Source organism: Amblyomma mixtum, chromosome 3 (assembly GCF_055824585.1).
Source record: "Amblyomma mixtum isolate Tamu chromosome 3, ASM5582458v1, whole genome shotgun sequence".
NCBI lineage: Eukaryota > Metazoa > Arthropoda > Arachnida > Ixodida > Ixodidae > Amblyomma > Amblyomma mixtum.
The window spans coordinates 332,417,005-332,705,362 of NC_143014.1; the positions used below are offsets into that span (position 1 = coordinate 332,417,005).

The 288,358-nt window shown below is 47.4% G+C and overlaps 1 long non-coding RNA gene and 3 pseudogenes across 12 annotated transcripts; 3 read left to right on the forward strand and 1 right to left on the reverse strand.

Annotated features, from left to right (window-relative positions):
* The first annotated feature begins 67,656 nt into the window (after positions 1-67,656).
* LOC149355971 (uncharacterized) lies at positions 67,657-201,061 on the forward strand. Of its 11 annotated transcripts, XR_016291593.1 has the most exons (10): positions 139,427-139,525; positions 140,983-141,201; positions 141,703-142,018; positions 150,086-150,237; positions 150,371-150,498; positions 150,727-150,799; positions 151,646-151,732; positions 152,974-153,155; positions 154,914-155,065; positions 158,579-161,094. It is a non-coding gene; the product is annotated as an uncharacterized LOC149355971 (long non-coding RNA). The 11 variants fall into 11 exon arrangements; XR_016291598.1 differs by lacking the exon at positions 150,371-150,498; XR_016291597.1 differs by lacking the exons at positions 139,427-139,525; positions 150,371-150,498; positions 151,646-151,732 and adding an exon at positions 67,657-67,930.
* Positions 197,178-200,362, reverse strand: LOC149355972 (uncharacterized; annotated as a pseudogene).
* A 14,937-nt stretch (positions 201,062-215,998) lies between the features above and the next one.
* LOC149355973 (uncharacterized) lies at positions 215,999-221,704 on the forward strand (annotated as a pseudogene). Its single transcript, XR_016289780.1, has 2 exons — positions 215,999-218,395; positions 221,618-221,704. The product of XR_016289780.1 is annotated as an uncharacterized LOC149355973 (transcript).
* LOC149355974 (uncharacterized) lies at positions 221,588-222,951 on the forward strand (annotated as a pseudogene).
* Positions 222,952-288,358: the final 65,407 nt, after the last annotated feature.

The window sequence follows — 288,358 nt, forward strand, 5'->3', positions numbered from 1 at the left end:
TCTGCGAAACAGGTGAACGACGCACTTAAACTTTATCAACCGTGACAGAGAATGTGCTAAAAATGCATTTCAAATGTATTGTATTAATTTCATATTTATTTCGCATTTTTTTGTCCCTATGCTTAAACTGCAATACGAATGCTTTCTAAGTATACTAGGAATAATATTTTAAACGTTCTTAAAAATACGTGAAAAGTACATTTTTGCCCGCTTAGCATATTTATAATGCATTAAAAATATAATAAAAATATACATTAGAAATATACTAAAAATATACATTCAATACATTAAAAATATGTTTAGCCGCCGCGGTGGCTCAGTGGCTATGGTGCTCGGCTGCTGTCCCAAAAGACGCGGGTTCGATCCCGGCCACGGCGGCTGGAATTTCTTTGGAAGAGAAATTCTAGAGGCCCGTGTACTGTGCGATGTCAGTGCACGTTAAAGAACCCCAGGTGGTCGAAATTTCCGGAGCCCTCCACTACGGCGTCTCTCATAGCCTCAGTCGCTTTGGGACGTTAAACCCCATAAACTAAACTAAACTAAAAATATGTTTACTCGGCCTTAAAGAAAGTCTACTGGGCGGCTCCATGGAATGACACGGGTTAATTCTTCAACTGGAGAACAAATCGTACACGTGTATTAATCAACAGGAGTCTGATATGATAAGGTCATGTGATTGAATGGGAACGGCAGACACCTACACACCACGACGACAGCGACACGGCAAACAACAAATCCTACGACAAGCGCTATACTTGGCTTGCCGTATATATACCCAGCGAAAGCGACGCACTATTTTGCACGGGGAGGCCTTTTTTTGCGCAAATACTGTGGGCTGCCAAATTATCGCAGAAGTACCCTACTGGTCGCGTTCGAATCTGGGGTTAATTGAGAACGGAATTTCTAGTTGAAACTTGCGTCAGGCACAGGTCAGGAGTCGAACTGTCAACCAACAGATACATAGGTGTGTAAGGGAGCCAGTCTGCCCTGCCAGACGGGGTCCTTTCCGCTGGCTTTTTCGGACCCAGAAGTACCCAAGGCGCTTTTGCTGGTATAATGCTATCACGTTCTCACACGGAAATGTTCGAATGACATTGAGTGCAATGACATTCGAGAATAGGAATGACATTCGGACTCGACGGACTGCTGCGGTGCTGCACGACACTTTCGAAACGCATTCGAAAGCCTCAGCTCGTTTTCAGTGTACAGCGACGACGACGACGGCGGTCACACTAGTCCGACAACGACAGTATATATCACGCTGAACAACAGCATGTAATTATAGTGAAATATCTAGTTTACTATAATATGATTCCAGCGGGACACGTTTTTCAGGCCAACGAAACCGACGAATCCGGTCGGCGGACGGTCAGCCTTGTCGGCGGCTGTGCGAGAGCACGGTGATGAGGCGGCGGTGTGTATATGCTCGCGCTTCTAAATGAGCGAAACGAACGGTTATATTTCACGTGTGCACACCTGAACACTCACCAGCGATAAGCGCTTGCCAAATCAATTTCAGTCGACGACGGCTCTGTTCCCTTCCGCGACGACTAGGCCCAGCGAGTCCGCAGGGTTGGATCAGTGATTGCGGCGGTTGTGAAGAGCGAATCACAAGCTTTAGCGAATGCAAATGGTCACCGGGTGTAGTTTTGGCAACAGTGGCCTGAAATCAACTATTGCTTACATCGCAGGGCACGCGTACGACGAACGGGAAACGCCGGTGTGACCCAGACTGCCGAGCCGTGCTTTACGGCCAGCAGCAGTCGTCGCCGTCGCTAACTTCTGGATAACAAGTTAGGCCGTTTCAGTTAAAGCGAACAGTCGTCAAACATACTTCTGGATAAAGTAGTTTAAAAAAGTACTGGTCACGTCGGAGAAACCCGGGACAAGAAGCGAGATGCGCCGATCCTGCGCGATGCCAACAACCCGGCTGCGAAGTGTTTCTCAGGCGTGCGATCGCATCATCGCTTCCCACATATTGTCGCACTGCGTGAACAAGCACGAGTACAACCAGTAAAAAAGAAACCAGATTGTTTAATAGAACTAAAGCGCAGATTGCGTTTTATGTTATGAAAGAGCACTAGCTGTTCGTACGCGGCGATGTAAACAACAGTATGAGTGCAGTCGTCCTCATCGGCGCACTCCTGGTGAAATTTCATGCTGACGCGGTTAATATTCATTGCCGTAATATTATCTTCAAGCACTCCCTTAGACAGAACACGTGTAGCAGCGTTAGATGACATTCGGTTGGAAGGCATTCGAAGCGCCCGTGTAGCAGAGGTATAAGTGCTGATCACCCTCCTGCTAGAGGTTACCATAAACGAAAGGATGACAAGAAAGGGGAAGTTTTCACTCTTCGCTGAAACGTCATTTCGAGCCCTAGATAGTTCCACGGTAGCTTGAAGTGCAATGCAAATATGTTTACGCGGGCTACCCATTTGTTAGAATTTAAGTATACTTCAGACGGATTAATAGCGTATTTACGAAAGTACATTTTAAATACATGGCCAACACCAAAATGCGATTTCCCGAAACTCGATTTCGTGCATTAGATTGTTTAACGACAGCTTGTAGTGCGCTGCAAACATGCTAATCCGGACTGGCAATTTGCTAGAATTTCAGTATTCTTTGGACCAATTAATTGCGCATTTACGGAAGTACACTTCAAATACATTGACAACACGAAAATGCCATTTCACGAAACGCGATTTCGAGCACTCGACTGTTCAACGGCAGCTAGAAGTGTGGTAAAATACGTTAAAAAACTGCCAGTTTGTTTGAATTGAAGTATACTTCGGATGAATTAATTTCATATTTACGAAAGTACACTTTGAATACATTGACAAGATGCTAAAACTGTATACATATACGTTTACAAGGACTGCCCGTTTTCAGAATTGAAGTATACTGTAGACGAATGAATTTCATATTTCCGAAAATACTTTTAATATACTGACAAGATGCTAAAACTGCATACATATTTTTTCACGTATTTGAAAAGTGCTCGAAGTATGCTTTATGTCAGGTATTTTTGGCACATTTAAAAAATATATTTCGAATGACAAGCAAGAAATTTCAGGAACGTATTTCCGACATATTTTTAGTGCATTCATGAATACAAAATATGTTTAAAATTTTAAATAGCCCACCGTATATTCCAAACGTAGTAGTTTTTGCTAAGGGTCGGGTATCTCATCGGGTCCAAAGCACTTCTTACTGTCAAACCTATAATCTAATTCAAAACATGTCAATTACAAAAATGAACATTGTCCATTCAAGAATATGTAATGCAAGTATGGGAAGAGTTTCGAGGTTGTCTTTAGCAAAAACTGTCTGAAGGCAGGTATTGAATGCAGATCCAATAGACAAGGCTCACAGATGCATGGGCATGCGACACGAAAGCTGCGGTGTAATCTTCCGGTTAGCAGCTTTTGGTGTAAAACAGTGGGCTGCGGTGCGCATAGTCCAGACGACATTACCGTGTTCGTGGCACCTGTCTTGGACTTATAAATAGCGATAGGAAGGAAAAGTATTCCCAGCTCTCAAAAATCTTAGAAGGTGAGGCGGAATTGCATCCTCAACCGTTCATGGCTCTCAACCGCCAGGGGTTTTAATTTTCAGTTTCCCTACCCGGCCCATAAGCATAACGGTCATCCCGGAAGTTTAGGAAATGCGATGCATCCTCCCATCGTAGCGACAAATGCGAGGAGACGCGTGCAAGCGCATCTAGTTCAAAAATATGCTAAAAAACGAAAATATTGCCCAGCCTCGTATTTCATTTTTATTTCTTAGTCTGAGCTTGTAAACTCTCTCTGGCTAATTTTGTTAACTGTGATGTCGGTCGGTCGGAGTGTGAGGTTTAACGTCCAAATGGCACATGGGATGAGGGACGCCGTAGTAGAGGGCTCCGTAATTAGTTAGGCCACCTGGATTTGTTTAACAGCGCTGATATCACACAAAACAAAACGAACGGGTAACCAAATGCGGTCACCCGGGCAGGATTCCACTCCATTTCATCAATAACAGCATCCGAATGCCAAAGCCAGTTTGCCCCCTCGACGGGTAAGTAACCGAGCAGTGACGTTTCAGTTCGGTGTCAAGCAATTTTTCAGTCTTTGTTCAGTGGAGAAAGCAACAACATTAGCCTTCGAACATACTTAGCAGGGGAGTTAAAAAATGTTTTGTGGAACTAAACCTCCAACGTGGGGACGTGGGGAGCCCACGCACACTGGCGCAGGCTGGTACTTGGTACTTGCATTCTACGGTAACAGTGTGGTTCGACCCCATTCGTACAAAAGGGATCACCTCAAAGCATCTTAGTGAGTTTTATCTGATTATGAAAATTCAAAGCTGCCAACATTATTAGTTCTCTTTAAAAGACACATTTTCCTATTGTCACTGCAATTTATGTGATAAAGGACGAGACAGAGGAGTGAACTCTAGAAGAGGACCGATACGAGCTGGCTGGTACATGTTGACGGAAATGATGTAACACCGCTGAGACAGAGAAAAGGGAACATATGCCAACATATGCAAATAAAAACGACAAATATTGGCCTAGTTCCCTTTGAACCGTCTCATCGTCTTGAGACCTCCACTCGAATCATTAATCCTTGAAAGGTGTTGGAGTGCAGGAGAGAAGAGAATATTGACGCGTAGGCGTCGATCCCGAACACCCAAATCGCAGCCACCAATTTTCCGACCAATCCTAAGGGCCACTGTGCTGGAAGGCTAGTGATATGCACGTAGGGATCGGTAACAAACAGTCACCGGTCTCCAAGAGAAACGTTGCTGCCGTACAGCTGGCCGGTGCCGCTGCATGCGGCAGGCTTCGTTCTGGAGTGATAATCGCACCCGCTTCTAAGGGTGGGGACGAAAGTGACAACCGGACCAGTGTCAGCTTTTGTACCCTCTTTCGTCAGCACGAGGAGCGCAGGTATTCGCATGAAATGTTCGACTGGATGACCAGAGCAACGCATCAGCGCCCCACGATGCCCGGTACGTGCAACATCCAGAGGCAGTGCTGCTGAGTCATGACAGCGCAACCGAAGATGCATTGGGAAACTTTCTCCCCTGTCATGATATACTGTAGCAATCTTGGGCTGGTGCCGTCGAATAAGTGAACGCGTCAAAAGCGATTCGAGATTTAGAATGAATTTTTGAATCGACATACTGAAATCCGAAACGCTTTCGACGACTTCACGTCTTCTTGTGTCAATGCTGATACCCACTGATTAAACAACATGCTTTATGTGAAACTAACCCCGAAATCCAGAATTTCGCGAATCTTCTCCATAGCATGCTCCTCGCCGCCGTCGTCGGTTTTCTGGCTGCGAATGAAGGAAATATCCTCGTTTCTCGGTTCTTTAAACGTGTATTAGGTACGCCCACACACTTGTCCTTTGTCACCATGGTGGTATCACGAAAAAGGATTTAAAAGGGGACAGGAACTAAATTCACGAAACACAACCAAGAGATGCTCCATTCCGTTTCTGGCCGATATGAACAGCCGCAATGCATTGCATACTGAAGTGCGTTTTTGTGCGTCTTTATTACTTAGGGTGCATTCAACAGCGTCAAGTACGTGGCAGTAAGATTTCATTTTTTCAAAAAGAACCACTTCTGGAACAACTTCGGCCAAACGCGTCCCCTAGCTAGGGGTTATGGTGGAGAGGTGCCTGGTCGGTAAGGCTTCTTGAGAGTAGAGGTTCCACTCACCGAGGCTTCCTACATACAACACCACCAGCATTTCATCAAGTTCCACTGGTACTGGTATATGAGTGAAACGCCTAGCAAACATATAGAACTAGCTCAAGAAAGCGGATGGTCCGGTAGACTCAGTTCCAAGGGTAGAGTGGAAATCTTCCTCTGACGAAGAGGTTCCACATCTCACTCAAGCGATAATGAAAGATATTGTAAGGACTAGAAGACGCCAATGTGGGCAGTGGCGCGGTACGGAGCACTTAGCTTTGTTTCTAGATAAACATCGGCCTCTCTACAAACTGCCTCAATTTGGGTTTACAGCGCAGCAGTTGTCTAGAATTGCCGTCTCGTTTAGGTCTGTTTAGCACCGTAGAGGCTGCAGTAGCGCTTTTGCTTCGACCATACGGTACCGCTATATGAAAAGCGCTTATCTTCCAATGTGCTAAACGGTCTCCTGGAGAAATATCTGTTCCGATATCCGAGCCATGCTGGTATTTTCACAGATGCCTCTCAACAAAGCGAAAAAGCAGCAGTAGGTGTTTATTACCACACAATAGACTGGTGTTACTAATACGAAAATATTACTAGGCTATGTCGGCGGTTTCGTGTCCGCAAAACCTGTTGCCAGCAGTTGCGGGGAACTATAAAGCGATATCGCCTAAAAATGGTTAACTTTGAAGGGGGATGATGTGAGGATGCAGGTCAAAAAATTTCGTTACAATCGAAGCATTCGTTAATTAATTATAGCAAAAAAGCGACCAAAAGTAGGTGTGCTCGGGGCGCGAGTGGCGCGAAATTTGAGTCGGCAGAAGTGTCGTACCACGTGATTGGCCCACGTGACCGGAAAAGTGGGCGGAGCCAATACGCGGCGCGAAATTTAGAATGTTCGAAATGAATACTGAGCAGAAACGATGGGGGCTTTAGAGTAAATCGAAATATAATCAGTAATAGCAAATTACAGAAACGCCAGTAGTAAATGAAGATGAATTAACGTACATTAGATTGAGTTAAGGAAATTCATTATAGATTAAGGTGGATTAATGCCGGTATAATGTGAATTATTGATAAATTGGAATGAATTAATGGTATAGTAGAGTAAATCAATTGAGATTTAATTTTCAACTAAGTGTGAAATAAATTATTCAATTCCTAAGTAAAGGATTTAAGTGTGAATAAAATGGATTCAATGTGGATTAATTGCGTTAAATTGTGAATTAAGTGAAATGGTGTGAATGAAAGGAGTGAATTCTGAATTCAATGCGAACAAATTATAAAGTGCATTAACTTTGATTATGGTGAATTTTGTGATTCGGTTGTCATACACGACGTCACAATCCACATAGAGGCGAAGAGGAGCAATTACAGGCGACGAGGAGGCGTCAATGCTTGCGCCTTACTCCGATGTGGTTTCCGCAGTGCCCTCTAACGTTACTGAAAACCGAGGTGTCCATCTCTCGAGGAAAACCAGCACTACTCAGACGTTGAAACTGAAATCGCACGCTATCCTGCATTTCATGATGGCAAGACTTATCAAGAGGTTTTCCTCGAGAGACGGTCACCTCGGTGATAGAAGCCCTTGCCAAGGAAGTTCGTTGCCCACCGAAGCACAGCCCAAGTGAAGAACCGCAACGCCGGAGACCCATGGCAATGCCATACTTCCACCAGATCTCCCATCGCCTCAAAGTAATCGCCATGAAATATTATGTCCCGGTGGTCTTCACGGCGCCCAAAAAGCTTTCGGGCATGTGCAATATGGTGCAGGCAAGTGGCAAAAAGAATGAGTGCCGCACTAAGTACGTAGACAGGCTCGTTCCCTGCAAAACTGGGGTGGTGTACAAAATACTCCTCACATGTGGGAATTGCTGCATAGGGCAAACTGGACGTTGCCTGAATGTCAGACTTCAGGAGCATCGCGCCGCTGTTGAATCATTGGCGGGGGGCGGGGAACTGGCAAAACATTGTCGCCACTGTAGTAACTGCACGCCCAGGTTCCGCGACACAACTGTCTTAAAACAATTGACGACCGAGCTTAGCAGGGGAATTTTCGAAGCCTACTGCATAAAAAAAGAAAATGACCGTTGCATCAGCTCCACTTCAGTATCTTTATCCAAGAAAGAATTTAACTATGTAGATGCTAACTTGTGCCACGTGCGCCCACGTGCCTGTGTTGTTTGATGGTGTCGGCTGTTTATAAGGTGTGATTACGATTCCTGTATAAATGTGGTTTTTCCTCTAGTAAACCTTAGTTGAAGTTCCGCGTCTTGTCCTGTGCTTTCCTCTCTTCGTCCTGCGTCGTTTTGCGCGGTTGCAATATGCACTCCATTGTCAACCACCAACTAGCCCGCCTTCACTTGTTGCACCTGCATGGTATGCGTGTCAGTCGTACAATAGAGTTTGTACAGCTTCCATAATGATCAAAAGGTGTTGAAAGATGATGGCAAGAGGTTTAGAGCTTGAAGGGTGGCATAAGTGGTCCTCTGTACGACTAATGCGGGCTGCACAACAGCCCCTGTCGCAGTCAGTGGTGCTCCCTACTATTCGCGACAATGTGTTGACTTCACAGACGGGTAGCAACTAGTTTCCTATTTTTGCAGAATGGTCATTCAAATGAGCTACGACAGATGTGACAGCAAGAGCCACGTGTGAGCAGCAGTCAAGTCGTCACTATATATGCGAAATAACGCTGATCACGTTCAGAAACCCTTTAGACCATCAAAAATAAACGAGATCACCAAACTACTACAATAAAATGCTACAACTCAATTGTAGCAGTTAAAAGACTACTTGACCGAAATTTTGCAAACCGTAAAAAGGTTGTTTTTTCATAGTACACCCCCGTATCATGCTACCCACAAAACAACACCTTCAATTTCAAGCAGTTAATGTGCGGCACGCAAAAATCAGTTTTCAATACCGAAATTGGAAAAACGGGCGCCATTGCTAGTGTACCATAGCCGCCCACCGGAAGTGACGCATGTTTGAGATTTGAGTCCGGACAGGTTCGGAGCGTCGCGGCTTGTGCAAAGCGCTGGTATCGGTAGCGCCTGCAGCATTTTGCACAATAAATACTGGTTATATATGAAAACACGCATCTTAAATCGGATGAAACGCCCCAGAAAAAGTTTTAAAGGTGTTTTATTTGCTGTAGTAGACTAGGAATCTCCTCGCTCAACCTCAGCGAAGATGATCGCGCCGCACTGCCAGAGAGCGTTGTTTTGCTGGCAGTATTCGATTACAGCTTGTGCGAAATTCGGACATCGCGAAGGAAGGAGGCATATTCAAATGGAGGCCAAGTAGAAAAAATTCTTGTATTATCAAGTCGTTTTCTTTTTTTTTAGCGGGCAGGCACGGGCCAACAGAACATATGCGCTATTCTGTGCGTGCAATATGGTTACTGTCTTGATAAAAAAAAATGACCTGCCTTTTCCTTGTCATTTTTATCCCCCACCGAAAGGTGTTCCTGCCTGTGCATAGGAATTTGCAACAGGTGCTGTGAACGCGACGTAACTCAATAAAAACAGCTGGATGTCTAAAAAGGGAGCTCTAGAGAATTAAGCGCTGTGTTCAGCGAATGAATATGCCAGAAAAAAATTTGTTGCAAAATAAATATTTTTTCTTCGAGGACCGTGGCATCAAAACGGTGCCGATGGTGGGCTGGTTCATCTTTGCGCGCCTCGGTCGGGCAAGCCACTGCGTGTTGCAAAATACATGCCGGTTCAAATAAACAAAAACTTATGTCCTGCGTTCATTACTGTATTTACCTAGAACCACTTAAAGCCCGTGTACTGCAGGGCCGGAAAAGTTTTTCTAATCTTTTCAAACCACACAGCTGGACAAAACGACGTGCTTGCCTGACCCCAGTCGACCGTATACGCCTACAACGCAGATTGCCGGTACGCAGGGTATCTGTATCGACTGAGTAATAATGCAGAACATGTAATCAAAATTACGCGTTGTCTTCCTTTTAAAATATTATCATTCAAATAACATTCGTTCAGGTCTCTGAGTTCTTGGAGACGCGCCTCAGATGGTAATGCTAAGCTTCCTGTAATCGACCTAAAGTGTGAATGGCGTGAGGCAGCAAGAAATTCGACGTTTTTAGTAACGCTCGTGCGGCCATCCAGGATTCTCAGCCCGGCCTGCGAATCTTCGAGGCAGCAGATACATTCGGTGCACAATCGCATTATTGCGCATTGGGCATAGCTGTACCTGCAATGAACGCGTGCATATGTGGATTCCTTTTCAGACGAAGCAGACCTCTCCTTAGACTTCTGCCTGGTGTAAACAACGTGACGTCAAAAGCGCGTTGCTCGATGAGCAAAGCCGTCCACTTTAGTTTCTGAACAGGCTAAGCTAGCTTGTGACGAGCCCCCGTCCTCTTTATTCTCCCGATTAGAGACGCCTCGAAGCCTTTCTTCTCCCAATTATAACCTCTCGGTTCGGGGCATGCTTTGCCGATCGGGCCAGAAACACGTACGTGCGTTGATGTATGATGTAGACCGGGAGAGGTCTCTTGACAAAGCCCAACCCACAAAGCGTAGGTGCACTCTTCAGTGCACCTTTAATTCTGAATTTTCTGTGCTTGCTGTTGGTTCAGTACAAGAGGGGGCTGGGACCTTCGTGAGGCATTCAAATGCATTTAGTCCCAGGCTCTCCTCGTAGCTCAACGGAAAAGAAAAAGAAAATCCTTAAATCCTGAAGTTTACTCATGATATTGCTGCACTCGAGGAAAAATATGATATGCTTGCAACTGTTATGTCCCAACAATTTACAAGGAATGGCTCTCCGTGAAAAAGGCCTATAAGTGAAAAATATCTGCAGGCTACCGGATTTGTAGAGAAGAAGAACGTTCGCTATCCCTTAGCAAAAACTAATACATTTGGAATATACGGTATACTATTTAAATTGTATTTTAAACATATCTTGTAGTCATGAATGCACTAAAAATATGTAGCAAATACGTTCGTGAAATTTCATGCTTGGTATTCGAAATATATTCCTAAAATATGCCAAAAATACCTCACTGAAAGCATACTTCGAGCTTTTTCAAATACGTGAAAAATATGTATGCAGTTTTAGCATCTTGTCAGTATATTAAAAGTATTTTCGGAAATATGAAATTCATTCGTCCACAGTATACTTCAATTCTAAAAACGGGCAGTCCTTGTAAACGTTATGTATGCAGTTTTAGCAGCTTGTCAATGTATTAACAGTGTACTTTCGTAAATATGAAATTAATTCATCCGAAGTATACTTGAATTATAACAAACGGGCAGTCCTTTTAAACGTATTTGCAGCACACTTCTAGCTGTCGTTGAACAGTCGAGTGCTCGAAATCGCGTTTCGGGAAATGGCATTTGCGTGTTGTCAGCGTATTTGAATTGCACTTCCGTAAATACGCAATTAATTCGTCCAAAGAATACTTATAATCTAGCAAATTGGCAGTCCGCCTTAGCATATTTGCAGCGCACTTCAAGCTGCCGTTGAACAACCTAATGCTCGAAACCAAGTTTCGCGAAATCACATTTTGGTGTTTGCAATGTTTTTAAAGTGGACTTCCATAAATACGCAATTAATCCGTCCAAGCATACTTAAATTCTAACAAATGGGCAGTCCGCGTAATCATATTTGCCTTACACTTCGAGCTACCGTGGAACAATCTAGAGCTGGAAATGACGTTTCAGGGAACAGTGAAAACTGTCCCTTTCCTGCCGTCCTTTTGTTGCAACACAGTAATCATAGCGCGGGAAGAACGCAGGAAAAAGACGAGACGGGAAGAGAACGCCTGCGTTGTTCCCGCGCTATGATTACTGTGTTGCAAAGAATTACCAACCTGCCCAAGCCTTTTCTGTTCTGAAGTCCTTTCGTTTATGGTAACTTCTAGCAGGAAGGTAATCACCACTTATTTACACTACGTGCGGAGAACATGATAGCATGATACCGGCAAAGCCGCCTTGGGTATTTCCGGGCCTGAATATGCCAGCGAAAAGGACCACGACCGGCCAGGCCGACCGGCTCCCTTAGACGCCCATGTATCTGTTGGTATCTTTTGGTTGACAGTTCGACTCCTGACCTATTTCTGACACAAATTTCGACTAGCAATTCTGTTCTAGAACGCCTCCCGATTCGAACACAATCAGTAGGGCACTTCTGGGATAATGTTTGGGCCCACAGTCTTTGCGCAAAAAAACGCCTCACCGGGAAAGATAGTGCGTCTCTCTCGGTGGGTATATATAAGGCAAACCAAGTATGGCGCTTGTCGGAGCATTTGTCGTTTGGTGCGGCACATCCGTCATGATTTGCTGTGTAGGTATATATTCTCATGTAGTACATCGTGATTCCTGATCCCTGCGCTTGTACAATTTGTTCTGCAGTTGAAGTATTAACCCGTCTCATTCTGTGAAGCCGACCAGTAGACATTTTAAGCCTAAGTGAATATATTTTTGATATGTTAGATGTATAGTTTTAGTGTATATCTAATGTATTTAATGTATATTTTTAGTATATTTTTAATGCGTTATTGATATGCTAACCCGGCAAAAATGTGCTTTTCACCTATTTTAAAGAACGTTCAAAATGTTATTCGCAGTATACTTAGAAAGCATTTGTATTGCAGTTTATTCATAGGGACAAAAAAGGCGAAATAAATATGAAACTAATACAATATATTTGAAATGCACTTTAAGCACATCCGCTTTTTGCTAAGTATGTACGGTATGTGTCCCATGACGAAGGAATTGTTTTCCTTGATATTTTCGAAAAATAGCAGCAAGGTATCCACTAGTGCAAACAACATATTGTACAAGAAAAAAGTCGGGTATCTGATCGGGTTCAAAACACTTCTTACTGTCAAACTTATAATCTAATTCAAAACATCTTAATTACAAAAATGAACATTGTCCATTGAAGAATATGTAATGCAAGTATGGGAAGAGTTTCGAAGTTGTCTTTAGTAAAAACTGTCTGAAGGCCGGTATTGAATGCAGATCTAATAGAAAAGGGTCACAGATGGGCATGCGACACGAAAACTGCTGTGTAATCTTCCGGTTAACAGCTTTTGGTGTAAAACAGTGGGCTGCGGTGCGCATAGTCCAGACGACATTACCGTGTTCGTGGCGCCTGTCTTGGACTTATAAATACCGATAGGAAGTAAAAGTATTCCCAGCTCTCAAAAATCTTAGAAGGTGAGGCGGAATTGCATCCTCAACCGTTCATGGCTCTCAACCGCCAGGGGTTTTAATTTTCAGTTTCCCTACCCGGCCCATAAGCATAACGGTCATTCCGGAAGTTTAGGAAATGCGATGCATCCTCCCATCGTAGCGACAAATGCGAGGAGACGCGTGCAAGCGTATCTAGTTAAAAAATATGCTAAAAAACGAGAATATTGCCCAGCCTCGTATTTCATTTTTATTTGTTTTTCTGAGCTTGCAAACTCTCTCTGGATAATTTTGTTAACTGTGATGTCGGTCGGTCGGAGTGTGAGGTTAAACGTCCAAATGGCACATGGGATGAGGGACGCCGTAGTAGACGGCTGTGTAATTAGTTAGGCCTCCTGGATTTGTTTAACAGCGCTGATATCACACAAAACAAAACAAACGGGTAACCAAATGCGGTCACCCTCGTAGAATTCCACTCCATTTCATCAATAACAGCATCCGAATGCCAAAGCCAGTTTGCCCCCTCAACGGGTAAGTAACCGCGCAGTGACGTTTCAGTTTGGTGTCAAGCAACTTTTCAGTCTTTTTTCAGTGGAGAAAGCAACAACATTAGCCTTCGAACATACTTAGCAGGGGATTTAAAAAAATGTTTTGCGGAACTATACCCCCAACGTGGGGACGTGGGGAGCCCACGCAGACTGGCGCAGCCTGTTACTTGGTACTTGGAGTCAACGGTAACAGTGTGGTTCGACCCCACTCGTACAAAAGGTATCACCTCAAAGCATCTTAGTGAGTTTTATCTGATTATGAAAATTCAAAGCTGCCAAAATTATTAGTTCTCTTTAAAACACACATTTTCCTATTCTCACTGTAATTTATGTAATGAAGGAGGAGACAGAGGAGTGAACTCTAGAAGAGGACCGATACGAGCTGGCTGGTACATGTTGACGGAAATGATGTAACACCACTGAGACAGAGAAAAGGGAACATATGCCTACATATGCAAATAAAAACCACAAATGTTGGCCTAGTTCCCTTTGAACCGTCTCAGCGCTTTGAGACCTCCGCTCGAATCATTAATCCTTGAAAGGTGTTGGATTGCAGGAGAGAAGAGAGAGAAGATTAACCCGTAGGCGTCGATCCCGAACACATAAATCGCAGTCACCAATTTTCCGACCAATCCTAGGGGCCACTGTGCAGGAAGGCTAGTGATATGCACGTAGGGATCGGTAACAAACAGTCACCGGTCTCCAAGAGAAACGTTGCTGCCGTACAGCTGGCCGGTGCCGCTGCATGCGGCAGGCTTTGTTCTGGAGTGATAATCGCACCCGCTTCTAAGGGTGGGGACGAAAGTGACAACCGGACCAGTGTCAGCTTTTGTACCCTCTTTCGTCAGCACGAGGAGCGCAGGTATTCGCATGAAATGTTCGACTGGATGACCAGAGCAATGCATCAGCGCCCCACGATGCCCGGTACGTGCAACATCCAGAGGTAGTGCTGCTGAGTCATGACAGCGCAACCGAAGATGCATTGGCAAACTTTCTCCCCTGTCATGATATACTGTAGCAATCTTGGGCTGGTGCCGTCGAATAAGTGAACGCGTCAAAAGCGATTCGAGATTTAGAATGAATTTTATAATCGACATACTGAAATCCGAAACGCTTTCGACGACTTCACGTCTTCTTGTGCCAATGCAGATACCCACTGTTTAAACAACATGCTTTATGTGAAACTAGCCCCGAAATCCAGAATTTCGCGGATCTTCTCCATGGTATGCTCCTCGCCGTCGTCGTCGGTTTTCTGCCTGCGAATGAAGGAAATTTCCTCGTTCCTTGCTCATTTAAACGTGTATTAGTTACGCCCACACACTTGTCCTTTGTCACCATGGTGGTATCACGAAAAAGGACCTAAAAGGGGACAAGAGCTAAATTCACAAAACACAACCAATTGATGCTCCATTCCGTTTCTGGCTGATATGAATTGCAGCAATGCATTGCATACTGAAGTGCGTTTTTGTGCGTCTTTATTACTTAGGGTGCATTCAACAGCGTCAAGTACGTGGCAGTAAGATTTCATTTTTTCAAAAAGAACCACTTTTGGAACAACTTCGGCCAAACGCGTCCCCTAGCTAGGGGTTATGGTGGAGAGGTGCCTAGTGGGTAATGCTTCTTGAGAGTAGAGGTTCCACTCACGGCTTCCCACAGACTCCACCACCAGCATTTCTTCAAGTTCCACTGGTACTGGTATCTGAGTGAAACGCCGAGCAAACATATAGAACTAGCTCAAGAAAGCGGATGGTCCGGTGAACTCAGTTCCAAGGGTAGAGTGGAAATCTTCCTCTGATGAAGAGGTTCCACATCTCACTCAAGCGATAATGAAAAATATTCTAAGGACTAGAAGACGCCAAAGTGCGCAGTGGCGCGGTACGGAGCACTTAGCTTTGTTTCTAGATAAACATCGGCCTCTCTACAAACTGCCTCAATTTGGGTTTACAGAGCAGCTGTTGTCTAGAATTGCAGTCTCGTTTAGGTCTGTTTAGCACCGTGGAGGCTGCAGTAGCGCTTTGCTCCGACCATACGGTACCGCTATATGAGAAGCACTTATCTGCCAATGTGCTAAACGGTCTCCTGGAGGAATATCTGTTCCGATATCCGAGCCATGCTGTTATTTTCACAGATAACTCTCAACAAAGCGAAAAAGCAGCAGTAGGTGTTTATTACCACACAATAGACTGATGTTACTAATACGAAAATATTACTAGGCTATGTCGGCGGTTTCGTGTTCGCAAAACGTGTTGCCAGCAGTTGCGGGGAACTATAAAGCGATATCGCTAAAAATGGTTAACATTGAAGGGGGGTGATGTGAGGATGCAGGGCAAAAAATTTTGTTACAATAGGATCATTCATTAATTAATTATAGCCAAAAAAGCGACCAAAAGTGGGCGTGCTCGGGGCGCGAGTGGTGGGAAATTTGAATCGGCAGAAATGTCGTACCACGTGATTGGCCCACTTGAAAAGTGGGCAAGGCCAATGCACGGTGCGAAATTGGAATGCCCGAAATGAATACTGAGCAGGAACGATGGGCCCTTTGGAGTAAACCGAAATATAATCAGTAATAACAAATTACAGTAACGCCAGTAGTAAATGAAGACGAATTAACGTATATTCGAGTGAGGTAAGGGAATTCATTATAAATTAAGGTGGATTAATGCCGGTAGAATGTGAATTATTGATAAATTGGAATGAATTAACGGTAAATTAGAGTAAATCAATTGAGATTTAATTTTGAACTAAGTGTGCAATAAATTATTCAATTCCTAAGTAAATGATTTAAGTGTGAAATAAATGGATACAATGTACATTAATATCGTTAAATTGTGAATTAAGTGAAATTGTTTGATTGAAAAGAATGAATTGTGAATTCAATGCGAATAAATTATAGAGTAAAGTGCATTAACTTTCATTATGGTGAGTTTTGTGATTCGGTTGTCATACACAACGTCACAATCCACATAGAGGCAAAGAGGAGCAATTAATGGCGGCGAGGAGGTGTCAATGATTTCGCCTTACTCCTATGTGGTTTCCGCAGTGCCCTCTCACGTTTTTCTATCCGGGTCCCTGATTATACAGCAATTTTCGCTGCTGAATTTCTTACTATTTGTTTGGCCCTTCAAAAACATCCCCGCAATATTTTTCAAGTAATCATTGTATCGGACTGTCTCTCAGTCCGGGCAGCGTTTGAAAGCTAGGCAGCTAGTCTCTTGTACCGATGCCTAATGTACGTTGTGCCAATTCATGTGCAAGAAGCGTATTTTCAGTGCATCCCAGGGCGCTGTGGCATTACTTGAAATTCGATGGCCGATTTCTTATCAAAATCAGACTTTAATGGGCCTGTTGGCAATATCGTTCCGAAACTCACCGGCTGACCGCAACCGGTTATGAACGTTACCAAATGCACCAGTACCTGAACCATGAACCCGTCCTTGGTCCAGCGGATTGCGAACATGTAAAATTCCCATGGTACATACGTTCTTGCGCATCGAGGCGATGCGAGGTTTCCATGACGCTATCTTTATGCCGGTGTGGCTTTACGCCGTCGAATCTATGTGCGTCATGCGGGGAGGTTGAAACGACAGATCATTTTATCCTCTACTGCCGGCCAATTACACGGCAGAGAATTTAGGTTTTGGAAAATCGTCTCGCCCAATCAGGGCTGCCGTTCACTCTTTCCATCCTCCCCTTCTTCGAAGCAACCGTCAAAGGGCATGCACTTTAGCATGTGTGTCAGCTTCTTCACAGGTATATTACGGAAGCCTGGAGATTTTTGTGTTAATTTCTTGATGCCTTTACTTTTCTCTCAAAATTATTTTATTTCTTATTTTTGCCTTAAATTTTAGTTATTCAACCCACACCGCTTCACTTTCTTCATTTTCATCCCGATTTCCTCAAGATCTCCTCAGCGCGCGGCTGAAGCTGCTGCGAGTCACGTGGCACGTCACGTGGTTACTTACAGAGCCCCGCTTCTCCTGTTCAAAGTGGCTCGTGCACACACAGCGAAATCGGCGCCGCGCGGTTACTAAAGCTTCCGCTTTAAAATTATATTCCGGTCCTTCACGCTCCTCCTCACTGGCTCAATGACGCAACGCACCAGCCATCGAGGGGACAAATAGGAAAACGGCAGGCGGCATCGGTTCAGAAAAATAACACAGGCGAAAAGAAAGAAACCAATGAATATCACAGTCTTTATAATATTCACAAACCACGCATTTTGTAACAATGCCCAGACCCCAAATATCCCTCCAAATTTCTAGCTCACTCAGCGAAAAGACGCATTCAAGACGATTACGATCGAAACAGAATTCCCTCCCAGAACGATGCACGTTTAGCGCGGAGCGCTCCGTTTCCAAAATACGTAGAGCAAGTAGGAATGCTCATAACTCTGTTTCAAGCCGCCGCTGTGGCTGAGTCGTTATGGCGCTCGGCTGCTGACCCTAAAGACTCTAGTTCGATCCTGGCCGCGGCGGTCGCAATTCGATGATGTTGAAATTCTAGAGGCCCGTGTAGCCAGTGCACGTTGAAGAACCTCAGGTAGTCGAAATTTCCGCAGCCCAACTCTATGGCGTCTCTCGTATCATGAGTCGCGTTAGGACATTAAACTCCCATATACAGCAGCCAATCCTGTTTCCCTTTCGGCTTACGAAATCCAGCGGATGTCACACGCAAAAGCTGCGTCAATCCATTGAAAAATTTCGCACCGATCATCCCCGCCTCACATCTCATCATCATCATCAGCCTGACTACGTCCACTGCAGGGCAAAGGCCTCTCCCATGTATCTCCAATTAACGCAGTCCTTCGCCAGCTGCGTCCACCGTAATCCCGCAAATTTCTTAATCTCATCCGAACATCTAACTTTCTGCCGCCCCCTTCTACGCTTGCCTTCTCTTGGAATCCACTCCGTTACCCTTAAGGACCAGCAGTTATCTTGCCTTCGCATTACATGCACTGCCCAAGCCCACTTCTTCCTCTTGATTTCAACTAGGATATCATTAACCCGCGTTTGTTATCTCACCCACTCCGCCCGCTTCCAATCTCTTAGCGTTACACCTATCATTTTTCTTTCCATACCTCGCTGCGTTGTCCTTAACTATTCAATCACCAGCATCCCCTGTAAGATCCTAAACACGTTCTTTTTTCACATATAGCAAATTTCTTAGAGTCAAACTCGTTTTTTCATCATGCACAACACGGTTTTCGTAAGTCATATTCATGTGAAACGCAACTTGTTCTCATTACTCATAAACTGCATGCAATTCTTGATCATCGTTCCACTGCAGATTTGCGTATTTTTAGATTTCGCCAAGGCTTTTGATAAAGTTTGTCACCGGCTTTTGCTACTAAAACTGCGCATGATAGGGCTCGATACTGACGTACTAAAATGGCTAGAGTGCTTTTTACCAGACCGTCAGCAGTTTGTAGCAACTAATGGAACTAACTCACATGTACACCGCGTTCTTTCTGGCGTTCCTCAAGGTACCGTGCTTGGGCCCTTACTCTTCTTAATATTCATTAATGACCTGCCTGATTCTGTTACATCATCAATTCACTTATTTGCAGATGACTGCGTCCTTTTCCGTGAAATAATAACCGACGATGACGTACGCGCAATTCAAACTGACATTAAAGGGCCCGTGCCCACCCCAGCGCAGCAGACACTCTCTACCTCTCTTTGAGCGAGCCTCCTCTCCTTCCATTCCCTCCTCGAAATTCTTCTCTCCCGCTCCTCGTCGAGTAGGCTCGGCAAGGCAAAATCACCCCTTCCTTCTCCGGTGTAAGCCGGAGGCGTGGTGTCTGTGGAGTGCGTCACAGGGCGACGTCATGGCCCCGCCTTCAATAGAATTCTTTTCTTGGTTTTTGCATTTTCTCCGCACACTGAACGATCGAGAGGCGCGAACGGCTCGACCACCTAGACTTGTTAGCGAGCGCATTCTTTCATACATCTGTTTGTCATTCCCAGTTAACGAGCCACCTTTTCATTTTCTTTTAGGCCTCCCCACCGTTTCACGAGCGGAGGGGCGGAAGTCGGTTGTGTTCGAAACACACGGCGAAGCGCGGACCCGGCAACCGCCCGTTTGCTTTTCTCCATGCGTGTTTGTGTTCTGTGTGTTTGTGTCTTTTCTCCGCTCCAAAGCATATGTCATTCATTGGAGTCAAGGCGTACGCAAGATGCACGAAAGATAAGCGGTGTGTGTGCGGAGCGGTCATCATCATCATCATCATTTAATGGCCCTTAAAGACCCCTGGCGGGGTATTACATAAGGGGGGGGGCGAACATCGAAGCAAGTAATGACATTATTAGGTCAAAAAAAATACATATACAAAAAAGTACAGTAAAACAGTGAAAAAAAAACTGAAAAAAAGTATACAGTGAAGAAAAAGTATACAGTGAAACAATCGTTGCTTGGGGAAGAGAAAAAAAAAAGAAAAACACGTTTATAAATCAGGCAGACAGGTGCAGTAGTATATCAAACAATCATAACATAAAAATAAAACGCAAAGGCAACAGTTACCCACATTGGGATTTCAAGTGCAATGACAGCATTTGGCGGAATTTCAGAGCATCGCGTTCAGTGACAATTAATTCGGGTAGTGAATTCCATTCATTAATGGCAAGAGGCAGAAATGACTTGTTAAATGCGTTTGAGGAGCCATGAAGTCTTAGGATGCTCATGGAGTTGAAAAGACGGCGTGATGTTCGGAGGGGAGGGAGCAGAAGGGAGTGTCGAAGTGAGGGAAAACAATAGTACAATTTATGGAATAATGATAAACGGGCAATTATACGCCTATGCGCGAGAGGCTCGATGTCGGCAGATAATTTTATTTTGGTAATGCTAGAGCGGGTGTCATAGTTGGAGGAAATAAAGCGGGCTGCACGGTTTTGGACGGCTTCTAGGCTGGCTATTAAGTAGGCTTGATGTGGGTTCCATATTGGGGATGCAAATTCAAGTTTGCTACGGACGAAAGTTTTGTAGGCTAGGCTGCGAATGGAAGAAGGGGAGAAACTGAGGTTGCGTCTGATAAAGCCGAGTGTTTTAAATGCATCAGCAGCAATCTTCGTGATGTGCTCGGACCAAGTGAGGTTGCTCGTGATATGGATGCCAAGATACCGGTATGATTCGGCTTTAGTAAGGATGGTTGAACTGAGTGAATAAGCGTAGTCGATATTAGTGCGCTTGCGTGATACCTGCATGTATTTGCATTTCGTTACGTTGAGCGTCATTAGCCATGTGGAACACCAGCTTTCAATCCTGTTTAGGTCGCTTTGGAGCAATTCCTGATCATTGTTAGTAGTTATGCGGCGGTACAGGACGCAGTCATCTGCGAAAAGACGAATTGTCGATGAAATGTCGGAAGGAAGATCATTGATGAAGATTAAAAATAAAAGTGGGTCGAGCACCGAGCCCTGAGGCACACCAGAGAAAACTTTTGTTGTGGGAGAATTGTCATTATCGATAGCAGTGAATTGAGAGCGATCAGTTAGGAAGCAGCGAATCCATTTTAATATCAGGGGATCGAGGCATAAGCATGAAAGTTTAGCTAAAAGACGTTGGTGGGGTACACGATCAAATGCTTTTGAAAAATCAAGGTAAATGACGTCTGTCTGGAATGAAGAATCTAAGTTTAGGTTAAGGTCGGTAGTGAATTCGAATAGTTGGGTTTCGCATGAGTAACCGGATCGGAAGCCGTGCTGATTGGAAAAAAAGAAAGAGTTAGAATCAAGGTGAGATGCGGTTTGTGAATATATAATATGCTCTAATAGTTTGCATGCAATGCAGGTTAAAGAAATTGGACGGTAGTTGGACGGATCATGACGGTTGCCTGCTTTAAAAACTGGTACTACTCGACTTAGCTTCCAGTCGTCCGGAATTAAGCTGGTAGCAATAGATTGATCAAAGATTATTTGCAAAATTTGACTGGAGATTTCCTTGGTGCATTTCAGTATCTTAACTGGTATATTGTCTGGTCCCGGGGCACTTGATACTTTAAGTTTTTCGATGAGGCTTCCAATACCGTTAGCTGTTATAGTAACAGGCGGCATTTGCGAAAATGAAAACTTCAATACAGGAGGAATGTCTGAAGTAGATTCATTGGTGAAAACCGAGGAGAAATAAGAGTTCATTACAGTACTGCGTTCGCCTGATGCGACCACAGAGCCATCCGGGTTAACCAAGGAGATGTGATGCGTAGACCTATTACCTGGCGTAAGGAGATTCCAGAATTTCTTTGGATTGGAGCGCATGATTTCTAGCAAGTCCTGGTGGTAAAATTTCTTTTTTGAGCTTCGTAAAAGTCTCGTGTATTCGCAAAGACACGCGAAATACTTATCCCACCTTGAGACACTGGGAGAATAGACCAATATAGACCAAGTGGGCGAGCGAGGGAAAGGCTCTGCTGCACTACTAATTAAAACCTTGTTTTGGGGGGCTCGCATATAAGAAAAGAAACTGAGAAGGGAGCGCGCACGCAGAGCGTCTCGTGACGTGATCACGGCGGGGGGGGGAGGGGGGGGGCGAACCAACTTTCTCAGTTTTACTATTTTTTTACTTTTTATGGCTAGGGTTCAAGGCTGTCGCCGCACGCTCCCTCCGAAGTTTTTTTTTTTTGTTCCTTCATGCGGGTTTGTAGGCATGAGCCAGAACAGAAGGCGCTGCGGAAATCCTTGTGCAGACGACGCGACGCCAAGGCTACGCCCAACCTTCTCCCGTCAGTCAGAACGATGCACCAATGGAGTGCCTTTAGCGAAAGTAGCCCCCCTTGACGTCAGCGGGGTGCAGAGTAGTGGGCCGGGCCCGTTTTTGAAGGAAGGAAAGAACGAACGGGCTTTGATTTGAATTTTCGCAGCTTTTCGGGGCGCGCATGGCTCTAGTATTTTGCAGAGGTTATCTTCGATGCCTCATCTATGCAGTGGGCTTGTTTTTCAAAAATGTCCGGACCCTGGGCAGTGGCCCTTTAACAACATCTCCTCTTGGTGCAAAGCATGGCAAATGACACTAAACGTTAACAAGTGTAAATTCCTGCGCGTATCAAGGTCATCTAGCAACTCACCTACGTATCACCTTAACAATGTAGCTCTCGAATCAGTAGCGTCATACAAGTACCTAGGCCTTCATATCGCTTCTAACCTTAGCTGGAACAGACATGTCGAATTCATTGTCAACAAAGCTAACCGCATGCTAGGCTACCTAAAACGGAACTTTCGCTCGGCCCCTTCTAGTACCAAGCTTCTCTTTTACAAAACGTTAGTTCGTTCGCAAACTTGAATACGCATCTTCAGTTTGGGACCCGGGCACTACTGATCTCATTAACCAGCTAGAAATGAATCAAAATAATGCAGCTCGTTTCATCTTCTCTAATTATCACCGCACCGCTAGTGTATCCTCAATGAAATCTAATCTCAATCTACTACCCCTCACATTTCGTCGAAAGCATGAACGGTTATCCCTCTTTCATAAGATATTTTACCATGATGACTTACACGGTAAATTGCTCATTCCGCCTTCATATGTATCATCACGCGTTGACCACGCTCACAAGGCTGGCATAAATTCATGCAACACTAAATGTTTCTCCGATTCATTCATACCCCGCACATCTAAAGACTGGAACCGCCTTCCCTCTTCCGTTGCAACAATCGATAAATTTTGGTTATTTCAGTCTGCCGTGCGCAATATAGACCATGCGTGTTTTTCTTAACATTGTATAAAACCTACCTCTCTTCCTGTGTGTTCATATATTACTTAATTTCACCACTGTGTACACTGAAACGTTATCGCGAATTTCATTGTGTTATATTAATTAAGTGTTATGGGACTTTCTTTAGATCATTTCTTAACCAAACTTAACTGCCACTTACAGTATTACTTGTATGTTCTTGTTGCTGTGCATATCTTTGTTTGTTTATTGATTAAAACCCACTCCCCTCTGTAATGTTTATACCCTGAGGGTAATAATAAATAGATAAATAAAAACTTAAGCTGAACCCTCTTTGTTAGCCTCCACGTTTCTGCCCCATAGGTGAGTACCGGTAAGATACAGCTGTTGTATACTTTTCTCTTGAGGGATATTGATAAACTGCCATTCATGATCTGAGAGAACCTGCCAAATGCGCTCCACTCCATTCTGAATCTTCTAGTTATTTCCCCCCTCAAGATCTGGATCAGCTGTCACTACGTGTCATAAATAAACATATTCTCTTACTACTTCCAGCACCGCGCCATCAATTGCGACTGTTGAATATTACTTTGGATTTGTGGATGTTGATTTTTAGCCCCACCGTTCTGCTCTGCGAGTCTAATTCATTGTTCATGCTTAGCAGTTCATGTTCGTAGTGACTTAGCGAGGCAATGTCATCAGCGAATCGGAGATTATTTAGGTATTCTCCATAAACTCCTATCCCCAACTGTTCCTATTTCAGGCCCCGGAATACTTCCTGCAAACAGGCAGTGAATAGCATAGGCGAGACCGTGTCTCCCTGCCGGACACCTTTCCTTATCGGAATTTTATTGCTGACTTTATGGAGAACTATGGTAGCTGTGCAATCATTATACATATCTTCCAATATTTTCACATAACACTCTTCTACACCCTGATTCCGCAATGCCTCCATGACTGCTGAGGTTTTTATACTGAGTGGAATGCTTTCTCGTAATGAATGAACGCTATATATAGGGGCTGGTTATATTCTACGTATTTCTCTATCACCTGACTGATTGCGTGAATATGGTCTATTGTCGAGTATCCTTTACGAAAGCCTGCCCGATCATTTGGCTGATTGAAGTCTAAGGTTATCCTGACCCTATTAGCCATTACCTTAATAAATACCTTGTTGGCGATAGACAATAAGCTGATCGGGCTGTAATTCTTCAAGTCCTTGACGTCTCCTTTCTTATAAATTAAGATAATGCCAGCGTTTTTCCAAGCTCTAGGTACGCTCGAGGTCACAAGGGATTGCGTATACAGGGAAGCTAGTTTTTCGAGCACAATCTCTCCTCCATCCTTCAACAAAGCTGCTGTTATCTGATTCTCACCAGCTGCTTTCCCCTTTTGCATTGCTCCTAAGGCTTTTTTTACTTCCTCCTTCGTTACTGGCGAGATGTCCCATTGCTGTGCTCTACTGCCTCTCTCAGTAATATTCTGATTGCAGTCGCTACTGTAGAGATTTGTGTAAAACTCTTCGGCTACTTTAACTATCTTATCCGCATTGCAATTACATTGCCCTCTTTGTCTCTTATCGCATACATCTGGTTTTTACCTATGCCTAGCTTTCTCTGCACTGCTTTTAGGCTACCTCCGCTCTTTAGAGCATGCTGGACTTTCTCCATGTTAAACTTCCTGATGTCGGCTACCTTGCGCTTATTTATTAACTTCGTCAGCTCTACCAGTTCTATTCTATCAATGTAGTTAGACATCCTCATGCTTTGCCGTTTCTTAATCAGATCTTTAGTTTCCTGAGATAGCTTCCCGGTATCCTGTCGAACCATCCTACCGCCTACCTCTACGGCGCACCCCGTAATGATATCTGTGAGACGATCGTTCATTGTTTCGACATTACGACCGTCATCTTCAGTTAAAGCGCAGAATCTGTTCTGCGGCAAAATACTGAATTCCTCTACTTTCCCCCTTAATGCTAACTCGTTAATAGACTTCCGCTTCATTAATTTCTTCCGTTCCTCTTTCAAATCTAAGCTAATACGAGACATGACTATTCAGTGTTCGCTACATCGGACCTTTCCAAGGACCTCCACATCCTCTACGATGCCAGGGTGGGTGTACAGTATGAAGACTATTTCCTGTTTTGCCTCACCATTGGAGCTCTTCCACGTCCGCTTCCTGTTGGCTCGTTTGCGGAAGAAGGTATTCATGATATGTAAATTATTTTTATCTGCGAACTCTACTTATTACTCTCCCCTGCTATTCCTAGAACCTATGCCATAGTCACCTACCACCTGGTCTCCAGCCTGCTTCTTGCCTACCTTTGCATTGAAGGCTCCCATCAGAACAGTGTACTATGATTTTGCTTTGGTCATCGCCGATTCCACGTCTTCATAGAAGGTTTCAACGATCTGGTCATCATGGCTTGATGTAGGCGCGTAGGCCTGCACCACCTTCAGCCTATACCTAGTATTAAGCCTAATTACGGTAGCTGCCACCCTCTCGTGAATACTATAAATCTCCTCTATATTGCCAGCTATATTCTGATTGCTGAAGAATCTTACGCCTGGTTCTCGTCTGTCTGCTAATCCACGATAGCACAGTACGTGACCGCCCTTTTGTACTGCATACGCCTCATCTGTCCTCCTAACCTCAATAAGCCCTATGACATCCTAATTAATACGCGCTAATTCCTCCAACAGCATTGCTAAACTAGCCTCACTGGATAAGGTTCTTGCGTTAAACCTTGCTAGGTTCGGTTTCCAATGGCGGCCTGTCCAGAGCCAATGATTCTTAGCAATGATTCGTAGGTCTGATCGCCGCCCCGGTGAGCTACTTCGAAGCCACAGAGGACTGGAGAGTGGGGGGGGGGTCGGCCCTACGCCTTTTTAGGGCTAAGCCTCAGCGCGAGGCACAGAGACCGAGCGTCACGAAAAACGCGGTCAAAAAAGGCCAGCGCGCCAGAAAAGGGAACCGGCGAGTACCGCGACATTTCGCGGGAGGGCGATGAAACGGCCCACCTCAGTCTTGCAGCGCCGCTGGCCGGACAAACCGAGTGAGAGAAGGCGCCGCGGCCAACTGCAGCAGGGCAATGGGTGGACAATCCCAAGCTGCAGAAACGGCCGAAAGACTGCCGAACGGCTGCAGGAACCGGCTGCAGTGGCAGCAGGAACCGGCAGCTAGCGGTGGCCGCAGGAACAGCCGGGACCGCCGGCCGCAGCTGAAAATAGACAAGACCTAGTCAAATTACGGAACTGAGGAGACAACAGATCAAGCAGGCGGATATCATGTAAGATGGGCCTGCTATCCAGATTCTTTGAAACTCAATGCTATTGGCATGCGACCGCCGTCAATATATCACTACAAACACGCGCGCTAACTGCGGTGGTTGAAAGTTTCATTATTTTATATAAATACATGCACTGATGAGGGTAATTATCTTTAGGCTTTGTGTCCATCTGGTGTTATAAACTCTTTTAAGAACGCTATTTTCTATCATTCAACGCTACATTCTTTCTTTAAATTGCAAGTTCCCAATTTTGATTGCCTTGAATAAAACGGTTTCTGTCTGTGTACAATGTGTTTTCTGTGGGACCCCTACAATGTTGAAACGAAAATCAGAAATTCAGAGTTTTATGCCCAATCTTTTTTTGTGAGCTACGTTCTCATATAAAAAATTGTCGAAACACTGCGCATATCGAAAAGGTTCTAAGAACTGGACCGAAATAATATCAGCGCAATACCGCAATGTAATGAAATTTTCGAAAAAAAGTATCCCACCATAGAGGTTGCTTACAGCTAAACATGGTGCTTTCAGCTAATGAAAACTAAGATTTCATGGCAAAAGAAAGAAAACTAGAATGTTGTATTGCGCTACCGCCAAAATGACAAACTCTGGCTAAAAGTAAGCAGCTGAGGCGACTCTGAGGAGTGTCCAGGGCATGTTCCTACGATCACTTGCAGGGAAAATCCCTAGATCCAACGTCCGGATACCGAATGCCTTTTTGCTGTGCCTGTAACGCAGGAAGGACGTCCTCGTATTGTCGAAGACAGGAAGTCTTGGGTGGCGGCTGCAGCGGCGTCCCCGCCAACGGACATACCTGCGCCGCCTGGCGTCCGCTTTCGCCGCGTGCACAGGTACAACATCCTGTGCGACACATGCATGTTCCTTTCTGCTGGTGCGGCTGAATCTGATATCGGAGGTGCGGGCTGACTTGCTGCGCCGGTAACGACAGCCTCAAAGGCGCTTTTTGTCTGTGCATCCCTAAAAAGTAAATCTGATATAACAGCGAAAACAAAAAGAAATAACCAACTTCAGCATAAAAAACTAATTTAAGCCCACAAGAGCCATGCTTTTATTTTATTAAAACACGATTCGAAATACTGCCTGATGTCTCAGTGTCAGCGACAGGTCAGCAGATATTCACTACAGGACACCGCTCTCATTCGTCTATATTCTCGAAACCAGTCCATGTACTGTTAAGTGACATAGCTTACTGCCACGTCACACTGAACCGAATCTGTGGTTCGTTGCACTGCACGCTTAATAAGGCACTCTCAGCAAAGCCAGTCAGGAAAGTCTATGCTTCCTTACACTCTTTTCGACAGAGCAATTCGCAGAAATGTAGTACGTTATATCTGCACCTATTTTCAGTGTCCTCCCTAGAAATGGCGCTGCTACAATCAGTGGCACGCAAACGGTTCTTGAAGTTTTAGTGCAGTGGCTCTACTACCCGCAATCTCGCTAAAAAGCCGATGCATGAAGCCTGATTTGCGGCAGGCTGCCCACCTTCCCACCGGGTTGCAGGCAACCTGTCAGGTGTGCGTGTGTGTGCGCGCGCGCGTGTGCGTGTGTGTGTGAGAGAGAGGGAGAGTCTGCATATAATTGCATACCATACAAAACACTTCTCACCGTGGCAGGTGTCACTTTAGTTAATGATTGGTAGCGAGTGGTTGCTCGGGAACAGCTACCCTGGTCGCAGGCCACATTGCAGGGCAGTGGCGCATAGCTTAACCCCTGTACCACTCTGCCAGTACGGTATGAGGACTCCCAGCGATGTATGAATGTAGAGTATGACCATTCATGAACAATAGATCCGAACACCGGAAACGAACTCAAAACCGTAGTCCTAACGCACCTAATTCGCACATGTACTAACTACGCAAATCGACTATCAATTTTTGCGACTGTGGCGGCCCCGTTGATCATTTATTTCTTAGTCAGCAAAGGCTGAGAAATGAAACTGGATTGAAGACCTGTGTAAACCCGAGCACAGGCACTCTGCAAAGAATACTGTCTTTATTTTTTGCACAGAAGTAGCAAACGTCGGATCAGTATTATTCGTCCGGAAGAGGACCATACAGAAAAAGAAAGATGAAACCGTCCTCCTCGCTAATACATGTGAAGTAATCATTAGTTGAATGCCCATAAATAAGGACAGTATTAGTTGCGGAGTGTCTGACACTAGAGTTTGCATACGTCTTCAATCCAGTTTAATTTCTTAGCCTTTGCTATCTAAGAAATGAATAATCAACGGAGCTGCCATAGTGGCAAAAAACTAATAGTCGTTTTGCGTAGTTAGGACCTATTCAAATTAGGTGTGTTAGGAATACGGTTTTCACTTCGGTTCTGGTGTTCAGATCCATTGTTCACGAACTGCCATACTATACTCCATATTCAGATATCCCGCAAGCTCCTGTTCACTTTGTCACTGCTTCTAGATGAATAGCCATTCGGATAGGAGATCACAGAGACAACGGTACTGTGGCTTCTTAAAGGGCCACTGACCAGGGTCCGGACATTTTTGAAAAACAAGCCCACTGCATAGATGAGGCATCGAAGATAACCTCTGCAAAATACTAGAGCCATGCGCGCCCCGAAAAGCTGCGAAAATTCAAATCAAAGCCCGTTCGTTCTTTCCTTCCTTCAAAAACGGGCCCGGCCCACTACTCTGCACCCCGCTGACGTCAGGGGGGGCTACTTTCGCTAAAGGCACTCCATTGGTGCATCGTTCTGACTGACGGGAGAAGGTTGGGCGTAGCCTTGGCGTCGCGTCGTCTGCACAACGCTTTCCGCAGAGCCTTCTGTTCTGGCTCATGCCTACAAACCCGCATGAAGGAACAAAAAAAAAAAACTGCGGAGGGAGCGTGCGGCGACAGCCTTGAACCCTAGCCATAAAAAGTAAAAAAACAGTAAAACTGAGGGAGTTGGCTCGCCCCCCCCCCCCCTCCCCCCCCCCCCCCCCCCCCCCCCCCGCCGTGATCCCGTCACGAGACGCTCTGCGTGCGCGCTCCCTTCTCAGTTTCTTTTCTTCTATGCGAGCCCCCCAAAACAAGGTTTTAATTAGTAGTGCAGCAGAGCCTTTCCCTCGCTCGCCCACTTTACCGCTCCGCACACATACCGCTTATCTTTCGTGCATCTTGCGTACGCCTTGACTCCAATGAATGACATATGCTTTGGAGCGGAGAAAAGAGACAAACACACAGAACACAAACACGCATGGAGAAAAGCAAACGGGCGGTTGCCGGGTCCGCGCTTCGCCGTGTGTTTCGAACACAACCGACTTCCGCCCCTCCGCTCGTGAAACGGTGGGGAGGCCTAAAAGAAAATGAAAAGGTGGCTCGTTAACTGGGAATGACAAACAGATGTATGAAAGGATGCGCTCGCTAACAAGTCTAGGTGGTGGAGCCGATCGCGCCTCTCGATCGTTCAGTGTGCGGAGAAAATGCAAAAACCAAGAAAAGAATTCTATTGAAGGCGGGGCCATGACGTCGCCCTGTGACGCACTCCACAGACACCACGCCTCCGGCTTACACCGGAGAAGGAAGGGGTGATTTTGCCTTGCCGAGCCTACTCGACGAGGAGCGGGAGAGAAAAATTTCGAGGAGGGAGTGGAAGGAGAGGAGGCTCGCTGAAAGAGAGGTAGAGAGTGTCTGCTGAGCTGGGGTGGTCCGTGGCCCTTTAATTAAGCACTTTGCCATTTTCTACTGCTTTGGTTAGTTTTGAACATTTGATATACGTGTACTTCGGGCAAAAGACTGTGACTTGGATGAAATAAAAAAAATAACTGCCAGCTGATAATAGAGCCACATGTGCACACAGCTTTCGCAGCTGAAAATAAAGCAATGCTGGTTTCCTTCTGAGATGTGTAGCAATGAGGTGTGTGTTCTTGACAAGGCAAGCATTGTAAACAATACACCAACCCCGCAGAAGCAACGCAACGCAATAGGTCTGTGAAACGATGCGTAAAAGAAGAAGTGGCTTAGAAGTTTAAAGGCATGAAATCATTGTTCCTCCACCCTACAGAACTAGGACACCTAGAAGTTTGATTAGCGCGCTGTTTCCTTGACCATGGCGCCCACAGTCAAAAGCGCAATATAAAGGCTTGAAAACATGAGACGAAACGTGGACTTGGAAGTTTACCCTGGAGGCTTCTTCAACTTAATAAAACTGAGCTAATCGGCTCTAGTAAGCTTCCAAATTGTTTTGTGTAGTTTTGTAATTGTGTTAGCAGAAAGTCAACCAAATGCGCTCAGATCAAAATTGAATTCGCGACCGTTACTCTTTTTAACGAGCAATTTCCACTAATGCGTCAGTGACTGAACAAATTTTGGTCTGGATTAGGCAATTCATTTTACACATTAAAACAGCATAATGCAGAAAACGTTAGTGCAGCTCTAGAAATTAGAAGGTAATAAATCTTTTTCAGGCAGATATGAAACTTCAGGTTTTGATGGTTTGGTTAATGTCAGTCACAAAGTGCGCGCATGCTTTATCTTTCTTTTTTCTTCTCCGACCAAATTGGCCACGGCTGGCCACGGCGCCGGTAGTATGCGGGCATGTCGCGACGCAGCGGCGATGACTTTGCCTCCCCCCCGCGGGGGCGTTGACCCCTCGCGACGCTGGGGGGTCAAGACTACGCCGCCCCCCTCCTCCAGATTATCGCCGGGAAGCGAGTGCTTTCGCGAGGGGGGGACGGGAAGCGGCCGGTGAATGCCCAAGCACCCGTCCCAACCTTGGGAAGTTAACATCGCTCCTCGTTAGGACCATACCTTTCCTTCGCATCCCCTTCAGTTCTTCATGTCTCTTCTCCCCCCTTCTCGACATCTGTAAGTCGTTGGTGCACGGGGCCGAGAGGATTCGTTTGCTTTTATTTGTTTTTTTTTGTGGTTTGTCACGTGAACACGGTGGCGGGAAAATCACGACCGAGTTAGTTGGTTTTGAGATTTCGGTGCGTGCCGACGTGTGTAGGGTCAGCCAGGGCAGTGGTCGGCAAGCGAGCCTAGGCGGTGTCTGACGCGTAGAGCGCGGCGGCGGCGGCCCCGAAAGACGCGTGGAAGACGCGTAACCCGTGGCCCAAGTTCGCCCGTATCCGCACCTCCCATCAGCACCGCGCGCTTCCGCAGCCCGACGCTCCCTGCGACCGGACCTTGCCACTACGCAGCTAAGTCACCGATTCTCACCACTCGCTTTGCTTTTTTTCTTTGTTCTGTCGCTGTTCTTGTCCTATTCTTTTGTATATTGCTTTAATCGTGTAACTTTGTTGTATAGTTCTCGCCCTGTTGTTTTCCTTCCTATTGTTAATAGTTGTTTCTGTTCGATTATGTGTTTATTCGTGTCGCGTCACTGTATTGCCGCTGTTTTGTTGGGCCTTGTTTTGTAACTTTTTGTTGTGCTGGTTTGCCCAAGTATAAAAGTGTTTGATAAGTAACCTGCCTACGCCTCATGCCTCCGGTCAACGGCTAATCAGGCGTGGCCCCTATCGCCGGTCAGCAGTCTAACCTCATCTTCCGCACGCGGGGTGGAGAGGTTGTCGCTCCTCCCCCTCCGAACTTACGGAGAGTGCAGCAGTGGGCAGGTTGGCCCGATTAATTATAACTTCGGCGCCAACCAAACATCAAGCCGCCCACCATATCGTGACAATGTCACAATTAAACCTGGCCGTTTCTCGCATTTCTGAAATTTTAGAAAATGTGATCAAGCAATCAAATAAAGAATTCCCCGTCTAGAAGTGCGAACTTTCCCTGGCGGGAGTAGCAAAGGCCTATAGATACAGAGGAGGAATTTCAGCGTCAAGTTCTTACTCCTTTTTGTTGCATTATTGTCCTTAAAAGTGCAAATCTTGGAACCAATGCGCGGTTGTATGGAGAATGTTCACAGTTTTTTTACGGAATCAAGAAAGCCAAAAAAGTGTTCCGGATACTTTCAAACGAAAGCGTTTGCGTGTTAGTGCTGGGAAAAAATTCAGGCTCACAAAATTATCTTTTTTTGTTCTGCGGGGATGCAAACTTGTAATTTTAAGAAATCGGAAAAGCGAGGTTTTCCAGCTGTTGTGTCATGTGATTTTTTTTCTGCAAGAAAACTACAGCGTTTCTTCAAAATCAAAGGTCCATAGCCGCCGCGGAGGCTCAGTGGTTATGGTGACTTGCTGCTCACCCGAAAGCGCGGGTTCTATTCCGGGCACTGCGGTCGCATTTCGATGTGGGAGAAATGCTTAGAGGCCCGTGTACTTTGCGATGTGGACGCACGTTAAAGAACCCCAGGTGGTCGAAATTTCCGGATCCCATCACAACGGCGTCCCATAGCCTGAGTCGCTTTGGGACGTTTTAAGGCCCGTTCACACTTGCGAGTCGCAGAGGTCGCGCGACTGTTTTGGTCGAAAAGCGACAGTCGCAAACGGTCGCCGTGGTCGAAAAGCGACAGTCGCGGGCCAGTCGCTCGGTGCTCGATTTTTCAGCCTCGCGACTGCGAGTCGCAAACCTCTGAACCAATCAGCGAGCGAGCCAAGCTTCCGGCAACGATACCGCTCGCGGGCGCGCCGGGCGACGACCTGCGCTGCTCCCAGCGGGCTGCCGTAGTCATCGCTAAGCCTAGCCGGTTTCATATCGATGTCGCAACTGAGGGCGCTTCGGATCCTGGCCAGCGCTAGTAATTAAGATGCTGCTTTCGTCACCACTTTATTGTGGACCTTGTATCATAATAATATCAAGACATGCTCGACTTCCGCGACGCCTTCAGCAGCGGAGCTAGCAGACAACAGTCGAGCCGCATGGAGCAGCAGCAGCAAAGCGGCGCTCTGGGAAGAAATTTGCTTTTGTCGCTGTTATCCCTTCTACCAGCAACTCCGTACTGGCCAGCGATCTTCAAAAATGATTCATTTTTTACATTCCTGTACCCAAGGGCTTGGCATGAACGCGAACAAGCAATATTTGCGCATTTTTGTGACGCCGCGGCGGCCGGCGTACTGCAGGCTGGTAGGCCGGCCCTACAGAGAAGCGCGCCTCTGTCATCGTGACGCTTGTACGACCTCGGTGCACATCAAAACCGTCACGACAACCTAATCTTCGCTCGGGTAGTTGTATTACATTGCGAATAGCAGTTTAGACTATCGAGCGCGAGTACAGGAGGCGCGGCCAAAACAGGCGAAACTCTCGTAAGCGCGCGAACAACGTCATTCCCGAGAGTTTTCGCTTCAAACGAGAATCTAACGAGAAGGCGACCCGCTGGTCGCGCTTGCAAGTGTGAACAACGGTATTGTCGAGCTGCTGCTTGGTCGCAAGCGACTGCGAGTCGCACGCCCTTTGCGACTCGTAAAAATTTAATTGAAAACAAAGGACCGTCATGGCACCTCAATTGCAGTCTTTGTCTGAACACATCCATATACCGCACGACACTTCTTGCGTGCAGAACCTGTATGCAGCTAGAGCGCTAGATTTGGAATTTTATAGCAGATTTTTAAAACAAACTGATCTCTTTACCCATCTACACTCGGCTTTCGCAAAGAACCTCTGCTGCCACGAAACATTTTAAATATTTGTTTATTTGTCAGTTTTTATTTACAAAACCCTTATATTTTATAATAACGGAGTAATTGCTCAATGGCATCAACCCAAGCACAGCCATACGGATAGTGTAGCTTCCACAGAAATTTCGTTCGTAGTTTAAGAAAAATTTGTCCTGGTGCGGGCTTCGAACCCGGGACCACCACTTCACCGCAGCAGTCGATCTACAAACTGAGCTAACCGGGACGGCTAGCATAGAACGAGAGCGAAATGATCAATACCTCGAAATGGGAGCAGTGCTGATGAAACATTTTAAGGGAATCAATCCAAGGTTAAGTACATTCGTAATAGGGGAGCAATTAATCATTCGCATCCGCCCAAGCTCCGCCATACGGCTAGAAAAGGAAAGCTATCTCCACAGGAACTCAAAGGTATTGATCATATCGCTCTGGCCCTAGCATGCGCTAGCCGTCCCATTAGCGCAGTCGGTACAGTGACTGATCCGGGGAATCGGTGAACCCGGCTTTGAACCACGGACCAGAACGAATTTTTCTTCAACTGAAAAGTTTCTGCGGAAGATGTGTGGCGGTCCTTTGTAGCCATATGGCTGCGCTTGGGCGGATGTCAGTCTTTAATTACTCGCTTATTAGAAGTCTACTCCCGTTTTGAGTTTTCTCCTAAACTTCTTTCAGCCCTCGCATTTTATATTATATTATTTTATGTTTTTATTATATTCATTTATTTTGCCCGAAATGCTGCGCTGTTTTCGGTGGCTCGTAATGTATTACTCCAGCGCAATTCGCCTATTCTATTCGTGCTGCCTCATGGATTCATGGTGCAGCTAGGAAGAATCAGGTCATATTTTACGTTTTGCTGAAGCTTTCAGCGTATGGCTTCCTCCGGCTCCATATTAGACTTCGAATATAAATTATTCCTTCAATCCGCTAAAATGTAAACGAAAGTGTTTTTTACCGGCTGAAGAAAAAGATCACAGCTAGGGATGGTACATGCCTGGCTAAAACGCAGGAGAGAAGGGGACAGAACGGCGGAGTCGATTCCAGTGCGGAAAGCCTTCTCTTGTGGTTGCCTTCAAGCCCTCTCGGAATACGACAGCCGCCACCACTGTTACTGCTCAAAGTTTTCGCGCGTCCTCTCTTTTAAAGAGAGCCACCAAAAAGAATCCGACGTGAGGCCCATGCAGTGTTGAGCACTAAGCCTAGCCGTGCCATCACCTCGCCTATAGTGCGTTTGTGCTACCGTTCCTTTGTCATTCAATAATTACCGCCGGTAATGCCTACCACGCCGGTGCCGCTGCGGGCATTCACTCGTACGTTGTCTACAGAACATCCTAGAATGAAATGAAGGCTGTTCTGCCTGGGGCCTTTTATCGTACATCGCGTCTTCAAGCTGGCCATTGCGATGGCCGAACTACAGCGCTGTCTGCAGTGGCGCGTTTTGTCACTGCGCCGTTGCATAAGCGATAGGCAATACGCATTGCCGGTCACCTTGATCGCGCGTTGGCGGCTGAGAGCTTACGTTGGGCGACGTGTGCGACATTCTAATTAGGGGTTTATGGAGACCATGAAAAAAAAATAATGCTTAATTTTTACACGCATGCACAATTTTCTTACAAGTGGTAAGTAGGTTGAAAAAAGCAACATAAAAACACCAGGATTTATGAAATCAACATCGTGGGGATCATGGAATTATCTTGTGTTTCGAAGGTAGACATCACAAAGAATAGACATCACTGGTGGCAGAATCTGTCATCAAGATAATGACGGAAGATATCCTATAAAACTTGCTGTTTTGTGAAATATTTCTTGAGGTCGCTGGTTGGCATGAAAAAGCGCACTATTTGCAAGGTAAAGGTTACTGAACTCGCCCTTAACGAAGAAATTAATGCTACTATATCGCTGTCTGAGAAAAACCAGAGAGCTCGTAATGTACAAACTTGCATTCAAAGCGACCTAATGGGTTAATGGTGCATTCTTACGTGATTATTTTCTTTCCATCCATTAAGGAGTAGGTTCTGGTGGAATAAAATTGAAATTGGATTAACTGGATTCTTAGCACCCTTCGTTTTTAACCAGTTGCCATAGGTGGTGACCGCAGCTTTAAATAAGCGATGAAGCACGCTAAAGAAAACAAAAACATGCGCAGAGAGTGGTACTTGGCGAATTCTTACGCGTTTGGTTTATTAATGGTGTTGTATAGCAAGGAATAATAAAAATACTACATTATAGTAGCGGGGAAAATTCAGGGACTCTACAAATTGCTGCAGAAAAGATTTCGCAAATAAGCGATGTTTTGGTCTACGCGAGGGAATTTTCGGTGATAGCATACGACATCACTGTAGAGTGGGATTGTTTAGAACTGACATCACATCACGAATCTGAATAAGTTTTGCAGCGATACCTAATCTCGCACACACCGAGGGAATGCGAGGAGCCGGGTTAGCACCGTATAGCAGTGGATTATGCGGTGCCGCTGCCACGACAGAGCCACTGTCGTTAGTTGTGGTAGCTCAGGCTGCTGCAAACTCTCGCTAGACATCCTGGTGCCACCTCTCCTCGCAGCACCCTTGCGACCAAGGCTTCCGTAGCAGAGCCGCAGCGGCTTTTTCTTTTGACGAATCGGTGAGGATTGACACATTTGCTATTTGTGGGAATGTTCATACCAAAGAAATAACAGTAGTAAACCGCTACGCGCCAGCTGCGGTGCTGTGTCACGGCGCTCGCTCTGACTTCTGTAGTTAAAAGTATAGAAGTTACGGAATAGGGTCTCGAATGCGGTTATTTGCGTATGGTTGCGTTCTTTATAGAGTAGTCACTTGTGATCGCGACGTTCAAACGTATCAAAATGACCTGAATAGAATCTTAGAGGGGTTCGTCAAATGGAATATGAATTTGAATTTGTTTAAACCAGTTCGCAGGAACTTCGCAAGAAAGAAAAACCTTGACGTACACTCATATGCTATTAACAACAGGCCGTTCAAACCGGCATTCGATTTTAAATATTTAGATGTGTATTTAACCGCTGATTTCAACTGGCGGTGTAACGTCGATTATGTCACTGCTGAACCATGTAAAGCCCTAGGATTCCTTCCCCGTAATGCAAGCACTTTACCCATGTCATGCCGAGGCATTCTTCACAAGATGTACGTGAGACCCACTGTGGAATACGCTTGTGCGGTTTGGGATCCGCCTACTGCTCGAGATAAAGGTAACTTGTAGAGGGTGCAAAATATTGCCTTTTGTTTCTTGTCGGGCCACGTGGGTATCAGTTTAGTGCACCGCGTACGAACGAAGCGCTCAATTGGGAACTGCTCGCCACACGCCGAACGAAATTACGTTTCCAGCTTTTTAATTCTATCTATTATTCAACTCTTCGTGTTGAGCGACAAAACTATTTTCAATAACCTTCTTACAAATCTAAGCGTGTTCACCATGATTTTAAGGTTCAGGAAATTGCGACAAAAACTGAATTGTTTAGTATGTCTTTCTTTCCTAAAACTACTATAGAATGGAATCGGCTGCCTAGTGATGTCGCCGGTGCTGCGTGAAAGGACGCTTTCTTTTCCATGTTGTAAAACTGTGTCCGTGTGTAGCGCTTTACATTTCTTTTGTCTTTTTTATACTTTTTACTCTGACCAGGAGCAAAGGTGTCATTATTAATGCAGTTTATGTATTTCTTATTGTACCCCCCCCCCCTTCCACTGTAATGCCTTGGCGCTGTTTGTTCTGTGATCAATAAATAAATAAATAGAGCATTACAACGCGGTTAAAAAGAGATATTTTTTCTTGAAAGCTTTTCGAAATGATGCTTCTCGTTGGACCCCACCGCGGTGGCTCAGTGGCTACGGCGCTCGGCTAGTGCCCCGAAAGACGGGGTTCGACAACGGCCGCGGCGGTCGAATTTCGATGGAGGCCGGTGTACTGTGCGATGTCAGTGCACATTAAAGGACCCCAAGTGGTCGACATTTCCGGAGCCCTTCACTACGGCGTCTCTCATATCGTGAGTGGCTTTGGGACGTTAAACCCTAACAAACCATTAAACCAGCTTCTCGTTCTCTCCGGCGAGGAACACGCTTTTTTTGCGCAAGCCGAGCTCGATTTGCGGCAGCATGGTGCTGCTCCTTCGCTGTCTACACGCGGTGTGATTGCCTGCGCTGCCTCGGCTGCTCGACGCGGCGAGCACGCTGAATCACCCCTGGGTCCACGCTGGCGTCTTGTTCGCCCTTGTTCGCTGGAATCCTGGGACTCGGCGCTGGGAGCGAGAGCGCGCTAAACAACACTCTTAAAGAGCGTGCTGCAAGGCAGTTCTCGGGAGCGAAGACTAGACATGAATACCCCCGAAAGCAGAAGATTGGAAAGCCGTCGCCGTAGCTCACTTGATAGAGCACAGGACGCGAAATTCAGAGGTTTTGGGAACGGATCCCACTGGCGGCATGTGGCTTTCTTTTGCTTTCTTATCAATTATCTATAAGCCATACAACAATGACACTTAATTTCTAAGTAATCAGCCCCCGAAACTGAAAAAAAAAATTCTCTATGCTCCTCGGTTCCGGTGACTGTTGGCTTCCGTCATGCATGCCACACCATGTCACACAATACCATACGATATTACCCCGGAACGAACCTTAATATCTCTCGAATAAACGCCGCTATGCAATTAAGTAGAAGCTCTCTCCACGGCAGGCGCTGTTTAGTGTCCACTTGTTTATTAGCACTGCGACCAATTTCTCTGCCTGCTCCTGCGTAGAAAAACATTCATAGCCTCTCGATGACAAAAAGGGTGAAGATGCAAGTAAAAAAGTGAAGTAAAACATTGGGGATTAACAGGCGCCTCCAGAACCCCCGGTATCATAAATCCAGCGTTTTTCCACAATAAAACCCGCGCCGAACAATCGAAGTCCCCATTTCTATCTTCAGCTTCGCTGCTGCAACTGCTGCTTAGCCCTCAGCAGATCTGTAAAAAATTCAGCGCTGCAGGAGTAGCAGCAGTGAAGTCAGCGAAGGTTAATTGTTTAAAATCAGCGTTGTGTTTAACCGACCCTGCACATCTCTGAGCTAGGGCAGTACCCAGCGGTGCCCCTTGTAATTGACTTGCCCTGTAAGCGCATGCAGGCGCAAGACAGAGCGGTACAACTCACTGCTTCGATGTACTGCCGGCTCTTGTGATGTTCCAGGCCTGAAGACCGGCGTGCGCAGACGTCGTGAGCCGGGGATGCGATTGGAACAACTTGCCGCGCTCGCCACGACGTCTAGCTGTGAAGCGCTACGGCGGTCGACTGCCGGCCTCTTCCCTCTGGTGACTTGTCTCCAGGCGCGATCACGTGGTCTTCTGCACACGGCGAATGAATGTTTGTTTTTTCGGATTCCTCTTCGTTGCCATTGTTCGCGGCGCTCCGAATCAGCGCATAGCACGACCGCGGTAGTTCTTGGGGATCGTGTAACAGTCTGGCCGCCTCCGCAGAAAGAGCCGATCCACGGAGAGCGCTTCCGGTAGCCTGCAAATCTGGCCCGCCCTCTTCCAGGGCTAGCGCGTCTGGCATATGCCCGGCACCCATGAACATGCGGGCTACTTCGTCGAGACGATGCTAAAAGCACTGCGGGTTCTGCGCAATTTTATTGCTTTAAAGATAGAGTTGTGAGAGCGAGAGGTGTAATGCGGTGTGGCACTGGGTGTTTAGAGTCCCGAAGCTGCGCTTGTGCTATCAGATAAGCCGAATTATTTTCCAACACCTTAGATTTTCTATCACGCGCTGACATCGAGCCACACACGGTGCTTTTTCGCAATCGACACTAAAGCCAAGTGGCCACCATTGTCGCGTTTCGACCGCGCGAATTTTTGCTCAGCAGCCGTATGCCGAAAACACTAAGCCGCCATGCCGGGTTGTAGGAGCAATAGGTATCGACTTAGTGACAAACTTCACTGCCGTTGAGCGTAACGCACTAAGGCGTGGCTATGACGAAGTGAGTTGCGGCCTTCTCACGGGTTCACAGGTTGGCCGAGAGGATGAAAGTGATTGGAGCGTACGTTGGATTATCCTGAAATAGGCGCCGTACTGCAGGAGAGCCACGAAAAACTCGATGGAGGTCGGCGCGCGTGAAACCACATCATTTTTTGCGCGTTGCGGGAGTAATTCCCACGCGCTTTTAGATATTGTAGGAGGTTTGCGAATAGTACTTTTCCAAAACCGAATCGAATACGACTACTGTTGCTAAAAACAAAGTCAAATACTGATAGAAGTAAATCGAATACGAATCTAATTTTTTTTACGAATATTCGCTACTTGTGTGATTATTCGTGCAAAATTACCGAATATGCGCAACCATGGGCAGTATCTCAGATAGCTGTATCTTTGATACTGTCGCTCGATATATTTTGTTCAACTGAAGGAAAACTTCTCTACTGCAGGAAACTGCGGCAAAATTGTTTTGCTGCTTTAGAGTTTGTTAGGCGTTGAAAAGTTTTATACACCAACTCATCGGTTGGAGCTACATGTGCCTGAATGTGTCAGAGCTCTCTCTCTCTTGCGCCTCATCGACCGAAATGATGCTTCAATTATAGAGGCTAGTACACACAGCGTACACAAAGGGGTAAACACAGGAAATTTTGAACGCTAACAAAAAATTTCGTTTGCCTACTTGTAGTAAGACTTTAACGCAATGTTTCTAGAGAAAAATCTGTAACAGCCTTATACGAGGTATACAGGGGGTACACACGGCAGCCGTAACTCGTTCACTCCCCCTCGTCGGCAGGAAAGAGTGAAAGCCAGGAACGAGCACCGCTGAGCGGAGCGCGGCGTCGAGGGGGAGAGAGAAGGCCGATTTAGCCCGTAGCACGGTGTAAGAATAATATACTGAGGTGTTGACACTCTCCCCCCGCCTCGCGCGAGCGCGCCGCCTGCTCGCGGCCACAATATGTTCGGGGGAGGGAGAGGGTGTTACCATGGCAACCGGTCGCTAACTTAAAGGGACCCTGAAACGGTGTCCATGTAGGCAAAGAGAAGTCGAAGTATTGATAGACATTGAACGATCCATCATCCTACCGCAAAAATCTTTGATCTACCTTGTGCGGAACCAGAGATAATGGCTATTAAAAATGACCACCAGCCTTTTCCCTCTCAACTCGTACACCGGAGCGAACCATAAAAAAATAAAGATTACATGCCGGGACCATGCTCCGCCCACAAATACGTCATCGACGAGATCGGTTTGTTTACTTCCGGTTGACGCGCTCTTTCGCTCGATCGCTCGCTCGCTCGCTTTCCCGCTGTCTGCTCACCTGTGTCTCGCAACCGTCGCTGCGGCTTCTGTCGTACTGTGGACCCCGAGCTGAAGGAACGACTTTTGCGGATGAGTGCCGAAATGGGATTTCAGCCTTAAGGCGGGGACACATGTGCGAAAAGTGTGTGCGATTCGCTGCGGCGCGCCGTTGTGAACGACGTCGTAACAACCGATCGCAGCTCGTCGCCTGCGTCCAACCTGCTGGATGTCTACGACAAGCCGCGCGCGGAAAACGCAACGACGGGAAGCGGGAGCCAATACGAGTGCGGAGAGCGGCAGCGTCATGATGCCGTACAGCGCGCTGCTCAGGGCGCTCGGGGCCGAGCCACGCCGGACCGGCCTCCCGGCCTTGATGCCGGCCACCGGCGACTGAAAAACGCGCTAGTATTGTTTGTTCTCGTCCATAGCAAGCCCTTGGATAGATGCATGTCAAAAATGCATAATTTCTGACGATCGTTGGCCAATACCGAGTTGCTGGTAAAAGTGATGACTGCGATACAAGCAAATTTCATCCAACAGCCGATTTGGTGCTGCTGCTACTTGGTGCGGTTCGCCTACCGTCTGCTAGCTCCGTTGCTGAAGGCATCGTGGAAATCGAACATATCTTTTATTATGGGACGAGTTCGCAGTAAAGAGATGTGAATAGTAGGCCTTTTATTATAGCGCAGGCAACTTCCGAAGCGCCGTCAGCTGCGGTTTCCATGCGAAACCAGATAGACCTAGCGACGACTAGGGCAGCCTGGGACCAGCGCGCAGTTCGTCGCGCGGCGTTGCCGCAGGCGGTGTCGTTGCCGAAAGATCCACTTTTGCACAGACATATTTTCGTTGCTCGAATCTAGGAAGCATCCTCGCTGGTATCATGGCTGTTTTGCATTTTCTTGTGCGAACGTGATGTACGCCGAGCATGCCGGCCGGCCGGCCAGCCTGGATCCCGTCTGCCGGCGACATAAAAACGAGCTAAAGTGTGTTCTTGACGTAAATAATAAACCCTGGGATAAGAAATGTGAAAAATGTGTCATTTTTGAGGATCGCTGACCAATACTGAGCTGCTGGTAAAGGTAACGACTGTGATACGAGCAAATTTCTTGCCACAAGTCTCGCAGCTGGCGCTGGCCCGACGTGGGGTCCGGCTCGCCTGGCGCCCGCTCGCTTCGCTGCAGAAGGAGTCGCGGAAAGTGACCATACTATTATTTTATTGTGAGATTATGCTGTTGACTGCAAAGCGATGTGTAGAGTAGCGACTTCCGAAGCGCCGGCCGCTGCAGCTTCGATGCCAAAGAGGCAATAGGCCTAGCGACGACCACGGCAGCCAGGCAGCAGCAGAGCTCGTCGCCCTGAGCGCCCGCGAGCGGTGCCGTTGCCGAAAGCTCGCAACATAAGCAGGCGTGCTTTGTCGCTGCTCGAGAAGTATTTCTGATAACAAGGCGATCTTGCCTTTTGATATTTGTACACCATCCCAAGCAGCGCTCAGGCATTGCTGCACGGCGGCGAAGTGCGACACCGGTTGTGAGCGGAGCTTTGGTAGGGCGGCGCAGCGATGCTCACCGCTCCGTGTCTCCCTGCTTGTAGTGGGGCGGCAGTTCGCAAGCGACGATCGGTGCAGCGCGTCGGCCAAGCTTTTAAGGACACGCCGTTCAGAAATCGAGCGCTGAATCCTGACGACGACGACGGCTCGCTCACTTCCATCTTTCGGCAGACAGTGCCGAAGGGCAACATCTTGCCGAACCCTGGCTTTGCAACCAACGACACAGCACGGCCGGTCCATTTTGATTGCGCATGCGACGGAGGTCGCGACAGAAATCAGTAGTGCGGTGACTCCAACTCCAAATCGCACCTCGATTCTCGATTCGGTTCGACGGCGGCGCCGGCGGAGTGACACAAGCGGCACGAGCAGACGAAAACATTGTAAACCGGAAGTGCAGTACTAATTTCTGACACCGAACACACAATAACTGCGTAAACATGCATATAAACGACAACTCTGCTTGCTGAAACGCGAAATGTTTCCGAAAAGAGTAAGAGTGTGAAGTATCTAGAGCTTCTAGTTTGTTAAATGCGTGATTTCACGTTGGCACCGCGAACCAATCATAGCTCAGCACTTGTGACGTAAAGAGTACAAACTGACGTAATGAGTACGGATTCGGGCGGAAGTTCACCGCCGCTGGTCGCCGCGAGGCTCGGGAGAGGTAGTTTTTGAAAATGTATTGTAAATTATCTACTCGCCTTTGATGTATTGTACGCGGCATGAACGTTCAGTGGCCTACGCTCTACATAATGCAAGTATTTGTTTGCCAACCTCAGACACCCCTTTCAGGGACCATTTAAAGGGCGCTGCGAAAGACGGGCCCACGCTTGGCGGCTCGGTCCGGCGTGGCGCGGCACTGCGCATGGGTTTCTGCCACATTTCTGAGTGTGCGGCTGCAGTTCTGTGCTGTTTCAAACACGTTCTTTTATTTTGCAACAAGACCTTGTGTTTGGCTATCGTCGGCAGAGTAGCCCACAGCTGGTGAATGCTGCGCAATGGGAAGAAAGTGCTTCGTGCCGAATTGCAATTCGGGCTGCCGGACATGTGCATTGCGTGTGCCATTATTCAAAGCTCCTTCCGACAATGTTCGTTGGAGAAGTGGCGCCGTGCGATTCCTAGTACAGACCGGACATTAATGCCTACTGACCATGCCTGCGCCAAGCATTTTTGCAGAGGACGCGATATCCCGGGCATATTACGCGGAGCTCGATGGAAGAGTGCTGCTTGACGCGGGAAAGAGGCCAGTGCTTTCCAGAGATGCAGTTCCTACCTCATTTCCGAACTGTTCCAAGTATCTCACGCGGCCAGAGAGACCTAGAAAGCCACCTCGGAAGCCACCTAGAAAATTCCTTTTATCCTTAATTGGCATTAATATGTTCCAATATGCCACATTTTTTACTACATTTGCTGTTTAGGTTACGAGGCGAAATTCTAGAGCGCTGTGTACTGTGCGATGTCAGTGCACGTTAAAGAACCCCAGGTGGTAGAAATTTCCGGAGTCCTTCACTACGGCGTCCCTCATAGCCTCAGCTGCTTTGGGACGTTAAACCCCAATAAACCAATTTGTTTAGGTTACATCGAAAACTGCTGTTATCGCGCAGTGACACTGATTATATCCTGAACATTCACCCAGTTACTGCATTTTTTGTTTGCACTGGGCATATAGTGCCTAATAAAGTTCTGAAATTTTTCATTCTTTTTAAATAGTGGGAGTACAGGACAGTTCAAACATCTGAGACGGTGATTTCCTCATATTTTTTCACCTCATTGTGTGTTTCGAAAGCGTACTTGGCTTAACGCTGACCCCTGCACGCGTGAGTCCTTCAAGAGCCATTTAGCCTCCTGTAAAAAGGAGCTTAATGAAAATTATGCCTGTTCTAACGTGCACTGACATCGCACAGTACACGAGCCCCTAGAATTTTGTTTCCATAGAAATTCGACCGCCGCGGCCAGGATCGAACCCGCGTCTTTCCGGTCAGCAGCCGAGCACCATAACCACTGAGCCACCGCGGCGGTCGATAAGATTTAAGCAAAAAAATTTCCGTTGCGGCAATTTTCTACCATTTCGAGGGGCACAGAAGAAACGTGTGGAACAGACATTGCTTCACCACGCGCAAGTACCCGAGAAACTTGCACTGCATACATCGAAGCTATCTTAAAGCTGTGCAAATTAGTGAATTCCAGCATGTTAGAAGAAGACAAAGTCGGCCACCTTCTAAAAAGAATTGCGGAATATGTTTATAATTTCCTGATTAGCAAAGAGAGCCTGAGCACCACCACTGACGTTATAAAACATTGTGGAATATTTGAGACTCTTAAGCTGCGTCGAATCACTCGTAAATTTGGAAGACTGGCCGATGCCACCTCTATAGCCAGTGTTGAAGCCTGTCCTCCACATTCCAAGGTTGATATTGTAGCGTGCAACGCCAAAAAGAACACCCGCGCAGAGACGAAAAACCTGCGGCGGTCCCCTAGTGGTTCGAGCACGCGCGAGAGAGCCAACTAACTTCTTCCTCTTCTAGCGCATGCGCTACTTCTGTCTCTTCTTCGAATGCATGTATCACTGCCCCCCTCTTCTGCAGCATCGACACGATGCGGCTGGGAGTGAAAAGTCAGCGAAAGGGTAGAACACAGCTGCAGTGGACCGCAGTTCAGTCAGGTAGCCGGTCGTGGTAAGGCTTCATGCGAACAACGTGTACGACTTCAGTTCGGTGCGACCGGCGCGATGAACAAGCTGTCGGGGCGGGAGCAACTGCATAAGTCACATCACTGATGCGGCGCACTACTTCGTAAGGGCCGAAGTATCGGCGCAGCAGCTTTTCAGAGAGCCCGCGGCGACGAACAGGTATCCAAATCCACACAAGGTCGCCGGGAGCATAACTGACGAAACGGCGTCCACGGTTGTACTTAGTGGCGTCAGCCTCCTGTTGACGGTGGATGCGCAGGCGGGCCACTTGACGCGCTTCCTCAGCACGCTGAACGAAGGTATCTACGTCGATGTCAGCGTCAGAGTCGCAGTAAGGGTCGACGGGCAACATAGCATCCAACGGAGTGGTCACCTGGCGACCGAAGACAAGCTGAAAGGGGGTCAGTCGGGTTGTTTCCTGCAGGGCGGTGTTGTACGCAAACGTTACGTACGGCAGAATGGCGTCCCAAGTTCGATGCTCGACGTCAACGTACATTGATAGCATGTCGGCTAGTGTGCGGTTGAGTCGCTCTACCAACCCGTTTGTCTGCGGGTGATACGCCGTAGCACGTCGGTGGCTCGTGTGCGTCAGAGTCATCACGGACTGGGTTAAGCGGGCCGTGAAAGCAGTTCCCCGGTCAGTAACAACAACGGCGGGTGCTCCATGACGCAAGACAATGTTGTGGACGAAGAACTGCGCCACTTCAGCAGCAGTGCCTTTGGCAAGAGACGTGGTCTCAGCGTACCGTGTGAGGTAGTCAGTCGCAACGACTATCCAACGCTTTCCAGACGAAGACTTCGGAAATGGACCAAGGAGGTCCATGCCCACTTGATGGAAAGGGGTCTTCGGTGGATCGACGGGGTGAAGAAATCCGGCCGGTTTCAATGGAGGAGTCTTCCGACGTTGGCATTCACGGCATGTTTTGACGTAGGCCCGCACCGATGGGAGTAACCTAGGCCAATAATACTTTTGTCTAATCCGCGCGAGTGTACGGCTGACTCCAAGGTGGCCGGCGGATGGTGCATCATGACAGGCACTCAAGATCTCAGACCGCAGCTGTGATGGTACGACAAGTAGGAACACTTCTTCGCTGTTGGCAAAGTTGCGCTTGTAGAGAACACCAGACCGTAAAGTGAAGGTGTGAAGCCCTCGAAGAAAAACATGCGGAATGGGAGCTTCACTGCCTTCGAGATAATCGATGAGCGGCGCCAACTCCGTGTCCGCCCTCTGAAGCTGCACCATTTGGGTGGTACTAACAGAGCCAAGGAAAGGAAAATCATCGGTGGTTTCTTCGGTATTGATTGGGATAGGCGCGCGCGACAGACAATCCGCATCCTGATGCTTGCGGCCAGACTTGTAAACTACTGTTAAGTCGTATTCTTGCAAGCGTAAGCTCCATCTAGCCAAGCGTCCTGAGGGGTCTTTGAGGCTCGCCAGCCAGCATAAGGAGTGGTGGTCGCTTACCACACGGAAGGGTCGTCCGTAGAGGTACGGTCGGAACTTGCAGATGGCCCATATCACTGCAAGACATTCTTTCTCCGTCGTAGAATAATTGGTCTCGGAGCGCGTAAGTGTCCGACTAGCATAACTGATGACCCGTTCTGCACCGTCTTGCCACTGGATCAGTACTGCACCAAGGCCAACATTGCTGGCGTCAGTGTGGATGTCCGTGGCAGCATGCTCGTCGAAATGGCCGAGTATCGGAGTGCTTTGCAGACGGCTGCGAAGCTCGACAAATGCAGCCTCTTCGTCGGTCCCCCAGAGGAAGGGCGTGTCGTCACGGGTCAGTGCGTTCAGCGGTTCCGCGATTTTCGAGAAATCTTGAATAAAGCGCCTATAATAGGAGCACAGGCCTAAAAACCGGCGAACGGCCTTCTTGTCAGTTGGGCGTGGAAAACCTGAGACGGCAGTAGTCTTGTCAGGGTCCGGGCGAACACCTTGTGCGCTGACAACGTGACCAAGAAAGCGAAGTTCCTCAAAGCCAAAATGGCATTTCTCGGCTTTGATGGTGAGTTGCGCGGATTTGAGCGCTTGTAGCACAATGCGCAACCGCTCCAAGTGTTGGTCAAAGGTGGGCGAAAATATAACGACATCATCCAGGTACACCAGGCAGGACTGCCATTTCAAGCCGGAGAGGACAGTGTCCATCATGCGTTGGAAAGTGGCCGGTGCTGAGCACAGACCAAATGGGAGCACTTTAAACTCATAGAGGCCGTCAGGCGTCACGAAAGCCGTCTTCTCCCGGTCTCTCTCGTCCACTTCGATTTGCCAGTACCCGTTTTTAAGATCCAATGACGAGAAGTATCTGGCGTTCCGCAATCGGTCGAGCGCGTCATCTATCCTGGGCAACGGGTAAACGTCCTTTTTGGTCACGCTGTTAAGTTTCCTGTAGTCCACGCAGAAACGCAGAGTATTGTCCTTCTTTTTGACAAGAACCACAGGCGATGCCCACGGACTGGTGGACGGCTGAATGACATCGTCTGCAAGCATCTCGGCAACCTGATTCTGAATGGCTTCTCTCTCCACCGGGGAAACACGATATGGGCGCTGGCAGACGGGTCGCGTAGTCTCGTCAGTGATGATACGATGCTTGGCGAGTGGAGTTCGGCCGACCTTCGAGCACGTAGCGAAACAGTCCGCAAATTCTGCCAAGAGGGCCGACAGAAGATCCCTCTGAACCGACGGCAAGGCAGGATTTATTCTGACTGACTGAAGAACGTGATGTGGGCCAGCATACTCCGGAGAGGGTCCTCCCACGGTGCACAAACCTGGAACCTCAGCAACGTCGTGGAGGAAGGCAATAGCCATGCCTTTGGCCAGGTGCTGATATTCGTTGGCAAAGTTAGTCAGGAGGACGTGGGTGCGGCCGTCACGTAGTTGGACGAGACCTCTTGCAACGGCAAGTCCCCGCTTAAGCAGCAGTGGACTATGGCTGTCCGCTAGGCCCTCGTAGTCATGAAAGAGGTCGTTCCGCACGAGCACCAGAACACTGCACCGCGGCGGCACCGTGACGTCGTTCTCGACAATGCGCAGAGCGTTGCTGCAGGGATCGCGGGAGTCAAAGCGCGCCACGGCCTGTTTGGTCGAGAACGTGACACGTGCCTCCTGAAAGTCAATCACAGCGCCGTTCGACTGCAGGAAGTCGATCCCCAGAATCAAGTCTCTGGAACACTCGGGGAGTACGACAAATTCACCAACGTACGTAAAACCACTAATCCCAACTCTAGCCGTGCACTTGCCCACAGGGGAAATTAGGTGGCCACCAGCGGTGCGAATGGGGGTCCCCGTCCACGGTGTCAGAACCTTCTTAAGTTCTCCAGCGAAGGCACGGCTCATAACAGAGTAATCAGCACCGGTATCGAGCAGCGCGGTAATGTCAGTGCCATCAATTGTCACACGCAAATCGGATGCAGCGTATCTGATACTGTCGCTGCCTCTCTCTGTCCGGGTATCGTCGGCTCGAGGGTTCCGCGATGGAGGATCTTGACACGTCCCGACATCAGCGGCCTTGCCTCCAGAGGTCGCTGGTGTTAGTTTTCCCGACGCGGACTCGGCGAGCGACGGCCAGCAGAGCTACTCTGGCGGCCAGGGCTGGAAGAGCGATAACGGAGAGGCGAAGGGGAACAGGACTCGCGCCTTCCAGAGTAGGCAGGGTTCTGGCGTGCCCAGAGATGCTGTGCAATCTCATGTGGTCGTTCGCCGTTCTGAGGGCAGGGTGCGTCGGGATGGAAACCGCGAAGGCCCACTTGGCGGTACGGACAGGCGCGGTAGAGGTGACCAGGCTCCCCACAGTGGTAGCAGAGGGGCCTGCGGTCCGGTGTACGCCACAAATCCGACTTGCGAGGGCGTGGCCCAGCTGTAGCAGATGCGGTTGCAGAATACGTGGCGATGTTACTCACGGAGGTCGACGGGGTCACACCGTAGCCAGGCACGCTTGCGTGACATGTGCCGATGTTGCTCACGCCAGGCGTTGGGGTAATGGGACCGTAGCCTGTCGTGCGACGTACAACAGATGCGTACGTGGGTCGGTCATCGAACCGGGATGGCGCTTCGGGGACAGGAGGTGCCTGCGCAGCCTGTCGCACCTCGTCCCTGACAACTTCGGACAGCGCTGCCAGCGGCGCAGGTGCAACCTGAGGCAGATGGATCCGTTGCAGTTCCTCCCGGACAACGGAGCGAATTAGTTCACGCAAGGTGTCTGCACTGCTGCCGAGACACGACGAAAAGCCTTCGGGCACCATGCAGTTGATGTCCCGGTTGTACTGGCGGGCCCGTTGTTGCAGCGTCGTCTCCATCGTGGTCGCCTCGGTTAGAAATTCCGCCACCGTGCGGGGTGGGCTGCGCACGAGGCCCGCGAACAGCTCCTGCCTAACCCCACGCATGAGATGGCGCAGCTTCTTCTCCTCTGTCATGTTGGGGTCGGCGCGCTTGAAAAGACGGGCCATGTCTTCGGTGTACATGTGCACGCTTTCGTTCGTGCGCTGATTTCGGGAGTGCAGCGCAGCTTCGGCCTTCTCCCGGCGGTCAGCGTTGGGGAACGTAGCCAGGAGACTCCGGCAAAACGTCTCCCAGGTGGGAAGTGTAGCCTCGTGGTTTTCAAACCACGTCCGAGCAGACTCTTCCAGGGCAAAGTAGACGTTATTCAGCTTGCGCTCGTCGCACCAGCCGTTGTAGCGTGCGACCCGCTCGAACGTCTCCAGCCAGTCCTCAGCGTCTTCGAACACGTCACCGTGAAAAGATGGCGGTGTTCGCGGTGGGTGGCAAAGGATCGGCGCCAGGGGCCTGGTGTCAGCGGCCAGGGCAGTTGGACTCGACGGTAGAGGTTGGATCGGCGGCTGGGTCCTGGTGTCAGTGGCCATGTCAGTTGGACTCGGCGGTCGAGGCTGCGTCGTCCTTGTTGGCGGGGGAAGGGGCCCAAATTCAGGCGACTCTCCGCGGAGACGGCGGCTGGGTCGCTGGTGAACCGGTGTGAGGTCCGTAGTGACGCTGTACGGAGTTTGCAGGTCGGGAAGCGTACCCAGCACTGCTCCACCAAACTGTAGCGTGCAACGCCAAAAAGAACACCCGCGCAGAGACGAAAAACCTGCGGCGGTCCCCTAGTGGTTCGAGCGCGCGCGAGAGAGCCAACTAACTTCTTCCTCTTCTAGCGCATGCGCTACTTCTGTCTCTTCTTCGAATGCATGTATCAATATGATACGAGATTCTGCGGGAGGAATTGTCCACATCTAGGGACACCTGCCGTGCAGAATATCTGCGGCACAGTTGTGCACCGCAGGCATTTGTTTCCGCCATGTCCACTACATGGGTCCAACCTAGCGGCGCTTCGCCTATGGACGATCGCAACAACTTTGCCCAAAGTTATTTCCTCCAGCCGACGGGAAGGAGGCCTACCTACCCTGAAGACTTGGTTTGTCAGCAGCGAGAGCCCGGCTACAACCAACGTCGCAACTTTGTTCTCCAGGACTCGTATGGCGATCGCTGGCACTCTCAACCTTTGTGCTACCCGCTTGGCATTCCAGGGCATAACGCTAGATATTGCCGCGTCCATTGCCCGACTGCTCAAGACTACCGACCCCCGGCGAATATTCACGGGCAACTGCACACCGAACAGCAGCAATCCCCGACTATGTCCGCTTGGTATACGTACCATTCAACACATTTTCGGAGTTCATCACCTGCATCTGATCGCAGTGTTACGCCGCCACCTCAGCGCCAACGGCGGTCACCTTCTCCTCGAAGTCGTGCTTCTCCTCCGCCCCCCGAAAACTAGGTGGCGCGGCCGATGGAGGTGAGGCCACCGGAGAGTTGATGACGGCCATACCTCTCTACCCGTGTTTATGTTTAAGAATAAACTGGAAGTGTTCATTGATGGTGTAAAAACAATGGCTTTTGTAGACACTGGAGTTACAGTATTCGTTATGAGTTTGAGGTTTAATAACCGCTTAGGGAGGAAAGTAATGTTTAGTGGTGACCGTGCAGTGTTATTCCGTGGTGTCGGTGGTGAACCTTTGGTTCCACTTGGTGTGTTTGCTTCGGATGTTGCTATTGGTAGTCTAACGTTTAGAACAGAATTCGCAGTGCTGCCTCGGTCAGCGCAGGATGTGATTCTTGGGATTGATTTTCTGGAAGAATGTGGTGCAACTTTAGAGTGTCGTACATGAGAGATTTCTTCGAATTCTTCACTACTTTCAGCTTTTGTGGATAACTCGACACCTGATTTTGGAGCATTTGCGGTCGACGAAGACACTATTGTACCAGCTTTATTGGCAGCATTCGTGCGGGTTTCCTCTATTCGCAATCAGTGCGAATCTTATGAAGCTCTAGTAGAACTTACGACACTCGCCTGCTCTAAGAAGAGTATCCTCGTGCCTCGTTGCGTCGTTCTCGTGGTCAGAGGTCTTACCGAGCTGTGGACAGTAAACCACTCTGAAAAGCCAGCTGTGTTGTCTCGGGGCCTCAAACTCACCCGTTTCGAGGAAGGCGCGTCAGGTTCCGTCGCGGCGTTAACCAGCTCTGTCATTGAGCAGCACGTGAAGCGGAACATGGAAGCCCAATTAAGGCTATGATTAATGAGTCTCTTCCCACAACTGAGCATCGCATTCTAGTGGAACTACTCCTGAAGCATGTGTTCGTGTTCGACTTTGCCAAGGACGATTCAGCACCGCTGCCTACCAGTCGTATTCATCGCACGATCAACACCAGGTCCGCTACTCCAATACGCCAGAAGCCCTGTCGAGTATCCGCCACTGGACGTAAGTAAGCAGATGACCAAGTTCAAGAGATGCTAAAGCGTGGCATAATTCGAGAATCTTTTAGTCCTTGAGCAGCTCCAGTTATCCTTGTTAGGAAAAAAGATGGCACATGGAGGTTCTGTGTTGACTACCGTCGCTTAAATACGTCCACGAAGAAGGACGTCTAACCGCTTCCACGTATAGATGACGCAATTGATTGTCTGCACTCCGCATCATACTTTTCTTCTATTGATTTCGGATCAGGCTACTGGGAAATCCCCATGCACACTGCAGGTAAAGAAAAGATGGCAGTCATAACACCAGACGGACATTTATGAATTTAACGTTTTGCCTTTTGGATTATGTAATGCGCCTGCAACATTCGAGCGGTTTATGAATACAATCCTGTGCGGACTAAAGTGGCTAATTTGAGTATGTTTTTTGGATGATGTTGTAATTTTTGGCAAAACATTTAGTGAGCACAACAGCCGTCTAAATATCGTGCTTGAATGCATGGAACGAGCTGGTCTTGTCCTGAGTTCCAACAAATGTCATTTTGGGAACCGTGAAGCAATTGTTCTTGGTCCTTTTGTTGATAAAGAAGGTGATTGACCAGATCCGAAGAAAATTGAAGCTGTCAAAAGTTTTACGGGGCCCCAATCAGTGAAAGAGCTGCAGAGCTTCTTAGGAATCTGCTCGTACTTTCGAAGCTTTATACCAAGGTTTGCGGAGATCGCTTACTCACTCAGGTGTCTGCTGCATGAAGTAACACCGTTCAATTGGAACAGGAATGTGACGCAGCATTCCGTCTTCTGAAATTTCTTTTGACCTCGGACCCCATCCAAGTGGTATCGTTATCGGAGCTGTACTTATATAACGCCATGGCCACGATCAGCACGTGGTAGCATATCCCAACTGCTCGTTGAGCAACTGTGAAAGGAATTACATGGTTACTAAGCAAGAATGTCTCGTCGTTGTTTTCGCTGTACAGCTCTTCCGCTCCTATCTGTACGGCAATGTTTTCACCGTAGTGAGCAACCACCATTCGCTTTGCTAGCTAGTGAGTCTTCGTGACCCCTGTGGATGGCTCGCTCGATGGGCTTTGCGGCTACAAGAATTTAATTTTACTGTGGTGCACAAAAGCGGCCGTAAACACTCAGATGCTGACTGTCTTTCGCGTTTGCCGCTTCAAACGACTGACGACGACGCAGACAGCTTTGACCGATGCTTGGCTTCACTTTCACAAGCATTCCCCGATCTTCGAGTTTTCCGAACTGAGGAAGACAACGAACAAACATTAACCTCTTTGTTTGGTGCTGCCAAATATTCTGTAAAGAGCACTTTTTGCATTCGCGAGGGATTGCTTTATAAGAAGAATTTCGCTTCCGGGGGAGCGCGCATGCTTCTCGTGCCAGAAAGCTTATGCATCACAGCTCTTGAAAGGATGCGCGACGACTCCACATCTGGGCACTTGGGAGTGGCCCGAAGACTCCAACGCACAAAACAACGATTTTACTGGCCTAGCATGCGTTAAACTATGCAGCACTATGTAGCCAGCTGTGTGCAATGCCAGCGCTTTAAGTTGCCAACTTGAAGTCGACCGGGAAAACTGCGGCCAATCACACTTCCAACAGCCCCGTTTGATCAAGTTGGCATTGAGCTTCTTGGACCTCTCCCACGGTCTTCTAAAGGAAATCGATGGATTCTTGTGTGCGTAGATTATTTAATCTGTTATTGTGAGACGGCCACAATACCAGCCGCTACTGCGTCTGAAGTATCTCATTTCCTACTTCGATTCGTCGTTCTTCAGCACGGCCCTCCTGCAGTTCTCCTCAGTGACCGTGGACGCCAATCCACAGTGGACGTTGTCGAAGAACTTCTCCGCCTCAGTACCTGCAGTTTTCGCCACTCGACGCCATATCATCCCCAAACGAACGGTGTGGTAGAACGCACTAATCGGACGCTCACCAACATGCTTGCTATGTACGTCGCTGCAGATCATAAGGAATGGGATGGCGTCCTCCCGTTCATTACTTATGCATACAACACAGTGCAACATGAGACAACTGGCTACAGACCCTTCTACCTGCTTTATGCTAACTCGCCTCGCTGTGGCCTCGACAACATACTGCCATTTTTCATTCATAATGAACCTTCTCTTGCTACCACACTCTGCAGAGCTGATGCTCGCCAGCTTGCCTGCATTCGAATTTTATCTACGGAAGAGCGTTCTAAGAACCGCTACGACGCCCGACACCGACAAGTTTCTTATGTTCCTGGGGACTATGTGCGATGTGGACACCTCTACGCAAGTGCGGTCTTTGTCAGAAAATGCTGTAACACTACACTGGACCGTTTCTTGTGTTAGAGTGCATAAGCGAGCTGAACTAAGTTATAGAACGCCTAACTGCTAGTGGTCGACAGTCACGCCAGTCTCAGGTGGTGCATGCAGCCGTCCTCAAGTGATATCATCCCAGACGTTCTATTTAACTCGCCCGACGGGCTTTGTCTGCGAGGAGGAAAATGTCACGCGCTTTTGCAGAACATCGATGGAAGAAGCAGATCAACGGTCGGACGAACCGCTGGAGAAAAAGGAAGAGAAAGGGCAGAAAGACGTTTGTAGGGTTCGTCGCGGTCCTGCTTCTATCGACCCCGTGTAAATAAACCCCCGTGCGTACTAAGCACGTAGCAATAATTTAGGTGTGTGCGAATATTCGGTAATTTCGAATATTCGATCGAATAGCATGGTATTCGATATTCGCTTCGAACCGAATTCTCGGTATTCGAAATTTCGAAGTATTCGTCTCGCGCGAATAGTGTTACTTGGACGCTTGCCCGCTTGCTTTATGTGGTTTCGGTTCCGAGTATTGCCGCATAGATGGCTTTTTTTATCGCGCTTTCAACGCTGGGGGGTCAGTCAATACGCAAATCACGATCAGGCCGGGGTGCGAACCCAGCGACAAACGAAAGAAAGATGAGGGCGACGCGCTCTTGCGGAAGATCCTGCGTTCTGGCCGTCTTCGAACCTCCGCTAAGGCTGCCATAAGCCGCGTCGCTGCCACCGTGTCGAGGCAGACGCAATGAAGGAACACAGCCGGCAGTCATCTAAGCTTCAAAACAAGAAACCTCAGTTTATTGTCAGCGAACCCTTTATATACTCTGGCTGGCGGCGACGTTATCGATGAGCTCGGACGCCGCAAGTATTCGAACGCGGGCATCGCTTGGCCGCGTTCATCCCCCCCCTTTTTTTTCCAACAGAGCTGCGGAAAAGATTATCTGATAGGACAGATGCGATGATAAACACGCAGCCCAACCGCGCTATCGCTTCCCCCAATCAGGTGACGAATCATGCGTACCGAACATGGGCGACCGTTCTCGGCAGCATTGAAGCAAGCCATCATATTACCGGCGGAGGCGAGAAAAATTCAGCGGCAGCGCGGGGACTCGATGTCGCCGAAGTGTATACTTACTTCAATGGGAAGGGCGCATTTAGCGTGTGATAAGCCAAGCTTATTGTGCACCCGTGGAGGATTACTGCCGTTAACGCTCGGCATCGGGGAGGCTGCGTGACTGCCGAACTTTGGTAGAACGAAATGATCGTATCCATATATGACTGGTGTCTTTTCTTGCTATTCTGGCTGCTTGCGCATTAGTGGGAACGGAACGCCGTCGTAATCAGGGCATTGAGCCGTCCTCGGTGGTGCGCCGCACTCGTCGCCGCAACTCGGGCACTCCGGTACGTTGGAGGCTCAGAGCATTCTTGGAAGCGCGATGCTGAGTGCTGCTCGGAGGTACTACCGGGGACAATTTTGCTAGGAGGCACGAGCGGTGCAAATGACGTTTCGCTTGCGGCGCTAGAGTTCTGTACAGCCGCTTCCATCTTGCTAGTCTGGGAATGTAACCGGAACGATGTTGCGATCCTTCAGCTTGATAAGCGAAGCAACGCTCCGGCAAACAGCAGCCGCGAGCTGCTAGTGAAATGCAAAAAAAAATGCATCGTGCGACACGCCTTGTCAGAGTGACGGCATAGGCCGGGAAGAGCTCCAGTTTGCCGCACTAAACCCAAGAGAGACAGAGCAGAGCCGACGTTTCCATACGAGCACCCCTCGGATAGCGAAATCGACGCGCCAATCTCCGGCTGCAAGGTGATGGCGATGCATTTGAGCCATAGGCGGCTCGTCCTGAACGCTCTGTTCACGACAGTACGGCCAACCTATCGGTGCTGTGGGAGCTTTGGATACGCGATGGTGCGATGCTGCCAGTGCTGCTAGGAGGTCCGGTCAGCCTATGTTCCATTTTAACACCTTTGGACGCAACAGACCCATCGGCGTAACCGAAAAGAAGGCGCAATCCAAGCCAAGAAGTGAGGAACCTAAACTATAGAAACGCAAGCAACGCAAGTTTCAAGTCGGTGCACGGAACGTGATTGCCTAGCTCAGTGTTGGACATTCGACCCGTTCGACCCGTTCGACCACTGGTCACCGGTAGTGCAGAATGTCCTTTTTTTTCATTATTGTTCTCAGTGCTCTTGCTGCAGTGTAGGTGCAGTTACTCCTATGGTTTCAGTTATTGGTTGTACTACTGGCACCGTTCTGTTATACTGTTATTTTTTGTATTTTATCTCTAATTTCGTATAGAAAGCAGGCGGTATTTTTATGTGTTATAACTTTTTATTACCAAACCGGTAAAAATTGTTCTTAACTCACTTTAGGTGCTCTCTTAAAATTTTGATGCATGGTTTTAAATAAAGCCTCAGTGCAGTATGTAATGGCATCGTGTGTTAGGAAAATAAATGGTTTTGGAAATGCCTACTGTCATTCAGCCTCTTTTTAGTGCCAGAAGTACTATTAGAACTATTCGCTTCGAAATTATTCGAAGAAAATTGCTATTCGCTTCGAATTCGCTTCCAATCAAAAAACCGCTATTCGCACTCCCCTAAGCAATATAAAATATAACAGCACGTTTCTATCACCGCATTGTGTTTTCTCGTTTTAAGTTTTTGTGTTACTTTATAGCAGAAGCTTTTTAATACTGCTGCAGGTTTATTTTATTGCATTGCAATTTTTGCCCCTGCCCTCGGGAACTCAACTCAATTTTGAGGGCACGTATAATAAATGAAAATAAAATGAAAGGATTTGCATTGCACCCCTTACCCTAACCCCGCCGCGATGGCTGAGTGGTTACGGCGCTCGGCTGGGGCCCGAAAGACGTTGGTTCGATCCCGGCCGCGGCGGCTGATTTTCGATGGAGACGAAATTCTAGAGGCTCGGGTACTGTGCGATGTCAGTGCAAGAGAAAGGACCCCAGGCGGTCGAAATTTCCGGAGCCCTTCACTACTGCGTCCCTGAAAGTCGCTTTGGGATATTAAATCCCAATAAACCAAAGCCCTTACCCTGGTCAATAATTTCTGATCAGAATTAAGCTAAATTCCTGGACCGCTTTGAGAAAACTGCTAGCGTTGTCGGTGACCGCGGCTACAGTTCTCTGAGAAGAAATGTCGAAAGTGTTTCTGATGTCTTAAAGCATTTCTGCGGCTCAGTCGTATGTGTGGAGCCCAGCAAGCCTTCTGCAGGCCAGTGCACGTAACCGACGAGAGATAGAGAGCTATGATCAATAAAAAAAAACACTCAACGATTGTCCATGAGCTGCTGGCATTTTCGCAACGGCTTGTTTTCAGTACAAAGAGTGCTTACGTACCCAGTGAACAGCGACCCAAATGAAGCTTTGGTGAGGTGTCGACCAGACATCAGCAATTATCGCAACGTAGTCGTGCGCAGACAGCCTGAAGCGGGCGTCGTTTAGCATCTGTTTCATTTTTCACAGAGAGAGATTTGTCTTATGAGGTTTTCCGTCCAAAAGCGACTCAGGCTATGAGGAACGCCGTAATGAAGGGCTCCGGAAATTTCGACTACTTGGGGATATTTAACGTGCACTGACATCGCACAGTACGCGGGCACCAGAGAGAGAGACGGGCCAGTTGACGGACCAGTTGGCTTTGGTTACCTTAGCCCAAGACATTCTCGACGATTAGGATTGCGGAGAAACAAAGTTTTCAAAGAGAGATAGAGAAAACTTTGTTACCACGCAATACTAAGCGTCGAGGATGTTTTGGGCGAGGGTAACCAAAGCCAACTGGTCCGTCAGCTGGCCGGAGGCTAGCCAAGCCCGCCACGTTAGGTGCGAAGGGTATGAAAAAAGAAGGGACTGAATGGCAACTGGGCTGGAGGAAAGGCAATGTTCCAAATTAGCATAGGGTTCGGGACATTCACCAGTTCTCCGCCTTGGAGTGCGCTGCGAAATCAGGCTGCTTCCTGAGAGCAAGCATATAAGTAAAAGACAGTAGAGCAGAAAGTTTACCGAAGATGAGACCTATGAAACCTGGCTCCTCAACCGCCGATAGCGGATGCAGACTGTTTACGACAAACCTACCAATTAGGTTGTCCATTTAGGCTTGCGACAATATACTACTCGAACAGGTGGCTTGTATCAAACTGCTATGTTCGCATCAAGATATCTTAGCTCCTGGGGATTGTGCGCAGAAATAAAATATTGCTTCTTGATTTCGTGGTAGTTCGGAGAAAGGAATGTTCTTTAAAGCGGTAAAGACACAATGTTTTGGGATATCCGTTTTTTTTTTCAATAAGGCGCACAGGCTTATAATCACAAAAATGAGCTCAAACGACCAGTGCGCAGCTTGTGTAATTATTCGCAAGTGATTTTACACCAGCAATTTTATCTCGGTCGCGTTTTACAGGCTTGATTGCGATTAAACACAAGTTCTGCTTGAAATTTCGCTAACCAGCGCACAGACCACCGATGTCGACGCCACCAGCAAGCAGCCTTTCCGTCAAAGATTGTTTTTAACTTGCAAGGGCGTCCGCAGAATTTTTTGCAGGGGGGGGGGCCCCATTGGTTGTTGGCGCCGGAGGGGGGGGGGCATGTTCGTAGCAAAAAGGCACTATTTGCGGTATGAATTTATTTATTTATATATAAATAAAAAATAAGTGAATTACACACATGAAATAAAAATTACAAACAGCAAATTAAAGTGTGGCTAGGAGAGATACATTGCAGTTTATCAAGGAAGAAACAATTAAAATTAATAAAAAATCCAAAAATATACTGTCACTTCGTGGAGAAGAGTGCTCAGTATTGCTGCATACGGGTTCTCGACTCACCCGGATTGATGACCAGCACACAGCACAATATGGTCACAAACACGCAACTACAGTCACTCAGTCAGTCTTCCTTGAACAGCAACTGTAGACTCCACGGATTTTTCTGGGCGAATTGCGTGATTACACGGGTGATAAATTCATTTCTGTGCTTCATTACACGCTCTCGGTGCACACTCGTCACACACATTGATTGGAAAAACGGTTGAACGCGCACGTTGAAAACAAAAGATGTCTATACATACAACGAAAACTTATTTACAAGATAAATGCACGCTCGAAGCTTCATACACCTCGCTCCATCTTGCTCGCGCATCCGCACAGTCGAGCAACCGCACGCACACTGCTCGCCGCTCGTAGTTTTCTCGTCCACTGTCTTGGTTGTTCTCAGCTTCGTTGACAAACGGCCACTAAAAACACCGAAGCACAAATAAAGAGGCGCGCACACGTGCAAGGGCTTACTTCCGTGCGACTTCCAAGGGGAAGGGACACTCGCCACTCCGGTAGGAAAATTTATTTTGTGTGTTTTTATGGGGTTCAGAGCCCCAAAACGACTCAGGTTATGAGGAACGGAGTAGTACAGAGCTCCGGATAATGTCGACCACCTGGGTCTCTTTACCGGGCACTGACCTCGCACAGTACACGGGCGCTGTTGTCATTTGAGGCCCAGCCAGAGGTGACAGGCGAGCCAGGCAGGCGCCACCGGGCTGCGTTGACCAAAGGCGCTGGTTTTCGGAGAAGACGCAAGGGACGCTGGTGTGGGGGCGCCTCTGGAGACTGCGTCGCCGTGAACAAAAGATGCTAATCTCCTTTGCCGAAGATTCTGATAGCGGCGCTTCTACCGCACTGCGCTCTCCCGTGGATCGGAGGCACAGCGAGCGGCGGCGGCGCCAACTGATCGCCCGCTTGCCCATGAGCAGCCCGACAAAGCGGGGGTGGACACGGCTGATTTGTCTTTCCCTCCTGAAGAATTCATCGGTGGCCGGCATAACGAAGGCGAAAACAAGATGCACTGTGCACTGTCTGCCTCCGTGTCGCTATCTGTCTAGAGATCAAAGAAACAGGCACCCATTTCAAGACGGCTTGAAACACATGCTCGCCGGTGCCGCTGTATGTCTGCAACAGGTCGGCCTTCAACAGAGCTAACGATGGCGTGGTTTGAAAACGGCATAAAGACGCGTGCCCGGACGCGGCATTTCGCAGATGTGACCCAAAGCGTGGAAGCGGAGCTGCTTTTACCCTTTTGGCTGAGCCCACCACGGCTCCTGGCGTGCGGCCATCACTCACGGTTCGAGGGAGTGATTTTCCAGGGGGGTGCAGCCGCCCCCCCCTTGCCCCCCCCCCCCTCCGGACGCCCATGTTTTTAAGTGTAATTGTGGAAATCCTGACGTCTCAAAAATATTTTTAAGTTTAATTGTTGAAATCATGACATCTCGCGCTGACTTTCTACTCCCAAAGGCAATATTGAAAATTGTACAAAGTGACATTTTACACGGCACTTGCAATTAAAACTTGCCAAGAAAATTTTGTAGAGCTAAACTAGCCGGCTTAGCGCAAGTTTCCAGCAGGTAAGGTCGGTCTGGCACATGTATGCAACGAGGACGGTAGCGCTGGCCGAAGCATGTATACAGACCTGTTGTGCACACGACGAGCCAACCCGGCACACAAATAGCTACTTGGATTTGCTTTTCCGTTTCGCGCACATTTAGCCACTTGGCTTTGCCACTCTCTCCTAGCATGTTTTGCTACTTGGCTTTGGCCTGTTTGTTTCGAGCACGTTTAGGTACTTGGCTTGGTCTCTCTGTTTCGAACTCGTTTGGCCCCTAGGCTTCGCTGGTTTATGAGACAGCACCACCGCTAATAGTGCGGTCTTGCACGTTCACCATATGTATAAACACGCCTTTGACTTTCCCCTCGGAATGGAGAATGTCCACTTCCCCCGGGGTAAAGCATCCCAATGCGCACACTCTCCGCGAGCATCGATCGTGGTCTCCTCTTCTTTGCACTTCATCAAGCGGCATTGAAACTCCACAGCTGACTCCTTGTGACATTCGCAAGCCTCGTGCGGCTGGTGCAGCTGTTACCACCGTGTTTAGCGATCCTCCTCTTCCCCTCGTTCAACTACCGCTCTAGCCTCTCCATCTCCGCTGTCTCCGCGACGAGCGAGCCGCAGGAGCCTGGGGAAGCCGCGGCACCACTTTCTCTCTTTCTCTTCGACCTTCCTGCCTACCCCACGGCGCGGTTATACCGTATTGGTGGCATCCTACAGGAGGATGGGTCTGCCTTGTTGCAAAGAGGAAGACATCCTCGTCCGGCGCGGTGTTCCTCCTCCGACATCCAGGCATTCCGAAGCTTGCTCCGATTTCTCACCGATTCCGCTCGGCTCACCAGCGCCCACTTCTAAGGTGTCGGAACTCTTACCACATTGTTATTTTAATTTTTTTTTCACTTTTTGCTTGTTTTGTTTTTCTTGTTTTAAATCTACACGAAGATTAGTTCCCACCCGTACCTTCATTCTCCTCCCGCGCAGACCGGGTGCGTCAGGCGCGTTTCACAGGCTGTGATTAGAACGATAATATTAGGCGTAATGGGTGACGCAGCAGTGCGATTTTCGGTCAGTGCTTTCAGTTGCAACGCGTAACCACCAAATTCGGCCGCAGGGACATGCAAGACTGCTTGGTGTTCGCATTGGCAACCCATGATTAAACCCGACAGAAACGCTCCAACGGAATGTGTTGATGATGTTATGACCAGCGTACTCTTAGATGCAAGTCAAAATTTCGTACGTTTTTATTAGAATAAACAGTTTGGTTCCGCCGCAGCAACAGCTTCCACGTCACCCCACGTCGCACGCCGTATTCCTTTGCATCCCGAAGTTTTCGTGGGCGAGCAGAAAAAATTTTGGTGTTTGTTCCGATTAAGAAGCTGTTAAAGAACGTGCAAAAATTATTAGGACAGGAAGTACATTGGTTTTTAAGAGAGAATGTCCAGTATACTAGACACTGGGATTCATTTCTTACACTAGGAGTAGCACAGTTTCATCTGCACTGGAGGAATTCTCGCTACTTCCTTCGCTATGAAGCACAGACTCTGGCTGGAATTTTTACGCTTTGTCGCCTGAGTACGAATTTACATCAAGGTCTGACTCGCCTCCAATTCAAAGTTTTGGAATTTCCTCATAGTGACCGTCTTTTCTGCCAATAAAACAACCAGATGGTGCCCAAAATCATGTTACGTGCACTACAAGTCCACCTCAGGCTGTTTCTACAAAAACGTTGGGAGTTGTGTAATTTGGTATGAAAAATTTTTTAAACTCAAACCTAACCCGCTTGCACGGCGATTTGAGCAATACGCACCAATTGAATCCTAGTGACCAGTACGCGTGACATAAAAGATTATCGTCATGCGAAAACACTGCTCATAACTAGGGCTAACTATAGACTACATTATTTCAAGTGGAGGTTAGTTAACTCGCACAAATTTACTTGTTTGAACTGCATGAAGAGATAACTTTAAAAGAAGTCCAATGCGAAACAATGCTTGGACTTTTGGAGGTCAATGCCTGCCTTTTTGAGGTGCCTCCACAGCCAAGTTATTTCGACGAAAAGTGCCTTCTCAGATTTTAATTATGGAAGGCTGCGAGTTTCGGAAATTAACCCTTCAGTTCATTCCGAGCTAAATAAGGCACTTCGGCAAGCGCAGCGTGCCCGCCACGCTCTCCCCCTTCCTCCTCCTCTGCGGGAGCTGCACCCACTTGGGCTTTGCACCCGGCTACGGACACAACCCCCGTCGTGACGCCGCTGAGCACACAGTCTGCAGCGCGGCACCGCAACACGACTGGGGCAAGGTACTGCTGAGCACAACGCACGCTTCGTCTTCCTACTGTTGAAAACAGCGCCAGCAAGTCTTAAATAAGGTGTGGGTGCGGGCTAGTTTGTCATCGATAGTGAACGTAAAGCGGGGTAGACACAGGGACGTAAGAAAGGCGACGAAGCTTGTAAAGAGGGGGCATCGTGCAAATCTGCCTTTCGAATGTCCTCAGAGAGTCTTGCCCCACTTGATTAACGACAGATTCTCGAGGCAGATTATTTTTTATTTATTCCAAAATACTGCAGGCCAGCGTTGGCCCAAGCAGGAGGGGCATAAGATAACACAAATTACAACACCACGTGAAAACATTTCATGTGACACACAGCAAAAATGGAACTTAAAAGATGAACATAGCAACGATAAAGAGAAATACATGCTTAAAATTGAATACAGGAGAGGCACTTCCTTTTTACTGAAGCAAAAATGTTTTTAGTGCCTGTTCTACGTCAGGAGAGTTAAAAATCGATTCAGGGAGTGCGTTCCAATCTGCTATTGTTTGAGGGAAGAAACTGTGCTTAAATGAGTTCGTTTTAGCAAAAAGAGGCTGTAAGGAGTGCTCCCTAGCATGGCGGGTCCTTCGAGCAGTGGAATGCTTGATGAATGAAGGGGGAGAAATGTTAAGCTTTCCTGAGATAATTTTATGAAGGAAAGAAATACGGTTAAGTTTTCTGCGTGTACGAAGCAATGGAATGCTATTGTCTTTCATGAGCTGTGTTGGGGAGTCAGACCTTCTATATTTATTAAAAATGAAACGTACTGCCTTCCTTTGGATGAGCTCTAGTTGATAAATATGTTTCTTGGTGTGCGGGTCCCAAATTTCAGAAGAGTACTCAAGTTTGGACCTGACAAAAGTTTTGTAAGCCAGAAGCTTAATACCTCTAGGAGTGTGTTTTAATTTGCGTCTCAAGAAACACAGCTGAGAAAAAGCGGCTGAACAGATCTCAGAAATATGAGTATCCCAGGTTAATCGGTTGTTAAGAGTAATTCCTAGATACTTGTACTGTGAGACCTCTCGGATATGACTGTGGTGAAGGCAATATTGGTAATTACTAACATTTTTTTTTCTCGTAACTTGGAGAAGCGCACTCTTATCAATGTTTAAATCCATGTCCCATGCTTCACACCAGTGACATATTTTAAGCAAAGAATCTTGAAGCAATTGATGATCTGCAATTGAGGTTATTTCTTTGTATACAGCGCAGTCATCCGCGAACAACCTTATTGACACAGACGGAAGAATGGTGTCTATTAAATCATTTATATATATTAAAACAACAAAGGTCCTAACACACTGCCCTGAGGAACACCGGAAGTAACAGGAAGCGATTCAGAAAGAGTACCATTCACATCAACACACTGAGTTCTACCGCTTAAGTAAGCTCTGACCCATTCAATAAGATACAACGGAATACCAAGTAACTGCAGTTTATAAAGGAGCTTTGCATGTGGTACCTTATCAAAAGCTTTCGCCATATCCAAAAAAAGAACATCGATCTGTCCCGAGTTGTCCAGCATTCTAAGAAAATCATCAATAGTAGTAACTAGTTGAGTGATGGTCGACGTTCCCTTCCTGAATCCGTGCTGAAAAGGTGACAGAATGTTTCTTTCATTTAAAAAGTCAATTATAAAGTGGGCCACGATGTGCTCTAGAACCTTACAGGATGTAGAGATAATTGAGACCGGTCGGTAACTTGTCACGAGTAACTTGTCACCTTTTTTTATGAATCGGCACAACACGAGCCTTCTTCCAATCTTCTGGCAACTCACTGGTTTGTAAAGATAAAGTGAATAGTTTAGCCAAATGCTCCAAGATCTGGAGCGCGTAAAGCTTTAAAAAGGCATTTGGAATGTCGTCTAGACCATGGCTCTTCCGAATATTTATTTTACGCAGCAAAGAGAGAACCCCTTCTGTAGAAATAACGGGAACTTCGTTAGGATCGAAGGATTGTTTGGGTGCATCAACAACCATATCTGAAGGTCTCCCGAAAACACTTTGAAAGTACCTGTTAAAGAGTTCAGCTATTTCCTATATATCAGTGACGAGGTTCCCATCCTCAGTTCTAATTTCTTTGAAGGTTTCCTTTTGTTGACCAAGGTATCGCCAAAATTTGCGCGGATCTGTTCTTATGAAAGAAGGAAGGGTGACCTTAAAGTAATGGGATTTGGATGTAGACAGTGCCTGTGCTAATTCACGTTTTAATTTCTGAAAACACTGAGAAGATGAGGAGTGATGTCGCCTAAGACGTTTAAGTCGCCGCTTCATATGAGTAATATCACGACTCACCCAGGGGTTTCGACGCTTGTTTCTAATTTTTCGCCGAGGTACAAAATTTGTGGTAGAAAATAAAATGCCCTTCTTGAGGCGTTCCCATAAGCTATGGGTGTCACATTCGTTGGTACACATCAACACATCATCCAAATAATCAATAATAGAAGTGTCGTCAGAGCGATCAAAATCATGGACATAGGCAACAGACAAATTTCGGGTAATCTTAACGTGATCAGTAGGACAAGAAAAAAACAACATATGGTGATCCGAAATGCCAGGTTCAACTCTTATTTCACCTTTAGAGAACAAATCACTTACAAAAAATAAATCCAACAGAGCATTTTTACGTGTACAGTCACGCACAATTTGGTTCAGGTTTAAGGCTAACATAACGTCCATAATTACATCACTTGAAGCACAGGTCCCATAAGCTAAACTCTCCCAGTCCAAGCCTGGTAGATTGAAATCCCCCGTCATAATCACATTATTTTCACTCTTGGCTAGCAGGTGATCATATAAGCTGTCAAGAAATGCGATTTCAGTACCAGGAGCGCGGTAAACTGCACATAATAAAAAGGTCAAACCCGAACACGACACATTTAAAAATAGACTCTCATGATCAGGAAATTGGTCAGGGACAGTGACACGCAAAAAGGACTTAACCATTACTGCGACACCCCCGCCCCTTGAACCACGATCCCTTCTAAAGATTTGATAGCCAGGGGGAATAATCTCTTCATTACTTATTTTATCATGCAACCATGTTTCTGAAAGAACAAGAATGTGTGGGTCATAAGAAAGTAGTAGTAGTTCAAGGGCGTCAGTTTTGTTCTTAATACTTCTGGCGTTGAGGGACAACACGCGCAGATCATGTGCTTGGGCCTGCAACCGCTATCTATCAGAAGCCTCGCCTCCTCTGATAGGTGCAGGAACACGTGTATTCGATGCATCGTCCCAAACGTAGTAGGTCTTATCAATTCGCAGTTTATCATGCAAAAGGGAAACCTTCCTGCAGCTATCACCTTCATTTTTTGCACTCAGCCAGAGTAATTTGCGCCTTTTAACTGTCTCTGCAGAGTCGAGGGGCTATCCCACCCATCTGTTTTGTGCTGTAGCTGAGGGCATCCTCAAAAAGCTGAAGGATGACATTGACAAGGTGATCAATGAAAAACCAGAAAAGAAAAAGGTTGTAGCCTTGCCATACATCCTATCTTTATCCCATAATCCCATGAAGATTGCTCGGAGCGTGACCGTAAAAGTCATCCTCTCAGCACCTCACAAACTAAGCAGGCTTTGCAGGCTGACGAGCCCTTCGGAAAGTGAGAATGTAGGCTGTCAGACACGACGGGCCAACAAGTATGCCTATTGTGTTGAAGATCGTCTCTAAGATACCGTTGTCATGCGGCCGTTTCTACATGAGCCAGAGCGGCCGATTTTTCTACGAAGGTCTCCGAGAGCATGCCAACAGTGGGCGCCAGATGCGTGGAACGTTTTCAATTCAGTGCCGCGACTGTGACTTCGAGGGAGGCGGCCACTGTGCTCCTGATTTCGCGCATTCTGTAATATTTGAGAGCTATCCAAGGCAGATTACTAGGGAGATACCAGAAGCTATCGAGGTGGACAGGACAGGGAGTGGCTGCGTAAGTGCACCATCAGTCTCACTTCCGAAAAAAAGGAAATTATGTATCTCAGCATTAATCACGGAAATGACTTTCATTTCACATTGTGCGTTATTTGTGGCGGTGTCTTTTTTGTTCCCCTTTAATGGCTATATATATTCGTACCTATCTTTATAATCAAATTTTGTTGGAAGTTTGCACTTGTCCGTCGTCTTTCTTACGACGCTGTGTTTACCGCGTTTTACGTTTGCTCAACAAGTCTCCTGTGGAAGTAGCCAGCCTAACGTATTGAACCACACGGAGAGGATCCATGTGTCATCTGGTTCAAATTGCCGTGTTTTGCGGCGTCGGATGCGGCCGTCTTCGACCAGAAAGACGGCGCGCTGTAGTTCGAGCACGAAAGGGCCCAATTTCCGGTGTCTCCTCACGTGCCGTGCGCCGCCGCGGCGAGCAGGGTCTTCCTCGCGCGTCCGGTGATGACGAACACGAGTGGCCCGCCAGCTGGCAAGGGAACATCACATGCGCTCCTACCGCAGTCTGCGCTGCCTCGACGGCATCCTCCTCACCCTCAAGCTCAAACACGTGACGGGGGCGCGTCCACAAGGGAGAGGAAGTGTTGTGCGCAAAAGTGAACGTTTCAGGCCGCCCCCGCCTCGGTGGGGCCGTGCTACATTACTCGGCAGCGAGTGCGGCCGAGAGACTCTCTGCTCTTGTCGTTGTTCGTTATGCAAATAAACCTAGCCGTGCTATTTCGTCGTCACCCAACTCCTTCGCTCAGCGGCACTCCTGTCTTGGTGGAAAGGGCGTCGTTTTGACCAAGGTCCCGGCGAGCCGCGACACCGGAACCCCCCTGCAACACTGGTTGCCCGCGGTGAGATGAACCGGGTGACATTTGGCTGCATCTGCGGGTGAGTGTTTGATTTTTGCTTTGGATCCTCGAGGCAACAAATTCTGTGTTGATAATTGAACTGCTGGTTGATCCGATGTCTGTATGTCTGTAGCACAGGGGTAGTAGCTCAGAATCACCATGAGCGAGCAAGACCAGCATTTAAATGCAGCAACCACACGCCAGACGAGGTTGTCGGGGACAGGATTATTGTTCTTGGTCGATGAGTTGGGGGTGGATGTGGATGAAAAAGCGATATTATTCAGGCAATCAAGAATTTTTAAACGCAGTATGAGCATGATTTTGAAATTGCTTGTGAAAATATGCAACGCTGGCTGGGTAGAAGACCACGACAGAGCAAGGTTAGACGCAGAAGTGAAGATGTTTTAACTCCAGCTTGAGATGCAGCGAAGGGCAGCCCGCGGTGGGAAAGGCAAGATCTTGTAGAAATGGAGTGAGGCTACTTCTCAGATTGCACCCACAAAGTCTGTGACCGTAGGCGAGTTGTTTAATTGCGACACCACGAAGGACGCGGCAGAGAACGCGTCCCACCGGTGGTTGCTCCAGGGAAAGCCGCAGTATTCGAGACAGTGTTCGAGATAGGCAGCCGTAATGCTGATAGAGAGCATAAAGAGAAGGCGTCTACACGACGCGACTGCGGGGATTCCCCTCCGAGGGAGGTAGGAGTGGCCACGGAGACCGTTGGCTGGATAATCAAGGGGGAAGCCCTTTCAATGGAGTTTTTTTCGGGCGCCGATCCTACATGCCCGCGAAAAGGGACGTTTCCCCAAAGGTGCAGGTTTCAGAAGAAAAACAAAGCGGAACCGTTCAGTCAGTATGAATCAAAGCAGCTGCGAGTACAGGCGTCACTACAGCATCCGTGAAAAAGACAGAGGTGTGGCTAAATCGGCGAAGCTGGCTCATGAACACAGTGATCTCTGGTGGCAAGCAGGCGGAAGAGGATTACGTTGAGGGGAGCGAACTGCACAACTCGCGGGAAGCTGAAGGTCCGTCTTTCAGCTGTGTGAGGTTGACCCTCTGCTTTGAAGCCAAAGATGCCAGTTTTGAATCGGAGGAAGGTTCACGGCGTGCGACGGAAAAACTAGCAGCTAGTTTGGTCAGAGGACACAGTCTGAGCAGTCTAGACGGAGAAAAGGAAAAGGGTAATAGGCGAAGGGTAAACAGAAAAATCAATTCATTTGTGCTCACAGCTGCTGATGTGAGCAAAGAACGGAAGGCGGTAGAGCCAGAAATATTCCCGCGGTGCGCAACGGTAACTCGCGGACAAAGTTTCTGGCCAAGCGACAGGCTATGTGGTTCAAAAATTGACCGCGATGGCGGGAAATTAAAGGCGAATTTTCCAGGCACAACAGGTCAGACGGCCCTGAAAATCCGTCATTCCGCGACAAGAATCAAGAGAAAGACGCGTGTGCGGGTTTCTTTTTTTTTTTTTTTTGTCGCAAGCAGCCAGACATGACGGCAAGCGAAAAGTCGGACTCGAAGCGGAAGGGGGCGCGGGACAGTATCAGTTGCGGTCCGTTGTCGACCAGCAATTATCGGCTTCGTAAGCGCTGCCAAGGACCTCTCCTCTTGTCGAAAGGGTGGAAAGGCGGTAGCGAAGGCGAAGGGCGGGTTGGCTGCCTCTCCCAAAGCCCCGGTAGCTGAAAAGGTGGTCAGTCCGCGACCCCGAGGCGCGCGGCAGAGAAGGTCATTCTTTGAGAGCGGCAGAGGGAAACTACCTTTGTCAAAGGCAATGCCTCTGCTTGTCCATTTCAGGTAGCAGATTTCGTTTTGTTATTTCATGTAACGTTACTAAATAAAGGCTAGGATTAAATTGAGTTTGCCTTCGCTTCTCAATTTCAGCACAGGAAAATTACATGCATGGGCGTGTCAAACTTGGTCCAAATACCAATGGCTTGTTGCTTAGTAAAGCCGAGTGTTGAGCAACTCGGCGAACGTTCATGATGTAAAAAATAGCGCGAAGGAATCATGAAAAACTGATAGGACGACGCAGACAAGTGCTATCTTAGCGCCTGTCTACGTTGACCTGTCCGTCCTTCGTATTTCCGTCAGTATTAGGGAAATCTTAGAATTGGAAAGACAATTAAGAACGAACTAATGAAGATACGTTAATCAAACTTCTACACTGCACTAGTATATCATCCTCCCCATGTGGTAAAAATATTGATGTTGTGCGCCCCGATGCCCGGCAGATATTTGTGCCCAAAATAACCGTCTTGCTATATTTAAAAGGCCGCCGATCACATAAAATTCAACGAACGCACATTCTGAAAAGTGAAGTACTAGATTAATGTCCATTGTATATTTAGACGGAACGGAACTGCCCTAATTTAAGTAGTTTCTTCAGAAAAGTGCTCTACAGTAGGCCTTGTCAACGAAACTACCGAATATTATGCCTCTTGCGCAGTTGTTAATACAGTTACACTGTAGCGGTGTGCATGAACTGACAGAGTGCACATTGAGCTTCCAGACGATGCTTACAATAGGCTGTTTGAACAAGAACAACACGCACAATGCCCGCGCGGACAATGCCTAAAAGGCAGCATTCGTGCTGCCGGAGTGGGACCCTTGCTTGCGGCAGTGTAGGTGAGGCCTTGCGGAAAGAAAAAAAGAGAGAAGTGCCTGTGCTTGATAGTGGTCTGAACAGTTTTCTTCTGAAGGGTCTCAGTGCCCATTTGCATACTCACGTTTGTCGTCGCGTGATTAGTTTGTCGATCGTATTGTATTGTATTGTAAGATTAAGCGAATGAAATGGGGCTGCAGAAATGTGTGAACAATAGTTGTAGCAGTGTTATGTATGGATGATTTTTACGAGTTGCAGAATACACGCATTTAGTTAGGGAAGAATTGTGCCAGTACGCGAATGAGTGCAGATTTACAAAAGAAGCTGGAGCTTCCAAGAGCGTGGTCACGTTATTGGGTGGTTGAGTACCATAGACAGTGATAATGGACGACGGAAAAGCAGATAGGGTCATCCAGTAACACACTGAACTAATTCGGTCCCCCCCCCCCCCCCCCCCCTCGATATCTGCGTCGATTTCTTCGGGCCTTACATGGGGGCAGGTCTAACAGAAGTAAATACAGCATCGACAGAGCACTGGTTTTGACGCTTGGAACCCTCGGCAGACGGATGCTGCGTTTAAGCACGTTTTAGAATACATGTAGTACACTTAGCCATGGCCGGACTGGAGAGGCGGCTGCGCGCGGGGGCTGTTAACTGTCTGCCGTCGCTGCACGATTGTGGCGCGGTCGCCCGATGACTCGTAGGGTGCCTGGATGCCCACCCTAGCCCCTCTTCCGCGGGCGGAGCGGCCGCCTGCGTGGCAATGTTGTTGTTAGTGACTATTTGTTGGTAATAAGAAAATAAAAAATGAAGGAACAGATGTTGCTAGCCGCGGCATTTGCCATCGAAGCCTGAAGTACCTGAGCTGTGGCCAGCGGGAATAAAATGACAGGGAGAAGGAAGGAAAGGGGGAGCGACAGAAGAAAGGAAAGGGGTAGGGCGGCAATATACACTATGTTCAAACACAGGGTATTGAAATAACGGGGGAAGCGCCTTGACGCTTTTGCTGTGGGACCGCGCTTTTGGCGCACTGAGACTAGGCTTGAAACTATGAAGGCTGCTATGCGAAATGCCGCAGGCTTGCACATGTTTTGTGCTTTCACTAAGTTGTGTTTTTTTAATCATTTCCTAGCTGAGATATGACGACTATTCAAGTTTGGTAACACACGGAGCACCCTACGATCATTTCTGCCGCTATTCGTATATTAGGGCACCACGCCATAATATATATACGATATGCATGCCACGAGGCATGCTGGCAGCGACGGCCTTTGTTCTTTCTTGCTGAACAGCAGAGAACAGGCTGAAAACTCCGGAACAAAATGACGGCAAATTGGTTCGGAGTAACATGGTACATGACAGGCTTTTCCAACTTACCACTCAGTACCAGTAAATGAACTCGGAACCTAAATCTTTTTGGAGCACCGAAAAATAAGACAACCATGCTCCACGTCGTCAAGGAAAATGCGTCTGCAGAGGTTAATGGCAGGAAACGTTGATGTACAGTATCCGCACTATTTAAGTCAGTAGCCTGTGCACATTATTGCACTTATCCCCACTTATTATTTCGCGATAGCCCAGCTTCCCGGGACATGTCCGTTTAGTTCGGCAGACTGCCACCACGGGCCGCTTCACCCCTCTCTCTTTTTCTTTTCCCCGTTCCTGCCTCGCATAGCCGCGCGCGGGCAGACGGGAGGGAACAACGCTGCTTGGCTGGTTGGGCGGTCGGGGTAACCTTTGTTCGGATTACCTTCAAATCTGTGGGAGGAAGTATCCATGCGGCGTGAAGACCTTTCTGCGTCTGACGAACGCATGCTGAGTAGTCGGATATTCAGAGAGGCGCCTAGTGGGAAAAGAAAGAGGGGACGGAAAAGGCAAAATGGTTGACGGGCCTGTTCTGAAGTCGCTTGAGAGGGCGAGGATGCTTTCCGTGATTATTTTCGACGAGGTTGCAAAAGGCGCCATCAGGATGTAGAGAAAAGCTACATACCGGAAGAAACATGACACAGTCATGTCTCTCCGGCACTGTGTTTTTCGCTACGCACGAGCTGCGCTACGCTACCCATAAGCACGCGCATGCACAAACGCAGACGCACGAACGAAGGCTGGAGCACCGAAAGCACACGTAGGGTGCGTCTGCACACCTGCGCCGTGTGCGGTCGCTGATTGAGCAAACATCGCACTTGTAATGTGCGCTGAATTTTGAGAAAATGACTATAATCGCAAAATCAAGAAAGAAGAATTTAAGAGAAATATTATTAGCCTTCTTTACGGTGACAACAACTAAGGAATACGTGAGCACGCTGTGTCCCTTATCTACCTAGTAAAATTTTGGCAACAGAAATTAGAGAGGCTAAACCTTCGACTTGCGGCAAGAAATCTCCCGAAAAAATACAAATAAATTTCAAGTTTTGTCTTGCTTCAGACTTGTAAGGGCGTAACCATAAAAACGTGTGGCGTTGTAAAAGCTCGGCTAAACCATAAGTCATCTGTGCATGTCTCTCGGAGTCATTTATACTTGCAAGAATTAGCGCTCTACGCTGAGCGGTAGGAAGCGACTGCATCATTCTCAGCGAATTCTCAAGTTTCAGCGAACGCAAATGGACAACGAGTGTACTTTTGACAAAACTGACCTGAAATCGACTGTCGCTTCATTAGAGTACGCGCATGCACTGAACGGGAGGCGACGGTGGCACCTACACTGCCGTTGAATGTTTCAGGCGGCCAGCATCAGTCGTCACCAGTGCCGCTTGAGGATAACAAATAAGGCCGTATAAACGAATGCAAAAAGTCATCGAACATGCTTCTGGACAAAGTGAGTCAAAATGAAGAATTCTTCTCATCGGAGAAAGCAAAGACGATTAGCGAGAAGCGCCGGTCCTACGCGATGTCAGCAACCCGGCTGTCAAGTGTTTCTCAGGCGCGCGGTCGCATCGGCGCTTCCTGCAGAGTTGTCGCACTGTGTAAACAAGCGAGGGTACAACCGGAACAAAAATGAGATTATTTAAGGTAACTAATGCGCAGCCTGCGTTTCGTCTCATGCAAATGAGCACTAGTAGTTTGTACACAACGATGTAAACAAGATTACTGGAGCGCAGTGGTCCTCATCGCTGCATTCCTGCAGGGGCAAATTTCGCGCTTATGCGGCAAATGTTCAGAGGTGCACTATGATCTTCAATCACTCATTTAGCGTGTACACAAGATATTTGCTAAAAAATAAGCAAAAAAGCGAGCGACACACATAATTACTACATATCCGAAATTATTGTCTTTGGCTTTGCCACTGACAAGTCGCAGTTAGAACAGTGGGGGCCCTAAATGGGGGGGGGGGGGGGTGTCGCCTCTCCCCCAGAGCCTTTGCACATCTTCCCAAACGTCCGTTTTCGGGCTCTCATAGGGCGACATGTGATTTTTGACATAGACGAAAAAGCTTTCCAGTTCTATGATGCATTAGTCCCCTACTTTCTACTTTCATCGTGTTGGCGGCTGTCTTATTTCACACAGTTGTATGTTCTACACGTTCGTAGTTAAACGAGCACAATTCGTATTGATTGTCGAGGTATCGTGGTCCTGCCGCGCCCCCACCGTTATCTTGCATTGGCGCCGGCGCGGCGACGACGGTGGCGGCGGTGCCATTCACCCGTGGTAGGGGGGGCAGCAACCTCGTCGTGGCGGCAAGGAGCCGCCCGTTCATGCCCTTATCCCACCTCGGGAGATAGCGACGCCAGCGAGGGGATCATCCTTTTGCTGGCTTGACAAGGAGCGCCTACCAGCCGCCTTGTCAGAGGGGACCGAGAGCGGAACAAAGCCCGTTCCCCGAACTAAGCAATGAAGGCCGCTAATCCCGCTTGTGAAACGCCAGGGCAGGTGTTTTGGCAATCCTGGACACGCCGTGGCGGGATATCTCAGCCGACGACCTGTTTTCCCGTGTTAACTAAATGAATATTGCTCACATAACCGTTAACATTCAAAGCATGAGATATGGTATCGCATCTTTAAAGTTTATCATTAATTTTTCAACAAAAAAGCACACAGGAATTGTTCTACAAATAAAATGGAAAGAAAATTTTTTTTCTATTTTTTTTTTCTTTTTTAGTATACGGAAGTCCTCCGCCTCCCCTAGAACCAATCTCTGGGACCGCCACTGAGTTAGACTATTTGTTTTTTTTTCTGCCTTTTACTGCCTGATTTTGTTGTTATTTCCACCGGATCCGTGAATTGTAATGATGATTGTTCTTTCTTGCCTTACTCGACTGCAATTGTGTATGCATTTTTGTAACTTTTATTGTTTCAGTGAATTTGATTGTCTTTTTTCCCTTCTTTTTGACAAGCTAATTCCATGCTCTATTCAGTCTCGAAGAGTGGAATTTCATTGATCAAGGTGTATTATGTACTGTATTGTATTTTTTTTAAACAAGCAATGCCACTGCACCACTGTCTAGTGCTTGGGGCCTGCGTCTCTGTCAAGCTGTCATTTATGAGTGCTTTTACTGCCGGCCTCCTGAGCTATGTATCGTGTATGATACGAATAAAGGCATTATTATTGTTATTAAAATCAACATCCACAAAATCAAAGCAGTCCGGCGTTGCTGTGGGCGGGGCGAAGCGATGGATCTTGGTCAGTGCGGGTAGTGCGGGTTCCAGTTTCGGAGGCATCCGAAAATCTCGAATGTCGTTGTGGAGCTCCGTAGGTTCGAGTGTATCTTAGCCGAATGCTGTTAAAAAATTCGTGTTGCAGCATAGGGCGGCAGTCGACTCGAATAACATTCGGTTGGAAGGCATTCGAAATGCCTGTGTAGCAGGGGCATTTCACGGATCGTGATGCTTTTTGTAGTTAACGTTTATTCAGATGTGGAAATAAATCTGAAAGTTAACTCAGAGTAATTAGTTTTGCGAAAATATGTATTTTCTAGGTGTTTACGCGAAAGCAAATTAATTCCTCAAAGGGCCTCACCCGTTTGACGTCACGCTCTTTGTAGACCAGGAGAATTCTCATTTTTATTGCCCATCCTGACAAGTATTCCTAGTTTTCATTCTTTTAACAGTCGCAACGTAGTATTTGTATTGGCGCGGGCAGGACACTTTAGTTGTCCCTTACTTGTATGTCCCTTGACATCCTCCGCGCCGCCGCTGTGGCTCTGTAGTTATGGCGCAAGGCTGCTGACTCGAAAGACGCGGGTTCGGTCCCAGCCGCGGCGGCCGAACTTTGACGTAGGCGAAATTTTAGAGGCCCTTGTACTGTGCGATGTCAGCGCACGTTAAAGAAACCCAGGTGGTCGAAATTCTGGAGCACTTCTCTACGGCGTCCATCGTTGCGTGAGTCGCTTTGCGACGTTCATCCCCTATAAGCCAAATCAATCTTTTGACCTGGCGTTTCGCGATCGATTTTTTATTCGTTTTCATTGCATTTTGATCAGAAAGGTGTATCGTCAAAGAAAGATGTGTGCGATAACGCAATTGCCACGCTGACTAATCCTCTTATCTGAGTTTTACAGGTCCACCCAGCGCCTCCCCCTCCGTCGCAGCCCCTTCAAAGCCTTTGTTCATTACACCCCCCCCCCCCCACGTCCACTATAGCAGCTTAACGAATCAAGATTCACCTCCCTCTCCTTCCTGACACGCATCCCCTCTCACACCACTTTCCTTCCCCCCCCCCGGGGCCTTCCTCCTCGGAGTGAAGGCCCTATTTAATCCCTGCCAATGATGAACGTTTTGCCCAGACGAAGACAAGTCTTCTTGTAGAAACGTTGGCTCAAGCAACCTGAGGTTTTCCCCTCCCTTGTTCATTTTGTGATCGCCAAGGACCATCTACCACACCCTCTCTCTACCATGATCTCCTACAGTGGTAATTTAGAATAATTTATTTTAAAAAATGATTACAGCACAGCTTCATGAGTACAGACGCAAACGCTGCTCAAAGGAAGCCCTCAAACCAATGGAGTCAGCCGAATAACATGACATCGCAGCTAATCATGTTAAGCCTCTTGGTTAAGCCTCTTGTACTTGCCAGCTCGCAGTAGTGTAACTGTTGGAGGGGCTGGGAGATTAACCGTGACGCCATGACTATCGGCCGACGCCATTTGCTGGAGGGTCTGCTTTGATTTGGTTTATTGGTTTATTGGGGTTTAACGTCCCAAAGCAACTCAGGCTATGAGAGACGCCGTAGTGAAGGGCTCCGGAAATTTCGATCACCTGGGGTTCTTTAACGTGCACTGACATCGCACAGTACACGGGCCTCTAGAATTTCGCCTTCATCGAAACTCAGCCGCCGCGGCCGGGCTTTGTCGGGCTTTTGCCGCTGAATTTTTGAGCTGTATCCGGCTGTATGCAATCTCCCGACTGGCAGCGTAGCAAAATGCTACAGCTGCTATATTTACCATTTATATCTACCATTATAAACTGCTTTCTTGCCGAAGCCCTATAAAGGCGCTTTTTCGTAGGACAGAAGTCGACAAAATTAAATTCACCACTTCGCAAAAAATGAAACAAAGTTGGTGGTATCTTGTGGTATCCTTAAAAGAGAAGTTTGGTACATCAAAAGCGTAGTCTCATTTCTGGAGTCATATCGCGCAGACAGGATCCCGGCCATACATCGTGCATGCAAATGACAGAAGTCTGAATGAAAGAACACCGAAAAGAAGCCGCCTACAGCTGTTCTAACAAATGTGCGAATAGTTACAATGCGTCAAATTGTTCATTGATACTAATATATTTTCGAGGTATTGTAACCATGGTTACAATACAATACAACCATGGTTACAAAGTGCTGCAGCACTTTTTATAAAATCGATTGAAAGGGAAAAAAAGGTTCTTTCATTGGCACAGATATAATTTCTAGCTCTTGTAACGAGCGCTCTTTATTAAGATCGGTTGACAAAAAAAAGTTCCGAACAAAGGCTACAACCCCAAGTCCAAACCCCAGTCACCATATTCGCTAATTTGAGAGCATCACAGATATGCAGCGGCAGTTGACCTTGTAACCAGAGACCACCTGTTTCTAGACTTATAATTCTCTATGATACCCGACGACATGTACTAAGTGAACAGGTTAAGAATGTCTATGAGTAAAGCTCTATCAACCTTCTTACATCAGCATTAGGAGAATAAACGCAAACACTTACATCCGAGAATATTTTTAATGCTGGCCGTTTGACTGCCGCTACGCTCTTCCAAATTAACAAGAATATCCAAATTCAAACGAGCTTGCTCTCATAGTCTATTCTATCATGATCACATACGCAAATAAACTTTTTGAAGAATAGTACAGGGCTGATGATTCGCAAAGTTGCTCCACGACAAGCATTATGAACACTCACGAGTACTTTTGTACCTGCATTAATTTTTATCATAACAACTTGCTTTATATAAAACTCCGGTTCATACACTAGGTTTGAAATCACGTGTTCTTTTCTATAAGGCATAAGTCACCTGACATAAGGATAAGCATCAAAATGGACGGGAATTGATCGCTTCGAACCATTTCTGCTGCGTGACTAGCTACCAGGCTCCATCTTTCATATCTTAGGCAATACCAGGTTTCAGATAAAAAGGCCTCGGGTATCTCCTTGATCAAAGCTATTACAGATCGACACACACCATTAAAAATGGCACATGCTCGGGTACCCAAAACCGGGCATCATTTTCGATATCTACCTATGTTACGGCGCTGTACAATGGGCAAAATTGGTCCCCTCCGGTAGGCAGCATCGTATAATATTCAAACGTGCCGGGAAGCTCGTGTATTAAAAGCACCGAACTGAAACTTCGGCATATTCCTCAGCTAAGTGTGCATTATACAAATCCCCGAAACATTTTTTGTAGTTGCTTTTTCTCGGGTATTGCAGTTTTTTTTTTTTGATACCCCTTCCCTTTCAGTTATGCGCCCTGTCGCCGCCACTGCCGGCAAATGGCGCAAGTAGTACATGTCCCGTAGTGTTCCTGTATACAAGAACACTAATGTACCGTAGGGTGCCTTGATTTCCGCGTGCCTCCGCTTTCAGGGTGAGGACACCCTTTGTATCACCCCGCGCCGCCGTTTCCCCCTCGCAGCGGAATGTTGGGTCCCACGCGTCAGTTGCGTGCAATCCGCTATGCGTGTGCGGTGGTATGTATGCGGTGCGTGGCGACTGGAATAATGCGACTTAACTGGAAATATGCATTACATAGTTGTTTCGCTCGTAGCAATCATATTCTGGCACTTTTGAGTGTGTATTATGCAAGGTGCAGTCGCTCTAACCACACGGCAACCGAAAAGTAATGACGGAGTGCTATGTTCCCCAGTCACTGGCTGCACTGAAAAAGGACAGCGATTATTTGGTGTTCCTTCGCAGTTGTAATTTAAGAGTGTCATGATCGCCGAATTCAGTAGAATTATGCTGTATTTGCTGTTCGAACGTAAGGACTGTTCACAGGGTCCTAATTTTCTCGGGCATTCCAGCAGCGCGGAGGTTGACGTGCCAAATATTACTATTTCTGCATAGTTAACACCCGCTTTTTCAGCAATCTTTGGGATCCATTCGTCTTCTTACTGCACCATATGCACCATATGTGGAGAATTCCACGCAGCAATGGCAAATTTCTCTTCCAAAACGATCCGTCTCCAGACTGCTCTGAGGAGTACAGCTGTGACTTGTCTGAAACCTATTTGTCATATTTTCTCAACTGTTTGTTCCGCAAAAGAATAATGCAGACGGTTGAGTTTCCTCCTGAATGGTGTTGACCATCTAGATTGATGATACGATGAGAGGATGTTTTGCTGATTCGTAGTTGCTAAGTAGCCTTATTTCAGAACAAATTTCACTGACACATTTATTTTTTATCTTCAAAACTTCAAGAAAAAAGTCATTAAAAGTGACCGATTCACAAAGTAACCTCACAGAATCACCCTCCGATGACCACTTCGTTTGAATCCCATTATCCCTGCAAAGTTAAACTAAAAAAGGGGAGCCGGAGCAACGCGGGCCGCATTCCTCGCTTCGCCGGAACCGTCGGCTCCAGTTTCCAAAAGACGCTGGCTTGTGGCCTCACTCAGTAGTAGTCGGTCTAGGCAATAGATCTCTCATTATGGTATGGGTGTGGGCTAGTTCGAAAACCGCTTTGACGTAAAGCGCGCAGAAAGACACGGACGAGTCAACAGGGCAGACAAGCTTTCTTCCCCGCAACTGTCATCAAGAGAGGCAAAAAAAAGGTACACTCTAGGAATGCCTGCCCGGAAACACGCGTGACGAATTTTACTGGTGTGGCTGCGTGACGCCAACGAAAGGAGCCTTTTTTCTTTGTAGTGCAGAAAAAAAGGCTCCTTTCGTTGCGTCGCGCAGTCGCGACTTCTTTGCTTACTGACGCACAGAATGTAGGTACGCCGCCAGGATACTCGTAGTGAGGAGGTGCAAAGAACTAGAGGGATTGGGGGTGGGGGGTTTAGAATGCCTTCGTGATATAAACATAAATAAATTGAGCAAAATACTTGACGTTATAGCTCACATACAGTGGGCCTAATAGTATGGATGCCTCACTGGAAACATCTTTGCCGTCAGTTTCTGCAGGAAGCACTCGGCAAATTTGGATGTGGCCCGGCAAGTTTTAATCCTCGCCTCCCCTTAGCGCAATCAACTGCCGGACCATTAAAGCTTTCCCGGCCTACACCATCGGCGCACGTGCTAGTGGAGAAAACATGCGACTTCTGACAGAAGGGTGCCGAAGGTTCGACGTGTAATGAGGCTGCTGCACAATGATGCGTCTCCAATCGGGAGAAGAAAAGCAGCGGTTGAAACATGCAAAACCGAGGCGAAAGTATACGCAGGTTCGCCCATTGGGCCAGGCTTCTTTGCTTGAAGTGAGCTCGTGTTGTGAGCATGATGCAGCAGTAGGAGATCAAGCCATGAGGGACTGTTGTGTTCCCTGGTGTTCTGCCCATTCTAGAAAAGGACAGCGCCTATTTCGCTTTGCTGCGAAGAAAAAGTGCGGAGAAAAAGTGGGAACAGCAGGTCAGGGGAGGCGGCTGTAAATCAACCGAACTCCAAAGTATGCGAGGCAAGGCATGCGAAATGCTTGCCTTCCAGAACAATGTTCGATTGGGGCGGAGTTATATAATGCGCAACTTTATCGTTTCAGCCTCGTAAACTTCTCGCACTAGACTTCGCGGCGAACGAGAAGCTGTTTGAATGGCAGTCTGTGGCGAATATGAAAATGTAGCTCGAAATAAGTAATATTGTTTGTTTGCAAAGTAATTAATATGTTGGTTTGGTTGGTTTATGGGAGTTTAACGACCCAAAGCGACTCAGACTATGAGGGACGCCGTAGTGGAGGGCTTCGGAAATTTCGACCACCTGGGGTTCTTTAACGTGCACTGACATCGCACAGTAAACGGACCTCTAGAATTTCGCCTCCATCGAAACTCTGCCGCCGCGGCCGGGATCGAAACCGCGTCTTTCGGGCCAGCAGCCGAGCGCCGTAACCACTGAGCCACCGCGGCGGGTCAAAGTAATTAGTTGTAAAGAGTCCAGGTTAACAGATTTCACTGGAGTATGCAACGCCCGTTGTGAGAATAATGACTGTTAACAAAGCACCTAATTTCGAGGCAGATTAGCTGCGAAAGAAGATATATTTTTCCGTAACTAACATTGATTCGCTTTTTAAACAATCTATGGCACTACCCTGTCTTGAGAAGACACCAGATTTGCAGAATTTCACGCGCTATGGGCAGTTTTCTTTTCGAAACAGCCCGCTGCCGCATTGCTTCCAATGTAGTCGAACGGGAGATCGCGATCCAACACGTCGAGAGCGGTGTCCTCACCCTGAAAGCGGCGCTGGCCATCGAGGCACCCTAGTGTCCCGGAAAGCTGGGCATAATACATTTAATAATATATAGCATATAGCTCCCTCTGTTCTTTGAAGCCGCAAGTTCAAATTTAAGAATATATTCTGCGAAATGAGAACTGCTCGCGAGTTATACTCTGATCTGCCGTCGGCCTTCAGGTCCGCTGTTACCTGGTTATGTTTACGATGCATGTTCACAAAAAGGAAATGAGGCTCCGCTATAATTATATCGTAGCACAAGCCACGCAGTTTAACAAAAGATGAAAACAAACAGAATGACGCAACTGTTGCTTGGTGATAGTCCGAATCTCTTTTACATAAATATATAAGAGGAATACTTCCCTCTTTCCATGGAGAGTCACGCATATGCCATAAATGAATATGCATGAAAAGAAAAAAAAAACGTTACAGATTACTGCGGCAACCCGCACTTATGGAATGCGAAAGCACTGACGCCTCCACCGCACTCGTTCTCTCTCTTTGCTTCTCTTTGATACTCTTTGCCTCTCTTTGCTCTTAATTAGCATCGCATTGGTTTTCATTAGCGCATTAATTAGCCTTCTAATTGTCATTAATTGCTCATTAATACGGTTTCGATTGCAATCGCTTTGTTTGCATTGTTTCTTGATTAATTATATTCACTCTGATTACACCCATTTTCACCTCAATTATGCATTTTGGGTTTTCAAATTTGGCGCCATTGCTGTTTTCCCGTCCACGTACTATATCCCCGTCCAGCCTATTCGACCGTCCAACGATTTTTGCTTCTAATTAATTAACTAATTATTCTAAGTCAGTCAAATTTTTTGTTCGATTAATTGTCACTCATCCAACACATTTCAATCCATTATAAACTTTATTTTCACTCCTTTGACTAATTTTTTTACCATTTTGCCGTCCACGTCTGTTTTCCCGTCCACTCACTATATCGACGTCCGCGCTATTTCGACGGTTTATGATATTTTTGGCTCTAATTAACCAATTATCATATTTACATCAAATTTTTTTTTGAGCATCATCCTCACATACTCCTCTATCGATTACAACCATTCCTGTGATCCCAGCTCTTTTAACAGCGACAAAACTACTGCGGACATGTTTTGGTGACACGACCTCGCCGACATAGCCTAGTATTGCGTTCGCATTAAAAATGCTGTTCAAATTTCTTTAAAGCATAGTTGGCTCATCTCTCCCGACACGTACTGCACTACCTGATGCTTGTAATAGTCTCTCCCGATACGTGTGCCAGCACACCTTACCTGATAGATTTGTTAAGAAATTCGTTGTTTATATTATTCTGCGCTGTCGATGTCGTATACCGCATCAGAATATTCGGACGTATATGACACAGGACGTGGACAGTTAGCATAAAACTTGCGAATGTAGAATCTTCATTTTTTGCCGCTCGCCTTTTAGCGCTCAGATTCCGGCCTCAGCCATCGCTGCCAAATCGCCTACAATCAGTACGTGCTATGAGGGATCGGCAGTGTAAATAAATTGACCGAAGTCTGTCCCTTTCATTGAAAGCGACAACAGGTGTCCTATACTCTTTCTAGTTTTTTTGAAATCGGTATCTCTTATGTTGCTTTTCACGCCAAAAATTTAAAATAAAATATCCGTCTAATCGTTCACAATGAAGTACAGCAACCCTCCGCCTTTTTTATTATTTATTACGTAACTCCGCATCTTGCGAACGTGCGCACGCAGGCACGAATCCAAGCGCGCAGCACCCGTCGCCAGGAGGGGTAGGGTCGTCGCGCCCCTAGAGGCGGCAGAAAGCCCAACTCGCATGGAGAAGCTCCCATTGTGTTCAACGCCAGCGCAGTGTAACGTGGTCACAGCGTGAAAACGAGATCACGAAAGGGAGATCAGGACGCACACAGCGCTGACTATCATCTCATGAGTTTATTCAAGAAAAAGTTCAATAAATACAGAAAACAAAGTGCGACACTTCATGAAAAAAGAGAGAACGCATCTGGAAACCTGGCGACCCTGTCGAAGCTGCAGAGAAGGAAAATATCGGCCAAGATACCGATCCTGACAAATTTTGGACAAGGGCAGATCTCAGCTCACAAGGGAGATTATAGACGCTTATCGTGCCGCGAAGCCCCATGCTCCACGTGTCAGTGACCCATCTGTGTCGTTAACCACGGAAGAAATCGAATACCTATCTCAGAGACTGTAAATCTGCCCCATATTCAGTCACACGTTCTCTCTTTCTTTTTTTTATGGGGTGTCATGCTTTGTTTTGTGTATTTATTGACCTTTTCCTTGAATAAACTCATGAGTTGATAGTCTGCGCGGTGTGCGTCCTGTTCTGCCTTTCGTGACGTCATTTTCACGCTGTGACCACGTTACGCTGAACAACCAACTCGCCCCTACTTCCACCCTCGTCCATGCAAGAAAGCGCGTGCCGCCGTCGTTCAAGTTCGGCCTTGACCTAGAATAATAGACAGTTTTAGTTTCACGTACGTAGAAGCTTCACGTAAGTAGAGCGCTTACGGGTCACCAGTGCGCATGCGCAGAACGTGAAGTGTCTGCGTGGGTCGCACGGACGTACGTAATATTCGGATCTTCCCGTGGCGGTCTTGACGCTGCTTCCGTACATTCCTCCATGCTTGCGTACGTGGCGTTGGCAAGATGGCGGCGCCCTGCCCGCCCGCTTCGCAACGATAAAAGCTTCGTCGCTAATCTCTTGACGTGGTATCGTGCTGTAAACTGCTGTGTTTGCCTTCAGTTGGTCCATTCTTGCTCTCGCATGAAGTTTTAGGTGAGAACTAGCTTTTGTTTTCCACATAGAAGTCCGTTTCAGCAGCTCCTAAGCCTGACGGAGGAGCGTCTGTGGTCGTCATAGCAACGAGTGCGCCGATGGTCTCGCGAGACCACGCGAAGCTCGAAACCTCGCGGGATATCGCGAGACCCTCGAGACAGTCAGTGGGAAAAGCAAGACGGTGCACGTTTTGACTCCATACGCACACGTCGTCAACATGAGTGGGACACCAGCGCACCTTCGCTTCTCGAAAAGCAATGATTTAAATATGCCCCGGGACGTAAAGGAATGCAATCCCTTTGAAGATAACATGCAACATACAGTTCGGTGGAATGAAATCGCTCAACGTTTGTCAGAAGAAAGGGGGAAAGTATTTAGCGCCTGCACTGTGGCTTGGCCTGGCTCCGCTCCAAGCAGCTCGACTAAACAAAATTAGTGCCGCCGCGGTGGCTCAGTGGTTATGGTGCTCGGCTGCTGACCCGAAAGACGCGGGTTCGAACCTGGCCGCGGCGGTTGAATTTCTTTGGAGGAGAAATTCTAGAGGCCCGTGTACTGTGCGATGTCAGTGCACGTTAAAGAACCCCAGGTGGTCGAAATTTTCGGAGCCCTCCACTACGGCGTCTCTCATAGCCTCAGTCGCTTTGGGACGTTAAACCCCATAAGCCAAACCAAACCAAACAAAATTAGTTTTCTTTATCTGTACTAGATGGCGCGGCACAACATGCTAGCACATTTTTTAGGCTCTATGGCAGATCTACACAGTTTGCGTCCTGTACGTGTGGCTAAAACTGTACGAAGCGACACGAGCGCACGCTACGTAGACTGCTCACGTTTACGTGCGTAAAGGTTCTACGTACGCAAAACTAAAACTGTCTAATGTGACAGTCCGCTGCGGTTCTCCGGAGGGTCACTATCTCCGGCGGTATCTTCCCTTTGTTCGACCCCGGACGCACTTGGGCAACAAACTGTATGGCGCCAGGAATGTCTGGGTGTCGCGGTCAAGGCTCATTATAGGTCTGAAGGTTGACAGCCTGGCCGCCATCTTTAAGCAGTCAATTGGTCAAGCCCCCCCCCCCCGACAAGAGTGACACCCCCCCCCCTCCCGCCAAGAGTGACAGTGGCGCCGCCAGAGAAGGAAAGACCCGATCCGGTGGGAAAATGCGGGGAAAGACGGTGAACATAGAGTGAGGGGAATGCAGCAGTCGCCGGCTCTGAGAGTAGGGCGAGGGAGGCGCGCCAACCAGGAAAGAGGGATCGCCTCGATGGACTGGAAAGAAAAAAATGAGAAAAAGCCAGTCAGCTTTAGTGACGAGAAAGGCTCTAGACGACACCGCTGGCAGTCGGTCCTCCTGCGAACGAGCAAGGTCCACTCCGCCACCTTCCCTGCCAACGCAGCAGCATGTAAGCTTGAGCACCCCTGTCTCTGCATCATGTACTCGCTAATATGTAATTCTCTAATTTATCTGTTTTGTTCCAACTAAGTCAAACGGTGTCTCTATGCCTCTCCGTGCCGTGTGGACCCGCGCAGCGTGTGGGGTCGTAACAATAATAAGCACACCACAGCTCTTGCAAACGACAAGCACGGTGCCATTGCGCCTCTCCAGATTCCCCGAATAATATTGTTATATTCTCACAGCGCGCGATTCCTCGTGGCAGCTGCGTTTTATTTATTTTTTCTTGCTTTCTTCAGAATTTCCTCCTTTTGGCCTCGCATTTAGTCTTGGCCATCGATTATCCGCATATCAAGGTACCTGTGCGCCTTTAAGTTCTGTAGCGCGATCGTACCAGGCTCATCGTTATAAACCATGACTCCAGATTTTTCAGCGCTAAATCTCAGTCCTAGAGCCTCCGGCTCTATTCCGCAAGGGTCTACCAAGTCTTGAAGACCTCGCGTGCAGTCTGCTACAAGAACGATGTCATCTGCATGTACTATCGGCGTCAAATGAAACGCGAACAGCGGAACGCGTGGCGATAGGCACAATTGAGGTAGTTTGCCTGTAGTAGAGAGAGGCGCGAATTTCCGGTTTGCGATAGTTTGCTTCTATTTTCTTTGGCGTTGGTTTTCTTGCTTTGCCACTGGAGCGCCACATTCATACTTACCATCGATTAAACCTTCCACAGCGCTTTGATTTTCCTTCCACCGATGCCTTTTTATCAGCATCTGGTTGCGATGCGAACAGCGCAGGAGGCCGATAGGGATTGGTCGGGGACGGGAATGTGGCGCTCCAGTGGCAAAGCAAGAAAAGGAACGCCAAAGAAAATAGAAGCAAACTGTCGCGAACCGGAAATTCGCGCCTCTCTCAGATAACGACAACCATGCAGCCTCAATTGGGCCTATCGCCATGCGTTCCGCTGTTCGCGTTGCATTTGACGCCGATAGTACATATCCCGGCACGACTTGTCTCCACTTGGCCCCTTCGCCGCCACGACATAGTCAACCTTAATCTGCTGGTTTCTTCATTTAATCTCCCTGATGCAGACCACAAATAGAAGTGGAAATAAATGATATCCTTGCCTAAGTCCCTTTTCAACCGCAACTCTTTCAGCATCTTCTATTTTATGACAATTCACAGCTAGGTTGGTCTCCTCGCGAACTCCTTGTAATAAACATATTATTTCACAGCCCGCACCCTCCTTTCCAAAATTTCTCATAACAAGGGCGTGGTGTACAATGCCATAAGCCCTTTTGATGCTTAAAAATGCCATTCGCAGTGGTCGCTCTTCAGGTCGAGCAGTTTCGATGCATTTGGTGACTGCGAACAAGTTGTATGATTTGTCCTTGTCAGCATTAATTCTGCAGTTCTACCAAAATCGCCTCTTCAGTCCAACCTTGTAGGTGACCCCTGATGGCTTGCATTGCTATTCCATTCAATACCGATGTCGCCGTTAAAGCCCTATAGGACTTAATGCTATCTGTTTCATCTATGCCGTTGTATATCAGGCTCATTCTAATCTCTCGCCAGCTTGCTGGGATTTCTTTAGTTACTCATACGTCACTTAAAGCAGCATACAAAATCTTTCTTGTTTCTTCAACATGCAACGGAATTCGGTTGTTCCAGCGACGGTGGCGGCGCCATGCGGCCTCTTCCTGAAGCAGAGAGCCGGCGATCGCTCTGCGTGGCGCATGCGATCGCAGTGGCACGGCCGCTCAATGGAGAGCGCGCTGGGTGCGGCCCGTCGCGTCGCCCGAAAGAGCCGTATTGCGCCTAGTTCTCATCGCCACCGCTGCGGCGCCACCGCTCCGGGACGAGTCCGGGCGGAGAGCTGTGCGCAGCGGCCAAGGCAGTGCTTTCGTTGAGGCGTCCGCGCTGTAGGCGCTGCGTTTCACACATTATGGTGATGCCACGTGCAAGTTTGCTATTGATAGCCTGATAGCAGCATGTCACGATCACTGCCCTTTTCCAAATCGCACGTGCTTTTACAGCGAAAATCGAGGCAGAAGTGCGCTTCGCCGAGCGGTCACCCATTCAGTGACGGGCGTTTCAAACACTGTAATAACTTATTACATATTACAATCTTGAACTCGGGACAAGGTTTCGGGCCACTTATTCAACATGCACTTTTTGTAAACTTAGGTTTTAGGTCGTAACGTTCAGCATTATAGTTCAGCCTGTTGCTCCGTTTTCGCTGGAAATAGTTTCAAGTGTGTACCACCCCGTACGAGGGTCATCCCAAAATTAAGGACTGCAGTTTCTTTATAAATCGAAAGATATCTTTATTTTAAGCAAATTACAAATCACTTAAAAGGGACACCATTATTCTACTTTTCCACATAATCGCCGTTGGGGTCTATGCTTTTTTACAGAGGCTGGGGCAGTTTTTGTATGCCCATGTCATACCAGCTCGCCGCTATGCCGCTGAGGAAGCGTTTGACCGCATCTTTCACTTCGTCATCATCAGTGAAGCGCCTTGCAGCGTGGTGTTCTTTTAGCTTTGGAAAGAAGTGGTAGTCAATTAGTGCCAAGTCCGGACTGTAGGGCGAGCGGCTGATGACGTCCTATGCAAACTGTTCTAGGAGAGCGATGGTTTGACAGGCAACGTGGGGGCGAGCGTTGTTCCTCTTCTGCGATTTTGAATCGCCCCTCTGAGTTTTTAAAGGGTCTCACAATAACTGTCCGCGTTTACTGTGGTGTCAGGAGCCAAGAAGTCTATACCAGCAATACCCATTTTCGATCCCAAAACACAGTTGCCATGACTTTGCCGGCAGACTGCGTTGGCTTGAATTTTCGCGGCTTGGGCGAAGATGAGCGCCGCCACTCACGTGGTTCTTGTTTGGTCTCAGGCGTGAAGTGGAATGTCTAGGTTTCATCACCCGTAACAATAGAATGCAAATATCTCCGTTTCATCTCCAGAACGCGGAAGAAATTCGCGGGACGAGTCAAGGCATTGTTGTTGATGGTCGTCTGTGAGCATTCGCGCAACCTGTCTTGCGCACAGCTTCCGATTTTTCAACTTTGCTGTTAAACTCCTATGAATAGTGCTTCTAGAAACGCCAGGAACCAAAATGCAGAGTTCATCGATTATGATCCTTTGTTATTGCTGCATCATTTCTTCGACCTTCGCGACTATTTCATCCAAAATTGACGGCCTCCCGCTTCTTTCTTCGTCGTAAATTTAAGTGCGACCAGCTGCGAACTTCCTACACCACTTGGGGAAATTTTTAACATCCATGCAAGACTCTCCGTACACTTCCGTCAACTGGCGATAATTTTCGATTGGTTGCACGCCATTTGCGTGAACCTCGCTCCTGGCGGTAGTGACGAACGGGAGCTCCATTTCAAATGGTTGCCGGGCCAGTCCCTTTCGCGCTGAGTCGTGGCTTGTTTGGAAGACGGGGAACAATGAACACAGCAGTATAGCGAGCAGCCACGCATATAGTTTCCCTGCGGCCGCAGCCCTTTGGAGACCTCACTTTTCGGATTACCATCGTAAATATACTGCTGACACAAACAGTTGCAAAAGAAACAACAAAAGACAGCCAGTTCAACCAGACGCCAGCAGGCTCAGCCAATGTTTTTCGTTTTATTTTGAAGCCACGTGATGCACCGAAGGAATTCAAGCCCATTTTACAAGCGAAGAACTTTCCTCGAAAGCGGTTTATGAGCAAGTATGATTTTTTCCACCTGAGATTGATGTTTTCTACCAAATCGGTCAGCAGTGGTCGCATTAGTTTGGCTGGAAAGGCTTTGCAGAGGTCCTCGGTGTGACTGCGGTCTTCTCTCGCAAATCAACTCCGGACATTGCTCAAAATAGGGATGAAGGGCTGAAACCACTATGTTGCATAGCTTGCTGCTTCTGCGGGAACTCATGGTAACCGATCTTCGGATCTTTTCTTGCGTTTGTGGTGCACAGCGGCAAGCAACAGTTGCGTGGCATGGTGTCGCATGCGCTTAGGACGGTGTTGACACAGGCACCGATGAAAAGCACGCAGAATTAGCAGAACCACGCGGTCATGCAGAGCAGTTACAGCGAAAACACACGCCAACACAGCCGGCGCACTCCTTCCGCGTCGGCGGCTTGTCACGGAGTGGTGGCGCCCCCGCGGAGAATAGCGGCGGAAACTTCAACTTCTCCCAATACGCGCTTCCCCAGTCATTGAGGCGCGACGCGGCGGGCCGCACCAAGTGCGCCTCCATTGAGCGGCCGTGGCAGTGGTTTGCAGCGTGAAGATACGCGTCAAAAATTAATATATTCTGGTATTCTATGATGTGCGAACATTCGAAAAAGCAGGCATGTTGTTTCTGCCATCACATAAAGAGTGCAAAGAGCAGTGAATAAGTGCGTTCGGCAGATTGGCAAGGTGTTTCAGCCGCACGACCGTGTTCCTCAGCGACGTACTTTGTTTACGCCACGAGACCGCGTCGCCACTGCATTCCTATTTAGAGCTGCATGAAAGCAGTGAAGCGCTTAAACGCTGAGCTGATGGGAAGCATATTGGTTATATTTTCAGGCGGATGTTTGCAGCAAACGAAGATTTTTAATCAAGGTTCAGCCCATTCAGTTCTACCCTAAACACGGCATTCTGGCCACAACGTGATTGCGAAATGGCGATTTGAATAGCAAGAATTTCGCAATGGTTATTTCATTTCTCGGATATAATGCGCAAAGTGACTGAATAATCCAAAGCGTTTCTTAACAACTGTCGTCTGCTCACTCGATCACAGCGCTTTTTATTCCTCTTGTCGAAAACACATTTGAGCGCAAGAACCGGCCGTCTGGCTGCCGTTTCGAACAACAGTATACACTGCATTTTCTATTACCGTATATGTGAAGAACTCACGCTGCAGATAAATTGTAGTCGGATACAACTCAGTCTGCAGATAAGCTCCGCCCACGCATACCTCGGCACCATGAGCGGTGGCTCACTCACACTCACACTCATGACCACTCGCACTCACTACTACTCACACACACTCACACTCATGTTCATTCACACTCACAACCACTCACTCGCACTCATGACCACTCACACTCACAACCACTCACTCAAACTCGCACTCATGACCACTCGCACTCACAACCACTCACTCGCACTCACACTCATCATCACTCACACTCACAACCCCTCACTCACACTCATGACCACTCGCACTCACAACCACTCACACGCACTCACACTCATGTCCACTCACACTCACAGCCACTCATGACAACTCACACTCACGACCACTCACTCGCACTCATGTCCACTCACACTCACAACCACTCACTCGCACTCACAACCACTCACTCACACTCATTTCCACTCACACTCATACTCATGTACGCTCACTCGCATTTACGTTCAGTGTACTGTTTCCTTGTTTGCTGACAACGGAGGGGATGAGAGATTTAGTGTCGCGGCGACTGCCCTCGTAGCTCCCCTAACATTATCCTGAGTCGCAAAGATGTGGTGGTGAGCTGCCCAGGCTTTGTCGGGCTATTTGGCCAATTTGCACAGTTTCGATGCTCGAAGAAAGTAGTCACTCATCACGCATATTCCATGCACCGAATCCTACGCACCTGTGCTCCTGCGCTTGCTGCTGAGACGATGATTGCCTGTATAGCGTCAGTAGCTGAGATGCTTAGACAAGTTTTTGAACAGTGTCCATAGTCGTGCGCAGGGTTCTCCATGAGAATGAGCCAAGCCACCCCCCCCCCCCCCCCATCCTCCCCGCCCCCCGCCCCAACCACCTCTCACCTAGGCCCCTGCCGCCAAAACGGAGAGCAAATATGAGGAATGATTACAAAACATTTATTTCCATGTGATGGAATTGCTAAGTATACAGGATATTATAGAGGTGTAGTTTTTTATTTTAATCTGTAACATCGGCAGAGGAATATAGGGTATAGAGAGGATAAGCGGCTGGTTTTTTTGACGCTCAAAATGTGAACAAGTGAGGGGAAAGATTCACAGTATTGCCAGCGTCTCCACAAGAGGTCTTGTCTCCACCCAGACGAAGACAGTCCTCTTGTTGAAACGTTCGCAAACCCCCTGAGGCTTTCCCTCCCTTGTTCACCACGTGAGTACCGGCAGAGGAAGGCAGTCATTGCGTCGCTGAAGCATTGATGTAGCATCGCGCTTCCGGAGTAATTTCCGTTCTCTCTAGACCACAGAAACTATGACAGATTTGTTTTTTGGTTACTGTCACAGCAAAAAAAGAAACTGAAAAGATTGCTCCAAAATGACCTGGCAAGTAAACAGTTCTTGGAACGCAACATCAGAGGTCTTTGGCCGTTAAAAAACCTAATGACCGAATAGGTCCGACAGATTAAATGTATGGGGCAGACTTGGCGATTAGGGGGGAAGGGGAGGGGGGGGCGCACCTCCTTCCCTTGTGCGTGTGCCTATGACGGTGTGCAAGTAATAATAATGAGTTTGCCTTGACAATATTCTTGGATAGTGTCTAATTACCAAGATTTGGTCTTCCTTGACAATGACGTGTCCCGTGACTCTGCATCAACTCATTGGAGTCAAGTGACGATTATGAATACTTTTCGCGGCATGGAAAATGGAGCGTGTTTTTCAAAAGATCGAGTGATTTCCCCACGCAAAGGAAAATGGCTGGAATGGGTCGCAAGTAGAGGATTTCCCCGCGTAATAACGATGCTAGGGGAGGTTGCCATTATCAATCCATTTACAAAACCTACTAAGCTTACTATGTGTGACCGATCTGTGTACTGTACATGTCTGCAGGCAGTACGTTTTCTGTATTGCCCATAATCCCTGTCTGAAGGAAGTTTTACAAACCAACGCGGTGTTTTGAGGCCAGTGCATGCGGAGACCACATGCGCATCCGCGTGGTAATAGGGGGTGCTGACTTTGCACCCGATTATTCTCCAACGTCGTTCTCGGAAGAATGCATATGCAGCTAACTTGTTAGCCAATTTGAGCCAATCTGAAATGATATGACTTTACTGGGAAAAAGCGCTATCCAGAAGTTCTTGGTGGAAATCATAGTATCTGCTTCAAATGATGCCTCATGCTGTCCAGATATCAGTTAGGGTAAGATTGCTGAAATCGGTGCTTGCCAACAGAAGTTAATCCCCTTGCTGTACACGAAAAATGAACAAAATCGCATTTCACGAGCTCATTTCGGTTTCACTCGCCAAATGCCGAAGATTAGGCGGCACAAATGAGAACCAAGCCTCGCATACATGCAGCGGAAGCTTGTATGCAGTTGTTGACTTGTTAGGAGAAGGTAAGTGACGCCAACCAAGTAAAATACAGAAAAAACAGAAAAAACAGAAAAAACACGACGTTTCGGGACCGGTTCGGCCCCTTCTTCACGGTGTGACTACGGGCGAGCGCAGCTTGGCTTTTTAAGCCCCTGCGTGGAGGACCTCCGGGTCAATGGCAGCAGCCCATGGACGTAGGATTAGGGGAGAGTCCCCAGGGAATGATTAACATTCTCTCGTGTTTGCTGAATGTGCCACGACTCGAGTAGAAGCCTCCTGCGTGGGTTAGCTTCGGTTTCCAATACAATGGTGCTGTCGAAGTCAATTGGATGGTCACACCTTTCGCAGTGTTCGGCCACGGCGCTGCGTTGACGATTCATGTGACGGACGTCCGCTTTGTGTTGGCTTATCCTTTCCGCGAAGTTCTTCGTTTCCCCTATGTACGACGCCGGACAGACGGAACACGGAATTTTGTACACGACGCCCTGGGCCTTTTCTCTGGGCTGCCGGTTTTTTGTTTGGGCGGGGGAGAAGGCGACCGATAGAGCTGGTCGGTTTGTGCGTTGCCAGCACCCCTTCTGTCAGCACCCCAACCAGACAGACTTCTGTCGAATGTTTTCTTTTGAGTTGTTGACTTGCCAGGGCAGCCCCCGCCTGCTCATATTGCCAACGGCGTAGTTCTGCTTACATGACGCTGACGGGAGCCTATTCATGACCAAAGAAAAAACATTTTTTTTTTTTCACTCCGGGGAGAGCGTGGGGGAGCTTAATATTCAACTCTTTCCTGTGCTGCGAGCACAGTCCAGAGTCGAATATGTCGGCACCCTTCTAACTGTTTCTGAAAAGCTCCTGGCCCCCCTTCAGCCCGCCGCCCTCAGTTTGCTGTTCTCTTCTGGTTACATTTTTGGCTGTGGCGTCGTATGTTTTTTCTTCAGTGCCTTAGCAGCACTCGCTTGCACGATACTTTTAAGCAAAACAAAAACTGTCGCCCTAGCTTGATTCTTATTAAATTTCAGTCGTGTGTGTACTGCTTTTCTTCTGTAGTTTTTTTTCTCGAGTGAAACGGTGACAATACTCAGACACATTCTATTTTATATCCCTTTCCCGAGTACATAAAAATTAATTTCGCACTTACGTCCAACCAATCAAAAAAGGTCCGGCAATTTGGTTGCCACCTCATATCCACGGCCGAAAATCGCCGCAACGTTTCATCACAGTTGAGTTTCCCTCTCAATCTTGCAGAGGTAAATTACGTTGATGATGATTATTGAAGGGTGCTTGACGTCTTGCAGATTCGATATTGCTCGATCACCTTGCGAGAGGACACTTCTGGAGAGGTTAACTTTTTATTACCAATTAATAAAACAAAGAAAGATACAAGCAAGGAGAAAACTTGTTTACATTTGACTGACCAGTAGCTTTACGTGACGAAACCAGCCCTCGGTCCCGCCCAAACACTTGATTTTAAACCCTATGACCCTGCCGTCAGTGGAGACAGTAACCAATCAGGTAACTCCACAAACATCAACCCAATAAATCATTGGGGAAAGGAAAACGTCGCCAATCAACAACTGTAAAAGGACAACACAGCCAATCAGTGACTTTGGAAAGAAGATAACTCACCTCCACAAACACTGCACAAATATGTACATTTTCCACCATCAAGATTTCGGAGGTTTCTCCCTTCGTCCCGCGAGCTTCGTAAACATTCTCGATTTCCCACGGTGCAGGTTGTTTCAACCTCTGGTAAACTCAGGTTCGGGGAAAGTCACCTCAAGGCCCATCTGTTCAGTACCGTCACTTACAAACTGTCATCAAGCCTGTAGCTAGCGTGGCAATGTCCTGTTGACCACGCCTCAAATTGTCAACGCGTGCTGCCATAGACATGGGACAAAAGCTACACGACGAGGATCCGCCTTTCCGCAAGAACGTGCACAGTGGGATGCGACCTGACGTATATGTTCCCGCAGGGTGTTTGACCTTTCCCTTATTCTCGGAATCCGTCGCTATCCGGCTCTCCTTATACCGCTGGGCAGCCAGTGTGACTCATCCCCCTCCCTGCAGTTGTGCGGAGGGCAGAAAAAAAAAACTCAAAGGACATTCCTTTATCGCGAACCCGGACGCGACAAACAATGCACAGGACCGCGAACTTCACTACCACCATCAGCACGAAACAATAATTTCTGGCGCAAATTAAAGCAAAATATTGCCGTTTTGGATATCTCCTTGGGCGTCAAAGACATTACCATGCCTGATGCTATGCATACAAAAAAAAAAGTTATAAAAGCCGCATGCTTGATTTCCGACGCTAGGCTCTTTAAAGTACATGATAGAAACAAGAATCCTCTGGCGTTACCGAAAAGCGCACTTGGTTTTCGTGTCGTTTCCGGGCTTGAGCCGTGTTTGTGCAGTTCAAGACCTGGGATAAAGGAGGTCGGGTTACCGCATGGGTCAGAGCCTATGAACAAATTACGGCCAGAGGAGAGCTCTGCAATGCGCACACCTGGGCAAAGAAAAAACCTAAGTCCACTGCAGCACCCGAGGTCCCAACTTACGGTAGTTATTGCCGAGCAGCGGACAGTCGTTGTTTCAGCAGTAAGCATTGTAACTCATATGTATACGAGATCGAGCCATGCGGGGAGCGTGGCAAGAGACATATATCTATTTTCAGGACTGACAATGCGAAATTCGATAAAGGGTCTCAAAAACTTGTAGCGGCTCACTGCATCCGCGAAGGACCTGCGCCCGTGCCAACGGTGAACTACAAAAGCAACGAAAGGATTCCCGTGCCAGCGGAATCCTTTCCTTCGGTTGTCCAAAGACACCGGCATGATGCCTTATGCTGCCTCGAGCGCCTTCAGTAGTGAATATTTGCTTCCCGCAGCTGTCAACAACATGAAAATAGCTATGCGGGTATCAGCGTCACGAAACATGGGCGACCGACTTCGCTGTCGCTTCCGCCCACCACTCACATCCACTCATTGCCACTCACATCCACTCATTGCCACTCATAACCACTCATTGTCACTCATATCCACTCATATCCACTCACAACCACTCATATCCACTCACAACCACTCATTGCCTCTCACGCCCACTCACATCCACTCATCAATCATACCCACTCACCTCTACTCACGCTCACATCCACTCAATCGCATTCGCACTCATGTCCACTCAAACTCACGTCCACTCACACTTATGACCACCCCCACTCACATCCACTCACTCGCACTCACATTTACGTCCACTCACACTCACGACCATTCACTCACACTCACACTCATGACAACCCACACTCATATCCACTCACTCGCACTCACACTCACGTCCACTCGCACTCACGACCACTCACTCACACTCACACTCACAGACGTGAGTGTGAGTGAGGCGATATGAGTGCACTCATGAGTGAGTGTGCCGACCTATGCGCCCACGGCAAGGACCGCCGAACACATGATTGTAGGCTCAAGGATGTTGATGTATCTGGCTTGTGTGATACAGCCAATCATTAAAAAGCTGATTTTCTTCACAGCTGTAATTGGTAAGTGAAGTAGAACAGGACGCCGCGGACCGTATCCAGTGCTACTGACGGCAGTTTTTTTTTTTCCTTTAACTGTGTCCTTAACGATCAGTGCCAAATAAATATATATACCGCATTCATGCGTTTAAGGACCGCACTCGAGTAGACGCCAAATATAGCAGCAGCCTGTCTGGCTCATTAAAGTAACTTCTTCAGACACTAGCTCAAAAACTGGACTCCAGAATTCCGCTTTCGGATTAGCGCCGAAAACAACCAAAACTGCGAGTAGAAGTCAGGCCCTTACCCACGTATAGATGGTAATCGCCGCGCAGAAACGTGCCGAAATAAAAAAAAAGTTAAAGCGTGAAAAAAATTAGTTCAAAGTGTTTGTCGCACTTTACTGTGCAGAGTTTGTTTCATGTGTCAACGCCGACTAAGTTTTTGCGGCAACTGCGAACTACAATTCCATGCTTATACATAAATTTATTTCTAGTCTGTAATGCACCCAAACACAAGAATAAGCTCTTATTATTGTTTGAAAATGACTTACAGCTGCTCATCTAGAAAATAAATCTCGCACGAAACGTCAAGACGCCGCTTTGCTTCAAACAAGCGCACGCCATGGCAGCGGCGCCATCACCGCCTCGTCCACCATGTCGTTCTGCTGCCACGCCACCTATAGGAGCTGGAATGGTCGAATAGTCTCATTGGTATTTGGTCCAAACCAGATGCTGTATGCATCTGTATCTATCTGGTCCATCTCTATGTCAAAAACCTTCCCTTGGTAGCAGCCTGCATCAGGCTGCGCTGCGTACCGCTGTAGCCATCACACGCTTTAAAAGCCTCTCCTAATTGTTCGCAAATAAATTGCATGGCTGCTTTATTTTCCATTAAGTTACCGTCGTCATCCTGTATATGGCGACGCGTCTCCTTCGAGTTGGTAAAAGTGTCTTCAGGTTGACCAGAACTTTCTAGGTCCCAGCTTATCTGCCATCCATTTAGTGGTTGTAGCCTCGGTCTTTTCCTGGACCGTATTTTGGGCACGGCTCATTCGTTTTCTGTACTCGTCCAATTTCTCTTGAATTTCGGATCATGGTCTATTTTCTTGTTTTCCTTCCTGGTGTTCGCTCAAAGCTGCCTGGCTGCTTGATATTGCATCTATAATATCCACGTCCCATTAAAATTTGGGTTTCTTTTTGCCCCTCCATTTGTTTTTCTTAAGCACCAAATCTATCTCTCGCTGAATTAACTTTAGATAGAATCTCATTATACGTCCATGATGTATGTGAGCCCTATTGAATACACTTTTCCACCGCTTGAGATATGGTCATAAAATGACGGTCATTCATATACTGAATTCCGTGCTGCATGTTGAGTTTTCGCGGATCAGCTTCATCCTTTCCTGTAAACCCAGTCATTACGATTAGCCGCTTGTGGTCGCTACCAAAACAATTTATTCCTTCCTCGTCTATTTTCTTTCATATAAATCTCCCGTCATTCGTCCTCCTTTCAAGCGCAAGTCACGTGATGGAGGAATTATAAGTTGGCAATCAGGTCGTCTTTACTACAACAGAAGCTAAAGAAAGTGATCTGCGCCTTCGTGTGGTTTGCCACTTTTTAAAAGAATATGTGTCCTGTTCTGTGCGGGCGTCAGAAAAAATGCGTGGCTCGACAATGAACCTCAGATGATCTTTCTTGGCGGCAGTCCTGTGTCTGTGGGCACTTTGTGCCTTTTACTCTTTCCGCTAAAACCACTTAATTTGCCCTCGTATCATGTGCGAACTGTAACGCAAAGCAAATAGTTATTGCCAAAGTTTATTTTGTAGATTCCTCAGTGGCTCCAGTTATGCATCTTCTAGGCGGTAACTGCAGCTGTTTTGTGTTTATATACAAACCGCTGTGTAAAAAGAGAGGAACAAACCTTAGCCCAATCGAAAATATCCGCGTCTTTGTACTTCAAATGATCCCAGTACTTGGCTCCAGCGAGGTAACAATGACGTCTCATAATGCCGAAAGGCGCATAGTTTTCGAAAAATTGTTACCGTTTACAGCACTGCGTGTTTAGTTTACACTGAAGAAATTAGCGATTTTCTTAAGGACAAGACCAGTCACAAGCATGGAATGCGAGCCAGAACATCGTCGTCGCTCGTTGAAACTGAGATTCAACCGAATGTCTTCGCAATTCATGTGTGGAAAGGGCTGCAACGCGGAAGCACGAACGGCGGAGCTTGTAGTGCAGGCTACTTAGAAAAAGGCCCAGATGTCAGTAAAAATAGACACGTACAGAAGAGGAAACAAAAAAAACTCTGGGAAGTTTTGACGAAAAGAATAAAAAGTACTTCAAATGGAGATACGACTGGGGAGCCAGATTGAGTAGAACCTATAGGCAGCTGCTGCAATCTCTTGCAGGCGACATCATGCTGCAGCGGATACGTATGCGAACCGTGTCTCCATCCCTGTGTCCCTGTCGCATTTCCCTGAGAAAGCTTACGTGCATTGAAGCAGAGCTAAAACGAGATTGTAAAAGACCCTTCAAAGCAAGAAAGCATAAAAAATCCCCGCCCTCTCTCCTTGGAATGTAGGAAAACGTAGTGATAATTCGTGCCCAGTTTGTTTGAGATATGAACGTTCGCGCTAAATGTAAGAAAATGAGCATCGAAGGATGGAGTCTGCTGGTCTATTTTTTCCCCTCACGTGATAAATTTGTAGCGAACTGAAGTGCATCATACCGAATGCACCCGATTAGAACATCGGCTAGGGAACCGGCCCATGCAAGTCGACGGTGGCATAGACCGCGCCGGGGCGCATCACGAAGCCATGGTATGCAGCGAACTAGAGCTAGGGGCGTCGTAGGCTTGCATGGGTAGAAAGCAGCGCAGATAGGGGCAACTGGCGCTGCCAAGGTCTGAAGCTGACTGCCGCCTTGTTTCCCCTTTTAGCGCCACGGTCTACCTGAGCGAGTCACCCGCTGTTCCTAGGCTCTCGCGTGTTTGACCAGCCGTCGCTTTTATTAAAGCCCCTCGAGCCGTTTTAAAGTCGGATTGAAGACATACACATGCTCATTGTCGCCATCTTGCTGTTTTCTGCGGAAAAGAGAAGGTTTCTCCGCGTAGGCACAATACGCGCCAAAGTCGACAAGTTTATGTGCTGTTCTCTACGGGGAATCCTCGAGAGATTTGTTGAGCGCGCCATTTTGTGTTACCTGCAACCTCGAATGGCGGTTCCATTCGTCGCCTGGCTCTTCGCGGCCGCTCTGCCACACCTGGATGGTGCGTCGCGAGTTCGTTTTGCACAATTCTGCGACTCTCATGACTCCGACAAGAAAGTGGGGAAACAGTTCTTACTTCGACAGGAGCGCTCAGAAAGCGTCGCCTTGATCGCCGAATCGGTCCGCCCTCATGTGCAATTTGCAGGAGGAACGTTGCATGGCTGTGTCAGCGTTATTACATGTGATTGTGGCCCATGAACCTTGGTGATGATAGTACGAGACACCGTACATGTGCACATGGTCTCAAGCTTCAGAACTTTGCGCAGCACCATGCGCAGCCCGCCCAGTGCGGTAAATTTTGTACCATCCTTTAGCTTGAAGAGATGGCATGTCAGAAAAATAAGTGTGTTTTGATTTAGTGCTGATTAAACACGTACAGACAGCTTATTGAACTCTCGTGTAAGACCAGCACACGCCCTAAATGTCACCGAAGTCGCGAAAGAATGAATTTGGCTTTCCTCTTTTTCGCTGCGTAATTAATCGCGTAATGTTTACTCCAAAGCTGAACTACCCAGGGCAACTAATAAGCTTCATTAGTTAGTGTTGCTCGAAGGCCATGTTAACAGGACAAGAAAAAAAATGCGACTTCGCATGTCTGAATGTGAACTTTTTGCACCCATCCTGATTTTTCACGGCCTAATAGAGTATAACTACGTGAACATTGGAATACACTTGTCAATAAAATATATACTCTCGGTACTGCTTCCTTACTTCTTATCCTAGTTTCCTAAATGTCTGCCTTAAACATTTGCAGGCTAGAGAAAAACGCAAAAGTGAACGGCCACAGTGTGCTTAACGAAAGTACCAGGAAAAAAAATTCGACTAGATTTTTTTCTCGGAATGTTTTGAGTACTGCACAAATGCAGCCCAGCCAAACGATAATGCTCAGACGGTGCACATCTGTTACAAGGCTTTGGTTCATGGGTCGACGGGTGACATTAAAGCTCGTAGAAGACAGGTGAAAACCACTGCAGAACAGTCACAAGTAGAATAAACAACAAAATTAGCTTGCATGGACGACGTCGGGGCTTCCTGCGGCTTGTGATCAGCAGCTGTATCTTGCTCGGTTCAGCCGACGTATCCGGAGGTTCAATTTGTCCGAGAGCGGCCTTTGGTTTCGGTGTGGCCACCGTATCCATACAGCGCCATAAAAAGTCCAGTGGGCAGCCTCCGTTCTTGCAACAGTGGTTCGTTCGTTCGCGTCCATAGATGGGGCACATGACATTTAGAGAACTATACGGGCCAATATTTTGGGGCCCGGCCCACGGGTCCGGTTATTGTGTGTTTCACACGACCCGGGGTCGGCCCCACTGATCACACTGAGGCGCAGCCCGGCCCGACTCTACCCGTTTAACCAAGAAAACGAGGGCAGGAGAGAAAGTATATCTCCTGCCATTGCGTCCACAACATGGTGGTCCACAAGTCCCTTCCATAAAGAAGGGGGAGGGGTGCAATGTTAATGGTAGCGCCCTTTCATGCATGTCCTGGGCAGCAGAGAACAATATGGTACCTCCTCTCTCCTCTGCGCGCCAACCTGTGCCTATATCGCCTTAACGTACTGTTTGTCATGCAGCGAAGCGATTCACTATACGACCCTGCACAAGGGACTTTATTCCAGTTAACTGCGCGGCTATCCAGAACCTTCGTTTATACGTTGAATATTAAAGAAGGAGCAAATATAGCTACGTGTCAAATCGCACAGATGCATCAGAGCGGCTTACTGTGCATGTTCACTCAGTACCTACCATAAATTGTAAGCCAAGAGTCTCAAAGGTGCATACCAAGGAGCATAGAGGACCTGTTTTTGATTTTTGTTATTTTGATCAATGGGATGGTAATAAAAGCAGAAGAAAAAAAACCTAAGTGCCTTCGGTGGGATTCGAACCAACAGCCTCCCAATTTGGCGTTTGTAGGTTGGGATCCCACCAGCGGCATGTGGTTGTTTTTATTCTTCTTTTATTAATCTCCCACTGATATAAAAACTACACAATGAAAAAAATTAAAAAGCACATCTCTTGTGCTCTTTGGTTTCGGTAATTGTTGGCTTCCGTCATTTCCTTTGAATGCTGCACGCGTCGGGCTCTACGAAGAGTATCGCGGAGGAGTAGCCGAGCCACGGTGCTAATGTGTGGGGTGCGATATAAGACGTCCGTCATCTCGAACTATGCTGTTAACAAGGGCCGATCGAGCGTCAGGATGAGCTAATGGCCTCTCGGATGCTGCATGCACGCACGGTCCAGTTCAGTTCGTGCTGCACTACACCACTGATGTCAGGAGTGTAGCCAGCGTCCTCTGCACAACGCCTTTCTTTTCAAGCAAGTGCAAACCTAATCATTAACATTATCATCATCAGCCTGAATACGCCCACTGCAGGGCAAAGGCCTCTCCCATGCCTCTCCAATTAACGCTGCGCTGTGCCAGCTGCCGCGGCCGCTCAATCCCCGTAGGCTTTTTAATCTCATCCACCCACCTAACTTTCTGCCGCCTCCTACTACGCTTACTTTCCCTCGGAATGCAGTCTGCTGCCCATGAAGGAGCTCTCAATAATGTTGCGGCATGCTTAGGATGTTGAAGGACGCCGCTTCGCAAATATCCACCAGCAAGAATTTTTTAATGCATTTGAGAGAAGCCAACAGCCACTGAGACCAAGGAGCATTGGGGATTTTTATTATTTTTTTTTCAAATTCTGGTATTGAGCAATGGTGAATGTTATTGATTATTTTATCGCCTAAAGGTAAATAAATAGAAAACAAAGCAATAAACAACCACATGGCACCAATGGGAACCGAACCTACTAATTGCGCGTCCGGTGCTCTACCAACTCAGCTACGGCTACAGTTGTCGGATCTTTTGCTTTGGGAGGTATTTAAAGTGACTAAGCAATTAAGTAAAAGTCACTTATAAATGTTTTCAATGCTTATAAATGATGCTAAGAAGCATTAACACCAAGTATGAGTCTTCGGAACTGAGCCGGCAATTTATTATGAATTTTTAAAAACCACGTTTTTTTAATTCGCGGGCCAATTGGTGTCTTCGTAGTAACTGATTTTGAAACTAAAATTGGGAAAATAGACGTCACTAGTCCCGTAACGTCTGCAGGCCACCAAACGCTGTCATTCGCCGGAGGCACGGCAGCCACGACGTCGCGGAGTCGCGAGCACGCTTGCGGTAGCCGTGAAAATCGCCTGCCCGAGCCGCCATGCAACCCCCTCGGGCAAGCGCGAGCCAGAGCAGTGCCTTCACGCATATGTTTTCAATTTACCTCGGCCGCCTCTTTCTGTCGGGAGTTCGGGAACCACTCGCAGTGCCTTTGTCGCAGTGGCAAGCAAAGAAATCCGACGCGCGCCGCGATCCAGGAAGGCGAAGAGAGAACGGAGAGGTGCTGCCGACGCTGCTGCTGGGATGCTGGGTGCGACAACCGGAAGTCACAAACCGAACATCAGCGAATGACGTATTCATCTGCGGGGTCCAGTCCCAGAGCTGTTTTCTTTATTTTTTTCTGGTGCCCCGCGTGTACGAGTTGAGGGGGGAGAGGAAGAGCGTGATCTTTAATCGTCTATAACTTCGTTGTTATTAATGCTGGCTCAAAAATTCTTGCGCTTGAATGACGAGTGATGTAATGCCTATCTCTTGTCTGGTTTAGGTAATCTCAATTAATTGATTGCACAGTCCCTTTAAGTTTACGTGCGACCTAACCTTGAGTGTGTTCACCAGCGCCACCCTCGTCCATAAGCGGCGGACATAGTGCGCCCGTATTACCGCCGCTGCGACGTGGAGCATCGTCGAACGACGAGGGCGGAAGCTGTCTGAGAATTCAAGGCGCCAGAGCCGATGTCTTCGTTAAGCAATTAAGCAGACAAGGGAAGGGAATTGGGGGCTCGTTGTACGTATAAGAGAAGCGAACAACTACTGAGACCAAGGAGCATTGAGGATTTTTTAAATTATTTTTTTAGTTGTGGTATTGAGCAATGGTGATTGTTGTTGAATATTTTATCGCCTAAAGGTGATTAAATAGAAAAGCAAAACAATAAACAACCACATGCCGTCGGCGGGTTTTGCGTTTTGTGGAAGCTGGGTTATCTGGAGTTAAAACTTGAATTTCCGCGTTTTAGGGTCTTCCTCTCTCCTCTTTTCACTTCCGCACACTTAAATGTCGCCGCTCCCCCGCCGGCCCCACCCACTTGGCCCCTCCGCCGACTGCCGAAGCGCGCGGGAGATACCCCCGAGGGTGAAGGGGGGGGGGGGGGGGGAGCTTCCCGCCGCGGCCGTGGTAGCTGCGTGACTTCACAAACAGTTGGCACGGGCAAGAAATGATAGCCCTCCGCTGCTGAGGTAACGAGCGCTGCACGACGCGTTGCGACCGGATTTGGCCGACAGCCCGCCACCGCTGGTCGCCCCGAGGTGCGGAAGCGGTATTTTTTTAAATATATTGTAAATGATTGACTCACTTTCGAGGTCTTCTACGCGGTGTGTGGCCTATACATACGTGTCCAACAATCATGGACAAAAGTGAAGGAAATATTCCGATGTGTAGCAAAATCTTTCTTTTCAGCTGTTTCCATATCTCGCATTGAGCAGTTAGCACTGCCATAGAAAACCGATGGGGAAAGCTTTTGACAATCGCAAAAAATACAAGCCTGCCCACGGAAGATTTGTGAATATATTGATTGTTATGGTGAAATCTTACAATATATGAAAAAATTGCGTTCATAAACTGGTTCCCGTTCAAATATGCTTTTGTCTAGGATTGCTATGTATCCTCAAACACCCTTTTCAGAGACCCTTTAAAGTGCAGCTGAAGAGATTTTAGAATTCGACGAGCTTAAACGGTTCGAATATGCGAAAGTTGCAGGTAACTCATGCGAGGTCCTTGTGGGCTAGCGTTTGAAATGGTGACGTAATCGCCGATTGAAATCGTGACGGCCTTCAAGCTTCTCCGCAGCGCACAGCGCCATGGGGGGGGGGGGTGATGTCATTTTTGTTACAAGCACATTTCCAACGCGAAAACGCTTGCTATGAAGCAAAATAAACCAACACCACCCAAGGCAAAGCCCTTCTAGTGATGTTTGGCAGCATCCAGCGACGCAAGGCAGGCTGTGATGGACTGCAGTGGAAATGACAAATGCTACTGTCCGTCTACCCGCCGCGGTGGCGCAGTGGTTAAGGCGCTCGCCTACTGAGCCGGAGTACCCGGGTTTGAACCCGACCGCGGCGCCCGCATTTTGATGGAGGCAAAATGCAAGAGGCGCCCGTGTACTGTGCAATGTCAGTGCACGCTAAAGATCCCCTGTTGGTCACAATTATTTCGGAGGTCTCCACTGCGGCACCTATTTCTTCCTTTCTTCTTTCACTTTTTCTTTTATTCCTTTCCTTAGCGCTCGGTTCGGGTGTCCGCCAAGATATGTGAGACAGTTGCTGAGCCATTTCCGTCCGTGACGTCACACCGACTTTTCCGCACTCCTCTGGTGCTGTGAGAAGTCTGAAATTTAATCGTGCATTACGTCCCATTTACAAATGCTAGCTAAAGTAAACTACAGCCTAATTGATTTGAGTCTTTGAATAGCGCGGTATTTTTCACAAAGTAGTGCATTTGCCCTTTAAAAATCATCGGTTATCTCGCCTTCACGTTACATGCCCTGCCCGAACCCATTTCTTCTTCTTGATTTCGGCTAGGGTATTATTGACCCGGGCTTGATCCCTGACCCACTCTGCCCTCTTTCTGTCTTGTAACGTTACACCTATCATTTTTCTTTCCATAGCTGGCTGCGCTGTCCTTAACTTCATATTAACCCTTTACGTTAGACTCCACGTTTCTGCTCCTTAGGTGAGTACTGGTAAGATACAGCTGTTATATAGTTCTTCAGTTGAGAGATATTGGTGAACTGCCATTCATAATCTGAGAGAACGTGCCAAATGCGATCTGCCCCATTCTTATGCTTCTGCAGTTATTTCACTCTCGTGATGCGGATTTGCGCTAACTACCTTCCCCAAGGAGACGTATTTCCTTACCGCTCCCAGCACCTCGCTATCAATTGTGAACTGCTATTTCCATCCGATACTTTATTTTTCTGAATATTAAATTTTAGACCCACATTATTGTTCTGCCTTTTTTCACTCATTGATCATGTTTTGCAGTTCATCTCCTGCGTGACTTAGCATAGCAAGTGTCAGCAGCGAATCGCAGATTACTAAGGTATTCTCCATTGAGTCTTCTCCTCAAATTTTCTCACTCGAGGCCTCTGAATACCTCCTGTAAACAGGCGGTGAATAGCATTGGCGAAATTCCCATTGTGATTTCATTGCTGACTTTATGGAGGACTATAGTAGCTGTGTGCCCGCCATAGATATCTTTCAGTATTTTTACATACAGCTCTACTACACCATGATTCCGTAATGCCTGCAAGACTGCTGAAGTTTCGACTGGGTAAAATACTTTCTCATAATCTATAAATGTTATGTATATATAGGGGTTGTTTATACTCTGCGCATTTCTCTATCACCTGATGGGTAGCTTGAATACGGTTTATTGTCGAGTAGCCTTTACGAAAGCCTGCCTGACGGAGGAAGGCAGCATGGAAAAAGCTTCTTCATTACAATGCCCAAATAAATGGAATGATTATAAATTCCTAGCAGCAACCTTTAAACGCACATTTTCTAGCACGAGAAACAACTATGACTCAGAATATTTCGATTATCTTTCAAAGTTGGGCAACCGACGTGTAATATTCGGCTTTCTACGTCTAGAAAACATGTCCTGTCCTCTCGTAATTTACAATCATTAGTTATGTCACGTAAAGAAGCTATCGAGGCCGGCCTGAAAAAGCGGTTGTCGTCTCTACTACCTTTGCATCCAATGTTGTTTGCGCCAGTGACGCTAGATAATTATGTCTCTCAAGCTATTCTATTGGAGCTTCCTCAAGTTGTTCAGAGATTGCCAGCTGCTGCCGGTCCTGAGGGTGTCACTACAAAGATGCTCAAGATTCTATTTTAGGAGTCTCCCGACTCGTTGTTGCAACTGGTAAGGTATGCTATCAAACACGTTTGGATCCCTTCTGAGAGGTGATGTGCTTGGGGATCGGGACCGAGGACTTCACCGCATCTGGATGAAGTGGGTAGACTACGAAGGGAAGCCTTCAGGAGAAGCCGCAAATTGGAAGGTTTATTTTACGTATTTACAACATAAACAGAGAGACCAAAAGTCGGAAATGAAGGGCGCTCTGAAACACGTCAGATTGCGGCTTATACGCAGTTGATATTTCCCAGGCACCTAGCTAGGGAATCCGATCTCTGGCCGAGTGTCCAATGGGCCTTGAGCCTCTAAATAGGCTCCGCCCTCCCCACGTGACCGCGCACACACCACAGAGACACGTGCAGGCAAGGAGGAACTTTGGCGCCTTGCAGTCACGAACTCTTGTTTGCCGCGGGCCGATCAGGCCCAAAGGGTCGTTGGCTGCTATGCGGTGAACCTGCAGCGCGAAGCTCGTGATCGGACGGCTCACACCAGCGAACTCTTCAGGAGGGAAGGACAAATCAGCCGTGTCCATCCCCGCTTCATCGGGCTGCTCAGGGGCAAGCTGCGGTGGGTTGGCGCCGCCGCCGCTCACTGCCTCCTCCGTCGGTCCACGGGAGAGCGCATTTCGATAGAAGCGCGGCATTCACCATCACAGACGACGTCGCCAGAAGCCGCCCCCATGCCAGCGTTTCTTGCGTCCTCTCCGAACAACCGCGCCTTCGCTCGCGGTAGCTCGATGCCACCTGCCTGGCTCGTCTGTCACCTCTGGCTGGGCCTCCGACCTAGAGATGTAAAATTTCAAGAAATTTTGAATGGCTTGAAAAAAAACCGTTTTTCTCAGGGTTTTTTTCATGAAAATAGGAAATTTTGCAAAACGTGACATCAACAGATTTATTTGCGACAGCACAACGATCAATAATAATGCTCCAAAGTCAGTCGACTATGCAGTTATAGATGTCATATTGTGAAACGAACTTCTTGTTCTATTGCACCGAGAAGATAAATAATGATTTGCACTTCAGGCAAATATGGAGATATAAATATCATATTTGTGGAATGAACTTCTTCTATTGAACCGAGAAAGGAAACATGAAAACTGATCTATAAGTCACTCCATATCGGACTCATGGATGCGGCACTACGCGCAGCAGCATGGATTGAAGCTGTGTCCACAGCTAGGTTCGACTGCACATACACAATCTTTCGAACGCGTTCCCCTGAAAGCCTGTTGCGAATCCTTGTATGGATGGTTCCGAAGCACGACCAGTGTCGTTCGTAGCTGGCGGATGATGTTGGTATCTGCAGCAGTCGGCAAGCCAGACGAGTTGGCGGCTGGTTGGTGCAAAGGCCTTGCTACCAGGTAGATGAGGTCACTTGCTTCGCTGAAGACCCGGTCCTGGACCAAATTCCTACGGATGTCCTGTACTCTGCCACGTTGGAAATCAAGAAGCTAGGCTTTTATTTCGTTAAAACCGCTTACGTGCACAGCAGCCTATGTTATTTACGCCGTGTGTGCAGCGCTGTAGAATTCGCAACCATTTTGTTCTACTTCAGCCGTGAGTTCAAGTGTTAGTGGGTTTTTAAGTCAAGCCTGGATCTTATATGTGACCTGGCCTTCAACCCGTGTACTCGCAGCACGAACGTCTTAAAAGCAGTACTTTGGCACCGGCGATGACGACTGCTCTCCATTCGTTCAACGATGCACGCTGTATTGATTTTCAAAGAAAAAACAAAAACCTAACCTAAAAACAAGCAATCATGAAACCTTCAAATTGCATTGTGAAATTTTCGATGTTTCTTTCCATTTATTTCTTGTCTGAAAAAAACGAAAAGAAAAACGTTTTTTTCCAAAATTGCAGTGTTTTTTTCAGGCCTTCACATCTCTACTCCGATCACAACAGAGGAGGCTGGCTATTGTGATCCCTTTGCTTAGAAATCATGGTGCAGGCTATCAATTGGATAATATAATACCTATTTCTTCATCATCAAACGTGGTAAAATTAATAGGAAGGGTGTTACTAATTCAGGTTTCTGCCTTCGTGGACCGCAGAACTATTCTAAGCCCGTGTCAACTCGCTTTCCGACCACGATGTTCGATATGAAATAAATATTGTCACGCAGTGGTGACTGCAGTCGGCGAACAGGAAAACAACGAGGGTGTCTTCGAAACGGAACTCTTTATTTGGGCTGACTTGCGCCCGCGAAGAACTTAATCACTCGGCGGCGGCGTAGCAACAAACATGCTCGGCGGTCGTCGAACAGAATGCCCGCCGCTGTCGGCCGCGCTCTTTTTAAAGCTGATAGCGTACATTCGAGATAAAGCTTGGGAAGTTACTAGAACATTCTGGTACTAAGTAGAATCGGCTCCGCCTGGATGCGATCAATCCGGATAATTCTAGGCGCGTCTTGCGTCACAAACGAAGCGATAAAGCGGCGTGCCGGCAGCCTTGAAGCATGAACAAATAAACACAACAAACAAACGATACAAAGATTCGCGGCATTACTCCCCTCTCAAAGAAGCATCGGCTCGATGCTTTAGAACATAATGCGGCTATAAACAATCAAAAACGGATTGTGTAAAAACAAACACCGAATGTGGAAACACGGCGTCGTTTAGCGTGCATGATAGGGCTTTAGGCGTACGACATGGACTACTCTGGTCGTACGCGGCGTCGCTGGGATGCAGTCATTTGGTCAGGGACGACTTCATAGTCCAATTCACCTAGCCGCCGAAGAACCTTGTACGGGCCGAAATAGCGTTGCAAAAGCTTTTCACTCAATCCTCGGCGGCGAATTGGCGTCCAAACCCACACTCGGTCTCCTGGCTTGTATTCCGCGTAGCGTCTTCGTAGGTTGTAGCGTGTGCCGTCGGTCTGCTGCTGGTCTTTGATCCTTAATCGGGCAAGTCTTCGGGCTTCTTCTGCGCGTTGTAGGTAGGCGGCGACGTCGACGTTATCTTCATCGGTAACGTTCGGCAGCACTGCGTCCAGCGTGGTCGTGGCCTCTCTGCCATGGACGAGCCTAAAAGGCGTCATCTTGGTGGTCTCCTGCACTGCGGTGTTGTAGGCGAAGACTACGTAAGGCAAGATGACGTCCCATGTCTTGTGTTCGGCATCGACATACATGGCGAGCATATCGGCGATGGTTTTGTTGAGGCGCTCGGTCAGTCCGTTGGTCTGCGGGTGGTATGCAGTTGTTCTCCGGTGGCTGGTTTGGCTGTAATGGAGGATGGCTTGCGCCAGTTCCGCCGTGAATGCTGTTCCTCTGTCAATGATGAGCACATCGGGGGCGCCGTGTCGCAGAAGAATGTTCTCCACGAAAAATTTGTCGACTTCTGCTGCGGTTCCGTTCGGTAGAGCTTTTGCCTCGGCGTAGCGGGTCAGGTAGTCGGTCGTTATAATGAGCCACTTATTTCCAGATCTTGATTTCGGGAAAGGGCCAAGCAAGTCCATGCCGATCTGCTGAAAAGTCCTTGAGGGGGGTTCAATGGGGTTCAGAAATCCTGCTGGTCGGGTTAGAGGGGTCTTTCGTCGCTGACAATCTCGGCAGGTTTTCACATAATGTGCGACATCGGCAGACACTCGGGGCCAGTAATACTTGTCTTATGCGGCGGAGGGTGCGAGAAAACCCGAGATGTCCAGCTGTCGGCTCGTCGTGTGAGGCCTGAAGAACTTCTCCGCGCAGACTGACAGGTACAACAAGGAGGTAGGCTGTCTTCTTCGCTGCAAAGTTTTTCTTCACCAGGACATCGTTCTGTAAACAGAACGAAGACAATCCTCGCTTGAAAGAGGCGGGGGGGGTGAAGAAACCTTGCCTTCCAAGTATTCGATGAGGCATTTTATGTCGTGGTCCGAGCGTTGCTGTTATGCAAGAGAGCTGGAGCTGATGGGTCCCAGGAAGGCGTCCTCATTGTCGTCCGGCGGTGGTGTATCTACAGGGGCTCGTGACAGGCAGTCGGCGTCAGAGTGCTTGCGTGCGGACTTGTAAACGACGGTTACATCAAACTCCTGGAGCCGCAGGCTACATCGAGCGAGGCGGCCGGACGGGTCCTTCAAACTGGCGAGCCAGCACAGTGAGTAGTGATCGCTGACCACCTTGAACGGTCGTCCGTACAGGTAGGGGCTGAATTTCGACGTATCCCACATGATGGCAAGGCACTCCTTCTCAGTTGTCGAATAATTAGCTTCGGCTTTGGACAAGGAACGGCTCGCGTACGCGATGACCTTCTCCACTCCGTCAAATTTCTGAACGAGGACAGCGCCTAGGCCCACACTACTTGCGTCGGTATGAATTTCAGTCTCGGCGTTTTCATCGAAGTGCGCGAGGATCGGTGGGGACTGTAAACGACGCTGAAGTTCCTTGAAGGCTTCCACTTGCGGCGCTTCCCATTTAAATGGCACGTCTGCCTTTGTCAGGTGGGTGAGTGGCTCGGCGATGCGCGAAAAGTTCTTCACAAATCGACGGTAGTACGCGCACAGTGCGAGGAATCTGCGCACAGCTTTCTTATCGGCTGCTGGTGGAAACATTGCGATAGCAGCGGTTTTCTGCGGGTCTGGCTGTACTCCCTTGTTATAGCGGGACAATCTTTAGGGCCAAGCAACCCTGAGCTACCATGTGTCACGTGTTGGCGGCTTTCCCGCCAGTCTGTACCCTGCCACCAGCAATAAAGGACGTAACATATAATTGGCGACGAGGAAAAAATGGCAACTGCGCTGGGCACGATTGGGGAATTCGTTCCAACAGAGGCGACGTCTTGGCCCTTGTATTTGGAGCGCCTCGAATTTTTCTTTCAAGCAAACGACATCGACGGTAACGAGAAGAAGCGAGCAACGCTCTGCAGCGTTTGCGGCCCAGCAACGTATGCCATCGTTCGCTCCCTTTGTTCTCCGGATGCGCCGTCGGCCGTGGCCTACGATGAGATCGTCAGGCGTCTCTCAAACCACTTCTCGCCGCGACCGTCGGTGACAGTACAGCGTTTCAAGTTTGGCACACGTCAACAGCAGCCCGGTGAGTCAATTGCCGACTACATCGCAGAATTGCGACGTCTCTCGGAACACTGCGATTTCGGTGCGTCGCTCGATGACATGTTGCGCGACCGGCTAGTGTGCGGGGTGCGAAGCGAGACCCTTCAGCGTCGGTTGCTGGCGGAGCCGGAGCTTACGTTTGCTACAGCTCGGGAGAAAGCCATTGCAATGGAATCTGCGCAGCGACAGACCGAGCAAATTCGCGGCAGTGCCGCATCGTGTGAAGTTGGCAGCGTGAGCGGGCAGCGTTTCGACCCGTGTGTTGCGAAGGTCTCTGCGCCAGTGACAGCCAAGGAGGGTACCCATAAGCAGGCTGGTTCGCCTGGAAGCACAAGCGTATGTTTCCGCTGCAAGGGTGCGCATTCGCCAAGCAGTTGCCCATTCATGAATATGCAGTGCCACTTCTGCAAGCAACGAGGGCACATAGTGAGAGCATGCAGGAGGAAGGCGGCAGCTCGCGCTTCGGCTGAACCCAACTCTCAGAACAAAAAACGGGCCAGTGGAGGCCGTCACAAGAATGCTGCGTCGGACGTTTACGACGTGTTCGTGCTGTCTGGTGAAGAGCCAGCCGTGAGAGTGGAAGTGCGCGTCAACGGAAGTCCCCTAGAGATGGAGGTGGACTCTGGTGCAGTGTGTTCAGTCATCAACGACCGGACTATGCAGAAGCTGCGAATATCGAAAAGGGCGTTGCGCCCAAGTACTCTTCATCTCCGAGCTTACAATAACAAGGAACTACGAGTGTTGGGTGAACTGACCGTGAAGGTGGAATTCAAGGGGCAGGAACATCGCCTGCGATTGGTGGTGGTTAAGGGTGCTAGTATCGGACTTCTCGGTCGGGACTGGTTCAAGTCTTTGGGAATAAGTCTGAGTGGTGTTCACAGTGTGTACGAGCCGAGTCGAACTGGCAGTAGGGGAACAACAGCCTTGCTCAAGAAGTATTCTTCAGTCTTTGAGCCTGGACTTGGGACAAGTAAAGGGCCTCCTGTACGCATAGAGGTGAACCCGGCAGCTCCGCCGCGATTTCTGAAGCCACGACAAGTACCGTTTGCATTGAGACCGAAGGTGGACGAAGCACTGGACAAGTTGGTGAGCCAAGGCATTTTCCAGCCTGTGCGGCACTCGAAGTGGGCAACACCTGTCGTTCCAGTTGTCAAAAAAGATGGATCGATAAGGATCTGTGGGGACTACAAGAGCACAGTCAATTGTGTAGTGCAGTGGGAGACGTATCCCCTGCCGACACCGGAGCAGCTGTTTGCCAGGCTGGCAGGTTGCTCGAAGTTTTCAAGGCTAGACCTCGGACAGGCGTATCAACAGAAGACTGTTGATGAAGAAACAGCTGACTTGTTGACGGTTACAACACATCGGGGACTGTTCCGCGTAACCCGTCTTCAATTTGGCGTGGCAGTGGCAGTGGCTATCTTTCAGAGGTACATGGAAGAACTGTTGCATGGAATTGATGGTGTTCTTGTGTTCTTGGATGACATCTTGATCGGTGGAAAGGATGAGGTGCAGCACAATGCTCGTTTACAAGAAGTGCTCAAAAGAATTCATGAAGACGGTCTGCGACTAAAGTTTGACAAATGTCAATTTGGTGTTGAGGAAGTGTGTTACTTGGGATTCCGTGTGAACTCTGCAGGTGTGCAGCCGACAGAAGACAAGGTGCGTGCTATTCACAAGGCCCCAGAGCCGACATGCAAAAAGGAACTTCAAGCCTTTTTAGGAGCTCTGAACTTTTACAACAAGTTTCTTAAAGGAGCAGCTCATGCCTTGGAGCCACTGTACCGGCTGTTGGACAAGGGTCGCGAGTGGCGTTGGATGGAAGCTGAGGCAGAAGCATTTCGCCAGGCGAAAGATCTGCTGCAGTCATCACATGTTCTGGTGCACTATGATGTCAACAAACCCCTAGTGCTGGCCTGTGACGCATCCCCGTACGGACTGGGTGCTGTGTTGAGTCATGTGTGCGAAGATGGCAGCGAGAGACCGGTTGCATATGCGTCGAGAACTATGAGTGCGGCAGAACGGAATTATGCCCAGACAGACCGAGAAGCGCTCGCCATCGGCTTTGGCATAAAGAAGTATCATCAGTTTCTATATGGGAGACATTTCAAAATTGTGACAGACCACAAACCCCTCTTAGGACTGTTGCACCATGCCAAGCCCATTCCCCAGGTGCTATCACCACGGATGCTGCGTTGGACCCTCATGTTATCGGCTTATGACTATGAAATTGAGTATCGACCAGCGGAGAAGCTTTCCAATGCTGATGCATTCAGTCGTTTACCACTGAGAGCCAGTAGGGCAGAGGAAGAGGAGCAGCGTCTTGGGGAAGTAGGGATGCTGGAAATGGCGCCGGAAGTAGCATGGAACTCTAGGAAGGTGGCAAGATTCACGTCAAGGGATAAGCTGTTGGCTAGAGTCTGCAATTGGGTGCAGCATGGGTGGCCAGAGGGTAAGCTGCCAGAAGAGTTTGCAGCGTTTGTGAGCCGCAAGCATGAACTGTCGGTGTACCAAGGTTGTTTGCTGTGGGGCAGTCGTGTGGTCATTCCAGAGCCAGCTCGACCGTATGTCATGGACATTCTTCACACAGCTCATCCAGGAATTGTCAAGATGAAGGGGCTTGCCAGAGGAGCCGTGTGGTGGCCAGGAATCGACAGAGATGTTGAGCAGAAGGTGAGAGACTGTGCACGTTGTCAGGAATCCAGGTCTGCGCCAGCAGCTGCAAAGATTCACCCTTGGGAATTCACCAAGCGTCCTTGGACAAGACTACACATCGATTTTGCTGGGCCCTTCCAAGGCAAAGTTTTCCTCATTGTGGTGGACTCTCACTCAAAGTGGTTGGAAGTGTGCCGGATGAATTCCATGTCGACAGCTACAGTTTGTGCGAAGCTTCGTTTCCTTTTTGCTACCCATGGCATTCCAGAAACTGTTGTTTCTGATAATGGCACTGCCTTTTGTTCGGAGGAGTTCAGAGACTTCATGTGCCGGAATCAAATCCGACATGTGACCGTTGCCCCATATCACCCTTCTTCGAATGGTCAAGCAGAACGCATGGTGCGCGAAACCAAGGGAGTACTCAAGCGAATGGTTGGAGGCGATATCGACACACGTCTGGCTAGGTTTTTAATGACCCAGCATATCCTGCCTCATGCTACAACAGGCAAGAGCCCGGCCGAATTGCTAATGGGCAGGAAACTTTCAACTGTGTTAGAGCGTCTGCATCCTGACCTGCAGTCCAGTGTGCAGCAGAAACAAGAGCAGGTGATGCAGCGCCGTAGCCAGGCAGTGCGACTGTTTGATGTGGGGGATCGAGTGTTTGTGCGCAACTATCTCTATGGGCCCAAGTGGTTGCCGGGCATTGTGGATGCTGTCACAGGACCAGTGTCGTACTTGGTCGTCACCAAGGACGGTCGTCGATGGAGACGTCATGTTGACCAACTCAGAAGTCGTTCTGCCAGCTACGCATTGGACAGTTTCGCTTCTGGGATGTGTGAAGAGGAGGAACCGCTGGTTGCTTCCCCGGCAGGGTGTTCCGGGCTTGGCATTCCTTCAAGCCTAGAGGACCCTGGAAGACGGGACCAAGGAAAAAGACTGGAGGAGGCTGCAGCGCCCAGTACCGAATCTGCTTCCTGTGGTGAGGACCGTGAAGCGAGTGCTTCCCTTCAAGTCCAGCGACCACAGCGCCAACGCAGCCGCCCTGCGTATCTGAAGGACTTCGTGACGTAGGGGGGAGGAGTGTTATAGCGGGACAATCTTTAGGGCCAAGCAACCCTGAGCTACCATGTGTCACGTGTTGGCGGCTTTCCCGCCAGTCTGTACCCTGCCACCAGCAATAAAGGACGTAACATCCCTCCTTGCTAACGATGTGGCCTAGAAACAGCAGCTCTTCATAGGCAAAGTGGCACTTCTCTGCTTTCAAAGTTAGGCCAGACGATTTGATTGCGTCTAGTACGGTTCTAAGCCTTTTTAGGTGTTCCTCAAAGTTCGAGGCGAAGACAACGACGTCATCTAAATATACCAGACAAATCTGCCACTTCAGGCCTGACAGCACTGTGTCCATTACTCGCTGAAATGTGGCTGGTGCGGAACAGAGACCAAATGGTATCACCTTGAACTCGAAGAGGCCATCTGGAGTGCTGAATGCGGTCTTCTCGCGATCTCTTTCGTCGACTCAATTTGCCAGGAGCCGCTCTTGAGGTCCATCGATGAGAAATACCTGGCGTTGCAGAGACAGTCCAGTGTGTCGTTGATGCGAGGTAGGGGGTAAACGTCCTTTTTTGTGATGTTGAATTCAGGCGCCGGTAATCAACGCAGAATCGAAGTGCACCATCTTTCTTTCTCACTATAGAACAACAGGTGCCGCCCAGGGGCTCTTTGAAGGCTGGATAACGTCGTCGCGAAGCATTTCTTCCACCTGGTCCCGGATGGCTTGTCGTTCTCGCGGCGACACTCGGTAGGGGCTCTGGCGTAGAGGTCGGGTGTGCTGGTCGGTTATAATACGATGCTTGGCAATCGGCGTTTGTCGGACTGTAGTTTCGAATGGGATTGCGGATCTGGTCTTGTCTGTTCCGGGGCAGGGCTGGATTTATGTCGAAAGTAGGCGAGTTCTCTTGGTCAGGCGAATCTGCGGATGGGTCGGAGAGGGCGAAGAAATCTCGTACGTCGGATATTTTGTCGAGGAAAGCAATACTCGTTCCTTTGTTAATGTGCCGGTATTCTTCGCTAAAGTTAGTCAGCAGTACTTCGGCTTGGCCTTTGCGGAAATGTGCGATGCCTCTTGCGATGCCGATTCCTCGGTCGAGAAGCAACTGCATGTTCCCCTCGATAATGGCTTCAGTGTCACTCGCTTCCGTGGCGCCTACGGTGACGATGACGCTTGAGCGGGGTGCGACACTCACTTGTTCCTCCAGGACACTAAGCGCAACGTGATGTTCCGGAGTTCTCGTCGACGGAATGGCCTCGTCCGTGGAAAGTGTGATCATCTTGGATCGCAGGTCGATGACCGCTTGATGCTCATTAAAGAAATCCATGCCCAAGATCACTTCGCGCGAACATTGCCGTAGCACTACGAAGGTCGCGGGATAGGTATGTCCCGTGAGAGTCACTCGCGCTGTGCATCGTCCTGATGGCGTAATGAGGTGGCCCCCTGCGGTGCGAATTTGTGGGCCGTCCCAAGCGGTCGTTACTTTCCTCAGTTGCGCAGCGAATGGTCCGCTCATCACCGAATAATCGGCTCTGTCGACTAGAGCGGTGACTTTCCGGTCGTCGATAACCACTTCTAAGTCGGATGTCCTGGCTGTGGAGTTACTCGTCGTCCTCGGCGTCGGGTTACGGCTTCGTCGGGTATGTGAATCGGGGGTGGGGCGTGTGGTCGGAGCTTTTCTTGATGGCGGCGTAGTTTTGAAGGCGGTTTGCGTCGTTGTCGAGGTTGTTGTATGCGTCGTCGGTGTAGTAAGTGCGGCATCTTCATACGGCGTGGTCGCTGGAGGATCTTCGTCGTTTCCTCGGCAAGCAACCTGACCTCCACAGGTTGCTTTGTTTAGTTTCCCCGGGGGCTAGGGGACGTTCCTCGGACAGCCGCGGCGTAGCTGCGGCTTGGTGATGCAAATCGTGCGGTGGACGGCGACGGGGAGCGGAAAGGCGACGGGGAGCGGGAAAGATGGCTCGACGACACATTCTCCCTCCTTTGCAGGTAGTCGTCGATTTCCCGTGGTCGCTGGCCGGGTAATGGTCGTGGGGCGTCGATGGCGAAACCGCGCAGGCCGATGCATATGTACGGACAGTGGCGATGTATATGACCGGCTTCGCCGCAATGGAAGCACAGAGCGCGGTTGTTGGAAGTCCTCCAAGCGTCGCACTTCCTGGGGCTTGGGCGTCGTTCGTAGGCTGGGAGGGCGAGGGCAGGGGGACGGCGTTCGGGAACAGCTGGTTCACGTCGAACAGGCGGACTTCGGCTCTCGTGTTGGGGCTGAGGACTGCGTTGTGCAGCAGCGTAGGTTAAGGCTGGAGCTTCCGCTAGAGGCGAAGAAGACGGGGTGCCAAGCGCATGCTGCACTTCTTCGCGTACGATTTCCTCAAGGGTCGCTACTTGAGGCTGGTTGGAAGATGGTAGCAGGCGACGCAGCTCTTCCCGTACAATTTCGCGGATAACATCCCGCAGGCTGCCTCCGAATGCTGTGCCATCCGAGAGGGTAGTCGAGGTCACTTGGGGCTGTCGAGGAAAATGGCGCGCTCGCGCTTCCAAGGTTCTCTCTATGGCGGCTGCTTCACTGGTGAATTCCGCGACCGTCTTCGGTGGGTTGCGGGTCAGACCGCCGAAAAGTGCCTCTTTAGCGCCACACATCAAAAGCTCCACCTTCTTCTCCTCCGTCATGTCAGGATCGACTCGTCGAAAAAGGCGCCTCATATCTTCTACATATGCGGTCACTGACTCGTTCGGGTGTTGGATGCGTGACTGTAGAAGCAGCTGAGCTCTTTCCTTCCTGATGATGCTCGTGAAGGCCTTCAGGAACTCCCGTTTGAATAATTCCCACGTCGCTAGAGAATCTTCGTTGTTCTCGAACCAAATTCTCGCTGGTCCTTCCAAGGCAAAGAAAACGTGGCTCATTTTCTGTACCCAGAAAGTATGTGAGGAGTGTTCTCCCGGGATAGTCTGGGTTGCGTACAAGATCTCGTACTCCTCGCAAGGCGAGCACATTGCACATGGTGCGGATACAAGGTATACCAAACCCACCCATGTACGATGGAAGGCGCATGAACATTCGTGACACAAGTTCGGTTTTGCCCGCCCAAACGAAAGAGCCACAGGCCGAGGTTAACCTGCGAGCAAATGTGCGCGGTGGGTTTGCGACGCGGGCGACAAAAAAAACGTGCGGCTAGGATTGTGGACTTAACTAAATAGCAGCGCTCTGCCATTGAAAGGCGGAAAGTTGACGCCACCGAGAGGCGTTTCTCAGCGTTCGTGCGGAGGTTAGTCCAGGTTTCGCGGGCTACTTCTCCGCTGGCGAGGAATGCTACTCCCAGGACTTTCACTCCCTGTACCCACTCCACCTCGCCCGCAAGGTTCGGTGTGAAGGTGCCAAACCTTAGTGCCTTGCTTTTTCCCCTGTTCAATAGGGCCCCCGATATCTCGCTGTACTCGAGAAACAGCCGCGAAAAAGCGGCGTAGCTATCCTCGTCCTTGAGGAAAAGCGACACGTCGTCGGCGTAGGCCGAAACTTTGATTTGGCCCTGGCCAGGCAGAGGGAAGCCGCGTATGGATGGACTGTCGTTAATGCGCCTGATGAGTGGATCCAGGCATAACACGAAGAATGTTGGGGAGAGAGGGCATCCTTGCCTTATGCCCCGGGTGACTGAGAAGGGAGCGCTCTGGTGGCCGTTTACGGAGAGATGAGCGTTCAGGTCTGCGTAAAGTAGGCGCAGCCTGCTGACAATTTGCGGCGGGAATCCGAAGGCTTCGAGGACTTCGAACAAATACGAGTGTTCCACCCGATCGAATGCTTTCGCCTGATCGAGCGAAACAAAACACCCGGTGAAGCCCGTCCTGCTGGCAAATGTGAACAGGTCTCTTGTGAGTGCCAATGCAGAAAACACAGAGCGGTCAGGCACGCTGCTGGTTTGAGCCCGGTGGATTAGGTGAGGCAGGATCGTCCGCATTCTTCTGTTTAGTAAAGATGCGACTATTTTGTAGTCTGTGTTTAAGAGGCTTATGGGCCGCCATGCTTGCGGGTCGGAGGGGTCACCGCCCGCTTTCGGAATGAGTATGATGCGACATTCGCGGAAAGAGTTCGGACGTAACCCATCCGCGAGAAAGCCGATGACCATTTTCAGCAGTGCTCCTTGGATCTGGTAAAAAAACGTTGAATAAAAACTTGTTGGAATGCCGTCTGGACCGGGGGCAGAGGCTGCATTCATACTCTGCAGGATGGCGTGCAGCTCTTGGCTTGTGGCTGGTGCGCAAAGGTTTTCATGCAGCTCTTCAGCTACTCGTGGCAAGTTTCCAAAAAAACTTTGTAGAAGCCCGTCATAACCATCTTGAAGATTTAGCCAACTGTCCGTAGAGAACAGGTTCGAGAAGTGACTTGCAAAGATCGTGCAGATATCGGACGCGGTTTTGCTTTGGGTGCCGTTTGGGAGTGTCACGAAAGGCACAGTAGCGGGAGCGAATTCCTCTGCCGTGCCTGCGCGTACGTGTCGTAGCACAGCCGGGTCTGATATAGGCCGCCCGAGCTGGTGTGCGCGACTAGCTGCCCGTGATGACTGGCAGAGCAGCACGTGGTAACGTGCTTTAAGTAGGCTCAGGTAATCGCTCATGGCAAAGGTTAAGGGTGCTCCCCTTTGCACTATACGGATGCGCTTGAGGGTGTCATTCAGTGCATGAGTTACCCGGCGTCTGCGGTCTTGACCGGCTGCCACCAGAGTTGCCTGCCAACGAGCCTTGAGTGTGTCCCATGAATCAGTCGCAACGAAGCTCTTACACGATGCGGCCAACGCCGTACGCAGTGACGCCATGCTTTCCGGGTCCGCCGGTAGGCTCGTGTCCATGCGCCACGTAACAGTACGTGGGGTGTCCTCACCAAAGTCGAGCCTGACTGACAAGGGGTGGTGATCGGAAATCACCGGCGTGCCTGCAGGGAACGCGAGAACTTCGCAGCTAACGACAAAAGAAGCGAGCTCTGGTGGAAAATAGAATTTGTCTATCCGACTCGCTGACTGTGCTCTCTCCCACGTCGCTCCAAAGGCATCCCCGTGAAGCTGCACCCACGCGTCAGACAAGCGGAACTGAGTCACGAGATCGCGGAGCGCGGGGGCACCGCAATAACGGCGACCGTGACCCTGTCCGCGGACGTCACGGTCGATGTTAAGTACACAATTGAAGTCACCGACGATGAAAGTGGGGTAGGGATCAAGGAGGAATGAGTCGAAGCGCTCAAAAAAAATCAGAACTACTAGTCTGCCGTGCTGGCGCATATACAACCAACGCACGTACCCGCCGCTGGTTTAGTATGAAGTCGACCGCAAGAGTGCGGCCGTCCAGCCCGAAAGTGCAATGAGCACCCGCGCGCAGGCAGGGGTTTACAAAAACGACACCAACACCGCACATATGAAAATCAGTCAACGAAAAATAAGCAAAAACAGAAAACCGGGTGGTGAAATTCAGCACATCAAGTGAAGTACGGAAGTTGCATTCCTGTAAAAACAGGATGTCGACGCCCCTAGCCCTGGCAAAGTGCATCACCTCTCTCTGTCTGTCTACGGATTGAAATCCCCGAACATTCAGGGAGAGGAGATGCACAACCGCCATGACTGCCAAGAGCACCGACGGCATAACATACAACCTAAAGAGCGCTGCCATGGGCGGCGCTTGACGCGCGCGGCACTTTTTTACTACAACGTTCGTTAACTGTCCCTTCAGATTCCGATGATTGGGGGTGGGCACGTTTGAAGTCTGGTCGGGAAAAGTCCATGTTTTCGGGGTCGTCGGCGCTTGTGGCCTCGCTCACCGGTTGCTGCGTGGTCTTGGCGACGCTCGCAGCTGAAGCCGATGCCGACGCCAGGGTCGCCGATGGGAGGGTGTGGCTGGCTGGTGACGGGAAGCGCGCGTCGTCCGCACCTCCAGGAGTCGTCGGTCCTGACACCTGGCCGCACGTCAAGTCGCCTGTCAGGCGAAGCGGCGTGACTTTGTCCGGTACGTCCACCAGGTCGCCCGACGCCACGCTCGACTCGTCGCTGCTGCTCACGGTGTCGTAGGTGTCTGTGCCGGGAAACGGCGCCAAGGGCTCGGCGAAAACTGCAGCGAACGGTTCCACCTCGTTTGAAGGTGATCCCTCATGGTGCTGCTCTTTCTCAGGCACCTCCGTCGCGGGGGCGGATTCGGGCTCGCTCGGGCAGCTGGTCTTTGGGCCTGCGTCGGCAACAGGCGTCCGGACGGTTGGAGGGCTCCGCGTTTCTGCGGCCACGTTGTCCTTACTCGGTTCCTTCCTCGAGGCGGCGGCCGCCGCATAGGACCGTGGCCGCAGGCAGTCCGCTGTGGCGTGGCTTCCACCGCAGCGCCTGCAAGCCGCTCCGCATCCGCCCGTGTCGTGGCCGAACACCTCGCAGCGAGCGTACCGCGGCGTTCGACACGCCGCGCCGATGTGGCCGTCCTGCCCGCAGCGGGAACACACCTTCCGGACGCCTCGGTAGTCAAACATGACGCGGTGGCCCTGGACGGTCAAGAAGTTCGGCACCGCCTGCTTCATCTCGATCCGGACCACGCGCGTCCCGTTGCCGACGTGACGACGGCCCTTGAGGACGGGGTGGGTGATGTCCAGCACCTTTCCGTAAGAGGACAGTGCTGCCGCCAGCGCCGCATCTCCCACGTACAGCGGCACACGAAAAGCCGTCACGTGGACCACGGCGGGACCCACGCAGGCTACTGGGACGGAAGTGCCGTTCACGTTGAAGGCGCCTTCCACTAGCATCTTCTCCGCCGCCGCAGCCGAGGCCAAGGCGACGCAGAACTTCATGCCTCCATGGTGTTGGAGGCTCTCTAGCCCTTTCGGGCCGACAACCGACTCGATGCCGTCGACGATGTCGTCAGCAGTCGCGTAGGAAGTAACTGAAAACTGGAAACAGTGCGCCTTTGGGGGCGGCGCACGGTACACCGGAGGGGCAGCAGGTCCCGGGCCTCCCATGACGTCACGGGCGGCCGACTGGGCTGCTGCTTGAATGTCTCGAAGTTGCCCGAGCACCGGCAAAGGCACGGCGCCTGGGCTGGGAGGCTGGTTGCGGAACCTCGGGGTCGCAGTGGATCCGAGGCCCGCCTGCACTTCTCAAAACTTCTCAGCAAGCCAGCGCCGAAAAATCTTCGCTGGGTCTGGACGAGCTCGGGCGTAGAAAGAGAAGTTTATTTTTTTCTAATGTGAACAAAAATACAATGAAAAACTGCTGAACTCAATGCTCTGATCAGTCAAGCACATGCGCAGTGACGCAGCACTGAGCACGTCAACACTCGACCGCCGCGCAGGACGATGAAATATGTCGACCATTTGCGCAAGAACTCATCCTCACTCATTGACAGTGCGTCCACGCATGCTTGCCCAAAGAGGCGCGTGCGGAGGCGCTGCAACATTGGAAACATTGCTCTTTGCGGACGCCCATTTAAGGAAGCCGCTCCACGCTGCCGCCACAAAACGAACATGCCGACACACAAGAGCATATTTGTAAGCAGTTCGCGTGAACTAGTGCGCGCTTCGAGGCGGGTTAAAAACATCCGTGACACCAGTACCCAAAAGGTGCGCGCCACTACACAGTCGAACATAGCGTGCCGCAACGTTTCTAAAAGACCGCATTGCGGGCATCGGGCGGAGGGCGCCACGCCCCACGCCGCAAGGCGGTCTCTTGTGGGCAGGACCCGCCAGCCTCGCAGCCAGCCGAAGTCCGTGACATCTGCAGGAAGCGCAGCTGAGGTCAGTAGACCTTTCCACAAATTGCAGCGCCGCGCCATCCCCTAGCGGATCCGCGCAAAGCATGATGGGAGAAAGGAGCGGTCGCCGCCCGCGTCGTCTGCTGTCAAGCGTGTTGCTGGGCTGCGCCGCCGTGTTCAGGCGTTGTGCGTCTTCTCGTGCGCGTTGTAAATGTTGCAGCGCACTGCTGTGGTGGTTATATCTTAGTCTTTCTGCAATTATGTGGAGATTTTTTTAGACATTCGACATGTCTGCAGATTAGAATCGCGGTGGCGGTCAAAGGTTCTGCGTGCCTGGCTGTAGTAACAACACGAGAAAGGACATCAACATTTCATACCACGTATTCCCCGAGGACAAGAAGCTGAATCTAGAATGGGTGCGCAGGATAAATCGGCAAGGTTCGCAAGGGCGATTTACCCTGTGGAAGCCTTCGAAACACCACAAAATATGTGGTACGCATTTCAACACTAGCGGGCGCAAGGGATACATGGATCGTCTCCCCACGATCTTTCAACACCGAGTGTATGCGGAACGGACGCCTGCTGTGATTACGCAGAGCAATGGGCACATGCGAATCTCCAACTTCGGCTGGTGACAGGGGCAGAGGGCGTCGCGACTAGGTACGGCCAGGACGCCACAACCGGCAGCCTGAAGGCCGCGCCCGCAATGCTGCTGCATAATTTTCGTTTTTTTTTATGAGGGGGGGGGGGGGGGGGGCTTTTATGAACAAAGTTATTCACCACCACCATGGGCACATGAGCGGCGAGGTCTCTGTGTATACATGCATTGGGAGAACGCCGGTCTTTGCGTCTGCTGGTGCTCGGCTGGTGATCCGTGGCCGCGGAACGCAACATCCGACTGTGTCACGCTTACTGTGTCAACCAACTGTGTCATGTTTAGCAAATAGCTCGTGTTCTGTCTACGGGAGTGCTTGAAGATTATATATTACAGCAGTGAACATTTACCGCGTCAGCATGAAATTTCCCCAGGAGTGCGCCGATGAAGACAACTGCATTCATACTGTTGTTTACATCGCTGCGTACGAACAGTTAGTACTCGTTTTCATGCCATAAAACGCAATCGGCGCTTTAGTTCTATTAATAAACCTGCTTTCTTTTTTACCGGCTGTAGCTGTGCTTGTTTACGCAGTGCGATAATGTGTGGGAAGCGATGATGCGATCGCACGCCTGAGAAACACTTAACAACCGCGGGCTGTTGACATCGCGCAGGACCGGCGCTTCTCGTTTTTTGTCCCGGCTTCCTCCGACGTGACCAGTACTTTATTTTAAACTACTTTATCCAGAAGTATGTTTGGCGACCGTTCGCTTTAACTGAAACGGCCTAACTTGTTATCCACAAGCTAGCGACGGCGACGACTGCTGCTGGCCGTAAAGCACGGCTCGGCAGTCTGGGTCACACCGGCGTTTCACGTTCATCATATGCGTGCCCAGCGATGTAAGCAATAATTAATTTCAGGTCACTATCGCCAAAACTCCACTCGGTAACCATTTTCATTCGCTAAAGCTGGTGATTCGCTCATCACAACCGCCGCAATCACAGATAATATCCTACGGACTCGCTATTCCTAGTCGTCGCGGAAGGGAAGGGAGTCGTCGTCGACTGAAATTAATTTGGCAAGCGCTTATCGCTGGTGACTGTTCAGGTGTGCACATGTGAAATATGGCCGTTCGTTTCGCTCATTTAGAAGCGCGAGCATATTTGCACCGCCGCCTCATCACCGTGCTTTCGCTCAGCCGCCGACTAGGCTGACCGTCCGCCGATCGGATTCGTCGGTGTCGTTGGCCTGAAAAACGTGTCCCACTGCAATCATATTATAGTAAACTAGATATTTCACTATAATCACATGCTGCTGTTGACCGTGATAGTGTCGTTGTCGGAGCAGTGTGACCACCGCCGTCGTCATCGTTGTACACTGAAAACGAGCTGAGGCTTTCGAATGCGCTTGGAAGGTTTCGTGTAGCACCGCGCGCGTCCGTCGAGTCCGAATGTCATTCGACTCAGATGTCATTCGAACGTTCCCGTGTAGCACAGGTATAAGAAACAGCGATGGCGACGAGATGGCAGAGGAAGGCTTTCCGGTGATCAGGCGCAGTCGGAGAGACGGCCGAAAAGACGCGAGCGCGGCGCCGCGGGCACCGCGGCGCTCCGTTTTCCCAGAGTGCTTTGCGCGGCCGCTTGGTGGCGCGGCGGAATTTGTGGAAAGGTCTGTTGGCGCCAGCGTGCCCGTCTCGTTTTCTGGAGTTGTTCGCGTGTCAGCTCAGCTACCGTTAGTGCTTCACACATCCTGGAGGGCGGGGTTTCATCAACATCCAGATCGGGCACGCTGGCAGACAACGACGCCAGTGTGCGACGCACGTTAACGAAAAATGCCGGCGGCTGCTCGGCTGTAGGGCCAACCACGTGTTGCGTAATAAAACGTTACGCGCTGTACCCAGAAAGTATGTGATAGTCTGGGTTGCGTACAAGATCTCGTACTCCTCGCAAGGCGAGCACATTGCACATGGTGCGGATACAAGGTATACCAAACCCACCCATGTACGATGGAAGGCGCATGAACATTCGTGACACAAGTTCGGTTTTGCCCGCCCAAACGAAAGAGCCACAGGCCGAGGTTAGACTGCGAGCAAACGTGCGCGGTGGGTTTGCGACGCGGGCGACAAAAAAACATGCGGCTAGGATTGTGGACTTAACTAAATAGCAGCGCTCTGCCATTGAAAGGCGAAAAGTTGACGCCACCGAGAGGCGTTTCTCAGCGTTCGAGCTCGGGCAGCAACAAGCGTGCTCGGCGGTCATCGAACAGAATGCCCGCCGCTGTCAGCCGTGCTCTTTTTAAAGCTCATAGCGAACATTCCACATAAAGCTTGGGAAGTTACTAGAACATTCTGGCACTAAGTAGAATCGGCTCCGCCTGGATGCGATCAATCGAGATAATTCTAGGCGCGTCTTGCGTCACAAACGAAGCGATAAAGCGGCGTACCGGCAGCCTTGAAGCATGAACAAATAAACACAATGTTCACGGCAATATGCAGAACTTGATAGTCGTATTCTTCTTGCTCGTCGTCAATGCCTGTACGCTGCTCTGGTTACGCTAGACGTTTCTAAAGCATACGATATCTAGAACACTCCATCTTTATATATAGGTTAGTCCGTTCAGTTTCCAGAATAGTTAGTTTCTTGGATGTCTGCATTTCTCTATAACAGGGAATCCTTCATAATGCTTGTTTTTCCTGTGCAAGATCCTGTTGTGATATCTCTTACATGTCAGTTTCAACCAATACCTCAGGCTAAATCCCTAAAATACCTAGGCGTCATTTACGACGGCAAACTCGGCTGGTGGCCTCACATATTGACCATGTTGCAGTGAAAGGGGCTCGTTCCGTGGGCATGTTACATATGCTGTGCAGTCACCGGTACGGTATGCGCAGGGATGCGGTACAAAGGATTCACATAATGTATGTAAGGCCATTTTAGAATTCGGTTCTGTGTTGTTTTCAGGCTCGGCTGCATGCAAACTTCGTCCTCTCGCCCTTCTGGAGAGGGAAGCGCTTCTTATGTGCCTTGGCGTCCTCAAATTTTCGGCTACCAATGTGCTGTAGCTTGAAGCCCGCATTCCCCCTCTCTGAAATCGAATTCATTTTCAAACCGTCCAAACTTACCTCAGAATCTATGAAACAGATTTTCACCGAGCGCAAAGCATTTCATGTTTTCAGCCGACCTCCTTTATTGGCCCCCAGTGGCCTCGTTTTCATACCCCACAGGTTGTGTTCGTGCAAAGACTACTTGAGACTTTAAACGTGCAAATTTGTAACATCCTTCCAGAGCTAACTAGTGCGTCCTCTGTACACATTGTTTTCGCCAACATTTTCACCCAAAATGCAAAACTTTTACCACCCCATATTCCAAATGGACTATCAGAAGGTCATTTAAATTCCCTATGTCTGCAAACACTGCAATATAAACCGACGCCTCGAAGCGCAACAAAAAGGCACGTGTGGGAATTTTTTTTCCGCGTTTAGGCTGGTCGTTTTTACTGGTCCTTCCTGATTTCACCCTTATTTTTCAAGCAGCGTTTCTGGCAGTAGTACCCGCTCTACGCAAGCTAGGCCCCTCTATTACTGCTGTAGCACTCATTACTGATTCATTTATCTTTGTGTTCGTCCCTTGCATGGCATGCTGACTGTCCCACTTTAAGCTCATTTTTATCCCTGCTTTCTCCGCATTTCAGCCTTGTTCATTTAATACAGGTACCCGGTCACAACAGCTTGACAGTAGATGAGATCGCTGATACCCTTGCAAAGGCTTCACTAAGAAGCCCCGTGTTGCCTATCATCCCAGCTATAGCGTATATCACAGGATCTAGGTCTCGTCTACGTGCGTTATTCATCGCTAAACCACACAGAACTTTTACATAGGCGGAATATCAGCATCTGCGATATTCCTGGAGCAGGAAAGTTTGTCGATCTCGAGAGTTTGAAGTATCTTTGACGAGGTATGCCTCCCGTATCCCTCCTCTAAATTCCTATCTACTCAGGTCTGGTTTGGCGCTATCTCCCCTCTGTGCATTTTGCCGTGAGCCTGAATCTATTGATCATTTTTGGCTCCATTGTCGCCGTTTCACGTCTTTGAAACGAAGATTGCTGGAGAAGCCTTTGCAGCTTCTTGGTCTTAGCTTGATCATTTGGTGTCACCACATTTGGGTTCAGCCGCAGGCCATTTGTGCCGCTGTTCAAAATTTCTTACTGGAATCTCATCGACCGCCTTGCTAAATGTTACAATATTTTCTTTTATATGGCTTATTACATTTTCATTTACATTTTCATTCTTTTCTTTCTCTCTCTCATCGAAACTCTTATCCCTTTTCAGTCCCTGCCCTCCTTGAGGTAGAATCCACCGCTGTTGCTCTCCCGCGTGCTTTGCCTTTATTATGCACAGGTGAATGGCAGCCTCTGCCTCCCGCTTCTTGGCCGAGCCCCCAGTGTGGGTATGTGTCATCTTTTGAAAGGCTAACAACAACAACAGGTGCAGTAAGCAGCCATAATCTCGCCGTCGCTCTTGGTCAGGACCCACGCTCTTAGCGGAGCCTGGTTTCAGAATTTGGGAATTGTTTACCTGAAAAAAAAATGATCAATCAGCACATGTTAAGGTGCAAAAGAAGCCGCCTTACCTTTGTTATCATGACTACGGTGTCAGCCGACGCTTCCTTCACCGACGGCTCATGCACCCAGCCGCTCGTTTCAAAGTTGCCGCCCAGAGCCGTCTCAGGAATCGCGTCCTGACAGATCCACTTGCCACGTGTCGTCGTGTGCGTGCGTGTGCGCAAACGCTCGTGAGAGCACGGCGCTCGGGGAGAGAGTGTTCGCCCCGGGCCGGATCGAACCGGATCACGGCGCCGCCAGGTCTGAGTCAGCGACGCTTACCATGAACATGACCGCTGGTTCGACACGTGGCCGTCTTCGGAACCTTCCTCCTTTCCCTCTGAAGGATGCTCTCGCCGCTAGGTCGCCGTCGACACTCCTGCTGTATGGGCGTGTCAGATTTCTCTCTGGGGCCAGCTTCTCTTGCCGATCGTACGAGATGCAGTATTAAACCTTGTTCTTGTTAGACGATGCCGTCGTCCTTTGCCCGAACCTGCGGATGCTCTCCGCAGAACACCGGACCACCAGGTCAACACTACCCTTGGGGCTAGCGTGCGACAGCAGTGGGATGTTGCAGGCGAGCCCCATGTAACAACGGGTGTGAGTCTACGTTTGGTACGTCTATGTACTTAAACCGAAGCGGCGAGCACCGCCGATCGGGCGATCGGGCGAACCGCATCAGCTATCGGGAAAGATCCAGGGGGGGGGGGGGGGCGCTGCCCCTCTGGAAAAAAGTTGGGGGTGCGGGCACCCCGGGGCCCCTGCCCCCCTCCGGTTCCGTTGTCCCTGTGCAAACGGCAGAGCTACTTGTAGCGCGTCACTTACGAGCAGTTATCACATTCGGGCCTGCATCGGCGCAGCCTGCTGCCGTAGCGGCTGCGGCGACTGTAGCGGTCCTCTGCTAAGGAGTACTACAAGATGGCTGCCCACCCACAAAGCACCGCGCCGGCACCTTTGACCTTTCCAAAAAGGGCTCCCTGGGCGCTGCCATATTGTTCCCTGGACTGCAGTGGGCACCTCCCGCTAGCACGTTGGAAGCGGCGAAACGCCTCCTCTCTGGACTGCTAGAAACCGGTTCCGCCGCCGGAAACAATATGGCAGCGCCCAGGTTGGAAAGGTGTTATACACCTTTCCAGAGCCGCTCCTGGGCGCGGCCATTTTCCGCCGACTGGTGCGCCGCGGTGCGGGCGTTTCTTTGGGGACTGCGGGGCTGCGGCCGCTCCGCAGCCGCGCCTGCATATAGCCGCGCTTCGGGCGCTAAAAAAACATTGCCGAGCATACTTCCGTAACGTGGCTGTGTTGCAGGAAGTATTTACGTCATCAGAGGGATAACATTGATGCATTGTAATGACATTTAGTTTGACATTCACGTTAATTGTGCCGGTGCTTAGAACGCGCTTGTACTTATATCGCTACCGTCTTGGTACTCCACTGCAAAAAAAAAAAACTTTTTGTTCAATATCAAGTATTAGGTGTGCGGCTAGCATGCAGTTCCAATTCCCATGCACTCTTAATCCTTCGGTCATAAAGTACCACCCACAAACAGGGCTTTCTTGTCGCATGCGTGGTGCGCCAGTTTATCAACAAATTACCGCTGTAAGCTTAACTGAGTCGCAGCGCCAACAAAAAACAAAATTTGCCATGGTTTATGCAACCTGGTGCATAAAAACGTACTTTTGCTCAAATTATCAAAGGTTGAATAGATATTAGCAGCGAATCCAGCTTTCCCGAATTCTGAGGTCCGAAGTCGCGTTCATTTTATTCGGTAGCTCTCGCCGCGTGTGACAGCGTTGCGTAGGCGTTTGGCTAAGTATGAACGAGTGTATTAAAATCCCGCATATATTTTCCTATTATTAAGGTAGACAGCAAAAGCAGAAAGACACTACGGTAAACCCTTTACCCCCCCCCTCTTGATCCCTACGACATGCGTGCGGAAAGAGCAACTGAAATCGGTAGCGGTCGTGCTTACAATCCTGTGCATGAAATGTGTTTAATGGGAACAAGAGCAAGCTCAGCGCAAGGAGGTGATCGAAAACACGCGCTTCGTCGGGACAACCTTCAGTCTGCAGCTCGCCTATCCAGTTACTACACGACTGAATCAAATCAATAAATCCACATTCCTGTGCCTAAAATTATCATAGATGATAGCGCAGAAGTGCCGATTTCCAGTCCGTATGCTACCTGGCCGACTACTCCGCGGGAAAAATCCTTGCTGTTTGTAATACTATTCCAGAATTTCTCTGAGCAGCGCCGCCGCACTAGCGGCTCGGTGGAGCAGCGCCGCCGCTGCGGTGCCAGCGTTTAGAATCCTGAGCCAGCAGAATATCATCATTGAAAAGCATAGCGCGAAAAACGAGACACAGAAAAGGTGAAGGCAGGACACGAGCGCTAATCATCAATATCAATATCATCATGGTGGGCACAAGCAACGAGACAGACGCGCACTACCTCGCCGCACTTACTCACATCCAAATGAACGAAAAAAAAACTCGGAGATGTCACGTTGACGACTAAATGCGCGCAAGATAACCGCAGTAGTGTCTGGTAGAGGGCAAATGTGAGTAGTGACGCACAGCACACACCCTCATACGTTATGATGAAGCACTGCAACGACAGAAGCGAACACGTAAACATGCATTCTACGCGCGGCGCCGGCGCGATCCGCAGTCCATCGGGCCGCGCGCGCCGATAGATGGCGACTGGTGTCGAGAGTAGGGCGCGCCAGCAGCCTGCGTGTGAGGGTAAAAGAATCTGGTCTATAGCAACGGACAGTAAGCTGTTCGGTCTGTAATTTTTCAAGTCTTGGCGTCTCCTTTCTTTAGCGTTCTTCCGAGCTTCTGGTACCTAGTTCAGCGAAACTGTGCACTTCCGCGACGGCAGTGCCGATTTGGTGCAGCAGCAGACTGCATCATGGGAACAGTCGTCGGAATCGTCCAGTGCAAGTATGCACCGACGACACTGACAAATAGAAGCGGTCAGCTAGCAAATACGGGCTGCACTGGGTGCGTAGGTCACAGATAACGGCAAGGAATGTGTTCTTTGCACTCATGTGTGAACGGCCTCCTATGGCATGTGGGAAAAACGGCGACCCTTGCAAGGAACCGACAAGAGTGTCATGTGTGTCTTGTAAGAGGCGGGAAAGATTCTTGAAATCAAAATCCCTCTTCGCCTCTATGACAGCAGCGAAGAAAAACGTGGACATGCGAATGATCGACACCCTAAAAGCCACGACCACGCACCAGACGCCGGAGGCTTGCACACCTTGACGGAGGTTTGCCCGGTTTGCGTATGGTTTGACTCTGCATTTTGGCGTTCGTTTCCGTTCAGCGCAAGTGCTGCGCCTGCTCTGCTGAACTGGCGCTGCATGAGTGCGGCGCTCTATTGCCACCGCCTTGGGCTGGTTCATATCGTGTAGCGCGAATCGAACGGACCTCGCCTCGCTCCTTCCCTCAACGTCCTGCGCATCCTGGCTACCCTGACGAAAACTAGTGGCTATGTCACTCGCTAAAGTTCGCAGATGTTTAGCAGTGTTCTTAAAGCATGATCAGCATGAAACTTTTAGCCGACATGCTTACTATTCAGCCCCAAAAAGTTGGCATGTGGTGGAAAAAATTCGAATGAAACAAGGAAACGCTCAGACTGTAATTAAGTTATGCTGAATTACAAAACTTCCTTGTCATGGTAACGACGAAAAATTGCGAATAAAAAAATTGCTGTTTAACCGGAAATAAAAATGCTCGCAATACGACGTCGTCATGCCTTCGGAATACTGACACTTCATATTCTCTCGATGGGCAAAAGGCATTCAAAGATGCGGCAGTAATATTGCCAATCACCATTGATTGTAAACATTTTATTCGCCGGGAACAGCTTGGTAAGAGCGCGCGTTAAGTGGTCGAGAATATATAGCCCTCGACGGCTGTCAGCTCACTCCAATGCCAGAACTTCAGTTTTGGGGTCAGAGCTAGCCAGCACGATCTCCCACCGCTCGAGAGAAGGAGCGGTAACTAGATCACCCAAACGTGGCTCTATTTTCAGTGATGTGATAGCTGCGCCAATTGCGCCGATGTGCGCCAAAAGGCAAAACCTGCTACATCCTGCTACATTTTTGTCATTGTGCGCCAAAGCTGCGCCAAACGCGTATTTTCACTTTGATGTTACGCCTGATGTTGTCAGAGCAGTGCGAGGGGCAAGCAAAAGGTACAGAGAACGTTTGGCAGCTGAAGAAGAGCAGGCTGCCAAACGGCAGCGTGCCAATGTTCCCAAGATGACACCAAGTGATGCTGACAAAACCCTCAAGCTGGAAGTAGAAACAGCAAAGAAAATGCTGGTGAATGCAGAGCTGCTCATCAACAATGGCATAAAGACGAAGAATTTTGGTGATATTGAAAGTGGGCAGGCCTTGCTTGCTGAAGGGAAAACAAGGCTTTCAACTGCTGTTGACAAAATGTCGCCTAAGGCAGCCAACTAGGCAGTATTTTGCAGTTAAAGACTGAGTAATGTTGCTCACAGAAAAAAGGCACAGAATAGGTCCACTGCTTTTTGATAGGCCAAGAAGCCGAAAAGTTGTGCTGTCGTGTACATAATTATTATTCAGTTCGAAACGTTGATAGTGTTATTTCATTGTTTTTCTGTAAGCTTGTGATCTGCATTCTAGTCATTTTTAAATAAAAGTTCCAGTGAATTCCTTGTTGTCCATTTATAACTGCTGTCCTATAGGGGCTTGGCGGCTGTAACACAGGGCTGATCTATACTTGGTCGCATAAAAGATTACATGACACTGAAGTTCTAAAATTAGTTATTTGGGCCAACATATGATGTTTCACAATTGCCTCTAATTTAATTAAATTATTGCCAAAACCATGATCTGATTATGAGGCACGCCGTAGTGGGGGACTCCAGAATTGGACCACCTGGGGTTCTTTAATATGCACCTAAATCTTAGTACACGGGTGTTTTTGCATTTTGCTCGCATCGAAATGCCCCTAACATCCTATCGAACAGCACCTTTTTGTTCCCAAAGGTTTCCTCCTTATTTTAATATTTTACTTCTCGCAAAGTCAATTTTTTCACTTGCAATGAGCCTTGAGCTGCTCCAAAAGCTTCTTTCCCTGCTCCAAAATTCCCTTTTGGCTGCTCCAAAAAGCTGCTCCAAAATGGCTTCAGCCAATCACATCACTGTATTTTGCAATCCCAGAGGATATGATCGTAGTTGGCTTCTTGGCCGCAGTGATTACAGCTCGGGTTGTATACATCCGGATAAATATGCGAGGATTTGATATTATAGCCACCAGTATTTTCTAATTTCCGGTTTTTGGAACTGTGTACTTGTGGCGGCATGCAGCGGCACTAACGCGGCGCCACTGCAGAGGGAATGCAGCAGGTAGGACGGGACGGGATGAAGCATGAAGCGACACAAACAGCAACGACAGTGTATCGCTTCTTACTTAAACCCTTGTCGTGCGCTGTATTTCTCCTGTAATGGATCCGTACCTGATTACTCCTCTACTTGACGTGGCTGGAAGACTTCCGATGTTTTCGCTTGCCTGTTTAGTTGCCGCAGAATTGCAACTGCAAGCAGCTCGCATCCTGCGAACGAGATACATTCAGCCAAAATGGGGCCAAACGCTGCTACATAAACTTTTGTAACTAGCGAAGTGCGCCTCACCAGGAATGAGTCAGCGCTACTGTAGCTGTTGCGCCAACGCTTGCTACACGGTGGCGCCTGATTCGTATGGTGAAAAATCTTGCATACTTCGATCGACGTCTGCGTTCAATGCAGTCGCCTCATCAGTCGCTCGCTGCACTCCTCTGTGGAGCCTATATTTAAGACTGCGTGCTTGATCTTGGAGACTCCCTGAACCGGCCGTGAAGCTGAGGCTTTAGGCACATCGCCTAGAGAAGGTGCGCGATGGAGGATGTCAAAAACCAGGCAGAGTTTGGAAGGTTTGATCATGCGGCCCCCAAAAAGCCCTCTATCGGGAGGGACCTCCATGAGCACGCGTAAAGAACCGCAGGTGCTCTAAATTAATCAGGAGCCCTCCACTGCGACTCTGCACTTATCAGCGTATAAATCTCACAAGTGCCGCAACAGCCTGCTAACTTTGGAGTTATCGCTCAATCAGGCAGCCAACTTTCAGAACATATGTCTTATGGCGTGTTGCGCAGCTCTGCATGCAATTCACTCCACGCTTGCACTTTCTTGAACGTTGCTCCTTCCGTGCCTTCCGCGCTTGTTGTTTTTCATCGAAAAATTTCGAGATGTCTTTTATGAGAAATATCCCTTCACTGAATGACAAGAATGCGAACTTGTTTATGTCTAAGCGCGCTAACCTAGGTTAAAGCTGTGTTTATTGCCGAAGCTAGTAAGGAGTGAAATGCTTTATCCCATGTACACGGAAAACAGTTTTAGTTTTATGAAACCAAAGTACTAAGTACGTGGTCGAAATTAATCGAGTGTCCTCCACCACTGCTTCTCTTTCTCTTCGCTTTCTTTCACTCCCTCCTTCATCCTTTCACTCACGGCGCGGTTGAGGGGGTTTCTACTCAAGGCCCCCCTCCAACTTCTGCTCGTAATAGCTTTTTTTCTCTCTCTCTCTGCTGAGAATGCAATTTTCTTATAAGTTATAACCAGTCTTTATTTTTCAGGGCTCTTTTCTGCCAATATTGATTCGTTTTTCATATACAACAGTTTTGTTTTGTCCTCGTCTCTTTCGTAGCGCCCTCAGAGCATTGAATTGAGGGAGAAGGTGTATGTTTACACCGAAGGTAACCTCTGATATTGTCGTCGAAAACAACTGTTTCGTTTTTCCTTTTTTACAAAATACTAAAATGGTCCTAACCATGCGCTCAACTTTATTTTTTTATGTTGCCAGATTTTGCGATTGTCACAGGGTGGCCAGTACTTCCTGTAAACAAACAAAAATTGTGAAGTAAACATTTAACCATATTTTGTTTATTGCAGTAAAAAATTAGGCTTATTTGTTTTCTGTAGAAATTGGTGCAAATATTTGGAAACTATTCACCACCAGTTCTTGTTGCCAGATGTTTTTTCATAGCCTAGTTTCTCAGTAAATGTTTTACGGTAACCTCAGGTAACCTTCGATGTTGTCATCAAAAATGATTGTTTTGATTTTCTTCCTTTTTTGTACAAAATATTAAAATGGTTGTAACTATACATTAAGCTTATTTATTTTTTTATGTTGCCAGACTTTACAATTGTCACAGGGTGGCCAGTATTTTCTGTAAGCAACCAAATATTTGGTTTATGGGGCTTTTAACATCCCAAAGCGACTGAGGCTATGAGAGACGCCGTAGTGGAGGGCTCCGGAAATTTCGACCACCTGGGGTTCTTTAACGTGCACTGACATCGCACAGTACACGGGCCTCTAGAATTTCTCCTCCAACGAAATTCTAGCCGCCGCGGCCGGTATCGAACCCGCGTCTTTTGGGTCAGCAGCCGAGCACCATAACCGCTGAGCCACCGCGGCGGCCAAACCAAAAATTGTGAAGTAAACATTTACCTATGTTTTGTTCATTGCAGTAAAAAATTAGGCTATTTATTTTCTTTAGAAATTCATGCAAGTGTTTGGAAACTATTGACCAAAAGTTCTTGTTGCCAGATGTTTTTCATGGTTAGCCTAGTTTCTGCAGCTTGCAATAAAGGTTGAACGGTAACCTAAGGTAACCTTCGATATTGTTGTCATCGTTGTTGTGGTCTTCTAAATAACGGCGCGTATCCACTGCGGGGGATTGGCCAAGACACAGGCGGCAACTGACAGGTGCTCAGAATGTCAAACAATTAAACGTTCTGCGCACCTATCGTCAAAAACAATTGTTTTGATTTTATTCCTTTTTTTACAAAATATTAAAATGGTTGTAACTACACATCAACGTTTCTAGATAAAGAGAGTTGGGAAACTTCGCCGGCGAGCCAGGGAGCAGAGCGGCCCCACGCGATCGCCGTCTAGGCGGTGGCGCTGCGGTCGCTTTAGGATGAGCGCGTCGTCTGCTACTCCCAGCTCAACGTTTTTAGATAGTATTATCAACATAAACTACGAGGAGGCAAGCGGTACGTCATGTTTCTCTAAACCGCGGAAAGAAGGGCTTCCAGTTTTTTTCCGATATTTACACCCAAAAGCTCAACCTCGAGCATCCTGCACTCACGTATCCCAGACGTAGAGCGCAAGCGGACTTCAATTCGTAGATAAGCGCGGCTAGAAGCAGCCGCCCCCGGCGCAGACGATGCGAGGCACGAGCTAACGTTAATCATTCGCGCAGAAATTGTGGCCTCTGAGATCAAACGCGATGGTACCGATGCTTGAGCTGGTCACGGAGGCCACGGGAAAACAAACGCGGTACTCCCACCACCTGAGAGATGGCGCTCGCATCTCTTTGAGATGAAATCGGCGACAGAAAGGGGCCGCATACCCGCAGCAAGTTTCCCAACTGTCTTCATCTAGAAACGTTGCTACACACTAATCTTATGTATTTTTATAGTGTACTAGTAGTACACTATAGTATTTTTTTATGTTGCCAGATTTTACAATTGTCACAGCGTGGCCAGTATTTTATGTAAACAAACAAAAAAAATGACTATGTAAACGTTGAACCATGTTTGCTTATTTTGCCGTAAAAAATTAAGCTTATGTATTTTCTCTACGAAGTGATGCAAATAATTAGCAATTAGAGCTTAAAGGTTTTTGTTGCCAGACGTTCTTTTCATAGTTAGCCTAGTTTCCACAGCTTGCAATAAATGTTGAATGCATTGAAATCTTATTTAAGACGCTTTATTGCGAGTCCGATAAGAAGTGTACTGCATAGACTATTTAAGTAACTTTTGTTCAACTTTGCGCTGGTTCATGCTGCGGATTGAGTGGTTCAAGGTGGCATTGCAGCCCGCACTGTCGAGCGTCGGTAGGACAGCGTCGTCGCTCGGTGGTGGTGGTGAAAAACTTTAATCAAAGAGAGCTTGAGGGTTAAAAAAAAGATAACCCTGCTGCATGGTCGGTATCCTTAGTCCGGGACACCGCATGACGAGGCCCCGTCTCGCGCCCGCTTGACCAGAGCCCTTTGGGACTCCAGTGTGGAGCAGTTGAGGAGGGCAGTCTCCCATGCCTCTCGGGTGGGGGTGGGGGAGGGGGGAAGGTGAGGATTCTGAGTACATGCCCACACCATGTGAAAGATATCGCAGATCTCTCCACAGTGCGGGCAGCGCCCATCTGTGTTCGGATCGAAGTGTTTTGCTATTGCAGGACAGAGAAGGGTTCCTGTCTGCAGGCGCCACAGAGTTCGCTCCTCCGCCTTACTCAGCCCCTTGGCAGGTGCCGGGTAGAGACGGTGGCTGTCGCAATAATAAATTAGGATTTCGCGGAACCGCAGAAGCGGTTTATGAGCTTCTGAGCCATGAGAGCTAGGATGAGGAGCCCGGTGTGTGAGCGCTCGGGCGGCCGCATCAGCGGCCTCATTGCCTCGTAGACCCTGGTGGCCGGGAGCCCAGATCACTTTTGTGCGAGTTGGATCGGCGAGAGCGCGTCTTAGAATTTGCGAGGCCAGAGGTGATATTTCGCCTGCAAGATAATGTTCACAGGCCCGGCGAGAGTCTGTGATAACCGTTTTCGATTTTGGATCGGCGGCAGCGAGAGCTATTGCGACTTCCTCCGCTCGTGTTGAATTTGGGGCCCGAAAAGATAGCCCATCGACATTCATTCCCCGGTGGACTACGGCAGCCGTGAAGAATCCCGCGGGCGACGGCCTTGTGATGTCCACGTAATAGACGCCCTCTTTATAGCCATATTGCCTCTCAAGCGTGCGAACCCGCGCTTGTCGTCTGCCTTCATGTGAAGCCATGTCCATGTTACGCGGGAGCGGAGCGACCAAGAGCATGTGGCGCCACAGCACCGGGATGTTCTCCGTCCCCTCTGGTATGCATGTGTGTTGGATGTGTAAGCGGTTTAGCAGGCGGCGCCCAGGCACCGTCTGCGATAGCCGCGTACTGCCTGTTCCGTATTTATCTGTCCGTGTTAGAAAAAATTCTCCTGCGCAAACTACTGGACTATATGGGCTCAAACGCCGACTACAAGATAGCTTTGATAGTCTTCGTCTTTCGATATGTAATTTAACATCTAAACTTGCCTACATTTTCAGGAATCGGCGAAAAACTGCATACGGCTGCGGCAGAACTTTTCGTCCAAGCGAGCAAAGAAGCCACTTTGACAGGCTGCGCCATCTGGCGAGCGGTGAGGTAACCGATGTCACGGCCTGGGGCGGGAATGCGCACCTCGCGCGGTTTCTTCGGATGTGCGTGTCGTCTTCTCCTTGAAATTAACACCGCTCGCCAGATGGCGCAGTCTGTCACACTGGCTTCTTTGCTCGCCTGGACGAAAAGTTCTGCCGCAGTTGAATGCAGTTTTTCGCCGATTCCAGAAAATGCAGGCAATTTTAGATGTTAAATTACTTATCGAAAGACGAAGACCATTATAAGGTACCTTGTAGTCGGCGTTTTGAGCCCATATACTTCAGTAGATTGCGCAGCGGAATTTTTCGTAACAGGGACAGATAAATACGGAACACGCGGTATATTGGTTCACGAGGTGGGCCTCCCGCAACTCCTGATAGGAGTTTACCACTCCCAACGCCTTCAGTTTGGCGTTGGAGGTAGCCACCGGGAGGTCCAGTGCTCGCTTTGTTGCCTTCCTGATGATGGCGTCAATGCGCTCGTCTTGTTGTTTGGTTGTGCGTAGGTACGGCACGGCGTAGAGGATCCGGCTGGTCACGAAGGCATAGGCGAGCCGTAGCGCGTCCCTGCCCCGCAGACCACCCCGCTTGTTGGAAACACGGCGGATCATGCGCCCTACTTGTTCACCTATGCTCTTGAGTTTCGCTATAGTAGAGTCCGGCCTAAGTTTGTTATTGATGAACAGACCCAGGATCCGGAGCTCCGCCACTTCTCTGATGGGACCGCCCGACAGAGATATGTGTAGAGACGTGTTGTCCTTGTGGTTTGTCCTGACGTGTAGAAGCTCTGATTTGGCGGGAGCACATTGGAGACCACAGTCGGCAGCATATACTTCGACTATGGAGGCGGCCTGCTGAAGGCAGTCATCCATCTCCCCAAGGCGGGCGCGGTTGTTGCGACGCGCGTCTTTTCTTTCAATCTCTCCTCTGTCTGCACATGGCAGCGAGTGTGGCTCAGCCCGAGCTAGTGGGCAGACCCGTGCACTTTCTCTTTCATCCTTCCTACATTCGCAACAATAACAACACAGAAGCACAGTTTGGATGCGAGAACTCGAAGTGGCACACAATTCCGTACTTCCTGACGTGATGTGGCCGAGGCCGCGCAAGGTCGGTGGGCGTTTTCTCAGGTAAAAAATCCGATTGTTTGAAAGAGTAGTATATTCTCATTCATGTGGGGGATCCAGATGAATGGACGGTCTAATGTGACATGCTACTATTCTCTTCTCTGTATGCGTCGTTCAGCCAGTCTTCTACCTTGCCGGTTTACGGCTCAAAATCATGCTCTCCTGGCGCAAGTGGAGATATTGCACCAAAATATTTTTGGCTAAATTTTTCATTGTTTGAGCACCTTTCAATGTCAGCCTAATTCTGATTTAATTATGTGATCTCATTATCTTTCTCGTTTCCTTCATATCATTGTCATTTATGGGCCGCCCCGGTGGCTCAGTGGTTATGGTGCTCGGCTGCTGATCCAAACGACGCGGGTTCGATCCTGACCGCGCCGGGCGAATTTCGATGGAGGCAAAATTCTAGAGGCCCATGTATTGTGCAATGTCAGTGCATATTAAAGAACCCCAGGTGGTCGAAATTTTCGCAGCCCTTCACTATAGTGTCTCACATAGCCTAGTTCGCTTTGGGACGTTACCCCCGAAACCCGAATGCAGAAATGTAACTGGACTCGTACTTGTCTTGCGCTGGTCTCAAGACAGCTTCATCGTGTGCCACAAACCTTACTCGACTTGGAAGGAGGTTTGCGCCGTGCTTGACTTGACCGAAGGCGGCCAAGTTTCAAGTCAGTGTCTGGGCTAGCTTGGAACTGACTTGCTGAGTTCTTTTCCGACATGGCAGCCCACCGTAACGTTGTTCGCAGGATTTATGCCCTTGAGTTCGCGTGCTACGCCATGGATGTTGCTTTTTCGGAGGCACATTCTTTCCCGAAGGATCCGCGACCGGCACTGTGCGATCGGGGTAACCCCATGGAGGTCTATTATGAAGAACAATTCCTGCACGGTACATGTTCATCATGAACACCGTACGAAAGCTACTGGCCATGTTGCGTCTACGAGAGAGTGCCGACAACAGGGGAGGCCTGTGCCTCCCATGCTGCAGTTGTTGATGGCACTCTGGCATTTTCCAAACAGTCACCGGGGGCTTGCGTATTCCGCAGTCAACGGTGTGCCATGCAGTTGGCAAGATGACAGTGCTGATAGCGAAGCATGTGTGTGCCCAATGCTTGTGAGCTTCCCCAGAATGTCCCAGTTTGAAAAACAGATGCAAGATTTCTTCGAACTGGCCGAGGTTCAGGGTGTTTCCGGGAGTTTCCGCTTTTTATTTTAAATACAGTGACTGCTTTAGAATTTAGCTTTATTAACTATGCAGACCACCGTTGTAGCGCTGCAATGTGTTCTTTTTTTTGCTTGTAGCACTCGAAAGCGGGTTTCACAAGTGTTCTGTATTTTTTCAATGAAACACTACCGTGTCAAAAGCGTCTATACTGCAGGGGTACTTTATCCCGAACCCACAAAATAAAAGGCGCCATATGCGCCCTGGTTTTCCTGACTGGTGTATTGCTGGTTTGATGCAGGCTGTCACTGGACCGCAGCTTCAGTTCTATGACATCGTTGCAAGCTGGCCAGGTTTAGTGCATGATAGTTGCATCTGTGGCAATTCCCGCCTGTGGGTTTTGTATGAGGAGAGCCGGGTACCTGGTGTGCTGCTGGGAGACACTGGGTATGGATGCCAGCCATACCTAATTAGACCGCTATCAGACCCTGGCCCGGCAAATACACCAGAAGGAAGGCAAGTTAATAAGCTGACAGTGACGTTCATGACACAAACTTTGACCAGACTTTTGAGGTGCGGCTTCGAGTCGTAACACATACAATCGAGCCTCATTAATATGGACGACTCGAACTATGAACTTTTTTTTCTACCTGCACGCATCTATGCACGTGTGTTTTCATGCTTTACAGTGGCAGTCAACATGCCTTACCATCCCCTGCATTCCATGAATGGGTACTAAAAAATTCTCTCCATGCGCTATGCTGAAAACCACCATCAGCAATCAGAATAATGTGCCTGGAGCTCCCAAGATTTTCCAATTTCCACTTTGCTGCCTGCCACTATGCACAGAAGCAGTCCATAATCACAAAGCATTTTCTTTTCAGAATATCTTTTAACCATGATTCATTATTCCCAATGACTCGCTTTAGCAGTAACTTTTTAGTTGGTAGCCAAAGTGTCCATATTAACAAGGTACGACTGTAGAAGGGAGTGTGTAATATTTTTTTATTCACACAGGTAGCAGAAAGACCATATAAAGACACGCCAACAGTGTTGAAAGGGCCTTCGGAGTGTGGAAGCACCGCTTCCCTTGCCTGGACATGGTGCTGCAGCATGAGCCAGAAAAAGCGGCCTGCATCATAACAGCCTGCGCAGCACTCCACAACTTTGGCTGCTTGATGAAGAAGCTGCAACCTCCTAATGGCAGAGCTGCAGTGAACCCCACCACAACTACAGCGGCAAGACGACCGCTGTACCTGCCACCTGTTGATGACCTCACTGACAGCACATCTGGGATGCAAGCACGGCAGCTGCTCATCCAGAAGAGCTTCACTTAGGTAAGAAAAGCAGAATTTCCTACACTGTTCCATGCATTTGGAGCCAAACATGCTTGCAAAGTGCAGCTACATGTACTACCCACACCCTGCATATAATTTTGCAAGGAGAAGGCCTTCAGATATCTTCTCAGCTTGTACCGCTTTACAAAGCTCTTTTTTCTTGTTAGTGCTTCTGAATTTTTTGACAGAGTGCCTGTTTTTCTCATGCCATTCTTCAAGAGTGCTGCATTGATATTGCAGGAGAATAGAATCAAGCTGCTTCTACAGAAGGGCAACTTCTCCAAATGGGCCACCTGTTCTATGGGAGTTCCATCATTAATGGACAGGGCCAGAGTGACAACCGGGCCATTTTTGCATATTTCGGCAGCAGGATTGAGGACACTGTCGGTGCGCACACTGAAGAAAGATGTGCTGCTGTAATTCTCTTTTGCTTGTGAGGCTGTCGTGGCTGATCTGTGGCTGCCATTTTAAAGGACTATAGACACAAAAGTTTTGCTTTCATGTTTTTTTTTTCTTTCGAATGATGTGTTGCATAGGTACATGAATCATCTTATGGTATTCACATATTAGTGCTAATTAATTTATTATAAAATTTCTTGAGGCTGTTTTAGCTTTGTCAACCAAAAGATGGCTATGGCACATAGTTGACCTTTAGGTCACGGGAGACAGGAAAAAATTGCCACTACAACTGCCGATATGTCGTTTGTTGTCACTCCAGGTCTTGAAGCAGGCTGGCGAGTGTTATAGTGACTTTTAAAACTATGTATCAGTGTTTATATTGCAGGCTTTTTTGTGCCTCACGTGACCTAAAGGCCAACTACATGTCACAGCCATTGTTTGTTTGATGAAACCAAACAGTATGAAAGAACAAATTCAATTATAAATTATTTCACGGTCATAAACAAATGCCACACGCTGTTCCATGTATTTTTTAATGTCTAACGCATCATTTGAAAGAAGAAAACATGCAACGAAAATTAAGTTTGTTTTCTGTGCGGTTTTTCACATCCCAAAGCGACTAGGGCTAAGGGGACGCCGTAGCGGAGGGCTCCAGATAATTTCGGCCACCTGAGGTTCTTTAACGTGCACTGACATCGCACACTACATGGGCCTCTAACATTTCGCTTCCACTGAAATTTGACCTTTGCAGCTGGATTCAAACCTGCGTCTTTTGGGTCAGTAGATGAGCACTGTAACCACTGAGCCACCGCGGTGGCCAACTCAAATTGTGTGTCTATAGCCTTTAATGCTCTCACTATCATTATGTTTGGGCACTGTGTTGGAGACTTAAGGTGTGGACCCGCTTATTCATCAGCAGGAAAGCAACAGTTTATTCAGAGTTGAGCTGCAGATTTTGTTACATAGCCGGCGCTAGCTGCAGTGCTCTAGCTTAGGTGAGGCGGTCCAGTTGTTCTGGTTTTCGCCGAGTTGTGTCTCTTGACATCTCATCGAACCCGGGCTCTATTTGGTAGCGTGTCTTGATTCTACAGGCTCAGGAAGGACTGAAGCTTTGATGTTTGGAAAACAAAAACAAACAGGTTTAATGGCACTTTTACGTACAGAAAAGGTTTCACGAGCGAAGGGCCAGGAATGGAAAGTTCATAGTGAGGAGCGACTGGATGAGCCTTTCTGCCAAGGCTCAGAGCATCTTGGCTCACTCGACATTACTGTTTAATCCACTGAGGTCCAGCCCATCCCTCAGGCTGTAGGCAGTGAAACACAGGGCGCATCCCTATCAGGATGGGAGGGGAACAAAACAGCACAATGCTGCACCAGAAGAAATGGAGCAAAGTCTTCTGTCAAAGTCGCAATAACCTGAAATTTTTTTTGGCAATGCAGTTCATTACGTCGATGTAGATGTCGTCATGTTGATCCAGGTCAGACTGGTGTAAATTGGCACACTGATGCGGCTGACAGATGGCACTTTGATGTGATTCACAGCTTTTTACCAATGCTTCAATTAGTGAAATGTATTATATGCTATTATGATTATTATTCACTTTGTTGTTTACCTCTCTACCTTTCTTGAATGTATTTCTTTGTAGGTTGAATGCATTGCTATTTTCATTCACTGCTTTATTTCTCTATAAAGAAGGGTTTTTTTTACTTTTATGCTTTCTCATTGCATCTTATTTATTGTTTTGCATTAATTTTATTCTTATGTTTTGCAGTCACTGATGGCTCTAATTAGTTGTTGCATGCTGTATGCTATGTTTTGTAGAGATCTCTCGGATCTAGTCAGCTGAGCTAGCAGGTTTTATCCAGGAAATCATAGAGAAAGTCACACTGCATGCAAGTTCACACTATTCATGCTGTAGCCAGTATATCTAGCTTGAAACTGATGCTGCCACAATGCAATCCAAAGTGCAATTGATGTCAAGGTGATTGCATACCAGGAAAAATATTGCAGCTTATCCTTCTATCAGGAATTTTCAAGGAACACAACTTTTTCTAGGACCTCCTGCCTGATTGGCTTTGCTTTAACATGCATTAAAAACAGCCTGGATTTGCTGCAGGTGTAACAGTCATGATCGTAGGGCAGGGCAGGTGTGTAGTTTGTGCGTTGTTGAACAGTGCAAACATTCATATTGCTGCTTTGGCTGCGAGAAGAACTGTGCTGCATCTTTAATACTACAGCATTATGGTCCCAAATCACTGTTTTCCCTCAAAGGTGCATTTTTTTTATTGCTTCAGTAGGTATGCTACAAATTCATCAAACTGCTCATTTTCTTAGTTCAAGACATCAGATGCATGTATTAACTTCTTCTGTGGTTTGTTTGTACAGGATATTGAACTGTTTGGATCGAAGAGATAGGAACTTTGCCATGCGTCCTGCTGTTGTTCCCTACAGCGCATTTTGGGAAGCCATACAAGGTTCTGGCCTTTCCTGTAACAGCAGTACAGCTTCTTCAAAATATAAACACAAAGTGCAATTTCAGTGCACATCTGCAGGCTCCACACAGCGATACCAGCAGGTGCAGACAACAATTCTGTTTGCCACACGACCAACCTACTGCTTTGCGATAGCTTGTCTGGTAGGCAAGGAAGTGGCGGGACTGCATGTTTGTCCACACTGTGCCATGCGCTTAAAGGCGCACGTGTGCAAACAAGGTGTAGTTATATGAACTACCTCATACTATACTTGCACAAACATTCAGACTGCATTCCATTTTTACCCCAGCTGGGGCACTGTTTAATTCGAAGCGTGATACAACTCCAAAAGCAAGTGGCTTTTCCCCATCAAAGGACGTCCTTCCAGCAATTGACGTCGGCCAATTCCCATGGGCCTGCTAGTGTGACAATGCAGGCAGCGGCAATGAAAGGGAATAGTCCCCTCCCTCCATGGATGAGGATAGTTGTCTCTCTGCAGTGTCACGCTAGCAGGTTCATGAGAGTTGGCCAACACCGTTTGCTGGAAGGGCGTCCTTTGATAAGGGAGAGCCGCTTGGTTCTGGAGTTGTCCAACAGCATTGCAATTTCGCCCAAGCTGAGCACAGTTCAAATTGGAGCCTCTCGCAATCTGCAAAGCTGTTCCTACTTTATCGCCTTCTCAGCCTGCAGGATTTCGAGGCCAAGCTTCACTTTTTCAATCCGTATTTCTTGAACTTGTTCTTCAAAGTTGTTTTTTCTTCGTTCGGCTTCAAGTTTTAAATGGTTGATTTCTTCGCAAAGAGTTTTCTAGCGATGCCGCTCAGCAAGCATGTCCTTGTGGTCCTCCTGCATGAGTTGCAGGCAGAGCACATGCTCCTCCCGAAAGAGAGCAGCTCGTACATCATTTTCATCCGATAGGGTTTTCTCTAAAAGGGCCATCCGCCCTCTCGGAGCCCTACTGTCCCCAGTGGCCACTGATGCAGCAATGGTGCAGTTTGCATCAGCTCCAGATACAACTGTGTTGGAAGCAGCATCAGGCTCAACGATGGGTGACGAGATGCTGTTGTCGTCCTCAGTTGCCTCTGGAGCTGCCGCAGCTGTCCCACTTGTTCCAGCAGTGGTCACTGATGGCTGTCACTGGCCTCCATCTTTTGGCTCCCACTGGTCATCTGCAATAAACCAAAAAGACCAAAATATGCGAGACAAGATAAATGCAAGGTTGTGAAACAGTATCCATTGCGTTTGCTAGCTTCACGTACAAACCGCAGTGTAACACTGCTTTTTCCCATGACTTCAGGTGTTAGTCCTGCATCAAAAGCAATTTTAAAACTTCTGCAGTGTTCTTGTGTTACACTGCCACATACAACACCATTCTTATAACCAGCATCGCAACTGCGTACACAGCTCGCATGATTTGTACACCACATTTAGTTACTCTATTCACAATAACTAGGTCGTGCCACTCACAGATGTCTACCATTTACTTCCCGTTACAATCTGTGTATCCATCCAAATCTTCACTGTGGCCATTCATGTCACCCAGCAGAATAATATCGGCACAGTCTCCAAACTGTTTTATATCGTCACATGTTTTATATCGTCAAGACACTTGACCGGAAACTTGTTTTCTGGCCTGCATTTACGCCTGTCCCTATGCCTTGTCATCTCCTTTTTCCAGCAGTTGTTCCTGACACCCAGACGTGTTCTCTGCTAGTTGATTTTATTCTTTGCCAATTTCTTCATTAATGTATCAGCATACCTACCCCTGCCCTCTTCTTCGTTGTTCTGTTGCACCCTTCCCAAACGTAGCCATGAATAATTGGTCGATCTTCTAGATCTATGAGATGTGTCTCGCACAGGGTGTACCTACCTAATTCATGGTCTTTTAACTGCTGTTCTATTTCTGACCATTTTAGTCTCCTTTTACCTCCTTGCATGTTTATGTAACTGATTCTGGGTAGTTTTCTCGCTGGGCCTCCTACTGGCCATTTTGTTGGGCTCAGACTGGTTATTACGCATTCTTCTTCTTATTCACCTATCCCTGTGCCCAGAGCCATCGTGGACGTCATAAAAAAAGCTACTGCCCAGCCAGCAAAATGCCAGCCGATTTCTGCTCCTATCCTTCCACTCAGTTGGTTTGCCATCTGGTGTAAACGCTCTGCCAAAGCCTGCTCCATGCACTTCCTTATTTATGTCTGCCACTTGAAAGCCTTTCTCCTGGCTTAATTTCCTTACCTCCAAGGGTCACCACATCCTTGTCAGGCTCTCTGTTCCGTTCTTGCACCTCCACTACTGTGCACACCACAATCTGCACACTTGCTGTCCCATTGCCCTTGTGCTGTCAACTCCCTCAGCTAATCTTTCCACCACTTGTGCAGCGTCACCATCGAGGACATCATTTAGCCCCGCCAAATGGCATAACCATAAATATTTTTAGGGGTATTATGCGCCGCTGGTCAACAAAAGTAGAGAGCCTGTGCCCTAACAATATCTTAATTTCTCTGCTTTATTAAAGCCGAAAGGTTAGTTGTTTCATTCACTCTAAAATCAGCATAAAAATACAAGTGCATGCATGACTCTGGAGACTTTATTCGTAAAGAACATTTATTTTCTTCCCCAAAACAAGTATCATACGAAAAATCGCCGCTATTTACAATTTTTGCACGTACTATGCAATAACAAAAACGTTTCTGCTCTACAATAAAATGAGCAACTGCGAACAAATGGTATCTGTCGAAACTTCTTCCCAATGCATGTGAACCTAGGCCCAGCCGCAGAGACAGTTTAAAAAAAAAAGCACTTTTTATTTTCGCAACCGTTTTGTGATCATTTGAGGATAATGCACAGGATGATAAAGTAGGCTGTTGTGAAAAGGTACCTTTAATTGGGTGAACTTTGCCTACAATTAAAAGGAGTGCCATATGCCGTGTCATGGTGAAGAAGAGTGGCTCTCTCTGCACTAACTTCCACTTCCTATTATAGCGACGTGACAGTGTACATCAATCATTTTGAGAATAAACTGACACCCTTCTTATTTTCACTTTACATTTTAGTATATTGATGCGCTGTGTAAATAGTCTGCACAAAAAAAAGGCGGAAAGGAGGGGGTAGAGGGGGACGCAGTGGTCGGAAAACTTCGAGGGGTGTTCTGACATTGAAACACCCCCCTGGCTACGCCCGTGCCACCTGTGCATAGCTGTTACTGCCCAAACCTGCTTGACCTACTTTCTTATTGTTGTCCATGCCAGTGCTGGCCCCATTCACGTGGCTTCTGGTGGCAGTGTCAGCCATTTCTGCTTCCATGTGACCAAGCTGTTCTTGAAGATTCGCTTTTCTGCCTTCTCAACGTCTAGCTGTGCTTCTAGAACATCCATACGCAATGCTAGTTTGGTGTTTTCTTGGCCAATGCTATCCAGGCGTGCACTTAATACACAATATTTGCACATAGAATCCGCACTTTTAGCCTTCTCTGCCGGGTGTTGATGGATTGCCTCGACACCCATGGTCAATAAATTAAACCGCCATCAGTAAGCACCCGAAAAGTGTGTTCTATCGTTCTAAACTAAAAACATGCTTTTCCAACGGACTGAAAATCACTTCAACCTACAAAATCAGAAAAAAATGATTTCATTTCTTGAGTCATTAGAACCAGGCAATGCTATATATACAGAATACAAAGCATTAGTTAGGAAACACTAAAAATATCAAGTGGTTTTTATTGTAATTGTTGCAGTTTTGGAGTACATTGTAAAAAATTGAGAAATGAAACTAAAGTAATAATAACAAAGCATTTTAAAAAGCCTGGCCACAACCAGCAGCAGAAATTTCCACAGATTTCTAATTTTAAATTCTGGAACTGGAAACTGCTCTATGTTAAAACTAAAGCACATGGTGTCTTCGGTTGAAGCCACTCATGGAGCTTTTGCCATGGAGGAGAAAAAACTAGGAGGGAGCATGATGTCATGCGCTCAGCCTCTGCAAGCCATCCTCCTCTGACACCGCTGCCGAGGGCCCTTTTGTGCACTGACTCATGGGAACTAGACCCTCCACAGTTACCAGACTGCCAACCAACGGTGCTTTTTAGTAAACGTCCGTGCTCTGATATAGCGCAGAAGCGCAGCGCCCGTCTTGCAGCTTTGGCAGAATGCTTACCGAGCTCGAGGTTGTCTGAAGGCTCCGCGTCTCAACACTTCTGTTGATATCACTCGAGTTTTTGGGTGCACTGTAGAAAACTGCACGTAAACTTTTCATCAATGGGTTCGTCGGTGGGCACTGTGCATTTAAAGTAGCGTCGCTGTACGCTATACGCATGCAGTATGGTACTCCAGTACCAACGTTAAGCGGCATTTTCATGGTCTTGCTAGAAATACAAATTGCTCATGCCTGCTTTGAATGTCGCTAGAATTCAGAATTTTTCACAGCAGCGCATGGCTACGATCTCGTCAGTGTTCAACTGTGGTTCATAAAGAGGATTGAAGGGAATTCCTTTCTTCGTTATACACACATATGGACCGTTTATTTGGTGCATGCTATAAGCGAAGAACTCAAGAATAGGCGAAGAAGAAGAGCCTCTAAAAAAGGGCGCTCTGGTTTCCAGAGTGCTCACGGTGGACGGACGTGTTTAACGAGCGCTCCAGCACACTGCACAAGATTCTATTTCTCGGGCAGGAGGACTTCGGTCCGCCCATGAGCCCGCCGTTCTCCGCTATTCTCGAGGTACAAGTCGCTCCGAATATGCTCGTGCACATACGCGCTTCCGGCATGCAATGCAGCAGAAAAGTATTTCTCTCTCGCTGTCGAGAGAGAGAGTGTCAGCGGCTTTCCGTTTGCCCCTGCGCGGTGTCTCCCGGCCCTCGGCATTAGCTTGTTTGTCGGTTTGGGAGCCAATGCTCGGAGTTGACGCAGTGCTGTGGGCTCACGTCGTTGCTCGAGAAGTGGCTGCCCTTGTTGGAAGATGGTTACGGTGCTCCACTACTAAGCTGAGCACCCTGAATTCAATCCTGGACATGGCAGCCGTGTTTCAGTGGAGGCGACATACATAAGGCACCCATGTGCTATGTGCTAGCTGTGTGTGTTAGTGCATGGTCAAAAACTCCATGTGATCGAAATTAATCCTGAGCCCTCCACTACTGCGTACTCTTAGCCCACTTGGTGCTTCGGAATCAACATTTTTTAATCTCGCCGTGTCTTTCGCAGGTTAACAGCTTCTCTGTCTGGCCACGGATTCTGACCTCTGAATGCTTTGTGTTGCAAGCCCCAGCATGAAGGGTATATTGTTTGGTCTGCTCTTATATATTTCTACCAATTTCCTGCGACATGCATACTGGTGAAGATTGACTCTCCGAAAGGTAGGTAAAAAGCATGCTTGCGTCTTACACTTGAGGAATGGCAACAAGGCACAAAAAAGTATTCAATGAATTATCTCACTAGCAGAGACTCCGGCACTTAATGTCGTCAGTGAGAGAATCTTAATTTTTCCAGAGCCCATTGCCTGAGCCACTTCAATCTGCAGATAAAGGAAGGCCAGGGTGTTCAACATCAGCAGCCTTTGCGGCAGAATTCCTCTGCTCAAATGAGCAACATTCATGTGTGCAAGAAAGTACGGTGGAGTAGGTCAGATTCTTTCTCAACAGTTTCATTCAGAGCAGCAAATGCTTGTAGCTTTTGTTACATCACAAAGCTATACTATAGTGCCAACAAGTGCATAGGTAATATGACCCCTGAAAGCATGGAAACTTTTTGACCATCTCGGTTTGTCGAAATAGTGTTTCACACACTGTTGTGAGCCGACGCTTAAAAAGAACTTCAAGCTCATAACTGCTGTTCATGTTTTGCAGATTTACTTTTAGATGTTAGAACACCACTTGCAACTCCTAGGAGTGCAGATGCTATCAGTGTGCCTTCTGGAAGGTATGTACAGATAGTGTTGCAAACCTGTCTGAAGACTGTCCTGTTGTCAGTTTTGGACACTTCATGAGTGCCATTGCAAGAAAAACTTGTTTTTTTTATTGATGAGGTGCTATTGACAAAAAGCTCTGCAAGTCAGCAATGGCCTATTTTAGAACAGATGATATTCAGGTAGTGGTATGTTTGTGGGCTGCTAATAGGGCTATGCAAAGCCAGAGTCTACTGATACTTTTTCGTGTCTGCTTGTGGGCAAAGTATGTAACGTGATGAAATATGAACTGTGTGTCAGCGGCAGGCAATTAACTATATTTTTTTGCGGTGTGCCACCGCATGCTTTTGTTCCTGGTGTAAAAACTCAATGTGGGTATTCTCTGCTGTACAAAGTGTGCCGAAAATGGCGGGTATGGGATCGAAGGGGTGTGTTCATTGGCAGAAAATTACTTCCTCACACAGGCGATGAGTTTAGCTGTCAAGTGCTGAAGAAACACCATGCAAAAGACACTCCCTCAAGAAGCTTCCAGTTGGCATAGTGTCTACTTTCCCCTTGATTTATTTGCACATGGTCAGCATAGGAGTGACTAAGAAGTTACTTGTTCTGTGCTCAGACCGTCGCCTGTACTACTGCGCACCACCCTTCATGTATATAACTTTTTTATTGGAGGCCTTGCTTAGTTTGAGGAGTCACTTGTGTTAAGTTTGGTTTGCTGTGGTTTAGGGGGTTTAACTTCCAAAGCGCCTCTGGCTATGAGGGACGCCGCAGTGAAGGGTTCCGGAAGTTTCGACCACCTGAAGTTCTTTAATGTGCACTTCAATCGCACAGTACATGGGCCTCTGGAATTTCGCTTCCAGGGAAATTCAACCACCGCAGCCGGGATCAAACCCGCGTCTTTCAGAGTTTGCATGGCCGCAGCGATCTCACAAACATGTCATTCAGTGGTAAGCTACTGAGTTGCGTGCTTTTCTTTTGTATGCAAGCCATATTGTCCTGAAGTCTGTTTCGCTTTGAAAACAGTATGAGCATTTTTATAGTCTTTCGCAGTGCTAACTGAAGTTCTGCCAGCTCTTCTTTGTACATGTCTTTGAATGGGTATGCAAACGATCTGCTGCGCTACTTTGCTACATGTTTCGGTACATTGTATCGTCATGCTCAGATACGCTACAGTGTGCATGGGTTGATCACCTGCGAGACAATGTTTTGTTGCATGGTAGCTTGGACAACCTCAGTGCCTTTTCTGAAGAAAACTTCCAGCACCAGCTGAAGTCTTCTCCGAAGTGGAAGAAAACAACTTGAGCTGAGTAACAGGATTCATGAGCTTGTGGCCAAAAGGGCTGTGCATGTCATGTGTACCAATTATGTCCTCTTGTCATTCTCAAGGATCATCATGAAGGTGGTCCAATGCCAGCAACTTGCAAGGGCTCAGAAATTCTTACAGCAGCCTCTCCAGGTTTCATCCTCAAATGTAGCACTGGCGACAACTGCTGCATGCTTTTAAATAGTAGTGTAATCCTAATCTTTAATTTTGTGTTTGATGAGGATTGGCAGAGAACTGTAGCAGGCAAAAGGCCTTTTTTCTAAGTGTGTGAAATCGTCGTAGCTTGCTGTTCTCAGGGTTCACAATCTATCTGAGCCATTGGCATGGCACTTGACAGATATCAAATGCAAGTTTGTCATCTTCCCTTGCCAGGAACACTATCAGTGTATGAGATACTACCATTGCTTTATTCACACGCCCACGTGTAGTTCTCTGCATTTTTTTTATGCACCTTGTCCTGTCTTTGTCTTGTTATGCCATGCCAGAGTGTCTTGGAAAGATTTATAACTGAGGTACAACACAATCTTCTTAAGCTTCATTCTTAATGTTATACCTCTGGCACACTGTAATGTGTTTGTTTTTGGGACTTTTATAGTATAAGTTTTCGTTGATGTTCTGTGACCAGCAGAAATGCACAATATGTTCCACAGCAAAAGAAAATATAGACGTCTTGCATGTGTTAGTAACAAAATAACTGTGTAACAGTGTTTGGCATGCATTAATGTGCAAAATCTTCAATGCTACAGCTTTTCCAATGCACTTTCTTGATCAAGGGCGTTTGGGTAAACGCATTACTATTGTACTTGAAATCATGCAGAGATGTAAGTCATCCATGAGGCAAACTGCGGGTGCTGATCTTTGCAGTAGCCTGGTTTTTAGAAGGTGACAGTGTTGCTGTGGTTCCTGCAAGCTGGCTGTAGACAGCTCTGGCTGCTTGTGGCCGCACCGTCTACATGGCAAACTACTGATGCAAGCAGTACTAGAGCATTCTGAGGCCCTGGACTCACCTTTTGTGCTCCATGAAGCAGTCATCCTTACGATTGAATGTACGGCTTTTTATCAGTTGCATGTCAGTATTACAGCAGCGGTGGCCTAGTGGTCTGAGCATCCGCCTCGCATGCTGGGGGGTGCGGGGTTCGTTCCTCAGTGCCACCGGGTGCCCACCGGTGATGCAATGGGTACAAGCTTTCCCCTGGTCTGATGTTCGGCTTATCTGGGGTGAAATGCTTGGGAAATGAGTGTGAAACTCTGAAACAGGGCCAAGGCCTGCAAGTGCTTTGGGCATCATTACCAAAGCATTGCACTCCTTCAATACTGAGCATGCACTGCGCACCCCGTGCCCTGCTGGTCATGCACTAGAATAGGAACCAGTTCACATATCGAAGAAGAGCAAGTTACTGCCATGCTGAAGACCTTAAATGACAGCATGCATATGCTGTTTTCCAGCCTGCACATGCCAGCTGCACGAAATGCAGTGCAGGTACTGGATGTGTTTAATCCAGTTCTCACAGTTCTTCGGCAGCTGGCACAATGGCTCCTCCAGTATTCGAAAAAGTTGAGTGTCTCCCGTTGTCATCCATATTATCAACCGCAAAGGCAAGCCGCCTTGTTTCACTGTGCAACATCTGCGCCGTGCGACTGCCTTGTGTTTAACGATGAAAGACTGTCACTGTACTGTACTAAAGTCGCAGCGCTCGGCTGCCTTCAAGGTGCGCAGGCCGCATCTGCGGCAGCTTCCGACTCTTAGCATGCATGTCTTTACTTGCTCTGCTTGCTCCAGACCACATTCCTCTACTTCTTCTTTCACTTTTACATCCCCTCTTTCCCACTACAGGGTAGCCAACTGGAACATCCTTCTGGCTAACCTCCCCGCCTTCCTTCTACCACTTTTCTGTCTGTCTCTCCAGGTGGGTTTTAGTATTGTTTACTACATAAGTTGAAACAGGCCTTCATGACCTACCATGCAAGCCACCAGTGTACGTCCTTTCAGGCAGTGGTGCTACGATTAGAAATACAGTGTGTTCTGCAATTAAATGCGCGCCGCGGAATACACCTCACAGCTAAGCCAGTGAATTGTTTGAGCTCAAATTTTACACACAAATGGCATTTTTTCGGCAGAATTCTTTTATACCACATTTTTTGGGGCACTTGCCTGATTCAGTAAGAATGAAGTTGGATATTTGCATCGTGTGCGGTAACAACGTAACGAATCAGGCCGCTTTTGCAGCGATTGCACTGCAGACGCCATCTCGTTTGTAGGCCACGGAGACTCAGCAAAAGGAGGTGGGGGATTGCTTTGCAGGAGGTTTGACGATGGTGCACCACAAAAGTCTTCAAATTTAGCGCAGTTTTGGCCAATGTAAGCTTTTTGTGATCATTGATAAAGTGATTGCTGAAGAGTCTTCCAATCTTCCGCAAAAGACCCCCATCCTTCTTCTAATCTCCATGGTCGACCGACGAGATGGTGTCACCAGTGCAATCACTGAGACAGCAGCCTGTTTCATTTTATCATTGCCAAAGACGATGCAAATATTCGGCTTCTTGTTATTGATTCAGGCAAGTACCCCAAAAAGTGTTGTATAAAACAATTCTGCCAACCAAACGCCATTTCTGTGCCAAAGCTGATCTTGAACAAATCACCGGTTTAGCTGGGAGAAGCATTCTATGGCACATGTTTAATTGTGGAACAGTCTGTATGTTTGCATTTTTTCAGAAGTAAAAAAAAACGCACATATGTACATGGCAGTGTTAACTGCATGTTGTTTAGAGGTTCTTCATGGGTTTTACATTATCACAAATTGCAGCCCAGAAAAGTCTGCCCAAAGTACCAGCAAAGTTCCTAGGAGCACCAGCCAAACTCATCCAAGCCCTAGGAAGGCCACGTAGAGTGCAGCATCTGTACATGTTCAAGATGAAGCCAGAGGCTCAAGCACAGGCAACCAGTATGAATGACATGGTACTTGATTTCAAACGTTCTTTTCGTGTGTGCAATGTGCAGCTCTACTTTTTGGTGGGTTTTGTATTGTCTGCAGCATAAAATTGATTGGACATTTTTTGATCATTCCTTTGTTCATAGATGTAATTTCTTAATTTCAAAACTTCTCTGTCGTGCTATAGGAAATGGAAGTAATCAAACATTAAAATGAGAAAATTCTGGGGAATATAAACATTCCCAAGTAGAACAAAGCTATTGAAATGCGACTACCCTCAAAAGATATGGAGAGCATTGAAAAGCTGGAGTGCCAGCTTGCCACACCCTGTGAGAAAAATTTTGGTACAGAATGCAGCATGTTCCCTGGTAAATTGGCAGAACTACCATATGTTGTAGTGACCATTTTATATAATTTTGTGTGTACCAGAGATTCAAGCTGATTCAAAAGCATTGCTGTCAGGCTGAACTAAAAGGAAAAAAAGTTGAGGGTGGATGGTTACTGGCAGTACCAATGGCTTGTCGCAAGCAGCACAAATGGCATTCATGTTTTTAATGCCTCTTTGCTTAAAACAACAGGTAGAGCTTTAGAAATACTTCCAACTAAATATTTTTTTTTACCACCAGTCAAATTAAGTTCTCACTACATCACAAAGGCACACATCGGTGCTCTCCAGTTAATTACTGTTGTCATGAGTAAACCATGACGGACTGGCATGTGCACATTTTCTATTCTTGTCATTCCGCTTAAGCTTTACTCATTCTCAACTGCATGTCCCCTCCCATACTTTTATCATCATCATCATCATTTATTGGCCCTTAAAGACCCCTGGTTGGGTATTACATAAGGGGGGGGGGCGAACATCGAAACAAGTAATGGCATTATTAGGTAAAAAAAATACAGTAAAACAGTGAAGAAAAAAAACACAGTGAAAAAAGTATACAGTGAAACAATCGTTGGTTGAGGAAGAGAAAAAAGAAAAACACGTTTATAAATCAGGCAGACAGGTGCAGTAGTAGATCAAACAATCATAACATAAAAATAAAACGCAAAGGCAACAGTTACCCACATTGGGATTTCAAGTGAAATGACAGCATTTGGCAGAATTTAAGAGCATCGCGTTCAGTGACAATACATTCGGGTAGTGAATTCCATTCATTAATGGCAAGAGGCAGAAATGACTTGTTAAATGCGTTTGAGGAGCCATGGAGTTTTAGGATGCTCATGGAGTTGAAAAGACGGCGTGATGTTCGGAGGGGAGGGAGCAGAAGGGAGTGTCGAAGTGAGGGAAAACAATAGTACAATTTATGCAATAATGATAAACGGGCAATTATACGCCTATGCACGAGAGGCTCGATGTTGGCAGATAATTTTATTTTGGTAATTCTAGAGCGGGTGTCATAGTTGGAGGAAATAAAGCGGGCTGCACGATTTTGGACGGCTTCTAGGCTGGCTATTAAGTAGGCTTGATGTGGGTTCCATATTGGGGATGCAAATTCAAGTTTGCTACGGACGAAAGTTTTGCAGGCTAGGCTGCGAATGGAAGAAGGGGAGAAACTGAGGTGACGTCTGATAAAGCCGAGTATTTTCGATGCATCAGCAGCAATCTTCGTGACGTGCTCGGACCAAGTGAGGTTGCTCGTGATATGGATGCCAAGATACCGGTATGATTCGGCTTTAGTGAGGATGGTTGAACTGAGTGAATACGCGTAGTCGATTTAGTGCACTTGCGTAATACCTGCATGTATTTGCATTTTGTTACATTGAGAGTCATTAGCCATGTGGAACACCAGCTTTCAATCCTGTTTAGGTCTCTTTGGAGCAATTCCTGATCATTGTTGGTAGTTATGCGGCAGTACAGGACGCAGTCATCTGCGAAAAGACGAATTGTCGATGAAATGTCGGAGGGAAGATCATTGATGAAGATTAAAAATAAAAGTGGGCCGAGCACCGAGCCCTGAGGCACACCAGAGAAGACTTTTGTTGTGGGAGAATTGTCATTATCGATAACAGTGAATTGAGAGCGATCAGTTAGGAAGCAGCGAATCCATTTTAATATCAGGGGATCAAGGCATAAGCATGAAAGTTTAGCTAAAAGGCGTCTGTCTGGAATGAAGGATCTAAGTTTAGGCTAAGGTCGGTAGTGAATTCGAATAGTTGGGTTTTGCATGAGTAACCGGATCGGAAGCCGTGCTGATTGGAAAAAAAGAAAGAGTTAGAATCAAGGTGAGATGCGGTTTGTGAATATATAATATGCTCTAATAGTTTGCATGCAATGCAGGTTAAAGAAATCGGACGGTAGTTGGACGAATCATGACGGTTGCCTGCTTTAAAAACTGGAACTACCCGACTTAGCTTCCAGTCGTCCGGAATTAAGCTAGTAGCAATAGATTGATCAAAGATTATTTGCAAAATTTGACTGGAGATTTCCTTGGTGCATTTCAGTATCTTAACTGGTATATTATCTGGTCCCGGGGCACTTGATACTTTAAGTTTTTCGATGAGGCTTGCAATACCGTTAGCTGTTATAGTAACAGGCGGAATTTGGGAAAATGAAAACTACGATACAGGAGGAATGTCTGAAGTAGATTCATTGGTGAAAACCGAGGAGAAATAAGAGTTCATTACAGCACTGCGTTTGCCTGATGCGACCACAGAACCATCCGGGTTAACCAAGGAGATGTGATGCGTAGACCTATTACCTGGCGTAAGGAGATTCCAGAATTTCTTTGGATTGGAGCGCATGATGTCTACCAAGTCCTGGTGGTAAAATTTCCTTTTTGAGCTTCGTAAAAGTCTCGTGTATTCGCAAAGACACGAGAAATACTTATCCCACCGTGAGGCACAGGAAGAATGCTTTGCAAGACGGAAAAGGCATTTTTTTCTCATTAAAAGTTTTCTGAGGGCATTGGAAAAGCAAGGTTTGCTGGCATCACCTCGAATGCGTACGAGGGGTACATATAGATGAATAAGTGATATTAATTTTTGTTTGAAGAGCAACCAGTTATCATTGATGGTTCTTGTGGAAGAGGGCATGCGAAATTGATGGAAAAACTTGTCTAGCTCAGCAATGATACTTTGAACATCGGCCTTATTATAGTCACAAATGAATTTAACTGAAGGTTGACCAGTAGCGATGGGCATAGATAAGTTAAACAACAAGGTACAATGATCGCTGAAGCCCGGAATGGATGATAATGACTGGACACATTCAGGATCTGAAACAAGAACAAGGTCGAGGATATTGTTTAGGCGAGTTTGAGTGTGAACTCTTTGCGCAAGGTTAAAGGTAAGGACTAAGTTTAGAAACTCTCTCGATTGGCCAGAATGTGCGGATAAGTTGTACCAGTCAATATCAGGAAAGTTGAAATCGCCGCATAGTAAGTAAGTTGCATGGGGATAACGGGTATTAAGGTCAAGTAGTATTGAGTACAGTTCATTAACAAATGAAATGTTGGTCTGGAGCACGATAGCATGCAAGCATTATGACTGTGCTAGAAGGAAGCAATAACCTTATCGCCACAATTTCTTGATTGCAGATGGGCAAAATAGGAAAAGAAGGCGTGCTCGACTTTACAAAAACTAGTACACCACCTCCTCTCCGGACCACCCTATCGCGTCTGTGGACTGAAAGATCGTGTATCGTGCAGCAGCTCTTCATTCGAGATGTCCGAGGTCAGCCACGATTCAGTAAATATAGCTATATCAGTATCGCTATCGTTTAGGAAGGCTTCAACAGCATCTTTTTTGGGCAGATAGCTGCAGACGTTGGAAAGTAGAACTGCTAAGGTTTGATAACTCGGGGCTGCGTATGTCACTTGTGGTGACTGACGAAGTAGGTGTGGCGGTGGCCGATGAGCGGTGGCCGATGAGTGGATGGCAAACGCTATAATTTCACTTCTTGGGCAGAATCTGTTTCAGAGTTATAAATAAATTGACGGTCATTCATCAGGAGCTTGTCGAAACAGATCTTAAATGTGGTGCTTCTTCCTTGGACGTAAGAATAAAGCTTACTTCTGGCCATTCGCACACGTTTGGAATAATCTTTGGGAACTGCAAAAGAGGTATTTTTTAGCTTCGGTCCTGCCGTTAAAATCCTTGATTTTTCCTTGAAACGGGCCAGTTTGACAACTATTGGGCGATTTTTCTCCTCTTGGTAACGCCCTATCCTGTGCGCCCGTTCAATGTCATCAGAGCTTACGGTAAGGCTAAGTTTACCTGAACAAAAAGAAATAATCAGAGACTCAGACTGAGCCGAGGTTTCAGCGCGATCATCCTTAAATCCAAAAAAGATCAAATTGCAACGGCGAAGGCAATTCTCTGCATCATAGTATTTGTCAGCAAGAACTTTAATTTCCGCAGAAAATTTTTCTACATTCGTTTGTGAAGTGCTAGGAGAATCGGGGTCGATTTGTTGATTCAGCTCGACAATTTTTTCCAGTGCATCAATGCGAGAAGACAAGCGGCCGACCACACTTTCAATATCAGTTTGTGCGGCACGTATTTTTGCGAGTTCAGCAAGGGCTATGGCTTCGGACTGTTCTAAGCGAAACAGTGTCTGCGAAATTGATTCAAGCGATGCAGGTATGCCCTCTTCTGTAGGACCAGGATTTAGTTCAGCGTCACCCGAGAGGACAAGCAAGAGGCATACCATGTGGGCGTTGAGACAAAAATAACATGACAGGCACATTACTCTACGGTAGAAGTCAAGCAGGTCAGCGGGGCACAACACTGCGACCAAGAAGGGGTTGCTAGTACGGACAGAGTTGGCATGAGGTAGGTAACTAAGCTGCGCAAAGAGTGGCGGTTTCATGACCATGTTCTTTGCAGTGGCGTGCCCCGAATGGCCCCAGAGCGATATCTGCATTTGTAGTCGAGGCGTGGCTCCTGTGGTGACGGTGGTGTATGGTTGCCAGACAAGCGTTACGATTGTCGCTGAATGTGGCGCATAGAACATGTCTTCTGCTGTCTTGGCGATGAACACGGGAAGCTGCGAAGCAGCCTCACCGAGGTGACAGGCGGTGGCGGGGTAGATGCTGCCAAGGCAGGAATTCAGAGCAGCAAAGATCCAAAGCAGGAAAGCCTGCACAAAGAGTGGCGGTTTCATGACCGCGTTCGTTGCAGTGGCGTGCCCCGAATGGCCCCAGAGCGATAGCTGCATTTGTAGTCGAGGCGTGGCTCCTGTGGTGACGGTGGTGTATGGTTGCCAGGCAGGCGTTTTGACTGTAGCTGGATGTGGCGGATGGGACATGTCTTCTGCTGTCTTGGCGATGAACACGGGAAGCTGCAAAGCAGCCTCACCGAGGTGACGGGCGGTGGCAGGGTAGATGCTGCCAAGGCAGGAATTCAGAGCAGCAAAGATCCAAAGCAGGAACGCCTGCGCAAAGAGTGGCGGTTTCAAGACCGCGTTCGTTGCAGTGGCGTGCCCCGAATGGCCCCAGAGCGATAGCTGCATTTGTAGTCGAGGCGTGGCTCCTGTGGTGATGGTGGTGTATGGTTGCCAGGCAGGCGTTTTGACTAGCTGGATGTGGCGGATGGAACATGTCTTCTGCTGTCTTGGCGATGAACACGGGAAGCTGTGAAGCAGCCTCACCGAGGTGACGGGCAGTGGCGGGGTAGATGCTGCCAAGGCAGGAATTCAGCGCAGCAAAGATCCAAACCAGGAAGGCCTGCGCAAAGAGTGACAGTTTCATGACCACGTTCGTTGCAGTGGCGTGCCCCCAATTACTCATGTTACTTTGGCAGAGAACTGGTTGTCTGTTCAGTGCATCTTTTCCTAGCCCATTTAGTATCAGCTAAATTGCCATCTAATACTCATTTTTGCTGTTAGCTTTATTGCTCTTCTACCCCTCAACAGTGGACAAAACAAGTTTCTGGTGTGACCTTTTTTTCCAGTGCTGTGAAAGAAATGTCATCAGGTCAGTAGTTATAAAATATTGTTTAGGTAGCTGGTCGGCTTTTGTAAAAAATTCTCACTATTGCAATAGTGAGATTGTTGTGCTCTCATGCTTTGAGCACAGTGTTAGACACAGTGCATTATACTGAAGTGAAATATGGAATTGTTTTGCATATCTCCATCTTTTTGCTTTTTATTCAAAGACACTTGCACTTTACGCGTTACATGGAAGAGGACGAAAACGGTGCTTGATCTGCTGTCTCCTCAGCTCCGTAATTTGACTAGGTTTTGTCTATTTTCAGCTGCGGCCGGTGATCCCGGCTGTTCCTGCGGCCACCGCTGGCGGTTCCTGTGACCACCGCTGCCGGTTCCTGTGGTCGGTCAGCCGTTTTTCGGCCGTTTCTGCAGCTTGGGATCGTCCACCCATTGCCGTGCTGTAGTTGGCCGTGGCACCTGCCCTCACCGGGAAAACACTCGGTTTGTCCGGCCTGCGGTGCTGGGAGACTGAGGTAAGCCATTTCTTCGCACACCCGCACGCGGTCGCGGACCTCACTGGCTTTCTTTTCTGGTGTGCTGGCCTTTTTTGGCTGCGTTTTTCGTGACACTCGGTCTTTGGACCTTGTGCTGAGGCTTAGCCCTAGCCAGGCATAGCCCCCTCCCCAGGTCTCTGGTGTTCACAATTCTTCACCGAGCTTTTTTACAAAGAGGACGCTCCATGTGTTGCTGGAACTGTACAAACAGGCCTAGGTTGCGGCCTGATCTCGGTGAATAGAACCGACAACGCACTTCCTCACCAGAGCAGGATTTGGCCACCCTGGTGTAGTACTTGGCCGCAACCTTCTATGAACAACCCAATTAACCCTCAGCCCCCAGTGCCTGCGGAGCAGCTGACCGGGGCGGTGGTCAGACCTGTGACGCAGCGCAGAGTGCTAAGAATCATTGGCTCTGGACAGGCCTACATTGGAAACTGAACCTAGCAAAGTTTAATGCAAGAACCTTAATCAATGAGACTAGTTTAGCACTGCTGTTGGAGGAATCAGCGGGCATTAATTGGGATGTCATAGGGCTTAGTGAGGTTAGGAGGGCAGATGAGACGTATACAGTATTAAAGGGCGGGCACGTACTGTGCTATCGTGGAATAGCAGACAGACGAGAACTAGGCGTGGGATTCCTCATCAAACAGCATAGAGCTGGCAACAAACGTGTTTTATAGTATTAACGAGAGGGTGGCAGCTATCGTAATTAGGCTTAATAAGAGGTACAAGCTGAAGGTGGTGCAGGCCTACATGCCTACATCAAGCCATGATGACCAGATCATTGAAACCTTCTATGAGGACGCAGAATCGGCAATGACCAAAGTAATAATCACAGTACACTGTACTCACGGGCGACTTCAATGCGAAGGTAGGCAGGAAGCAAGCTGGAGACCAGGCTGTAGGTGACTATAGCATAGGCTCTAGGAATAGCAGGGGAGAGTTGTTAGTAGAGTTCGCAGATAGAAATAATTTATGGATCACGAATACCTTCTTCCGCAAACGAGCCAACAGGAAGTGGTCGTGGAAGAGCCCCAGTGGTGAGACTAAAAATGAAATCGACTTCATACTGTGCGCTCACCCTGGCATCATAAAGGATGTGAAGGCCCTCAGAAAGGTCCAGAATGGTAAGGTCTCGTATTAGCTTAGATTTGAGAAGGAAACGGAGGAAATTAATGAAATGAAAGTCTGCTAACGAGTTAGCATTGAGAGGGAAAGTCGAAGAATTTAGGATTTTGCTGCAGAACAGATTTTCCACTTTAACTGAAGATGACAACCGTAATGTTGAAACTATGAACGATCGTCTCACAGATATTATGGTTATTACGATATTATGGTTAGGTACGATGGTTCGACAGGATACTAGGAAGCTATGTCAGGAGACTAAAGATCTGATTAAGAAACGGCAAAGCATGAGGACGACTAACTCCATAGACAGAATAGAACTCATAGAGCTGTCGAAGTTAATAAATAGGCACAAGGTAGCCGACATCAGGAAGTTTAACATGGAGAAAATCGAGAATGCTCCGTAGAGCAGGCGTAGCCAAAAAGCAGTGAAGAGAAAACTAGGCATAGGTAAACACCAGATGTATGCAGTAAGAGGCAAGGAGGGCAATGTCATTAGCAATACGGATAAGATAGTTAAAGTAGCCAAATAGTTATGCACAAATCTATACAGTAGCGATTGCATTCAGAATGTTACTGAGAGAGGCAGTAGAGCACAGCAATGGGACATTTCGCCAATAACGAAGGAGGAAGTAAAGAAAGCCTTAGGAACAATGCAGAAGGGAAAAGCAGCTAGTGAGGATCAGATAATAGCAGATTTGTTGAAGGATGGAGGAGAGATTGTGCTCGAAAAACTAGCCACCCTGTATACGCAATGCCTTGTAACCTCGAGCGTACCTAGAGCTTAGAAAAACGCTAACATTATCTTAATTCATAAGAAAGGAGATGTCAAGGACTTGAAGAATTACAGACCGATCAGCTTATTGTCTGTTGTCTACACGGTATTTACTAAGGTAATCGCTAATAGGGTCAGGACAACCTTAGACTTCAGTTAACCAAATGATCAGGCAGGCTTTCGTAAAAGTTGGTTTGGTTTGGTTTATGGGGTTTAACGTCCCAAAGCGACTAAGGCTATGAGAGACGCCGTAGTGGAGAGCTCCGGAAATTTCGACCACCTGGAGTTCGCAAAGGATACTCGAGAATAGACCATATCCATGCTATCAGTAAGGTGATAGAGAAATGAGCAGAATATAACCAGCACCTATATATATAGTGTTCATTGATTACAAGAAAGCCTTCAACTCAGTAGAAACCTCCGCAGTCCTGCAGGCAATGCAGAATCGGGGTGTAGAAAAGTGTTATGTCAAAATATTGGAAGATATTTACAACAATTGCACAGCTACCATAGTTCTCCATAAATTCAGCAATAAAATACTAATAAGGAAAGGTGTCCTGCAGGGAGAGCACATCTCGCCTATGCTATTCAGTGCCTGTTTACAGGAGGTATTCCGGGGACTGGAATGGGAACAGTTGGAGATAAGAGTTAATGAAGAATACCTAAGTAATCTGTGATTCGCTGATAACATTGCCTTGCTAAGTCACTCAGGACATGAACTGCAAAGCATGATCAATGAATTCGACAGGCAGAGCAGAACGGTGGGGCTAAAAATTAACATGCAGAAAACCAAAGTAATATTCAACAGTCTAGCAAGAGAACTGCAGTTCGCATTTGATGATGCAATGCTGGAAGTAGTAAGAGAATATGTCCATTTAGGGCAGGTAGTCACAACTGATCCGGATCATGAGAGGGAAATACCTAGAACAATAAGAATGAGGTGGAATGCATATGGCAGGTTCTATCAGATCATGAATGGCAGTCTACCAATATCCTGCAAGGGAAAAGTATACAACAGCTGTATCTTACCGGTACTCACCTATAGGGCAGAAATGTGGAGGCTAACAAAGAGGGTTCAGCTCAAGTTAAGGACAACGCAGCGAGCTATGGAAAGAAAAATGATAGGTGTAACGTTAAGAGATCAGAAGCGGGCGGAGTGGGTGAGAGAACAAATGCGGGTTAATGACATATCCTAGTTGAAATCAAGATGAAGAAGTGGGCTTTGGCAGGGCATGTAATTCAAACACAACATAACCGCTGGCCCTTAAAGGTGCACTGAAAAGAAATCTGCACTCGTCTTTTTGCCACGGGAACTCAATCTACACTTTCTGAGCATTCTTAGAAACCTCGATTTATTGACCTGCGTGGCCAATTTCCCTAATTAAATCGAATTAATGTCCAGCTCCCGTCTTTTGTTTTTAATTCTCCCTCGTACGGTGGGCGGAGTCGACCAACGCGCGAAGGGCCTTTCACCCAGTCCCATGGCGGCTTGCCGCTCTGCCATCGGCGGAGTAATACGTAGTAATCCACAGAAGCAAATAGTCCGTGCGTATATTTATTTCTGCGGGCTTATTTTGTGGCTATATTATCTGCGAATGAAACTATTTATTCACGGAAACCTAAAAAACAACATAAAGCGAAAGCAAAGCCTCCACGGAGCTGGCTGAAAGGCACTCCATGCGTTGGTCGCCTCCGCCCACCGTACGAGGGAGAATTCAAAAATAAAGGCGGGAGCCGGACGTTAATTCGATTTATTTAGAGAAATCGGCCACACGGGGCAATAAGTCAAAGTTCCTAAGAATGCTCAGAACGTGTAGATCGAGTTCTCGCGGCAAAAAGGCGAGTTCAGATTCCTCTTCAGTGCACCTTTAAGGGTATGAAGTGGATTCCAAGAGAAGGCAAGCGTAGCAGGGGGCGGCAGAAAGTTAGGTGGGCGAATGAGATTAATAAATTTGTGGGAATATGGTGGCCGCAACTGGCGAAGGACAGGGTTAACTGAAGAGACATTGGAGAGGCCTTTGCTAATGCAGTGGGCGTAGTCAGGTGATGAACTTTGCAAAGTAATTAAATATGTTTGTTATGGTAACTTTATAGAACTCATCATTTGTGGCTCTTGGAGGGTTTGTGAACACTTGCAATATGAACAATAGCTTGTTGCCTATCATTTTTAACGCATGGATACTCATATTGATTTGGGGCCAGAATTTGAAGTCTCTAACCGTCAACATCATGTGAGCAGATTTTATGGATGAAGCAGTGAAAGCCTTCAGTCTGCACTGACAACTTTGAAAGAAGAGTTTTAAAGATTTTTTTTACAATACCATTGAGTGTTAGTATTTCTGGGTACCGTATTTACCCAGTTCCAGCGCAAACTTTTTTTCAGGGAATATAAGTCTCAAAATCACACGCGCGTTGGATTTGAGTACAAACCGAAACTGCTGCATAGCTGCCCATCGTAATCACCATTATACGACGTGGGAGCTCACTAACTGCTGCCAACCATGCGAGCACGTTTGCTCGTTGTTTTCTGCATCGCAGGAGCCATTTTCAACCGGTGTGGTGTTTGTCATTTCTGTCAGCAAGTGTGGCACAAATGAATTCACGGGACGAACTGCCTTGCCTCGCTTTTGCTGCATTTACGACATGAGTAGCAAGCTATAGCATCATCCATGGCACGATGATGGTGTTCTCCTGTGAGCTCTTTGTGCAATATCGTTTTTGAGAACGGATGCATAAGCCACGAAGAGACACTGAACACAGTGGCAATAGCCATGCTGCCCGTCATTTTGGTGTGACAGAGACTTGTGCTCGTAAGTGGCGACGACTGCAAAAGTCAATCTTTGTGTGCAAAATGTCAAGCAAAGGCCGCCACAGTCCGCAAGTGGTGAGGTTTCCCGACATTGAAAATGAGCTGGCTGACTTCACGTGGCAGCTTCGTGTGGATCACATGTTCATCACCACTGAGGTGCTTTCTAGAAATGTGGAGTTTCTAATGCCATGGACGGCACTGAAGACGAGATGTTGTGGTCGGAGGGTGAGAAGGAGCTGTCCAAGAGTGACAGTGAATGAAGTTCGGGTGAATATACAGCCTGTTCTCGGCTGAAAATGTAAAAATGGTCGCAAATTGTTTTCGTTCATGGAAACCACATGTACGTTAGAAGCGGGGCTGGTAGTTTTTTTTCGTCACCGAAATCAGGTGCGCATTAAAATTGGGGCTTAGAATTTTTTTTTTCGTGGTGTAAATTGGGTGTGCATTTGAATCCGGGGCGCGTTAGAATTGGGTAAATACGGTAGTTCTTTTTGCAGTACAAAAATACCTACTTTGGTGAATGCAGAATAGGAAAAAGGCATACCTGTGGTAGGGTGTGTTGCTGGGCAAGTTGGTTTGACATTCTGAACATTGTAGCGCTGGCAGATGAGAGACAAAGGAAGGACAAGACACACAGTGTGCTGAACTAATAATAACTTTGATATCAAAGGAGGGCGATCCGCACAATTTTATACAGTACTTTTATATAGTGTATTGCTTTCTTTTGCCTTGATTTGAGCATGTGCAATACAATCACTGGCTTCTTGGGTACTGTTTAAGAACGTTCAGATTGCCCTCCTATGATAATAAATTTTTGAGTTCAGCACACTGTGCGTCTCGTCCTACTCTGGTGTAGCACGCTAGGCTATCAACCAGCCTCATTTATTCATTAAAATCTCTCTCCCACCCTTCCCTCGTCCCTCGTCTGCCAGCACTGCAATGTTCAGAATACCTGTCACAACCGACTCAGAGAGATGTGCAGGTTGCTGCATCGGTCATGACTTCGTATGTTAACCTTAGGTGAAACAACATATATTTCTGTATGGTTGTTCTGGTTGTATGAATGTATGCATGATGTGTTGCATTACCTGCATGTTTTTTTTGTCTCTGTTCTTCCTCCTCACTGCAATTCTTATTGGTGCTGTGGCTACAGTGATAAATTAAGATGGAAAAACTTTTTTAAGAAATGAATCAGTTTTTGTATTATAAGTATACGAGACAGTCGGTCTCTAATATGAATGGCATCTCAATGGGCACTGAAAAGCCACTGGAAATGTGCAGGATGCCCAAACGTTCCCAGGACATTCAAGGGAGTTTCAGTTCTGATTGGGATTTTGTGAGCCTCACATGGCTCATGAAAGAAACAATTTGTTCATAGCTCACACGAAGTAGTTTCGCTGTGCAAGTGCCTTGTGGCTCTTGTCTGCATTGTCCCATTTGTGTGTATTACCCTAGCATTGTTCTGAAGCAAAAAACCATTTGAAGGCACACCCATGACATGTCATTAAAGTGGCCTTTTGAAGTAGTGGTTACAATGCAAAACAGTGGCACTTGCACAATATATGAAGCGTAAATTTGGTTTGTTTTGGTTTAGGGTGTTTAACATCCCAAAATGAGTAAGGTATGAGGGACATTGTAGTGAAGGGCTCTAGTAATTTCAATCATGTGGTGTTTTTTAACATGCACCAACATCGCACAGTACGTGCTGCCTTCATCGAAATGCGACCCCCACGCCCGGATCGAGCCCATGTCTTTCGGACCAGCAGCCCAGCACCATAAGCACTCAGCTACCGTGATGGCCATATTAAGCACATATTTGGTCAGGTAATTTTCTCCCTGCACTTGAACAGGGTTGCTCCCCTGCTACTACTTTTCTCTTCATTCGGTCTGTCCAGCTTGCTCTCAAAGGCTCAGATGCAATTTGGGGCCAGTTACGGGCTTTTGTGTACATTTATTTGTAGTCATAGAATTGGAGTGTTTAGTGTACTAGACGTGGACTGGAAGCCACAAATTTCTCTAATCTTGGCAATGTTTATATTTTTCAGAAGTGGTGTGGATAGATTCACGTTGGAGCATTGCGTCAACATTTGGAACACAGCAAGCTGATATGGCTGTGCTGAAAAACTGCCCTTTGCGACTTGCAACTGCAGTTAAATGGTAATAACACCACATTTTTAAAAAATTATGCCCTTCTACGGGAGCTCTTGCTGTATAAATTTAACCACCTTATTTTTTCTTTTTCATTGCAATACAGTCGCACCTCGTTAATACATATGGGTGATAATACGGGTAACTCGATTTGTGGGCCATTTTTCTGGGGACCAAACTTTTTCACTGTATTTACAGATTGTTAATATGGAAACACGCAGCTGAGATAGGTGGACTGGGTATAAATGTAGCAGCTCATTGGGACCCATATATTTTACGTGACAGCGTATACAGCTAGTTCGGTCGAAAAGCTGTCGGCGTAGTAGTAGTAGTAGTCGGCACCACGTGCACGAAATAATTGGGGACTGCGTAAAAAAAATCTTATAATGCTGCAGAATGCTGTTTGCGGCAGAATGTTCCAGATACTGTCATGATTTAGCGTTTCGTGCAGCATACAGTTACTAATTAAGTTAGAGACTAACTTACGGCAAGAATTTGAACCGGTAGCCTATAATCTGGGAAACCGGCCACCTATAATCAGGGGCTGCATAAAAAAATCATATCATGCGCGGTTCAGGCCAAATAGGTGAGACTGTTACTGTGTCATTTCCTGCCCTAAAAAAACCAATTTTAGATTTGTCCAACAGGCAAGGTTTCGTGCTGAATAGCCGATGGCGTTTCGTGGACTCCCTGGAAGCGCTGCAACGCTGTCACATTCCACTCTTAATACACCCTCTGAGCCCGGATGTCCGATTTTGACACCATATTTGTAAATCAATTAATTCCTGCGCCACCAGAGTGAAATTTTTACTCTGTGGTTGTGGGGCCTTAGACATGATAAAAACACAGAACGAAAAAATCTGTATCCGAAACAAAAAAATCCAGGGCAGAAAGGGTTAAAAAAAGAAGTGTAGCTCTTACGCAAGTTTATATGCCAGTAACCAACAAATGTGCTTGCAATTCAAGAACTCCAACAGTTTTTGTAAGTCAAGATTTCCTAACACAAACATACGAAGAAATTTTCTAGTCAAGAACTACAGGAGATCTGTCAGTCAAGGATTACTAACACAAATCAATAAAATAAAATCCCCTGAGCCAGGCCCTCCTTGCCTGTTAATTCACTGATGATGGCAGATCCCCCCCCCAAACTACCATCATCACTGCATCCACTTTGCCACATGAATCCAGCTTGCCACTATAAAGCACGTAACCACGCATACATGCACGTACACACGTGCACAAAAAGCACGTAACTACGGTATTTGCACTTCCACACTTTCTTCCACTGGTGTTCTGCACTTCAGATACATGAGACAGAGGCATTCAAGATTTTGCGGTCATTGCTGTCCATATTAACAGTAGTCTATATATGTCCATATTTGGAGTATGCTTAAGCTTCGCCTTGAAGTTCAGGTGTGAATTTTGAAGGTGCCTATATACAAATAAAAAAAAATCACCATAAATTTTTTCTCAGTTATGTAGCCCAAAACTGGGTGGAGCTTTTACACGCAATTATATGGTATTATTGAAGAGTACGCTTCTAGACGGACAGTACTTGCTGCCAATAACATGTTGATATTAGCTATATATCTTCTGGCTTTTTGGCTTTTTTCTTTGGTCATGGTCTTTGGCATCTTGTGGTGCCTTTTCTTCTGAATGTCTTCATTCTGCAGTACTTGAGACTAATAAAAACTCATGTACTCAAAAATGAATGCTTTTCTAATTTTTTTTATTGAGCGCCCATTCTAATTTATGTCACCATAGGTTGCCTACAACACATGGATACACCTAAGTACAGCCACAGGGGCACTGAGAAAGCAATATGTAGAAGTGGTCCAAAAGGCAGCTTCAGTGGGGCTTGCCCAAACGTCTTCAAGAACAGACAGAAGGGTGCACTAACTAAGCTGTAGCCCATTTCAAGCCACCTATTGCCATTTACCAGCTTGATTGCTGGCTTGTAGAAAAGCTGGGCTTCACAAGCCGACAACTAGACATCTTCAAGATGGGCTCACATTTCCTAGGGGCTGTCTTGCTGTAGACTAGAGTCCGTATAGCTCAGCCTTGAATTTGCAGCATTTCACAGATAAGCATCTCTGAGAGTGGCAGTGCCCATGGATACCCGCCATATATGCAGGCTGTCATTGAAAAACTTGGTATATAAGACACACCCGTGTATAAGACATACCTGGATTTATGCAGTTAAGCTAGTGAGGCTTAATTAAACATGCTTGTGCGACCATCGCAAAATGCACCGTTCCTGTGAAAAGTTCTTAAGCACTGCTAAGTGATCGAAAAAGGTAACACTCGCGCCGTACCCGCGCACGTTTTAGCAAAAAAGAAAAAAAGGAACTCTCCTTATGTCCATAACAACATTTCATATTAACTTAAAACCTTCGAAGTCTTCATCTTCGGGTGCACTGTCAAGAAGTTCGCCCATTTCTGGAGGCAACATGGCTGAAACATGCTCTTCGCACTACGTACGTACTACATACATGGAGCAAACAAAGTTGCAAAGGGCGACTAAAAAAAATGCCGGCTTGTCTTGACAATGGCGAGAAACGCGATTGTGGCCATCTTTTGGCATTTCACATTACTTTTGCTTGTGGCCTCCGAAACGGCCGCCTGTTTATGATCCCGGAAGTCGTCATCCCCACCGTTTCATAATAAAGTCCACCTAAAAAAGTTGGGAACTACGCCTTGAAACCTTCCATGCAAGCTGTTAACTTGGAAGCATGCATGTTTGAATTTCAATTGGTTCTTCGTTCTTTTCTAAGACTTCTCGTTTTTTACTGGATGTTAACATCTTGATTATTTTGTTTTATTAAGCTAAAACTTGGCTATGATTTATGTTATGATTTACGTGCGTTATCTCAGCATTATTTGTGGCCATTTATTTTGTTCTGAATATCCAATGATTTTAATAACATTTTCTTTGCCAAGAGAAGCCTTGTTAAATTGTTTTACTTTTGGAGCTACAAATGCATGCAATCACCGAATGTTCTACTCCCATGAAGTGTTTAATAAACACAGTGAACCCTGTGCAATGCCTTCAATAACTCATAGGTTGGGAAACAGTCCCTTTTAAATCTGCCTCAGATAAACCTTTGACTACAAAACCTGACATCTGCATGTTAATCTTGGAAGTAACGCTTTGTAGCTTGTTGATAGAGTCCAAAGACAAATTTGGCTTCACCAAAGTGCAGAAGCTCATGCCTATGAGTGCAGGTAGGTAATGTGGAAAGGCTCCTCTTGCTAAGCTGTGTGTTTGGACACAGTGAGCGGCACGGGAAGGTTCGCTGCAGGACGCGCAACAAATGCTGCTGATACGTGAAAGAAGCGTTGCTGCCTTGGCATGCCACCCTTTCAGCCTGCGTGAAACTTCCATGCAGTGACTTGTGAAGAGCAAGACAAGCATAAGATCTCGTTATACTTTTCGCTCTTGCCGGATGGGGAGACCGCCATTAATAAAAATAATTGTGAACATGAGAGAATAGCTGGAAACAATATTATGGTGCCTTGTGGTGCATGTGATCACCAGGATAACGATTGTTTTTTCCCTGTTTCCAGTGACTCCCCTGAAATTTGGCATTTTCTGTGATGTGACGCATAGATAGAGACCACAACAAATATACCAGGTTATTCAGGGAAGGTGATTACTAATTTTTAAAAATGGGGTTTTAAGATAATGAGCAGCTTTTTGCGTCGTAGTATTGCCAGTGAAAGAAGCTCATCGTTGGCTTGCTGGTTTCGGGGGATGCTATTTATTTTATCCTTACTCAGAAAGAAAAATGATAGGTGTAATGTTAAGAGACTGGAAACGGGCAGAGTGGGTGAGGGAACAAACGTGGATTAATGACATCCCAGTCGAAATCAAGAGGAAGAAATGGGCTTTGGCAGGGCATGTAATGCAAAGGCAAAGTAACCGCTGGTGCTTGAAAGTAATAGAGTAGATTCCAAGAAAAGGCAAGCGTAGCAGGGGGCGGCAGAAAGTTTGCAGAGGTATGGTGGCTGCAGCTGCAAAGGACAGGGTTAATTGGTTAGACATGGCAGAGGCCTTTGCCCTGCAGTGAACGTTGTCGGCTGATGGTGATGATGATCACCATTGTTGGCAGATTTCACAAAACAGGCGAAACATGTTTATTAAAATGATTAACTAAATTCTCATAGTTAACTTTTTAACTATAGCAGATAGACACCTGATGGCAATCGGAGATTTGTAGCCCGCATTTAGAAATAACCATATCAGTTTTTAGCATCTCAAAATGTGATTACCCTCGCCACTGTGGCTCGGCAAAATTTGGCTGCATTGTACTCTTTCCAAAATACCACTGTACAAAACACCATTTTTGCCAAGCATGCAGCCTATTTCCTATGCCAAGCCAAGCCTATTTCTTCTTCCTGACTTTGACTAGGATGTCATTACTTTCTGCCCTCTTCCGGTCCCTTAACATTACACATATTTTCCTTTCCACAGCTCGATGCGGTCACAATTCTCTCAGTAGACAGTTTTAGAGTAGCCGGTTAGCTATACACGTTGCTGTTGAGACCACTGCTGTTGCTATGCGTTGCCTTGCCACATTTGCCGTACGCTAGCAGTTGCCATAGTTACCATGTTAATCCTGCAGCAGTGCTGAAACTCTGATATTCTCTCAATATTTGATTTGTATTCGATTGTCTTTCAGCTATTCCATTCATTTGCGAATTGAAATTTGCCAGTTGAAATTAAACACAAAAATTGCAGCTCACTTTTTTTTTATTTCAAGCATTCTCTAAATAAAAACCTAAGAACAAAAATGATTCAAACATGCAACCTTCTGATCTGGAGTCAGATGTGCAACTACTGCGCCACCAGCTCAAGGTAACATCACATCTGACTTCTTTTTCAACACGTGTCACTGGACTGTATATAGAACAATCATAGGATTATGACTTCGCTTCTTAAAGAATGCAATCTCATTCCGATATGATACACAAATTGCACACCAAAACAGTCATTAACTCCTAGTTTGCCTAATAAAATATATGAATTGGCTGTTTTTTTGAATAAATAAAAGTAAAACAAACTCTGGCTAATTTTTTATTTTGTGCATTACTCATTTGCCAAATAAAATACATGAATTTGCTGTTTCTTTGAATAAATAAAAATACAACAAACTCTGGCTAATTTTTTATTTTTGGCATTACTCATCTGCAAAATAAAATACATGAATTTGCTGTTTCTTTAAATAAATAAATATAAAACATACTCTCAAAGAACTCACAGGAACGGTGCATTTTGCGATGGTTGCACAAGCATGTTTAATTAAGCCTCACTAGCTTAATTGCGTAAATCCAGGTGTGTCTTATACACGGGTGTGTCTTATATACCAAGTTTTTCAATGACAGCCTGCATATATGGCGGGTGCATCTTATACACCGGAAAATACGGTATGTCACTTAGCAATGGCCACATGCCCAGCGCAGGGAATCCGTGGGCACTGCCACTCTCAGAGATGCGTATCTGTGAAATGCTGCAAATTCAAGGCTGAGCTATACGGACTCTAGTCTACAGCAAGACAGCCCCTAGGAAATGTGAGCCCATCTTGAAGATGTCTAGTTGTCGGCTTGTGAAGCCCAACTTTTCTACAAGCCAGCAATCAAGCTGGTAAATGGCAATAGGTGACTTGAAATGGGCTACAGCTTAGTTAGTCACCCCTCTGTCTGTTCTTGAAGACGTTTGGGCAAGCCCCACTGAAGCTGCCTTTTGGACCACCTCTACATATTGCTTTCTCAGTGCCCCTGTGGCTGTACTTAGGTGTATTCATGTGTTGTAGGCAACCTATGGTGACATAAATTAGAATGGGCACTCAATAAAAAAATTAAAAAAGCATTAATTTTTGAGTATATGAGTTTTTTTTAGTCTGAAGTACTGCAGAATGAAGATATTCAGAAGAAAAGACACCACAAGATGCCCAAGTCCATGACCAAAGAAACAAGCCAAAAAGCCAGAAGACATAGAACTAATATCAACATGTTATTGGCAGTAAGTACTGTCCGTCTAGAAGCGTACTCTTCAATAATACCATATAATTGCGTGTAAAAGCTCCACAGAGTTTTGGGCTACATAACTGAGAAAAAATTTATGGTGATTTTTTTTTATTTGTATATAGGCACCTTCAAAATTCACACCTGAACTTCAAGGCGAAGCTTAAGCATACTCAAAATATGGACAAATATGGACTCCTGTTAATATGGACAGCAATAGGCGCAAAATCCTGAGTGCCTCTGCGTCATGTATTTGCAGTGCAGAACACCAGTGGAAGAAATACCGTAGTAATGCCCTTTTTGTGCATTTGCGTGTATGTGATGTTACATGCTTTACAGTGGCAAGCTGGTGTCATGTGGCAAAGTGGATGCAGTGATGGTGGTAGTTTGGGGGGGGGGGGGGATCTACCATCATCACTGAATGCACAGGCAAGGGGGCCTGGCTCAGGGGCTTTTATTTTATTGATTTGTGTTATTAATCCTTGACTTACAAATCTCCTGTAATTCTTGACTAGCAAATTTCTTCGTATGTTTGTGTTAGGAAATCTTGACTTACAAAAACTGTTGGAGTTCTTGAATTGCAAGCACATTTGTTGGTTATTGGCATATAAACTTGCGTAAGAGCTACACTTCTTTTTTTAACCCTTTCTGCCCTGGATTTTTTTATTTCGGACACAGATTTTTTCGCTCTGTGATTTTATTATGTCTAAGGCCCCACAACCACAGAGTAAAAATTTCAGGCTGGTCGCGCAGGAATTAATTGATTTACAGATATGGTGTCAAAATCGGACATCCGGGCTCAGAGGGTGTATTAAGAGTGGAATGCGACAGCGTTGCAGCACTTCCAGGGAGTCCACGAAACGCCATCGGCTATTCAGCACGAAACCTTGCCCGTTGGACAAATCTAAAATTGTTTTTTTAGGGCAGGAAATCACACAGTAACAGTCTCACCTATTTGGCCTGAACCTCGCATGATATGATTTTTTTATGCAGCCCCTGATTATAGGTGGCCGGTTTCCCAGATTATAGGCTAACGGTTCAAATTCTTGCCGTAAGTTAGTATCTAACTTAACTAGTAACTGTATGCTGCACTAAACGCTAAATCATGACAGTATCTGGAACATTCTGCCGCAAACAGCATTCTGCAGCATTATAAGATTTTTTTTACGCAGCCCCCAATTATTTCGTGCACGTGGTGCCGACTACTACTGCTACTACGCCAACAGCTTTTCGACCCAACTAGCTGTATACGCTGTCACGTAAAATATATGGGTCCCAATGAGCTGCTACATTTATACCCAGTCCATCTATCTCAGCTGCGACTTTCCATGTTAACAATCTGTAAATACAGTGAAAAAGTTTGGTCCCCAGAAAAATGGCCCACAAATCGAGTTGCCCATATCATCAGGGGTTGTATTAATGAGGCGCGACTGTATTGCAATGCATGAAGTCAGAATCAGAATCATGTTATTGCAATGAAAAAGAAAAAATAAGGTGGTTAAATTTATACAGCAAGAGGTCCCGTAGAAGAGCATAATTTTTTAGAAATGTGCTGTTATTACCATTTAACTGCAGTTGCAAGTCGCAAAGGGCAGTTTTTCAGCACAGCCACAGCAGCTTGCTGTGTGCCAAATGTTGGTGCAATGCTCCAATGTGAATCCATCCACACCACTTCTGAAAAATATAAACATTGCCAAGGCATTAGAGAAATTTGTGGCTTCCAGTCCACGTCTAGTACACTAAACACTCCAATTCTATGACTACAAACAAATGTACACAAAAGCCCGTAACTGGCCCCAAATTGCATCTGAGCCTTTGAGAGCAAGCTGGACAGTCCGCATGAAGAGCAAAGTAGTAGCAGGGGAGCAACCCTGTTCAAGTGCAGGGAGAAAATTACCTGAACAAATATATGCTTATTATGGCCATCACGGTAGCTGAGTGCTTATGGTGCTGGGCTGCTGGTCCGAAAGACGTGGGCTCGATCCGGGCGTGGGGGTCGCATTTCGATGAAGGCAGCACATACTGTGCGATGTTGGTGCATGTTAAAAAATACCACATGATTGAAATTACTAGAGCCTTTCACTACAATGTCCCCCATACCTTACTCATTTTGGGATGTTAAACACCCTAAACCAAAACAAACCAAATCTATGCTTCATATATTGTGCAAGTGCCAGTGTTTTGCATTGTAACCACTACTTCAAAAGGCCACTGTAATGACATGTTATGGGTGTGCCTTCAAATGGTTTTTTGCTTCAAAACAATGCTAGGGTAGTACACAGAAATGGGACAAAAAAGACAAAACCCATTTCAAGGCACTTGCGCAAAAAAACTAGTTCGTGGGAGCTATGAACAAATTGTTTTTTCATGAGCCATGTGAGGCACACGATATCCCTATGGGAACTGAAACTCCCTTGAATGTCCTGGGAACGTTTGGGACGTCCTGTGGACTTGCAGTAGCTTTTCAGTGCCCATTGAGATGCCATTCATATTAGAGACCGACTGTCTGGCATACTTAAATACAAAAACTGACTCATTTCTTCAAGAATTTTTTCCATCTTAATTTATCACCGTACCCACAGCACCCATAGGAATTGCAGTGAGGAGGAAGAACACAGACAAAAAAAACTTGCAGGTAATGGAATACATCATGTATAGTATTTTCCGGTGTACAAGACGCACCCTTGTACAAGACGCACCTGCCATATATGCAGGCTGTCATTGAAAAAATTGGTATATAAGACGCACCCGTGTATAAGACGCACCCCAATTTACCCAGTTAGGCTAGTGAGGCTTAATTAAACATGCTTATGCGACCGTCGCAAAATGCACCGTACGTGTGAGAAGTTCTTAAGCAACGCTAAGTGATCGAAAAAGGCAATACTCACGCCATACCAGCCCGCGTTTTAGCACAAAAGAAAAAAAAAAGCGAAAGAACTCTTTTTATGTCCATAACAATTTATTTTTACATAAAACCTTCAAAATCTCAATCTTCGGATGCGCTATCGAAAAGGCAACACGTCTGAAGCATTCTCTTCGCACTTCGTACTTGCAAAGGGTGACTAAAAAAAAAATTTGGCTTCTCTTGGCTTGTCTTGACAATGGCGAGAAGCGCGACTGTCGCCATCTTTTGGCATTTCACATTACCTTTGCTTGGGGCCTCCGACCCCACCCCGCCGTTTCAACCCCGCCGTTTCATGATAAAGTTCACCTAAAAAAGTTGCGCACGGCGGTCTCCGTATTGAAGTATTAACCGTGTTACAACCGCGTTATTGGTAGTAATATTTTTTCGGTGAAAAAAGCTTGAACATGAACCTGAGTAATTTCTGAACTCGCAAAAAAAATGGAAAATTCGCATATAAGACGCACCCTTGTATAGGACGCACCAGCAAGATTTTTGAAGAAAAAAACGCGTCTTATACACCGGAAAATACGGTACATTCATAAAACCAGAACAACCATACAGGAAAACGTTTAAGTTCAACTAAGGTTAACATAAAAGTCATGACCAATGCAGCAACCTGCACATCTCTCTGAGTCGGTTGTGACAGGTATTCTGAACATTGCAGTGCTGGCAGACGAGGGACGAGGGAAGGATGAGAGAGAGACTTTAATGAATAAAGGAGGCTGGTTGATAGCCTAGCGTGCTACTCCAGAGTAGGACGAGACACACAGTGCGCTGAACTCAAAAATTTATTATCAAAGGAGGGCAATCTGTACGTTCTTAAACAGTATCCAAGAAGCCAGTGATTGTATTGCACATGCTCAAATCAAGGCAAAAGAAAGCAATACGCTATATAAGAGTACTGTATAAAAATGTGCGAATCGCCCTCTTTTGATATTAAAGTTATTAGTTCAGCACACTGTGTGTCTTGTCCTTCCTTCGACCCTCATCTGCCAGCGCTACAATGTTCTGAATGTCAAACCAACTTGCACAGCAACACACCCTACCACAGGTATGCCTTTTTCCTACTCTGCAATCACCAAAGCAGGTATTTTTGTACTAAAAAAAGAACTACCTTATTTACCCAATTCCACTGTGCCCCCGATTCAAACGCACACCCAATTTACACCACCAAAAAAAAAAATTCTACGCATCAATTCTAACGCGCGCCCGATTTCGGTGCCGAGAAAAAAACTACAAGCCCCGCTTCTATCGTGCATGTGATTTCCGTGAACGAAAACAATTTGCAACCATTTTTACATTTTCAGCTGAGAACAGGCTGTTTATTCACCCGAACTTCATTCACTGTCACTCTTGGACAGCTCCTTCTCACCATCCGACCACAACATCTCGTCTTCAGTGCCGTCCATGGTATTAGAAACTCCACATTTCTAGAAAGCACCTTGGTGGTGACAGAAATGACAAGCACCACACTGGTTGAAAATGGCTCCTGCGAAGCAGAAAACAACGAGCAAACGTGCTCGCTTGGTTCGCAGCAGTTAGTGAGCTCCCACGTCGTATAATGGCGATTACGATGGGCAGCTATGCAGCAGTTTCGGTTTGTACTCAAATCCAACGCACATGCGATATTGAGACTTATATTCCCTGAAAAAAGTGTGCGCTGGAACTGGGTAAATGCAGTACCCAGAAATACTAACACTCAATGGTATTGTAAAAAAAATCTTTAAAACTCTTCTTTCAAAGTTGTCAGTGTAGACTGAAGGCATTCACTGCTTCATCTATAAAATCTGCTCACATGATGTTGACGGTTAGAAACTTCAAATTCTGGCCCCAAATCAATATGAGTATCCATGCGTTAAAAATGATAGGCAACAAGCTATTGTTCATATTTCAAGTGTTCACAAACCCTCCAAGAGCCACAAATGATGAGTTCTATAAAGTTACCTTAAAAAATATATTTAATTAGTTTTCAAAGTGCATCATCATCATCACCTGACTACGCCCACTGCGGGGCAAAGGCCTCTCCCATGTCTCTCCAGTTAACCCTGTCCTTCGCCACTTGCGGCCACCTAACTTTCTGCCACCCCCTGGTACGCTTGCCTTCTCTTGGAATCCATTTCATTACCCTTAAGGACCAGCGGTTATGTTGCCTTTGGATTACATGCCCTGCCTAAGCCCACTTCTTCATCTTGATTTCAACTAGAATGTCATTAACTGACGTTCGTTCTCTCACCCATTCCGCCCGCTTCTGATCTCTTAAAGTTACACCTATCATTTTTCTTTCTATAACTCGCTGCGTTGTCCTTAACTTGAGCTGAACCCTCTTTGTTAGCCTCCACGTTGTACAGCTGTTGTATACTTTTCTCTTCAGGGATATTAATATACTGCCATTCATGATCTGAGAGAATCTGCCATATGCACTCCACCCATTCTTATTCTTCTAGGTATTTCCCTCTCATGATCCGGATCAGCTGTTACTACCTGCCCTAAATAGACACATTCTCTTACTACTTCCAGCACTGCGCCATCAATTGCGAACTGCTGTTCTCTTGCTAGACTTCAATATTACTTTGGTTTTCTGCATGTTAATTTTTAGCCCCACCGTTCTGCTCTGCCTGTCGAATTCATTGATCATGCTTTGCAGTTCATGTCCTGAGTGACTTAGCACGGCAATGTTATTAGCGAATCGCAGATTACTTAGGTATTCCTCATAAACTCTTATCTCCAACTGTTCCCATTTCAGGCCCCGGAATACCTCCTGTAAACATGCCCTGAATAGCATAGGCGAGATGTTCTCTCCCTGCCGGACACCTTTCCTTATTAGTATTTTATTGCTGAATTTATGGAGAACTATGGTAGCTATGCAATTGTTGTAAATATCTCCCAATATTTTCACATAACACTCTTCTACACCCCGATTCCGCATTGCCTGCATGACGGCTGAGGTTTCTACTGAGTCGAATGCTTTCTTGTAATCAATAAACGCTATATATAGGACTGGTTATATTCTGCTCATTTCTCTATCACCTGACTGATAGCGTGAATATGGTCTATTGTCGAGTATCCTTTACAAAAGCCTGCCTGATCATTTGGTTAATTGAAGTCTAAGGTTGCCCTGACCCTATTAGCGATTACCTTAGTAAATACCTTGTAGACAACAGACAATAAGCTGATCGGTCTGTAATTCTTCAAGTCCTTGACGTCTCCTTTCTTATGAATTAAGATAATGTTAGCGTTTTTCTAAGGTCTAGGTACGCTCGAGGTTACAAGGCATTGCGTATACAGGGTGGCTAGTTTTTCGAGCACAATCTCTCCTCCATCCTTCAACAAATCTGCTATTATCTGATCCTCACTAGCTGCTTTTCCCTTCTGCATTGTTCCTAAGGCTTTCTTTACTTCCTCCTTCGTTACTGGCGAAATGTCGCATTGCTGTGCTCTACTGCCTCTCTCAGTAACATTCTGAATGCAATCGCTACTGTATAGATTTGTGTAAAACTATTTGGCTACTTTAACTATCTTATCCGTATTGCTAATGACACTGCCCTCCTTGTCTCTTACTGCATACATCTGGAGTTTAGCTATGCCTAGTTTTCTCTTCACTGCTTTTAGGCTACCTCCGGTCTACAGAGCTTGCTCGATTTTCTCCATGTTAAACTTCCTGATGTCGGCTGCCTTCCGCCTATTTATTAACTTCGACAGCTCTACCAGTTCTATTCTGTCTATGGAGTTAGCCGTCCTCATGCTTTGCCATTTCTTAATCAGATCTTTAGTCTCCTGACATAGCTTCCCAGTATCCTGTGGAACCATCCTACCGCCTACTTCTACGGTGCACTCTGTAATGATATCTGTGAGACGATCGTTCATAGTTTCAACATTGCGGTCGTCATCTTCAGTTAAAGCGGAAAATCTATTCTGTAGCAAAATCCTGAATTCCTCTACTTTCCCTCCTAATGCTAACTCGTTAATAGACTTCCATTTCACTAATTTCCCCCGTTTCCTTTTCAAATCTAAGCTAATACGTGACCTTACCATTCTGTGGTCACTACAACGAACCTTTCCGAGGGCCTCCACATCCTTTATGATGCCAGGGTGAGCGCACAGTATGAAGTCGATTTCATTTTTAGTCTCACCACTGGGGCTCTTCCACGACCACTTCCTGTTGGCTCGTTTGCGGAAGAAGGTATTCATGATGCATAAATTATTTCTATCTGCGAACTCTACTAATAACTCTCCCCTGCTATTCCTAGAGCCTATGCCATAGTCACCTACCACCTGGTCTCCAGCTTGCTTCCTGCCTACCTTCGCATTGAAGTCGCCCGTGAGTACAGTGTACTGTGATTATTACTTTGGTCATTGCCGATTCCACGTCTTCATAGAAAGTTTCAATGATCTGGTCATCATGGCTTGATGTAGGCACGTAGGCCTGCACCACCTTCAGCTTATACCTCTTATTAAGCTTAATTACGATAGCTGCCACCCTCTCGTTAATACTATAAAACTCCTGTTTGTTGCCAGCTCTATGCTGTTTGATGAGGAATCCCATGCCTAGTTCTCGCCTGTCTGCTATTCCACGCTAGCACAGTACGTGCCCACCCTTTAGTACTGTATACGCCTCATCTGTCCTCCTAACCTCACTAAGCCCTATGACATCCCAATTAATACCAGCTAATTCCTCCAACAGCAGTGCTAAACTAGCCTCACTGATTAAGGTTCTTGCATTAAACTTTGCTAGGTTCAGTTTCCAATGTAGGCGTGTCCGGAGCCAAAGATTCTTAGCACTCTCCGCTGCGTCACAGGTCTGACCACCACCCCGGTCAGCTGCTCCGCAGGCACTGGGGGCTGAGGATTAATTGGGTTGTTCATAGAAGGTTGGGTGGCCAAATCCTGCTCTGTTGAGAAAGTGCGTTGTCGGTTCTATTCACCGAGATCAGGCCGCACCCCAGGCCTGTTCGTACAGTTCCATCAACACATGGAGTGTCCTCTTTCTAAAAAAACTCGGTGGAGAATTGTGAACACTGGAGACCTGGGGGGGGGGGGGGGTCCTATGCCTTGCTAGGGCTAAGCCTCAGGACGAGGCCCAGAGACTGAGCGTCACGAAAAACACAGCTAAAAAAGGCCAGCACACCAGAAAAGGGAGCCAGCGAGGTCCGCGACCGCATGCGGGAGTGCGAAGAAACGGCCCACCTGAGTCTCCGAGCACCGCAGGCCGGACAAACCGAGTGTTTTCCCTGTGAGGGAAGGTGCCACGGCCAACTACAGCACGGCAATGGGTGGACGATCCCAAGCTGCAGAAACGGCCGAAAAACCGCTGACCGACCACAGGAACCAGCAGCGGTTGCCGCAGGAACAGCCAGGATCGCCGGCTGCAGCGGAAAATAGCCAAAACCTAGCCAAGTTACGGAGCTGAGGAGACAACAGATCAAGCACCGTTTTCGTCCTCTTCCATGTAACGCGTAAAGTGCAAATGTTTTTGAATAAAAAGCAAAAAGATGGAGATATGCAAAACAATTTCATATTTCACTTCAGTATAATGCACTGTGTCTAACACTGTGCCCAAAGCATGAGAGCACAGCAATCTCACTAATGCAATAGTGAGAATTTTTTACAAAAGCCGACCAGCTACCTAAACAATATTTTATAACTACTGACCTGATGACATTTCTTTCACAGCACTGGAAAAAAAAGGTCACACCAGAAACTTGTTTTGTCCACTGTTGAGGGGTAGAAGAGCAATAAAGCTAACAGCAAAAATGAGTATTAGATGGCAATTTATCTGATAATAAATGGGCTAGGAAAAGATGCACTGAACAGACAACCAGTTCTCTGCCAAGGTAACATGAAAAGTATGGGAGGGGACATGCAGTTGAGAATGAGTAAAGCTTAAGCGGAATGATGAGAACAGAAAATGTGCACATGCCATTCCGTCATGGTTAGCTCATGACAACAGTAATTATCTGGAGAGCACCGATGTGTGCCTTTGTGATGTAGTGAGAACTTAATTTGACTGGTGGTAAAAAAAATATTTAGTTGGAAGTATTTCTAAAGCTCTACCTGTTGTTTTAAGCAAAGAGGCATTAAAAACATGAATACCATTTGTGCTGCTTGCGACAAGCCATTGGTACTGCCAGTAACCATCCACCCTCAACTTTTTTTCCTTTTAGTTCAGCCTGACAGCAATGCTTTTGAATCTGCTTGAATCTCTGGTACACACAAAATTATATAAAATGGTCACTACAACATATGGTAGTTCTGCCAATTTACCAGGGAACATGCTGCATTCTGTACCAAAATTTTTCTCACAAGGTGTGGCAAGCTGCCACTCCAGCCTTTCAATGCTCTCCATATCTTTTGAGGGTAGTCACATTTCAATAGCTTTGTTCTACTTGGGAATGTTTATAATCCCCAAAATTTTCTCACTTTGATGTTTAATTACTTCCATTTCCATTAGCATGACAGAGCAGTTTTGAAATTAAGAAATTACATCTGTAACCAAAGCAATGGTTAAAAAATGCCCTATCAACTTTATGCTGCAAACAATACAAAACCCACCTAAAGGTAGAGCTGCACTTCGCACACACGAAAAGAATGTTTCAAATCGAGTACCAGTTATTCATACTGGTTGCCTGTGCTTGAGCCTCTGGCTTCATCTTGAACATGTACAGATGCTGCACTCTATGTGGCCTTCCTAGGGCTTGGATGAGTTTGGCTGGTGCTCCTAGGAACTTTGCTGGTACTTTGGGCAGACTTTTCTGGGCTGCAATTTTTGATAATGTAAAGCCCATGAAGAACCTCTAAACAACATGCAGTTAAAACTGCCATGCATGTATGTGCGTTTTTTTACTTCTGGAAAAGTGAAAGCATACTGACTGTTCTGCAGTTAAACACGCGCCGTGGAATGCTTCTCTCACAGCTAAACCGGTGGATTGTTCGAGCTCAGCTATGGCACAGAAATGGCGTTTGGTTGGCAGAATTGTTTTATGCAACACTTTTTGGGGTACTTGCGTGAATCAATACCAAGAAGCCAAATATCCGCATCATCTGCGGCGACAACGAAACGAAACAGGTGGCTGTCTAAGCGATTGCACTGCTGGTACCATCTTGTTAGTCAACCATGAAGACTAGGAGAAGGATGGGGGTCTTTTGCGGGATATTCGAAGACTCTTGAGCAATTGCTTTATCAATGACCACAAAAAGCTTATATTGGCCAAAACTGCACTAAATCTGAAGACTTTCGTGGTACACCATCGTCAAACCTCCTGCAAAGCAATTCCCCACCTCATTTTGCTGAGTCTCCCTGGCCTAAAAACGAGATGGCACCCATAGTGCAATCGTTGAGAAAGCGGCCTGATTCGTTAGGTTGTCCCCGTAGACGATGCAAATATCCAACTTTTTCTTACCGAATCAGGCAAGTGCCTCAAACAAGTGTGGTATAAAACAATTCTGCCGAACAAATGCCATTTCTGTGTAAAATTTGAGCACGAACAATTCACTGTTTTAGCTGTGAGGTGTATTCTACGGTGCGCGTTTAATTGCAGAACACACTGTATTTGTAATGGTAGCCCCACTGCCTGAAAGGTAATACAATGGTGGCTTGCATGGTAGGTTATGAAGGCCTGTTTCAACTTGTGAAGTAAACAATACGAAAACCCACCTGGAGAGAGACAGACAGAAAAGTGGTAGAAGGAATGCAGGGAGGTTAACCAGAAGGATGTTTCGGTTGGCTACCCTGTACTGGGGGAGAGGGCACGTAAAAGCAAAAGAAGTAGTAGAGGAATGTGGTCCGGAGCAAACATGGCAAGCAAAGACATGCATGCTAAAAGTCGCAAGCCGCCGCAGATGTGGTGTGCACCTTGAGGGCAGCGGAGCGCTGTGACGTTCGTACAGTACAGTGACAGTCTTAAATCGTTAAACACAAGGCATTCATATGATGTAGGTCTTGCACAGTTAAACAAGGCTGCTTGCCTTTGCGGTTGATAATACGGATGACAAGGTGAGACACCCAACTTTTTGGAATGATGACACTGGAGGAGCCTTTGTGCCAGCTGCCGAAGAACTGTGAGAACCAGATTAAACACATCCCTGCACTGCATTTTGTGCATCTGGCATGTGCAGGCTGGAAAACAGCATATGCATGGTGTCAATTAAGGTCTTCAGCATTGCAATAACTAGCTCGTCTTCGATGCAAACCAGTTCCTGGTCTAGTGCTCGACCAGCAGGACACGGGATGTGCAGTGAGTGCTCAGTATTGAAGGAGTGCAATGCTTCGGTACTGATGGCCAAGGCACTTGCAGGCCTCGGCCCTGTTTCAGAGTTTCGCCTTTTGCTCGATTAGCAATAGGCTCGGGACTTAGGGCATGCAGTACCTGCTTGGTGACTGCAGGTGTATGCAGCTCCGGTAGGGATGGCCAAGACATGTCTGCACAATTGTCCCTGTTTCACCAGTCATAAGGCACCTGTGTTTTAGAGTAGCATGTGGAGCAAAAGGACTAGTTGCAGAAGGTATAACTGCACCCAGCACATGCAAGAAGAATAAAGAATATTTAAAATCAAGAAGCATGTCTTTCATACTAACTACTTGTGCTAAGGCCATGAACTCAGTGTAGCTTTTCTGAGGCTTGGACCAGTTCACCTGGGGCTCAACAGAAATTTTAGGTGCTTTAGGCAGTTTCTTTGGCTGCAGTTATAGATAATATAAACCCATGAGAACCTCAAAGTATGATGCTCTTAACATTGCCATGCACATGTGTATGTTTCGACTTCTGCAAAAATGCAAACATATTGATAATGGTAGCACCACAGCCCCATCAATTGGACATAGGTTGGCGGATAGCATGGTAGGTCGCCAACGCTACTTTCATCAGAAGAACCAGAGGAAGAGATTATCCTTGAGAACTATTGCTGCCTACCACGGCCACTGCTTGGAATAAGAGAAGCCCATGACTATGTGGATTTGTGCTGGTGTACGCAGGTAGCATCGCTTCGAAAACTTTCCCGTTTAATTACTGCACTCACATGCTAAACAGTGTTTTACACTACTGATATTTGGAATCAACTAGATTTTCTTCACAATCACTACTCCCCTCTGCAAGACTTCTCACAAGCCACTGCCACTTATAGTGTGGCAATTAAATATTGTGCTTTGCTCTCGCTATGTCAAAGCTACAGTGAATATAAAAAATGATGCACTGCCACACGATTACTGCACACTCAGCATCGTATTTAGGCAGCGCTTTACTAACCGACTGGACCTTTCTCGACTTTGCCAATGCTTTCAATAAGGATTCACATCACTTAGTTACTCTTTCTTAAAATAGGTTTCCTGAATATTGACCCTAATCTTTTCAAACAGATTGAATATATTTTGAATAACCACACTTAGTTTGTATCAGCTAATGACTCTCTGTCATCACCTTGTGCCATAACGTCTGGTGTTGCCCAAGGCTTTGTTCTGAGTCCTTTACTTATTTTAATAAATATTAATGAGCTTCCAGTTTGAAAAAGAGAAATATACTTCCCTCCTGCAGTCCGATCTTGATAACATCTTTATTGGCATTAGCGATGGTGTATTTTTTTTAACCCACCAGAGTGTAAAGTGATGTTCATCTCATGCCAATCTAACCTGTCCAAAAGGTTTCATTACAAGATCAATAGAGCTTCACTACAGAGCATCTTATACTATAAATATCTTGATGTTCACACCACTAACAACTTACCCTGGTGCATGCTCAAGTATGTCCCTAATAATGCAAACCATGCCCTTGACTACATATGCAGAAACTTCTATCAGGCTTCATCCCATCTGAACTTACTTTTATACCAAAGACTTATATGGCCTAAGTTACAATATGCATCGTTCATATGGGATGTCGCACAACTCACTTTAATCGACGCTACAGAGCCGGTTCAGAATTGGTCAGCTTGCTTCATTTTTAATTACTCTCGCACCGCCAGTGTTTAATGAAATCGAAACGTGGTCCAACTAATCTTGCAGTTCATAGAAACATTTCATCCTTCAGTTTTTTCCACAGCATTTGCTTTCATAACCAGAGACTAAAACAGGAATTTTTTTCTCCAGTCCCATGCATGTCATGATGTGTTGTCCATCTGCATAAAGTTGTCATCCCTATTTGTTAAACAAATGTGCTTTTTAATTCTTTCTTATGGAAGACTAACATTGACCAGAACTGCCTTCCATCCCATATTACCTGCACTGAAGGCACGTCATCCTTCAAGACACTCATCACCAGTATACATATATATACACCAGTGAACAAGCATCTACATCATGATTTTTGCTTTTTGCCCGTACTTCTTTTGGTATGTATAATTTTCTTTTTGTTACACCCATCCCCCTCCATAACGCCCTGTCGACCCTGAGGGCATTCTAATAAATAAGTAAACATGACACAAGATGAAACCGCCTTTGGCAAGAGGATGCACATGTCAAATTACTGATCACCAAGAACAAGAACTCATTTAAGACTGTGCACAGCTGCGACTACAATTCACCACATCATCATCTTCCAATGACTGAGTGTGGTCTGTTTCCTCTGCTCTGGATAGCCGTGCCCATGCCATTAGGTACAAAGCTGCAAAAGCACTCAAAGATAAATCAGAATGCATGAGAAACATATCTTCCCTTGCTTACAAAACAGCAACCATTTAGGTGTACAAAAACAACATTCTGAATGCTCAGTACCTCAGATGAATACTGACATGCATGATGATGATGGATATTTATGGTGCAAGGGCATCTGCTGCCAAAGAGTGCCATGACACAGGGTATTTTTCTTCTACACAAAGTGAGGCCAAACACCCATTTCCCAAGCATTTCACCCCAGATAAGCCGAGCACCAGACCAGGGGAAAGCCTGTACCCATTGCATCACCGGTGGGCACCCGGTGGCACTGAGGAACGAACCCCGCACCCCCCGCATGCGATGCGGATGCTCAGACCACTAGGCCACCGCTGCTGTAATACTGACATGCAACTGAAAAAAAGCCTTACATTCAATCGTAAGGATGACTGCTTCATGGAGCACAAAAGGTGAGTCCAGGGCCTCAAAATGCTCTAGTACTGCTTGCATCAGTAGTTTGCCATGTAGACGGTGCGGCCACAAGCAGCCAGAGCTGTCTACAGCCAGCTTGCAGGAACCACAGCAACACTGTCACCTTCTAAAAACCAGGCTACTGCAAAGATCAACACCCGCAGTTTGCCTCATGGATGACTTACATCTCTGCATGATTTCAAGTACTATTGTAATGCGTTTACCCAAACGCCCTTGATCAAGAAAGTGCATTGGAAAAGCTGTAGCATTGAAGATTTTGCACATTAATGCATGCCAAAAACTGTTACACAGTTATTTTGTTACTAACACATGCAAGACGTCTATATTTTCTTTTGCTGTGGAACATATTGTGCATTTCTGCTGGTCATAGAACATCAACGAAAACTTATAAAAGTCCGAAAAACAAGGACATCACAGTGTGCCAGAGGTATAACATTAAGAATGAAGCTTAAGAAGATTGTGTTGTACCCCAGTTATAAATCTTTCCAAGACACTCTGGCATGGCATAACAAGACAAAGACAGGACGAAGTGCATAAAAAAATGCAGACAACTACACGTGGGCGTGTGAATGAAGCAACGGTAGTATCTCATACACTGATAGTGTTCCTGGCAAGGCAAGATGACAAACTTGCATTTGATATCTGTCAAGTGCCATGCCAATGGCTCAGATAGATTGTGAACCCTGAGAACATCAAGCTACGACGATTTCACACACTTAGAAAAAAGGTCTTTTGCCTGCTACAGTTCTCTGCCAATCCTCATCAAACACAAAATTAAAGATTAGGACTACTATTTAAAAGCATGCAGCAGTTGTCACCAGTGCTACATTTGAGGATGAAACCTGGAGAGGCTGCTGTAAGATTTTCTGAGCCCTTGCAAGTTGCTGGCATTGGACCACCTTCATGATGATCCTTGAGAATGACATTACAAGAGGACATAATTGGTACACATGACATGCACAGCTCTCTTTTGGCCACAAGCTCATGAATCCTGTTACTCAGATCAAGTGGTGTTTTTCCACTTCGGAGAAGACTTCAGCTGGTGCTGGAAGTTTTCTTCAGAAAAGGCACTGAGGTTGTCCAAGCAACCATGCAACAAAACAATGTCTCGCAGGTGATCAACCCATGCACACTGTCGCGTATCTGAGCATGACCATACAATGTACCGAAACACGTAGCAAAGTAGCGCAGCAGATCGTTTGCATACCCATTCAAAGACATGTACAAAGAAGAGCTTGCAGAAATTCAGTTAGCACTGCGAAAGACTATAAAAATGCATGAAGAGCTTGCAGAAATTCAGTTAGCACTGCGAAAGACTATAAAAATGCTCATACTGTTTTAAAAGCGAAACAGACTTCAGGACAATATGGCTTGCATACAAAAGAAAAGCACGCAACACAGTAGCTTACCACGAACGACATTTTTGTGAGATCGCTGTGGCCATGAAAACTCTGAAAGACGCGGGTTTGATTCCGGCTGCGGCGGTCGAATTTCCCTGGAAGCGAAATTCCAGAGGTCCGTGTACTGTGCGATTGAAGTGCACATTAAAGAACTCCAGGTGGTCGAAACTTCCGGAACCCTTCACTGCGGCGTCCCTCATAGCCAGAGGTGCTTTGGAAGTTAAACCCCCTAAACCACAGCAAACCAAACTTAACACAAGTGACTCCTCAAACTAAGCAAGGCCTCCAATAAAAAAGTTATATACATGAAGGGTGGTGCGCAGTAGTACAGGCGACGGTCTGAGCACAGAACAAGTAACTTCTTAGTCACTCCTATGCTGACCATGTGCAAATAAATCAAGGGGAAAGTAGACACTATGCCAACTGGAAGCTTCTTGAGGGGGTGTCTTTTGCATGGTGTTTCTTCAGCACTTGAGAGCTAAAATCATCGCCTGTGCGAGGAAGTAATTTTCTGCCAATGAAAAAAACCCCTTCGATCCCATACCCTCCGTTTTCAGCACACTTTGTACAGCAGAAAATACCCACAATGAGTTTTTACACCAGGAACAAAAGCATGCGGTGGCGCACAGCAAAAAAATACAGTTAATTGCCTGCCGCTGACACACAGTTCATTTTGCATCACGTTACATACTTTGCCCACAAGCAGACACGAAAAGGTATCAGTAGACTCTGGCTTTGCATAGCCATAATAAAAGCCCACAATAAACATACCACTACCTGAATATCATTTGTTCTAAAATAGGCCATTGCTGATTTGCAGAGCTTTTTGTCAATAGCACCTCATCAATAAAAAAAAAACAAGTTTTTCTTGCAATGGCACTCATGAAGTGTCCAAAACTGACAACAGGACAGTCTTCAGACAGGTTTGCAACACTATCTGTACATACCTTCCAGAAAACACACTGATAGCATCTGCACTCCTAGGAGTTGCAAGTGGTGTTCTAACATCTAAATGTAAATCTGCAAAACATGAACAGCAGTTATGAGCTTGAAGTTTTTTTAAGAGTTGGCTCACAACAGTGTGTGAAACACTATTTCGACAAACCGAGATGGTCAAAAAGTTTCCATGCTTTCAGGGGTCATATTACCTATGCACTTGTTGGCACTATAGTATAGCTTTCTGATGTAACAAAAGCTACAAGCATTTGCTGCTCTGAATGAAACTGTTGAGAAAGAATCTGACCTACTCCACCGTACTTTCTTGCACACATGAATGTTGCTCATTTGAGCAGAGGAATTCTGCCGCAAAGGCTGCTGATGTTGAACACCCTGGCCTTCCTTTATCTGCAGATTGAAGTGGCTCAGGCAATGGGCTCTGGAAAAATTAAGATTCTCTCACTGTTGACTTTAAGTGCCGGAGTCTCTGCTAGTGAGATAATTCATTGAATACTTTTTTGTGCCTTGTTGCCATTCCTCAATTGTAAGACGCAAGCATGCTTTTTACCTACCTTTCGGAGAGTCAATCTTCACCAGTATGCATGTCGCAGGAAATGGGTAGAAATATATAAGAGCAGACCAAACAATATACCCTTCATGCTGGGGCTTGCAACACAAAGCATTCAGAGGTCAGAATCCGTGGCCAGACAGAGAAGCTGTTAACCTGCGAAAGACAGGGTGAGATTAAAAAATGTAGTGGTATTTAACTTGATTCCGAAGCACCAAGTGGGCTAAGAGGGCACGCAGTAGTGGAGGGCTCAGGATTAATTTCGATCACATGGGGTTTTTGACCATGCACTAACACACACAGCTAGCACATAGCACATGGGTGCCTTATGTATATCGCCTCCACCGAAACACGGCTGCCATGTCCAGGATTGAATTCAGGGTGCTCAGCTTAGTAGTGGAGCACCGTAACTGCTGCGGTGGTTGTAGTGTGATATAATTCAGTTTGAAAACTACAGCCCAACAAGCGTCGTCAAGGGCGAATTTGAATTCGTAGCAACACCGGCTCCCGAAACAAAGAGCAGCAGCTTGATACCATTCATGGAGCCGAGAAATAGCTGACATGTACACACGTCTTTTCAGTGACGACAAACATGTGTCATAACGAAATGATGAGGATACAGCCCGTGCAACAATAATAGTTGTCATATGAACAAGTAGACACAGAGGGTGTTAAAATACGCACTTCACAATGAGAGGATTAAGTAGGCACAACCATTAACTGGCGCAGCTGTATGCAGAACTGGAGGCACATGTAGAAAGAAAAAGCATTCTAGGACTTCAAGGTCTGAAAACAATCGCGAGATGAGCTCTAAAACACAAATACATAAATGTCACCCACCATTTACATAAGATTACGAAGAGGCTTAAAACAAAAACTAAGAATAATCTTGCCTCAGATTGTGCTATGTCCATCCTTGACAGTCGCTATCACTCAGTGACTATCGGCAAAGCTGCAGGAATGGTTAAGGTGCCACAAAAGATGTGTGTGGCTAACAAAATCCCACCACAGCCAGTCACACATGTCCCAGCTTTTATAGCAGTGAATGCTACACTATATGGAACAAATATGGACCGAGCGGCTTGGCCAAATGGGAACGCTTGAAGCCAAGAGTTAAGCTTGCAGTGGCAGCGCATAGCAATGGCAGTCATGCACACTATAGCTGCAGAAGTTGCCCTGGTATGGTTTCAAAACAAGCATTAGCATATTTGTGCACTTTGCTTTTTATTAATTCTCAACTGACAATAATGATCGAAAACTGTTTTAGTGCCATATGGCATTCAAAAGCTTTCCTGCTAATGGCGGGTGGTTTAAAATTAGGTGTATGTGTCTTCAGGTGCAGTAAATTTTGTTGATTGAAAATTCGATGCACAGAGGATGACACAAAAGGAATGAGTGGCCAACTAGCCTACCACTAAGATCTACTGAATTTTTTAGGCAGCCAGATCAAAAACTTAAGTAGCATTTCTTTGCTCAATCACACATGGGGTCCTTCATCGAGCAAAAGCGAAATGCACTTTGTGCAGAAGGTTTTTAAATTATATTTTATTCTCATAAAGTTACTGTAATGAATTAACTGATTGTTGGATCAAGTTAACAATACTGGCATGCAAATAAAGAGGCACACTTCTGAAGCCAGTAGAGTATGCACATGCACATCTGCTTATTGGCTTCAGGGGTAAGTCTTGAAAACTTCGACCGCAACATGTATACGAATAGTATAGTATAGTACCAGCCATGTCAAGTCCAGTGAAGCTAAGTTTGATTTCCGGAGCACTGAGCTAAAACTCGCATGAGTGGCATCAACCGAAGACACCATGTGCTTTAGTTTTAACATAGGGCAGTTTCCAGTTCCAGAATTTAAAATTAGAAATCTGTAGAAATTTCTGCTGCTGCTTGTTGCCAGGCTTTTTAAAATTCCTTGTTACTATTACTTTAGTTTCATTTGTCAATTTTTTTACACTTTACTGCAAAACTGCAACAATTACAATAAAAACCACTTGATATTTTTAGTGTTTCCTAACTAATGCTTTGTATTCTGTATAGCATTGCCTGGTTCTAATGACTCAAGGAATGAAATATTTTTTTCTGATTTTGTAGGTTGAAGTGATTTTCAGTCCGTTGGAAAAGCATGTTTTTAGTTTAGAACGATAGAACCCGCTTTTCGGGTGCTTACTGATGGCGGTTTAATTTATTGACCATGGGTGTCGAGGCAATCCATCAACACCCGGCAGAGAAGGCTAAAAGTGCGGATTCTATGTGCAAATATTGTGTATTAAGTGCACGCCTGGATAGCATTGGCCAAGAAAACACCAAACTAGCAATGCGTATGGATGCTCTAGAAGCACAGCTAGACGTTGAGAAGGCAGAAAAGCGAATCTTCAAGAACAGCTTGGTCACATGGAAGCAGAAATGGCTGACACTGCCACCAGAAGCCACGTGAATGGGGCCAGCACTGGCAGGGAAAACAATAAGAAAGTAGGTCAAGCAGGTTTGGGGAGTAACAGCTATGCACAGGTGGCATGGGCGTAGCCAGGGGGGTGTTTCAGTGTCAGAACACCCCTCGAAGTTTTCCGACCACTGCGTCCCCCTCTACCCCCTCCTTTCCGCCTTTTTTTCGTGCAGACTATTTACACAGCGCATCAATATACTAAAATGTAAAGTGAAAATAAGAAGGGTGTCGGTTTATTCTCAAAATGATTGATGTACATTGTCACGTCGCTATAATAGGAAGTGGAAGTTAGTGCAGAGAGAGCCACTCTTCTTCACCATGACACGGCATATGGCACTCCTTTTAATTGTAGGCAAAGTTCACCCAATTAAAGGTACCTTTTCACAACAGCCTACTTTATCATCCTGTGCATTGTCCTCAAATGATCACAAAACGATTGCAAAAATAAAAAGTGCTTTTTTTAAAAGCGTCTCTGCGGCTGGGCCTAGGTTCGCATGCATTGGGTAGAAGTTTCGACAGATACCATTTGTTTGCAGTTGCTCATTTTAATGTAGAGCAGAAACTTTTTTGTTGTTGTATAGTATGTGCAAAAATTGTAATTAGCGGCTATTTTTTATATGATGTTTTTTTTTGGAAGAAAATAAATGTTCTTTACGAATAAAGCCCCCGGAGTCATGCGTGCACTCGTATTTTTATGTTGATTTTAGAGTGAACGAAAACACTAACCCTTCGGCTTTAGTAAAGCAGAGAAATTAAGATATTGTTAGGGCACAGGCTCTCTATATTTGTTGACCAGCGGCGTATAATACCCCTAAAAATATTTATGGTTATGCCATTTGGCGGGGCTAAATGATGTCCTCGATGGTGACGCTGCACAAGTGGTGGAAAGATTAGCTGAGGGAGTTGACAGCACAAGGGCAATGGGACAGCAAGTGTGCAGATTGTGGTGTGCACAGTAGTGGAGGTGCAAGAACGGAACAGAGAGCCTGACAAGGATGTGGTGACCCTTGGAGGTAAGGAAATTAAGCCAGGAGAAAGGCTTTCAAGTGGCAGACATAAATAAGGAAGTGCATGGAGCAGGCTTTGGCAGAGCGTTTACACCAGATGGCAACCAACTGAGTGGAAGGATAGGAGCAGAAATCGGCTGGCATTTGGCTGGCTGGGCAGTAGCTTTTTTTATGACGTCCACGACGGCTCTGGGCACAGGAATAGGTGGATGAGAAGAAGAATGTGTAATAACCAGGCTGAGCCCAACAAAATTGGCAGTAGGAGGCCCAGTGAGAAAACTACCCAAAAGAAATTTAACATCAGAATCAGTTACATAAACATGCAAGGAAGTAGAAGGAGACCAAAATGGTCAGAAATACAATAGCAGTTAAAAGACCATGAATTAGGTAGGTACACCCTGTGCGAGACACATCTCAGAGATCTAGAGGATCCACCAAATATTCATGGCTACGTCTGGGAAGGGTGCAACAGAACAACGAAGAAGAGGGCAGGGGTAGGTATGCTGATACATTAATGAAGAAATTGGCAAAGAATAAAATCAACTAGCAAAGAACACGTCTGGGTATCAGGAGCAACTGCTGGTAAAAGGAGATAGCAAGGCATAGGGACAGGCGTAAATGCAGGCCAGAAAACAAGTTTCCAGTCAAGTGTCTTGATGATATAAAACGTGACGATATAAAACAGTTTGGAGACTGTGCCGATATTATTCTGCTGGGTGACATGAATGGCCACAGTGAGGATTTGGATGGGTACACAGATTGTAACGGGAAGTAAATGGTAGACATCTGTGAGTGGCATGACCTAGTTATTGTGAATAGAGTAACTAAATGTGGGGTACAAATCTTGCGAGAATTTTGTAACAGGCAGAACACCACTGACTACTGCCTAATGTCGCAGGGAATCTGCAGCAAGTTTGCAAGAATGGAAGTAGACGAAGAGGGGGAGTACAGTCTGGAAATTGATCATACATGTATTAGTCTGCAGTTCGGAGCCCTGATCAAAAGAGAAATGCAGAGAAGACAATACGAAAACGCAAAATCAAAGGACGAACTAAGAGCAGCAGGCATAGAGGAAACAATATAGAAATGCCTAATGGAAAAGTGGGATTATATTCAGTTGAAACAGCAAATTAGTACAAAAATGAAACAAGTAAAAGGGGTAAACCACTGGAGGGGAAAGAGGAAGCCATGAAGCTGGTGGAATAAGGAAATTAAGGAGGCCATCAAACAATGAAGGGTGGCCTTGAGGGAACACAGCGAAGCAAAGAAGGCACAGTTATCTCTAGAGGAAATACACCAAAAATGGGAATCTTGTCAAGAAAAGAAACAGCAAGTGCACGTCCTCGTTGAAGCTAAACTAGAGCAGTCTACCGATTGCTGGCTGGCTGAAGTTCATAATGCAAATGAAGGGGGACCAAGAAAATTCTGGAACCATGTAACCTCACTGCAGCCGTAGGAAAAATTTCTATAGGGATTTGAATTTGTCCAATGCAGAATTTGTAATGGTTCTATGGGGGTCCTATGTGAATTCTTTTGGTTTTATTTGAATTTTTATGGGACAAATAGAAAAATGGATTGGGCCAATTAACCAATAACTATTGGTCATATCAGTAAGTTCTTTACGGTGTGTAAGTCAAATACGCCTGTACTTATTGGTCATATAGAGCCAATAAAAATACACCTATTGGGCATATCAGGCCAATGCAATTGTTCATATTGCACGGTCATGCATCTATCTTTGTAATCATGAGAAAAAACCATGTCACGCAGTTTTTATTTATCTGGCCACACTTGCATTGCAAGGTTTGACCATTTTTTTTTTATTCAGTGTGGAAAAAGGCATCTATCAGTGCTCGATACAGCTTGCAAGCTTATTTTGTGCCAAAACTATAAGCACAGGTAGCAAAAAAAAGATGTGGTTTCTAAATCACGACTCAATTTTTGAACACGAGCAATAGGCACCATGTCAAGGTGCAGACAGAAATTGCCAAAAAGGTACTGGCTACATGGTATAATGGAGGCCATAAACTAGATGCAGAGGTAAATTAATAGAAAGCTCTTTGGGCTCCCCTTTTGCTTTCTCTGTTTTATTGAAACTTGAGCAGCATAGGTTATGTGATTGTAAATTAGACGAACAGAAATGTGCATTATTTCGCATTAAAGCCACTTTCACTTCTTGCACTGATAACTGAATAATGTGGTACTAGGTATTCATTTTCATCAATATTTTATTTTTGCACCATTATTTTTTGTGTTGCTTATAATTGCAAATGCATAAAATCAAACAAATAATGGCAAGGAATGATTGATGGTAAGAGCAAATTCCCGAAAAAGCAATTAATCATGAGGAGCAGCACACAAAACGATAAGTAGCCATAAGTAATTATAATACAAGCTGAACGATGGCCACTGAGATTTTTTTTTACCTATCATTTCTAGACTGACACGGCCATTTTTTGCTTACAAACAACGTCACCATTTGGTGCAGGAATATCATGAACTAACATAAAGAGAGGGCTAGAAATGTATACCACTTACACAAAGCAATCTATAAGTATTGACATGTTTGTCTTTCATAAGAAAAGTCCACGTCACCACTAAACGATGTTAGTCGTATCATTACATATTGAAAAGAAAATAAAAATGCCAAACATCTCTTCAGTGCATTGGAAATACAGCAAGCGAAGTGTACTTTTTAAACGTGTGTAGTTGAACTCCTTAAACATGAATATTTACACAACCTTCTGAAAAACTTACACATCAGTCCCATTCATACATATTTGCCATGTCTGTAACAAAATGGCTGCCATCAACTGTCATGGACACAGAAACCCTTTTAACTTCATTGGAAAACAGAGCCACTTTTCTAGCTGTCTGTGTGCATGAATACTATATGTGAGACACATTTCTATACGGCCGACAGTCAAGATGCGCACACATTAACACACATGAGTGGCCAAGTAGCTAATATATTTGTAGCAAAGCATAGTGCTCTCCACGTTTGCAAGTAAACAAACAATTGTTTTTTTTTCCCTCTTGTAAGTGATAACATGAATTCGTTGCCCTTGAACCTCCACACGTTGGTAGCTTGTCACCGAAGCAGGCACGTAGTCAAGGTTTTGCTTGCAGACAATTCGTTCATCTTGCTCCAGTGCAGTGCCAGTGATTCCTTTTCCCAGAAATATTGGGTCCGTGGTGTGTTCTGCTACCACTGGCACTGTCAGCTGTTTGCACAGAGCTTGTACAGGTGCACAGAGGTTCAGACTATTTGAGAGGTTAGTCACCTGAAGTTTCAATACAAAGCGTTCAGTACTTGAAATGGCACGCCATTTGCATCAGTTATGAGCCTCAGCAATGTGCCATTGCCCGACTCAAACACAAATGTCGAGTGTGACCAGAGAGGCCCAAGCTCCGATACTCTTCAGGATGCGCAGGAGTTGATGAACATTGACTGTAATGGCTGCTTCCAGGTACAGGTCCTTCATACAAAAAACAAAGGCACTAGTCTACGGCCAGCAAAACATCGCTCCTTGCTATGTTGTCCTGCAGCAAAAGGTACACAGCAGACACAAGCAAGCACGAATGTTCATGATTTGGCTCTGGCAAGATGCCATCAAGGCATGACACAGCATAGAAGAGAAGCCACCAGTTCCATTCACTGGCTTTCCACAGTGCTCTGTGTTCAGTAGCACGTGGCCGCCTTGTTACCCACTGTGGCGGTTTCATGCTGAGCAGCCTCATGTTCACCTGCCTGACGATGGCAGGCTCCCCAACGCAAGCTGGTGAGCTGGCTCTCCCAAACCATGCCTCAGCCAGCTGCTTCCCGACTCCCTCCAGCCCGCTGTGCATATAATCAGGGCAAATGCTCCATACATGATCAAGGTTTGCAGGCAAGCAAGTGGAGAGAGCCCTTTGAAGCCACAATGGAGCTGTCCAGATGACTTGGCTAGCATCATGCTTCTTACTCTGCTGTCAGTTCTTGAAGTTGGTTCTTTTTCACCAACGATCACTGGGTACTTCACCGAGCCCAGACGCAAGAAGGAAAAATATGTTCCCACTAAAGTTAGCAGCCTGCAACTATACAGACAAGTTGCTAGCATGAGCAGAGCATGCAAAGGTAGAAAACTGCACGATAGGCAATATTTTTTACATAAGCAGTTATTATGTTCTCTCACTAAAGCAATGAAAACATGAGTGCAGTTAAAAATCACTTTCGCACTCCTTTCCGTACCACATCCACCATGTTTTGGTGTCGTGATAAAAGGACTAAGCACAGCTCTCCTAAGCCGCACCTGCACGCGTTGCACATCATGAAGCACAGCTGTGAAACGCAGCTGTGCCTGGTGTGTGCAAGACAGTCTGAAATAGACATCAATTCTGAACCCTACTTCTCCCCATGTAAAAAGTTTTTTGCTGTATTGGAAAACATGACTGTTGGAGTCAAGCAAAACGCGCACATTATATACGGACGCGAAGCTTGCTTCCTAGTGTTGTGCATGCAGTAAAAGTTAGCGGAGAAACTAACAGTTTCGGGCATAAGTTACGCTGAATAAATTCTAAAATGTGCAAAACCAGTCATTTAAGTGACAGTGCATTTGCCTCTCATGATTTTTGTGTTACAGTTACTTTATGGGCTACCAATTCAGGCATGCATGATTGGGCCAACTAGCCTGACCTTTTTCTGCTGACTGTGCATGAACATTCTGGTCACAGAAACTGCTACGTGAAACTCCAGGAATGCTGAAGCAGAAAAAAATTCCAGAGAAAGCAGCTTGGCCTCCTCCAAGACTGTGATGAGTGCGAACACTTGAAAGCAGAAAATAAGCTGCAAGAGAGTTAAAATGCTAGAAAAGGCCCCATGTAGCAGAATTTTTAAGACAGGTATGTTTTTTCTTCTGTTTTTGGTCACCTTACTGAGAACATGAGGTAATCTGACACATTTAAACTGCCTAGACAATAATCTTTAAGCATTCTCTGTATATGGCATGACAGTGCCTTTGTACAAATGCCAGTTTCAACCCTTTGTGAGGATGGAGAAGGCAGAGTGGTTTGTTGCAAGTAGAGTCATCTATGTATCATTATTGCTAGCTAGCACTTGCTCATCAGTGGTTCATTGTTCAGAACGACGCCTCTTAATTCAAGAAAGGCAGTCGACCTGCGGCACACGATGCCTGCAGTAAACCTCCACCTGCTGCCATGGCCCCTCAAGAGCCACCAGAACTTCACAACCCAGCCAGTAGGCACAACACGGAAATGCAGGCTAGACCGGCCACTGTATTTGCTCCCCAGGAAAGCATGCCGCGTGAGCCTGCTGAAAGAATACCGTCACCGTCAATACCACCTCCAAGAGTGATGACAAATTCAGAGATAGGAGTCAATGGCACTGTAAATACCACTGCCCAAGACCAAAGGAAGCCTTTTTTTCTGCTTCGGGTTCCGAGGACGGTATTATTTACCAGTTTGCTTAGTTTATCATATGCTTAAGGAAGTGCTGGTTTGATGTTATATGGAGAAGCAATGTCAAGTTTTAGGCCTTCTCCATATAAGCATAATGCTTGCACAAGAGCAGCTGCTGATGAGTTTCAATGTTCCACTTCTGTCTGAGCAACAAAAGTGGAACATTGGCTACGATCACTAGCTCGTGATGCTGGTCATAGTAATCTGAATGAGCTCACATGGCAAAGTAGCCATACCCATTCCTCTGTGTGTGTCCATTATTCAGCTTCAGCTTGCATCTAGCAGGTGCAGTTTGTCTGAAGAACTCAATTAGGAGAAAGGCTCTCTATCCTGATATACTGTCCTGCCATATGCACTATGATGCCTTTTTAGCAGTTACAGAGGCTAAAAATGTCTAAAATGCTGTAGATGCATGCTGATGACTACAAAAGCAGCTTAGAAAGCTGTTTTGACCAGTACGTTAAGGTATAAAAATTCCATTACATTCCATGAGTGTAGTCGTGCATGTTTGCACTTGGCCTCTTTCCAATTATTGCTAAATGTGACATGCTTTGTGGAAAACAGTTAACAGCCTGCACCTCAAGCATTTAAGACAAACATTTTATGGTCTGTGTATTATCTTTTTTTTGCATTTTTTACTTCCTCGGTACATTTTGTGTTTTTTATCAACCAAGTCCTTTCAACTTTGTAAGTTGGTTGTTGTTTTCCTTTGTGGTTCGTTATCTTTTTCAGATGTTCCTGGGAGAGGGTGTGTGGGTCCCTGTGACAAGCTGTGAAAGACTAATGGGCCACCAGAAAGACAGCATGTTTGAGCGGGAGGCATCTGTGGCAATTCTGTCATCTGCAGGCCTCGTGGGCCGAAGTGTCACTGGCACGGCCTCTAACAGGACCAAAGGGGATCTGAAGCCAGCATTGGAGTCTATGAAACTGAAAGCCTTCCAAGAGCTGCTGAATTGGAAGTGCTATGCATTCTTAACCTTTTGTATATTTTGTTCTACAGTTGTAGTCTGAATATTTTAGTGTGTTGGTAGTGCATACTGAAAGTGCCTTCTTAAGCTATTCAAACAGGGCCAAAAACGAATTTGTGCTTAGCAAAGGAAATATGTAGTTCTATAACTGGCTTTCAGTATACATCCTCTTAGCTTAACCATACATGCATGTTCATTTTTTTCTTTTTTGCACTCAAGATATCATTCGCTGAGGGCAGTCAATATCAGTAATGCTAGCTGCTCTCTGATCTATGCCTTTTTGCAGCCTTCTTCAAGCACTATTTGGAGAAGCACTGCAGTGGCAAGGACTTGGCGAACCGCCACCGCTCCCTGGGAAAAATCCTGGCCAAGAAAATTGCTGATGTAACTAGAAGTCAGATAATAAAACAGAAATGAGTTTGCCAACTGCAAAACCATCTTATCTGTCCTGACAACACTGAGGCTCTCGGTGGAGTGTGCACTGGCCTACCTATTGGGAGGCACCAAATACAACTGATATACCCAATGGGGACCTATAACTTATAGGACCTACAGCTTACTAGACACATAGATATTGGACCAATTGGCCTATATGACCAGTAGGTCTTTTGGTGTCAGTAACCCAATAAGGTATTTGATTTTTCTATTGGAAATTTTTGCTAGGGTGGGTAAAATGAATCAAAGAAAGAAGGAACAGATTCAAGAGGCAGTGAAATGAAAATGCAGACATGGGTAGAAAGTAATAAGATACCCGGAGAAGTTAAGGATATATGTTCGCAAGGGGTAGGCGCTGTTCATGCTTACCTAATGCAGAGAACAGACCTCTCTAGTCAGCCTTTTTTTGACCTAAGTGGAGAATGCAACAATGTGAACAGGGAACTCATGTGGAACATGTTACAAGGTGAAGGTATCAGTAATGAGGCAATTGATTCCCTACAGGAAATATAGCAAAATAATAATGTTGAAATTACATGGGAAGGGATGAAAATTACAGCTGTCGAGGTACGCAAAGAATTAAGGCAAGCTTTTCTTCTATCACTCTGTTCGTGCTTTATGGGATAAATATGGAAAGAAGGCTACAGGACAGCAACCTAGGTTCTAATCTGTCGTACAGATTAGGCGGAAAGGTTGTTGAGCAACGGCTCCTCGGTTTAAGGTATGCAGATGATATTGTACTGTTAGCAGATAGCCAGGAAGATCTGCAAACTCTGGTTAGTTGTTGTCGAGATGAAGGAGACACTCTAGCTTTCAGTTTTGGCGCAATTAAGTCAGGTGTGCCGATTTTCAATAATACAAGTGATCAGGTGCTTACAATACAAGGCCATAATATACCCTGAGTGGCCAAATACCAATATCACGGGGTACGGATAAACAAAGGACAGATATGAAAGCACGAGCAGTCCATAACGGCAAAAGGCTTAAGGGATGCCGGGATAATGAAACGGGCCATTATGGGCATTCGACAAACATACTAAGAGGCATTCGGAAAGGAATAATAGTGCCGAGTCTTACTTTCGGGAATGCGGTTCTTTATCTTTATCGGCATGCGATAAGACCTGGGTAGAACCTCGAACAAAAGTCCAAGTTGACGCCAAGGTGCATAGCCATTTGTGGTTCTGTACAGAAAAGCAGGACGACGAAAACGGTGCAGAAGGCACAAGGAATGGCTTAAAGTGAAGTTTAGAGAAGGGTAAGCGCATCTTTCATAAGCAGACTGTCTACTTCAAAACAATAAACAGAAACCAAACGAGAAGCTCACGTAAAAGCAAAAAAAAAGCTAATTGCTCGCTCATGCTCGATTTCTGCGCTGCTGTTTTATGGTGAATTCATAACAACTCTCCTACAATATTTTATTAATCAACCAGGCATTTTGTTGAGGTCTACATCAAGGATGGAATATTTCTGTATAACATGGTTTTCATTAAAATATCTAAACTTAATTTTAATGAATTAATTCTAATTAAGTTTAATTATTATGCAATGCAAAATAGCTTTTTAAATGTAGCAAACAATGCCTTCGCACTTTTGCGACATTGTTGTTTTTGCAACTGAAAGAAGGATAAAAAGGAAATTGCACGGGCCTGCCTAATTGCATGTGCTGAGGCACAACTGCTGCCACATGCAGATAGAGGAGAGTTATTTACCACTGCTACAAAGCCTCCAGCAATGGCAGTACACTCAGTAAAAATTGCGAGGGGGGGGGGGCTAAATAGAGAATTGGCTGATATAGCCCAGGTTCTGTTTCAGCTTCCTCTGTGCACTTCTACTTTTCCAATAAATAATAGCGGAGGACGTAGCACAAAATGCTCACTACAGCTGACACAGACATGTCGTCCGAGACGCACATAAGTTCATTGAGTTTTGAGTAACAAAAGAATAAGAACTTCGTTTTCTGCTTCACAGAGCTGATATCATTTGATGTGCCTACTAAAATGACTATCATGTTTACTTGAGAAGGAGCAACTCATTTAATTTTCACTGATGCACGCTAGTGAAAATAACGGGGTAGCACATATGTCTCCAAAACCTGTCTTGCTGGCAGCTACAATTAAGAGCCTTCTTAATCATTTTCCTCAAGCGATAAGCGCAGAATATTTACGAATGTTAGCACAATTTTTTCGCTCCTTCAGAAAACTTCAAACTTTATGTGCAAATCAGTAGCTGTTCTACAACCTTGCCGACCATCTGTTCTGGCTAAAATTATTAAAAGAAATATGAAATAATTTACGGCAGTTGACTTATTAATGAACGTCTGGTATAAAAACACTTCATAACAATCATCACTGAAAGTAGCTGGGTCAAGTCTGAACTGCCTGATTCTTAGCTTGATGCAATGTCACTCTTGGTTAATGAGCCACACCGTGCAACACTTCTCATCAGGGAGAAACGGAAACAGGCTAGATTTGTTTCCCGTGTGTTTTGTAGCTTTCAGCCGCACCAAACCAGAAAGCATATTACTTCGGCTCCTGTCCTCATGACTGAAACAATGTAAAAGAAATACAAACAAAATACCAAACAATGAAACTACCCCAATACATTGCCAGAAATAGCACCTAGAAACAAAATGACAAGTTCGGCTCATAATTGACTCATTTTTGGACGTATAGGTTGCTGCATTTATACAATAGACAATGTTTTATTGGGGTTTAATGTCACAAAGCAAATTATGCTATGTGGGATACCGTAGTGAAGGGCTCCGGAAATTTCGACCACCTGGGATTCTTTAATACGCACTGACATCACGCAGTACATGAGCCTCTAGAACTTCTTCTCCATCGAAATTCACCCGGCGGGGCCGGGATCGAACCCTCGTCGTTTGGGTTAGCAGCCGAGCGCCATAACCACTGAGCCACCGGGGCGGCCTACAAATGACATTGATATGAAGGAAACGAGAAAGATAATGAGAGCACATAATTAAATCAGTATTAGGTCGATATTGAAAGGTGCTCAAAGAATGCAAAAATTTGCCAAAAATATTTCGGTGCAATATTTCTACTTGCGCCAGGAGAGCACGATTTTGAGCCGTAAACCGGCAAGGTAGAAGACTGGTTGAACGACGCATACAAAGAAGAGAATAGTAGCAGACCGTCCATTCATCTTGATCCCCCACATGAATGAGAATATACTACTTGTTCCGGCGTCCAACAACGAACACGCAGCGTGGAAGCAACAAGAAGAAGAACGTTTATTCGGGATTGCTTGCTGGTATATATAGCCTACAGGCGGCTGCATGATAACGGCCACGGGTTACAGATATCAGATATCACGGACCGGGCCCATACAAAGAGCGCATGCGCGACTGATACAATACATCTTCCTCGGTGTAGTCTTTAAAAGTCTGAGAGCACAATACGCGACACTTGCTGGAAATTCTGGCCGTAGTGAAGACGATTGGGCTGTCTCTTTTGTCGGGTGGATCGCCTTGGCATAAATTGCGTGGGCTGTGTTGTAGATAGTGATGCTCCCGAATTTTCCTGGGCTTGCGTGGGCTGTGTTGGAGACTGTGACGCTTCCGCGTTTTCCTGGGAAAGGTCTTCGCTATCAGAGTCATCTTCCGTTAACTCGCTTTGGAATGGCTCACGTGTGGCCAGAAGATGTTGTCGGTTGCGTCGAAGCATTCTGTTGTCCTCTGTAAGCACGCGATAGGACCTTGGAGCCACCAGGCCCATGACTCGAGCCTTGCAGTCCCATGCATCCCCTCGTACTCTTACAACGGCATCTTTCTTGAGTTCGGGCAGATTTTTTCCTTTGGAGGGCATTTGCTGGCGTGGTTGGCGCCGGGACGTCTGTTGACTGGAGCATGACACGAAGTCTGGTAGCCGAGTGCGTAACTTTCTGCCTTGAAGAAGCTCTCCAGGGGAGCGGCCTTCGGCTAGTGGAGTTGAGCGATAACCGAGAAGGCCCAACCAGAAGTCCTCGTTGAGTTCGCCAGTCTTCTTCATTATTCTTTTGACAATTTGGACTCCCTTCTCGGCGAGGCCATTGGACCGTGGGAATCGCGGACTCGACGTCACATGCTTGAAGTCGTATCTAGAGGCGAACAAAGCAAATTCATGTGATGAAAACTGAGGACCGTTGTCGGTGCAGACTTCTAGCGGAATTCCATACCGTGCAAAAATTGAGCTAAGCTTAGCAATGACAGTGCATGACGTTGTGTCAGTAAGCTTTTCGACTTCAGGGAAGTTTGAAAAGGCATCGAACACGCACAGGTAGGAGTTCCCGCCGTACATAAAGATGTCAACACCCACCCTGTACCAGGCATGGTCTGGGATCGGCCTAAGCACCACTGGTTCGGTTTCTTGTTTGTACGCGTACTTTTGACAAACAGAACATGACTTCACCATGGTTTCAATGTCGGTGTTCAGTCTCGGCCAGAATACCAAGCGACGGGCTCTCGCTTTGCACTTATTTATGCCTAGGTGACCTTCATGAATGCGACCCAGTATTTCAGCTCTCATAATCTTCGGAATGACGACCTTTGTCCCCTTCATAATAATGCCATTAACCTCTGATAACTCAGGACCAAAAGGTTTCATCCAGCCTTCAATTTCTTCTCCATTCCTTAGTTGCCGCAACACTGTCTGCAAGTCTGGGTCAGAGGCTGTCGCTTCTGCCAGTCGATCAAACATTTTCTTGCTTACCAGCTCCGAAGTCACGCTCACTGCATGAACGTCGACGTCATCAGTGAAGTCATCACGTTCGCTTGGAACGGCTGGCGACGACCTTGAAAGCATATCGGCCAGGAATAGCTGTTTGCCTGGGACAAAGTGAAGAACGTAATCGTACCTTAGCAAGCGCAGGAAAAAACGTTGGAGTCTTGGTGGCATGTCACCAATGGCTTTCGAAGCAATTGCTATCAATGGTCTGTGGTCTGTTTCGATGGCAAACTTGCGGCCGTAAACGAAATGAAAAAATTTTTCACAACCGAAAGTAATGGCCATTGTTTCTTTCTCGATTTGCGCGTATCTTTGTTCTGCCTCTGTCATTGTGCGTGATGCATAGGCGACCGGCCGCCAACTATCACCGTAGTTCTGAAGAAGGGCAGAACCAATCCCATTTTTCGAAGCATCAGCAACGATCTTGGTCTCTCTAGCAGGATCGAAAATGGCTAGCAAAGGTGGACCGCTTAGTGTATCACAGACAGCTTGCCATTCTTTACAGTGGTTTTCAGACCATTCAAAAAGGGTGTCTTTCTTAATGAGGCTTCGTAGAAGCGTCGTCCTTTCCGCCAGATGCGGTATATATTTTCCGAAGTAGTTCACTACCCCGAGCATTCTGTGAACGCCGGCTTTGTCCTTTGGCTGAGGCATTTCACCTAATGGTGCGATCAGTGCGGGGTTAGGTCTTATTCCGTCTTTGTTTATGACGTCACCCAAGAAATCAATTTCTGTGACACCGAATTTGCATTTCGCTGCATTGAGCGTCAGGCCGGCCTTTTTGGCTAGTTGCAAAGCTGTGCGGAGGCGAGTATCGTGCTCTTCCCTTGTGCTCCCCCATATCAAAATGTCATCGACATAGATTCGGACCCCTGGAGCCTGGTCGAATATTTCATTCATAGTTCTCTGGAAAACCTCAGGCGCCGAAGCAATGCCGAAGGGAAGTCGCAAGAAACGGTAGCGCCCAAAAGGTGTTCCAATTGTGCATACCTTCGATGTAGCTTCATCTAAGGGGATTTGATGGAACCCCGAATATGCGTCGATGCGAGAGAAAAAGGCGGCCCCGGCAAGCTCAGCCTCAATGTCATCACGTTTAGGCATTTGATAATGTTCTCGCTTCAGGCACTCGTTAATTCGCCTGGGGTCAATACATATGCGCAGTTTCCCATCCTTTTTTCTGGCTGCAACAAACGGGCTCACCCAATCAGTCGGTTCGCTGACTTTGACCACGATGCCAGCACGCTCCATCCGATCCAGCTCTTCTCGCAGGGGCTCGAGCAACGCCAAGGGCACCCGTCGCACCGGCTGAACTACCGGTGTTGCATCCTCGCGCAGAACCATGTGGTAATGGCGTGCTAGGCAGCCGATGCCCTGAAACAACTCGGGAAATTCCTGAACCACTTGGTCAGTGCTGTTCGTGTGCACAGCGTTCACAGAACGTGACAACAGACCTAGCGCTTCACTTGCAGAAAGTCCCAATATGGCCTGCTTGCTCTTCTTTACAATGAAGAAGTCGAAGTACCCCCTTTGGTCGTTCACAACCACTTGCAGCGTAGCCACGCCGATATGCTTTATAACGTCACCGGTGTATGAGCGGAGGACGGAATGGCTTGCTCTTAAACCAGACTTTGCTTTGAGCCTTTGAAAAACGGAGTAAGGCAATAAATTCGCTTGCGAGCCCGTGTCTACTTTCAGGGACACTACTTGGGAAGCCACCCTCGCGTGAATGACCCAATCCGCTCTGTTGCCAAGGCTGACGTCGAGTATTTCAAAACCTTCCTGCTCGCCGCGTACTTCACTTACTTGAGACACTTTTTTGCAACAGGCCGAAAAATGGTTAGCGCCACGGCACCGGAAGCATGTTTTGCCGAATGCTGGGCATCTGCCACGTTCGTGGAAGCGGTTGCACTTAGAACATTTGAACTGCCTGCGTGTTTTTATCCGGGCAACTTCCTGTTCTCGTTGGGCCTCGTCTAGCTCCGGACACTCTGAACACTGTTCACAGGCTGAAAATTTGCCTTGTTGGCGCGTTTCAATTCGTGCTACTTGCTTCTCCGCTTGAGCCCATGTATTGTTTTGTTCGGCGCATACCTCTTCAGCCTTGCAAATTTCCTCCCCCCTCAGTAGAGTAAGGTCCTTAACTTTCAGCATCTTTTCGCGCAATTTGGGATTATTTGTGCCAAAGACAACCTGGTCCCTGACCATGGAGTCACTCAAGGTTCCAAAATTGCAGCTGCGTGCCAGTCTCTTCAAGTCCCGTGAAAAGTGTTCGAAGGGTTCGCCCTCAGCTTGCGTTCTTGAGCGAAAGACATAACGCTCGTACACTTCGTTTTGCTGCTGTTTGCAGTATTCCTCGAACTTCTTCGTAACTGTTTGATAATCTTCCTTGCTTTCGTTCTCCGAAAACAAAAAGTTGTTGAATACCTCTAGGGCGTCTTCCCCGGCCACGGTGAGCAGCAGTGCGGTTTTAGCTCCTTCCGTCCGCGGTTCTTTCCTCGGCTCCGTGGCCTGCAGGAACAGCTCGAACCGCTGCTTGAAGAGGCTCCAGTTCTTCGCGGTGCTACCGGACAGCACCAGCGGCTGGCTTCACTAAATCCATCGTGCAGAGCACAGGGACACCGCTTCGATCAGCGCGTTACTGCATACGTGAACGCAATCCCACTTCTGACACCATGTTCCGGCGTCCAACAACGAACACGCAGCGTGGAAGCAACAAGAAGAAGAACGTTTATTCGGGATTGCTTGCTGGTATATATAGCCTACAGGCGGCTGCATGATAACGGCCACGGGTTACAGATATCAGATATCACGGACCGGGCCCATACAAAGAGCGCATGCGCGACTGATACAATACACTACTCTTTCAAACAATCGCATTTTTTACTTGAGATAGCTCTCACCGACCTTGCGCGGCCTCGGCCACATCACGTCAGGAAATACGGAATTGTGTGCCACTTCGAGTTCTCGCATCCAAACTGAGCTTGCTAACTGTGTTGTTGTTGTTGAGAATGTAGGAAGGATGAAAACGAAAGTGGACGGGCCTGCCCACTAGCTCGGGCTGAGCCACACTTGCTGCCATGTACAGACAGAGGAGAGATTGAAAGAAAAGACACTCATCGCAACAACTGCGTCCGCCCAGAGACGACGCCAGCTGTCCTACAGCCAACGCTCGACGGTGCGGGCTGCAATGCCACCTTGAACCACTGAATCCGCAGCATAAACCAGCGTAAAGTTGAACAAAAGTTACTTGGGTAGTCTATGGAGTACACATCTTATCAGACTCGCAATAAAGCATCCTAAATAAGATTTCAATGAATTCAACATTTATTGCAAGCTGCAGAAACTAGGCCAACTATGAAGAGAACATCTGGCAACAAAAACCTTGAAGCAGTAATTGCTAATTATTTGCATCACTTTGTAAGGAAAATAAATACACCTAATTTTTTACTGCAAAGTAAGCAAAAGATGGTCCAAAGTTTAAATAACAATTTTTTTGTTTACATAAAATACTGGCCACCCTGTGACAATCGTAAAATCTGGCAACATAAAAAAATAAATAAGCTTAGTGTGTAGTTACAACCATTTTAATATTTTGTAGAAAAAAGAAAGAAAACCAAAACCATTATTTTTGGCGACAATATCAAAAGTTACCTGAGGTCATAGAGTTTCTTACTATTACCTAGAGGGAAAGCTGGCGGCGCTGCACTTCAGCCACCATGCCACCATGGACGCTCAAAGTACAGAGGCTAGAAGGTTTTCCTAGTGTCGGACCGAGCCGGCGCAGCTGAAATAACTTGCTATGCTCAAGGCAGATGGCGCTGCCGCCCGCTGGCGTGCGGCGGGCGCAAGAAGCCGCTATGGGTAGTGCTCGCTGGTTCAGTCGGTTGATCGTGTGTGGGTTGCTATCACTGCTTTGACAAGGCGTTGAAGTGTTAAAGACGCGGTGCAAACACTGGCATAGGTTCTCTTCTCATTTAGATTCGACACGGACTAGCTGTAACACCGACAGTGTGCCGCGGCAGGAGCAAATGCAAGCGTCACGTCGGGCCTCACCTACTGCGCCGTAAAGAAGCGTAAAAACGTATTTTGTACATGATACCGAAATGAGAAAAGGAAGCGGCACAAATTGCAGGGTGGAACGTCTTTATTACACAAGATTCCATGACAACAATGTACTAATGCCTTTTTTTGTGCGAAGTGCCCTGTGCGAGGCTACTGACAGCGCCTCATTTTCAGCAACTTTTTCTTTTCTCGCTGCGCGCCGCGCTCTTCGTTTACCGACTTTACAAGGAAATGCATCCTGATCAAGGCGTACAACTTGACCTCTTCTGTCGTAATTCGACGTCCATGCTCCGCGCAGCCCACACCTTGAAGCTCACGTCCCTGAAGAAAATGCAGAAAGCTGACCATGCTATCTGCGTGTAGCTCATTGCGGCTGAAAAACACCGTAAATGCGTCCTCAAGCTTAGCTATGAGCTGTTCAATTGGCCTTGATGGATAAACTAAGCCTCCATGGTCAAAATTTCGAGTAAGTGAGGCATTGTTGTTTGACTCGGCTTGCAAAGGCGAAGTGCTGAAACAAGTTGCACATTCGGGGCAAGGAAATCTTTTAAGGATTTTTCTTACAACATCCCCAGCTACATAAAAAATTAGTCTGCTGTCACTTTTTTTGTCTACATAGCCCTGATGATCGCTCAGGCTGCTGTGCTCCTCGAGCAGCTCTGCAGCAGAAGCCAAGTTTCCGCCATCCAGTAAATTATCGACAAGTTCAGTTATTCGTTCATTTTTTTCTTTAGGAACATCAGATGGTTGCAAGAGGGCAGTCACGACTTCTGCAGGTACGTTTGCTCCTTTTGGAGGCTTTGCGAGGCTGTAGAAAGAAAGGTTGTTGATAATTATCAAAAACTGCCCCACAGTTGGATGATCATTGCAACCGAAGCACTGGCGCACAATCCCAAATACATTCTCCATCCTGTCTTGGCTTAGGTTTGCAGTCAACGAGTACTTGTATTGCAGCGACGTGGTCAGGTATTTTACAAGCAACAGTGTGCTTTGCAGCGTTACACGCAGCCCAAGGGCAGTTCCTGCACTTAAAAAGCCGCCACCATACTGTGCAGCATGTTCCTCCCATTCCTTGAGAAAAACAATGAACTCATTCAAAAACTGTGCACTTCTTGAATCAGTACGAAGGCCCTTTGATGGGATTCTAGATGACATTATAAAAATTAGTCTTTCCATTAGTTTTACAAACCGTTCTGTGGGTTCGATGTTTCTGACGTTGTCCCTTTGCAAATGGTCCCGGTAAAAGAAAATACCCTTTAGTACCTCCTGACTGAACAGCTGAAATGCAAGGTTTACTCGCATTTTTTCGAATGCGTTTGGATGCACATGTGATTGCGTGATGTGTGGCATCACCTTCAATGTCACAAATCGCCCGCGCGCACTTGCCAACTGGCTGGGCGAACGGCGCGGCTTGCATAGCGCGCCAAAAGCCGCACGCCTGGCAGCTGCAGCGCCACCTCCTACGCTGTGCATCCAAACCGGTTTCACAGGGGCCCCTTGAAACGGCGGCCGTTCACGACACTAGGAAAACCTTCTAGCCTCTGTACTCAAAGCATCATGGGGCGGTGAGCTACTTGTTGCGGCACAGCCGTAATTTTTCAGAAACATTGAGTGGCACTACTAAGACGTTTCATTCAGAAAACTCTGTTCGTGTGTGCGCAGACGACTTTCGCGCGAACGCAGTGTACAAAACCCATAATAGTGAAAACGCGACGACACACGACGCCAATAAAAGGTTTCACTTTTCCGAAATGCCACTAAAACCTCTTATAGTATTTAAGCAACAACATCTTTTTTGAAAACATATTTACTTTTAAAAGTGGGCCTGTTAATTACGAAATATTAGTTTTTATAGTGTTCATTACTAGGCCAATAGGAGAGCGAGTCGTCTCTTATTTTGGGCAAACTTTGCACTGAAATGCTTTTCTGCTCGTTTGTTGCAATCATTAGACAAGATATTGAATATTAGGACGTTTGTAGTTATCAAACAGCTTAATTCTTCTATTATTTTTTGGCCAAAAGTTGCAGTTCCGCAACAAGTAGCTCACCGCCCCATGATGCTTTGAGCGCCCATGGTGGCTGAAGTGGTCTCGAGGGGTCGCCATGCAAACTCCCATAGACGGGCTGACAGCTTTCCCTCTAGGTAATAGTAAGAAACTGTATGCCTGAGGTTACCCTTCAACATTTATTGCAAGCTGCAGAAACTAGGCTAACTATGCAAAAACATCTGGCAACAAGAACTTTTGGTCAACATTTTCCAAATATTTGCATCAACCACTGATCTCCACTAGGGGAGCTGGATGCCGCATCGGACGCCCGAAAGTGAAGCCACCGGAAGTAAGTGGCCTTGTCCCGGAAGTCAGCCTTTGGCAGTGCATGAAATCGAACCTCAGCACGGTTTTTCAGTTCCAGTTTTGTTTTCCTAGTTAGCATTTCGTCTTTTCGTCGTTCTCGTCTTTCTACATGACAATGCCTACCTGTTGCGCCGTCAACTGAGCGAGGAGACCAGCGAAGTCTTCGGGAAAGACGTTTCAAAAATGAGGGTCCATTGCATCTCAATGGGACGACACTAGCAGACGACAGGACGTCGCTACACGCAGCAAGTATGGAGCCTCGTCTACTCGGCTCGGTGTCGTCTCGTTTGCCTAGCTTCGCCAACTCTGCTCTTTACTGTGATGCTTGTTCCCACGCTCAAGGCCAAGTTATGCTATCAATGGGGGATAATCATAAGAAAGAATAGGTTGAAACATTCACCAGGCAGCTTACTTTGCAGCGACCATTTTACCGAATTATGTTTAGACCGAACCGGAGCGAGGGCTAGGCTACTATCTTGTGAGGTGTCGAAGGTGTTCGGTTGGTTCACATTAGCGCCTCCAAAAGGTATGGTACTGCTTTTTCGACGGAGCGTGTCATGTACTGTTTCGTACTGTAGCAAGTTAAGCTTGAATGGGCTTTTATTCGTGGTGCTTGGTGCAGTTGACTTCTAATAGCGCTTCTGCAGCTCGTCTTTCTTGTTAGTCGTTCCTCTCGCGCTGTGCCTTTTCTAAATTCGGTTTTAAGATGACCTAGCCTCATCGTCATCCCACTACTTCTCCTTCACGCTCGGCAGACAAGAACCAGGCAAGAACATAGTGTTTAATGCACGTACCCCTTTGCTGAGGCAGGGTGAGACCTGCATGCCTGTTTTCTTCGATTTCTCTGAAATTACAGGGTTCTGCACACAATGCTCACATTTCTCGCGTTCAGCTTGCTTGTTACTTTCATATAACAGCAGAAATTACAAGAGAACAACGCAAAAAACTGAGAACGAAAGGGCGAAAGTCGCGACTTTTTGCATTGAAATACACAGCAGACACCCGACTTCCGGGACAAGCGGTCCAACTTCCGGTGGCTTCACTCGCGCTCGTCTCGGAAAGCGGGAATGCGGCATCCAGCCACCTAGTGGAGATCAGTGGCATCAACTTCTACAGAAAATAAATAAGCCTAATTTTTTACTGCAATAAACAAAATATGGTTAAATGTTTACTTCGCAATTTTTGTTTGTTTACAGAAAATACTGGCCACCCTGTGACAACCGCAAAATCTGGCAACATAAAAAATAAAGTTTAGCACATGGTTACAACTATTTTAATATTTTGTAAACAAAGGAAAAACAATACTATTGTTTTTGATGACAATATCAAAGGTTACCTGAGGTTACCGTTCAACATTTATTGCAAGCTGCAGAAACTAGGCAAACTATAAAAAACATCTGGCAACAAGAACTTCTGCTCAATTGTTTCCAAATACTTGCATCAATTTTTACAGAAAATAAATAAGCCTAATTTTTTACTGCAAAAAATAAAATATGGTTAAATGTTTCTTCAAAATTTTTGTTTGCATACAGAAAATACTGGCCACCCTGTGACAATTGTAAAATCTGGCAACGTAAAAAAAATAAATAAGCTTAGTGTGTAGTTACAACTGTTTTAATATTTTGTAAAAAAAGAAAGAAAATCAAAACCATTATTTTTGACGACAATATCAAAGGTTACCCTTCAACATTTATTGCAAGCTGCAGAAACTAGGCTAACTATGCAAAAACATCTGGCAACAAGAACTTTTGGTCAACAGTTTCCAAATATTTGCATCAACTTCTACAGAAAATAAATAAGCCTAATTTTTTACTGCAATTAAAACAAAATATGGTTAAATGTTTACTTCAAAATTTTTGTTTGTTTACAGAAAATACTGGCCACCCAGTGACAACTGCAAAATCTGGCAACATAAAAATAAAGTTTAGCACATGGTTACAACTATTTTAATATTTTGTAAAAAAAGAAAGAAAATCAAAACCATTATTTATGACGACAATATCAAAGGTTACCTGAGGTTACCCTTCAACATTTATTGCAAGCTGGAGAAACTATTCTAACTATGCAAAAACATCTGGCAACAAGAACTTTTGGTCAACAGTTTCCAAATACTTGCATCAATTTCTACAGAAAATAAATAAGCCTAATTTTTACTGCAATAAACAAAATATGAATAAATGTTTACTTCACAATTTTTGTTTGTGTACAGAAAATACTGGCCACCCTGTGACAATTGTAAAATCTGGCAACATAAAAAAATAAATAAGCTTATTGTGTAGTTACAACTATTTTAATATTTTGTAAAAAAAAGAAAGAAAATCAAAACCATTATTTTTGACGACAATATCAAAGGCTACCTGAGGTTACCCTTCAACATTAATTGCAAGCTGCAGAAACTAGGCTAACTATGCAAAAACATCTGGCAACAAGAACTTTTGGTCAACAGTTTCCAAATATTTGCATCAACTTCTACAGAAAATAAATAAGCCTAATTTTTTACTGCAATAAACAAAATATGGTTAAATGTTTACTTCACAATTTTTGTTTGTTTACAGAAAATACTGGCCACCCTGTGACAATTGCAAAATCTGGCAACAAAAAATAAGGTTAGCACATGGTTACAACTATTTTAATATTTTGCAAAAAAAAGGAAAAAACAATACAGTTGTTTTTGATGACAATATCGAAGGTTACCTTAGGTTACCGTTCAACATTTATTGCAAGCTGCAGAAACTAGGCTAACTATAAAAAACATCTGGCAACAAGAACTTCTGTGCAATAGTTTCCAAATACTTGCATCAATTTCTACAGAAAATAAATAAGCCTAATTTTTTACTGCAAAAAACAAAATATGGTTAAATGTTTACTTCAAAATTTTTGTTTGCTTACAGAAAATACTGGCCACCCTGTGACAATTGTCAAATCTGGCAACATAAAAAATAAATAAGCACCACCATCCTTCCTCCATGATAAGCTTAGTGTGTAGTTACAACTATTTTAATATTTTGTAAAAAAAAGGAAGAAAATTGAAACAATTGTTTTTGACGACAATATGAGAGGTTACCTTAGGTATAAACATACACCTCCCTCAATTCAAATGCTCTGAGGGTGCTAGGAAAGAGACGAGGGCAAAACAAAACTGTAGTTGTAAGAAAGGGAGTTAGGGTTTGCTGCCTCAGCGGCTAGCGCCGACGAAGGAGAGAAAGAAGAAGGAAGACGAAGTGAGGAAGCTCGGGTGCGCGCTGTAGTGTTTGTAATCAGTCTAGCCGAATGTTACCACTCTGTTGGCCACTATGAAAAGAAAAAACATGGCGGCTCAACTAACAGGCTCGCTCTATCAGTATCGCCCAATCTAATCAATTGGGCCCTATCACAGTCTCCGGGAACGCTACGATGGTGTCAGAAGTGCTCTTTTATCTCCTGTGAGTACCACTACATCAAGAGTCAGTCCATCCAATCACCCATCAGCAACAAGCGGCTACCGGCAATCATAGCCATGGCACATGCGCTCCCTGCCTTCCCGAGTTTTGACCTTCGCGCTACCGACGACAACAATATTGGTCACGAATGGACGAAGTGGATAGAAAGGTTCGAAAATTTCTTTGAGCTTGCGATATCTCGGCAGATGCACGCAAGAAGGCACTCCTCCTGCACTACGTCGGTGAAGAAGTCTACGACATATATCGCTCGCTCCCCGACAGTGCTGCGCAAGGGGCAACGGCTACAAGCACGACCCAAACCACGCAGAGTACATCGACGCCGGAATACGATGCCGCTCGAGCGAAACTGAATGCATATTTTGGGCCGCGAGTGAACTCAACATTTGCTATCTACAAATTTCGTCAAGCTCAGCAAAACGTTGGTGTGTCACTGGACGTCTTCTACGCGCGCCTCTGGCAGCTTTCTCGCCAAAAAACGTCGACTCTGAAGTCAAGAACCAAATTATTCTCGCTACAACGTCGTCTCGCCTCCGAAAGTATGCCATGCTTCATTCCCTCACGTTGCCGGACTTACTTAAGCAAGGAAGAATGCTCGAGCGTATCGAACGGGATGTGTCCGAAATCGACAAGCAAGTCGATAACAACGCGGCGGTGTTCACAGTGCACAAGGAAGGATAACACCATGGCCAACACCAGAGAAACAAACGACAGATGCCACGGCAGGCCTACACACTGCAGCGACTTCGTGTCTCGTTAGCAGATTGTCGCAACTGTAGCGGCAAGTGGCCTCACCAAGGCGGTCGATCCAGTTGTGCTGCATGGGGCAAGACTTGCAAGGCATGTAACAAGGTTCGTCATTTTGCATGGTTCTGTCGCTCGACCAGGAGAACAGTACATGCACTGGACTATGACAATGACTCAAACACACAGCCTGCAGTAAGAAGAGTTCAAGTACTAGAGAGCCTGCAGCCACCTGTGACACCAGTCCAAGCAGCGACGAGTACGTTTTTGTTGCCATGACTTCCCTTCAATCAAGTTCATCTCCAAAGGCTGTTGTCACTGTCAACAATGTGCCAGTCACTTTTGTAATCGACACAGGTGCTACAGTGTCAGTTGTTGGCAAAAATGAATTCAAGAGCTGTCGCCTAAATGGGAATCTCCAAGAAACATCCATCGGAGTGTTCCCATACAATTCAACGTCTCCACTTCAACTTTTGGGCAAAGTCTCTGTTACAATGAGATACAAAGATGAGTGCATTGAAGAAAACATTTTTGTCATTCCAGGAAACTTTGCACCACTTTTAAGCTTCACAGCAGCAACCAATCTGGGGCTTGTCCAGATCACGTACCAAGTTTCTAACAATCCAGGTGACAAGTCAATCGTGGAAGCATTCCCCAAATTGTTTAGTGGAGTTGGAAAACTCAAAAACCAACACATCCACCTTTTTGTGAACGACACAGTCCCACCTATTGCACAACCACACTGGCGTATTCCGTTTGCCTTACGTGATGCCACAGAAAAAAAACTTGAACGCCTCCTGTCAGAAGACATCATAGAGCCAGCCATCGGACCTACACCGTGGGTGTCCCCTGTGGTTATTGTGCCTTAACCACATCAGCCTGATGAAATTCGAATCTGCATTGACATGCGTGTTGTGAACAGTGTCATTCAACGTGAACGACATCATTGTTGCCTTGAAAGGAGCAACAGTATTCTCCAACCTTGACCTGAAGAATGGATATCATCAGTTGGAACTTGACACTTCTTCAAGGCAGCTCGCAACTTTCTCAACGCATATTGGCTTGTTTTGCTACAAACGTCTCAACTTTGGCATCAGCAGTGCGGCTGAAATCTTTCACAACACCATCCGCCAAGTGCTCAATGGCACCCCCAATGTCCTGAATGTCAGTGATGACATCCTTGTTTTTGGCCTGACAAAACCAGAACATGACGCTTCATTGAAAGCAGTTCTGCAGCGACTCCAAGAAGCTGGACTGACACTCAACGAAAAAAAGTGTCATTTTCAACAGCGAAACTTCTTTGGACTTATTTTCTCAGCTAACGGCGTTCGTCCTGATCCCAAGAAGATCCCTTCCTACAAATCAAAACACCAGTCACCGCAAGAAGTGGAGAGCCTGCTAGGCATGATCAACTATTCAGGCCGATTCCTGAGAAATCTAGCCAATCTCACACAGCTATTACGTGAACTGACATTTAAGAACGTTGCATGGGAGTGGACAGAACGACAGCAGAATGCTTTTGAGAGCTTAAAGTAAGCCATGTCTGATGCATCCACCCTTGCTTACTTTGACCCATCCAAGCCGACAGAACTGGTAGTAGATGCAAGTCCACATGGACTGGGTGCTATCCTCACACAACGTGTCAGTGAACACATTGCAGTGATAGCCTATGCAAGTAGAGCGCTCACACCTGCTGAAAGCCGCTACTCCCGAACAGAACGTGAAATGCTCACAGCTGTATAGGCAATGGAACACTTTCGCCTTTATCTTTGTGGAATTCACTTTCTTTTGGTGACTGATCACAAGCCTTAGTGAGCATACTTTAGTGAGATCTCCATCGTCTTGCAGGCAAGCATCCATTGATTATCGGAGGGGACTTCAACAGTCAGCACACTGACTGGGGCTACCGCACCACCACTGGACGAGGCCGGCGTCTCTGGTCCTTGGTGCAAGAGCTCTGCCTCACAATACACAACAACTTTAACACCCCCACGAGGATTGGTAACAGTGTCAGCGCGGACACCAGCCTGGATTTGACACTGAGCCGCAACCTTGTTGGTATTACGTGGACCACAACGTGTCATACATTAGGAAGCGATCATTACATCCTCTCCATTACAGTACCGTACAAGCAAAGACAGGCCCGTCACCTAACACACAAAATCACCAACTGGGATGCTGTCCGCTACGCACGGGCGGCCCTCCCTGACGCTCCCATTATAGACATCGACCAGTGGGTGGCGTCGCTCATGAACGATGTCTCCACACACACGCGAACCCTTGTGACAACATCAGACATGCCCAACCTCGACACTCGCCTGGCCCACCTATGGGAGGCCCACCATAGCATCCTAGAGCGCTGGAAAGGGCAAAAGCTCGATCGGACCCTTAAAAAACGGCTGGCCGCGCTGCAAACAAATTACTGAGCACACTAAGGAGCTCTGCCGATCAAACTGGGGTCAGATTTGCGATAGTTAGGCTGGCAATCTGTCCTCCAAACATAGCTGGCAACTCCTCCGTCAATTAATTGACCCCACGCAATCTAAAATAGCCACAAAACACCACGTCACACGCCTTATACACAAGACCGACCTTTCTCCTGACGCACTCATCAATATACTTAGAAGCACACATACAACTCCCGGTACCTGAAACCCCCTGCCCCCCTATACAGGCGCCCCGAATGCCAACCTCGACGCAGAGATCACGGAAGCAGAAGTCAGAGCAGCCCTCCTGACTCTCCGTTCTAACTCCACCCCACGAGTTGACCGGATCTCTAATAATGCCATGCTCCGCAATTTGGACGATAAATCGATCGCCCAGGTCACGAAATACTTCAACAAATGCTGGCAGGGGGGCACTCTTCCACAATACTGGCGTCACGCCAAAATCATTCACACCAAAGCCCCACAAACCTCTTACACCCTCAAATCTCTGTCCCATTTCACTAACCTCATGCCAGGGCAAGCTTTTCGAACACGTCTCACTCGCCCGACTCACCCACCACATGGTAGAGCAAGACCTCTACCCGCACAGCATGGTGGGCTTCCGTCCCCATCTGTCGGCACAGGACGCCATGCTCCAACTCACACAAGACATTTTCGATCCCCTCCTTCCGGGTCACACAAAAGCTCTCCTAGCCTTGGATCTCTCCAAGGCCTTTGATCGCATAGACCATCAAGCTATCATGGCAGCCCTCTCCCCCTTGAACATAGGTGAACGTATGTACACCTATATTCAAGCATTCCTTACTAACAGCACAGCCGAAATTCACTTCGGTCCCTACATATCCCCCCATACACGCTTAGTGGGGTTGGCACCCCCCCAGGGATCCGTCCTCTCCCCTTTTCTCTTCAATGCCACTCTCATTCCCCTCGCCTGCAATCTACAAACCATCCCTAACCTTCGTCATACACTTTATGCGGATGACATCACGCTATGGACCACCCATGGCAGTGATGGAGACATAGAAAATACTCTACAATCGGCATATAACCTCACCCAAACACATGCGCGGAATATCGGACTCTCCTGCTCTCCGGAGAAGCCGGAGCTCTTTATCATCCGCCCCACAACCCGAAACTGCCCCAGAGCCCCCATCATGGTGACACTGGAAAACCGGCACATCCCGGAAGTAAACACTCTCAGGGTACTAGGCCTCCACATCCAGAACAACGGGAAAAACACACTCACCATACGGAAACTCAAGCAGACGACGGTGTCGATATCCCACCTAATCCGCCGCGTTTCTGCACACCACCGGGGCATGAAGGAGCATGACCTATGTCGTCTCATTCATGCCTTCGTCCTTAGCCGCTTTCTCTTCACGCTCCCCTACCTGAAACTCCAGACCGGGGAAATCTCCACCCTGGATGCCATGATCCGAACAGCATTTAAGACAGCACTACACCTACCCTCAAATACCTCAACTGAAAAACTCCTCCAACTAGGCCTGCACAATACAGTAGGGGAGCTTATCGAGGCCCACCGACAGGCACAATACATACGTCTCGCGAAAACCACCACCGGCACACATCCTACACACCCTCGGTATCCACCTACCAGCCACGGATCCCACACAGCTCCAGTTCCCCCGCCACATTCACCGCGAATTATTTATTAAACCTCTCCCCAAAAACATGCATCCCACCTACCACGAACCCCGCCACAGAGCTCGCGCACGGGCACTCCACAAACACTATGGCACGGAACCGTATGCCATTTGGGTGGATGCCACATGCACGGGCGAGGACGCGGTTGTAGCCATCACGAACCCTTCCCTCCAACCGATTGCCACCCTTCACATAACCCCTACTGCCACTTCGGAGGAGGCCGAAGAGGCCGCCATTGCCCTGGCCATCACACGCACGGAGGCCCGATATATTCTATCCGACTCTAAAACTGCCGTACTAAATTTTGCTCGTGGGAGAGTTCACGTCCCTGCATTTCGCATACTGAACTCCCTCGCCGCGCACCCACCCCGCCACATGGAGTTGATATGGGTGCCTGCCCACTCCGGGAATCCCGGAAACGAGGCCGCCAACGCTTTAGCCCGAGGTTCTCTCAACCGGGCACCGGCGGCCACCGACCTGGGGTTCTCGCGGGAGCGCATGCACTAATTCAGTGAAATGACACAGGCCTGCAAAGCCGAGCGTCGGCTCTACCCTCCACCCCATCCCTCCCTTGACCATTATCATCAGTGACGCGGCAACATCGTCGTGACAATGTCGGCTGATGTACCGCTGTTTGTGCAGGTTCTTGCTGGATTCATTTCCATCGTCTTGGGAAATGCATCGTACGCTGACACGGGCTTCGGTCGTCGCCTGGTATCTACAGATGCTTTTCGCCCATCCGGTGCGGGAGGCGTATTCTTTACGAACTCCGATATGCTGGGGTGGCTTCACGTGGATTCTACTATCTGCGCATCTTCATCGAGCACAGTGACGTCATCCCCCCCTCAAGCCAGGCTCTTGCCAATAAAAGGAACGTCTGGGTCTTCCATCGGCAGTGGACGCGGCAACATCGTCGTGACAATGTCGGCTGATGTACCACTGTTTGTGCAGGTTGGTGAACGAAAATATGCCTTCCACAGCAATTACATTTTTTTTATCGCGTTGCCGTGTCCACGCACATTGATCGTTTGCTTGAATGATTGTATGTCAATGGTAGGCCTGTTGCTGAAGCTATCAGGTGATGTGGAGGAAAATCCTGGTCCTCAGACGGCGGAAATGATTAAGCAAGTGATGGAAACTCAAACTGAAATCCTCACCAAATTGAAGGAAATTCAGGAAAATCAAACGTCTTCAGAGGCACGCATGCTTGACGTGCAATCCAGGCTGTCTACTATTGAACAAAAGCTAATAAACTTCGATGAGGCTAGAGACAGGCTTTCTAAACTAGAGACATTTGCTGAAAGATCTGACATAGAAATGGCAACTGTTTCCCGAAAACTTGATGAATTAGAGAATCGCTCGCGACGCAATAACCTAATCATACGAGGTGCGAAAGAAGTGTCAGAGAGCGCAAAGGTCCTATTGAAAAAAGTGAATGAAGATATTTTTGAAGCGAAACTTAAACAAACGGTTGACTCTATTGAACGCATTCACCGACTTGGAACGATGAAAGAAGGTAGTGACCGTCCGATCATTGTTAAATTTACAGACTTTAGGGACAAGATGAGATTCTTGAGTAATTGTTTCAACCTGAAGGGCACTGCGTATAGTGTAAGTGAAGATTTTTCTAAGCGAATTGTTGAAATAAGGAAAAATCTCTGGAACTCATGTGCGAATGAACGAAAGAACGGTGCGAAAGAAAGTTAATTTTTGATAAGTTAAAAGTCAATAATACCCTCTACGCTTGGGACGAGGAAGCCAAGCAGCGGTTTAAATGCCGGGATGATTCTAGCAATGAGTGACTGAACGATCATAAACCTGATTGCTTCAAGATTATAAATGTGAACGCCAGAAGCATGATTAACAAAGTAGATGCGATAGAAAGTATATGTCTTGAACATGATCCTGATATTATAATAATCACCGAGACTTGGCTACACAAAGGTATCGGAGACTGTGAAGTTACACCCCCCGGCTACTCCATAGTAAGAAAAGGCCGTGAAAGGAGAAGTGGTGGCGTTGCGATAATAATAAAGAGCAACATAGCCTTTTCTGTCATGGAAGGGTTTGGAGATTTAGAAACTGCATGGATCAAAATCAGGCTGAATTCTTGCAGTGTCTTAGTGGGAGCTTTCTATCGAGCTCCAAACTCAACTGCTGATGTGCTTGTTGCTTTGAAAAGATTATTGGACTCCAAAATTCACTATGGTGACAATATCTTGTTACTTGGTGATTTTAATCTGCCAGAAATTGATTGGTTGTCTATTTCTCCTGGCAATGTTGATGTAGCTACTGGTGAACAGCTGGTTTAACTCGCATATTGCTACGATTTGAACCACATTGTTGACCAGAGCACAAGAGTATCTTCAACCACATCCTCGATATTGGATCTTGTCTTCTTGTCATCCGGTTTACAAGAGTTTTTGCAGAGTTGTGATGTGGAAGAGGGTTTGTCTGACCATAAGATGGTGGTTGTGTCCCTCAATATGATTCCTGATATCCGTTATAAACCTTGTAGAAGAGTTGTTTTGAATTTTGCTGCTGTTTACGATGTCGGAGTATTAGACTACCTTGAAAACTCGTTTGAGTAATTCATGAGCTTATATGAAGACGGAGCTGGAACCGATGAGTTGTGGGAGTTCTTTGCAAATATGATAGCACATGGAATCAATATGTTTATTCCTAAAATCATGAAAACAATAAGAAGGAATCCTTGGATTAATAGGGCTATCATTCACAAATAAAGACAGCTAAAACGTAAGCGTAAAAGACGCTCAGACCATCCAAGTCCTGTACTGAAAAACTCCATACATCTAATGAGCCAAGAATTAAAACGCCTCATCAAAGAAAGTAACGACAAATTCTACAGTCAGACTCTAACAAGGTTTCTAACCGAGGCACCTAGCAAGTTTTGGAGGTAGGTAAATCGCTCAGGTAAAAATAAACAAGCTAATGATGAAGGGAGCATAGAGTTGGCTGAGAGATTTAATTGATTTTTTACATCGGTTTTCACACGTGATGATGGCGAATCCCCGTGTTTTCAGCCTGCAGATAGTCCTCCTATATCGAATGTAGAGATCAGTGAGGAAGGGGTCCTGAATTTTCACTTGAATATAGACACCAAAAAGAGTCCAGGCCCAGATGGAATCCCGAATGAATTTTTATATAGATATGCAGAGTGGACCTCCAAATTTCTAGCTAAAATTTTTCAGTCATCTGTTAACAGTGGTTGTGTTCCCATTGCTTGGAAAAATGCGAAAATAGTGCCTGTGCTTAAAAGTGGTCCTACTTCGAACGTTGAGAATTACAGACCTATTTCCCTCATTTGTGCTTGCTCTAAGATACTTGAACATATCATCTACAAACATTTATTAACTCACCTTGACCGTAACAATTTGTTATTTGCTAATCAGCATGGCTTTTGCAAGGGACTTTCCACAAACACACAACTCACTGAAACTGTACACGACCTCTGCTTGTCAATTAATTCCCGCATGCAAACAGACATAGTATTTTTAGATTTTGCAAAAGCGTTTGATAAAGTCTCGCACCCGAAACTGTTACTTAAAATCAGATGCATATTTAAAAATGAAACGATAACTAAGTGGTTTACGTCCTATCTTTCTTGTCGAGCACAGTATGTTCAAGTTCATGCTCATAAATCCAGCATTAGTCCAGTAGACTCCGGCGTTCCGCAGGGCAGCGTCCTGGGCCCGCTCCTGTTTTTGATTTTCATCAATGACTTGCCTAACGAACTGAATGTACCGGTCCGACGGTATGCAGACGACTGCATCATTTATAAAGAAATTGGTACTCTGGAAGATCACGTTGAACAAAATCTAAATTTGCAAAAAATCAACGAATGGTGCAAAAGGTGGCAGATGGTATTAAATCCAAATAAAACAGTTTCTATGACCATTACAAGAAAGAAAACTATCTCAGATTTTAGTTATAGTATCAATGATAGAATAATAACCAGGGTCAATAAATACAAATACCTTGGATTAACACTTACTTCTGACTTACGTTGGAATTCACACATAGATAATACATGTTCCAAGGCCTCAAAAGCACTCTCGAGCCTCAGACGAAATATGCATAGTGCAACCCCTTCAATCAAATGTCTAGTTTTTAAGAGCTTGATAAGGCCCATTCTCGAATATGGAAAAATTGTTTGGGACCCCCACACTGCATTCAGTTGCTCTAAGCTGGAAAGAATTCAGCGTCTGGGTTGCTAGGTTTATATTTAATAGGTACCGACATTCTGATTCCCCAACGTCTTTGTGTAAACGTGCTGATTTGGAAGCGTTCGATTTTAGAACCAAATGTGACAGGCTCAACTTTCTTTTTCAGATTATTAATCGCAGCTTGAAAATAAACCATTCAATGTACTTTGAAATTAAAACTGGAGAAATATCACGTCATCGTCACAGCTTGTACATACCAATGCCCACAGTCCGAAATGATTGCTTTAAATTTAGTTTTTTTCCCAAGAACCATTAAGGAATGGAATATGCTACCAAACTCTGTTGTCACCTCACAATCTCATAGGGAATTTTTAGATAAGCTGCATGATGTTTTATCGTCTACATGAAATATATGCCAGTGTTTTATTTTTTGTATAAGTGGTGAACGCTTTATGTAATGTATTTTGTGCCCGTTTCAATTGTTTGTGTTCTTGCAATTTTTCATGCCTCATTATCCACTCCTGTTATAGCCCGTGATCTGGGCTGACAGTATAAATAAATGAATGAATGAATGAATGAATGAATGAATGAATGAATGAATCAGACACTTTGGAGGCGGCTTCAAACACGCACCTTACCCTCCCCTTCCTTATATACGCTCGCGCTATCACCAAGTCCACACAAATCCCTCCTGTACCCTCTGCCACCACCCCAAAGCCACTCTAGACCGTATTCTTTTCCTCTGCTCGGCGAATCCTCCCCCGCGGGGCCTGGAGCACCTTACTACTTGGGAGGCTTGGGAGACCCTACTGCGTTCTGAGGACCCGGCCAAGACAGCCATCGCCACCAGCCGGGCTGCCAGCGTCTTGAGCCTCCGGGACATGAACGTTTGAGTGCAGTGGGGCCGTGCGGGGGCCCAAGGACCTGTGTGTCCCAAACTCCCCAGTTGTAAATAAAGTTTTCACCACCACCATCACCATCTGCCCGCACTGAGCGCCTCGCTCTACGCATTCGACAGTACAAGTTTGCCAAGTTTGCATTCGACAGTACAGTGCATCACACCGCAGGAAGGGTAGCGGATCGGGCTAGTTGGTGCAGATTTGACATTTTTCAAGCGCTAAGACAACAAGGACGAAGAGGGACGAGCGCAACAAGAACGAGCGCTCGTCCTTGTCTGTTCCCTCTTCGTCCTTGTTGTCTTAGCGCTTGAAAAATGTCAAACCGCAGGAAGTAGCAACCTTTCCGATTACCTTTCCAGGCACCCGGTTCACGAGATGAAAATACATGCCCGCATCGGCAAAGTACCCAACAAGTACGTTAACTTCATCCAGTGCCATAGCATCCCAAATGCGTTCTCGGTTTAAGAAGTTGCTGAAGAAACTAAAGCAGACCAGCAGCTACAATTACTTGTCAGTGCTATCCAGCACCCGACACTTAGCAGCTGGGTCTCAGTTGAACTGAAGCCATTTGCATCTATAAAGACTGAACTAACAGCAACACCTGAGGGCATCGTCCTTCAAGGAACGCGTCTAGTTCTTCCCACTAGCCTGCAGAAGCAAGCAGTGCTGCTCACCCACAAGGGTCATCAAGGGATCGTCAAAAGAAAACAAATGCTTAGAGAAAAGGTTTGGTTTCCAGGCATGGATAAACTAGTACACGCTTTGATTAAAAGCTGCCTATCATGTCAAGCAGTCGTTCCCCAAGCAAAGCAAGAACCACTTGCCATCACTGAACCACCCAATGGTCCCTGGGTGGAAGTTTCTGTTGACTTTTGTGGTTCGTTCCCAGATGGAAAGTACGCTATGGTGATAACAGATGACTTCTCGCGATACCCAGTAGTACAAGTCACACATTCCACAAGTGCGAACAATGTGCTCCCCTTGCTGCGACGAGTGTTTTGCCAGTTCGGAATCCCTGCACAGGTAAAAACTGGCAATGGACCACCATTTCAAGGCAGAGAGTTTGCTGCACTCTCGAAAGAGTTAGGATTTCGACACCATTGGGTCACACCTTTGTGGCCTCAAGCTAATGGTGAAGCTGAACGGTTCATGAGAACATTGAAAAACATGTTCACACAAGTCAGCTTGAGAACACAGATTGGAAAGTAGAGCTTGACACTTTCCTGATGTCATATAGATCTTCCAAACACCTTACAACAGGAAGATCACCATATGAACTGCTGTTTGGCAGACCAATGAGGAATCTTCTGCCGTGCTACACTGAAGCTCCCTCGCACAATGAAGACTTAACAAGGTTGAAAACAACTGTTCTCGAGAAAAAGGCATACAACAAGCATCATGCTGATGCACGAACACATACTCAACCACATCGCTTCTGTATTGGTCAACGAGTCTTGTGCAAGCAAGAAAGACGCGACAAGTTCACTGCATACTATGATCCAGACCCTTATACCATTGTAAGCATTCATGGATCACAAATCAAGGCATCGAGAGGAAACAGAGTAATAACGCGCAACTCAAGTTTTTTCAAAGATGTCTCCGGCCTGCCTCAAACAAGCATCAGCTACAACACCGCTCGACCGCGATGACATCATATATCCACCACCTGTAGTGAACCAGCCTGCACCTCCTATATTGCACCCGCCTACACCACCTGCATTGCACCAGAGTTCTCCAACACGGTGCTGTCCACAGAGAAACAGAAACCCTCCACGTCATCTCTCTGACTTTGAGACCTGACTCTGTGACTGTTTGACAGTGAGGGGCCTTTAACTGTGACAGTGTGTGCACATCCATTTAACTTTCCCTAAGGAGGGTAGTGTAGTGTTTGTAATCGGCATCTAGCCGAATGTTACCACTCTGCTGGCCACTATGAAAAGAAAAAAACATGGCGGCTCAACTAACAGGCTCGCTTTACTCGCTTTATCAGTATCGCCCAATCTAATCAATCGGGCCCTGTCACAGTCTCCGGGAACACTAAGCGCGCTTGCGAACGCCGGCCTGCTGAGCAGCACTGCTTGAGCAAGTACTTTGGCCATCCATACTAACTGTGCGAGTCCCCACATTACACTTGGCAATGGAACGTCGTACGTCGGCAGGCGCCCGTAGTCATGAGAACCGGATCCGCGCATGCGGCACCAGCGGGCCACATGACCAGCGATACCGCAGGCATAGCAAATTGGGCGGTTGTCTGGGGTGCGCCACGGATTCATAGGACGGGGACGGGTGCGAGGCAGAGGATGGTGAGTGAGTGGCTGTGCAGGGGCGAGCTGCCGCTGAGGGTACACGGTGACAGGTGGCGCATAAGCAGGCACAACCGGCTGAGGTCGTGGCCGGGCGACTGCTTCAGCATATGTCAGTGGTGCAGTGACCAGAGGAGGTGAATTAGTGGGCAGCAGGACCTCAGCTACCTGCTCCTGGATGACACGCTGAATAGAAGGTGACAGCGATGGCGTTGGGGCGGTTTGGCAGGTAACCAGCGATAATTGACGAGCGACCTCCTCCCACACAAACTGCTTGATGTGCTGAAGAAGTGTCGGCTGATCGTGGGCAGGACCGCCTACTGCCAAGCTCGAAATGGTGTCGTCCGAGCAAGTGTACGGCGGTTGACATGTCGCTGTTTGCGGAGCTCGTCGTAGCTCTGGCACAAAGAGACGACGTCGGAGATGGTTTGGGGATCTTTAGACACCAACATTTGAAACGCATTGTCCTCAATCCCTTTCAGAATGTGTCGGATTTTGCCAGCCTCGCTCATAGATGGATTGAGCTGCTTACACAAATCAAGACGTCCTCGGTATAACTCGTGAAGTTCTCGCCGTCCTGCTGGGCACGACTGCGCAACCGTTGTTCGGCACGAAGTTTTTGGATAGTGGGGCGGCCGAAGACGTCAGTCAGGCTGGTTTTTAGAGCCGCCCAGGTAGTAAAATCCGCTTTGTGGTTGCGGAACCACAAGTTGGCGACATCGGTCGAGTAGAAAATTACGTTCATGAGCTTAACGACGTCGTCCCATTTGTTGTAAGCACTCATGCGTTCGTAGGAGGCCAGCCAATCTTCTACATCGGTGTCGTCAGTGCCGCTGAAAATCGCATTGTCGCGCTGACTGACGGCACCGGAACAGATGACAGCGGTGGGGACAGGTTGGGCCGAGGTTTCGGACGTCGTGGTAGATCCTGGTAGCCTGGGCATCGTGGCTTAGCTCCAGGGGAAGAGCAGACAGCACCTCCACCAAGTGTAACGCGGGGACTCGCGCAGTTAGTATGAACGGCCACAGTCCTTGTTTCAGCGGTGCTGCTCAGCAGGCCGGCGTTCACAAGCGCGCACCCGAGCTTCGTCACATCGTCTTCCTTCTTCTTTCTCTCCTTCGTCGGCGCTAGCCGCTGGGGCAGCAAACCCCAACTCCCTTTCTTACATAGTATATGAAAAACGAATCAATATTGGCAGAAAAGACCCCTGAAAAATAAAGACTGGTTAGAACTTATAAGAAAATTGCATTCTCAGTGGAGGGAGAGAGAAAAAAAGCTATTATGAGCAGAGGTTGGAGGGGGGCCTTGAGTAGAAACCCCCTCAGCCGCGCCGTGAGTGAAAGGATGAAGGAGGGAGTGAAAGTAAGTGGAGAGAAAGAGACGCAGTAGTGGAGGACACTCGATTAATTTCCATCGCATACTTAGTACTTTGGTTTCATAAAACGAAAACTGCATTCCGTGTACATGGGGTAAAGCATTTCAATCCTTACTAGCTTCGGCAATAAAGACAGGTTTAAGCTAGGTTAGTGCGCGTTTAGACATAAACAAGTTCACGTTCTTGTCGTACAGTGAAATGATATTTCTCATAAAAGACATCTCAAAATTTTTCGCCTGAAAAACAAAAAGCGCGGGAGGCACGGAAGGAGCAACGTTCATTAGAAAGTGCGAGCGTGGAGTCAATTGCAGGCAGAGCTGCGCAACGTGCCATAAGACCTATGTTCTAAAATTTGGCGGCCTAATTGAGCCAAAACTCCAAAGTTAGCAGGCTGTTGCGGCAGTTGTGAGGTTTATACGCTGCTCAGTGCAGAGTCGCAGTGGAGGGCTCCGGATTAATTTAGACTACCTGGGGTTCTTTAACGCGCGCTCAGGGAGGTCTCTGTCACGATATGGTGGGCGGCTAGATGTTTGATTGGCGCCGAAATTATAATTAATCGGGCCAACCTGCCCACCACTGCACTCTCCGTAAATTCGGAGGGGGAGGAGCGACAAACCTCTCCACCCCGCGTGCGGAAGATGAGGTTAGACTGCTGACCGGCGATAGGGGCCACGCCTGATTAGCCGTTGACCAGAGGCATGAGGCGTATAGGCAAGTTTCCTCAGCAACCCTTTTACTTGGGTAAGAACAAGAACAAACGGCTACAAAACAAACCAAGCAATATTGCGAAAATACACAGGCGCGACGCGAATAAACACAGGATCAGAACACAAGCAAATATTGACAATAAGAAGGAAAACAACAGGGCGAGAACTATACAACAAAGTTACACGATTAAAGCAATATACAAAAGAATAGGACGAGAACAGCGACAGAACAAAGAAAAGAGCAAAGCGAGTGGTGAGAATCGGTGACTTAGCTGCGTAGTGGCAAGGTCCGGTCGCAGGGAGCGTCGGGCTGCGGAAGCGCGCGGTGCTGATGGGGGGGTGCGGATACGGGCGAACTTGGGCCACGGGTTACGCGTCTTCCACGCGTCTTTCGGGGCCGCCGTCGCCGCGCTCTACGCGTCAGACACCGCCTAGGCTCGCTTGCCGACCACTGCCCTGGCTGACCCTACACACGTCAGCACGCACCGAAATCTCTAAACCAACTAACTCGATCGTGATTTTCCCGCCACCGTGTTCACGTGACAAACCACAAAAAAAACAAATAAAAGCAAACGAATCCTCTCGGCCCCGTGCACCAACGATTTACAGATGTTGAGAAGGGGGGAGAAGAAACATGAAGAAACTGAAGGGGATGCGAAGGAAAGGTATGGTCCTAACGAGGAGCGATGTTAACTTCCCAAGGTTGGAACGGGTGCTAGGGCATTCACCGGCCGCTTCCCGTCCCCCCCTCGTGAAAGCACTCGCTTCCCGGCGATAATCCTGAGGAGGGGGGCGGCGTAGTCTTGACCCCCCCAGCGTCGCGAGGGGTCAACGCCCACGCGGGGGGAGGCAAAGTCATCGCCGCTGCGTCGCGACATGCCCACATACTACCGGCGCCGTGGCCAGCCGTGGCCACTTTGGTCGGAGAAGAAAGAAGAAAAATAAAGCATGCGCGCACTTTGTGACAGTCTCTCCTGACACAGAGGGCTTTTTGGAGGCCGCATCATCAAACCTTTCAAGCTTTGTCCGTACAGCGTCTTCATTTGCACCTTTATATTCTTACCCCGGGTTTTTGACATCCTCCACCGCGCACCTTCTCCAGGTGATATTCCTAAAGCCCCAGCTTCACGGCCGGTTCGGGGAGTCTCCAAGATCAAGCACGCAGTCTTAAATATAGGCTCCACAGAGGAGTGCAGCGAGCGACTGATGAGGCAACTGCATTGCAGTAATGTAGACGTCGATCGAAGTATGCAAGATTTTTCACCAGACGAATCATGCGCCACCGTGTAGCAAGCGTTGGCGCAACAGCTACAGTAGCGCTGACTCATGCGCTGACTTTTGTAACTTCGCTAGTTACAAAAGTTTGTGTAGCAGCGGTTGGCCCCATTTTGGCTGAATGTATCTCGTTCGCAGGATGCGAGCTGCTTTCAGTTGCAATTCTGCAGCAACTAAACAGGCAAGCGAAAACATTGGATGTCTTCCAGCCACGTCAAGTAGAGGAGTAATCAGGTACGGATCCATTACAGGAGAAATACAGCGCACGACAAGGGATTAAGTAAGAAGCGATACACTGTTGTGGCTGTGTGTATCGCTTCATGCTTCATCCTGTCCCGTCATATCCGCTGCATTTCGTCTGCAGTGGTGCCGCGTTAGGTCTGTAGCATGGCGCCACAAGTACACAGGTCGAAAAGCTGGGTATTAGAAAATACTGGTGGCTTAAAATATCAAATCCTCGCGCATATTTATCTGGATGTATACAACCCGAACTGTAATCACTGCGGCCAAGAAGCCAACTACCATCATATCCTCTGGGCCTGCAAAATAGAGCCACCTTCCGGTGATCTAGTTACCGCTCCTTCTCTCGAGCGGCGGGAGACCGTGCTGGCTAGCTTTGACCCAGAACTCAAGTTCTGGCGTTGGAGTGAGCTGACAAAGTCGTCGAGGGCTATGTACTCTCGACCACTTAATGCGCCCTCTTACCAAGCTCTTCCCGGCATATAAAATGTTTTACAATCAATGGTGATTGGCAATATCACTGCCGCATCTTTGAATGCCTTTTGCCCATCGAGAGAATATGAAGTGTCAGTATTCCGAATGCATGATGATGTCGTAATGGGAGCATTTTTAATTCAGGTTAAAATGCAAAATTTTTTTTATTCGCAATTTTTCGGCGTTACCTTGACAAGGAAGAATAATTTAGCGTAATTTAAATAGAGTCTGAGCGTTTCCTTGTTTCATTCGAATTTTTCCCACCACATGCCCACTTTTGGGCTGAATAGTAAGAATGTCGGCTAAAAGTTTCGCCCTGCTAATGCTTTAAAAGGCACTGCTAAACATCCATGAACTTTAGTGAGTGACACAGCCACCAGTTTTCGTCAGGGTAGCTAGGATGCGCAGGTCGTTGAGGGAAGGAGCGAGGCGAGGTCCGTTCGATTCGCGCTACACGATGTGAACCAGCCCATGGTGGTGCCAATAGCACTCATGCAGCGCCAGTTCAGCACAGTAGGCGCAGCGCAGCACTTGCGCCGAACGAAAACGAACGCCAAAATGCAGAGTCAAACCGTACGCAAACCGGGCAAACCTCCGTCAAGCTGTGCAAGCCTCCAGCCTCTGGTACGCGATCGTGGCTTTAAGGGTGTCGATCATTCGCATGTCCACGTTTTCCTTTGCTGCTGCCATAGAGGTGAAGAGGGATTTTGATTTCAAGAATCTTTTCCGCCTCTCACGAGACACACATGACATTTTTGTCGGTTCCTTGCAAATGTCGCCATTTTTCCCACATGCCATAGGAGGCCGTCCACACATGAGTGCAGAGAAGACATTCCTCGTCGTTATCTGTGACCTTCGGATCCAGTGCAGCCCGTATTCGCTGGCTGACCCGTTCAATGTGTCAGTGTCGTCGGTGCATACTTGCATTGGACGATTCCGACGACTTTTGCCACGATGCAGTCTGCTGCTGCACGAAATCGGCACCGCCGTCGCGGAATTGCAGATTTTCGCTGAACTAGGTACCAGAAGCTTGGAAGAACGTTAAAACAAAGGCGACGCCAAGGACTTGAAAAATTACAGACCGAACAGATTACTGTCCGGCGCGGTGCTTTGTGGGTGGGCTGCCATCTTGCAGTACTCCTTAGCAAGACGCTCGCTGCAGTCGCCGCAGCCTCTACGGCAGGAAGCTGCCCCGATGCAGGCACGAATGTGATAACAGCTTGTAAGTGACGCTCTACAAGTAGCCTTGCCATTTGCAAAAAGGACGGCTCCGGTTCCTGAAGATTATGCAGCGACGTTATCCGAATGTGATAGGCGATGTTATGAAGAGAAAACAAAAACAATCGGTATGGACCCTTTCACGCTGGGAGCAAGCAACTGCGTCCAGCACATAGTCTTGTGGCCATGCGAGGGTGCTTAGAACGTCCACAAATTATTGGTCTTGAGAAAAGCCTCACAACACGTATGCCATAGAAGTTGCGGAAGGCAATGAGTACCACAACTTTGAAACGAGTGGCTGGGTGCATGAGCCGTCGATGAAGGAAGCGTCGGCTGACACCGTAGTCATAATAGCAAAGGTAAGGCGGCTTCTTTTGCACCTTAACATGTGCTGATTGCGCATTTCGTTCGCAGGTAAACTCTTCCCAAATTCTGAAACAGGCTCCGCTAACAGCTTGGGTGCTGACCAAGAGCGACGGCGACATAATGGCTGCTTACTGCCACCTGTTGTTGTTAGCTTTTCAAAAGATGACACACGCCTACACTTGGGGCTCGGCCAAGAATCGGGAGGCAGAGGCTGCCATTCACCTGTACATAATAAAGGCAAAGCACGCGGGAAAGCAACAGCGGTGGATTCTACCTCGAGGAGGGCAGGGACTGAAAAGGGATAAGAGTTTGGATGAAAGAGAGGGAAAAAGAACAGAAGAATTGAATAATCAAAATGTAATAAGGCATAGAAAAGGAAATAGTGCAACATTTAGCAAGGCAGTCGATGATATTCGAGCAAGAAATTTTGAACAGGGGCACAAAGAGACCTGCGGGTGAACCCAAGTGTGGTGGCGCAAAATGATAGCAAGAGCGGGCCGCTCAACTAAGGTCAAGAAGCTGCAAAGGCTCCTCCGGCAATCTGTTTCTCAGGTGAAACGGCGACAATGGAGCCGAAAATGATCGATAGGTTCAGGCTGTGGGGACGCCTTCGTCCCCTGCGTTCACTTTCCCGCACTGCACCCCACTGTTGTTAGCTGCCCCCGAAAAGCACTCCCTTTAGTTTGGTTACTCTAGCTAACAGGGGAGGGCGCTCGCGTCGCAGCGACAGCAGCGACACGGATGGCGTGTTTGGCCGCTCGCGCGCGGGGGAAGGCTAGGTCTCTTCTGCTCGGCGTCGGGAAGCGTGTTGGACATTCACGCGCAAAGCTCCGCTCTTGGCCGCGGGCGTCCTCGTGTGGAAACTTCTTCCCCTCAGCTCGTTCCGTCGGGCCTCGGAGTTTATCCCTTTGCCCTACCGTGGGCGGACGTTCGCTCGTAGCCGTGCTGGTGAGTCGGACATCCTAGATTCCTCAGTGTATTTTGTTGCTAGCTGGCGTTATTGTTGCTATAGCAATAAATGTCTTGTTTGTGTCAGCCAGTGTGTCGTTCCTTTGTTCCCGTAGAGCACGGCCCGCCGTGGTCGGCGTGCGCTCAGTAGCGTACGCGACCACGGGGTGGGGTCAGCGCGGTTTTGAACTGAGTCAGCCGCGCTTAAACGGGGAATACGTGTTTATCTCCCCCATTTTTTAACCCCACAGCTGGCAGCCCAACGTGGGGCCTGCTCTTGGAACATTGGACGACAGTCTGTTCGGTTCGAGGAACGCTCTTTGTCCGGACTTGACAAGTGCTAGGCCTAGAGTGAATTTTGATCGCTAGGACCTGCGGCATGCTTTCTTGAGTGCGAGGTGTATTGCGCTGCAGCATGTTTGAACTTTTCGACATGCTCAGCATGTTTTTTTGTCAAGTTTTCTTCCTGGAGTTTCTTCAAGAACCACTTGGTCCGCATCGAGGGAGCGCGAGGCCTAGCGCCCGCGGAGTTGCCGAGCCCGAAGCGAGTGAGTACGGAAGCCGCGTGGGTGGTCCGAGTTTTCTGTATATATTTTCTCGCTGTCTCTTTTTCGACTCTGGGAGTCGCGGCTCTGGGAGCCGGGTGGCCTGAGGCCACGGGTGCCGTAACGAGCTCGCTGGTATTGCAGCTCGGCACCGGGCGTTCCGACACCGTCCGATACGGTGGGCGCCGATCACTCAGCAGCTGCTTCGTGCAGTGAGCGGGGAGGACCACCCCACAACGCTGATGTCTCCTCGCGGCTGCGCGCACGAAACCCGTTTCGGGTCCTCCTTTTGTTGGGGGTCATCGACCGCCACTATGGTAGTGAGGCCTAAGGCTATTCATAGCTGCCTGCACCTTGTCAAAAGTGACACGACCGCCGGACCGTGGTATTGAGAGGGGGCGCACTTTGCTGGCCACCCGTTTCTTTTTTAACCTCGCATGAACTGAGCATTCTCGTTCAACTCAAGAAAGGGCTTTGTTCACTCGGAACTTAGCCTTGCACTGCCGCCCGACACGTTTTGCTAGCGAGTTGAGCATTGAGCCACCAGGCCCTTGTGTACGCCGTTTCCCCTCCCGTGACCTACGTTAAAGGCATGCGGAGTGTGTTTCGGAAATTTTACAGATTTGGAGCCACTCCGGCTTGCTGTCCTGTGCACATCGTCTCGCTGCCGCCTGCTGCGACGGAGCGGCTTGTATCCTGTTCGCCGCATCCGCCCGGGGCAGCTGTGGCGAGACCAGACAGCAGCCACCTCTGGCTGCTGTTGCCCTGGCGACTACTGCGGAATCTTGGACTGCAGTGGTCAACCGGCCCTCCTCATCGCGGGCCTGCGGGCACATAGTCCGCGGGCCATGCGAGTCGTCCCAGCGGAGACCTTCACGCCGCCTTCGGAATACCGCGGAAGACTGCGTGCACTCTGTCGGCGTGACCTCCGCTGCACGACCTGCCTCAAGTGCATGAAGACGAGGAGACTCCTCCATAGCATGTAACTTGTAGGCGCGTGGGTCTATTTAAGGTTGGGGGGATGTGGGGACGCCTTCGTCCCCTGCGTTCACTTTCCCGCACTGCACCCCACTGTTGTTAGCTGCCCCCGAAAAGCACTCCCTTTAGTTTGGTTACTCTAGCTAACAGGGGAGGGCGCTCGCGTCGCAGCGACAGCAGCGCCACGGATGGCGTGTTTGGCCGCTCGCGCGCGGGGGAAGGCTAGGTCTCTTCTGCTCGGCGTCGGGAAGCGTGTTGGACGTTCACGCGCAAAGCTCCGCTCTTGGCCGCGGGCGTCCTCGTGTGGAAACTTCTTCCCCTCAGCTCGTTCCGTCGGGCCTCGGAGTTTATCCCTTTGCACTACCGTGGGCGGACGTTCGCTCGTAGCCGTGCTGGTGAGTCGGACATCCTAGATTCCTCAGTGTATTTTGTTGCTAGCTGGCGTTATTGTTGCTATAGCAATAAATGTCTTGTTTGTGTCAGCCAGTGTGTCGTTCCTTTGTTCCCGTAGAGCACGGCCCGCCGTGGTCGGCGTGCGCTCAGTAGCGTACGCGACCACGGGGTGGGGTCAGCGCGGTTTTGAACTGAGTCAGCCGCGCTTAAACGGGGAATACGTGTTTATCTCCCCCATTTTAACCCCACAAGGCTCACGGCAAAGTGCACAGAGGGGAGATAGCTCCAAATCAGACCTGAGTAGATAGAAATTTAGAAGAGGGATACGGGAGCGCTACCTCGTCACAGATACTTCAAGCTCTCGAGATCGACAAACTTCCCTGCTCCAGGAATATCGGAGATGCTTATATTCCGCCGATGTTATAAGTGCTGTGCTTAGCGCGATGAATAACGCACATCGCCGAAACCTAGGTCCTGTGATATACGTACGCTATAGCCGGGATGATAGGCAACACGAGACCGCTTAGTGAATCCTTTGCGAGGTTATCAGCGATCTCATCTACCATCAAGCTGCTGTGACCGGGTACCCATATTAAATGAACAAGGCTCAAATGCGAAGGAAGCAGGGATAAAAATGAGCTTAAAGTGGCACAGTCAGCATGCCATGAAAGGGACGAACACAAAGATAATGAACCGGTAATGACTGCCACTGCAGTAATAGAGTGGCCTATCTTGCGTAGAGCAAGTACTACAGCCAGGAACGCTGCTTGAAAAGTAAGGGTGAAATCAGGAAGGCGCAGTGAAAAGGACCAGTCTAAACGCGGACAGAAAATTCCCACACCTTCCTTTTCGTTGCGAGGCTTCGGTTTCTATTGCAGTACTATTTGAAGGCATAGAGAGCTTAAATGGCCTTCTAATAGTCCATTTTAATACGGAGTGGTAAAAGTTTTACATTTTGGGTGAAAATGTTGAAGAAAACAATGTGGACAGAAGACCCACTGGTTAGCGCTGGAAGGATGTTACAAATTTACACGTTTAAAGTCTCAAGTTGTGTTGCACAACACAGGTTGTGTTTGCACAAACACAACCTGTGGGGTATGAAAACGAGGCAACTGGGCTCCAAAAAAGGAGGTCGGCTGGCAGCAGTAAATCCTTTGCGAACGGTGAAAATATGGTTCATAGATTCGGAGGTAAGACTGCACAGTTTGAAAGTGAATTCGAGTTCAGAGAGGGGGAATGCGGGCTTCAAGGTACAGCACATTGGTAGCCCAAAATTTGAGGACGCCAAGGCACATAAGAAGCGCTTCCCTCTCCAAAAGGACGAGAGGACGAAGTTTGCATGCAGCCGAGCCTGAAAACAACACAGAACCGAATTCTAAAATGGGCCTCACATTCATTATGAAAATCATAAGTAGCGCATCCCTGCGCACACCGTACCGGTGACTGCACAGCATATGAAACATGCCCACGGAACGAGCCCCTTTCACTGCGACATGGTCAATATGTGAGGCCACCAGCCGAGTTTGTCGTCATAAAGACGTCTAGGTATTTTAGGGATTTAACCTGAGGTGTTGGTTGAAATTGACATGTAAGAGATATCACAACAGGATCCTACACAGGAAAAACAAGCATTATCAAGGATTCCCTGTTATAGAGAAATGCAGATATCCAATCAAGTAACTATTCTGGAAACTGAACGGACTAACCTATATATTAGGATTGAGTGTTCTATACTGTCGTAAGCTTTAGAAACGTCAAGCGCAACCAAAGCAGGGTACAGGCGTTGTCGACGAGCAAGAAGAATACGACGAGCAAGAAGAATACAACTCTCAAGGTCTACATATGCATTTCATATCGAACATCGTAGTCGGAAACCGAGTTGACACGGGCTGAGAATACTTCTTCGGTCCACGAAGGCAGATGCCCGAATAGTAATACTCTTCCTATTAAATTTACCACGTTTGATGGTAAAGAATTGGGTCGAATATAATCCAATTGATAGCCTACACCATGATTTTTAAGCAAAGGGATCACAATGACCAGACTCCTCTGTTGTGATCGGAGGCCCTGGCAGAGGTGACAGATGAGCCAGGCAGGTGCCAGCGAGCTACCGCGAGCGAAGGCGCGGTTGTGCGGAGAGGACGCAAGAAGCGCTGGCCTGGGGGCGGCTTCTGACGACGGCGTCGCCATGAACAAAGGCATCAATCCTCCTCGTCCGTGATGGTGAATGCCGCTCTTCTACGGAAATGCGCTCTCCCGTCGACCGGCGGAGGAGACAGCGAGCGGCGGCGGCGGCGGCGCCAACCCATCGCCGCTTGCCTCTGAGCAGTACGATAAAGCGGGGATGGACACGGCTGATTTGTACTTCCCTCCTGAAGAGTTCGCTGGTGTGAGCCGTCCGATCACGAGCTTCGCACTGCAGGTTCACCGCATAGCAGCCAACGACCCTCTGGGTTTGGTCGGCCCGCGGCAAAAAACCAGAGTTCTCGACTGCAAGGCGCCAAAGTTCCTTCTTGCCTGCACGTGTTTCTGCGGTGTGTGCGTGGTCACGTGGGGAGGGCGGAGCCTATGTAGAGGCTCAAGGCCCATTAGACATTCGGCCAGAGATCGGATTCTCAGTTGGGTACCTGGGGAATATCAACTGTGTATAAGCCTAAATCTGGCGTGTTTCAGAGCGCGCTTCATTTCCGACTTTTGTTCTCTCTGTGCTGTAAGTACGTAAAATAAACCTTCAAGTTTACAGCTTCTCCTGAAGGCTTCCCTTCGTAGTCTGCCCACTTAATCCTCTTGCGGTGAAGTCCTCGGTCCCGATCCCCAAGGACATCACCTCTCAGAAGGGATCCAAACGTGTTCGATAGAATAGCTTACCAGATGTAACAAGGAGTCGCGAGACTCCTAAAACAGAATCTTGAGCATTTTTGAAGTGGCACCATCAGGACCGCCAGCAGCCGCTGGCAATCTCTGTACAACATGAAAAAGCTCCGCTAGAATAACTTGAGAGATAATTATTTGGCGTCACTGGCGCAAACAACAATGGATGCAAAGGTAGTAGAGACAACCGCCTTTGAAGGCCCGTGGCAATTGATTCAACCACCTCGATAGCTTCTTTAGGTTACATAACTAATTGCGAGAGGACAGGACATGCTTACTAGACGTAGAAAGCCGAATATTGCATGTCGGTTGCCCAACTTTGAAAGATAATCGAAATGTTCTGAGTCATATTTGTTTCTCGCGCTAGAAATGTGCGTTTAAAGGTGGCTGCTAGGAATTTAAAATCATTCCATTTATTTTGGCACTGGTAATAAGGAAGCTTTTTCCATGCTGCCTTCCTCCGCCTGTAATCTCTCGTACAGTCGGCATTCCACTAATGATTAGAGGATTTCCCGTTTGATGGCCGCTCCAGAAGCCTCGAATTTTTACGACATTCCTCTATTGCCAGGTATATTTTTTATCCTGATCAGCATGGGTTTCGCAAAGGGCTATCATGTGATACTCAATTAGCTTTATTCATCAACGACATAAGCTCTAATCTCGATTTAAACATTCTGGTGGTCGCTCTCTTTTTGGATTTCGAAAAGGCATTCGACAAGGTTCCCCATCAAAGACTTTTACTTAAACTTTCAAGCTTACGCATTAACCCCCTTGTATTGGATTGGATACGCAGTTTTCTCACTAACCAGAAACAATCTGTGTATGCTAATAAACTCTCGTCGTCTTATCCCCCGTCCTTTCCGGTGCCCCCCAAGGCACAGTGCTTCGGCCTTTGCTCTTTCTAATCTACATTAACGACCTGCCTAATAATATCACTTCTCATATCCGCCTATTTGCAGGCGACTGTGTAATACCGCCCCATCCATAACACCTCTGACTCTCGCTTACTTCAAGACGACCTTAAACGTGTTGAAGCCTGGTGCAACACTTGGTTAATGTCCTTAAACACTAATAAAACGTCATTGCTTTCTTTCCATCGACGCCAAAACTATCGACCCTTCAAGTATGAAATAAGTGCATCTGAAATATCATCTGTTTAGTCGTATAAATATTTCGGCATCACATTTTCTAACACACTTAATTGGTCAGCACACGCAACAAACATAACAAACGAAGCCAATCGCACTCTTGGATACCTCCGTAGGAACTTGCGACTCGCTTCTGCTTCAATTGAAACATTAACATATCTCACATTTGTCCGGCCGAAGTTGGAATACGCATGCTCAGTCTGGGACCCTCATCAATCTAACCATTCTAACACCCTCGAAGCAGTTCAGAATCGCGCAGCTAAATTATTTTTTCGGACTACTCGTATCACGCCAGCATCACTGCACTTAAATCTGAGGCTAATCTTACTAATCTCGAGTCGAGACGTTGCATCTTTAGACTCAGCCTCTTTCATAAATTTTATCAAGGCCCACTTGATGTTTCAGCTATCTTGGCAGCTCATCACTTATCAAGTCGCACCAACCATCCCAAATCAGTCTACCCTCCCCCAGCACAGACTGCAGCTCATCTTCGCTCATTCTTCGTGGAAACTGCTCGAGACTGGAACAGCCTGCCAATCGACTCCGTGCACCACTCCGATCCACTGGACGTCAAGGCTGCCATCCACTCTCTCATTAGTGGAACATTCAGACCATCCCTCATGTAATACCCTTTTTTGGGGCATTTGAGGTATTGATAATAAATAAATAAATATGGTTGACGACTGATGGTCCTTGGCGATGCTAGAAACTGACGCAAGGGCAGAGCGCAACATCGTCTGAAATCTGTCATAAAGTTACATGCGACTGCAACGGAGAAGACGCGGGAGATACACTACATATGATATCAAAACGAGTAGCTATATGGCTTCCAGAGGTGGAACAGTCAACAGTCGACCAATTCGTTACGCCAACGCCAGGATTGGTGAACGTGAGATCTAAAACAGATTCAGATTGTGCGCGAAGGTAAGTGGCCGATCCTGAATTTAAACACATAAGGCTGTTCTCAGAAATTCAGTCCCAAAGGCGCTTCCAGCATATATTCGTCCGAAGGCGCCACGACACATGGTAGGAATTGAAATCACCTATTCCCATGTTGTTGTCGTCCTTTTCTTCGCCGAGTATGGCGTGCGTGCGCGGAAAACACTTTCTTGCACCGACGACGCGAACGTCTGGCTTAAGCCCACGTACGAAAAGTGGAAGCCACAATCGGCACACAAACTGAGGTGCCTTCACTGTCAAGTCGACGTTCCTTCAGTGCACAGGACGCGAAATTCATGGCAGCAGTGGGCGGCACTTCCATTGTTCGTACGTGGCCTGGAGGCAGGCGTTTGCGTAGTCGGTGCAAGAACACTCGCCGTGCACTAACACGGTAATCTGCGAAGAAAAAGACGGCAGCAACATGGGAACAGGATTCACCGTTCAGGTGCAGCGCGCAGCGATTATGTCGCCCTCGCTTTTCGTCAGCCCCCACGCTGTTATATCGGAATCTGGTTCATGTTTTGCGAACGATTTACCTGCGGATAAAAAGTGCAGTCAGCACACGTTAAAATCATGGTGAACTATAACACGGCAGTTCAAATGCAAAAAGAAGCCTAACGTTATTATCACGACTACGCTGCAAGCCGACGCTTCCTTCACCAATGGCTCGAGCACCTAGCCGCTCGTTTCAAAGTTGTGGTCCTCCAGTGCCTTCCGCGGCTTCTGTTGCTGACGAGTGATGAAGGTTTTCACAACACCAAGAATTCGTGGACATCAGAAGCATCCACGCATGTCCACAAGACTATGTGCTGGACGCAATCGCTTGCTCGCAGCGTGAACGGCTCCATGCCGAATCTTTTTTTGCGAAAGCAACACTACGCAAGTCGCCGAGCCATTCGCGAAGCCGAGGAAAGGCCATATTGCGCATGCGTGAGGAGCAGTGGCTGGCGCGCTGCGCGGGTGACTCGGAGGTGCCGTCGCCACCTCTCGCTAGTTGCGCATGCGCGGTAGCGGCGCAATGCTAGCGTGCCGGGGCCGCCGCCGCTGCCGCGCGCACTCATCCTCTCCTCGTTAATTTCGCAATCCTCCAGGCTTAACCAGAGCTAAACCACTGCCATTTTTTTTTTGTTTTTCTTCATAACGTCGTCTATTGCATTCGGAGAGCGTCGCTGCGTAATCCCAGGAACCGGGGCCGTCCTTTTTGAAAGCGGTAAAGCTACTTGTAGCGCGTCACTTACGAGCGATTATCACGTTCGTGCGTGCATCGGCGAAGCATGCTGCCGTAGCGGCTGCGGCGACAGTAGCGGCTGTCAGCTAATCAGCTAAGAAGTACTACAACATGGCCGCCCACCCACAATGTACCGCGCCGGCACCTTTCGTGCATACACCCTAATGTATTTACTAAGGTAATAGCTAAGAGAGTCGATCAGGACAACCTTGCACTTCAAGCAACCAAATGATCAGACAGGGTTTCGTAAAGGGTCATCATCATCAGCCTGACTTCACCCACTGCAGGGCAAAGGCCTCTCCCATGTCTCTCCAATTAAAGATGTCCTTTGTCAGTTGCGGCCACTGCATCCCCGCAAACTTCTTAATTTCATCCGCAGACCCAACTTTCTGCCGTCCCCTGCTACGTTTGCCTTCTCTTGGAATCCACTCCGTTACCCTTAAGGACCAGCGGTTATCTTGCCTTCGCATTACATGCCCTGCCCAAGCCCACTTCTTCCTGGTTCATGCGCCCCTAGTTCACAAATCTGCCACCACGCGCCGCATGAAGTTGAGCTCTTCCTTCTACTCTTACATTCCTCCTTCCTGGTTTGGGAGAGAGATGCCTTCACCTTCCCCCATTGTCCACTTAGTGTGTACTGGTACTACCCCCCCCCCCCCCCCCCCCGTGAACCCAGCTTTTCGGTGCCCCGGCTGAGATTCTCTTTATTCTTTTGTCACCCAGCGTGTTCAAGGCGCGCTGATTGTGTGGCTCCCCTACTCGCTCCCTTCTTTGCTGGGGTGAAAGAAAAGAAGCCGGACCATGGCTAGTGCGGTGTAGGCACGCCGTCTTCGTCGAAAAATTGCCGGCGGTTTAGCAATGCTAACTACGAAATATTTTTCGAAAGCAAGTTTTTGCATGTGGACACCAACGCCGCGTACCTGTTTCCTTTCCTTTCGTGACTTGGGCACAGATGGAAGTTGTTGAAGACGACGAGGCGCAAAGCACAGCGTGAGAGTGTGTTGCAGTTTAGCACGAGGCGGTGATCGGCTACGGCTAGAGCATAGTGCTCGACTGATCTGTTTGCACCGCCGCGGGTTGCAAACTCCGTCGCGGCAATATTTCTTTTGTTTGTTTGTTCATTTGTTTACATAACTACGTTACAGCGCTCCTATGTCGCTGCGGATGCTATGTTGCAGTTGCTATGTTCTTGGCACAAACTTACATTTATAGCAAGATCTTGCTCGGGATTTACACACCGAAACAGTGATTTCGTACAAATAATGCAAGTCTGCATACGAGACAAGAAATACCCAAAAGTTCCAAAAGCCGTTCAGAACTTAACTAAACTGCCAGTCTCTCTAAACTACCAGTCTCTCGCGGTGTGCTTTGGGTATCTTCTGCACAGTGTTGTAGGCGTTACCGAAAAAAAGTAACTAAATACGCTACTCGTTACGCTAGAAAAAAAATTACGCGTTACCGCGCTACGTTACCTAAAAAAAAGGTAACGCGTTACCGTTACCGTTAACAAAAAAAGTGTCGCACGTTACATTGCCGTTACTCCATGGCCATAAATTTTAATCAGAGCGTCTTCGCTGTAACTGTAACCTATAACTCGTCTTCTTTGCAAGGCTTGTTTTCCAACCAAAAGATCTCAAATTCTGACGACACGCTCATATTCTTCAAGCGAATAGAAACTCCGGATTGTCGCACTCTGCTTGCAACAGAGTCTAGACAGGAAAAGGAGGGAGGCCGTCCTTTGTCACAGTGCTGTTCCTTAATCTGGCTAGGGGAGGGGGGGGGGGGGTATGACTGTGACGCTTAAAAGTTGGCGCAACAGTGTTGTAGAGCAGAAAATTTTTATAAAGTTTAGTATCAAGTAGCTCACTACTGCCGGCACAGGAATAAAGGCCCGTTTCCTTTTTTCCCTCTACTTCGGTGCTACAGCCGGTTGACTGCAATCCCCTTTTCTGTGCTGTACCATTGTACTCTTTCGACGGCTCTATTGGGGCCATCTTGAAGTAAACTGGCGACATTCCTGAGTTTACTCAGAAGAGGGAACTGCTTCCACAAAAAATGCGAGAGTGTTGCCTGTGAAAGAGACCTTTTGGTTGGAATACAAGCTTACCGAGAAACTGACAGATTTCTGCAAATGGTGCATTGGTGGCTCAGCATGCGTCCACTTTTTAGAGAGTTGTGTGTGTGTGAGTGGTTTGGGGGTGAATACAAGTGTGTGAATGCGTGTTCGTGCTTTTTTTTTAGTTGAGTGCGTCGTCAAGGGCAGGTGTTTTCTGGCATGCATGCGAGCGGCTACAAGGGTCGTCGATAGCACCTGTACATTTTGTTTATTTGCAACATCATTTTCGGCGTTTTTTTTTTCTGAAAAAGAGGTGGAGGGGGCAGTTGAAATTTATTGTATTTATTTTCACAATACTGCAGACCCTCATTTGGGTCCAGGCAGGGAGGGCAGAAAAACACATTCACACAACAGTGCAGCACATATACAATCTAAAATAGCTCACAAAGTGCGTTGTCAAAATCAACAGCCGATATCACTTGTAGAGGCAGGGCGTTCCATTCGTCGATAGTTCTCGGGAAAAAAGAAAATTTAAAAGCGTTAGTATGCGCGAAGTATGGTGCTAAAGTGTGATTATGATGACGTCGAGTTCTACGCGTTTCAGAAAACTGCATATAGGGGGCTGGAGAGATGCCTAGTTTTCCGTGGATTAGTTGGTGAAGGAAAGATAGACGGGCTATCTTGCGTCTGACGTGGAGAGGTTTAATATTATTTGCTGCCATTAACGAGGATGTGGAATAAGTTCTGTTGTACTCACTAAATATAAAACGTACTGCGCGCCTCTGTATTATTTCTAATTCTCTGATGTCTTTTTTTTGCATGTGGGTCCCAAATGATGGCGGCATATTCGAGTTTTGGTTTTATAAGAGTATTGTAGGTTAATAGTTTGCATTTGCTAGGTGCGCCCTTAAGTTTATGGCGAAGAAAACCAAGTTTACGTAAAGCAGAGGATTTAATGTGGTCTGGTTGGTTTGGTTTATGGGGTTTAACGTCCCAAAGCGACTAAGGCTATGAGAGACGCCGTAGTGAAGGGCTCCGGAAATTTCGACCACCTGGGGTTCTTTAACGTGCACTGACATCGCACAGTACACGGGCCTCTAGAATTTCTCCTCCAAAGAAATTCTATCCGCCGCGGCCGGGATCGAACCCGCGTCTTTTGGGTCAGCAGCCGAGCACCATAGCCGCTGAGCCACCGCGGCGGCATTTAATGTGGTCTATATGGTCATTCCATTTTAGTTGCGAGTTTAGAACAACGCCAAGGTACTTATACCTTGGCACTTCTTTAACTGGAACGCCATTAATGAGATAGCTGAAGGAAAACGGATTTTTCTTCGTTGTTATCCGGAAGATAACAAGAAGAAGAAATAAAAAGGAACTAGTAACGTGACACCTCACGTTACCGGAAAATGTTAACGAAAGTATGTTACCCGTTACAGTTCCGAAATGGTAACGAGTACGTTACTAAGTTACTGAAAAAAGTAACGCGTTACCGGTAACGCCGTTACTTGTAACGCGTTACCGACAACACTGCGTCTGCATCAACTTCCAGCCGTGCGCAGTGGATCTGAATATCGAAACCGCAGTGCTAACACACCTAATTCGCATTTGCCGTAGCCACGCTAAATCGACCAAAATTTGTTTTTGTGCCACTCTTTGTGCTTTGCACTGCGCTCTTCACAAAGCTGGTGGCAGTCCTGCGTAACCAGGACGTCAAAGAATGCAACTGATTCTCTCCAAAAACTCTGATGCGATTTTTCAGAAATGTTTCACCGCTTCAGGACTGACCCTTCGCCAGGAGTGACACATTAGCCGCTGTGAAGGATTTTTTTTTTTACGTGAGCCGGCAAGGCTGCGTTCATGCATGAGACCTGTCAGGACCGGTTTGGCAGACGCGCCAACTTTGTCGTTCTTCAGCGTCGGAAGTAAAAAACAGCGCACTTTAGAAGAATTCTCGGCCTGCGGTCCACGGCTCGAGGAAAAGTAAAAGGGGAAAAAGAGAAAGGCGCACGCAAAGGTACAGCAGGAGACAGCACCCTCTCCCTACTACCCTTTGCTCTCTCCTCCCCCTTACCCCCGCAACCGGTCACCCACGTACCCCTGTGCCCCTGCTCACATCCTTCTTCGCGCTTAACACTATATTAAGGGAAAAAATAGCGCACACGAGAAGACGGGACAAGCGAGGAGACACAGACAAGCGCTAACTTTCAACAGACGGTTTATTGCAAAATCGGGAGCATATATACACATGTCCAGAATGGCAACAAAGAACAGGAACGAAGATAACATCAACAAGACACACACCCCTTCGGTAGCCATCTGCTTATCGTGCCAGATATGCAAGCTCTTTTTGTGACAAATTAACGGAAGGTTCACTGACACAATCCGGTCCAGAACGCACGATGTTCGACGCTTCAACAATCTCCCTGGTAAGTTGGTCGCGGTGATGGTACAAGATTACAGTATCTTCAAAAATTGGACGGCAAGGAAGGTCACAGTCACATGTTTTGCAATGCAAAGCCAGAAGATGCCCGTCGACACCACCTCTGACTTTCTTCTCGCCTGAGTCATGAACAAAGAGCAGAGGACAGGAAAACGAAAAAGGATAGAAGAGACAAAGAAAAGTTGGCGGTGATACCTTACTTGCATAAGGTATCACACAACCTCAAGAAGGTGGGTCAGCGGTCTCATGTTAAGGTCGTGTTCACGGCTCCTGAGAGGCTGGGGAGATTGTGCAGAATGAGTTGCCCGGTCAAAAAGCGTAGACCCGACTGTACTATCAGACATAGGCAGACCTACGTCCATTGTCGGCTGGGGATAGTCTACAAGATCCCCTTGTCATGCGGTAGATTCTACATCGGGCAAACTGGCAGATGCCTCAACGTACGCCTAAAAGAGCACGCGAAGAAAGTCAGAGGTGGTGTCGACAGGCATCTGGCTCTGCATTGCAAGACATGTGACTGTGACCCTCCTTGCCGTCCAATTTTTGAAGATACTGTAATGTTGTACCATCACCGCGACCAACTTACCAGGGAGATTGTTGAAGCGTCGAACATCGCGCGTTCTGGACCGGATTGTGTCAGTGAACCTTCCGTTAATTTGTCACAAAAAAGAGCTTGCATATCTGGCACGATAAGCATTTGGCTACCGAGGGTGTGTGTGTCTGATGTTATCTTCGTTCCTGTTCTTTGTTGCCATTCTGGACATGTGTATATATGCTCCCGATTTTGCAATAAACCGTCTGTTGAAAGTTAGCGCTTGTCTGTGTCTCCTCGCTTATCCCGTCTTCTCTTGTGCGCTATTTTTTTCCCTTAAGTATGTCTTACCAACATGCCTAAGCCTCATCTCTTCTGAAATGTAACGCTATCACCCCTCCTTATTCGTCATCCATTTAATTCTGCGAATCTTGTGTCGCGTTGCCATAGCCTTTTTGAGAGGAACCTGGTCAAAGAGTTGTGTCGGAAGGGTACGGTGAAATTCAAGCAAGTTTAGGTTGAAAGCGATTCCCAATTCTTCCTTATTTATTTTAAAATCAGCGACAGCAGTGCTTTGCGCATGCGGTTCGCGGGCGGTTCGGTTGTTCGATTCCCAGTGCCGCCGGGTACCTATCGGTTTCCAATGCATACAAATTTTGTCGTGGTTTCTCTGAGGTGAATTGATTCGAAAAAAGTCTTTGACCTAACCTTACGTAGAAGAAAAAACTGTTCCATGGCGCTCTTTGGTGCAAGGCTGCCCTTGCACCATTAAAACTCGTCAACAAAAGAAAACATCCTTATAGAAAAACACGGAACGAAAACAATTCTACGCGTAGGCTAAGTACACGCCAGGAGCAAAAACGCGTATGCAATCCGTACGTAAAAGGCGTTAGCAAAACCTTGGCCAGCATTCTCGGAAAGGAAACGGTGGAAACTGGGTACCAGCCGGACACCATTATCAGGCGCCTCCTCCACTGCCCCAAAGACTCGTCGTCCTACACAAAATATGCAAGGCGTGGTACGCAAAAACCCTGCTTTGGGTATAAAACCGGTTACTGGTTTCATGTAAACACCGCACAGTCGGTTCCGGGAGTCGAGGAAGTGAGTCCAGTCGACTCCGCTGCCGAAAGGGGGGAGGGGGGAGGGGATGGGGGTTGACTCGCTCAACCCCAACGGAAGATAGCACGTAAACCGGATCGAGACGAAGAGTCGAGTTAGCGGGAGGGGAGAGGATAAATTTCGATCCTATTTTTACGCTTGCGCCATCGCGCCTGCGAGACAGCGGTGCCATGCCGCAATCTTGGAGGCTACCACTGCCCTCATCGCTGTGCTGCTCGACGCTTGGTGTCGCTGCAGCTGAACCGGTCTCGACTCGCTAAAATCTAGTTCATGCAAACACGCAATCGTCGAGTCGGGCTGACCTTACACAACTCGACCCCCCGATTCAATATACCGCAGTCCGGTTCATGTAAACGAGGCTTAGGCTGGGGACACCAACAATATGACGGAAAGGGTCAAGCAGCACAAAGCTTATGTCAAGCAAATTAACAGAAGCGCAGTGGTCGTACTTCCTAGCCATGCCACCACAGGGGTGACTTTGACGCAGTGTTGTAGGCGTTACCGAAAAAAAGTAACTAAATACGTTACTCGTTACACTAAAAAAAAAGAACGCGTTACCGCCCTACCTTACCTACAAAAAAGGTAACGCGTTACCGTTACCGTTACCGAAAAAAAGTATCGCACGTTACTTTGCAGTTACTCTATGACCATAAATTTTAATCAGTGTGTCTTCCCTGTAAGAACTCAAGATAACAATTTTATCAAGCTCATACTTCATATAATTCCAACTTCACAAAGAAAACAGCTGAACTCAACAAATTTACAGGAATTCTGGTGTGCTTCTGCTTACGAAATTAGGCGGAAATCGTGTAGCAATAAAGAAATGCTTAAATGTCATAGTTCCGGAAAAAATAAATTTGCGCACCAAAACAATTTTTTTTTTACTTGAACCTGCATAATTATCGCAAAAATGCGAGTGTTTACGTCAAGGTGTTCAAGGTCAGCTTCGCTCGCAATAACCAGAAACGTAGCCGCAGTTGCAGATAGAAACAGCCGGTTGACTGCAATCCCCTTTTTTGTGCTGTACAATTGTACTCTTTCGGCGACTCTCTTGGGGCCATCTTGACGTGAACTGGCGACATTCCTGAGTTTGCTCAGAAGAGGGAACTGCTTTCACAAAGAATGCGAGAGTGTCGCCTGTGAAAGAGACCTTTTGGTTGGAAACAAAGCTTACGCAGAAACTGACTTACAGATTTATGCAAATGGTCCATTGGTGGCTCGGCATGCGTCCACTCTTTAGAGAGTAGTGTGCGTGAGTGGTTTGGGGATGGAGACAAGTGTGTGACTGCGTGTTCGTGCTTTTTTTTTTAGTTGAGTGCGTCGTCAAGGGCAGGTGCTTTTTGGCATGCATGCGAGCCGCAACACGGGTCGTCGAGAACACCTGTAGATTTTGTTTATTTGCAAAATCATTTTCGGCGTTTTTTTTTGAAAAAGAGGCGGAGGTGGACAATTGGAATAAAAAGTAACTAGTAACGTGACACCTCACGTTACCGAAAAATGTTAACGTAAGTACGTTACCCGTTACAGTTCCGAAATGGTAACGAGCACGTTACTAAGTTACCGGGAAAAGTAACGCGTTACCGGTAACGCCGTTACTTGTAACGCGTTAGCGACAACACTGCTTTGACGGCACTATTGTGGTGGAAACAGAACCAAACTGCTCAGAAGCCTTCTACTTGAGTCATGACGGAAGAGAATGTTGAATGTTCTCTGGGAACCACTCCCTTTTCCTACATCCACGGTTTCAGCTCCGTGACCCTGCGGTCGTCCTTATGTGGGCTTAAAAAGCCTCCACAACGCGCCCGCAGTCGCACCTTCAAGAAGTAGTAGAAATGGTTTACTGACAAAAAAATACAAAAAGGAAGCTCGAGAGGTGCAGCCGAAGGAATTCACGGAATTCACAGCCAGCGGAATTAGTCACAGGGAGAGGATAGCGAGGAAAAGTAGGGAGGAAAGCGACCGGCAGAAAAGACCGGGAAGCTTGTACACAATTCAAAAAATACAAAAAAGTATCAAGTTCGCGCCACTCGCAAGCTAGTGCCTAAGCATTGTTGTACACATTTACAACTCGCGTAAATTCACTGCATATTCAAGGCCGCGTGCACCTAGCGTCCTGTCGCTAACGGACAGCGCGAGCGGCGCATTGCGCAAGTGGCCCGGTTGGAGCTCCCAGCGGCCGCCTTAAAGCAGAAACAGTGCCAGTTTTGAAACGCCGTGTTATCCTACAAGAACTTATTTGGCTGGCGTTTACTTCTCAATTCAATGGAAATTATAATCATAAAATTTAAATTGGATTTGCCTCTGGGTTGCAGCTTTGGGAAAAGGCGTAGCTTCCTGCACAGCAAATGGCAAATTTGTTAGAATAGCTCACAACATGCCGTTCTATGAACTCTTCGTTATCGCTTCATAGTTTGCACACACTTTTGACATGAACGCGGAAATTAGCAGCGATTACGGCAATGGCAAAGCCCTTAGCGACGGCGAATGATCGAGTAATTGGAGGCACTTTAACAACCTAGAAGAAATGCTGTGAATTACCACACTACGAATTGTTACACTGGACAAACTGCCTAATGCGCACACTCAGTTAGTGAAACAGGCACGAAACGGAGCACCAGGTTCCTTGCATAGAATCCTGCAGTACTTGCAACATACAATTTTATGGACATCTATATATGTACAGATGACAGGAGTACAGCAAGTAGCCAAACGAATTCGGCTTGATTGGGCTTTTACCCTTACAGAAATAGCTTTATATTGAATAAAGAGACTACAGAGGTACACTGACCTCAACGCATCCCTGCTGCATTTTGACCCCATCGCCTAAACTTTCGAAGAGCTGACCGCTATTGAGCTTTAAGACATAGCGATTAATGCGCTAATACCTAAGTTTCGTTGCTCTGTATTGTTAATGCGCACGCAATTCCACTATCACTTGTCCTCAAGTAGCCACTGTATGAGTTTTGTGGGTTCCCAGTGGACACAGGCCACCACCCACCGCGGGTTCGAGCTTCGCGCGAGCCAAGGGCCCCGATCAGCCGTCACCTCACACACACTGGGACACCGACGCGGCGCACTCAACCTCCGCTGGGAGGAGAGCGATTCGCCGCAAAGAAATAGGCCTCCAAGTTCACAAAGGAGACGTTTATTCACGTCGTCCTTCAGCAGGTACACAAACACTCAATAGTCACCCCGTCCCGGGGGCGCGCGAGGAGCAAGGCTCCGCTGCGCGCACGAAGCGACTCGAGCAATGCGCGCCGCTAACACGCCGCTGCAGGAGAATGTCCCCGCGGCAGTGCTGTGATCTCTCTCGTGTCGACCGTTGGGCCGGTTGCGAGAGAGAGTGGGCAATCAACACAAGGTACGCCTGTCAGAGGTCGCTGGACCCCGCTGGACAGGCTCGAGCCGCTGCAGGTCAGAGGACACGTGCGGGCGAGCTCGAGTAAGCACTGGTCCGAGCGGCAAAGCCGGCACGGACAAACAGTAACGTACGCACCTTACGCTGTCTCGGAGGGATCCCTCTCTCTGGGCCCCGCTCGGACGGTCGCGCAGTGCGCGGCCGCCCAGAGCGGGTCCCGGATTCCCGCCAAAAGGCGCCAATGGCAAAGGCCCTTGGGGAGCCGGGGCGGAGCTGTGGCTAAATGACAGTGATTAGTCACCCAGTCGCCTCTCCACCGCCTGAGGCGGGAGCAAGGGAAAGAGGAGAAACAACGCGGGAGGCCGGCTAGCCGCGCAAAGGCGACGGCAGAAAGCCAGGATTCCCACATCCCCCTCTCCTTAAATGCCCTCCTACCCATCGGCAAAGCACGCGGCCAAAATAAAGAAATCAATACACAAAAAAAATAAGCTACACTTCAGTTCCAAAATAAAGAAATGAATACACAAAAAAAACAACTAGCTACACTTCAGTTCCAGCCAGAACAACGTAAGAAAAAACAAAGGAAAACAAGGCAAACAACACTTGCATACGCTTCAGTAAATCAAAACAGCTTGCAGATTATATACACGGTACACAAGAAGATGTGAATACAACTGTACAGCTATGTTACAGGTGGATGCCAGCCTCAAAGTTCGATGGCGCGGCCCTGTGGGCCGGTCGGCGACTCACCGCTCGCAGGCTTCAAGTTGAACGGGTTGGGATTGCCGACGACTGATGGCGGTCTTCTCTCCGTTGATGTAGGGTGCGTTGATGACGACGGGGCCGCGGCAGAGCACTGACCTCGCGCCCTTGGACACGACATCACGTTCGGGCACAAGAGAGTTAGTGCACCCCCTTCACGCCGGCTTAAACGGGCGCAGATGTTCGGCGGCGTCCTGGTGTGTAACCTTGGCCACTGCGAGGGGTCCTTCTCATCCTCGCGCTCACGCAGAAGCACAGCGGCACAACTCACAGGCGTCGCCTTGGTTCATGGTTACGCGCGCACACAGTCACAGCCACAACCACGCATACACCGGCAAGTGCGCGGACGCTGGCCGGCGACAACGATCCCCTCATCAGAAGCGTCCAGAGGCGCCGCGGCGAGGGTCAAAGGGTGCACTTTCCGCCCCCCCATCGCCCCAAACGCCTGCCAACTTCCCCTACATACGGGCCGCACACAACTCGCACCGCGACACACGGCTCCTTAACGAGCCAACCACCCACAGTCGGGCCGGAAATGACAAAAGGCGCGCCGTACAAACGACACCTAATCCAATCTATTCCTTTTAGAAAAGAGCAAGCACGAGCGGGCTGAAGTTTGCCTATGTACATCTCGGTACGTTAGAACAAAACAGATGTTAGAAGCAGGAAGCGAAAGAGGCTAAAAACTGATTAAAACAAAACAAATAAATAAACTGATAAACACACAAGGCTGGAACTGAGCATGCTGCAAAAACAAAAAAAAATAACACACCGTGCTTCACCTGGGTAGGGCCTGACGAGAAAGCTCGCCAGCTAGCTGAGGCTGCGTGCCTTCGGTTGCGGAAAAGTCCGCCGTCCGGGATCTATCACACAGGTGACCGTCGCCTCAGATTGTACCGGTGCTCCGTACGCTTGCGTTCCGCAGCACCAGTTGTGCCTTTACACTTGCCTTTGATACCAATGGGTACCGGCGCAAGCTCATCAGACCGTGACGCGTAGGCCTTCAGGTCAATGAACCCCTGCTTGCTCCTGGGGAAAGGCCCCATCAAATCGCAGGTGGCCATCTGCCACGGACGCACACTGTCAATCGGTTTCATCATTCCAGGCGGCTTGCCACCCCGTGACTTCACCGCTTTACAGACATGGCAGGAACGGCAATAGCGGAAAATGTCACGCTTCATGCCGGGCCACGTCACCGAATGACTCAGTTTTGCAAAAACTTTAGAGCCACTCAGATGACCGGCCAGTGGTTCGTCATGAGAGAATCTCAACAGTGCGCCTCTCAGACTTTTGGGGATAACCACCTTGAACGGGTCGATGGACTCGTCATCGGTGGCTATGTATTTCAGCACGAGCCCGTCATTGTCCAGCAAATATGAATCCCCGGGGTTCGCCGCGACACACGCTGGCTTCTGCCCCCCTGCGCCCGCTACAATACAAGTAGCGTCACGGCGCTCCGTCTCCCTGAGACCGTCGCTCACCTCGCGACAAAATGGGTCATTTTGCTGGGCTTTCAGTAGCTCTTACGGCTGAAAACGATTCCAGTCATCCCAGAGGGGAGCCTGGTCTCGTCCCCACTCAGGTTCACAGCCAAAATTTCCGTTCGCGTCGGCAACTCCGAGGCGCTCACGAAGAGCTTTGCCTCTCGTCCGCTTTGCGAAGCACTGCTTGCCTGGTTAGCGGAATGGGTTAACCCGTTTGCGGGTTCCCCCTCCTTGCCGCCCGGCGGCTCGTCCGCTGTTTCGCCCCCTCCGCCTACAGGCGTCAAGGCGCCGCTGGCGAGTGGGGCACGGGATAGCGCGTCAGCTACCACGTTTGTGCTCCCCTTTCGACACTGCACGGAAAAGTCGTAATGCTGTATCAGGAGAGCCCAGCGCGCCAGCCGACCCGCAGGCTCGCGGAGCCGCATCAGCCAACTGAGCGCACTGCACCCCTGCCTCAGTGGAGGCTTGGGCGGGCTGCACGAACGAGGGAGGCAAGGCTCCTAGTTCGATGAGCGGCGTGGTTTCCACAGGGAACCGGGCCAGCGCCTCGCCGTTCCCAGAGCAGAATTGACTGCTCGCGGGGCACGGCTGCTGCTGTTCGAAACTGCCGGTTGCGGCAGCGTGACACGAACTGCATTCGCACTGGGCGGAAAGCATGCACAGCTGAGGCATGTGACCAGCGGATGCACCGCAGGGTGCTCCCGGTACAGCTCCAATGGGAGCCGCGTGGTCGACATTTTGGGTTGTGCCGCAGTAAACCCCGATGGGGGCCGCGGCCAACCACGGTGTCTAGCTATTCGAAGGAACAGCAGCCAGCGGATCAAACGACGCTACAACTCCGTAGGGAGCCGACATGTAGCTGCCGAGTGCCCCGCTGGGGGTGGTAGACATTGTGCGCAAGCGTGATCGGCAAGGCGACCTGCTCGGCTAATGTGCCATCAAAGGCGTAAGCGCCAATGACTTAGCACGTTGGGCGCCAGTTGTGGGTTTCTAAGTGGACACAAGCCACCACCCACCGCGGGTTCGAGCTTCGCGCGAGCCAAGGGCCCCGATCAGCCGTCACCTCACACACACTGGGACACCGACGCGGCGCACTCAACCTCCGCTGGGAGGAGAGCGATTCGCCGCAAAGAAATAGGCCTCCAAGTTCACAAAGGAGACGTTTATTCACGTCGTCCTTCAGCAGGTACACAAACACTCAATAGTCACCCCGTCCCGGGGGCGCGCGAGGAGCAAGGCTCCGCTGCGCGCACGAAGCGACTCGAGCAATGCGCGCCGCTAACACGCCGCTGCAGGAGAATGTCCCCGCGGCAGTGCTGTGATCTCTCTCGTGTCGACCGTTGGGCCGGTTGCGAGAGAGAGTGGGCAATCAACACAAGGTACGCCTGTCAGAGGTCGCTGGACCCCGCTGGACAGGCTCGAGCCGCTGCAGGTCAGAGGACACGTGCGGGCGAGCTCGAGTAAGCACTGGTCCGAGCGGCAAAGCCGGCACGGACAAACAGTAACGTACGCACCTTACGCTGTCTCGGAGGGATCCCTCTCTCTGGGCCCCGCTCGGACGGTCGCGCAGTGCGCGGCCGCCCAGAGCGGGTCCCGGATTCCCGCCAAAAGGCGCCAATGGCAAAGGCCCTTGGGGAGCCGGGGCGGAGCTGTGGCTAAATGACAGTGATTAGTCACCCAGTCGCCTCTCCACCGCCTGAGGCGGGAGCAAGGGAAAGAGGAGAAACAACGCGGGAGGCCGGCTAGCCGCGCAAAGGCGACGGCAGAAAGCCAGGATTCCCACAGTTTACAATAGTATTTATTTATTTATTTATTTATTTATTTATTTATTTATTTATTACCTGCATCGCCTGTTTTAGGCATTACGGCAGGGGGGACATCATAGGAACAAAAACTTCCAAAGCACATGCGCAAAATGTATCTGTAAAGCTCCAGAGTTTCCATATCATTCTCTCTAATACCTATACATGGCGAGCGCTTTCTTGTAGCGCCCCATGTTTGTGTGCCTACATCCGATGGGGACACTTTTAATAAAAGCGGGCATTCACAAGGCATGACTTGATCTCCCTAAAGCAAGCAAAAAAGCGTAGACGTGCGCCTAGCCAAACGCACCGAGAGAGGGCGCCACACTTTTCTTGCCGACTTTTCTTGCCTTTTCTAACTTGGTAGTGGTAGCGGCGGGGCTAAATGATGTCCTGAATGGTAACGCCGCACAAGTAGGGAAAACATTAGCTGAGGGAGTTGACGGTATAAGGGCGATAGCACAGCAAGCGCAGATCGTGGTGTGTACAGTGCCGGAGGTACAAGGAAGGAATGCAGAGGTTGCTAAAGACGTTGTGAATCTTAATCGCGAGATAAGGCAGTTAGGCATCGAGAAAGGCTTTGAGGTGGTAGAAATAAACAAGGAAGTGCACAGGGCAGGTTCGGGCAGAGACTTTGGACGAGATGGCATCCATTTCAGTGGAAGGGTAGGAGAAGAGATAGGCAGGCGCCTGGGAGGCCGAGCGGTAGCTTTTCTAGGGGGTCCACGGTGGCTCAGGGCGTAGGTGTAGGTAGAAGCGATGTAAATGTAACAATGGCGGCTGATCCCAACAAAATGGCCACTAGGAGGCCCAGAAAGAAAACTACGAAAAAGAAATTTAACGCCAGGATCAGTTACATAAACATGCAAGGGGGTAGAAAGAGAGCGAAATGGCTAGAAATAGAACAGCAGTTAAAGGACGAAGCAGTAGGTGTGTACGCTCTATGCGAGACACATCTGAGGGATCTAGAAGATCCACCTTTCATCGAGGGCTATGTCTGGGAAGGGTGCAACAGAACAACAACGGAGAAGAAGGGAGGAGGAGTAGGTATGCTGATACATCAAGGAACAAATTGGCAAAGAATAAAATCAACTTGCAAAGAACATGTCTGGGTATCAGGTACAATTGCTGGCAAAAGGACATGGCTAGGGGTAGTTTATTTAGGGACCGGGGACAAATGCAGGCAAGAAAACAAGGATCTAGTTCAGTGCCTCAATGACGATATAAAGCAGATTGGAGACGGTGTCGATATTATTTTGCTTGGAGACATGAACGGCCACATCGAGGATCTGGATGGATACACAGATTGTAACGGGAAGTTAATGCTAGACTTGTGTGAGCGGCACAACTTAGTTATTGTCAATAGAGAAACTAAATGTGAGGGACAAATCACGTGGGAATCCCGTAACAGGCAAACAACCATTGACTACTGTCTAATGTCGCAGGGCATCTATAGCAAGCTCGCAATAATGGAAATAGACGAAGAGGGGAAGGACAGCCTAGGAAGTGATCATAAACGTATTAGTCTACAGTTGGGAGCCCTAGTCAAAAGAGAAATGCAACGAAGTCCAAAAGACAACGCAAAATTAAATGATGAACAAATAGCGCTAATATCAGCCGATATAGAAGAAGTAATTGAGAAACGCCACATGGAAAATTGGGATTATAATCAGTTGGAACTACTCATCGCTACAAAAATGAAACAAGTGAAAGGAGTTAACCGCTGGAGAGGAAAGAGGAAGCCACGAAGCTGGTGGAATATGGAAATTAAGGAGGTCATTGAACAACGACGGGTGGCTTCAAGGGAACACAGAGAAGCAAAGAGGGCGCAGTTATCTGTAGAGGAAATGGGAAAAAAAATGGGAATCTTATCGACAAAAGAAACAGCAAGTTCAGGTCCTAGTCCAGGCTAAAATAAAGCAGTCCTCTGATAAATGGCTGGCTGAAGTTCGCGAGGCAAATAAAGGGGGGCCAAGAAAATTCTGGAACCATATAAGCTGGTTGGGAAAAACAAATCAAAGAAAGCAGGAACAGATTATAGATGCTGAGGGAAAATGTTTGGAGGGAGACGATGCTGTGGACTACATTACGTCATTTATAGCTGCGTCTTTTAGCGACTCCAATGGGGTAATCTCCCCAAGTGAGGCGGCAGCACAGGACAGCACAAAAGAGAACAGCTTAGAACTGACTAGTCTTAACTGGGAAAAGGCGGAAGCGAATATTCCTAAAACCACATCCGCAGGGATAGACGAAATTCCAATTAAGCTGATTAATGAACTTGGCCCAAGAAGCAAGGACGCGCTGATAAAAGCATTGGAGGCAGTCATAACAAATCAGCAAATTCCGCACAGCTGGAGACAGAGTAAAATGAATTTGATTTATAAAGGGAAATGAGATAAGATGAACATAAAATCCTTCCGTCCGATTACGATAACATCTGTTATGTACAGGCTGGCAATGCAGGCGGTGAAATTAAAAATGCAGTCATGGGTAGAAGGGAATAGGATACTCGGAGAACTTCAGAATGGGTTCAGAAGGGGTAGGCGGTTAGATGATAGCCTGTTCGTGCTTACCCAATGCATAGAAATAGCTAAGGCGGAAAATAGACCTCTGTTTATAGCCTTTCTAGACATAAGCGGTGCATACGATAACGTGAACAGGGAACTCCTGTGGAGCATATTGAAAGATTTAGGTATTGGTGATGAGGTAATTGATTTTCTACAGGAAATCTACCGAGATAATGAAGTTGAAATTACATGGGAAGGGAAAAAAAGTACCACAACTGTAGGGGTGCACAAAGGATTAAGGCAAGGTTGCCCTCTATCACCGCTGCTGTTCATGCTTTACGTGATAAATATGGAAAGAAGGCTAGAAGAAAGTAATCTGGGTTATAATCTATCGTACAGATTAGGCGGAAATGTAGTTGAGCAGCGACTCCCGGGTTTAATGTATGCGGACGATATTGTACTGTTAGCAGATAGCCAGGAAGATTTACAAACTTTGGTTAATTGCTGTGGAGACGAAGGAGACGCTCTAGGAGTCAGTTTTAGCGCAACTAAATCAGGTGTGATGATTTTTAACGATACAACTGATCAGGTGCTTACAATACAAGGCCACGAAATACCCAAAGTGGCCGAATACAAATACCTCGGGATATGGCTAAACGAAGGGCAGATATACACGGAAAAGCATGAACAGGCTCTTAGGGCAAAAGGACGAAGAGACGCCGGGATAATGAAACATAGGGCATTATGGGGGTACAACAAATATGAAGTACTAAGAGGTATTTGGAAAGGAATAATGGTGCCGGGACTTACTTTCGGCAATGCGGTTCTGTGCTTAAGGGCAGAAGTTCAGTCGAGATTAGACATAAATCAGAGAGCTGTTGGAAGATTAGCACTAGGTGCCCACGGCAAAACCACAAACGAGGCAGTACAAGGGGATATGGGCTGGGCATCGTTCGAGGCACGGGAAGCTAAGAGTAAAATACTATATGAAGAACGCCTGAGGAAATTGGACGATAACAGATGGGCAGCTAAGGTATTTAAATATTTATACAGAAAGAACGTTGACTCACAGTGGCGGAAAAGAACTAGAAAACTAACCAGTAAGTATGCCGGTCATGAGGACGGAGAAAGAAAGAGCATTAAACGACAGGTTAAAAACGCGGAAGTTAAAAATTGGATGAATTCAATGGAAAAGAAACATAGTGTAGAACTATATCGATTCTGGAAAAGGCAGATCAGGAAAGAATTTTTCTATGATAACTCAAGAGGCAGTGCCCTACTTTTTGAAGCTAGATCAGGGTGTCTTAGAACGTGCAGCTACAAAAAGAAATTTAACGAAGAAGATGACACATGTGCAGTGTGTGGTAGATCTGTGGAAACAATTGAACACCTCATAATCAAATGTGATGGTATCCATCCGGATGTCGATGCAGGCACAGTCACTCTTTCTGAGGCCCTAGGGTTTAAAGATAACAATGGTCATGTAAATAAATCTGCAGTGGAAGTCAGCAAAAAGCGATTGGAGGATTGGTGGCAGAAAAGCAGAGATGTGGCATAAGGTTAGAATAGTAGGAAACCGTAGGCAAAGTTGATGGAGAATCTTAATGAGAATTGCCAACACAGTAAACAAAAAAAATAATAAATAAAGAAAAGCTGAGCATGGTGGCAATTGCCACCACTCCGTTTCAAAGGGGGCGCTCCTATCCATCCATCCATCCATCCATCCATCCATCCATCCATCCATCCATCCATCGATGCTGAGAATGCATGATGAATAGAAAAATAGCCAGGGAAAAAATTCGCCTTTTTCAAATGTAAAATTCTTTACATCTATTAAAAGAAGGGTCATTTCGCTACCTAAAGCTCCTTGAGCAGTCCGATATATTGCAAATCAGGGCAGCGGTGAGTGATCAAGTGAGGACAAGTGGGGTTTTTTTCACGACCTCGTCATAGGCTTCATGCGAGCATATCTCATCGCGCAGGGTAAACGCAATATTTAAGCCACAGTGATGAAACTTGATTAAAAGAAACTTTATGAGGTATTTAACCCCTCAGGGTCAGAGCTCACTTGTAACTGTTATGCGTGACGAGATATTGATTTTTTATTTTTCATCGCCATTCAGTTACGCGCCGCCGGCTGTCGCGAGATGGCGCGACCGGTTTTTCGAGGCGCATGGGCCGGAATCCTGGGGACGTTCCACGCCTTGGGGCGACCAGCGGTGGCGGGCTGTCGGCCGAATCCGCGCGCAACGCGTCGTGCAGCGCTCGTTACGTCAGCAGCGGAGGGCTATCATTTCTGATTTTTTTTCCGCCTGGACTCCGAGGAGAGCGGACGTGCGTTTGATGGGCTCCGTCTACAACGGCCGCTCAAACCCAACCTTGGCCTACGGTTATGAAACATTCTGCTGGAGTCGGCTACGCTAGCAACACAACGTCCGAAGAGACCGAAATCCCGGAGGTAGGTCCAATTTTTTGCCCTTTTGAGACCTTAGAAGCTCTGCAATCCAACGGACCAAGTGGGAACGCTAGGCCTAGCGTGAGGCCTTGCCGAACAGACACCCCCGACGGCGTGGGTCCGGTCCGAGCATGAGCAACATGATGGAAGTCGTGGAGGGAGAAAATATAGACCCCGCAGAGATGAAGCAGGGAGAATGGTTCACGAGAAAAAAGAAAGGCCGCATCGTGCCCCTCGAAGAGGCAAAAAGAGCTGCGACCGGAAATGAAGAAAAACAGCGAGCACCTAAACCCGCCATAGGAAGGAAGTTAGCGGCTAAGTCGGTAGAGAAGCAGATCGCAAGAATACCGACTGACGCCGACAAAATAATAATACGCCCTCAGGGCGGAGTCAACCGCCTCCTCTCGGGTGGGATGATGGAAATGGCTGAGTTGATCGCCAGAGCCGCCGGCGTTGAACTCAAGAACGCCGAGAGCGACATTTTCTCGGCAAACTTAAAGCAGCAGTCCATACTTGTCGCCACCACTAGCGAAGAACGTGGAAGAAAATACGCAGCTCTACGCTCTGTTCTCTACGGTAAAGAGCAAATAGAAGTTAAGGCCTACCCAGTGATGCCGGAATATTGTGGCAAAGGAGTCGTCCAGGACATTCCCCTACGTTACTCCAACGAAGAGCTCCTGGAGCGTATACGTGGAAAAAAGGAGAACCCCCCAGTGCTCGGCGTCCGCAGACTGGGAGCGAACTCTACAACTTCACTCATCCTTTTCGAAGATCAGCATGTACCGCGCTGGGTATACCTGTCCCCATTCGCGCAAAGGTGCAGCCTATACAAGAAAAAATATGAGGTGCGCCACGCGTGCGGCCAACTGGGACACCGAGAGGACGTCTGCCCAGATTCAAAGAACATCGGGTGCCGCCGATGCGGAATGGAAAACCCAAACGAAGGCCACTCATGCGACCCGAAGTGCCAGCTATGTGGAAAAGACCACCCTATCGGTGACAAGAAATGCCGAGAGATGTACAGGACTCCATACATCGCCAAGAAGAGATGGTGGGAGAAAAAACGCCAAGAAGAACAGCTATGGTCAGCTGATGCAAAGCGAAAAGAAAGAGAGGGACGTCATAGGACAAGAGAAGATTTCCGGGACCAACGCCAAGCTACGTGATCCAGCAGCAAAGGCTACGGAGCCAGGAACGAGGACTTCCCGAGGCTGGAGGTAACATCCACCCGAAGACGCCGTTCGAGCTCCGGGACGCGGGACCGTTCGAGCTCCGGGACCCGAGGGCGCTCCAGCTCCAGGAGCAGAGGGCGTTCCAGCCCGGAGTCCTGGTCAGACTCTCCCAGCTCCGGATTCGGCACTCGAGACCCCAAGAACCCATGGGCCCAACCGTGCGAAGACGCAGCCCGAGCGGCGACTACAAAGCGGAAAGCTTCGCTAGCGACGCGTCCCAGGTATAAAATAAGAAAGATAAAAGAATAGATAATTTGGAAAAAGAAAATAGAGAACTTAAGGAAGCGATCCGCATGCTAACTCGAGAAATTCAAACTCTCAAAAATGAAAAGAGTTCCCCTCCCCCCAAGAAGCAGGCACCTCGAAATCAAAAAGAAAAACAGGCATCTCCAGCCGCAGCAGCGCAGGCTGCGGTCGCGCAGCCTGAGCCGGTGGAAGAAAAGGAGGAGAAAATGATCACTGAACCAGTTAGGCCACCCCCGCAGAAACGCAGGGGGGGGGGGGGGGAACGGATCCATTGGTGGCACCGGAAAGGAGATTAGGCGCCAGGTATGAGGCGCGATTTGAGAAAATCGAGACCCTCCTCACCCAGCTGATGGGTGCGGATAATCAGCTACAGGCACAAATGCATGCACAACAGAACGCCTTGGTCGAAAGGATAACAAGGCAGGAGGATGCAATGCCTAAACATAATGGATAGACGCGTTCAAAAGAAAGATTCAACAGTGTGGCAGTGTAACTGCCACGGATTCCAACTCAAACAAACGCTCGTGCAACAGCACCTAGAGCAGAGTAATGAAAAACCGCTAGCCATAGCCCTCCAAGAAACGGGAAAGGGCATGACTAACAAGACGGGATATCAGGGATTTCACAGTGACCGAAGAGAAAAATCCCGAGTTACTACGCTAATTAAAAGACACGTTGCGGCAATTGAAAACGAAATAAACTGCCGTGATATCGAGGCAGTTTTAGTCGAAATACTCACCGGTCGCAAGGGAACCCAGTAGTTTCCTCCTAAATTTATATAGCACCCCGCAGCAGAAAAAAGTCCGTTTTCACGCACTCTTCCGCACAGCCATAAAGGCAGCAGGAACTAACCCCCTGGTGATAGTTGGAGATTTTAACTCAGCTCACCAAGAATGGGGCTACAACAGGCAGGATCCAAGAGGAAGGCGATTATGGAAGGACATACAGGAACTAGGCCTTACTCTACAAGGGGACGCTTGCTGTCCGTCCAGAGTGGGAAATAGCGTCTGTACAGACCTCACCCTTAGCAACAACGTGAGAGAAATGAACTGGAAAAACACAGAACTCAACTTTGGCAGCGATTATTTCTTCTTAGCGCTAACTGTCGGCAAGGGCGTTAAGACGCGTCGCCTAATGAAACCCAGAATCACTGAACAGGACAAATTTAGGAAAATTAGAAGGGGTGTGCTAATATCAAATTTTTCGAATACGAATCGAATACGAATACTTGGTTCCGAATATCGAATCGAATATCGAATAATCGAGGACAGACGCATTTAACCACTACAAAACATTTATTTGAGCACCCAGGAACATCACAGTTCAACTATCGATGATTAAATGAACACAAAAGGTGTGTGTGGCTGCACAAAAAGTACCAAAGTCTCGAACATTATTCTTAGAAGAGTGGAAGTATCAGAGAGGATGGCTAGTACACAGCATTGATCAAGGCTAGCTTGCCATCAGCACAAAAGCGCGTTGCTGGGATGAACATAAAAGGTTGTCGAGAAGGAAAACCAGCTGCTTCACATGGTCAGGCAGAAGTCGTTCCCTTCTAGCTGAAACGACTTCTCCCGCCACAGAAAATGCCCTCTCACTTGGCACTGACCTCGCACGTATCGCGAGGTACTTCGTGCACAGCTCTGACTATACCAGCTTCGCAGGTGTAGCCAAAAAAAGCTCACCAGCGCAGTGCTCTACGGCATGGCCCTTGGCGGAAGGAAAAATTTTCCTTCCTCCAAGGGCCATGCCGTAGCTGACTGCGCTGGTGAGCTTTTTTGCAACGAAAAATTTGCTTTCCTCGAAGGAAAAATTCGAAGGAAAAAGTTTCCTTCACCCATGCGCATTGCTCTGGGCGCCGCCATGTTGTTATGTCTCTGTCAATAGGGCTTGCGGACCGAAATGAACGCCGGTGCTCACAATGAATATTCGGCTAGATACGGATATTCGAGTCGGGTCGAATATTCGAAAGAACACGAATACTTGGATCTCGAATCGAATACGAATACTAAAAATATAATATTCGAAACATATTCGAAAATTTTGAATATTCGCACGCCCCTAAAAATTAGGAAAACGAAAAAGGAGAACAGATCCGAAACATAGACGAATGGGCTGAGGCGCTAAAGAAACACGCCGATAAAGCTACCACAGTCCTACAAGAGGATGATGCGCCAGTGATAGCCGACAACAAACTCCTTCATATGTGGGAAGCAAAGCGTAGCATGGAAAAACGACTGCGCTCGCAAAGATGGAATAGAGACCTTCGACGTATAGGATAGCTAGACATAACAAAGAGATTGAGGACTACGCAATCAAGCTTTGTGAACAGAACTGGTGCAGCAGATGTGATGAAATGGAGAGTAGCATGAGTCTCTCCAAGACATGTACTCTACTAAGACATCTGCTAGATCCAGATAATTCGAAAACCCAAGCAGGAATAAGACAAGCGAAGGCCAGACATGCGTTCGAAGGGACAGACACAGAACTCATGGCAAAGTTAGTGGCCATTTACATTGGTAGCACGCACACTTCCCCCCTCCCGGGCTACGACGGTCCTTTAAACGAGGTCCTAGACGCACCGATCTCGGAAGCGGAGGTGTGCGCCGAAATACTAAGTCTAGAAATCAAATCGGCTCCGGGACCAGACGGGATTACTAACAAAATCCTGAGAAACTTAGACGACGAATCTGTAAAAGCTCTCACACAGTATATTCAGGGAGTATGGGACAAAGGCTGCCTCCCGCACTAGTGTTAAACGGCAAATATAGTCCTTATCCCCAAGCCAGGCAAACACTAATGGAACGCGTAATCCAAACTAGACTAGCACGCTTTGTGGAGCAAAACGACTTGTGGCCGCACGAAATGGTTGGGTTTCGGCCCGGCCTGTGCACACAGGACGTGATGCTCCGTCTAAAACAGGACATCATAGAATCTAGAACCAAAGGTGCAAAGGTGATATTAGGCCTAGATCTGACCAAAGCCTCCGATAATGTGACGCACGCAGCGATCCTCGCTGGCCTCCAAGAAACTGGGGTTGGTAAGAAAACGTATGACTACATAAAGGCCGTTGTACGATCGTTTTTGGGCGGATCCGCCAGCGAGCGAACCGCTCGCTTTCGGCCTTCGCTCGGGCGTGGGGCGGAATGGGTGTTGTACGATCATTTTGGAGCTGGCGGACGAGGCGGATGGTTTAAAGCGTTCCGATTGGCGCGCCCGGGATTGCCGTCTGTCCAATAGCATGCTCCTGTTGGCAACCTAGACGGCGCGAAAACGTGGTCTTTTTTTGCTCCTCGGCGACCGGCACTTAGGCTGATCTTCGGCATAGCCATGGCGTGGTTTTTGAAGTTCTTGCTCTTGTACGCGGCTCTCGTCAGCTACCAGATGAGTAGCTCGGCTGTAGAGGTTTTGCATGCTTACATGGGCAACACAAACAGGGTGAACTGGCCATTAGCCGCGCAGTTCGTCGCTGCCGACGCAGTCATTCAGCAGCAGCGTAAGCGTAGGCGCAAGCCTATACGACGTTGCGTAGGGTTCTCTGTGCTGCTGAATGATAGCAGTGATGTCGGGTGAATATGACTGTTATTATTTTCAACTGGTAACCGTCTGTGCAATCAAACACATGCTTTTAGTGAGTTTCCATTGTTTGCAGAAGCAAACCGACATCCTGAGTGGAGTACTTTACCACAGACGTTGGCTGCCTACCTACAACATAACTGCAAGTAAAAAAATAATGGTGCATTTCATGACAATGGTTTGCTAGATTTGAGGATGGTGACCTTGTGGAACGCACATCAAACATCTGAACAAGATGAAATTGCTGTGACTGAAATTTTATGATTCTGGTTCACATACCGCGTACCTCATGTATAGTAGGATAAAACTTAAAAGAAACAGCAGTTGTTAGCACTTGGTCATGGCCCGAGGCATCCTGTATTACTCCACTAACCAATAACAGTAAACAAAATAAGTTGTTCGATGTTTGACTTTATTAATCTATCCAGGTATCAGAATTCTAGAGCTTATCATTTTTTCTTGTAATAAGCTTCTTATAGTAGTATACAATAAAAGTTTTAACAGCGGACTACTTTTTTTGGCGCGGAAGAATTCAGTGCGGCGGTCCAAATGGCAGAGCTTCACTGCAGACTTAAATTGAATCTGACTATAGTGTTCGGTGATAACATGTTCTGACAGCCAAAAACCAAAACTGAACATTGGTTGTTGGCTGAGCTTAGATGCCAATTCAATGCAAACAAAAATATTTGTTGTAGGAATAGATACGCATAGTTAACATGAAACAAAAAGAGACAACCCGCAACAAACACCTCACTGATACTGCCAACTGTCCAAAGCGATATCACGAACAGTGTGTGCTGGACTGTCCTACACAAGAGGTGACGTAGAGCAGATGCCTCTGTGTGCTCTTAGATAAAAGGGAATAGTACCGAGGCTTAGTCCATGCTACTGCTTCTGACGTCAAGGTGACCTTGACAAGATTGGTTGTTGCATCTGTAGAGAGGGCATCTGCTGCTGCTGATGTGGACTGCTTGTTCACAGCCTTTAACAATGCTCTGTCATAGCACGTTAAAGAACCCCAGGTGGTCGAAATTTCCGGAGCCCTCCACTACGGCGTCTCTCATAGCCTTAGTCGCTTTGGGACGTTAAACCCCATAAACCAAACCAAACCAAACCAGATCATTTTTGCCCAGCTTGGTTCTTCAGCTGTGGGAAATCCAGCATCACCTGTATATCATTCTTCTTGTGTCCCTGTTCACTCCCGCCGCACTTCAATCTCTATCCACATCATAGTATGTGTGGTCAAATGACATCAAACACGCCACTGTCTCTCATTAAAGAAAAGGTGTATGTGTATGTGTGTATTATGCATGCATGAAAAAATCAGCATATTTTAGCATGTTACCATCAGATATGAATGCATCTATACATGAGGAAATTACAACGTTCCCAACCTTTACTAATATGGAAGATCAGTGTTAACTGCAGGTGTTTACAATATCACAGAAAAATGACGACGCAATAATACTGATTTCTTTTCTGATTTTTTTTCGTCATGTTTTTCACACCATTACGAAAATTGAAATAGAAATGCCACTCAGTGGCTTCAAAGCGGATATGGTGCGCATCACTGTACTAAAGTGCACGCTTTTGTTCTGCAGTGACAGTGGGCAGGCCGCTTCCTTTTACCAGTGCTTCCTGAGGTGACATTGCAGTGAACATTGTGCAAACCAGTATGCAGCATAGTAAACAAGTGTCGAAAGTTCTGTTGAGAGCCAATCAATGTTGACATGCACAGAAACAAGGTGGCGTATTGTGCGTATGACCACAAAGCATTCTTAACTGTCCCATGAATTTAAAACAAAGTGGTTGCTCCGTATTTCAGAAAAGTATACATGTGCCATCCTCATTAATCCATACATAATTAGATAAGGGAGTAAGTACACTGGCCTAGAGGTTAAGGAAATGCAAGAACCGATTTGGAAAGTTTACATAGCAAATATTGGCGGAGACTAGGATAGAATGCTTTGTATAGTCAAGGGAGCGGGAACTGCTTCATATTTTGCAGTTACCTCAAACAAACACAATCATATGAAGCAGAATGCAAAAAAGTTAATTTTCAGAAATAAGAGCTATGATGTCTCAGGACAGAATGAATTGAAAAATAAGCCATTGAAGTATGTGTGGGCCATAGATGCTTTAGTTCTCCAGTAAAGCTCTACAGCAATCTTGAAGGTACGTCCTTTCTGATCAGTAAAAAATAATATGAGAAATTTTAAGGGCAACTCTGATTCCCAAAGCAGCAAGCAAAAGAGAGAATCTGTATTTGTTAATCGATATCCGCACCACTTGTTATAATATAGAATAATGTCGTACTAGTTACTAATTACCAATTTCTTAGCAAAATATCCTTATTCCACTGCCAGTCTGGGTTGCAAGGAAACGAATTAACTGAGCCATCAGTAGTCATAAGGAAGTTGGAAAAAAACCAAGTTGAAGTCAGGCCGAAGGATGACGAAGAAAAACAGAAAGGCAGTGACGACTTTTGTCTTTTATTGCTCTCTTTGCTGCAATCTGATGATGAGAGCTTTTAAGCTGAACCAATTGTCCAGTTAATACTATCCTTAGTACATGTGACTATATACAAGTTACATGCATAAGCATACACATGTAGAATTCTCACTGAGCCACATCATGAAGTCAGTGTGTTGCTCAGCTGAGCAGAACAGACAAGCACAAAGAGAAGCCTGGTCAACAACAGGTGGGTGCACTAATGCATGTTTAGCTTTGCAGTGAGCGAATGTAGGTAGCTAGAGCTAGCTTGTGCAAAGTTAGCCCAAATGCTACTATTGTGTAAATCTGCCCCGATATAGTTTGAAATAAATTATGAACAAAGTTCTCAATGAACACGTTATGCATAAGAGAGCATTGTACTGGTTTGCCGAGGTGACCGAGTGACTGAGCACTATATCATATCTATTTGTTTTCATATTTATCACACCTCAGTGGTCCTAAATGACGTTAGTTTAGTTGCGAGCTTTAAAATGGTGTGCCAGGTAGGAGCTCAGTGAGTTCGTAATTTATAGCATGATTTCTGTAGTAACCACCTTGAAGGAGAGTAAGATACACAGCCTTGTGGGATGCAAGACCGTTACAGCCTTCTGTGGCACGAACAAAAACGAATCTTGAAATTCAGTGGCATATGAGCTAAATGAGGCACAAGAGTGTTAGTGCACCTAGTGCACGAGAGACTACAAGTTGGGACTGATTAGTTGGGGACGTGTTGGTAAGGAGCAAAAAAAAACCTGCATAAGATGAAGACATTCAAATATGCACTTTTAGTGCTGTCACACTGGACCTTCAAAAATGGCCTGAGAAAATAAAACAAGCGGCTCAGGACTGAACTAATTCAAGGATTCTAGTTAAATTAGATTTGTGCCATGTGCCATTAGAATACCCAAGTTGATGACACACAGGGGAATTGAATGCAAGTAACTTGGAAGACGGTGATACTAACAACACGTCATGGTGTAAATATCCTAGGTTGTGGGTGGGTGTATGAGGATTATTAGGTATTTGAACCAGTATACAGTGAATATACCTTTATCGGAAGTCCTTATAAGTTGGCAAAATGTAATGCTGACAATAAAAAACAATATTACTGCATTCTTAGTAACATTAGCAAACAGGACAATCCAGGGCATGCTAATTGTTGTTTTGAACAACTGAAATGCTGGTATTGATTGCAATATGGCACACCCCATATGGCTGTCAGTGAAGGCATATGACAAAACACTGAAGGGACGGTAATAATGCAAGTAATGAAAAGCTGAGGCCCAAAGGAGTGCCTTGGCGGACGTCCGAGATTGCAGGAAAAGGCAAGATACATAAGAACTGGCAAGGGAAATCTGCCGAAGGCTAGCTGTTTAAGCTTGGATCCAGTTTAGAGCTATTGGATGCAAGTTAAAGCACAGGAAAACCAGCCTCACATAAATAGGGGAATCGCATGCTTTTTCAAAGCAAAGAACAAAAGCATCATAGGGGGATGTTGCAGTCAAGGTGCATGTCGTGAAGAACAAGAAAAAGTTGGCTATTGCAGAAATGTCTTCTAAAAGCTTGCCGATTTGAATCAAACAACTTAATGGGCCAAAACAATCTAGCAGGGTCAAGAGTATGAAATGTGTTTGGTGATTTGCAGCACATGCCAATAACACAAATAGGGCCATATGTGCTGGGTGATGAAGGATTAAAAACAGAGGGGCCAGGCTATAATAAGGCAGGAAGCTATCTGTACAGCATGCACTAGATATGCCTATACAACCTACTTCCTCTCCCGTTGTTGCTTTCTGTAAATTTCACAGAACTTGATGATAGCGTACTGTGGGGTGCACCGGTGGCAAGTTGGCATGTCGAAACTGTGCTAAGGGACGACAACAGAGCAAGAATTGCTACCCTGTGCAGTGATGTTGTTACCATCGTCTTTGTTCCTAGCGTAGCTTTACCAGCTCCACAGGGCTTATTTTGCAGTCTGCAAGCAGTCATGTCTGTAGCAAGCAGTCACAGGCAAATGAAGGTGGTAGCAGACAGACATATGCAAGTGCATCGACGAGATCTTCTCAAAGCTTCGAGAATGGCTTGTTAAACAAAGTGCTGCGGCTGACCCAGGAAGCGCCGCTGAACAACCGCTTAACACCAATAAGGCCGATTTCGCGAGCAGCTCTGCAACAATAGCATTGCGAACACATCCAGTTTCGTACCACTGATCCCCGGATCGAGAAGGACCATGAGCAAAATCAACAACAGACACTATCATTGCCTATGAGGTGCTTCAAGACCACTGTATTTTTCTGATTGCAGTGGAAACCAACATCCCACTTAAACTGAATACTGCCAAGCATTTGTCAGTATTGACTTAACACTGCTAAGCAAAAAGAGAAAAAAAGCAATGGCAAAGGTTTTCTCAATATTTTTTTCTTCTTTTTCATCAAGACTCGTTATGCTCAACTTGCTCTGTGGTCAGTTTTGATTGCATAAGCTGCTGCCACACTTTTTTTTTCTGCACTACATCAATTGAAATGCTCATGAAAAACAGACTTATGAGTTGGCACATATTAGAGATTTGTACACTGTCAATCAGTCGTGATTCAAAAGCGGCAATGATTCTTGTTGGTAATCGCGGAATACCATGTTGTTACAACCTAAACCGAAATGTCTAGCGGAAGTGTTCAGTCACCCATTCATCACGCCGATATGTTTATTGCAGGCAAATGTGCGCACAGCCGGCAGGAAATAAAAATAAATGACGCTCCCGAAGATACATTTGCACTGCACCGATGTTTTCACACAGGTTACACAGTTTCTCCGGCGAGTCGTAAACCGAGCACCCATCATCACAAAACGTACTGAATGGAGCACCAAAGCGCAGAAGGATGGCGACATCGCTGTTGTCGCCGCAAAACAGTCCTACGGCCGTGCAGCCAAGCTCGCGTCGCGTCACGTCGCACACACGGCAATTCTCAAGCACAGTGCCAACACGAATCGCGAACAAAATGGTAACGAATGCGTAGCCAGCAACAACGTCATGTGCACGCTTCGGTCGCGATCACTGCAACCATCGAAACGAATGCGACTAGCTGCACAACGCCACGTTCATTTCAGCATTCGGAAAGCACGGCGTGCGTAGTGAGCTCTCGAAGGCGCACATTTCACTGCCTTGACGTAAAAGCACTCGCTTCGATCGCAATCAGTTTCACTACGCGGACACTAGTCACTGTGCTACGCAGCTCATGCACGCACAAAAGTTCACCGTGAGCAGCTGTTGTTCGCCGCTGTGCGTGATGATCCTCGCAGGAATTAGGAACGCTTGCAGCAACCACAAACAGCTCCATATAAACACTTCGTGACACCGCCAACGCGTAGGTCTTGCGTTGGTTTGAAGAGGCGCTCTGTCAACTACATCAGCGTCGATTTCAACTCGGGAAACTGTCGCTGCTCGCCGCTGCTGCACGCGGAGAAGTTCGCAGTCGCTCTGAACACTCGTAATATCAACATGTGGCCAATACAGTATGCCTCGCGGCATAGGTGCCACCACTACAGCCACAACCTATGCCTCGCTCCCCAGATCAGTCGACGGACGGCCATCTTGCCCGGCAGGAGCGGATGCCTACGTCACGTAAAAAGCAGCCAATCGCTGCAATTCGGTCGCCGGGCGGTTCGCTCGTCCGTCCCAAAGTTGAAGTTCACCAACTTTCCTTTCGCCTGCCGAACGGGGCGAATGCCTATTGTCTGGTCGTTCGGTCCGCCAGTCCGCCTGCTTGGCGGATCCGCTCAAAAGCGATCGTACAACGGCCTTAAAGGACTTTCTATCAGACAGAACAATCAAAACGAAATTTCAAGACATAGAATCCCCCACCATCCGACAGGGGAGCAGGGGTACGCCGCAGGGATCGGTCTTTCCCCCTTCCTTTTCAACGTAGCGATGCGAGACCTCCCGGCAGCCTTAAGGGAAGTGGAAAATTTGAAATTCAGCTTGTACGCGGACGACGTCAATGTCTGGATCAACCAGGGCAGCGACGCTTGCATAGAGGAACGCTTGCAGGCAGCAGCGGACATTGTCCTGTCCTATGCGGCCGAGAGGGGCCTCTCATGCTCTCCGCAGAAATCTGAACTCCTTATATACAATCCAAAAGCGCTCAGGTGCAAGCGCGAAATAAATCTCAGCATCACAGTCGACGGCTAAATGGTGCCAAGGGTCGAACAGATTCGAATCTTGGGGCTTTTCCTACGAGCCGACGGATACAATGATACAACAATTAAGAAACTAGAGAATTACACCGCACAGGTAACTGGGATATTCAGAAGAGTCGCGTTCAAGGGTCGGGGCCTAAAAGAGCGTAGCCTCCTGAAACTGAAGCTGGCCTACATTATCAGCCGCATATTCTATGCCACTCCATATATGAACATTAGGACCGATGAAACACACAAAATAGACGCACTTTTCAGGCGATGCGTGAAGAGGGCTCTGGGGCTTCCCATTACGATTTCAACGGACCACCTCCTCGAAATGGGGATGCATAATAATTGGACTGAATTGGCGGAAGCAGTGCATATGGCGCAGCTAGAAAGACTGAGCCGAAATAGCACGGGCAGAACCATCCTGGGCTGGGTGGCTGCAATCAGAAAGAGGTGCGAGTGACAAAACAGATATTCCTCTAAAATGTCGTGATAACATAGTCGTGCCCCCTCTTCCCAAAAACATGCACCCGACCTATAACAAGGAACGCAGACAAAAAAGGGCGGAAGCGCTTACGAAGCTCATGGAAAATAGAAAACCTGAGGAAGTCGCCTAAGTAGAAGCGGCTAGCGGAAAGTCGGGGGCGGCAGTCTCCACGGTGGTCAACGGCCGTGGCGCACCAGTCACCGCCGCATGCATTAGAAGACGAAACATAGATACAGCTGAGGAAGTTGCAATAGCGCTCGCATGCGTTGGAACGAAAGCAAACATCATAATTAGCGACAGCAAAACGGCTGTCTGGAATTTTGGCAAAGGAAGGGTCTCGAAAGAGGCCAACAAAATTTTGTCAGGTTCAGAACTAAACCCTAAAATTACGATAATCTGGACTCCCGCACACGAATCAGTCCCAGACAATGAGGCAGCACACGAGTTAGCCCGAGCTCTCTACTCCCGGGTAACCGTAGAGCCGCCCGACTGTCGGGGACTAGATGAGCGCGCGCAAACCTACACTGAAACCGTCGAACACTATAGAGTTGGAAGAAGTACGTCTCTGCCACCACCGGACCGAACTTTAAGCAACAGAGAGGCTGTCGCGTGGCGACGCCTGCAAGCTGGGAATTTCGCAAATCCAGTCTGGTTGTTCCTCACGCGAATAGACGATAGACCTGACGATAAGTGTAAAATCTGCGGAGATAGGGGCACTCTTGATCATATAATCTGGCAATGTCCTGATTAAGAAGTACTTGAAACTGGGCTTGTTGGTGCATATTCGTGAAAGTCATGAGAGCGCAAAACGGGGACACGGACGAGGAAGGGAACAGGACGAGCGCTGCACTTTCAACAGGATTTATTCAGGGAAAAACGTTTAAATAGCCTTTGCTCTTATCCATGCTCTTGATCGCAGACAATCGCCTCTCACAGATACGCATCAAGAAACAGCATTTCACTGTGGCGAAGAACAACTGACGTGTCACTAATACAACTATCACCTCGCTTCTTGATATAGAAGGCTTCCACAAGCTCACGTTCAGTCCTATCTCGGCTTTTCAATAGCACTTTGCAATCATACAGTCGAGGCTTGCAGGCTACACGCTTCTCTTTCGAGCAGGCTTGGCAGTGGTCTGGAAGATGTCCTCTCTTGTTCAAAGAATTCTTGTGTTCAAGCAGGCGCTCATTAAGACAACGGCCGGTTTGTCCAACGTACACCTTGCCGCATGTAAGCGGGAGTTTACATGCGGCAAGGTGTACGTTGGACAAACCGGCCGTTGTCTTAATGAGCGCCTGCTTGAACACAAGAATTCTTTGAACAAGAGAGGACATCTTCCAGACCACTGCCAAGCCTGCTCGAAAGAGAAGCGTGTAGCCTGCAAGCCTCGACTGTATGATTGCAAAGTGCTATTGAAAAGCCGAGATAGGACTGAACGTGAGCTTGTGGAAGCCTTCTATATCAAGAAGCGAGGTGATAGTTGTATTAGTGACACGTCAGTTGTTCTTCGCCACAGTGAAATGCTGTTTCTTGATGCGTATCTGTGAGAGGCGATTGTCTGCGATCAAGAGCATGGATAAGAGCAAAGGCTATTTAAACGTTTTTCCCTGAATAAATCCTGTTGAAAGTGCAGCGCTCGTCCTGTTCCCTTCCTCGTCCGTGTCCCCGTTTTGCGCTCTCATGACTTTCACGAATGTCCTGATTCCCCAGGCGTCAGGAAGAATATTAAAAGTAGAGATGCCTGGGAGGCCTTGCTGCGAAGCGAGTCCCCCGCCGACCAGCAAGAAGTCATCCGCCTGGCGACGGAAGCCGCGAAGAAACACTGCAACTTCACCTGTCTTTAGTTGCGGAAGCCTCGGCCCCCGCCCCTTGAGCCTGCGTGCCAGGGGCGGGGAGTAGGGGGCCTCCTACATCGGTGGAAAATAAAGTTCTACTACTAATACTACTACTATCATTTCTTCCCCGTGCCAACTGTTTGTGACGTCACGCAGCCAGCATGGCCACGGCCGGAAGCTCCCCCCTCCCCCTCGGGGGTATCTCCCGCGCGCTTCGGCAGTCGGCGGAGGGGCCGAGTGGGTGGGGCCGGCGGGGGAGCGGCGACATTTAAGTGTGCAGAAGTGACAAGCGGAGAGAGGAAGACCCTAAAACGCGGAAATTCAAATTTTAACTCCAGATAACTCAGCTTCCACAAAACGCAAAACCCGTCGACGGCATGTGGTTGTTATTGTTTTGCTTTTCTGTTTAATCACCTTTAGGGGATAAAATATTCAACAACACTCACCATTGCTCAATACCACAACTTAAAAAAATAAAAAATCCCCAATGCTCCTTGGTTTCAGTGGTTGTTCGCTTCTCTTATACGTATAACGAGCCCCTCATTTCCCTTCCCTTGTCTGCTTAATTGCTTAACGAAGACTTCGGCTCTGGCGCCTTGAATTCTCAGACAGCTTCCGCCCTCGTCGTTCGACGATGTTCTATGTCGCAGCGGCGGTAATACAGGACGTACTATGTCCGGCCCTTATGGACGAGATTGGCGCTGGTGAACACACTGAAGGTTAGGTCACACTTAAACTTAAGGGGTCCCTGAAAACGTGGCCATGTAGGCAAGAGAAGTCGAAATACTGATAGACATTGAACGATCCATCATCCTACCGCAAAAACTTTTTGATGTACCTTGTGTGGAACCAGAGATAATGGCTATTAAAAATGACCACCAACCTTCTCCCTTTCAACTCGTATACTGGCACGAACCCTAAAAAAAAAATAAAGATTACCGGCCGGGACCATGCTCCGCCCACAAAAAGGTCATCGACGAGATCGGTTTGTTTACTTCCGGTTGAAGCGCTCTTTCGCTCGCTCGCTTTCCCGCTGTCTGCTGTGTTCGCCTGTGTCTTGCAACCGTCGCTGCGGCTCGTCTCGAACTATGGACCCCGAGCTGAAGGAACGACTTTTGCGGATGAGTGGCGAAATGGGATTTTTAAGCAGGGGACACGTGCGAAAACTTGGCCGACGGGCCGCACCGATCATCACTTGCGAACTGCCGCCCCACTTCACTCCAAGCAGGGACACACGGAGCGGCAAGCATCGCTGCGCTGCTCTACCCAAGCTCCGCCCACAACCGGTGTCGCACTTCGCCGCCGTGCAGCAGTGCCTGAGCGCTGCTTGGTCCGATGGTGTACAAATATCAAAAGAAAAGACAAGATCGCCCTGTTATCAGAAAGACTGCCAGCTATACTCGAGCAACGACAAAGCACGCCTGCATATGTTGGGAGCTTTCGGCAATTGCACCGCTCGCGTGCGCTCCGGGCGACGAGTTCTGCTGCTGCCGTGGTCGTCGCTAGGCCTTAGGCAACGGAGCTAGCCGGCGCCAGGCGCGCCGGACCCCACGTCGGGCCAGCGGCAGCTGCGAGGCGGTTGTGGCAAGAAATTTGCTCATATCACAGTTGTTACCTCTACCAGGAGCTCAGTATTGGTCAGTGATCCTCAAAAATGACACTTTTTCACATTTCTTATCCCAGGGTTAATTATTTACGTCAAGAACACTGTTTAGCTCGTTTTTATGACGCCGGCAGACGGGATCCAGGCTGGCCGGCCGGCATGCTCAGCGTACTTCACGTTCGCACAAGAAAATACAGAACAGCCATGATACCAGACAGCATGCTTCCGAAATTCCAGCAACGACAACATGCCTGTGCAAAAGTGGATCTTTCAACAACGACGCCGCCTGCGGCAACGCCGGGCGACGAACTGCGCGTTGGTCCCAGGCTGCCCTAGTCGTCGCTAGGCATAGCTGATTTCGCATCGAAGCCACAGTTGACGGCGCTTCGGAAGTCGCCTGCGCTATAATAAAATGCCTACTCTTCACATCGCTTTACTGTGAACTCGTTCCATAATAAAAGATACGTTCGATTTCCACGACGCCTTCAGCAACGGAGCTAGCAGAGGGCAGGGTCGCAGCAGCACTAAAGCGGCTATGGGATGAACTTTGCTTGCATCGCAGTCATCACTTCTATACCAGCTACTCGGTATTGGCCAACGATCGTCAGAAATGATGCATTTTTGACATGCATCTATCCCAGGGCTTGCTTGGGCGTGAACAAACAATACTAGCGCGTTTTTCAGTCGCCGGTGGCCGGCATCAAGGCTGGAAGGCAGGCCCCGCATGGCTCGGCCCCGAGCGCCCCGAGGAGCGCGCTCTACGTCATCATGACGCTGCCGCTCTCCGCGCTCGCATTGGCTCTCGCTTCCCGTCGTTGCGTTTGCCGCGTGGGGCTCGTCATTGACATCCAGCAGGTTGGACGCAGGCGACGAGCTGCGATCGGACGTTGTGACGCCGTTCGCAACGGCGCGCCGCAGTGAATCGCACTCACTTTTCGCACGTGTCCCCGCCTTTATATGGACACGCCGTTCAGAAATCCGGCGCGGAATCCTGACGACGACGACAGCTCGCTCGCTTCCATCTTTCGGCAGACTGTGCCGAAGGAAAACATCTTGGCGGTCCCTGGCTTTGCAACCAACGGCATAGCACAGCCGATCTATTTTGATTGCGCATGCGACGGAGGTCACGACAGAAATCAGTAGCGCGGTGACTCCGAATCGCACCTCGATTCTCGATTCGATTCGACGGCGGCGCAGGCGGAGTGACACAAGCGGTAGGAGCAGACGACATTGAAAACCGGAAGTGCAGTACTAATTTCCCACACCGAACACACAATAACCGCGTAAACATAAACGACAACTCTCTTTGCTGAAATGCGAAATGTTTTCGAAAAGCGTCAGAATGTGACGTATCTAGAGCTTTCAGTTTGTTAAATGCGTGATTTCAGTTTGGCACGGCGAACCAATGATGGCACTGCGCTGGTGACATAACGAGCGCTAAAATGACGTAATGAGCGCGGATTCGGGCGGAAGTTCACCGCCGCTGGTCGCCGCGAGGCTCGGGAGCGGTAGTTTTTGAAAATGTATTGTAAATTATCTACTCGTTTTTGATGTATTGTACGCGGCATGAACGTACAGTGGCCTATGCTCTTCATAATGGAAGTATTTTTTTCAACTTTAGACACCCCCTTTTGGGACCCTTTAAATAGCCCCGAAAGCAAAAGACCCGACAACCGTAGCCGTACCAGAGTCTAACTACGTGAACATTGGAATATACTTGTCAATAAAATATATACTCTCGGTACTACTTCCTTACTTCTTATCCCAATGTCCTAAATGTCTGCCTTAAACGTTTGCAGGCTAGAGAAAAACACAAAAGTGGCACTTTTGTTTACAGCGCATAGGTTGAATCACGGTCACAGTGTGTTTAACGATAGTGCCAGAAAAAAAAAAATTCGACAAGATTTTTTGCTTGGAATGTGTTCTAATTGAGAACTGCACATGGATGGATGGAAAAACTTTATTTTCGTCAGAGAGCATGTGTGGACGACTCCGTATTAGATAGCCATCAACCCATGGCTGACGGCGACCTGGGTGGCCCACTCCACGGCCCTGGTCTGGACGACCGGGTCTGAGCTGGCCAACACGGCCTCCCACTGCTCGAGGGAAGGATCACGCATAATATCTGCCGGTGGCGGTGCTATGCTGCAGCTCCATAATATGTGGTCATAGGTTGCCAATTCGTGACACCATTTGCTCTCCGGCTTAATGTCCGGGTAGATTTTGCTCAACACGTATGGGCTGAAGAAACATCTAGTCTGCAATCGTCGCCAGACGCATTCCTGCGCCTTCACCAATTGCTTGTCCGGGGGTGGGTAAATCCTCCGCTCAAGTCTGAAATGGTTAGTAATGTCATGAAAGGATACCAGCCCATCTCTCGTGGACCTTCCCGGGACGTCCGGCTCACCTACTCGGCTGACGAAACCTCGAGCATTCATGTGAGCCGTCTCGTTCCCAGGGTTCCCAGAGTGTGCAGGTACTCAGACAATTTCCGCCTCCGTAGTCCCTCGCCCCCGTGGCCCGATTCAGCAATCGTGCCGCTGTGACAGATATTGTGCACAAATGCAGCCCAGCCATACGATAATGATTGCGTGGACGACGTCGGGGCTTCCCACGGCTTGTGATTGGCAGCTGTATCTTGCTCGAATCAGCCGACGTATCCGGAGGTTCAATTTGTCCGAGAGCAGCATTTGGTTTCGGTGTGGCCACCGTATCCATGCAGCGCCGTAAAAAGTCCAGTGGGCAGCCTCCATTCTGGCAGCAGTGGATCTTTCGTTCGCGTCCATGGATAGGACACATGGCATTTAGAGCACTATATGGGCCTATTTTTTTTAGGCCCGGCCCGCGGTTCCAGTAAAGGCCGGTTCACACGACGGTCCGTTCGCCCGCGGCCCGCGCACTACGTGGTCATGCGTCAGCACATTGAGAGGCGCGCTGACCAGGCCGCGGGCCGACAGCGCGCCTCTCAATGTGGTGACGCATGGCCACGTGGTGCACGGGCCGCGGGCGAATGAACCGTCGTGTGAATCGGCCTTAATTGCGTGTTTCACACGACCCGGGGCTGCCCCCACTAGTCGCACTGCGGGCGCAGCCCGGCCCGACCCTACCCGTTTAACCAAGAAAGCGAGGTCAGGCGAGAAAGTATATCTCCTAGCATCGCGTTCGCAAGACCCTTCATAAGGGGGAGGGGGGGGGGGTGCAACGTTAATGGTAGCGCCCGTTCATGCATGTCCTGGGCAGCAGGGAGCAATATGGTACCCCTCTCTCCTCTGCGCGCCAACCTGTGCCTATATCGCCTTAACGTACTGTTTGTCATGCAGCGAAGCTATTCACTATACGACCCCGCGCAAGGGACTTTATTCCGGTTAACTGTGCGGCTATCCAGAAGCTTGGCTTATACGTTGAATATTAAAGAAAGAGTAAATATAGCTCGGTGTCAAATCGCACAGATGCATCAGAGCGGCTTACTGTGCAGGTGCACTCCGTACCAATCATGAATTGTAAGCCAAGAGTCGCAAAAGTTTATTGGATGACTGCAGTTTTCGATGCCACAGATGTGATGACATAAAGTGTTATTCATATCACAGACCATTACAACACACCAACCTGCGCTTCCTTATCTGCGGGTGTGGAGCCAAAGCTGTTGGGCAGGCCTGCGGGCCTGGCCCGGACCCGGAGGAAATCTGCGCTTCCCGAGCCCGGGTTTTTCGGGAAGGCCTGGTTTGGTTTATTGGGGTTTAACGTCCCAAAGCGACTGAGGCTATGAGAGACGCCGTAGTGAAGGTTTCCGGAAATTTCGACCACCTGGGGTTCTTTAACGTGCACTGACATCGCACAGCACACGGGCCTCTAGAATTTCGCCTTCATCGAAATTCAGCCGCCGCGGTCGGGATTGAACCCGCGTCTTTCGGGTCAGCAGCCGAGCGCCTTAACCACTGAGCCACCGCGGCGGGGCTCGGGTAGACTAGGTCGGGTAGGCCTGGGTTCGTGCAATCCTTAGCTCCATTGAAAGCGGTGCCCCTGAGTTACTTATTCGTGGCGGTGTACTTTAGCTTCATGTTGGTCATGCTGTTACTCTCTTGTCACTGACCTACAGCCTCTTTCCCGCTTATAGTGCTTGCCCCGGCGTCATATTACATGGGCCTTACATGTCTGTTTTGTGCCCGGGTTCCTCTCCTACCACTCCAGGCGAGAAATTATACATCAGAAAACCACGCTCAACTCATATTTTTTTTTGGCATAAAAATGTCAAAGAAATACATAGCCTGTATTCGGCCGCCGCCGTTCCCTTCAAGAGTGACCCATAAATCCTTCCTGGTACCCTGCCTCGCGAAGTGTGACATCTTTTGCAACGTTACTGAACACAGCATGCGCTTTAATGTGTGCCGGTAAAAGAAATATCGAAGGTTACAGTTCTAAAGTATATGGACTTCGTCACTTTTATGTATTTACAGAAAGCGCAGACTGAGATCATCAATATGGATTTATGGACATTCAAACCGTGTAATAGTATTTACGAGCTCCGAAGATATTTGTTAGTTACTAAAGAAAAGTGAGGATAAAATGGTTGATTTGCCAAGCTTGAAGTTGTTTCCTTTCTGCAAAGTTGAGGTGAACTGCCTAATAAAAGAAAACTTTTTCTTATCATTGAGTTTACTGTTCTCGGCGAAATAATACCTATAAGGATCGCTATGCTTTATCCAGAAAGGGCTGCTTCTTTAACTTCTTATCTAATGCTGTTTTTTACAAAACTTTTTTATCTATTTCTTGAAGAAAAAACGCATGCGTGTGAGACTAAACAGCTCTTCAGTAACGTCTGTTTCTGGGCTAGTTGGGTATGCATGTTATACTTCAAGAAATAAGGCGCTACAAAACACACGAGACGAGGCAGGTTGTCTTTGGTTTGTTGGAATTTAACGTCCCGAAGCGACTGAGGCTATGAGAGACGCCGTAGTGAAGGGCTCCGGAAATTTCGGCCACCTGGGGTTCTTTAGCGTGCACTGACATCGCACAGTACACGGGCCTCTAGAACTTCACCTCCATCGAAATTCGACCGCCGCGGCCGGGATCGAACCCGCGTCTTTCGGGCCAGCAGCCGAGCACCATAGCCACTGAGCCAGCACAGCTGCCAGAGACGAGACAGGAAGACAAGGGAATAGAAAGGGGGGCTCGTTATGACACAAATGACGGAAGCCGACAGTCACCGAAACGAAGGAGCAAAAGGACCTGTTTCTTTTAATTTTTAAAATTTTTATCAATGCGAGGATAATAAAAGCAGAAAAAAAAACAACCCAAGTGCCGCCGGTGGGATCCGAACCCACAACCTTCGAATTTCGCGTTCGTAGGTTCGGATCCCACCGGCGGCAGTGGTTGTTTTACTTCTTTTATTAATCTCCCACTGATAAAAAAATCCCTGCCTCTCCCGTAACCGAGAGTAGAGTAAGCATGAAATATTTACGGGCATAACACATTGGTTGTAGATGGTATGGTACTAGTCGAAATCTTGAGATGGGTCTAGTGTTCAACACACCACACCACACTCTTCTTGTTGCGTCAAAGCGATCGCCTGCAATAGTGCGGGCTTAGGTAGTGAGCCGCGAACCATGGCGGCCTTGTAGCTTTCGGGAGCGGCCGCATAATCATGGCGTTGTCGGCAGGGGCGGGCAGTCTTCTGCTGTGGCGTATCACTCGCAAAGCGATCGCTTTCCGCAAGACTCTTCCTATCTCTCCTTTCATCAGGCTCCATTGCTCGGCTTAAAGGGGTGGAGACACCAAATTTTGAAGCTATAGAAAGCCTGCAATGGGACTCCTATGTATGTAAGGGCGCTCACAACCAGGTGTTGGGCAACACAAACGTTTAAAAAATATTTTAATTCGGCTCCAAAGATTACCTAAATGCTCACTCTCAAGATCTAGACCCATCGCTAGCGCCATCAACGCTGACGTCACAAGATAGGTAGAAAAATTAGAGTTTCAGTGACGTCATACCAAAATACAGTGACGTACGATGAGCGGGGCACAGCCACAGCCGCGTGAGCGCAGTCGATGCACCAGCGAGCCGCATTTGCTGCTAACCGCCACTCGCTCAGTTTTTAAAGGCGGCGACACATGTGCAAAAGTGAGCACGATCTGCGGCGCGCCGTTGCGAACAGCGTTGCAACGTCCGATCGCAGCTCGTTGCCTGCGTCCGGCCTGCTAGATATCAACGGCGGGCCGCTCGCGGCAAACGCAACGACGGGAAGCGGCAGCCAATGCAAGCGCGGAGAGCGGCAGCGTCATGATGACATAGGGCGCATTAAGCCGCCGCGGTGGCTCAGTGGTTATCGTGCTCGGCTGCTGACCCGAAAGACGCGGGTTCGATCCCGACCGCGACGGTCGAATTTCTTTGGAGGAGAAATTCTAGAGGCCCGTGTACTGTGCGATGTCAGTGCACGTTAAAGAACCCCAGGTGGTCGAAGTTTCCGGAGCCCCCCACTACGGCGTCTTTCATAGCCTGAGCTGCTTTGGGCCGTTGAACCCCCATAAGCGAATAAACAAACCGCATCTCTTTCTCTCCTTTCATTCACACCTTCCTCCCTCCCATCAAGACACTGTTGAGGTGTCCACCTAGAAGTGAGGCAGTTACTGCGCCTTTTATTTCCTCAAAACTTAAATTCCACCTGGTTCTACAAAACCAATCCCAAGAAAAAAGAACGAACAAAACAAATTGCCCTGGCAGCGGTGGTTCAATTTCGCTACAGGCGAAATGCTAGAGGCCCGTGCACTATGCGATATCAGTGCACTTTAAAGAACTCGAGGTGGTTGAAGTTATCCGGAGCCTTCCACTACGGCGTCCCGCATAGCGACTTGATTTGGGCCGTTAAAGCCCATAAACCTAAACATAAACACATAAACGAGTGTTTCGCTTCCGCAGTGGCCACCGCAGCACAAAGTGAAACTGTAGGACTGCCAAGAAGCTAGCACAGCCGGATTTGTTTTTCAGTCGGTAAAGCTAAAGAAGAAAATCCGGTGTTGTATATAATTCTGACGACCAAGTGTCATATCTGTGCGAAATTTGAACTCGAACAATCCACCCGCGTAGCTGAGAGAAGCATTCTACTATGCGCGTTTATTTTCTAGACGCCGCTTCAAATTCTGCTGCGCACTCTGGTTTCGTTTTTGCCTACTAATCATACTTGTGGCACTAAAGCGTTGCATTTCCTTACATTTGTAAGCCGTGCAGAGGGCGCAAAGCAAGTATTTTTTACATCTAGCACCACACTGCATATTAGCGGATATATGTGTGGTTTTAAAAATCAATTAGTGGGTGTTTAGCTGATTATGAAAGCAGTTCAAGCAGAATGCTTGGCGGCGAGGCGGGACTCCCGCCTTGCACAACACTGCACCTTCAGACGCCACTGGACGGGGGATTGACAGAAAACCACGAAAACCTGTTCGCAATACGTAAGTAGATGCATATATCATTTCGTAAGAAAAGGGGCCCCCTCGGGGTGGCGGGGGATTCCCGTTTTTGCAGCTCGACAAGCTCCCCCCACTGATTCGGCTAAACGCAGTCACATCAGGTGGGGGCCCACCTCCTCGTTCTAGTTTTCTCCCTTCATACATGTCACTCAAACTTCCATTGCCCGTGGTTCCATATACTAAGCAAGTTAGAATAAATGGACCCCTTCTCCTGCTGTCGGAGGTGAGGCCCTGGGCTGCAGCCCCCTCAGACCCCCCCCCCCCTTATTAATCCAGCGCTGCACGTGACGAGGCGAAGCAGTAGTTGATCTTCCCCCCCCTCTGTGACGTCACTGTACAACTCGGCGTTCCGGAACCGAAAATTGTTCACCTAAAAATGCAATAATAAATTATTCACTGCAAATACATGAATCTTTCAGTGTGTATCAAGCATCCTGGAGCCACAAGGAACGTTTGAAACAAAGCACGTGCCAACCACAAATTTGGTGTCTCCACCCCTTTAAGCAGCTGTGATGGTGGCGGCAATGAAATGCAGGACGATGCAGAAGCGTACGCGGACACGACGAGACGCAGGCGTCAAAAATGCATATGCAGCGCGTTCGAATACTCCGCGAGCGTGTATAGACCTGCCTGCCAAAGGGGGAACCTTCATGAGCTGAAGGACCAGCGGCCGGTCTTTTACATGCGTGAGTGCGGGACCGCAGTGCCATCCTTGGGGACGGCGCGGAAGCGCGGCCCTCCTTCTTAGAGAGTCTCGTTTAATCTCGTACGGTTCCCGGATGCTCTCGTTTCAGTGCCCGGATGAGTGGAATTCAGTGCCCGGATGCTGGCTCTCGGTCTCGGCGTGACGTCACCACACTGCCAACAGCGGGAGCTAAAAGCATATCATGCTTAAAACTACACAACGAAAAAGAAATAAAAAAGCACATCCCTTGTGCTCCTTGGTTTCGGTAACTGTTGACTTCCGTCATTTCCTTTGAATGCTGCACTCGTCGGGCTCTGCGAACAGTATCGCGGAGGAGTAGCCGAGCCACGGTGCTAATGTGTGGGGTGCGATATAAGACGTCCGTCATCTCGAACTATGCTGTTAACAAGGGCCGATCGAGCGTCAGGATGAGCCCAGGAGGAGTTCGCATTCAGACATGCGAAGTCGCATTTTTTTCTTGTCCTCTTAACATGGCCTGCGAGCAGTAATAACAAATGAAGCTTATTTGTTGCCCTGAGTAGATGAGCTTTGTCGTAAGCATTACGCGATTAACCACGCAACGAAAAAGAGATAAGCAAAATTCGTTCTTTCCCGACTTCGGTGGCATTTAGTGCATGTGCTGTCTTAAAGAGTTCAATAAGCTGTTTGTAAATGTTTCATCAGAAATAAATCAAAATACACTCATTTATCTGACACGACATCTCTTAAAGCTAAAGGATGGTGCAAAACTTACCGCGATGGGCGGGCTGTTATTTCCACAAAAGCGAAAACAGTGCAGCGCAAAGTTCTGAAGCTTGAGACCATGTGCACATGTACGGTGTCTCGTACTATCATCACCAAGGTTCATGGGCCACAATCGCATGTAGTAACAATGACAGAGCCATGTACGTTCCTCCTGAAAATCGCACATGAGGGCGGACCGATTCGGCGATGAAGGCGATGCTTCCTGAGCGCTCCTGTCGAAGTAAGAACGGTCTCCCCACTTTCTTGTCGGAGTCATGAGAGTCGCAGAATTGTGCAAAACGAACTCGCGACGCACCATACAGGTGTGGCAGAGCGGCCGCAAAGAGCCAGGCGACGAACGGAACCGTCATTCGAGGTTGCAAGTAACACAAAATGGCGTGCTCAACAAATCTCTCGAGGATTCCCCGTAGAGAACAACACATAAACTTGTCGACTTTGGCGCGTATTGTGCCTACGCGGAGAAACCTTCTCTATACCGCAGAAATCAGCAAGATGGCGACAATGAGCATGAGTATGTCTTCAATTCGACTTTAAAACGGCTCTAGGGGCTTTAATAAAAGCCACGGCTGGTCAAACACGAGAGAGCTTAGGGACATCGGGTGACTCGCTCAGGTAGACCGCGGCGCTAAAAGGGGAAACAAGGTGGCAGTCAACTTTAGACCTTGGCAGCGCCAGTTGCCACCATCTGCGCTGCTTTCCTATGCAAGCCGACGACGCCCCTATCTCTAGTTCGCTGCATACCATGGCTTCGTGGTGCGCCCCGGCACGGTCTATGCCACCGACGACTTGCATGGGGCGCCGGTTCCCTAGCCGATGTTCTAACCGGGTACATTCGGTATGACGCACTTCAGTACGCTACAAATTTATCACGTGAGGGGAAAAAATAGACCAGCAGACTGCATCATTCGATGCTCATTTTCTTACATTTAGCGCGAACGTTCGTATCTCTGAAATAAACTGGGCACGAATTATCACTGTTTTCGTATACATTCCAAGGAGAGAGGGCGGGGATTTTTTATGCTTTCTTGCTTTGAAGGGTCTTTTACAATCTAGTTTCAGCTCTGCTTCAATGCACGTAAGCTTTCTCAGGGAAATGCGACACGGACGCACGGATGGAGACAGGGTTCGCATACGTATCCGCGGCAGCATGGTGTCGCCTGCAAGAGATTGCAGGTAGGCTCTACTGAAACTGGCTCCCCAGTCGTATCTCCATTTGAAGTACTTTTTATTCTTGTTCGTCAAAACTTCCCACAGTTTTTTTTTCTCTTCTGTCCGTCTCTATCTTGATTGACATCTGGGCCTTTTTCTAAGTAGCCTGCACTAAAAGCTCCGCTGTTCGTGCTTCCGCGTTGCAGCCCTTTCCGCACATGGATTGCGAAGACATTCGGTTGAATTTGAGTTTCAACGAGCGATGACGATGTTCTGGCTCGCATTCCATGCTTGTGAGTGGTCTTGTCCTTACGAAAATCGCTAATTTCTTCAGTGTAAACTAAACACGCAGTGCTGTAAACGGTAACGATTTTTCGAAAACTATGCGCATTTCGGCAGTATGAGACGTCATTGTTAACACGCTGGGGCGGAAACATTTGAAGCACAAGCACGCGGCTATTTCCGATTGGCCGAAGGTTTGTTCATCTCTTCTTACACAGCGGTTTGTCTATAAACAAAAACAAAACATGTGCAGTTATCGCTAGAAGATGTATAAATAGAGCCGCTGAGGAATCTACAAAATAAACTTTGGGAAAAACTATTTGCTTTGCGTTATAGTTCGCACATGATACGAGGGCAAATTAAGTGGTTTTGGCGGAAAGAGTAAAAGGCACAAATTGCCCGCAGACACATGACTACAGTAACATGACTGTCGCCAAGAAACATCATCTGAGGTTCATTGTCGAGCCACGCATTTTTTCTGACGCCCGCACAGAACAGGACACATATTCTTTTAAAAAGTGGCAAACCACACGAAGGTTCAGATCACATTCTTTAGCTTCTATAGTAGTGAAGACGGCCCGATTGCCAAGTGATATTTGCTCCATCCCGTTACTTGTGCTTGAATGGAGGACGAATGACGGGAGATTTATATGAAAGGCTCATGTAAGGAAAATAGACGAGGAAGGAATAAATTGTGTTGGGAGCGACCACGAGCGGTTAATCGTAATGATTGGGTATACAGGAAAGGATGATCTGATCCGCGAAAACATAGCATGCAGC